This window comes from Bubalus bubalis, chromosome 2 (genome assembly GCF_019923935.1).
Source record: "Bubalus bubalis isolate 160015118507 breed Murrah chromosome 2, NDDB_SH_1, whole genome shotgun sequence".
NCBI classification, from domain to species: Eukaryota; Metazoa; Chordata; class Mammalia; order Artiodactyla; family Bovidae; genus Bubalus; species Bubalus bubalis.
The window spans coordinates 108,992,608-109,262,612 of record NC_059158.1 but is presented as its reverse complement, the minus strand read 5'-3'; the positions used below and the strand labels follow the sequence as shown (position 1 = coordinate 109,262,612).

The window sequence follows — 270,005 nt, the reverse complement described above, 5'->3', positions numbered from 1 at the left end:
TTGGGAACACGTGTACACCCGTAGCGGATTCATGTTGATGTATGACAAAACCAATACAATATTGTAAAGTAATTAGCCTCTAATTAAAATAAATAAATTTAAATTAAAAAGCAACAACAAAGAAAATATTTTTCAAAAGTCCTTAAAATTAAACTCATAAGGTAAATTAATAATTTTTAAAATAGAACATTTTTCTATTTCACAATTAAAGAGATAGATTTTTAATGTTTTTTATTCATAATATATCTCCAAGTTATATTTTGACTTCTCACTTGATATTCTTGTGTCTCTCTATGCTTATTTAAGTTTTGGGGGAAGTTTTTATTTATTATTTTTTCTGCTTTTTAATTTTATATATGTATCAATTCTATAAATATTTCACTTCATTCAATCTTGTTCATAGACCAGTGGGATCTTTTTCCTAAAAGAAAAATTACATAAATAACAAGTCTTATTACCTACGCCATTGAATTACTTTGCCAATTACTTTTGACCCCATCTAGTCAAAGCTATGGTATTTCCAGTAGTCATGTATGGATGGGAGAGTTGGACTATAACGAAAGCTGAGTGCCAAAGAATTGATGCTTTTGAACTGTGGTGTTAGAGACCCTTGAGTGTCCCTTGGTGGCAAGGAGATCAAATCAGTCCATCCTAAAGGAAATCAGTCCTTAATATTCATTAGAAGGACTGATGCTGAAGGTGAAACTCCAATACTTTGGCCACCTTATGCAAAGACCTGACTCATTTGAAAACACCTTGATGCTGGGAAAGATTGAAGGCAGGAGGAGAAGGAAGGACAGAGGATGAGATGGTTGGATGGCATCATCAACTCTATGGACATGAGTTTGAGTAAGCTCCAGGAGTTGGTGGGGACAGGGAAGCCTGGCATTCTGCAGTCCTTGGGATCACAAAGAGACGGACATGTCTGAGTGACTGAAATGAACTGAACTGATTACCTTAAGCAAAGATATTAAAAAGCAGGTTAAATATTAAAAAGATATTAAAAGCTAGATTTATAAATCTAGCATATAGCAACCATCAATAGCTGGCTGTTGCAGAGGATGGGATAAGTGTGTGAAAGAAAGCCCTACTTGAAGCACAGACCCACAGGGTCTTGTGAAAGCTAAGGGTAGGACACTGACATTAAGAAAACCATCTGGGATCCTAGGAGCCACACTAAGTAGAAGGTCCGTGCCTCCTCTGTTGCTCACTCGTGTCCGACTCTTTGCAAGTCCACAGACATGTAGCCTGCCAGGATATGCTGTCCATGGAATTTTCCATGTAAGAATACTGGAATGGGTTGCCTTTTCCTACTCCAGGGGATCTTCCTGACCCAGGGATCGAACCCACATCCTTTGTGTCTCTTGCACTGGCAGGTGGATTCGTTAGCAACTGAGCCATGTGTGAAGTCCATAAGGAGAAGGTAACCACAGCCAACCACAGGAAGACTTCTGCTTCTACTTAGAAGTAGAAATGACAAGAAAATGTTGTTCTCATTCTGAAAATGAAAAAAAAAATCAAATGAAACAGATAATTTCCTCAATCTGATAGAAGTCAACAATTAGGTTTCTAAATTATTTTCAAAAATTGCAACACAATGATGTTTCAAGAAAGGTAATTATGAGGAAAAGCATAATAAAATAGAAATGTCAAGCTTCTGACAAAATGCTTTAAATAATTTATTTCTAAAAATCTCAAAATGCCTCTATGTTAATGCAACAATGTTGTTGAATAAATTGATGACACTTCTTGAATGACTGAATCCCTGCCCCTCATTGGAACAGTAAACATTTTTAGCCTGTTGTGCCTATTATCAGACCATGCTACTGGATGCTAACATTTCTTCAATTTCTTACATAAGTTATGCTGTGGTGTCAGAATTCCTCCATTATCAGTCAATCAACCTGCCCACAGAGTATTTTGTCCTTTCCCACTAACATTCTCTAATTCATAATTCAGTCTATTCAGTCTACTAAGTGCGAACCAGACCACAGAGAACTGGACAGAAAGGGTACTTTTCTCATGGTTTTCCCTGGCAATGCCTCATGACAGCAATACTCAAGATGCCTGTCTAAGTGACTATCATTGCCATGTATTAACAGCCCTCCAATGTCAAAGCATATTTTACTTCTGAGCTTTGAGAAAAAAAATCAATCAGTGCAGGAAGCAGAATAGAGAAAATAAGAATAAAGAGAAAAATATCACTGAGGATTTGCACAAATTCAATTTTTAAAAATAATGTTGAAGGAAAATAAAATGCAAAAATAAAATGTAATATTACTCAGCCATAAAAAAGAGTGTAATAGTGCCATTTTCAGCAATATGGGTGAATCTAGATATTGTCATACTGAGTGAAGTAAGTCAGACAAAGAAAGACAAATATATTGCTTATATGTGACATCTAAAAATATGGTACAAATGAATGTGTTTATAAAACAGGAAGAGTCACAGATGTTGAAAACAATTTTGTGATTACCAGGGGATGGAGGGGAGGGATAAATCAGAAGACTGGGATTGACATACACACACTATTATATATAAAATAGATAACTAATAAGGACATACTATATTGTACAGAAAACTTTACTCAGTGCTCTGTAATTATTTATATGGGAAAAGAATCTAAAAAAAAAAAGAGTGAATATATGTATGACTATAACTAATTCACTTTGCTCTGTAATAGAAAGTAGCACAACATTGTCAATCAACTATACTCCAATGATTAAGAAAAAAAAAAAAACACTGAATTTACTTAACAAATATTTTAAGCAATATTCTAATTATTCTTAAAAAATAACTGTAGTATTTAAAAACTTTAGTTTGAGAAATGCATAAGACATTATCCCATTTCCACTGCAAAGAGTTCAAGATGGCAGCACAGGAAGCTCCTGAACCCACCTCCTTGCACAGACACAACAAATCAACAACTACATATAGAATAATTCCCTCCAAAAGGCCCTTGAAAATTTGATGAACAGGATCTCCACAACAAAAAGTGAAAGGACAGCAATGAGATGAGTAGAAGAATGATATTGTCACACCAAAGGGGAAAAACATACCCCATTCATGGTTATCTATAGCTGGGAATGATCACAAGGATAGGGTTATTTCCCTGAGGAGTGAGGGATTTGGGTTCCACATCAGACAACCCAACCCTTAATAACTACATAAAAGCAAGGAATGCCCAAAAAAACTGCTTTGAAAACCAATGGGGAATATATCTAGGAAAACTATAGAACTAGGAGAAATGGAAAATCCACTTTTAAGGGCCACAGGCACAAACTCATTTGACCTGAAAACCAGTGCAAAAACAATAGGTTGAAAAGTACAGAGACCACAGGCAAAGGGGATTTGCTTACTGATCCTGAAGTGTCTACTGGAGAGGTAGGAATCAGTTGGGCTTCTCTTTTAGGATTGAGATACTGGCAGGCACCAATTTGGAAACCTCTAATTTGTTGACACCAGTGGGCATGACCTGTCAATAGCCCAACTCACCAATGCACCTTGGCCAAATCTCACAAAATGTCAAGTGATAAATCTGCCTATAACTGCCAGGCAGTTGCCATGGCTTCCTGATGGCCAGTCTTGCTCACCAGCATGCCATAGTAGCAGCTACAGCCTCCCCATGACAAGAACATGCACACAGGCCACATGAAGGATGCCCCTGGAGCTCCTGACCCTGGTAGCCAGCAGGATTGTGCTTCTCAGATCCATAGGACATATTTTATATAAGATCACTTATTCTAGACTGGGAGAGGTAGCTGATATAACTAAGAGTAGAAACAGAAAATGAAGCAAAATGTGGACAGAAAAAAATATTTTCTAATCAAAAAAGAAAGATAAACTTCAGAAAAAGAACTCAACAAAACATAGTTAAGTAATCTAGTTAATAAAGAGTTCAAAATAATGAACATAAAAATGCTTCCTTAACTCAGGAGAAGAATGAATGAATGCAGTGAGAATTTCAATAAAGAGAGAGAAAATATAAAAAATACCAAACAGAAGTCATAACTGAATTGAAAAATACACAGTGTGGTTTAACAGCAGATTGGCTGAATTAGGAAATAAATCAGCAAGTTGGAAGACAAAGCAATCAGCTCAACCAAAGCTGTTGATGGGTGTTGGTCACTCAGTCGTGTCCAACACTTTCTAACCCTTTGGATTGCAGCCCACCCGGCCTCTGTCCACTGAGTTTTCCAGGCAAGAATACTGGGGTGGGTTGCCATTCCCTTCTCCAAGGGATCTTCCTGCCCCTGAGATCGAGCTTGGGTCTCCCGCATTAAAAGCAGAGCCACCAGAGAAGCCCCAACTCACTCAAACAGAGCAGTAAAATGAAAAAATAATTTAAAAAGTAAAAACACCTTAAGGGAACTTTGGGACAAGATCAAGATAAATGACATTTGTATTTCAGGGGACACAGAATGAGAAGAGAGAGGAAGTGGTTTAAAAAAATGAAAAATGGTTGAAAATCTCCCTAATCTGAAGTCAACAAATATTCAGATCCAGAAAGTCCAGAAAGTTTAAAATAAGATACAGTCAAAGAAACATATAGCAAGACAAACTATAGTTAAAATGATTAAAATTAAGGATTAAGACAGAATCCTAAAAAGCAGCAAGAGAAAAACAATTTGTTATATACAATTGAACCCCAATAAGGCTATCATCAGATTTCTGACATAAATCTTACAGACCAGATAATGGTGTCATAAAATATTCAAAATACTAAAAGAAAAAACAAAAAACTACCAACAAGTAATTTCTGCCCCCAAAATTTATCATTCAGAATTGAAGAAAAGATTAAGGATTTCCCTGATAAACAAAAGCTAAAAGAGTTTACCTCCTCTAAAACAGGACTTCTTTAAGCTGAAAAGAAATGTCATTCATTAAAAAGAAGATGCACGACACTGGATGCTTGGGGCTAGTGCACTGGGACGACCCAGAGGGATGGTATGGAGAGGGAGGAGGCAGGAGGGTTCAGGATGGGGAACACAGGTATACCTGTGGTGGATTCATTTTGATATTTGGCAAAACTAATACAATTATGTAAAGTTTAAAAATAAAATAAAATTTAAAAAAAAGAAGAAAATGTATGAAAGTAAAATCTCAATGAAAAAGGCACATATTAAAGTCAGTTGGTCAAACACTTATAAAGCAAGAATGAAGGTTAAAAGACAGAAGTAGTAAAGTTAACTAAATTACAATAATTGGTTAAGGGATATATACAATAAAAAATGTAAAATGTGTCATTATGTTCAGTTCAGTCAGTTTAATTGCTCAGTCATATCCAACTTTTTGCACTCCAGGCCTCCCTGTCCATCACCAATCCCGGAGTTCACTCAAATTCACATCCATTGAGTTGGTAATGCCATCCAGCCATCTCATCTTCTGTCGCCCCTTTTCCTCCTGCCCCCAATCCCTCCCAGCATCAGAGTCTTTTCCAATGAGTCAACTCTTTGCATGAGGTGGCCAAAGTACTGGAGTTTCAGCCTTAGCATCATTCCTTCCAAAGAAATCCCAGGGCTGATCTTCAGAATGGACTGGTTGGATCTCCTTGCAGTCCAAGGGACTCTCAAGAGTCTTCTTCAACACCACAGTTCAAAAGCATCAATTCTTCAGTGCTCAGCTTTCTTCACAGTCCAACTCTCACATCCATACATGACCACTGGAAAAAACATAGCCTTGACTAGACGGACCTTTGTTGGCAAAGTAATGTCTCTGCTTTTGAATATGCTATCTAGGTTGGTCATAACTTTCCTTCCAAGGAGTAAGTGTCATTTAATTTCATGGCTGCAGTCACCATCTGCAGTGATTTTGGAGCCCCAAAAAATAAAGTCTGACACTATTTCCACAGTTTCCCCATCTATTTCCCATGAAGTGATGGGACTAGATGCCATGATCTTAGTTTTCTGAATGTTGAGCTTTAAGCCAACTTTTTCACTCTCCTCTTTCACCTTCATCGAGAGGCTTTTTTGCTCCTTTTCACTTTTGGTCATAAGGGTGGTGTCATCTGCATATCTGAGGTTATTGATATTTCTCCGTGCAATCTTGATTCCAGCTTGTGCTTCTTCCAGCCCAGCGTTTCTCATGATGTACTCTGCATATAAGTTAAATAAGCAGGGTGACAATATACAGCCTGAACGTACTCCTTTTCCTATTTGGAACCAGTCTGTTGTTCCATGTCGAGTTCTAACTGTTGCTTCCTGACCTGCATATAGGATTATCAAGAGGCCAGTCAGGTGGTCTGGTATTCCCATCTCTTCAGAATTTTCCACAGTTTATTGTGATCCACACAGTCAAAGGCTTTGGCATAGAAAATAAATCAGAAATAGATGTTTTTCTGGAACTCTCTTGCTTTTTCCTAGATCCAGCGGATGTTGGCAATTTGATTTGTGGTTCCTCTGCCTTTTCTAAAACTAGCTTGAACAGCTGGAAGTTCACGGTTTACGTATTGCTGAAGCCAGGCTTGGAGAATTTTGAGCATTACTTTACTAGCGTGTGAGATGAGTGCAGTTGTGCAGTAGTTTGAGCATTCTTTGGCATTGCCCTTCTTTGGGATTGGAATGAAAATGGACCTTTTCCAGTCCTGTGGCCACTGCTGAGTTTTCCAAATTTGCTGGCATATTGAGTGCAGCACTTTCACAGCATCATCTTTCAGGATTTGAAGTCGCTCAACTGGAATTCCATCACCTCCACTAGCTTTGTTCGTAGTGATGCTCTCTAAGGCCCACTTGACTTCACATTCCAGGATGTCTGGCTCTAGGTGAGTGATCACACAATCATGATTATCTTGGTCATGAAGATCTTTTTTGTATAGTTCTTCTGTGCATTCCTGCCACCTCTTCTTAACATCTTCTGCTTCTCTTAGGTCCCTACCATTTCTGTCCTTTATCGAGCCCATCTTTGCATGAAATGTTCCCTTGGTATCTCTAATTATCTTGAATAGATCTCTAGTCTTTCCCATTCTGTTGTTTTCCTCTATTTCTTTGCATTGATCGCTGAGGAAGGCTTTCTTATCTCTTCTTGCTATTTGTTGGAACTCTGCATTCAGATGCCTATATCTTTCCTTTTCTCCTTTGCTTTTCACTTCTCTTCTTTTCACAGCTATTTGTAATGCCTCCTCAGACAGCCATTTTGCCTTTTTTGCATTTCTTTTCCATGGGGATGGTCTTGATCTTTGTCTCCTGTACAATGTCACAAACCTCCCTCCATAGTTCATCAGGCACTCTATCAGATCTAGTCCCTTAAATCTATTTCTCACTTCCACTGTATAATCATAAGGGATTTGATTTAGGTCATACCTGAATGGTTTTCCCTACTTTCTTCAATTTCAGTCTGAATTTGGCAATAAGGAGTTCATGATCTGAGCCACAGTCAGCTCCTGGTGTTGTTTTTGTTGACTGTATAGGGCTTCTCCATCTTTGGCTGCAAATAATATAATCAACCTGATTTCAGTGTTGACCATCTGGTGATGTTCATGTGTGGAGTCTTCTCTTGTGTTGTTGGAAGAGGGTGTTTGCTATGACCAGTGCATTTTCTTGGCAAAACTCTATTAGTCTTTGCCCTGTTTCATTCCATATTCCAAGGCCAAATTTGCCTGTTACTCCAGGTGTTTCTTGACTTCCTACTTTTGCATTCCAGTCCCCTGTAATGAAAAAGACATCTTTTTTGGGTGTTAGTTCTAAAAGGTTTTGTAGGTCTTCATAGAACAGTTCAACTTCAGCTTCTTCAGCGTTACTGGTTGGGGCATAGACTTGGATTACTGTGATATTGAATGGTTTGCCTTGGAAATGAACAGAGATCAATCTGTCGTTTTTGAGATTGCATCCAAGTACTACATTTCGGACTCACTTATATATTACTTCCCTAATACAAATTTGTGGGCTTTCCTGGCACCTCAGTGGTGAAGAATGCACCTGCCAATGCAGGAGATTTGGGTTCCTCTCTAGTTGGGCAAATGCCCTGGCATAGGAAATGGCAACACACTCCAGCATTCTTGCCTGTGCAATTTCCTAACAGAGGAGCCTATAGGGCTACAGTCCATAGGGTCGCAAAATGGCTGGACACGACTTAGTGACTAAACAATATGAGTGTGCAGGATAATTAGTCCTGTACCTGGCTTCCACTGGAAGTTGACTGGTTTTCCACTTCCCACCATGTACGTCACCCATTCAATGGACATGAGTTTGAGCAAGCTCTGGAAGTTGGTGATGGACAGGGAAGCCTGGCATGCTGCAGTCCATCGGGTCACAAAGAGTAGGAAGTTATTGAGCGACTTATAGACCTTATGTCTATAAATAATGATTTTTCATAGATCAGTTGACATTGGAGTATCACATGAGTAGAGACATTGGAGTATCCACATGAGTAGAGAACCTGATAGCACTATTTCCTACTTTTTCTGTACCTAGAACTGATTCTGTATTGATGGTAAATCCTGAATCAATTTTTTTATGAATGATTGAATGAAGAATTAAGATGAATTCCAAAGTTACTTAGCACACCTCTCAGGATTACTCTATGCTACTGCTGATTATACACTTGAAGGTTGATCCTGAATCTCCAACTACTCAAGCAGCTCAGAAGTCCCAGCCATGTACATATGTGAGAAGGGCCTGTAAGAGCCTGATGAAAGAAACTTGGAAATGTGAAGAAAATGCTTAATCTTCTTTGACAGAGATTTGCACATTGATCCGACAAGCATCTCTCTCCATCTCCTGTACATCTAACACTTTTTGTTGTAATTTTAAGGGAATATGCCACATACTTATTCTAATTTTAGAGGAGAGTGTCATACACAGGTGACAAGCATGCTGGGATTCTGATGAATTTAAAATGTTAATGCACATAGAATTATGGTTGTTATACATAAACTGGAAACTTCAGCTCTTATTGTTACTCACTCTGCAAGTCTAATCAGATGACACTTCTCAGATTATTGATGTGTAAAATGAGATCTTGCTACTCTAATTTCCTTTTCATGTGTGAAAATGTTCATTATGATTTAGGTTGAAGTGAGTGTCTTATAATGTGTAATGTGCAATTAAAATAAGATGATGTCATGAATTATCTAACAATTTTTAGAAGCACTATTCATGATTTTGTTCTTTCTCTTCATTTCTCTTGAAGTGATGACATATTGTAGATACAGCATTTTCTATGCCATTAAAATAGGCAACATTTAAGTATCAATATATGAATGATATAACTCATAAAATTAAAAATTCAGTATTTAATTATAAGATGTAAATAATGAAATTATGGGAAGAGAAGATGTTAAAGACGAATTTGTTTTATAATGCCTTTGGAAAATATATGCTTAAAACCCAATAAAAAAAGTTATTATGGCAAGATACTAGTGGCAGTAATATAATATTTGAATCTCTATAAATCTAAATCTTCAAGAAGGTCAACAAATGTACAAAAAACATTGCTCAAATTACAAATCTTTATTCATCAAAAGATCTCACTAAAAGAGTTAACAGTACAGTACAGTTCAGTTCAGTTCAGTCGCTCAGTCGTGTCCGACTCTTTGCAACCCCATGAACCGCAGCACGCCACGCCTCCCTATCCAACACCAACTTCCAGAGTTCACCCAAACCCATGTCCATCAAGTAGGTGATGCCATCCAACCATCTCATCCTCTGTCATCCCCTTCGCCTCCTGCCCTCAATCTTTCTCAGCATCAGGGTCTTTTCAAATGAGTCAGCTTGGAGTTTCAGCTTCAACATCAGTCCTTCCAATGAATACCCAGGCCTGATCTCCTTTAGGATGGACTGATTGGATCTCTGTGCAGTCCAAGGGAATCTCAAGAGTCTTCTCCAACACCACAGTTCAAAATCATCAATTCTTCAGTGCTCAGCTTTCTTTATAGTCCAACTCTCACATCCATACATGACCACTAGAAAAACCATAGCCTTGACTAGATGGACCTTTGTTGTCAAAGTACATATATATGAAAAAATACTTTTCAGAACATATAAACAGCTTCTGCAAAGCAATAAGCAAAAGAGCAACAGTATAAGTAAAAGCAAAAGGCTTACCTAGGAATTTGGTAAAAAAAGAATATCCAAACGACTAATAGAAATCAAAACAGTGGTTATAGCTGGTGAAGTCAGACAGGGGAAAGCTATGTTCTGGATATTTTAGAATATTCTATAGTTACATTTCTGCTTCCCAAGAGGCACTAGTAGTAAAGAATACACCTGCCAATGCAGAAGACTCAAGAGAAGTGAGTTTGATCCCTGGGTTGGGAAGATCCCCTGGAAGAGGGCAGGACAACCACTCCAGTACTCTTGCCTGGAAAATCCCATGGACAGAGCAGCCTGGTGGGCTATGGTCCATGAGGTCACAAACAGTTGGATATAACTCAGTGACTAACAACAATGACAAAAATTTAGTTACATTTAGTGGGTTAACAGATTCACATGTTGAGCACTTAAGATTGTAGACCTAAATGTCTTATTAGAGTTAATAAAATGATTTTAAAACTTCATTGAAATACAACATCTCATTTATGAGTGACAAAATTCTACAGCTATTATATAGTATTCTTGTGAAGAATCTCTGCAGCCAAAACTCTCAAATATTGTTAATAGATATATAAAATATCATAACCCCTATGGAGAATAAAATAGCAATAATTAATAAAATCAGATATAATTTAATGCAGTTATACACTTTCAGAAACCTACCCCAAAGTTGTGTTGATGAAAAATATGAAAAGAAAGGTGGGAAAAGCTATGCATTGTACTCTTTACATAATAACAAAAGACTGGGGACAACCTAAATGCCCATCAAAAGAGGAATGAACAACTGATACACATCCAGTCATTGAAGGATCAATTTATATTTATTAAATATAAATATTTCTATATATAATCATAAAGAGTAATTTGCAGGATAAATTGTAAGTTTTGGTTTTAGCAAAGCATGATTAAAAAATGAAATACACCATAGTTTAAATAATGCAAAATGTACATTTACAGGTACATCTACATATATACATATGCGTGTGTGTATATGTGTGCATGTGTATATGTGTGCATATATATTATATATATAAGATATATATATATAAAAGAAAAAATCTACAGTTAACTTTCCTTTATGGGCAGATTTTCTATATAAAAATTTTAAAAGATTCAACACAAAAAATGCTGAAAGTGTGAAAGTGTTAGTTGCTCAACCATGTCCAACTCTTTGCAACCCCATGAACTGTAGCTCACCAGGCTCCTCTGTCCATGGGATTCTACAGGCAAGAATATTGGCATGGGTTGCCATTCCCTTCTCCAGGGGATCTTCCTGATCCAGGGATTGAACCCTGGTCTTCTGAATTGCCGACTGACTCTGTACCATCTGAGACACCAGGAAAGCCTCAAAAGCTAATAGAATTGGTTAACAAATTGAGCAAGGTTAAGGAGATCCAACCAGTCCATCCTAAAGGAGATTAGTCCTGGTTGTTCATTGGAAGGACTGATGTTGAAGCTGAAACTCCAATACTTTGGCCACCTGATGCAAAGAGCTGACTCATTGGAAAAGACCCTGATGCTGGGAAAGATTGAGGGCAGGAAGAGAAGGGGACAACAGAGTATGAGATGGTTGGATGGCATCATTGACTCAATGGACATGGGTTTAGTGGACTCCGGGAGTTGGGGATGGACAGGAGGCCTAGCGTGCTGCAGTTCATGGGGTTGCAAAGAGTTGGACACGGCTGAGTGACTGAACTGAATTGAACAGGACATAAGGACAATTTACAAAAATTAATTTATTACCTTATAATAGCAATGAAGAGTTGGAAAAGCTGGAAATAATCCAAATGACCCTAAAATGGTGAATAGGCTAAAGCAAATAAATGATAGTACAGCTTTATAATGGAATATCATAAAACAATGAAAAGGAATATACTACAGATATATATAATAACAATGATTAATATCAAATGCATTCTGAGAACTGAAAGAAACCTGTTTCAACAGGCTGTTACATGATTCCATTTCTCTTTTCTCTTTTTTCAAAAAAATTTTATCAAAGTACAGTTGATTTACAATGTTGTGTTTATTTCTGATATATGGCAAAATGCCTCAGTTATATATATACATATATATTATTTTCCATTATTATTTATCACAAGATATTGAATATAGTTCCCTGTACCTCCATTTCTATGATATTATGAAAAAAGACAAAACAATAGAGACATAAAACAGACTAATGGTTGTCAGAAAATGGGGGTAGTTGCAGTTTGGTCTTGAAGGGACCCAGAGAGACTTATGTGGTATCTTGACTGTTATGATTACACAACTCTAAGACTATGTCAAAACTTGAAAATTGTACACTAAAAGGGGAGAGTTTAACTCTATGTATATTATACATTAACAAAAACAAAAAAGGATGGGACAGTAAACTCTTAAGTAATAAAAAATAATTATATTCACTTATAAGATGATAGTAATGGGATGGAATGATCATGGGCAGAGTATTTTCTCTAAAGATTGCAGATTCTTTTGAAAGATTAATTTTAGATGTGATTTTAACTTATATAAATATCACACATAATTATAAAACAAAATGAAAATTTAAAAAGTAATGTAAAATTAAACAAGCCTATCATAAACTACAGTAATAACACAGGGCTTAAAAAACAAAACAAAAAAGTAATCTACACAAAAACAGTTGTGAACTATTTTCCTAAATCATGTTACTGATAGTATTATAATACTGTTTTTGTTATCCAATCTTCTTTATGTGTATTTTACAATAGAGCAAATGATTAATTATTTTGCTACCATTTAGAATCAAGATATTTTACATGAGTGAAAGGAGTTTCTTTTCAAAAAAAAGTATACAGTAGGATTTATCCAGTGTAGAGGTTTTGGTAGGCAGGTGCAATAGGAAGAGAACAATACATCAATGTTAATTATATAGGCAAAAACATACTAATGGATACTACAAGGTTAACTGTGCATATTTCCTGCTTTATTCATGGAATTAAAATTTCTAAGGAGCTTTGTAGTTAGAAATAGTACTTAGAGGCACCAGTTTGGATGTAGAAGATGCTCACTGCTATTTTGTTTTGAGGTCTGCTCTGTAGAAAAAGCTAGAGTATACAATATATCATGATGAATTAATATTGATGCTTTTAATTCAAATTTAGGACTACAGAATCATTACTTTATGATGCTGTTGATCCTACAAAATGAAATAGATGGGCAGCTTTCTAAGGTGTTTCATGAAACATATAATAAAAGTCTCTGTAACTGGAAACAGAAACTTGACTCTTATTATCACAGTGGGAATCTAAGCCTCTCACCTGGTTCCCACATCTAAACCTGTTATTAGAACGATCTATCACTTGAGGGAGAGGCTAGGTCAACTGAAGGGATGCAGTCACAACTTCTGCTATAAATTTTCCCCCGAAGGCTATGCATCCTTTCACCAAAAGACTAAAACCTGAGGGAAAGTAAATGCTCAATAAAAACTCATGTTTTCTTGGATATTAATTATGAATTATGGTTAATATCTGAAAAAAATATAAAGTGGTCAGAAGGATTATATAGATAACCTATTGTGTTCCTGAGGTGGACATACTTGTCTACCAAATGAATTCTCATCTTACTGATGGGAAAAGTCATAAGACCCTTGTACCTCCATTACATTCTCTTATACCATCAAGAAGAGAAAAGCAATGACTACCTCATGCAGTAGGGATATGCAGAGATTAATGCACCAACAAATCTTTGAACGATTTAAGGTTGTGGACTCTTATCACACCTTGATTTATCTTTCCATGCTTCATGGAAAATTGCAAGGATTCTTCATATATTTTGATTTTTAAAAAAGCATGTACTACTGAAAACTTAATAAAACTGGGAGGCTGATGGGACTTGCTATTTCAGATATAATATCTTTACTGGATCAATTCACCCACCATCAATTGCTCTGGCAGATTCTTTTGTTTCTTGATTGTAATTAGCAAAGGCTATCAGAAGCAATTTGCCTTACAAAATGGAGAAAGCAATTCACTTTCAATGTCCTACCTCAGAATTATTATGTCACCTTTTCTGGTCCCTGTAATACAATTTTCCAGAAGAAACTTAATGTCTTGATAACCTATAAAACATCAAGATTATACATTAAATAAATGACATTATATTAATCGGGCTGAGTGAAAGTAAGTAGGCAATACCCTAAGGTGCCATATTAAGATACTTACATGCCAAAAGTAGTTAAATTCTATGAAAATTCAGAGTCTTGTCATATCAGTGAAACTTTAAGTAGTCCTTTGGTTTTAAGTATGGTAGGATAGTCTCTCTAAATAGGCCTGGTTCCTGTCCCTTGTGGAGCCCATCACTAAGAAGGAGTGACCAATTTGAGGTTTTGGATGTAACTATAATTAAATTTGCAACTCAGAAGACCTCTAGTTCTGACTGGAGCCCAAATTAAGAGATAATCCTGCAGTGAGTAAGGTTATGGTATGTGAGTCCCTGCCACTAGAGCCTCTGTGCCAGGAAACCAATAAAATTCTTTGTATGCTGAAACTGTTCTCCATGTGGGAGTGTCCCCTGTTCTCAAGTTTCTGTCTCTTGTCAAGACTGAATGCCTGACTAAGGAAAAGGAGGTAATATGCAACCTGAACTACAAATCAAGAACCAGGTATCTTCTCATGCAGCTTATTATATAGTTTAGATATGGAAATAGACAATGCTTTTAACCACAACATATTTGTACCTCTTTAGTGATTTCTTCCTTGTATGACATATACTACCATGGTGCTTGAAGAGAATGGTCTCATAGTCTTACCTTGATATTGTTTGAGATGCTTTATCCTCCAAGATTTAACATGGCATATCTAATCACAGAGGCCATCTTGGTCTCTTTGTTAGTTTTTGAAAACACATATCATCTGAGAATGGTCTAGATCTACTGTGACCCTAATGCTGACCATGTCCTGAAACAATCCCAACTGATTTTTTTTTTTTTTTTAATTTCAGCATCCTTCAAGATGTAGAGGGTCTACTGCATAATGGTATCTGTGACTACAATCCTCATATACCTGTATCCCAGAAATGGAACCCTAGATACCTGCATGAATCAGTTTAGTCTGTTATATATTAGCTGATGAGAGGGGGAAAACCAAAACAATCTGCCTTTTTCTATTTGTTCCTAGCCTTTCGTTTTTCCTACCTCTATCTATGACATGAATTCTGTAATCTGTACTAAGTGACATATTGAGCACATGCATTCACATGAGAGCATGCATGGGCTCACACACACATATCCCAACAGCAAGTTACTGGCATGAACTAAACAAAAAGACCTATCCTGACCTTTGTGTGTGCAAAGGTGGGGACTGAAGGGTGCTGTCCATTCTGAGCCCTATTTCTTCATAGCAAGCACCATGACAGCTGTTTTTCAGGTCTCTGGGGAAAAAAAATCTATTTCAGTTTTAATCCTCAACAAAGAATTCTCACTTTCCACTAAAGGGGATAAGAGCTAACTCTCTCAATGAACAGAATGTTGATTAAAATAGAGAATCCAAATAAAAAAGTTAGAAGCAAATCAAATCTGTTTGTTGTGAGGGAAGAAGGAAAGAGGAGAGAGGAAAAAGCTTTTCTTAGTTCATGACTAAGGTAGAAAGCATCTTGCAAAGTTCTGTAGTTCTATCTTCTATCCATATACATTGTTGAATACTGATTATATATAGATTACCAGTTAAATTAGATATACAGCTGTTATCTCATTCTCTCAAACATAGGAAGTAACAGAAAAGGGGAAAAAAAAAAAAGGAAATTTTAAGATATTAACTCCAAAGGATGATGAAAATGGGGACAAGGAAAACAGTGGATGAAAATTCTCAGCTAAGCCTTAGAAAGAAGATGGAAAAGTGATAACTGACCACACAGTGAGTAAGTTAAATCTGCAGATCAACTGCAAGTCTCAGAGGATGGAGGCATTGCAGAACTTGCAAGCAGAAGGTGACAAGGATAGCTTGGGTAAGCATTCTATGTACAGTGTATTTGGCCCTCCTTCATGCATGAGATGACTGCTACTCATCATCAGTGGTGCACGAAAGATGTTTCACTCTGTACAGCAAATGAAGCAATGAGTCGAAGTCACCAAGCACAGGGGAAGGAAGAGGAGAGACTTGGACAGGAAAAAAAAAGGAATTCTGTGAAAGGGTTCATTGGGAACTGCAGACACTAAGCGACCTCCTCCACTATTTTCAAGGAAGATTACCATCCAGGCAAATTACAGCTCCACCCCTGTCAATTAGGCATGAGATGGAAGACTTTTGCCCTAGAGAAATTAAATGAACCAGAGAAAAGTTCTTAACACTGAGACTTATATTTCATTCAAGTGTTATCCAAAAATTTTAATTTAATACTATTCTCTTAACACATCTAATCAATGGTGACTGAATACAAGATTTCCACAAAAGCTCACTGCCAATGCAGTTTTCATGTACTCTGCATTTGCTTGCCCTATAGCACTAACATACTCTTGCTCTAAATAGGTCCTAATAAATATTTTCTGAGCCTATTAACAAATTCAGCCATATACTTGCCAAATCTCAGTTATCAAAAAATCACAAAGTGCTGGAAGAAACTTTTGCGAGTCAACTTAATGTGTTCCCTAAGCACAATAACTTCTGAGCAGAGTTTCTATCATAGTTTTGCACAATGTCAAGACAGAAGTGAACAAACCCACATGGAACTTTAGAGGTCTTACATTTTTGCTTCAGTGAAGCTAAACCAAATTATTTAATAGCTTAAAGTCAATCTTCTATCTTTTCAAAATTTCAGCATCAGCATTCATGAAAGGTTTCAGTGGAGCTTCAGACTAGGAACTAAAAAAGACAGTGGTAGTCAACTGTGTATCCATGGAAATAGGAAATGAGCAGACTTTTTGATAAGATTATGCTATCTTTGGGATAGGTCATAATAACACCTAGTGAAAGGAGACACAGGACAGAAAAGGGCCTGAAGCAAGCCCATCCTCATTAAATTTATCTCAACTCCATTGCTCTCATTTGTCATTGGCACTGTATTTTTCAACCCTCTAGCACTGTAAAAAAAAAAAAAAATGTCTAGTTGTTTCTAAATTCAATGAGAGCTCTGGCTTTCGTGAAAATTTTTTTGATAACTCACTTCCTATTTACCAGAAAGGGTTGAGAAAAACTTATGGAATTAATTTCTTGATTATAGTTAATGTTCTAATTTTTAGCCTAAATCATTGGTCTTCTCACTGATCTCCTTAGTAAAGCAGCCACCCTTTTAAAGTTTCTCAGTTTTATATTTTATCTCATTGACTCCCATGAGAATGAAATAATATAATGTGTGTAAAGTGCTTAGCACAATAGCTGCATGAGTCAATGTATGTTAACAGGTAGCAGTTTAGGCTATTATATCATTATTGCTATTAACTTGCAATTTCACACACTTGCCATTTAATATCTTTAAAAAAAACCCACGTATTTTCTTCTACATCTGGCTAATGTTTAAGTCATGTAGAATCATAATCAAATGTTATTCCTTCTTTTTGACATGATATTTTTTCTTCTTTATTCTTTTCTTTTTGAGAGTAAATGTAACATTATGATCACTCAGGGTTAAATACTAACAGTTTTGAGAATTTTCATTTTCCTCAGTTATATTGGCTTTTAAAGTAATGTCAGGTAATGAGTTAATTGGAGTTCTGCTTTGTTCTCTTTGAAAAATATCGACCAAGATGTATCTCTGGTCCCTTTACCCTTAGAAACTGATAGAGGAAGATGTATACTCTCTATTATTCAAATGCATCCATTTTTGACTTAAGTATCTGTTCATTAGCAACCTTAACTGTAACTGCTAGAATATGGATTTGCTCTTTTGCTGAATTCAACTTCATTTATAGAATGAAACACATTAAATTTCCCATCTTTTGTAATTAGAGTTACAAACGTCCAGTGTGCCTTAAACATAGCGCCTTATGCTTATTTTCCTACTATCCCTTCTTGTTTACATCTGCACTTGATTTTACATATTTTAATAAGTATAATGAAAACATGTATTATTTTATGCCACGATGGCTCTTACAGACACCTTGTTGATTTTCAGTTCTGTCTTGTTCTCCTCTAGCATTCTTGAGATACATGTGCAATGAACAAAGTGATTAATTTAAAACAATTAAATCTGAAAAATGACCAATGACAATCAGTCTCTTCTTTTTAAGACCTTCTCAGACTCACAGACTGCATGTAATAATATATGTCTCTATCACACACACACATACAAGGTGGGAGCAAGAGACAGAGAGAGGACTTATTTATATAAATAACATTTACCAATGAATGTTGGTGGCCAATCAAATTTGAAATGCTAAATAAAACACATATATTACATTAAAATATCAGGAGAAAATTCAGTACAGACTTTTTATGCTTTGGAAGTAAGGAAGTAATTGCTAAATGTGACATCCATGCCAATAGTTAGGAAGGAAAAGACTTACATAATGGATTGCATGGATATTTAAAATGTCTTTAGAGAAAAGAAACAAAAACAAAATTAAAACAGGTTATATACTAGGATAATATTGAATCTCATGTGACAATTTTTAAAAGCACAACACAACTTATACAGAAAAAGACAAAAATTATTCATAAGAAATAAGCAAAGAGAATGAAAATGAATAGCCATTTTGCCAAGAAAATATACAAATGCCTTGCACCAAATAAACACTATTAAATCAAAACAATGTAAAATGAAAGTATAATGTAAGATTTAGTTTGCATTTTCAAATTTACAAATCTTAAGAAATTCATTAATGTTAAGAATTTGCAAGATTTTTGAGGAAATGAAAAATATTGGTAAATCTTCAAATTATTAAAATGTTTTTGAAGAACTGTCTGATAGTAAGTATCAAGATTTAAAATGTGTCTACTCTCTAACTTAGCAATTCTACTCTCAGAAAAAAAAAAATACTGATGTATACATATGAAGAAGACATGCATTTTTCTATTTTTTTAAATAACCAAATTATAAAGCTTATTTTCTAGTAAATTTTTCAAGACGTGCCCATGGGAGCAATATTCCCTAAGTTCTTAATGCTGAAAATAATTTTTTAATACCTAAAATTTAGTTTTGCTGGATATAACATTTATAGTTCTTTATTTCCTCTCCTTTTCAATAGCTTAATTTTAACCCAATTTCTTGGATATCAGTGTTACTACTAAGATGTATAATAATAATATAATTTTTTTCTCTATTCTTTGCTTAAAAAGCCAAGTGATACTTTTTTCCTTTCCTTTTTTGGTTATGGTTCCATAATTTAAAATTAAAATAATTTTTTGTAATGACCCATATGACTTACAGAATATTATTAAATAGTTTGCAACATAATAATTTAAAAGAGTAAAAACAGCCAAAATTTATTACATTTGGTATTTCTATTTCTACCTCGGTGACATAAACTCAAATTCAAAGTTTTGTTCTAGCCTCTCACATTTAAAAATCTTCAGTACTTGCTCTGAGGGTTAATTATAGAAGCAATTCCAATATAAGGTTCTGCTGTTGGGTGGAAATGACATAAAATATTTCCTTTGAAATTTCCTTTAGACCAACTTATGAACCTGTGTATGTGTATATGTATGAAACGGGAAGATCAGTGCTATTTTCTAATCAGAAGCAAGCAATATTTAATAGTAATTGAATAGATTAATCTATGATAAAGCTGTGGTGTGCTTAGTCATTCAGTCACGTTCAACTCTTTGTGACCCCATGGGCTGTAGTCTGCCAGGCTCCTCTGTCCATGGGGATTCTCCAGTCAAGAATACTGGAGTGAGTTGCCATGCCCTCATCCAGGGGATCTTCCCAAACCAGGGATTGAACCCTGGCCTCCTGCTTTGCAGGTGGATTTTGTTTTTACCATCTGAGCCACCAGGTAATTCAGTTCAGTTCAATTACTCAGTCGTGTCTGACTCTTTGCGACCCCATGGACTGCAGCACGCCAGGCTTCCCTGTCGATCACCAACTCCAAGAGTTTGCTCAAATTCATGTCCGTCAAGTCAGTGATGCCATCCAACCATCTCATCTTCTGTTGTTTCCTTCTCCTCCTGCCTTCAGTCTTAGCCAACAACAGAGTCTTTCTAATGAACCAGTTCTAGGCATCAGGTGGCCAAAGTATTGGAGCTTCAGCATCAGTCCTTCCAATGAATATTCAGGACTGATTTCCTTTAGGATAGACTGGTTTGATCTCGTGGTTCAAGGGACTCTCAAGAATCTTCTCCAACACCATAGTTCAAAAGCATCAATACTTTGACACTCAGTTTTCTTTATGTCCAACTCTCATATCCATACATGACTAATAGAAAAACCATAGCTTTGACTAGATGGACCTTTGTTGGCAAAGTAGTGTCTCTGCTGTTTAATATACTGTCTAGGTTGGTCAGTTTTTCTTCCAAGGGGCAAGCATCTTTTAATTTAATGGCTGCAGTCACCATCTGCACTGATTTGGAACCCAAAAAAATAAAGTCTGTCACTGTTTCTATTGTTTCCCCATTTATTTGCCATGAAGTGATGGAACTGGATACCATGATCTTAGTTTTCTGAATGTTGAGTTTTAAGCCAAATTTTTCACTCTCCTTTTTCACTTTCATCAAGAGGCTCTTTAGTTTTTCTTCACTTTCTGACATAAGAGTGGTGTCATCTGCCAGGTTATTGATATTTCTCCGAACAATCTTGATTCCAGCTTTTGGTTCATGCAGCCTGGCCTTTCTCATGATGTACTCTGCATGTAAGTTAAATAAGCCTGGCCTTTCTCATGATGTACTCTGCATGTAAGTTAAATAAGCAGGGTGACAATATACAGCCTTGACATACTCCTTTCCCAATTTGGAACCAGTTCGTCATTCCATGTCTGGTTCTAACTGTTGTTTCTTGACTTGCTTACAGATTTCTCAGGATTCAGGTAAGGTGGACTGGCATTGGTGGCCATAGCTGGTGCAAGAACACTGGAGTGAGTAGCCTATCTCTTCTCCAGGGGAACTTCCCGACCCAGGAATTGAACTGGGGTCTCCTGGATTGGGAGCAGATTCTTTGCCAGCTGAGTGACCCAGGAAGCCCTAATAAAGTTTTTTTGTTTGTTTTTTCAAAAATACACAGAGTAGTTCCCCCCACCCCTAAGAAAGAACTAGTGGTGAATTTTACAGACAAAAGCTTTGACGTTTTGCAGGACTTTCTATCTGAAATCTGTATGTGAAAAATGCAAGAATCATAAGACCTTAATTTTGACCAAATCCTATGCCAGGTAACAAAAGTTTCTGTAAAATATCCAGAGTTCCTCAGAAAAATGAAAAAAAAAATATATATATATATATACAGCGTAATGATCAGTTTGGTAAACAGATTGTGACACTTCAGATCGCTGAAAAAAAGAAGGAAAGAAACTCTAAAGTTATGGTCTGTGTCCAGTGTGAACCTCTCCTTGTTGGCATCTTAGACTTATCAAATGCAAAACTGTGTTCCCAAGTCTACTCATCCTGAGTCTTCTAGTCTTCTTCATCTCAGTTCAACACAACTCCACTTTCAAATTGTTCAGTCCTTTATCCATACTCTTCTTTCTTTTCCACCAAATATCTCAGTCATAAGTAGATTCTAACTTCAAGATGTATCTCTGGATCACTGCTGCTGTCTCCAGACACAGCAGCCACGCAGTGAGGGACTTCCTACCCTCTGAACACATTACTGCAGCGGCCCCCTCTCTGTTCTCTTTTCGCCCTCGTCACCCTACAGCCTATTTTCAAAGAAACAGCCAGAGTTTACCCTGTCAAAACATCACTCAGATCTTGTCTCACTTCAAGTTTCTCAAAATGCTCAACTTCTCACTCACTCTGAGCAGAGGCCCAAGTTCCAACATTGAAGTTTAAGGTCCTACCTGATTCCCTCCCTGTTACCTCTCTGAACTCACTTCTAGGAACTCTGCTGCTGCCTCAGTTGTTTCTAACTACTCTTGCCTCCTCACTATTTCTGAGACTCCATGACATAACAGCCCCTTATGACTTTGCCACTCACCCACTTCCCTCTGGCAATAATGCTTTTCTTCTGGATAAGGGAATGTGACTCTCCTCTTTTTTTCATGTGTGTGTGTGTGTTCAGTGGCTTAGTTGTGTCCGACTCCTTGCAACCCCATGGACTGTAGACCACCAGGCTCCTCTGTTCATGGGATTCTCCAGGCAAGAATATTGGAGTGGGTTGCCATTTCCTCCTCCAGGGGATCTTCCCAACACATGGACCGAACCTCTGTCTCCTGCATCTCCTGCACTGGAATTTAATTATAGAAGCAATTCCAATATAAAGTTCTGCTGTAGGGGGAGAAATCTCTTCTGAAATTTCCTCTAGACCAACTTATAAACCTGTGCCTGTGTGTATGTATGAAAGGAGAAGTTCAGTGCTATTTTCTAATCAGAAGCAGTCAGATTCTTAACCACTGAGCCACCTGGGAAGCCCTTTTTTCCCCGAAATTTCCTCAACTGACACTTTCTTACAGAGGTCTTTCACATCACATCTACAATTTCTTTGTTCAGCTCCTGCCCCCCCAGGATATCCTCCTGCTTTAAACTTGTCCTTACAACTTGTAACTCTGATGTGTTTTAGTTACTTAATGCATGTGTTGTCTGCCTCTCTGCTAGAAGTTAAGACTCATGAGTGGACTTTTGTCTGTTTTACTCAGTGCTCTGTCCCTGGTTCCTGCAACAGTGCCTGGCATCAGGGGCTTGCAATGCACAACTCCATCCCCATTGCATTCCGTGTATGCAGGACTTTCTGGAGCATAACTGAATAGCAAGGGAATGGTCCCCCTGGAATCATACAAAATACTGACCTTGTCCATCCACTAAGTATAAAAATGCTAGAGAAATAAATGACTGTATAAACTGGTAGTCACAATACCATAGGTAAGCAGTCTCGGAATTTGAAGTTTGTTTTTTGTTTTTTTGTTTAAGACTCAATGCTAGGCAAAACAATGGCAACAGTAAAAATATTATTGGATTGTTAGTTGTCAGAGGTAGTGGGGGCAGGAGTGGATAGGGATAAAGAGGCAGAACACAGAGGCTTTCTAGGGCAGCAACAAGATTCTGTATGATCCTATAATGATAGACATATGTCATTATACTTGTCCAAACCCTAGAATGTACAACACCAAGAGCTAACTCTAATGTAAACTATCAATTCTGGGTGATTATGATGTGCCAATGTAGTTTCATCAATTGTCATAAATGTACTGATCTGATGGGACATGATGATGGCTGTCAGGGGAGGAGGGCTGTACATGTGTGGGAGAAGAAACAATATGAGAAATCTCTGACCTTGCTTTCAATTTTGTGATAAACCTAAAACTGCTCTAAAAATAGAGTTAAAAAAAACTTCCTGTCAAATTAATCTATGTTTATTCTATTGTAATTACTGAAATTCTTTCTTTTAAAAAAAATAATTCTTTGCAGGGTAAAATGTGAAAAATACATAAAGAAGTATTTTCCAAAATTCAGTAATTCAGAATTCAGACAACATTCTCAGTCTAGAGTTGTCTTTTTGATTTAGGTAACCACCCAGTTTCTATATTTTTGTCTGGAAAGAAAAAGACCAGGAAGCTGAAGCAATTAATTTTGTTTTATTCCTCCTCATTCAGTAAACATTTATTGAGTGCTTGATAGGTTCCATGTGTGGTATTAGATGTCTTTATTCTTGTTATTTAAATTAAATACTAACAGAAGCTATATAATGCTGTGTTCTGGTACCAAGATTGTGAGTTGTCAAAGACACTGTTCAGGAAAATCACCAAAAACTATAATGCACATATCCTGAACATTTATTTTCCTTTTCCTGAGGATCAGTAATGAATGCAATGTCCAAAGATGTTCTCATTGCAATGAATATGATATCCACATCATAGACAACATAAAGGGCAAACACACCCTTCCTAAATGTATTTAACATTTTTTACATTTTAAATACAAGTCCGTGTTTGGTTACGAAAACACAGATAGAGATTTGAGAGAAAAAACTTGAGGCTGCAATTGGTTTCCTATTTTAATCTCAAGGAAACTTACTTTTAAACTAATGGTTGCTAAAAAAAAAAAAATCAGTATTTTTTAATAAGGAAAATTCATCTACTTCTGCTGAAGTTATGTCCTGCTGTGTATCATTTTTTTCAACTCACTTCAGATGTAAAAAATCTTCATCAAAAGGAATCATATAAAGAAAGTATTATAAGCCTGAGGTTATAAACATAAAGGAGGCAGTTGAGAGGCTATAAGTACCCTGGTTCAAATGACTAGCAATCCACAAGTCTGTACTTGTGTCCCCACCAGTTCTAAGGTTGGGTTTGGGTTCTTAATAAACATTATCAGTATTTGGTATAACACATCTGTTGCATTTCTTTTTCCTTGGGTATATCAGTTTATTTTCTGAAATTCATCCCTAGATAAAGTGAACAAACATGAACGTGAAGTCGCTCAGTCGTGTCTGACTCTTTGCGGCCCCATGGACTGTAGCCTACGAGGCTCCTCTGTCCACGGGATTTTCCAGGCAATAGTACTGGAGTGGATTGACATTTCCTTCTCCAAGGGATCTTCCCAACCCAGGGATCGAACCCGGGTTTCTGGAATCGTAGACAGACATTTTACCGTCTGAAGTAGCGATCTTTATACTTCTCAATACATTATTTTTATTGTGGTAGTCTATTTGCTTGCTTCAAAAATGTCTTAAACAGCTATATATTTTAAAAAAGAAACATCAAAATGAATTATGAATAGTTATGTATATTGTATATCATTTATACTACATTCCAAGGTCATTACAAACAGGAAGAATAAAGATAAAGAATTTCAAAAACCATTCTGTCCATCAAATGATCATTCAGTAAAGTTCAGTTCAGTCCAGTCACTCAGTCGTGTCCGACTCTTTGCGACCCCATGAATCCCAGCATGCCAGGCCTCCCTGTCCATCATCAACTCCAGGAGTTCACTGACTCACATCCATTGAGCCAGTGATGCCATCCAGCCATCTCATCCTCTGTCGTCCCCTTCTCCTCCTGCCCCCAATCCCTCCCAGCATCAGAGTCTTTTCCAATGAGTCAACTCTTCACATGAGGTGGCCAAAGTACTGGAGTTGAAGCTTTAACATCATTCCTTCCAAAGGAATCTCAGGGCTGATCTCCTTCAGAATGGACTGGTAGGATCTTCTTGCAGTCCAAGGGATTCTCAAGAGTCTTCTCCAACACCACAGTTCAAAAGCATCAATTCTTCGGCACTCAGCTTTCTTCACAGTCCAACTCTCACATCCATACATGACCACTGGAAAAACCATAGCCTTGACTAGATGAACCTTTGTTGGCAAAGTAATGTCTCTGCTTTTGAATATGCTATCTAGGTTGGTCATAACTTTCCTTCCAAGGAGTAAACGTCTTTGAATTTCATGACTTCAATCACCATCTGCAGTGATTTTGAAGCCCCTAAAAATAAAGTCTGCCACTGTTTCCCCATCTATTTACCATGAAGTGATGGGACCAGATGCCATGATCTTCGTTTTCTGAATGTTGAGTTTTAAGCCAACTTTTTCACTCTCCTCTTTCACCTTCATCAAGAGGCTTTTTAGTTCCTCTTCACTTCCTGCCATAAGGGTGGTGTCATCTGCATATCTGAGGTTATTGATATTTCTCCCAGCAATCTTGATTCCAGCTTGTGCTTCTTCCAGACCAGCATTTCTCATGATGTACTCTGCATATAAGTTAAATAAGCAGGGTGACAACATACAGCCTTGACGTACTCCTTTTCCTATTTGGAACCACTCTGTGGTTTCATGTCCAGTTCTAACTGTTACTTCCTGACCTGCATACAAATTTCTCAAGAGGCAGGTCAGGTGGTCTGGTATTCTCATCTCTTTCAGAATTTTCCACAGTTTATTGTGATCCACACAGTCAAAGGCTTTGGCATAGTCAATGAAGCAGAAATAGATGTTTTTCTGGAACTCTCTTGCTTTTTCCATGATCCAGTGGATGTTGGAAATTTGGTCTCTGGTTCCTCTGCCTTTTCTAAAACCAGCTTGAACAGCTGGAAGTTCACGGTTCACATATCGCTGAAACCTGGCCTGGAGAATTTTGAGCATTACTTTACTAGCCTGTGAGATGACTGTAATTGTGTGGTAGTTTGAACATTCTTTGGCATTGCCTTTGTTTGGGATTGGAATAAAAATTGACCTTTTCCTGTCCTGTGGCCACTGCTGAGTTTTCCAAATTTGCTGGCATATTGAGTGGAGCACTTTCACAGCATCATCTTTCAGGATTTGGAATAGCTCCACTGGAATTCCATCACCTCCACTAGCTTTGTTCATAGTGATGCTTTCTAAGGCCCACTTGACTTCACATTCCAGGATGTCTGGCTCTAGGTCAGTGATCACACCATCGTGATTATCTGGGTCGTGAAGATCTTTTTTGTACAGTTCTTCAGGGAATACCAGACCACCGGACCTGCCTCTTGAGAAGTTTGTATGCAGGACAGGAAGCAACAGTTAGAACTGGACATGGAACAACAGACTGGTTCCAAATAGGAAAAGGAGTGTGTAGGCTGTATATTGTCACCCTGTTTATTTAAATTATATGCAGAGCACATCATGAGAAATGCTGGTCTGGAAGAAGCACAGGCTGGAATCAAGATTGCCAGGAGAAATATCAATAACCTCAGATATGCAGATGACACCATCTTTATGGCAGAAAGTGAAGAGGAACTCAAAAGCCTCTTGGTGAAGGTGAAAGTGGAGAGTGAAAAAGCTGGCTTAAAGCTCAACATTCAGAAAATGAAGATCATGGCATCCGGTCCCATCACTTCATATGAAATAGATGGGAAAACAGTGGCAGACTTTATTTTTCTGGGCTCCAAAATCACTGCAGATGGTGACTGCAGCCATGAAATTAAAAGATGCCTACTCCTTGGAAGGAAAGTTATGACCAACCTAGATAGCATATTCAAAAGCAGAGACATTACTTTGCCAACAAAGATCCATCTAGTCAAGCCTATGGTTTTTCCTGTGGTCATGTATGGATGTGAGAGTTGGACTGTTAAGAAGGCTGAGTGCCGAAGAATTGATGCTTTTGAACTGTGGTGTTGGAGAAGACTCTTGAGAGTCCCTTGGACTGCAAGGAGATCCAATCAGTCCATTCTGAAGGAGATCAGCCCTGGGATTTCTTTGGAAGAAATGATGCTAAAGCTGAAACTCCAGTACTTTGGCCACCTCATGTGAAGAGTTGACTCATTGGAAAAGCCTCTGATGCTGGGAGGGATTGGGGACAAGAGGAGAAGGGGACGACAGAGGATGAGATGTCTGGATGGCATCACTGACTCGATGGATGTGAGTCTGAGTGAACTCCTGGAGTTGGTGATGGACAGGGAGGCCTGGCGTGCTGCAATTTATGGGGTCGCAAAGAGTTGGACATGATTGAGCGATTGATCTGATCTGATCTGTGTATTCTTGCCACCTCTTCTTAATATCTTCTGCTTCTGTTAGGTCCATACCATTTCTGTCCTTTATCGAGCCCATCTTTGCATGAAATGTTCCCTTGGTATCTCTAATTTTCTTGAAGAGATCTCTAGTCTTTCCCATTCTGTTGTTTTCCTCTATTTCTTTGCACTGATCGCTGAGGAGGGCTTTGTTATCTCTTCTTGCTATTCTTTGGAACTCTGCATTCAGATGCTTATATCTTTCTTTTTCTCCTTTTCTTTTCACTTCTCTTCTTTTCACAGCTATTTGTAAGGCCTCCACAGACAGCCATTTTACTTTTTTGCATTTCTTTTCCATGGGGATGTTCTTGATCCCTGTATCCTGTTCAATGTCACAAAACTCAGTCAATAGTTCATCAAGCACTCTATCAGATCTAATTCCTTAAATCTATTTCTTACTTCCTCTGTATAATCATAAGGGATTTGATTTAGGTCATACCTGAATGACCTAGTGGTTTTCCCTACTTTCTTCAGTTTCAGTCTGAATTTGGCAATAAGGAGTTCATGATCTGAGCCACAGTCAGCTCCTGGTGTTGTTTTTGTTGACTGTATAGAGCTTCTCCATCTTTGGCTACAAAGAATATAATCAATCTGATTTCAGTGTTGACCATCTGGTGATGTCCATGTATAGAGTCTTCTCTTGTGTTGTTGGAAGAGGGTGTTTGCTATGACCAGTGCATTTTCTTGGCAAAACTCTATTAGTCTTTGCCCTGCTTCATTCCGTATTCCAAGGCCAAATTTGCCTGTTACTCCATGATCATTACTTTACCAAAAACTGAAATTTTAGGTGAAAAATGCAGTTATGACATGCAGCCATCTCATGTGTAATATGGTTGACCTTGTTCATGTTTTCTCAAGGAAAAATAATTTACAGGTGCTTTATTTCCATTTTTCTTTTATTTTAGATTTCTGTACAAAAGACCAAATGTACCTATCTTCAAAGGGAAGAGCCAAAAGACTCGAGGGCAAGCATGCTGTACACAGGACACTGTGAGATTAGGTTTTTTCTAAAGTTACACTTTATCCACTGACCAATTTGGTTAATACCATGCCACAAACAATTTTCCCGAGAACAATGCTTTTTTATTCAGATGAAAGAGTGCTGATATTACCACAGAGATGACCCAGGGGTCATAATAATCCTAATTGGGCACATCAAGTGTCACAAGAATATAGCAATGTATGTACTAAGCTTTGGTCAGTCACAAACACTACACACACACACACACACACACACACACAAGATTCTAAATGTAACCCAAGTAGTTTGGGGTACAAAGTTAAAGAATCTCTTCAAAACTTTCCTTTTTCTTTTTCCTGAAAACAAATAAGAGCTCCTCTCTAGCTAACAGCCTTTATTATATCTTGTGTTAGAAATACTCTTAAATACTCTGCTGCTAAGTCACTTCAGTCGTGTCCGACTCTGTGCGACCCCATAGATGGCAGCCCACCAGGCTCCGCCATCCCTGGGATTCTCCAGCCAAGAACACTGGAGTGGGTTGCCATTTCCTTCTCCAATGCATGAAAGTACTCTAATGATGTTTTAAAATTATTATTTCATTATTGGCCATGCTATGCAGTATGTGGGATCTTAGTTCCTCAGCTAGTGCTGCCTTCAGTGGAAGTGTGGAGTCTTAACCACTGGACCACTAGAGAAGTCGCTTAAAATTATCTTCTGAAAATGCGGTGTTCTTCAATGGAATTGGTGTTTCTGAAAGTACTGTATCCAGAAGAAGGAAGTCAACAACATCTGAAAGGAAACCAAAGACCAGTCTCCTTCCTAATCAGTATGTCTATTGGATCTTAAACGAATTCTTAAGGGTTTGATTTTGGTGGCGATGAAAGTAAATGTATATCTTTCTGGTCTCTAAGCAAACTTGTTCTCTACTTTCAGTAGTTTGCTTTCCCCCAAAGTTAATCCTGACCATTTTGTCACTGTCCAGTATCTTTGAAGACCAGCTTTCTGTCTTGCCTGATCTTCTTCACCTTTGGATGTTCCTGTTTGTCTACCTTGAGAGACAGTAGTCTGCTCCAAAAGACTGGTCCTTGGCATTCTTACTATCAAATGCACCCAGACAGTGTTTAACAATCACTCTCCCTTCCCTTTCAGGGAAATGTCATAGGATATATAGAGTTCACTATCTTGAGCAAGAAGTAAAGATGCAACACAACTAGGCTGAGGACTAGCAGTTTCCAGGGACCCACCCTCTCAGTCCATTACATACCTGTCGTGACACTGAATGGCTACACTATTTCCACTGGCTTTATTCTCTCTAGGCCTGGCTGATATTTACAGATGACTCATTGATTTGAGGTGTCATTTTATAGGCTTGTGGTAGGACTCATCACTGAATACTACCCTCAAACAAATCTCTTGACTTTGGAAGATGTATTTGTATTTTTATTGGTCATTTGTGACCTTACCTCATCTCCTAGTAAACTGGTCTTTGCATCTATCTTCTTATTTCTGGGGTTCTATCATCCTTTCTGTGCCCACATCAGTTCCAAGGAAGACCTGCACACATTCCTTGCCCTGACAAAGTCTTGGAAAAGAGGAAAATTCTGATGTAGCTCCCTGCATCCTACACACAATGCCTGCTCTGATTTCTTTGGATTAAGTCTGGCCCAAACTTCTGGATTTTCTAGCATTAGAGAACACATTTCAAGCTCTCTGAGTCTTCTCCCACAAAAGAGTCCATCATTAGGTTTGAGGTGTTCAAGATACTACCCTTCTCCCTCCCCCTGCTGCTGCTGCTGTTAAGTCACTCAGTCGTGTCCAACTCTTCGTGACCCCATGGACTGCAGCCTACCAGGCTCCTCCATCCATGGGATTTGCCAGGCAAGAGTACTGGAGTGGGGTGCCATCACCTTCTCCGTCTCTCTCCCCTTACCCAGTTCTAAAATATTTCATTTGAAAAGTCTGTAGTGGGAATGGCTGGTATCTGTTTTACTGCCATCTCAGTCCAAACTGAGGGAGAAATAGTTCTGTTGTATCTTCATAGATTGTGTTATATCTTTCAGTTTTATAAGAATTTCATAAGGATTTTTGTGAGAGGATTTTCATTGGCTATTTCATACTCTCACAGATATTTATGAAGCACTTTCTATTATTCCAAGAACTCTCAAAGGTAACAAGGATGATAACATGACTAAAACCAGATTCCTATGCCATTATTATTCTCATGATTAAGGCAAAACAAATAACAAATAGTTAGAATAATAATCTAACTCTGAAATACTGTTCTTATAGCATTTAATAACTTTTTAAATTTCAAGACTATTTAACAATAATTTCTATCAGGAAAAAATAGCAAAGAAGCACCGGTATAATATTGTTCCTTTGTGCTTCATCTGATACCTGCTTCCATACACTGATTCTCATTTTCTAGAGTTAATGACCAAAAAAATAAGCATTTTTTATAAACTCTCTAATTAGGACACTCTCTCTTTACTATCTTTTAAAAAAGTTTTTTAGTTAATTAATTTTATAGGAATAATTGATAGATAACATATTAGTTTCAAGTGTGAAGCATAACAATTCAGTATTTATATACACTGTGAAATAATCACCATAATAAGTCTTACTAAGATCTATCACCTTACATAGTTACAATTTTTTCTTGTGATGAAGCTTTTTAAGATCTACTTTCTTAGCAACTTTCAAATCTGCAACCCAGTATTGCTAACTATAGTTATGATATTATATATTACATCCCAATGACATTTTTTCTATAACAAGGAATTGGGACCTTTAGACTCCCTTCTCTCTTGTTCTGGGCTTCCCTTGTTGGAAGAATCCATCTGCAATGCAGGAGACCTAGGGGGTTCGATCCCTGGGCTGGGAAGATCTCCTGGAGAAGGGAAAACCTACCCACTCCAGTATTCTGGCCTGGAGAATTCCATGGATTGTCTAATCCATGCGGTTGCAAAGAGTCAGACATGACTGAGTGACTTTCACTTTACTTCACTTCTCTCTTGTTCTAATATATACATTTCCGTGATTCTTATCTTCAGAATTCTTAGGAGATGAGTGCTTGGACATACTTAATGTAATTCTGGGCTTCCTTGGGCTTTCCTGATGGCACAGTTGGTAAAGAATCCACTTGGGAAGCGGGAGACCCTGTTTGATTCCTGGGTTGGGAAGATCCTCTGGAGAAGAGTTAGGCTACCCACTCCAGTATTCTTGGGCGTCCCTGGTGGCTCAGCTGGTAAAGAATTTGCCTGCAATGCAGGAGACCTGGGTTTGATCCCTGGGTTGAGAAGATCCCTTGTAGAAGGGAAAGGCTACTATATAGTCCGTGAGGTTCCAAAGAGTTGGTCACAACTGAGCAACTTTCACTTTCAACATAATTCTGCTACCTTGTCCCTTGTTCATCTCTTTGGTATGACAGTGAACAGCTACCTACATGCTCCAAATCTGCAGAATTTCTGGACATCACAGAGCAAGGATACTATCTTAAATCCAGATTCTATTCATGACTTTTCCTAAGCTTCTCCTACACAAATAGGCACACTGTTTCACAAGCACACATTCTGTGTGTGGTGATAAAATGAAGCCCAAACCACTTTCTTTCTCAGAATAATCACAAACTTAGATATTCATATTCTCTTGTACTGGTAGGCAGACGAGAAACAAATGCTTCAAAGTAGCAATATATGAGGTCTTTGTGTAGTTCTTGTGCAGATTTAAGCTGCTAGCTTTAGGAAGTTAATTTAGGAAGCAGACATTGAGGAAAGTTCCAAGAAGGCAGTGATCTTGAAGAAAGGTGATATACACTTTAATGTGATATACACTTACTCAACATTCAGAAAACGAAGATCATGGCATCTGGTCCCATCACTTCATGGCAAATAGATGGGAAACAATGGAAACAGTGACCAACTTTATTTTCTTGGGTTCAAAAATCACTGCAGATGGTGACAGCAGCCATGAAATTAAAAGACGCTTGTTCCTTGGAAGAAAAGCTACGACAAACCTAGACAGCATATTAAAAAAGCAGAGAAATTACTGACAGAGGTCTGTCTAGTCAAAGCTATGGTTTTCCAGTAGTCATGTATGGATGTGAGAGTTGGACCATAAAGAAAGCTTGGCACTGAAGAATTGATGCTTTTGAACTGTGGTGTTCGAGAAGACTCTTGACAGTCCCTTGGAATGCAAGGAGATAAAACCAGTCAATCCTAAAGGAAATTAGTCCTGAATATTCATTGGAAAGACTGATGTTGAAGCTAAAGCCACCTGATAGGAAGAGCTGACTCGTTAGAAAAGACCCTGATGCTAGAAAAAACTGAAGGCAGGAGGAGAAGCAGATGAAAAAGAGGATGAGATGGTTGGATGGCATCACTGACTTCATAGACATGGGTTTGAGCAAGCTCCAGGAGATGGTGAAGGACAGGCATGCTTGGTGTGATGCAGTCCATGGGGTCACAAAGATTTGTCAGATACAACTGAGTTACTGAACAACAACAACATTTAGTTGAAGAAAAAGGCAAAACAAGGTATGCAAGTAGGGCGGAGTATGTTTGGCAGAAGTAGATTTTAATAAACTCAAACATTTTATTAAAGTCTCTAGTCCATGTTTACTTGTATTTTTATGTTTTGACAAGTATAATCAAGTTACCTCTGTGGTGTTTAAATTGTTTCTGCATGTTATGTATACCATTGTACAAATGGAACTACAGCTTAGCTTAGAAAAGCCACTTAGGGGCTATTATGTTTTTTTTAAATATATTTAATATTTAATGAACATTAGTTTCCTCATAGTTACAGGGATTTAATAAGAAAATGAATATTAAATTGTATTGTAAACCATTATGTATTAGAGAAATATAAACAATGAAGCACAAAACAGCAAGTAAACACAAGATATTTTATTGTAATGATTCCAAATCCAAAGGTAGTTTTTGTTAAAAAAGAGTTACAGATGAATAGACATGATTTTTTGTTTCAGATGCTTTGATTCTGTCTCCTAAGGAAACACAGACTTTCTTCAATGAAAATCCCTTTGTAAATTATTAAGTTTTAACCAGTTACCAAATACAGAGAAGCCTTGTATTCACAGATTTCATAGAATCAGATGGTTTCATCAGAATGGGCCTGCCTTCTATAACAGTTGAGTTAAGTGAGGAAATCTAGTCTATAAGAAGAAACACATCTGAATCTCTTTAAGAAAAAAAAAAAACTTACATTTGATATCTATTAAAATGGATATGTCTTCTTCACTTCTTCACTAAAAGGCACCAAAGTCAAAATAAAGAATAAAATAGTAGCTAAGTATAATAAAATCTCTAAACAAACTGTATGCATTTACACCAATTCTCTATTTCCTTGATGTTTGTCCACAAATTATTTATAATTGCTAAGTCATACTTCCTCATTTCCAAAACGGTGAATGTGAGAGAATGTATTGTATTGATTTGTGAAAGTTATTTGGCAAATCTAATACAGTTATGTAAAGTTTAAAAATAAAATAAAATTAAAAAAAAAAAAAAAAAAAAAAGGGCAGTTAATGCAAAAACTAGCACATTACACAGAACATAAGAAATTCTCAATAAATGTTTTGGCTCTTGTTATAAAGATCAGTGAGTGGCGGTCAGTAAAGTAGATATATGTTTAAAATAGAATCAGTAATCATTATCTCTTATGCTTCCAAAAATTTGTCCCAGGTACAAAAGGTGACTTTTTATTATGTCATGTTTTTTAACTGAGACACCATCTGTAAGTCTGCTATAACAAAATAAGATATTCATAATTTTATAGACAAAGCAAAACAGCATAATTAAGAAAATAATTCATATTTGTTTTAAAACAAATCTCATTTCCAGTACTATAATAAAGTCCTTTTACAAATAGCATCAGGACCAAAAATAAATTTATAAAACTAATTGGAGTCATACAAGCTGAGCTAATGAGTGTCATTTGGGTCAAATTCTCAAATTACAAATAAATGTTATAATTTATCAACTGAACACTTTCCTCAATAAATCCTTGCACTGCTTTTCTTACTTCTCAGGCACATGGGTTGAGATTTCCTTCTGATTTAGTAAACCACATGTGCCTATGTCTGATCTCCCACCTAGTGGAAAATTTTACCTTCAAATACCAGCTAATTCAAATATTGCATAATGCAAAATGCAATCTGGAGGGAGATAATACTTTGATTATACTAACACAATCATTTTTCATCTCCCTCAAATAGCTATACCACAGGAAAAGTGTGTGATTCTATGGAGAAACTCTCCGTGCACCTACAACAGGAAGCATTTATCTGTGTTCTGCTGACAATGACTACCCTCAGTATGGATAGCAAGTTTTCTTCTCTGTTCACTCATGGGATGCTTATGTGGACAATTCCCTTGAAATACAGCTTGATTTATGACTAATCTTTCCTGCTCTACTGAGCCATTAAGTTCAGAGTATTAGCACCATTTGAAATACATGTAGAGATAACATCAACCTCCTCCCCACCAAAAAAAAAAAAAGGGTCAAGCAAAAATTATTTGCATGGGGATATTTTCAGAGGGGTGTCTCCAGTGGTAAAGAACCCACCTGCCAATGTAGGAGACAAAAGAGATGCAGGTTCCATTGCTGGGTCAGGAAGATGACCTGGATGGAAGAGGACATGGCAACCGACTTCAGTATTGTTGCCTGGAGAATCCCGCAGATGGAGGAGCCCAGCAGGCTGCAGTCCACAGGGTAGCAATGAGTCAGACATGACTGCAGTGATTTAAGCATACTGGCACACAATGTAAAGTCAGCTACAGAGTCCAGTAATATAAGATTTCTCAAATGAAAATGAGAATAACAGCATTTCTGTGGTCCTAAGGATGAACTTTTTTCTGGAACATGTGTTTTACACTACATGAAGGGAGTAAGGATCTATGATTCACTTAGCTTCATTTGACTTTTATCCCTGAAGTTCCTTTTATTCAGATTGTCTCATCATTTGTTTGATTGTATTTAAACATGTAATTCATGTGTTACTGTAAACCTCCATTCCTTCTCAAACAAGTCATTTAATATATGAATAAATAATTATTGATGAATAATGAACTAAGAAATTGTACTAAATGAATGCATGACTAGCAGAATAAAAGAAAATAAAATGTATTCGTTCACTAATGGTTTCCTGATAGATGGGGTAAAAATGAGAGGATTGGGGTTTCACTAGGGAAAAGTGGTGTAAAATAGGGTAGAAATATTTGCCCTGAAAAGTGAGTCATCACCTTCAAAAGTTCTCAAGAGACTATCACTGACTTTCATGCATATTTCTTTTTTCCTCATTTTTTTTAGCAACATTTGGCCTCTTTCCTACTTCTCACTTCCCCCTCTTCATTCTGAAAATTTCAAGTTAATTGACACAGAATATTCAGAGTTACTAGTTTAAATACCCATCATAGTAAGATGATGAGTTTAGCTATTTTGACTCCTGATATATATTAAGGGATGGAAAGAAATTTGTAGGATAGCTAAGTAGTAAAAAGAGGAAAAAAAATAAAAGGAAAAAAAAAAAATGAGACAAAGAAAAACCAGTGGTAAAACTGGGATGAATAGGGGGTTGAAAAGGAAACCAATTACTCATTGAAGATGCCAGAAGAAGAAGTGATGACATAAATTCATAACTTCTCACCATAAAGATGAATAATGACACAGACATGGGAAATGAAAAGAAAAAGGTGAATGCAAGGTTCTTCTATTTATACCTGATTGAGATATGAAAAGAAAATGAGGGAAGGGATTACTAAAGAAAAATTCCAGACAGTTAAGCAATTTTAGGAATGATTCATTTTAAGATATAGCCATCAATTATTTATAAGGGTTAATAAATAGATTTATAAGCAAGAGGTACATGGAATCTAGAAATACATAAATGCCCTACAAATTATTTACAACCCCGACAAGTCATAACACATGAACTACTGCTGAAAACACCATTTACTTGACTTTAAAATTTGCACCATAAACTACAAATGGACCGGTTATGGAGCATCAGCCATTTGTAATGTGCTGTGCAATATTTAACACCAACTAAATGCGTTTTCACTAGCTGGTGACCAGTTGGACTAATTTAATTAGAATTCCTAGTGCCTAAAGATTTATCTGTAAGTAAAATGACCATTACTATTTAATGATCTTGATATCAAAGATGTAATTCTCATACAGAATATCATACACTGAATTTAGTGAACAGTTTAATACCAAGAATCCAAAATTTAAAAAAATAAAAACAATTGTAAGAAAAAAATTATATCATCTGCTTACTTTTTCTCCTTTGGTCTTCCGCTTTTCAAGTTTATTTCTTCCCTTTTATTTTCAGATTTAGGTCATCTCTTAATATTTCTTGCTTTTGTGCATCCTCTCTTTTCTTTGTACCTCTTTTGTTTATATTCTCTAATCATTCCCCAGTGAGCTCTTGGTTTCCAAAGGGAGATGTATTTCCATTAGGCATGGCAGTAAGAAAGTGGAAATATTCCATAGTTATTCTGCTTTATAAATGAATAGCTGTAATCACAAGAGTCCCTGTCATAACTTCAGAGACTCCATTGTCAGGATTCTCAGTCTGATTGGTGCCTTATCATATCTTTTCTGATTATGAACTCCCCTCCCCCAACTGTAATGTCTAGAAATGCACAAAGGTGTATAATAATAGTTTGAGAGAGATACCTACACTTGTTTTGTGTTTTACTGGAAGATGTCATAAAGATTTGTAGCCTGATAATAATCTGTCTTTAAAATACCATGACATCCCATTCTCTCTCTATTTTGCTTTGTATTCATCAGCATAGACACCAGTTAAGCTCTGGAAACAAATAAAAACATTCAAATTTGCTGAACCATATACAAGCTTGTGTGCATGCAAAGTTGCTTCAGTCATGTCTGACTCTTTGTGACTCCCAGGACTGTGGCCTGCCAGGCTCCTCTGTCCATGGGATTCTCCAGGCAAGAATATTGGAGTGGGTTGCCATGCCCTCTTCCAGGGGATCTTCCTAATCCAGGGATCGAACCCACATCTCTTATGTCTCCTGCATTGGCAGGCAGGTTCTTTACCATTAGTGACATCTGGGAAGCCCTATATACAAGGTTGCTGCTACTGCTGCTACCCCATAGATGGCAGCCCACCAGGCCCCCACATCCCTGGGGTTTTCCAGGCAAGAACACTGGAGTGGGTTGCCAGTTCCTTCTCCAATGCATGAAAGTGAAAAGTGAAAGGGAATTCGCTCAGTTGTGTCCGACCCTCAGCATCCTCATGGACTTCAGCCTTCCAGGCTCCTCCATCCATGGGATTTTCCAGGCAAGAGTACTGGAGTGGGGTGCCATTGCCTTCTCCAATATACAAGTTTATTTCTCATCAATTCTACATACCAAATATCTGCTGTCCCAGGGCTCTGCTCTTTAGATTCATTCAGGTCCCCAGGCTGGAAGAGTCCCCTACCTAACACAGTCTTCCAAGATGCTGGGAAGGAGAAGAGAACCTAGCAGAGAGAAGAAGCTTCTAGCTTCATTAGTTTCTGTTTGTATTCAACTGTAATGCTTTCCTCCACCCTTGTCATTTTAACTTAATTTTGCATATATAAAATATTTATGCAGTTGAAAAGTAAAATCTGTATAAAGCAAGACATACTCAGGGAAACCCCTACATGCTGCAGTTACTCATTTTTATCAGTTTCTAATTTATCCTTCCTGCATTTCTTCTTTTGCAAAAAATAACCTCCTCTCTTTCAAGGAGCACAATGTAACTCATCTTATTTTCTTTTTCCTCTTAACGATATATGTGGGAAATTTGTTGTTTAGTTGGTCAGTCATGTCTGACTCTTTTGCATTTCCATGGACTGTATCTCACCAGGCTCCACTGTCCATGGGATTTTTCAGGCAAGAATACTGGTATGGGTTGCCATTTCCTTCTCCAGGGGATCTTTTCAAGCCAGGGACTGAACCTGTGTCTCTGGCACTGTAAGCAGATTCTTTACCATTGACCCACCTGGGAAGCATGTGGGATATTGCTGCATAACAATGTGCAGCATTCTTCCTCATCCCATTTCCATAGTTGTACAGCTCTGCACTGTGAGTATGCACAGTGTCTTATTCAACTGATCTCTTCTGTAAGGTGATATAAACTGTTTCCAACATTTCACTGGTATAATAAAGCTACAGTGACTCTCCTGTGCATATTTGTTTCCTTATTGCTGGAGGTAAATCTTTAGGATAAACTCCTATAAGTGGGATGACTGAGTCAAAGGGTAAGTACATAGGCAGTTTGATTAGATCTTGCCAAGTTCTTCCTCCCAGGGGTCATGTTTTGTTCAGTCATTAAGTCATGTCCAACTATTTGAGACTTCACAGACTGCAGCATGCTAGGCTTCCCTATCCTTCACTATTTCCCAGAATTTGCTCAAACTCATGTCCATTGAGTCTATGATGATATCCAACCATCTCCTGCATTTGTACAACAATGGAAGAGGTTCCCCACAGTTTGTCCTCAGTTTCTCTAACAGTTCTACCAGAACCCACAACTGTTAACTTCTTGGTAACTGGAGAAATGCTTTTATTATCATTCTACTCATTGTACATTTCTTGAGTATTTTTTGAACATTGTTTCATCTGTTTAAGGAACATTTATTTATTTTTCTGTAAACTCTCTGTTCATGTCATTAGCTCATTTTTCAAAAGTGCTTTGTTATTTTCCCTCAAGACTACGTTCCTGAATATATTAGGAATGTTAACCCTTTATCTTTGATATACATTCAAAGACTTTCTTCTTTGTTATCTGCCTTCATAATTTGCTTATGGTATGGTTTTATTAGCCAAACAAATTTTTTCTTCATTTTTAGCTTGCAAATTTGTTCTTTTATTGCTCCTTAAATATGTCATAGAAAGATTCCCACCAACACCACTGTTATAAAATGAATCACACTTATTTTCTTCTAGTGTTTTTGTGATTTCATTATTTTTACATTTGCATCACTTCTCTCTTCTTCTAATTTAACCCTAATTCCCCTCTCCTTTTATTTAAAGATCAATTAGGATCATTAAAGAAGTTAAATAGTTTGTTTCATTAATGTAATTTTTCCTTATATTTTTTTCTTCCCTATTACTTTTTGCTTTGGGAATAAAAAACTGAAAGATTTCAGTGGCATAAACAACAAAAATTCATGCTCACTCATGTTAAGTGCTGGTGCTGAGTCACTGTGGTTCAGTGTAGCTAGACTACAGGTAGACTGGGTTTCTGCTCCTCATCCTTTTCATTCCAAGATCCAGGCAGAGAAAGAGATAGATGCATATCCCTTTATGATAGGCAAAAAGCAGAAACAAGAGAGCACTAGCTAAACCATGAAATACATTAAACTTCTACCCAAATGCCAAAACTCAGCCAAAAGCCTGTCACTCTTCCAAGCTCAAATTCAATGAGACAAGTAAGTCATTTAACTGTAGGCAGGAAAGTAGAGTCATGTAAGAGGGAAGGTGAAAATAGTTGGGAAAAATAATGTTGTGCATGACTTCTATATATGACTGGAAAAAGTTAATCCTCACCCCAATTCCCAAAAAGGGTAGTACCAAAGAGTGTGTTAACCATTGGACAATTGCACTCATTTCCCATGCTAGTAAGTTCATGCTTAAAATCTTGCAGGCTAGGTAGGCTTCAGCATTATGAAAACCAGGAACTTCCAGATGTCGAAGCTGGGTTTAGAAAAGGAAGAGGAACTATAGATCATATTGTCAACATTCACTGGATTATAGAGAAAACAAGGGAATTTAAGAAAAACATCTGTTTCATAGACTATGCTAAAGCCTTTAACTGTGTGGATCATAACTGTGGAAAGCTCTTAGAGAGATGGGAATACCAGAGCATCTTACCTGTCTCTTGAGAAACCTGTATGCAGGTCAAGAAGCAGCAGTTAGAACCCTGAATGGAACAACTGATTGGTTCAGGATTGAAAAAAGAGTATGACAGGGCTGTCTGCTGTCACCCTGTTTGTTTAACCTACATGCTGAGCACATTATGAGAAATGCAGGGTTGGATGAATTACAAGCTGGAATGGAGTGAGGCGGGAGAAACATCAACAACCTCAGATATGCAGATGATAACCACCCTAATGGCAGAAAGCAAAGAGGAACAAAAGAGCTTCTTGATGAGGGTGAAGGAGGAGAGTTAAAGAGCCGGCTTAAGAGTAAATATTAAAACAAACAAACAAAAAAACTAAGATCATGGCATTGGTTTCATTACTATATGGCAAATAGAAGGGGAAAAGGTGGAAGTAATGACAGATTTCCTCTTCTGGGGCTCCAAAATCACTGTGGATGGTGATTGCAGCCATGAAATCAGAAGATGATTGCTTCTTGGCAGGAAAGCAATGACAAATCTAGACAGTGTGTTGAAAACAGAGACAATACTCTGCCGACAAAGGTCCGTGTAGTCAAGGCCTTCCCAGTGGTCACATACAGTTGTGACAGCTGGACCATAAAGAAGGCAGAATGCCAAACAATTGATGCCTTCAAACTGTGCTGCTGGAGAAGACTCCTCAAAGTCCTTTGGACAGCAAGGAGATCAAACTAGTCAATTTTAAGTGAGATCAACCTTGAATATTCACTGGAAGGGCTGATGCTGAAGCTGAAGCTCCTGGATTTTGGTCATCTGATGCAAACAGACAACTCATTGGAAAAGTCCCTGATGCTGGGAAAGACTGAGTGCAGAAGGAGAAGAGGGCATCAGAGGATGAGATGGCTGCATGGCATCAACAATGCAATGAACATGAACTTGGGCAGACTCCAGGAGATGGTGAGGGACAAGGAGGCCTAGCAGGCAGCATTCCATGGTATAGCAAAGAGTTGGACACGACTGGGTCATTGAACAACAACAACAACATGAGTTCTATATAGTTTAATATTAAAATGGTGGTGGTTTAGTTGCTAAGTCGTGTCCAATTCCTGTGACCACATGGACTGTAGCCTGCCAGGCTCCTCTGTCCATGGGATTCTCTAGGCAAGAACACTGGAGTGGGTTGCCATTTCTTTCTCCAGGGGATCTTCCTGACCCAAGAATTGAACTTGGGTTTCCTGTATTGCAGGCAGATTCTTTACTGACTGAGCTATGAGGGAAGCCCCTATATTAAAATAGAGATGCTTTTAAATATATTATTTTAATAATGTCTTAATTACAAATAAACAATAACCTTAGAAAATTTGTAGAATATTTTTAAAAATCAAATCAGAAAGGAAGTATTATGAATAAACTTAACATCTAGAGATAAAGGCTATTAATGTTTTACATATCTCCAGGAATTAAAATCACAAAAAGTGTTCAAATTATTATCAATTTTTCCAATGCCACTAATAGTATGCACAATAAAATTTTCTTTCAGCAAAGGAGACTATGTTTATGTATAGTACAGATATTATACTAAAAATACTGACTCTAGGTTTGTAAAACATGCTGACATTTATTGATTTTTATCCTATCTTGAGTCTCTTAAACTACTATTTCTGTTCCTTTAAATCAAGCTACAGACAGGGACTTTTAAATCAGAGTTCATTTATTTCCTATACAAGTCATCCAATTAAAGGACCTTTACCAAGGTTGTTAGACTTTCAAATTTACATAATTTGACAGTTGGCTCATTTGATGGCCCTTACTTCGCAGATGTCATCTTGCTAGTTATCTATTTTATTGTTTTACAATTATACTTATCCTGCTGAAAACAGCAGAAAGAATGATTCCAAAATCCTAATCTGAATATGAGGTGGTAAGACAAACAAACTTTACTAGACTCCACCTTTCCTGAGGACAGGCTCAGTGTATCCTAAAAATTCCTGATAGACAATAGAAGTTGAATGAATTTTCAGAGGATGAACTGATGAGTAGTGTCTCTTTCTCCTTCTCTCACTCAGACTGATCAAGGAAAAATTCAGTTTCATACAGTTCACAGGCCTGTTCTGGGGAATATCTGACCTTTTCAACAAGTATGATTTGAGAATGTTTTATGTGACAGTCTCTGTGTTATGTGTCAGGGTTAAATCAATGGGTAAGATAGTACCCTTGCTCTTGATAGCAAGAAATTTTCAGCTGGTTCTGGGCAAGTGCCTTGAATATACAGATATTAGCAATATACATTTGGATGCAAGACTTAAATAGGTTAGGCTAATGCAGAGGTTCTCATGCTTGAAAGCACATTAGAATATCCTGCATAGATTTTTACAGTTTCAATACCTGGGGCCCACCTAAGGAAATTCTAATTTAGCCCTGGATAGGGATTATACATAAATGATTTTAAAAGATCCCCAGGTAATTCTAACTTACAACCTTGGCTTCAAAATCTACAGCCTAGTTATTTCAGTACTTTGCTGTTACAAATGTGGTTCTTGGACCAGCATCATTTTTTTTTCCACATAAGAAGTTGCTAGAAAGGCAGAATGTTAGCAGTCATCTCTTACTGTATCAGAATCAACATTTTGACAAGATCTTCCAGGTAATTAATATGTACATTAAAATTTAAATGCTACCTTCAGTGTATAAGGTATTATGACAAAATTATGTCTCTGGATGGTTGAGAGAAAAGAGAGGTGTTTCACTAACTATGCCAGGAATTTTCCTGGTAAATGCAAAGCATATCCACAGTCTATGCTGCAGACTGAGGTCAGTCACAATCATCAATGAGATCTTGTCTGTAGGCTTAACACACTTTTCTAAGTGTGTTCATGTTGAAGCTGGCCAGAGGAGATTATTTTAAACATTTATACAAAGCAATATAGACAGACCAGGATAAACATGAATTCAAAAGCTTCTTAGGAAACCCCAAAGATCTCATCTTTCCCATTCTCTTGTTTTCCTCTATTCCTTTGCATTGATCACTTAGGAACGTTTTCTTATCTCTCCTTGCTATTCTTTGAAACTCTGCATTCAGATGGGTATATCTTTCCTTTTCTCTTTTTCCTTTCCCTTCTCTTCTTTTCTCAGCTATTTGTAAAGCCTCCTCAGACAACCATTACGCCTTTTTTTTTTTGCATTTCTTTATCTAGGAGATGGTTTTGATCACTACCTCCTGAACAATGTCAGGAATCTGTCCATAGTGCTTCAGGCACTCTGTCTTATCAGATCTAATCCCTTGAATCTATTTGTCACTTTCATGGTAAGGGATTTGATTTAGGTTATACTTGAATGGTCTAGTGGTTTCCCCTACTTTCTTCAATTTAAGTCTGAATTTTGCAATATGGAGTTCATGATCTGAGCCACAGTCAGCTCCTGGTCTTGTTTTTGCTGACTATATAGAGCTTTTCCATATTCGGCTGCAAAGAATATAATCAATCTGATTTTGGTATTGACCATGTGGTTATGTCCATCTGTAGAGTCATCTCTTGTGTTGTTGGAAGAGGGTGTTTGCCGTGACCAGTGTGTTCTCTTGGCAAAACCCCGTCAGTCTTTGCCCTGCTTCATTTTGTACTCCATGGCCAAACTTGCCTGTTACTCCAGGTATCTCTTGACTTCATACTTTTGTATTCCAGTCCCCTATGATCAAAAGGACAACTTTTTTTGGTGTTAGTTCCAGAAAAGGTCTTGTAGGTCATCACAGAGCTGTTCAACTGCAGCTTCTTTGGCATTAGAGGTTCGGACATAGAATTGGATTACTGTGATATTGAATGGTTTGCCTTGGAAACAAACAAGTTCATTCTGTTGTTTTTGAAATTGCACCCAAATACTGCATTTTGGACTCATTGCTGACTATGACGACTACTTCAGTTCTTCTAAGGGATGCTTGCCCAAAGAAGTGGATATAATGGTCATCTGAATTAAATTCGCCCATTCCAGTCCATTTTAGTTCACTGATTCTTAAAACGTCGATGTTTACTCTTGCCATCTCCTATTTGACCACTTCCAATTTACCGTGATGGATGGACCTAATATTCCAGGTTCTTATGCAATACTGTTCTTTATAGCATCAGACTTTACTTCCATCACCAGTCACAGCCACAACTGGGCATTGTTTTCAATTTGGCTCCATATCTTCATTCTTTCTGGAGTTACTTCTCCACTCTTCTCCAGTAGCATATTGGAAACGTACTGACCTGGGGAGTTAAATTTTCAGTGTCATACCTTTTCTCCTTTTTGTACTGTTCATGGGGTTCTCAAGGCAAGAATTCCCAAGGAAATCAGTCCTGAATATTCATTGAAAGGATTGATGCTGAGGATGGAACTTCAATACTTTGGCCACCTGATGCCAAGAGCTGACTCCTTAGAATAAGACTCTGATGCTGGGAAAGATTGAAGGCAGGAGGACAAGGGAATGACAGAAGATGAGATGGTTGGATGGCATCACTGACTCCATGGACATGAGTTTGAGCAAGCTTCAGGAATTGGTGATGGACAGGAAGGCCTGGCGTGCTGTAGTCCATGGGGTTGCAAAGAATTGGACATGACTGAGTGATGGAACTGAACTGAACTGAAAGCACAGAGATGCAGCTATTTAAGTGAATAGTTCAAAGATAACCCAAACCACGCCTGAAAAAATACGGTATACAGCCGTAACAAGCAGAGAGAGTAGCAAAGTGTTGGCCAAAGATCTCAGATTTGATCTTAACCTGCAGGAGATGTGTTTAGAAAAAGATACATTAGCATATAATGGATTTGGCTTACAAGTGGCTTTGGTAAAGAAAATATCTTGGTTATTTGTAAGTTTAGGTTTTTTGAGTCAATGTTTGTTCACTGCTTCTAAATCACTACTTTCATTTATTATTTTTTATCTTTAATTTATTTTTTTATTGAAGGCTAATTGCTTTACAAAATTTTGTTGTTTTCTGTCAAACCTCAACATGAATCATCCATGCTGCTGCTGCTGCTGCTGCTGCTAAGTCACTTCAGTAATGTCCGACTCTGTGCAACCCCATAGATGGCAGCCCACCATGCTCCCCCATCCCTGGGGTTCTTCAGGCAAGAACACTGAAGTGTGTTGCCATTTCCTTCTCCAATGCATGAAAGTGAAAAGTGAAAGTGAAGTCGCTCCGTTGTGTCCGACTCCTAGCGACCCCATGGACTGCGGCCTACGAGGCTCCTCTGCCCATGGGATTTTCCAGGCAAAAGCACTAGAATGGGTTGCCACTGCCTTCTCCAGAATCAGCCATAGGTACACATATATCCCCACCCTTTTGAACCTCCCTCCCATCCCCCTCCTCATTCCACTCTTCTAGGTTGATACAGAGCCCCTGTTTGAGTTTCCTGAGCCATAAAGCAAATTTCTGTTGGCTATCTATTTTACATATGGTATTGTAAGTTTCCATGTTACTCTTTCCATACATCTCACCCTCTCCTCCCCTCTCCCCATGTCCATGATCTATTTGCTATGTCTATTTCTCCACTGCTTCCCTGTAACTAAATTCTTCTAGATTCTGTATATATGTGTCAGAATATGATATTTATCTTTCTCTTTCTGACTCACTTCATTCTATATGATAGGTTCTAGGTTCACCCACCTCATCAGAACTAACTCAGATGTGTTCCTTTTTATGGCTATGTAATATTCCATTATGTATATATACCACACTTCTTTATCCATTCATCTGTCGACACACATCTAGGTTGCTTCCATGTTCTAGCTATTATAAATAGCGCTGCACTGAACAATAGGATACATGTGTATTTTTCAATTTTTGTTTTCTCAGGGTATACGCCTAGGAGTGGGATTGCTGGGTCATATGGTGGTTTTATTCCTTGTTTTTTAAGGAATCTCCATACCATCCTCCATAGTGGCTGTACCAATTTACATTCCCATCAACAGTGCAAGAGCGTTCCCTTTTCTACACACCCTCTTCAGCATTCATTGTTTGTAGACTTTTTGACAATGGCCATTCTGACTGGTGTGAAGTGATATCTCATTGTAGTTTTGATTTGCATTTCTCTCCTAATGAGCAATGTTGAGCATCTTTTCATGTCTGTTAGCCATCTGTCTTCTTTGTAAAAATGTCTGTTTAGGTCTTTTCCCCACTTTTTGATTGGATTGTTTTTCTGGTATTGAGCTGCTTGTGTATTTTGGAAATTAATCCTTTTTCAGTTGTTTCATTTGCTATTATTTTCTCCCATTCTGAGGGTTGTCTTTTCACCTTGCTTATAGATTTCTTTGCTGTGCAAAAGCTTTTAAGTTTAATCAGGTCCCACTTGTTTACTTTTGTTTTTATTTCCATTACTCTAGGAGGTGGGTCATAGAGGATCTTGCTTTGATTTATGTCATTGAGTGTTCTGCCTGTTTTTCCTAAGAGTTTTATAGTTTGGGGTCTTACATTTAGGTCTTTAATCCATTTTGATTTTATGTATGGTGTTAGGAAGTTTTCTACTTTCATTCTTTTACATGTAGTTATCCAGTTTTTCCAACACCATTTATTGAAGAGGCTGTCTTTGCCTCATTGTATATTCTTGCCTCCTTTGTCAAAATTAAGGTACCCATAGGTGCGTGAGTTTATTTCTGGACTTTCTATTTTGTTCTATTTGTCTATATTTCTGTTTTTGTGCCAGTACCATACTGTCTTGATGACTGTAGCTTTGTAGTATAATCTGAAGTCAGTAAGGTTGATTCCTCCAGCTCCATTCTTCTTTCTCAAGACTGCTTTGGCTTCTCAGGGTCTTTTGTGTTTCCGTATGAATTGTGCAGGGACTTCTCTGGTGGCTCAGATGGTAAAGTGTCTGCCTACAATGCAGGAGGGCTGAGTCTGATCCCTAGATCAGGAAGATCCCCTGGAGAAGGAAATGGCAACCCACTCCAGTACACTTGCCTGGAAAATCCATGGACAGAGGGGCCTGGTAGGCTACAGTCCATGGGGTTGCAAAGTCAGACATGCCTGAGTGACTTCACTTTCACTTTCATGAATTGTGAAATCTCTTGTTTTAGTTCTATGAAAAATGCCATTGGTAATCTGATAGGGATCACATTGAATCTGTAGATTGGGTTTGGTAGTATAGTCATTTTCACAATATTGATTCTTCATACCCAGGAACATGGAATATCTCTCCATCTATTTATGTCATCTTTGATTTCTTTCACTAGTGTCTTACAATTTTCTGTGTAGAGTTCTTTTGTCTTCTTAGGTAAGTTTATTCCTAGATATTTAATTCTTTTTGTTGCAATGGTGAATGTTACTGATTTCTTAATTCTCTTTCTGATTTTTCATTGTTAGGATATAGAAATGCAAGTGATTTCTGTGTACTGATTTTGTATCCTACAACTTTGGTAAATTCACTGATTAGCTCTAGTAATTTTCCGATACTATCTTTAGGGTTTTCTATGTATTGTATCATGTCATCTGTAAACAGTGAGAGTTTTACTTATTCTTTTCTGATCTGGATCCTTTTATTTCTTTGTTTTCTCTGATTGCTGTAGCTAGGACTTCCATAACTCGGTTGAATAATAGTGGTGAAAGTGGACACCCTTGTCTTGTTCCTGATCTTAGGAGGAATGCTTTCAGTTTTTCAGCATTAAGAATAATGTTTGCTGTAGGTTTATCATATATCATCTTTGCTATTGAGTTAAGTTCCTTATATGCCCATTTTTGGAAGAGTTTTAATCATAAATGGGTGCTGAATTTTGTCAAAGGCTTTTTTCTGCATCTACTGAGATTATCATATGATTTTTATCTTTCAATTTGTTAATATTGTGTATCACACTGATTGATTTTTCATACATTGAAGAATCCTTGTATTCCTGGACTAAACCTAACTTGATCGTGGTGTATGAGCTTTGTGATGTTTTGCTGAATTCTCTTTGCTAAAACTTTGTTGAGGATTTTTGCATCTATGTTCATCAGTGATATTGGCAGGTAGTTTTCTTTGTTTGTGTTGTCTTTGTCTGGTTTTGGTATCAGGGTGATGGTGGCCTCATAAAATGAGTTTGGAAGTGTTCCTTCCTCTGCAATTTTTTGAGAGTTTTAGAAGAATAGGCATTAGCTTTTCTCTAAATATTTGATAGAATTTTCCTGTGAAGCCATCTGGTCCTGGGCTTTTGTTTTATGGGAGATTTTTGATTACAGCTTCAATTTCAGTGCTTGTAACTGAGTTGTTCATAGTTTTTATTTCTTCCTGGTTCAGTCTTGGAAGATTGAACTTTTCTAATAATCTGTCCATTTCTTCCAGATTGTCCATTTTATTGCCATATACTTGTTCATAATAGTTTCTTATAAGCCTTTGTTTCTGCTTTATCTGTTGTAACTTCTCCTTTCTCATTTCTAATTTTGTTGATTTGATTCTTCTCTCTTTTTTTCTTGATGAGTCTGATTAAGGGTTTGTCAATTTTGTTTATCTTCTCAAAGAACCAGCTTTTTGTTTTATTAATCTTTACTACTGTTTCCTTCATTTCTTTTTATTTATTTCTGCTCAGATCTTTATGATTTTTTTCCTTCTACTAATTTTGAGATTGTTTGTTCTCCTTTTTCCAGTTGTTTTAGGTGTAAAGTGAGGTTGTCTATTTGATGTTTTTCTTGTTTCTTGAGGTAGGATTGTATTGCTATAAATGTCCCTATTTGAACTGCTTTTGCTGAATACCATAGGTTTTGAGTTGTCGTGTTTTCACTGTCATTTGTTTCTAGAATTATTTTGATTTCCCTTTTGATTTCTTCAGTGACCTCTCGGTTATTTAGAAACATGTTTAATCTCCATGTATTTGTATTTCTTACAGTTGTTTTCTTGTAATTGATATCTTGTCTCATAGTGTTGTGATCAGAGAAGACGCTTGATATGATTTCAATTTTCTTAAATTTACTGAGGTTTGATTTGTGACCCAAGATGTGGTCTATCCTGGAGAATGTTCCATGTGAACTTGAAAAGGTGTATTCTTCTGCATTTAGATGGAATGTCATGAAAATATCAATGAGATTCATCTCATCTAATGTATCATTTAAGATTTATGTTTCCTTATTAATTTTCTGTTTTGATGATCTGTCCATTGGTGTGGGTGGGATGTTAAAGTCTCCTACTATTATAGTATTACTGCCAATTTATCCTTTTATGTCTGTTACTGTTTGTCTTATGTATTTAGGTGCTCCTATGTTGGGTACATAGATATTTACAATTGTTATGTCTTCCTCTTGGATCAATCCCTTGATCATTATGTAATGTCCTTCTTTATTGTAATCTTCTTTATTTTAAGGTCTATTTTGTCTGATATGAGAATTGCTACTCCAGCTTTCTTTTATTTCCATTTGCATGGAATATATTTTTCCATCCTCTCACTTTCAATCTATATGTGTCTTTAGGTCTGAAGTGGGTTTCTTGTAGAGAGCATATATATGGGTCTTGTTTTTGTATCCATTCAGCCAGTCTGTATCTTTTGGTTGGAGCATTTAATCCACTTACATTTAAAGTAATTATTGATATATATGTTCCTATTGCCACTTTCTTAATTGTTTGGGGTTGATTTTGTAGATCTTTTTTTCTTTGCTTGTATTTCTTGACTATATAAGTCCCTTTAGTATTTGTTGTGGGCTTTTCTGGTGGCTCAGATGGTAAAGCATCATCCTGCAATGCAGGAGATCCAGGTTTGATCCTTGGGTCGGGAAGACCCCCTGAGAAGGAAATGGCAACCCACTTCAGTAATCTTGCCTGGAAAATTCCATGGACAAAGGAGCCTGGTAGGCTACAGTCCATGGGGTCGCCAAGAGTCAGACACAACTGAGCAACTTCCCTTTCTTTCTTTCTAATATTTGTTGTAAAGCTGGTTTGGTGAGACTGAATTCTCCTTACTTTTGTTTATCTGAAAACCCCTTTATTTTACCATCAATTTTGAATGAGATCCTTGTTAGGTAAAATAATCTTGGTTGTAGATTTTTCCCTTTCAGTACTTTAAATATATCCTGCCATTCCCTTCTGGCCTGAAGAATTTCTGCTGAAAGATCATCTGTTAAGCATATGGGGTTTCCCTTGTATGTTACTTGTTGCTTTTCTCTTGCTGCTTTTAATATTCTTTCTTTGTATTTAGTCTTTGTTAGTTTGATTAGTATGTGTCTTGGTGTGTTTCTCCTTGAGTTTATCCTGTATGGGACTCTTAATGCCTCTTGGACTTGATTGCCTATTTCCTTTTCCATGTTGGGGAAATTTGCAACTATAATCTCTTCAAAAATTTTCTCATACCCTTTTTTTGGTCTTCTTCTTTGTCTTCTTTTTCTGGGACCCCTATAATTCAAATGTTGTGTTTGATATTATCCCAGAGGTTTCTGAGACTATCCTCAGTTCTTTTCATTCTTTTTACTTTATTCTGTTCTTCAGAAATTATTTCCAACATTTTATCTTCCAGCTCACTGATTTGTTCTTCTGCTTAAGATATTCTGCTATTGATTCCTTCTAGAGTATTTTTTTATTTCAGTAATTGTGTAGATTGTCTCTGTATGTTTATTCTTTAATTCTTCTTCTGCTGCTGCTAAGTCACTTCAGTTGTGTCTGACTCTGTGCGACCCCATAGATGGCAGCCCACCAGGCTCCACCGTCCCTGGGATTCTCCAGGCAAGAACACTGGAGTGGGTTGCCATTAATTCTTCTAGGTCTTTGTTAATTGATTCTTGTATTTTCTCCATTTTGTTTTCAAGATTTATGATCATCTTTACTATCATTATTCTGAATTCTTTTTCAAGTAGTTTGCCTATTTCCTCTTCATTTATTTGGACTTCTGTGTTTCTAATTTGTTCTTTCATTTGTGTAGTATTTCTCTGCCTTTTCATTATTATTATTATTATTTTTAACTTACCATGTTTGAGGTCTCCTTTTCCCAGGCTTCAAGGTTGAATTCTTTCTTCCTTTGGTTTCTGTCCTCCCAAAATTGGTCCAGTGGTTTGTGTAAGCTTCGTATAGGGTGAGATTTGTGCTAAGTTTTGTTTTGTTTTGTTTCTTTGTTTTTCTCTCTGATGGGCAAGGCTGAGTGAGGTGGTAATCTTGTCTTCTGATGATTTGGTTTGTATTTTTATTTTGTTTGTTGTTTAGATGAAATGTCCTGCACAGGGTGCTATTGGTGGTTGCGTGATGCCAGGTCTTGTATTCAGGTGGTTTCCTTCGCATGAGTTCTCACTATTTGATACTCCCTATGGTTAGTTCTCTTGTAGTCTAGGGTTGGAGTCAGTGCTCCCACTACAAAGGCTCAGGGCTTGATCTCTGGTCAGGAATGAAGATTCCACAAGTGGTTTGTTATGGCATTAAGTGAGATTAAAACAAATATCCCAAAACGAGAAACCAAAGATGAATCCCAGACAAATGGCAGTTACAAAATCAGGCAAATAATTATTAAAATAATGGAATGTACACATATACACCGGTGAGCAAAGTCAAAACAGTCCAAAAATAAATAAATAAATAAATAAAATACAGTAGATTGACCTGGTGAATGAAGGAAATAAAAAATTATATTTACCAGTTAAGAACAAAACTAACTAAAGCACAAACTGGAAAACAAAACTAAAGCAAGGTGCCAAGTGGGGAATAAAGCAATGAAAACAAAACTAACAAATATGTTGAGAGGAAAGGAAAGAAAGAAAGAATAGATATGTGAAATTAAATACAGGTAGAGGAAGAAGATTTATATACATTAAAGATTAACTGCAAGGGGAAAAGAACACTAGGAAAGGTAAGTAAAAGAACAAATGTAGAAAAAAAATAATAGGTTTAAAAAATTAAAAGTTAAAATTAGAAAAAAGAGAAAAGAAGAGAAAAAAACAGAAGAAGAAAGAAAAAAAGGAGGGAAAAAAAGGAAAACTCTACAGAACTGCAAAAGCCCAATGCAGAGGCAGAGGTTTATAACAACACTAAAAAAATATGACTGAAAAATAAAGAAAAGCCCAAAAGTTTTATTAGATTTAATAGTGCCAATAAAATCAACAACTACAATGGGGACGTGGGGGGAGGGAAAAAAAAAAAAAAAGAAAAAAATCCAAAAGAAACTGCAGAACAAGTCAAAACATAATAATAATAATTGTTTTCTTTGAGTCACTGCTGTCAGAGTTCTTTTCCTCTCTGGGAGTCACAGTCCACCTCACCTCCCGAGGATGCCCTCCAACACTGTGTTGATCTCTGGACTTACTGTGAGGGAAGCTCAGATTTTAATCTGATCCTACTCCTGTCTGTTCGTGCCTCCAATGTCCACAGCTACCAGAACTAGTGCATTTTCTTTTGTGGGAGCTCTCAATGACCTTTTATATATTCCATAGGCACAGCATCTGCCTAGTTGATCATGTTGCTTTCATCTTCAACTTGTACAGCTGATGGGAAGGTTTTGAGTCTTCTTCCTTAGCTACACTGCCCCTGGGTTTCAACTGTCATTTTGTTTCCACCTCTGCATGTGGGTCATCCACTGGGGTTTGCTCCTGAGGCTGCCCTGGAGGACTTGGGTTTGCCCCTGTGAGAGCCAGGTGCAGAGGTGGTGCAACTGCTTGGGTCACAGGGGTTCTGGAAGCACCAGGTACTCAGTGGGGGTGGCAGCTAGGGCAGCAGGAAATGTAGTGCTCTAGAAGGGTATGGCAACCAGTATTGGCCAATACGCTCCAGTATTCTTGTCTGGAGAACCCTTGTCCCTAACAGAGACGCCTGGCAGGCCACAGTCTACAGGGTCTCAAAGAGCTGGACACTACCGGAGTGACTCTGCATGCATAGATGCAAGACTTTTGCCCTGTGGCAGCTCTGCCCCAGTGAGAGTTGAGTGTGAAAGTGGTGCATCTGTTTGGCTTGCGGGTACCCTGGCAGCACCAAGTGTGCAGGGACACAGATTGTCTCCGCTGCTGATAGGACTTATGGCCCTATCAGAGTCTTTTTTTCGAGCCTCTTGTAGCTGGTGATTAGACGGCCTCTTTGGCCAGTCTTTCTCCATAGCTCTGCCCATTCAGGCACTTAGAAGGCTCCCTTGCCTGGAGTCCTTCTCTGTTGTTTGGCATGTCAGGCACATAGAGGGGCCCCCCTGGCTGGGGTCCTACTCTGTAGATCGCAGTCAGGCACTTAAGGGGCACCCTGGGTTGGGGTCCTACTCTGTAGTTCAGTGTGTCAGGTGTTTGATGGGCCAGCCTCTCTATTGTTCAGCTGCCAATGTTGACATGCGGAGAGAGAGAAGCTATGGTGATGGCTCCACCTGCTATGTGTGACTCAGCAGTATCACCTTGCTTCCATGGCTGCATGGCTTTCCTCCACAGGCATTTCCCACCACAGTCTCCTCTCTCACATCCCTTCAATCCATCTCTCCGCAGTCCACAGCAGACCTCACCCTGGGACTGTTCCATAATCCCTAAACTCTAGCTCTTAGCCACTGCGCCTTCCAGGGAACCTGCGTCCTTGTCTGGGGTATGTATGGCTGTGGCAAGGATGGTCTGATTCTCATTCCATTTAGGCTGCCACAGATCAGCGTTAAATGTTTCTCCTCTGACTCAGACAATTGCCCTGATGTGGGGATGGGACCCCTGCTTCAGTTCCCTGCCTAGCCGAGGGCAGGTCCAGTCCTACTAACACTCCTGTTTTTCCCCTAGTTCCTTCATCCTACAGAGTTTTGTGTGGTTCTATATATTCTTTTCCACTAGTCAGGTACTCCTGCCTGTTTTCAGCTGGTGTTCTGCATTCACATCTGTGTCTGAAGGTGTATTCCTGATGTATCGGTGGAAAGAGATGTACTCCATGTCCACCTACTCCTCTGCCGTCTTGTTCTATCTCCATTTATTCTTTAGCCAAATATCCCTTGGTTTAAGTGCCATTTTTAAATTTTCATATTTGTCACTATCCCACTGTTTACAGTTTTGTCAATTTCTACTCTATTTTTGAAAGAACACTTGGATTGTGAGTTTCATGGCACCATTTCAACTTTCTGCAGTTTCATTCTGCTTTTAATATGTTCAGGTCAGATTCTGGATTCTCCTCATTTAATTTCTTTACCATTTTTTATCATCTATTCTAGCTTTTCAGTCATGCCAAGCTGCTTCCATACCACCTTCCATTTTATTTTAGCATCTCCATCTTCTTAGAGTCTGTATTTCCTTGGCTTCTATTAATAACATGATGTGATGATTTTTAAAATTTAGTCTCATTTCCTTTTTAAAACTTGAAAAAGTTTAATTATTCTCAGCATCTGGAGTACATTTTCTTTAAATAGTGTTAATAAAAGGGGAATTGACAACGATGGTGATGGAAGAATTTTCTGAGCATCCTTTCTCCCACACAGAAGCTGAATGAATAGCTACACATGGAGAAAATTCCCTCTGAATGAACTTAAGAAATGAACAACTCCTACCCATCAGGTAAATGAGAAAATGCCTGCATTTAAACAGGTGGGAAAGGCTGGGACACAGTCTCACAAGAAAACCCACCACTAGGATAGCACCATACAATCAGGAGGGAACCCCCAGCTCCTGGAGTATCCCCAAGGAATGAAGGGTTTGGACCATACACCAGCACTCCAACTTTTAAGACTTCCATCCAAGGGACAAACCTGCAAGTCATCTACTTCTGGAGGCAAAAAGGGGGTTCCTTCCATGAGACCCACACAACTAAAACAAAGAAGCAGTTGAACTGTGGTGTTGGAAAAGACTCTTGAGAGTCCCCTGGACTGCAAGGAGATCCAACCAGTCCATCCTAAAGGAAATCAGTCTTGGGCATTCATTGAAAGGACTGATGTTAAAGCTGAAACTCCAATACTTTGGCCACCTGATGCAAAGAGTTGACTCATTTGAAAAGACCCTGATGCTAGGAGGGATTGGGGGCAGGAGGAGAAGGGGATGACAGAGGATGAGATAGTTGGATGGCATCACCGACTCAATGGACAGGAGTTTGGGTGGACTCTGGGAGTTGGTGATGGACAGGGAGGCCTGGCGTGCTGCGGTTCGTGGGATCGCAGAGAGTTGGACACGACTGAGCAACTGAACTGAACTGAAGCACCACTGTGGCTGTCTCTCCAGGGACTAATGCACAAAGAAGAGACAAACATGCCTATCTACCAGTTTTCCATAAAAAGGATCTATTTTGTGGAATAGATCCTTTTTTCTATTCACAAGCTGCTGCCGCCTGAGGGCCTGGCTTCTAATTTTATTAATAGCAGGCATCTAGGGACTACTTGAGCTCCTTCACAGAGACCAGGCAAGCAAGCAGAAACCACCTTAACCCTCTTACCCAATATTATGATAAAACAGTCACAAGTATCTCCCTGGAGGGGGCTCCTACACACCTCTGGCTTTCCAGCTTTTGTGGCTGACACATGAGGGACAGGCACACAAACTGCCAGGTTCTGGTAACAAAGGGTCTTGCGTTGTTAGGACTATAACAAAAGTGAAGCAGTTCCTAACAGGTGTGAACACGTGGGGAGTCACTGTGGCTCTTCCCCATGTGTGAGAAAGCAGACAAAAGTGTCCAGTGCTCAGTCTTTCCATGAAAGGGTCTGTCTGTGCACTTTGCAAGCTAATACTCAGTGGTTGAGCTTCTGACTTAATATGCATCTAGAGGCTGAATGTAATTCTCCTTGGAGACTAGGAATGCTCATGGATATTTCCATCCCCATCTCCCTCCAAGCTCACTACAACAGTAAAACCAAGTTGTCACTATTTCCCTGGGGTGAATTATACAGGTCTGGTTCCCCAGCTTTTGCAGCTGCTGCCCAAGTGATGGATCCACAAACCACCAATAGCCAAAAGAGCTTGTGTTCACAAATCCCACAGGACTGTAACAAACAAAGAAGCAATTTTTAAACAGGTGTAGGAGTTCCCCATGACAGTTATGCATCCAGGCACAGAGCAGAGGGGTGAGGCAAAAAATGCCCATCTCTAGTTTCCCCTTGAAAAGACCTTAACTACATACTTTCACAGTTGCTTCTTCAGGGTCCAGGTTCTAATCACCCTGCATCTAGAAACTGACTACCATCATCGTTTTGGGGGCACAAATGGGTCTTGACACATTCTCAACAACTTGGAGGCACTAAAAGGACAAAGCCGTGGCTTAGAAAATCACACAGTGTTGAAAGACTATGAATAAGAGCTTAAGCCTGAGTGATTGATGAGGGACATCTCTTACATAAGACTATTCCTTCAAAATTGGGAGAGATGGCAGTTTTAAGTTAACACATCATGGATATCAGCAAAGAAGGTCACGTGAGTGAGTGTTAAGTTGCTTCAGTCATTTTCAACTCTTTGCTACCCCATGGATTGTAGCCCTCCAGGCCCCTCTGTCCATGGGATTCTCCAGGCAAGAATACTGGAGTGGGTTGCCATGCCCTCCTCTAGGGGATCTTCCCAACCCAGGGATCGAACCTGCATCTCTTATGTCTCCTGCACTGGCAGGCAGGTTCTTCACCACTAGTGCCACCTGGGAAAACCAAAGAAGGTCACATGTGTAGTTTAATTAACTACTTAGAAAAATTTTGTGAGGTGTCATTATTCCTGTTTTTACAAATGACTTGACACATTATCTGCAAATGATAACCAATGAATGTGCATAACAGCAATAACAGCTAATAATTATAAGTGCTTACTGTGTATCAAAGGGTTCTAAAGTTGTATATTTATAGATTCATTTAATCCTTAAAGCAACCTCTGGAATTATGGATAGATACCAGCATTTTCTATATTTTGCAACAAAATAAGTAAGGCATAGGGACTTCCCTGGTGGTCCAGTGGTTAAGAATTGGCCTTCTAATGCAGGGGATGCAGGTTTGGTCGCTGATCAGGAAACTAAGGTCTCACATGCTGTGGGCAACTAAGCCGACGCAGGTCAACAATGAGCCCACCTGTCACAAATAAGACCCAAGCAGCCATAAATAAATACTTAAAAAAAAAAAAAAAAGAAGTAAGGCATATAGAACTTAAAAATGTGTCCAATATCATTGGTGGGAGCCAGGATACAAATAAACACATTGCTTGGAGGCTTTGAAGGATGGAACTACTTTGCTGTCTCAGGAAGTCACATCCAACCCAAGGGGATGAATGCTTATTCTCTCAGAGTTTCCAAATTTCTGAGTTGCAAACATATAAGAGGGTTGGATGAAAGGTTCCTTTTTATGTCTAGTGCTTTTGCTTTGCCTTTTGGATTTAAGCATTAACTGCACTTTACTGGAATTACCTCCTGGGATTTCATCTTGTGTTCGGAAGAGTGATACGTGTGTTCTCAACTTTGTTCATTTAACAGTTGCAGTGTTTCCTGTGCTTTTAAGACAATTCAACAGGAAATGTGAAATAAAAGTTATCTGGCTGTCATCTTACTAAGAAGTTTATGAGGAATTTTATTAACCCATTAGTAATTTGTAATAATTCTAACCATGGAACACTCCTCGTTAAAACAACTTGGGAAATTTCTCTTTGATAATTATAAGAATCACTTTATCAGCCAATGTACTTTTAGTCTTCTCTTATTCTGTTATATTATTCTAGCATATAAATCTTATTTTGCTAATCCCTTGCACCATATTTTTTAATGACTCTCTGTGGGCTATAGCACAAGCTTTAAATTGAGTGAAGTGTTAGTCACTCAGTTGTGTCCTACTCTTTCTAACGCTATGGACTGTAGCAGGCTCCTCTGTCTGCGGAATTCTTCAGGCAGGAATACTGGAATGGGTAGCCATTCCTTCTCCAGAAGATCTTTCTGACCTACGGATTGAACCCAGGTCTCTGGTATTGCAGGCAGATTCTTGACCATCTGAGCTACAGTTTAAATTCATCTGGCCACTGCCCCAAATATACAACCTTCTGCCCTTTCACTCTTATACTTATTACTTTGAATTTCAGCAATCTTAACTATTTCTGGTCTTGTCCATGTTTTAGTACATTCTGTCTACACATCATATTTCTCTTTACCTATTAGAGCATCTTAAATAATTCCCTAAATTGGACATCACCCCTCTATTCTATGTTTTCCTCAGTATTCTGTAATATGTGTATAAAGAAAAGTGAGAGCCAGAGAATTGATGCTTTTGAAATGTGGTGTTGGAGAAGACTCCTGAGAGTCCCTTGGACAGCAAGGAGATCCAACCAGTCCATCCTAAAGGAAATCAGTCCTGAATATCCATTGGAAGGACTGATGCTGAAGCTGAAACTCCAATACTTTGGCCACATGATGCGAAGAACTGACTCACTGTTAAAGACCCTGATGCTGGGCAAGAGTAGATGAGGATGACAGAGGATGAGATGGTTGGATGGCATCATCAACTCAATGGACATGAGTTTGAGTAAACTCTGGGAGATGGTGATGGACAGGGAGGCCTGGCCTGCTGCAGTCCATGGGGTCACAATGAGTCAGACACGGCTGAGCAACTGAACTGAACTGAACTGAATAGAAAAGTTTCATTTACTCATAAATTGCATATGTAGTTAATGTTTTATAATGTGACAAGTGGGTTTTCCTGTGGCTCAGCAGTAAAGAATCCACCTGCCAATGCAGGAGATGCAGGTTCAATCCCTGGGTGGGGAAGATCGTGGAGCAGGAAATGGGAACCCACTCCAGTATTCTTGCCTGAGAAATCCCAGGGACAGAGGAGCCTGGTGGGCTACAGTCTACGGGGTTGCAAAAGAGTTGGACACATAGCAATGAAACAACAAACACAATGATGTGACAAGTGATTACATCCATGAAGGCTCTTTCCTCTCCTCCCTGCTGGCTGCAGAAACTCCGGAGGAGTTCCTTCAGGGACAGCATTATCTTCTCTGTGCTGATCTTTATGTTCCATCTTTGTCTCCACTTTGTCTCCTGAAGCCTTGTATTGATGTCCTTTCCTCTCCTGAGACTTTTTAGACTTTCTCTTTTATTTATTCCTAGTTTGAACTTTTATTCTGTGTTTCTAATTCTCCTCACTGGCCAGTAATTCACCCAATAACTCACAATCTTAACTCCCGAATCTCAACCTAGATAAACACTAGAGGCACCAGTATAGAGGCCAGAGTCCTAAAGGCACTTATTTCCTATAGTATCTCATTTGCTTTATGAATCTGTATCAAATGGAAAAAAATATGTTTATACCTGGCATAAAAAATATATATATAAACCTAATTAAATGAATGAACAACTACATTAATTTCTTATTGCTACCTTGGTTACTACAGGGTGATTTTTGACACTGATATTCAATTCAGTTTTCCCTCAGGTAGTTATGGGCTAAAAGAGTGCTTTATAAATGGTACTCTGTGGAGCGCTCAGATGGTGATATGAGTCTGCAGTGGCGTGGGGGTGGGGAGGCAGGGGATGAAAGACAAGAAGGGGGGTCAAGCAGGCAGGGCTCCAGGCTGCTCCTGCTCACGTGCATTTCAAGCAGAGAAAATCCCCTAGTGTGCAATTTATGAATTGGACTTCCTCCAAACATTTCAGCTGAATAAATATTTCCAAGACTTAAAAACACTTTTTTTTAAAAGAAAAGAAACAACACAAAACCCATTGATGCAAAGCTAAACCAGAGAGTGGCAAAGGGTGACTTCCCATAGCACCTACACCTGTTTACTTTGTCTCAGTTGTACTATAATAAATTTCCATGAACTTAAAACTTATCTAACTATGATCCTACATTTGCCAAGAAGACAAATGAAGCATTACATGCTTGGCAAAGTTGTTTCTACATCTTTAATCATGACAGACTTCCCAGGAATATCTGATGGACCAGATCTGCATAAGCAAAAGGGTTTATTTACCCAGACAGCTCTTGGAATGGGAAATTCAATGACTTAATAATTCCATACCACTTTCACTCCTTGGCACCTAGAACCTGAAGTGCCTCCTGCTTGGAAGACGATTGCCAACAACGGATGCCTTAGAAAGTGCTAATGCAAAAGGATTAGTAAGTAGGGCAGACAAAATGAATTATACTTAGCATTTACGGTTTTCTATGGGTAGCAGTAGGATAAATGAGGTATTATTAGTACTGTACATTTTGTGCCAAAGGCAATATCTAGCACTAGAGTGCTTTATACTACTTGATATGCCAGTCTCCACAGCGTGTTCTTCCAAGTTGATGCTGACAGAGCAAAGGAACACACAGAGACAAAATCCTCTACATTCCTGCATTCCTTGAAATTATACGATTTTTTTTAATAAGTCAATGCACTATGCTAATTTGAGAATCAAATAAAAATGCATGTTGACTTTTTCATTTTTTTCCTATCTCCTATGGCTATTAATCCACAACAAAAAATCAAAAGGAGTAGTTAATCTGTCAGAAAGGACTTCAACATTTCAAAGATACTTTTGAATTTTTTTTTTCTTGTCTCATCACTCATATAGCCATATTTTCAAAGAACACGGGCCTCTGTGGGTTTAAGGCAGTGATTTCTCTCATGATGTCAATATTTGTAGCAGAGACATCCAGGGACAGTTTGAAGTTTTACGACCCGTTAAGGAAAAGCATGAAATGTCAGCCCTGTGCCTTCTAAATAGATGGCATATTGATAGCAATGAACAGTGCCTGCCGACATTAGCACAGAAAGAATGCCACATTTTATATCTCAATATTGAGACTAGAAGGACAAGGAGATGCAGAATGAGGACACCGCATGTTTATGAAAGTTATGCTTTGATCCAATGAGACCTAAATTGATATGTCATATATTTTGCCTTTATTAATGTGTTATCACTCAACTTCCTGCCAGAAAGTTCCACATCATCTTCCAGTATTTAAATTAGGCACAGTAGACTAGATGAGAACAATACATTAGTCTGAGAAATACATTTGCCAGCAAATGGTTTTTCAGCAAGAAAATATGTACCCCAAATATTTGAAAATTAACCTATTGTAAACACTACAAATCACTTAAAAATTACCTCTATACTCACAGAGTGCAGAGTCTGCTAAAGTATCATTTTTAAAGTTGTGGCAGCAGATAATAAGCTAATACAAAACCAAGCCTTCATTTCTGCTTATTATCTCTCAGTGTGTGATGGAAGCTTGCATGCTGAATAAAGAAAGTCATCCATATTGGTCAACGGCAACAATAAGTGAATTCATTTGTGCAACTGTTTACCTATCCATCCATTTACTTGGCACACTGAGAGGATTCTATGAGGAAGGTAATTGTTCTAGGTGCTAAGGGTCAAAACACGCAAACTGTGGTTTCTGCTCTTAATGAAATGACTTTTGGTGGGAGAGATGTATGAAAAATTACACGGACAATAGTCATGTAACAAGAGCTATGACAGAAGCTGCTCTGGCAGCAGAGGCTAGAAGTCTGCTGAATTCTTTAGCTAGTTCAGGGACCAAACATTTCCAACAGGATTTGAAAGGAAACATGTTCCCTTTGTGACCATGCTCTTGGATGTGGATCCTCCTCTGTCTCCAATAACTCTTTAGCCATAAACTTTCTGTACCTGGGGCTTAACTCTGGCTGCCCTACTGCTTGGAGAAGTTGTCTTCTTGGGGAAACCTTTTGTTCAGCTCCCTTTATATTTGAGAGAATTTACCAGCATCTTTCTCTAAAGTCAAACACTCCTTTGTCACAGTTTCATAGAGCTTTCCTTAGCTTCTCAAAGTGTCACCGTAAGTTCAGTTTCCACTGTCAGAGTCAGCTCCCGATACTGTAGTTTTCATTTAAACTGACACTTGCAGCTTTTCAACTTGCCTGCATCCTTCACACTTCTAATTCACTTTTGTCTGCTCATTAAAATTAAAAAGTGCACCTGTCCTACAAAAATTAGAGCCTTCTTTTAAATCAATGATGTGTCAGTATGGAAGTTCAATTCCTTTTCAAGATTGCAATGTGTTTCAGCTCATATTTTAAGATATTTGAAAAATAAGAACCATCTTTGAAATGTACTATAGAATAGAGGCCATTACAACATTGTTTTCAGAGACACAACTTGTAAGAATCATAGTCTGAATTTATCCTCACTTCACTTTGAAAGCACTCAGATGTTAACAAAATAAATAAATTTTTGCTTCTCATAAGCTGCCCTCTCCTACTGTGAATTTGACTGTTGCAATCCCAGGAAATAATAGCTCTCCCTTGAGTAGCATTATTCATTGCTTTCTCATTATCAAACATCCTAGAACACTGTCCCATACTGATTTTCTTCTTCTATATCTCATTTCAGAATTTCTCCTCTTCATTATGCATTGATGCATATCAAATTCCATAGTAAGTTTTCCACCTACTCCTGTGGCTATCTTTTGTATAAAGCAATCGGGAATTCTACATCAGGCCCAAACAATCATATCCCTCATTATAATAGTTATTCAGGGAGGCAGGAGAGGAAGCAGTATGAAGTTATATTTATTCTTCATTAAGAAGAGAGTGAAAGAAAAAATATTTACATGAATGCAATCAAATTGTTGGAGAAGGCAATGGCACCCCACTCCAGTACTCCTGCCTGGAAAATCCCATGGACGGAGGAGCCTGGTAGGCTGCAGTCCATGGGGTCGCTGAGGGTCGGACACGACTGAGGGACTTCACTTTCACTTTTCACTTTCATGCATTGGAGAAGGAAATGGCAACCCACTCCAGTGTTCTTGCCTGGAGAATCCCAGGGACAGAGGATCCTGTTGGGCTTCGATCTATGGGGTCGCACAGAGTCGGACAAGACTAAAGCAACTTAGCAGCAGCAGCATCAGGTTGACAGTTACAACCAGTAAATCATCCATTGCTCCTTGAGCTTACTCATTTGTTTAAAAAAGATTTATTAAGTAGCTACCTCATGTTCATCAGTGTGTAAGAAACTGAAGATATAGTGATGGCCATGAGAAATATGATCCTTAGCTTCATGATCCTTGAGATTTACTGGGAAAAATATTTTAAATAATGTTGACTACATAATTATTGTATATCAATAGAGTGAAATTATAGTAAGTAAAATTAGAGGGTTAGGTATGCACATAAATAGACTAAAAAATTCTGGAGGGTCAATAAGATTACTTCCCTGAGGAAGTTAAGATCTAAAGGACAAATTAGTCGCTGAATGTAGTGGGAATAACATTTCAGGCTGCCAAACATAAAGAGTGAACTGAAGACATTTGAGAATACGAAAATCTAGCTTTTTTAACTAGTGCTTAAAAATCTTAGTTTACAATTAAGGACACGGAGGCATAGAGGAGTTAAATAACTGCTCAAGCCTAATGCCTTAGCAATGCAAAGATATAACTCACAGTTTTATACCTCCATGGTCCACAAGTTGAACTACTATTGAACTATCCAATATGATGTGCCTCTCCTATAACTTTACAACTTCTTATACTTTTTAACTTATTTCTTCCTAACCAACCGTTATTACAAATCTAGGTGTTAGTGTTTTAGAAATTTTAGTTCTCAACTTTACAAACATTTTAGGACTTTTGAATTCTTTATGCCTTTATTTTCTCATCTTTTGCTTCACCAGATCTCCAATTATCAACTAAAGCAGAAAACTACAGTTGCATTGGATGAAGGAAAGGAAATGGAATCAGGAATACTTTGGTTATTTTTCATAAGACTTAAGTTGATCCACCTTGAAACCTCATTTGTTTATAAATCAATTTTGAGTCTTAGAATTATATTGCAGGTTAACAGAGTTTTGAATAAGCATGATATATGCTGGAAACTACAATCAATATTGATGAAGAATAATACTTACAGCAAGGAATATTGAGATAAGGCAGGAGAAAGATCATAGAGAGTTTTGTATGACATTTAAAAAATGCTCATTTTATTCTGAAGATATTTTGTACACAATTACATGTTTCAAGCATGGAAATTATAAGTTAATATTTGTATTTTAGAAAGATTGCTTTGATTGTAGAATAAACAGTGCATTAATTTGAAGCAGACAGGATATGAAGTTATGTTAGAAGTTGTTACCATAGTCAAGGTGAATGATGATTAAAGTCTGTATTAGAGGAGTAGCAGTAATGATGACAGAGAGATAATTCTGTAAGAAACACTTCAGAGGTAGAATCTGAAATATTTGACATTTTACTGGATCTGGGGAAGAGTGAAAAATCAAGTCGAATTTCCAGGTAATAAGATTAAGTGACTCACTGACTGAAGGGACCTCCAACAGAGAAACAGCATACACAAAGAGGAAAATTTAATTATTGGGAATAATTCATCTCTTTAGTGTCTATACTTGAATCTCTATAATAAAATAGAATTTGAAATGGCAGGAGGTTGAGTCAATTCTGGAAAAGGTTATAAAAGAAGGCTATTGACTTGCTCTACAGAGATCATGCTTTCAACTTCTCTCAAAGGCAAACCTGATTCCTCCTGAAATGATAAATCAATTTTCACAACTTTTTTTTTTTAATTTTGGTGTTTCAAGTATTACCATCATTTCACACATTTGCATTGAATAACAAAGTAAAAAGAAATATGGATCCCTCAATTGGACTCTATTTCATCAAAGACAAATTTAAATGGAGAATTATAAATATCAAAATACAAGCTCTTTTTAAAAAATGTCAGTGCTGCCTTCCCTTTCAAGTTTATTTGGCAAACAAAAATTGAGGCATTTTGGTTCCTACCTGGTTCTGCAGAAACGATCAGCTGAATTGCTTCTGTCTTATCCCAGTGGAAACACGGACTTACAAATCAACCTACTCATTGTCCCCTATCAAACTCTTCCATCTCCTGGCTCCTACAGTTAATATATTTCTACTCTTCTAGACTGATTAAAGATTTCAAGTTTTCATGTATTTTCATTATATGTTCTAAAATTTAATAAGTTTAGCATAGATTCAGGTTCTTCTTCATATCCTAACCCAGAAAAATATTAAAATCATGTCCATAACATATGGTATTTTGTATATTTACCTATTTAAAACTTTTCTTATAAAATAATCATTTTCCTTATATATTACAACATTACACCATGTTTAGAATTAGTAGTATTTATTTTAAATGTCATAAAAATCTGATAATATATGAGCTGTTAAACACACTTCACAGATGAGAAAACCGGATGCACAGAGTGGTCACAGAGCTGCAGTGTTTCCACTACTAATCCATCTGAAAGTAGTATAAAAATATGCTTACCCTTCTAAAATACCCTTGTATAACCAAATTAAGGCCTTCCCAGGTGGTGCTAGTGGTAAAGAACCTGCCTGACAATGCAGGAGACATAAGAGACATGGGTTCAAATCCCTGGGTTGGGGAGATCCCCTGGAGGAGGGCACGGCAACCAACTCCCATATTCTTACCTGGAGAATCCCATAGACAGAGGAGCCTGGTGGGCTACAGTCTACAGGATCACACAAAGTTGCACATGACTGAAGTGACTTAGCATACATTCAGCATAACTAAATTTCTTGTGATTCCTTTTTATCCCTGTATAACTTCTTATTATCTTTGCAGACCTCAAGGAAAAGAATGTAACAGTCTTAAAAATTCCAATCAGGGACATGTCTTTGGTTTTGCCAACTTTCCCACAGAAAGTGTGTTAAGATTAGCACTTAATGTTACAAGTAAAAGGTATGCTATTTTTACATTTTATTAAAGCTGCATTTTGCCTACTTGATGACTAACCTAGACAGCATATTAAAAAGCAGAGACATTACTTTACCAACAAAGGTCCGTCTAGTCAAGGCTATGGTTTTTCCAGTGGTCACATATGGATGTGAGAGTTGGACTATAAAGAAAGCTGAGCACCGAAGAACTGATGCTTTTGAACTGTGGTGTTGGAGAAGACTCTTGAGAGTCCCTTGGACTACAAGGAGATCCAAACAGTCCATCCTAAAGGAGATCAGTTTTGGGTGTTCACTGGAAGGACTGATGTTGAAGCTGAAACTCCAATACTTTGGCCACCTGAAGTAAAGAGCTGACTCATTGGAAAAGACACTGATGCCGGGAAAAATTGAGGGCAGGAGGAGAAGGGGACCACAGAGGATGAGATGGTTGGATGGCATCACCAACTCAATGCACATGGGTTTGGGTGGACTCCGGGAGTTAGTAATGGACAGGGAAGCCTGGCGTGCTGTGGTTCATCGGGTCACAAAGAGTCGGACATGACTGAGCGATTGAACTGAACTGAACTGAACTGTGCTGTTGCAAAAGGTTTTCTTCCTTCCAAAAGATTATGAAAAAATATTCTTCAAACTTATATTTTTCTACAAGGAAATGAAAGGTATTACTGCTTATATTCATTTCACCAAAAAATTTATTGGTTTTCTTAGAAAAATGTAAGATTCAGATATCTAAATTGAATTTTCAAACATTTGCAAAATTTCATCCCTTCCTTCTGAGCAAAAGAAAAAAAAATAAGAAAAAAAAGTGGAAAAGACATCTTTAATTTTGAAATGATGACATATATGCAACTCTCAGGGGTCTTCCCAGGAGGCACTAGTGGTAGAGAAACTGCCTGCCAATGCATAACACATAAGAGATGTGGGTTCAGTCCTTGGGTTGGGAAGATCCCCTGGAGGAGGGCATGGCAATCCATTCCAGTATTCTTGCCTGGAGAATCATATGAACAGAGGAGCCTAGCGGGCTACAGTCCATAGCGTCATAAAGAGTCAGGCACGACTGAAGTGACCTGGTACACACACATGTAACTCTCAAAGCTGGTACATCTGTCTCTACAACTGCATTCCTAACTTTCTGAAACACTGACTGTGAGCTTCTGAAAACAGCAAGGTTGAGTAACAAAACAGCTGATGATAAAATACATGTGTCCTTAGTTAACCTTAATGCATAAACCCACCAACAGCATGTAAAAGAAGTTCAGATACAGAAAGTAACTTTTGATTCATGTAACACTGCTTTCTCTGTTCATAGATAATGGAACTAAGATCCTAGAGAAATTGATTTATTTGCTCAGATTGTTACTTGTCACAATTGGCTAATGTACATCAATGAAACTTTACCAGTGCCTTTTGCATCAGACATCGGTGTACATTCTATGCTGGAGTCTGGGCAATGAAGATGCAGAATGAGATATTTTAAATTGTTCTTCAAAATAAAATAAATACAAAATCAATCAACAACACTTATTGAGTATGTACTTTCTCTACCTCTGTCAGTAATACCAAGGAGTTATCAACTATGAGCTCATAGACTTCTTGCAGTAGCATTCTTAACTCAGGTAGTATCTAGAGTCAATTTCCTTCCATCATTCTCTCCCTCCAGCTGGGATAAAAGGTAGCATTGAAAACATCCTCTCCAAAGGTCACATTATGTCAAAATCATGAATTTTATTTAAGTTTCCAAGGGGGCTTTGTGTAGGTGTTTCAACAGTCATTAATTGCATTTGAGCCATGTTGTAAAAATATTTCACCTTCCCTGAATTTCTTTCACATAAAGTTCCCTAAGGACACTACAAATGAGCATCAGTCACTTTCAAGTTTCAAAATAGTTCTGCTAGATTGACTAATGGGGCTTAAAGGTCTCCAAATCCAGATGATATAAAATTCTCTGGACTTCTGAGGAGGCAATCAAAGTAAGGTTTTGAAACAGGATGATAATCATCATTGGAGTTGAACATAATAAAGGAAAGATGGAAGTAGGTCTTAAGAGAATGAGTTACCCAAAATGGACTTGCACCTGTGCATGGACCTTTAGTAGTTCTGAAGTAGGAGGAAAATTAGCTGTCACTTACATTAAATGACTTCCCACTATATGTGAAGAAATTGAGGCCAGGAGAGGGCAACAGAAGTATTCCACATCATATAGCTAGGTAGATGATAAGCAGGAATTAAAATATATTTATTCTGATTTTAAAGCTTAAGGCTATATAAACATTGAATATGCTTCTTTGTATGGCAATATTTTATAAAATATATCATTGGTTTTTATATGATTATATTGAGTTTAGTCTGCTTTCCTGAAATATTGATAGTCATCACAAATGAATCAAACACACCTCACATGAGAACTCTCATATGTGATATGAACTCTTTCATTCTTAATATTTATTCATTCTTCCCTAGTGGTTTCTTCCATTTTGCTCCCAATCTATCTTCTACATCAAGTTTACCTCACCATCGTGATCTGATTTAAACAAAGCACAGTGCAACTCTTACACCATTTTTCCTCCTCCCTTAAACCTAAGATCTTAGTTTTGAGAGAGAAAACAAAACAATAAACAAACAAACAAACAAACAAACCTTCCATTTTAATTCACACTGAGATTACAATCAAATAAACCTCTAAGAAATAGCAACACAGTATTTTTGGATTGGAATGAGGCATTAACCATCATCTCATTCAGCTACACTTTTATGCTTGAATCTCCCTTACAATTCCCCCTCGAAGTGACTGTCCCCTGCTTACATCTGAACAGTTTCAGCGACAGGCCACATAATGCCTCCAGAGAGAGCTTGCTTCATGTGTAAACAGCTCTCACTGTTAGCTCTTCCGTATTTTGTGCTAAAATCCTGTCCCTGAAGCAACCAAAAATTGGCCCTAGTTTGCATTCTTGAGGCCACACAGCCCCATGGCAATACTTCAAATATTTACAAGCAGCTGTCTTATTCTCTCTGAATCTTCTCTACTCCAAGCAAAATATCCTAATTTTCCTCGACTGATCTTACATAATAAGGTTTAGAGTCTCCCTTAACTTTCTTGATTATCTAATTTCTGCTCTCTGAAACAAACTCAGTTTGTTTCTATCTCATTTCAAGTGCTGTATAAAAAAATGAAAAGTGTTTCTACAGATGTATCTGGCCAGTGCCAAATATTCTAGTTAATATATGAATAGCAATAGAATCCAAGATCACAGTTTATTTTTTGATGACTTCTTACTTCTAATGATTCCTATGAAACTTGTTAATGGCTGAATCTCTTACGTCTTGTTTCAGATGTGCTGCCGCTAAGCTCCCTCATCCTGAATCTCTGCCATTAGAATATCAGAATCATGTGTAAACATCTATCAACTCACCTGACATTTCACTTTCTTAAATGTGATCCTTGAGTTTCGGTATTCATGTTTTTGGGGAGAGATCCTGATTTGGTTCTTAACATATTTATTATTTCTCACACTTTGTCATGCAGTAATACGAACACGTTTCTGCTTAAACTGATAAAGGCAGATTTTCCATAACTTGTGTTGCCAAATTTTTAAAAGATTGCTAATATTAGTATCAATATGAGTATCAGGGTTACTTTTTTTTTCTATCCATTTAGGAGTAACAAATTAATTATTTGGAAACAGTTGACTATAACATGTGTAATATTTGTACCATGAATAATAAGGGCAATTAAAAATGATAATATAGGTGCATAACTATTGACTGGAGGAATGGTCATAATATGTGAAGAATGATAAAAACAATCCCCAAAAATAACATAAAAAAACACCGTAGTTTATGCCCCATTTCGACTAATATAAACAAAATATTATCTCCTTTGTATCTGTTTAGGAAAGTCACTCATAGCCTTTGCCTTCTGTCTCTCATTCTTCACTATTATTCAAAATTGCATGGCAGCTTTCTAAGTGCAATTAAAAATAAGTATTTTTTAAATTAAATTTATTTTTTACATTTTTGGCTGTGCTGCACAGCATATGGGGACTTCAGTTCCCTGACGGGGGATCAAATCCACACTCCCCCACACTGGAAATTCTGAGTCTTAACCACTGAACTGCCTTTTATCATTTTGAGACGTAAATTATCAACAAAACAAAACACGTGAGGAAAGTAAATGCTAAAAAATACTATTGTTGAGTCCAATATCATGTTTTGTAAAATACTCACATTGTTGAAAACTATGCATGAGGTATTGTAAATATTGTTGAAGCCCTGTAAGTAATGTAAAATCATAAACACTAAAAATTTTTAACATGCTTAGCCTGAGGAGTCACACCTTATTATTTTTCATCACTGCTGCTGCTGCTGCTGCTGCTAAGTCGCTTCAGTCGTGTCCGACTCTGTGCGACCCCAGAGACAACAGCCCACCAGGCTCCCCTGTCCCTGGGATTCTCCAGGCAAGAAACTGAAGTGGGTTGCCATTTCCTTCTCCATTTTCATCACTATATATACACAAATAACTGCTACTATTTGTGGAGTGCTTACTATACACCAAGTACCCTAATACTGAAAGAATTAACTTATTTCCCTACTTTTATTATAAACTTTACATATATTACCTCATATTAGATTTTCTTTTTTTTTAATTATTATTTTTTAAATTTTATTTTATTTTTAAACTTCAAACACTGTATTAGTTTTGCCAAACATCAAAATGAATCCGCCACAGGTATACATGTGCTCCCCATCCTGAACCCTCCTCCCTCCTCCCTCCCCACACCATCCCTCTGGGTCGTCCCAGTGCACCAGCCCCAAGCATCCAGTATCGTGCATCGAACCTGGACTGGCAACTCGTTTCATACATGATATTACACATGTTTCAATACCATTCTCCCAAATCTTCCCACCCTCTCCCTCTCCAACAGAGTCCATAAGACTGTTCTATACATCAGTGTCTCTTTTGCTGTCTCGTACACAGGGTTATTGTTACCATCTTTCTAAATTCCATATATATGCGTTAGTATACTGTATTGGTGTTTTTCTTTCTGGCTTACTTCACTCTGTATAATAGGCTCCAGTTTCATCCACCTCATTAGAACTGATTCAAATGTGTTCTTTTTAATGGCTGAGTAGTACTCCATTGTGTATATGTACTGAAAGAATTAACTTATTTCCCTACTTTTATTATAAACTTTACATATATTACCTCATATTAGATTTTCAAAGTGAATTATAGATATTTTAGGACTATATACATTTTATCTTCATTTTTAATGTGAAAAGAAGTTTAGTGGGATTAGTAATTTTTGTAAGTCCATTACACAAATACATAAAAGATAGAACCAAAATTGAAAGTCCAGTGCATTACTTTCTAGAGCTTGGGTTCCTTCAAATATAGCTTGCTATATTTCAGGAATGACTATGTGTAAGTAAGCTTACAAAGAAAGGGACATAGTAGTGGGGTCATTTACCATACAGATAAAATAACATAAGCTTGATAATAAAGGTGTGTTTGAAAGGGAAATATTTAAACTAAGAAAATACATGAAACAGACATTTGTCCCAACTAAAACAAAAGTATCTAGAATTTCTGTTTTATTAAAAAAAAGCAAATCCAATCCACATGACTAGCAATCTGCCTTGATGAAAAGCACTAGACTTAGAATGAACTGTGCTCTAGTTTAGTCTTTTTTTCCGTTTGTGACAACCTGGGAAAATATCTGGACTGCACATATTTCAGTTCCAAAATAAGCATGGTACATTCAACCCTAACTAGTCTTCTTATCTAAGGTTTCAGTGACATTCTGATTCAAGAGGAAAATGACAGATATATTAAACTCCTAATTGGATAGTGATATCTACCAAGGGTTCATTAGGTAAAAAGATATCAGTGGTCTTTTGTAAAATTTCAATTACTATGTTGCCAAAAACTGTAAGATAATAGTTATGACTATGAACTCAGCATATGAAAGATCTGTTTAAAATTTTAAATCCACTGCTCCTTATGTGTCCAGCTGCATTCATCAGATTGTAAGTCCCCAGAACACCACGGCTATGTTTATGTTCTTTATGATGGATTATCAGGGACTAGAGAGTTGGACATTCGACAAAAGGAAAAATGATGAATAAATGAATTTAACTCTCTAGGCCAATATGGTAGTAATCCCTATATCATAAGGTTGTTGAAAGAATGGGATTAGTTAATACTTATAAAGTTTCTAATACAGTTCTTGGCAGATAATTATGATTAAAAAAAATAGAAACTATCTGAATTATAATTATGCAACACATCATAATCATTGCTTTATCCACAATTCCCAGACAAACCTACTTAAAGACTTTGAAAAGAATTATGAGAATGATTCACTCCTAACATATATCATGCAAATGTGTGGTCTCTAAGTTACTGATATATATTTTCCTCTTTCATTTCTCAACATCAGGATCATAGAATTATAAGAATAAACATCAGGATCATAGAATTATGAGTATATATGCCTTGGATTGTTAAATACTACTGCTATTTCTGAGAATTTGCCATCATTTATGCAGTCCACTTGGAGTCTGAGTTTCATATTTCCACATTTCATTTGGGTGGCAACTGCATGAATGCACACAACTACTGTGCTTTTGCATTCTTGTCAACTGAAACTTTCTTCTGATGTTTAGTTGCTTGCAATTCTTCCTCTTCCTTAAACAAAAACAGCACAGAATGAAAACAAAAATGCCACCTATAGGCGCTCATCATTATTTTCTTTCTTCCAGAGAACCAGCGTGTAAAAAAGACAAAGAAAATCTCTTTACCCTCAACTTCAGGTCGTTTATCATCAACCTTGAGTAGTTAGAAATGTAATTTCTCTCTTCTCTAATTCTGAAAGGATTTAAATAAAAGTTTCAATAGATACCCAGCCAAAATACATTCCCTTTTAATTTTTATGAATATCATGGTAGGTTTCTCAGTAGCCAAGTCATGTGCAACTCTTCACGACCCCATGGACTCCAGCACACCAGGTTTCTCTGTCCCTCACCATCTCCCAGAGTTTGCCCAAGTTCATGTTCTACCATGTTCATGTTCATGGTAAGTATGAGTATAATTATAGCATCTTCCCAATGACAATGAAATCAAATTAATAAAAAGAAGTTGCTGTTATTGCTCTTTGTTCACTAGAAATGAGTACAGTGTACCAATATGGTCTATTTTATATTTGTATATAAATTAATTTGAATCATAGTATATATAAAGGGAAAAGGACTTCAGCCCAGCATCTTGTCTTGGATTGGATTCTCCAGAAGAAACTTAATTGAGAATTTACAGCAACTGATAATATTAAGGAGGCACCCTTAACCAGACTGGTAAGAAAATAGAAAAGCAGGACAGAGAAGTTAAGAAAGGGTGTGATTTCAGGCAAAATTCCAGCCTCAGGCTGATCATGAAGGGGAGCTCTGCAGGATAAATAACACCTCAGAGTCTATTCTAACTAGCAACAGAGGGGCTGAGCCTTTACACTCTTGCACAAAGCCGTCTTTGGCTAAGAGCTGCTTCAGGGGCATGTAAATTATCATGTACTTCCAACTGCTTGCATTTTCCAGTGAATTGTGTCCTATTTTATAAAGGGCAGCAGAGGATCAAGTAATTAGAAGTGAAAGGACACAGACATTGGGGAAAGCATATAGAGAAACAGTAAAAGAATACAAGGAGAACACTGAGTGTCTATTAGATGGAGTAAGGAAAACTGGGTTCTGAGATACTCATGTAAAGACCAGAGAGGACTTCCTTGGTGGTCCAATCGTTAACACTGCAAGCTGCCAATGCAAGAGACATGAGTTCAATCCCTGGTCGGCCAACTAAGATCCCACATGCCCTGTAGCATGGCCTAAAGATTTTTTTAAAAAGTTTAAAACTGCCAAAGACACATACCTAGTCAGTGGTAGAGTCTGTCTCTTGATTCATAATCCAAGACATCTTGTGCTAGTTTAAGACAAATGCTAGTATATCAACCCTTGATAATTCCAATTAATTTAAAAAGTAAGATTTTTTAGTTTCTTACTTGTATTACAACTCCCCCATATGGCAATGGCAATATTAAAATTATTATTGTGGGCCCTTCTATTACTAAAGGTATTTACAGTTCTAAACTTCCCTTTGACTTTTAAAAACTCAGTCAAGCAGACATTCAACTTCTGTTTTAGGAGATAATTTTTCATTAAGTTAAAAAAAAAACCTTCTAGAGAAAACAATAACAATTTCATGAATTTTCTGACAAATCAGAAAATTTGCTGTTTGCTAGGTCCATAAACAAAACTTATGATTACAGATCTGTTCCAACTGTATTTAACACAATACATAAAATTTACCTAATATCCATATTTTTGCTAACTCACTTTTACTTAATAACTCAAATGTAAACTCATTACACATCTTTATGTCAGTCAAGACTGTTCTGAATGAAACTTGATAGATCTTTAGCTTCTGAAAAGGAAATTTGTCTTAAAGTGTTCATATTTAGACTTACATTAGATATTATTGATTACATATCACATCTCCTGCTCTGTGTCTGTGGTTTTCAAAGAATAATAACAAAATTGGTAGTGATGCAATCGTTGTTTCAACTTTCCTTAAAACATTTTTATTTAAAATCTAAATTATGCAATCAGGGAAAATTGGGAAGAGAATTACAGAGACATATTAAAAGATTAAAAGATGCTTCAAAACTATTTCTTAATTTCATGAACAGATTTTATCACTGTATAACCAACGAAAAAGTATATAGAAAGCATATAAATAACAAAATATTCCCTTTCTGTTTATGAAGAAACAGAATAAGACTCGTTCTTCTAAGAGGACAGATATTATGACAGGATGGTTATTACTTCACTCGGAGGGTGAAAGTTGGTGTGAAAATTGGTCATATAAATTATGTTAATTGCATAAGAGAACACAAGAAGTCTTCTCAAGTTTACTTACATGATTATGTTTCACCTGTGACTTATGAAAGCCACTGAAATGATACGTGAAAGATACAAAAATGAAAATTAAGTCACTCAGTCATGTCTGACTCTTTGAGATCCCATGGACTGTAGCCTACCAGGCTTCTCCATCCATGGGGTTCTCCAGGCAAGAATACTGGAGTAGGTTGCCTTTTCCTTCTCCAGGAGATCTTCCCATCCCAGGGATTGAACCTGGGTCTTCCACATTGTAGGCAGACGCTTTTACCGTCTGAGCCACAGATTATGGTTAATACCTAGCATGGAACTTTTACATAGTAGGCGTTTAAACAAGCATATCTGATCTACAAATGTTTTCTTGTTAAAAACACAAATGCAGTTATGTAAAGTTTAAAAATAAAATAAAATTTAAAAAAAATTAAGAAAAAAAAATAAATAAAATAAAATGGAAAAAAAAATACAACACAAAAAGAAAAAAAAAAACACAAATGCAAAGTCAATTCTTGAGAGTACATAATAAACAATATTTTTAGATCGTCTTTCCTATGATGTTGTACTTTGATTTTTCTAACTCTTGTATCTTGTTGTTAAGCAGTCACTAGGTTGGGTGTGATTCCTTGCAACTTCACGGACTGCAAGGCTCCCGGGTCTTTCACTAACTCCTGGAGTCTCCTCAAATTCACATCCTTTGAGTCAATGATGCTATGTAATCATTTTATCCTCTGCCACTCTCATCTTCTTTGCCTTCAATCTTTATCAGAATTAAGGTCTTTCCTATTTAGCTTGGTATTTTCCCCTCTTTCAAGCATCCTATCCAGCAGCATACCTTCAAAACACAAATACTTAATTAGCTATCTCTTTTAGGGCTTCCCTGATAGCTCAGTTGGTAAAGAATCCACCTGTAATGCAGGAGACCCCAGTTCAATTCCTGGGTTGGGAAGATCTGCTGGAGAAGGGAGAGACTACCCACTCCAGTATTCTTGGGCTTCCCTTGTGGCTCAGCTGATAAAGAATCCACCTGCAGTGTGGGAGACCAGGGTTTGATCCCTGGGTTGGGAAGATCCCCTGGAGAAGAGAAAGGCTACCCATTCCAGTATTCTGGCCTGGAGAATTTCATGGATTATACAGTCCATAGGGTCAAAAAGAATTCGCTTTCTGTCTTGGGCTTCCCAGGTGGCATTGATGGTAAATAACCTACCTACAAATTCAGGAGACAAAAGAGACAGGGGTTCGATCCCTGGGAAGATCCCCTGGAGGAGGAAATGGCAACCTACTCCAGTATTCTTGCCTGAAGAATGCTCATGGACAGAGAAGTCTGGCAGGCTATAGTCCATGGGCTTGCAAAAAGTTGGACATGACTGAAGTGACTTAGCACACCCATGCCCATGAAAGGTGTCATCTAGGCAAATCTGTCTCCATTTCATAGAAGAGTCATTTTGTTTCTGCTTTAATTGTGCATTGCTTTAATTTCATATTTTATGGCTTTTTGCTAAGCTGATAAGTCACTTTGGTCGTGTCCGACTCTGTGCAACCCCATAGACGGCAGCCCACCAGGCTCCTCTGTCCCTGGGATTCTCCAGGCAAGAACACTAGAGTGGGTTGCCATTTCCTTCTCCAATGCATGAAAGTGAAAAGTGAAAGGGAAGTCGCTCAGTCATGTCCAACTCTGTGCGACCCCAGGGACTGCAGCCTACCAGGCTCCTCGGTCCATAGGATTTTCCAGGCAAGAGTACTGGAGTGGGGTGCCATTGCCTTCTCCATTTATGGCTTAAAGCTCTTCAACTAATAGATTATTTCAACTGCACGTGTTCATTTTATTATATTTAAATGTATACTGGGATTCACAAAGCTGATGGTATTCAGAGACAATTATTACATTACCTTAAATAAGTCTATGTTGTGAAAATGATTGTAATTATCACTCAAAACCTAATAAAATGGAGTTCTGCTGCAGTTACCTTCATCTTGAAATTCTGTCTCTTCTAACTACCACTGAAGTCTATCATATCCAGACATTAACACGGAAGAATTTTTTGCATATATCCCCAGAACAACTCCAACTTAACATTTCCATTTGGGGATAGAGAATTCACTTATTTCTTACACTAATTAACAAAGAATCCCAATAACTCTGAGCAGGAAGTGTTGGCAAAGTACCAGGATATAGGGACTTTCACTCTTATAATAAAGTCAAAAATGCAAACTTGGGAAATAAGAATAGAAATACCAAGAAGAACCACTGAAAGGTTTCACATGTATGCCATGCTGTGGAGTAGACATTTATTCTATGATGGAACTATAGGAGTGGTGCCTGACAAGAGAAGGAAATGAGAAACAGTGCTTGGTTTTTCATCTGCCTCTTTGCTGTGAATAACCTACAGTTCATAAAAATCAAGGAAGGAAACTAGTATTGGTCTGAACACATACTATATACCAAGTTTTAGGTTGAATCCAGGTGTCCCGCATTGAAAGTGGATTCTTTACCATCTGAGCTCAGACAGTAAAAAATCCACCTTCAATGCAGGACACGCAGGTTTGATCCCTGGTCCAGGAAGATCCCCTGGAGAAGGAAATGACAACCCACTCCAGTATTCTTGCCTGGAAAACACTATGGACAGAGGAGCCTGGTGGGCTACAGTACCTGGGATCGCAAAGAATTGGACACGACTTGGCAACTGAACAACAACAAAAGAGGGTCATCTTTTAGAAGGTCACCTTTACACAACTCTTTGAGATAAGTAATATAAACATTCAAATGAAAAAGACAGATAAGTTAGCGCCAGAACTAGGATTTATTTTAAGTCAGGGCAGGTACCAATCAGGTCAGACTATCTCTTGGTGACGGAGTAAGTCATCGTTATAACCTAGTAATATCCAAAACTCATAGAGGAAGATCTTCTAATTTTCAATCTGACATGTAAAGAACTTGTAAGTCATTACTCTATTCTCCATAACAATGAAAAAACAAACTAAAAATCAACTACTATCCTTAGACTCATTAAAGAGTTACGATTATAGGGCATGCTGCTACCCACAAAACTGGAGAGACAGGTAGATACAGAGCTTCATGATTCACCAGGAATAGCAGCCCAGGAGCAGTGTCCTGTAGCTGGAAGTATTATCGTAGGAATACTTAAAATGTAATTGCTGTTGTTGTTGTTCAGTTGCTAAGTCATGTCCGCCTTTGTGTTACCTCATGGACTGTAGCATGCTAGGCTCCTCTGTCCTCCATTACCCAGAGCTTGCTAAAATTTAGGTCCATTGAGTCAGTGATGCTACCTAACCATCTTATCCTCTGCCGCCCCCTTCTCCTTTTGCCTTCAATCTTTCCCAGCATCAGGGTCTTTTCCGATTAAAAGTCAGAGTAAGTGTGAAAGAGTCTTCTTTGAACCTCCATCAACGTTGTCTAACTCACTTTTCTGTTTCCAGACTGAGTAATCAGGCAGGTTTGGCTCCAGCTTAAGGGTGGGAAAGATATACATTGTGACTTTCAATGATTAAAAAGGAAAAACAAAACTGAACAGAAATCTGAATTTTGAAATTTCAAAAATGAAATACATTCTTTAGTTTAAACAGAGAAAAAAAAAGGATTAAAAAAAAAAACAGCCTATGAAATGAGATCACATATCACAGAGTGTTTAAAAAATCCTCTACTTAGAACAAACTCTTCTGAAATGTGACTGCAACCTAGAGGTTTTTGATCACAGATGAAGCATGCTGATAATCAAAAGTCTGTGCCTGTCTGCCATTTTCAACAGAAAGAGCTACAAAACAATCAGTGAGATTAAAGGAATGGTTACCTCAGCAGATGAAGAAAACAGCGCATTTTTTACATAAAATTTCCTTGTTTTTTTTATGTTCAATCTCTTATCATTCAAGTCATACCCATGAGCTTCAAAGCAAATTTATGAAAAACCAGATAGAAAATGCAAACTGTAAATTGGCTAAAAACAGTAACAGTAGCAACAACAAAATCTACCCATTTCACAAGAATGTGGCTACGAAAAAGAGGGAAAAAATAGTTACACACTTAAAATACATGATCATGATTTATTTCTCTTTCTAGCCAAACCAAAAAATAAATTAGACAGATTCACACACATGAGGCTATTGGTATTGAAATGAGTATTTCAATTATCATTTCCTCCAATCCCTAATCAGAAATCCAATCTGTTCGTTCAGAAAAAGCTCCTGGCTTAAAAATTTTTAATCTCTGCAAAACTGTTTTATACCCACATTGTTTTCTTTAATAGCTTCATCCTATTAATCGCTAAAGTTTTATGTGTATTTATGTAAGGCATGGAGTGCATTATGCATTACGCATCCTGCTGTTAGCTTCAGGGCAACAGGGCAGTGCTACATGAATACATTGGCGTGTATTGAAAGATTATGGATGATTTTGCATCTTTCCTGAAAATTAGTAATGATTTTTCAAGGTGAAAAAAACAAACAAAAAAAAAACAGATCCTGATGTGAGAAGAGAAAACATTACAATAGGGAGACAAAAGTAAAAATGTTTCCTTAGGCCCCTTGTTTCAAAATACAACACAATTTTATCTTATCTTCAGATTTTATTGCAGTCAGGTTTCAATATCCTTTTTCTGCATGCACCTAGTAAACTTTAGATGGCCACCATTCCTAGTATCCAGTCAGGGATGAGCTACCATAACCTCTTCTGCTAAAGCCTCTTGCCTGATCTTCCTGCTACTCTCCCACCTTGGAGTCTATCTCAGCTGCCAAAGTAATTCTTTTTTTTTAATTTTTTAATTGGAGTATAACTGCTTTTCAATGCTGTGTTAGTTTCTGCTGTACAACGAAATGAATCTGCTCTTTGTTTGTACAAATATGTCCCTTCCTTGTAACAAGGTAGCCTATACGTAGGTAGCCTATACATGGGAAGCCTCCCTCTACCTCCTGGAGGCCATTCCTGTAGGTCATCACAGAGCACTGAGTTGAGCTCCCTGGGTTATACAGTAGCTTCTCACTAGCTATCTATTTTATAAATGTTAAGGTATATATGTCAGTGCTACTCTTTCTGTTCATCCCACCCTCTCTTCCCTTCCTATATCCACATATCCCTTATCTACATCTGTGTTTCTATTCCTGCCATAAAAATAGGTTCAGGACATGGAAACAATGTCAATGGCCATCAACAGATGAATGGATAAAAAAGACGTGGTACATATATACAATGGAATATTAACCCAGTCATAAGAAGAACTGTACAAAAAAGATCTTCATGACCCAGATAATCAGGATGGTGTGATCACTCACCTAGAGCCAGACATCCTGGAATGTAAAGTCAAGTGGGCCTTAGGAAGCATCACTACAAACAAAGCTAGTGGAGGTGATGGAATTCTAGTTGAGCTATTTCAAATCCTAAAACATGATGCTGCTAAAGTGCTGCACTCAATATGCCAGCAAATTTGGAAAACTCAGCAGTGGCCAAGGGACTGGAAAAGTCAGTTTTCATTCCAATCCCAAAGAAAGGAAATTCCAAAGAATGCTCAAACTACCGCACAATTGCACTCGTCTCACACGCTATTAAAGTAATGCTCAAAAATCTCCAAGCCAGGTTTCAGCAATATGTGAACCATGAACTTCCAGATGTTCAAAACCAGAGATCAAATAGTCAACATGCCATGGATCATTGAAAAAGCAAGAGAGATCAATAAAAACATCTATTTCTGCTTTATTGACTATGCCAAAGCCTTTGCCTGTATGGATCACATTAAACTGTATCAAATTTTAAAGAGATGGGAATACCAGACCATCTGACCTGTCTCTTGAGAAACCTGTATGCAGGTCAGGAAGCAACAGTTAGAACTGGACATGGAACAACAGACTTGTTCCAAAGAGGAAAAGGAGTATTTCAAGGCTGTATATTGTCACTCTGCTTATTTAACTTATATGCAAAGTACGTCATGAGAAATGCTGGGCTGGAAGAAGCACAAGCTGGAATCAAGATTTCTGGGAGAAATATCAATAAGCTCAGATACGCAGATGACACCACCCTTATGGCAGAAAGTGAAGTAGAACTAAAGATCCTCTTGATGAAAGTAAAAGAGGAGAGTGAAAAAGTTGGCTTAAAGCTCAACATTCAGAAAACTAAGATCATTGCATCTGGTCCCATCAGTTCATGGCAAATGGCACATAGATGGGGAAATAGTGGAAACCGTGGCTGACTTTATTTTTTTGGGCTCCAAAATCACTGCATATGGTGACTGAAGCCATAAAATCAAAAAATGCTTACTCCTTGGAAGGAAATTTATTACCAACCTAGACAGCATATTAAAAAACAGAGATATCACTTTGTCAACAAAGGTCCGTCTAGTCAAAGCTATGGTTTTTCCTGTGGTCATGTATGGATATGAGAGTTGGACTGTGAAGAAAGCTGAGAACCAAAGAATTGATGCTTTTTAACTGTGGTGTTGGAGAAGACTCTTGTGAGTCCCTTAGACTGTAAGTAGATCCAACCAGTCCATCCTAAAGGAGATCAGTCCTAGGTATTCATCGGAAGGACTGATGTTAAAGCTGAAACTCCAATACTTTGGCCACCTGATGTGAAAAGCTGACTCATTTGAAAAGACCCTGATGCTAGGAAAGATTGAGGGCAGGAAGAGAAGGGGACCACAGAGGATGGGATGGTTGGATTGCATCACCAACTCAATGGACATGAGTTGGGTAAGCTCCAGGAGTTGGTGATGGACAGGGAGGCCTGGCATGCTGTGGTCCATGGGGTCACAAAGAGCGGGACATGACTGAGCAAATGAACTGAACTGAACTGAACTGAAAAAAGAATGAAATTGGGTCACTTGTAGAGGTATGGATGGACCTGGAGAGTGTCATATATAGTGAGGTAAATAAGAAAGAGAAAAACAAATATCACATATTAAAGCATATAAATAGAAGCCAGAGTAATTCTTGTAAATAGACAAGTCAGACCTCTGGCAGGGCCTTCCATAGCTCCTTATCTTAGCATACACCAACAACCTTCTGAAAACCTACAATTCTCCCATGATCCTCACCTTCTCCCTCCCCCTTTCTTTTCCCTCTGGCTCCTCCTCAGGCAGCTCCAATACTCTAGCCTCTCCAACACCCTGTGCACATATCTGGGCCTTTGCACTGTTTTTTCCTTCTTCTGTGAAAGCTATTTACCACCAGAGTCTATGTGGCTAATTTCCCCACTCTTTTTGGTATTTACTCCATGTGTGAATGCTTTATTTACCTCTCTACTTACACATTTATGCTTGTGCTCCCCCACACTCTAATATTATTTCCTTTGCTCATTCATTTCACTTGTTTGCTTTCTATTATCTGTATCTCCCAGCTATGATGTAAGATCCACAAGAACAGGCACTTTTATATGCTGTTAACTGATAAACCCAGCATCTAGAATATTGTCCAGAACACACTGAGTGCACAAAATATTTGTTGAATCAAAATGCTGAAACTTGACATTTTCCCCAGCAGCCTACATCCCAACATGATTCTTCCTGTACATTCAATCTTTTGCCAAACACACTCCCACAGATGATGAAAAAAATTTTTTAATCCTTGTGACATGCCAAATTTCAGATAAATTGCAACTACCTGGTTGATGAACATAATAGATAATGCAAGCAATGTATTAAATACTTTTTTCAAATGAGCATCAGAGCATAAACCAGTATAAAATACACACAATTTATACTTCTATCCACTCTATTTCTTCTGATAACAACCAGAGATCAATAACCCTTTTAAAGAGTAGAAACCATTATTAATTGAGGCCAAGAAACTGGGTCTTTGAAAAACATGAATCAAACAGAATGGTACTGGCACATTTTGATCTATCATATATTTAAGTTTTCTGTTAATACTAATAATATCTGACATTTCTTTTATTTTGAAAGAACTGTAGCATTGAGTCATATTATGCTGCACAAGACAAACATTTTTCTTCACTGTCATAAATTATCAGAGACCTGTCAGCTTTGGAATACTAGATGACAGACTTCCAAACTTTGGCTTTCTCTGGATATTTCAGTTTTAATACATATATTATGATTTCTTAATTTTCATTTGTATATATGTTGGGCATGTTATTGTTGACATGATATGCAGAATACCAAATTCTAACTCATTACTCATTTAAGAACATAAAAGTATTGATATAAATAAAATTGGGACTTCCTGGAGTCTTTCCTGAATCTCTTGGTGATATGTTGCTTGGTTGGTCCACCCTGAATGCCTCATGTGAGGTAGCAATTCACATTAAAAAATTTAAATTGCAGTTTTACTCAGCCTATAAATTCTACATTTTCCTTCCCAATGAAAAGCACTATACTCTTTGTTTGTTTGTTTGTTTGTTTTGGGAAGTCAGTGTCTGGTTCACACACTCTCCACACTCAGACACTCCTCAAGTGTTTATTCTGTAGTCAGTTACTGCAGAGGAAAGAAACACAATTGTACACAGGTTGAAAGCAAAAAATATACAATTTCACACAATATATCCAGTTTTCAACCGCTATAGGTATACAGGTACAATACAACATAGAGTCGATGAAGGAAATCTAACAGCTCAGGCTTTATAAGCACTGAGGAATCCAAGAAGAATGTTACCATCCATGTTAACAAAATTCAAGTGCTTTGAAGAGCCAACTGGAGGCCTATCCACAGATGTCTTTCATTTCACAGGAACTCCACATTTCATAGGGAGTTCCATGATTCTGTAATTTCCAATTCTTTGCTAGCCCTTTCTGTTTGTGGTAAAACTGTTCTCTTCCATTTCTCTTTAAGGCAAACTCCCATGAGCACTACAGGCATGCCAGGTGGGAGTCCCATCAGGAGCCACGTGGATGAGCCAGGCCCACAGTGCACGAGAAGTATGATGGGAGGAGGTGGGGGCGGGGAAGGAAGAGAGGCAGGAACTTCGAGAAGCTGCCTCATCTGAGGTTGGAATTAGAATGGCTGTCACCTGCCTGACCCCACCCAGAGAAGAATGGAGCAGACAGACTCCTGACCACACAGCTCGACCTGAGCAGGTCAGCTGCCTCTCCCATCCTTCCATGTGTAAAAACTGTTACCCTTTGCAGGCCTCCCTCTGCCTCGAGGTGAGTTCACTTAAAGGCTGAATGTGCAAGCCTGAGTTTGGGGCATAAGTTAGAGTGTCTGGTGCCAGGAGGCGCTGCCACCGCACTCTGGCCGCTGTGGCAGTAAGAAACATGGCCCACTGTTGCCAGAACTTTTTCTCTAGAGAAGCTGAAAATCCAGATTCATATGAGCCCCCTGATTCCAAAAGGATGCAATTTATTTACATTCTGGCCAAACCATTCTCAGGAATAAAAAAACATGGGTAAAAATAAGAGCCAACAGGGCAGACCCCAGACCATGGCCCACAACCCCCACAGCCTGCCTGCTTCCTGTCATTTCTACATCAAATCTCTCTGAGGCATGTGAATCAGAACTTCTGGGGTCTTAACTGTTCACAGGACATTTTTTGGATTTTTTTTTTTTTAAAGCCTAAAAGATAGTAGTCTGTCTCCATTCTTGTTCTTTGAAATTTTTCAGTCTTAAAGGGAACTCGAATTGGGGCAACCCTTCTCTCCTGTTAAAATATTTCAATCATACACATGATAAAGAGAGCACCACATTGAACGGAGGGAAGGGGCGGCTGACAAATGGGGGGAGCAGAGGATTCTGAAAAATCAAAGCAGTAAAAGGAAAGCTGAGCTGTTTTCTTCAAGTGTCTCTGATTCCCACACAGGTCAGCTCCTCCGTCCTCAGGCAGCTGACAGGTCTGTCTCCCAGTCTTCCTGAGTTCATCACTTGATGTCTCGGCTGTCAACGGGTTGCCCTGAGCCCTAGTAAGAGGTGTGCAGGGCTTCCTGGACACGGAGGGAGTCGTGCCTTCCAGCCACTCCCTGTATAACTCCTGCACATGGGTTATGGCCTCCAGGAGCTGCATGGGGATGTCAGTGTAGAGGCCTTTCATCTTCTGCAGCAGGGCCTTTTCTGTGTGCCCATCCTCTGAGCTTGGCCTCTGCCATTGAGGCATACCCCAACACAGACAAGAACCTCCACAAAGTGATAAGGGAACTTGCCCTTCTTCCATTTTAGGACCCCGTTCTGGATGCTTTGAAAGCCGTAAGCTGCAGCAAAGTGCAAGAAGACCTTTCTGCTCTTCTTGAGGGTGACCTCCTGGAAGTCTTTGTTCCTCAGCGCATGGTAGGTGACCTCCCCCACGTCCTCACTGAACAGCTCCTTGCCTGCATGTCTGAAGATACGTGCCAGGAACCCATCAGAGCTGGCTCCATTGTGGTGCCTCAGCTCCTCCTCTTTCACATCTCCAGAGTGCCCAGGGCAGCATATCTCATGGAGAGGTAACTCTGTTCCATCATCTGAGCTATTTTACCTGAGGTCAGCACATAGTCAGTCAGTGCTCCGGGAAACCCGAGAGACCATGACGATGTCTTCCTGAAGGGCCTCCAGCTTCTTGTCATAGCATGGAGCCACGATAACATGGAAAACCTTGTCAGGGGACAGATTCTGTGGTCTGGCAACGTAGTACTTCACCAGGGATCCCATGATCTGCTAGGGAGACGTGACAGTGCAGAGGTGGGGGGTGACGGAGTGACACAGCATCCGCTCAGCCTATTGGACCCAACCAGGATCCTCAGGCAGAGATCAGCGTGGGTAATGAGGGCTCTTCTTCACTGTGCTTGCGGAATCGACGCACAAACTCTTTTGACTCTCCAGGATGCTGAAACCTGCAGCGATCGTTGTATCTAAGACATAATGCACTCTGAGACTTGTGAGGAAACCACAGAGTCTTCTGGATGCATCAGTCACACTGAGGCTGAATTTAGCAGGAAAATAAGACATAGACGGGGACACACCGACACTACCAGCTCCTTGTGCTTTGAGGTGTCCCATTTCTTGTTAAGGTTCAGAACTCAGAAGAAGTCATTGGCATTCTGCTGGGAAACCTGGACTCCTTCCTCCGCAGACACGCAGCTGTCCCAGGTCAGGCAAATATCTTGGCATCAGCCAATTTGTGGAATACTCCCTTCTCTCCATTCTCCTGGGCTAGACTTGGTACATCGATTGATGCATTCTATTTGGTCATCAGTTTTTGTTTTTACACTACATTCCTTCCGCGTACAGTGCTCACAATTTATCTGGAGCTAGGCGGGCAGGTCCGGATGTGCAGCCTGAGGGGAGAAGAGACCCGCGGTCACCACCACCTGCTGCCCTTTGTTGTCGTCCGGTGCTGCCCTCTGAAAAGCATTATACTCTTTAGGAAGCAGGAAGTCATTCTTAGTCTACTTCTGATGCACTAGACTTGCAGCAGGCAAATCGCTCTCTAAACTTCCTAAAGCAAATAATACAGCACTGTTAGAGCGTTTGTTATATACCCTTTTAGTTGTGAACTTTGGCATAATCATATCTTACATGGTTTTTACAGTTCCAAAGATATTCCCACATACTTTTTTTTTTTTTGTAGCTGTATAAGCCCTGTGAAAGATGGGATATATTTTATTCCCCAAATGTTACATGAAAAGTAAATAAAACCTCAGAAGGTCAAATAATTTCCCTCAGGTTGAACACTGAGGGAATTTTCCATTGAATGTTAGTGAAACATCCCTGAAGCCCTGATTCCTTTCAGTCTAATTTTTAAATATTACTCTAAATATTATCCACACTACACGGAGAGATTAAGAATGCCGGTAATGATCATTTAATATGCATATTTGCCTTTTGGATGATCCCAGTATTCTTACCGGAAAAATCTCATGGGCAGAGGAGCCCATGCGGTTGCAAAGAGTCAGACACAACTCAGTGATTGAGCATGCATGCACGCCTTTGGGATTCTTGGTATGTAAATGAATTGCTTAAAACCTTGCTCCACTTTATAATTGTATCACTTGTCCATCTCAAGTTTTAGGGGTTCTTTGTATATTTTCTTGCTTGTGTGTAAATATCTTGCTAATCTGTCACTTCTATTTCTACTGTGTTCACAATACTTTTTCCTGTAAACAGTTTTAAAAGTTTAATCTAATCACATTTGTACATATCTGTACATATTTGTAGTTTGTGTTTATTGGGGCTTAATTAATAAATCCTTCTCATGGACAGAGGAGCCTGGCAGGCTACAGTCCATGGGGTTGCAAAGAGTCAGACACGACTGAGAGACTAACTTTTGCACTTTTAATATATGCTGTTAATAATGATATTTTGCTATATTTGTGTAGGAATGTGTAAAATTTGATTATTGTGTACAGAATGAGGTAGAGATCTATTTTTTCCATATGAACATCCATATTGTCATGATACTATTTTTAAGTGGTCCATAAGTCTCCTCTAGTGTGATATGGTTTGTATTTAATTCATTGGTTCCCAAATACATAAAATTTCCCTATGGCATTTCTTTGGTCTGTTTATCCAATGATACACTATATCATAGTGTTTTCAATTACTTTTACTTTAATTAAATCTTGAAGTACTATCAAGAAAATCAGTATTTTGCTTGTATTTTCCTTCATTGACTTGATATTCTTATTCTTTACTCTTCAATGAATATTAAGATCTATTTCTAATTCTCTGCTGTAGTCTGTTAGTTTATAGGATCTCTTTGATGTAATGCACAATTTTATTACTTATGAATAATGTCAATTTGGACTCCTCTATTTTAATCTCTGGTGTTGGTGTATGTGTATATAAATATATATTATTTTTCTTATTTCACATGACTTGCTCAGCTCTCCATTAAAATGATGACTAGGGACTATGTGAAAGCCTTTTACTGTGTGGATCACGAGAAAATGTGGAAAATTCTGAAAGATATGGGAATACCAGACCAACTGACATGCCTCTTGAGAAATCTGTGTATAGGTCAGGAAGCAACAGTTAGAACTAGACATGGTTCCAAATAGGAAAAGGAGTACATCAAGGCTGTATATTAGCACCCTGCTTATTTAACTTATATCCAGAGTACATGATGAGAAACGCTGGGCTGGATGAAGCACAAGCCGAAATCAAGTCTGCTGGGAGAAATATCAATAACTTCTGATATGCAGATGATACCACCATTATGGCAGAAAGTGAAGAAGAACTAAAGAGCCTCTTGATGAAAGTTAAGCTCAACATTCCGAAAACTAAGATCAAGGCACCTGGTCCCATCACTTCGTGACAGATACATGGGGAAACAGTGGAAATAGTGGCAGACTTTATTTCTGGGGGCTCCAAAATCACTGCAGATGGTGATTGCAGCCATGAAATTACAAGACACTTACTCCTTGAAAGGAAAGTTATGACCAACCCAGACAGCATATTAAAAAGCAGAGACAGTACTTTTCCAACAAAGGTCCATCTAGTCAAAGCTATGGTTTTCCCAGTAGTCATGTATGGATGCGCGAGTTGGACTATAAAAAAAGCTGAGCACCAAAGAATTGATGCTTTTGAACTGTGGTGTTGAGGAAGACTCTTGAGAGTCCCTTGGACTGCAAGTAGATCCAACCAGTCCATCCTGAAGGAAATCAGTCCTGAACATTCATTGGAAGGACTGATGTTGAAGTTGAAACTTCAAACTCCATTTGGCCACCTGATGGGAAGAACTGACTCATTTGAAAAGACCCTTGCTGGGAGCTGGCATATTGCATATTGAGTGCATATTGCATATTGAGTGCATATTGCATATTGAGTGCAGCACTTTCCACAGCACCATCTTTCAGGATCTGGAATAGATCAACTAGAATTCTATCACTGCCGGGAGCCAGCGTGAGGCACTCCACCCATGACAAAGGTCATGAGGAAGGAGGCTCGGCATACGCAAAGGCGGGATCGAGCCTCAGGAGTCCCCCTGGAAATTCTCCAGCATCTACCCTCAAAACCAGAGTCTGCCTACTTTCTGCTTTGTGCTTTCACCTACACCTCTGACTTTACGGGGGGCTGTCCCCCACTACCTCTCTCTGAAAAGAGAGTTAGCTTACAGCTCCAGTTAGTAATTCCTGGGTGTGACAGTGTTTCAACCTACAAACTCCTTTGGAAATCCTCTAGCCTGCCTGAATAGGTTTTTCTGGCCACATGTGATTGTTCAGAGCCTCCCAACTGTGAGAGGCAGGAGATGTTCTAAACTGTCTAAACACAGATTCTTTTGAGTAGTTAAAAGATTGATTAGAAATTGTATTGGTGAAGGGTTTTTCACTTGTTGGGCCAATGTTTGCTGCTAAGTCTCCATACTCCTTACCTACTGTGTCCTTGGCAGTGTATTGATTGATATAATGGGTGTATAGAAATGTAAAATGCAGCTTTGTCCAATGCTTTTTTGGAGGCTGGTGCCTGACTTTGGAATAATCACCTTTAGAGAAAAATAAGTTTCTTAAAATGTTAACAGGCCTCCGGGCCAGAAGATGATGTAATTCACCTGAACTTTTGCATATGATAAGTTTGAAAGCCTGGCTTCGATTAGGACCAGGAACTGTTGTCCTTGCATGACTCCACCCCTTACCCCATTATCCTCTACGCATCACTTAAGGTATAAAAACTACTCTGGAAAATAAAGTGCGGGCCTTGTTCACCGAAACTTGGTCTCCCCATGTCGCTCTCTCTCTCAAATTCTGGCTGAGTCTCCATCTGGAGCGCGGAACCCGCCATGCTTGCTAATTATGCCTGGGCTTCTAAGATCCGACCGGGGAGGCCTCAGTGTCTCCTCTCCTTCGGGAGAACGGAAGGACGCCTGCGGCCTATGTAAGTGGTGCAAACTTCTTGTCTTGAAGTTTTATTGGTCTCCCGCGTAAACCAAGCTACTCAGCCTCATTTCTCCACTGAATTTTCCTACTGAGCTATCCTCATTCTATTACTCTTTATATCCTTAATTAACGTTTAATTAAGCAGTTGTTTCCTGACCCTTGACATGCTGTCTGTCCTTTGAATACCCTGGATCAGCTGAGGCTGGACCCCGGCAGACCCTGATGCTGGGAAAGATTGAAGGTGGGAGGAAAAGGGGACAACAGAGGATGAGATTGTTGGATGACATCACCGACTCAATAGACATGGGTTTGAGTAAACTCTAGGTGTTGGTGATGGACAGGGAGGCCTGGCATGCTACAGTCCATGGGGTCACAAAAAGTTGGACATGACTGAGCGACTGAACTAAATAGAACTGAGGGAGAAGCCTGGCATGCTGCAGACCCTGAGGTTGCAAAGAATCACAGATGACTGAGCAACTGAACTGAACTGAACTGAGGAATGAAGAAATTTCTGGCCCCTGACTTTGAAGAAATCTGTGTAACAATACAGCATCAAGTACAATATATTTCATCAGTTTAATTAGATGTCTATTATCAATTCAAGAAATTACATTCTAGCACTATGTTTATTACATTTTATTTCACTGATGGATTTTGAATTTTTTAAAAGCTTATTTTCTCTCATGTATTTGTCTTTATACTTTAATTTGATGACGTGATGTATTGCTTTAATAGATTTTCAAAATGAAATCATCCTTGCAGTCTGAGATAAATAAGTTTTGAATTTTTAATACATTGCTAAATTAGATTTTTCACTATTTTATTTAGGTTTATTGCATTTGTATTTATACATGAAACTGCTGCATAATTGTGGTTACTTGTATTGCTCTTGTCTTGTTTTGAATCAGACTTACACAAACACTATAAAATGAGCTGGGGGCATTCTAATGCAAAGCTGGACTACCTTTTTCCTAAAGATTTCATAGATTTTTCCTGAGCCTGGTAGGTATTTTTGATAGTAGAAAGGTAGGGAAATTATGAACTATTTACTCCAGTTGCTTGATGGTTTTAGACTCTTGTCGTTTTTTGCTACTTCTTAAAGTGCTGTTTCTGTTAAATATGGAGTTGATACAAAATATATTCATAACAATCATTGGTAGGAGTAGTAACATCTTGTTTCCTGTCTTTTGATGCAGTTGATAAGTTCCTCCCCAGGTTTCCAGGCCCCTGTCTGCTGTTTTTCCTCTAGCTTTCTGGCTGCCCTGTGCAATCTCGAGTCGTGTTCTTCCTTACCTTCCTGACTTCTTCATATGGAGTGGCCCCCAGTGATCATTCCCGGAATATTTTCAGTCCACTCTCATTTCCAGTGATTTCTTTTGACCTTATGCCTTTACATAGCCAGCTTAGACCCCTTTCCTTAAGTTCAGACCCATATATCCAACTGGATGCTTTCTATCTTTCTCTGGATGTTCAATAAGCATCTCAAAGTTAAAATGTCCAAGTTTGTGTCCTAATTTTATCTACTTATTCTTCTTTCAGTTTACTCTCTCAGTTAATAGCAATTCCACCTTGATTGCAGCCTTGGCAAAGACTTTGAGCCAGAGAATCCAGTGAAGGCCTACCTAGATTCCTGAATTATAGAAACTCTAACATGATTTATGTGATTCTCTAAGCTACTATGTGTGGGGATATTTTATGCAGCATAACTAATACAAAGCATATTTAATATTTTTTTGCCCTTCTTTGAACAAATTTGTATAAGACTTGTGGTTTTTGTCTCTTAACTGTTTGGTAGAATTTACATGTAAAGCCATCTGTTCTTGGGCATTCTTTGTGGGAAGGTCTGTAATTATTTTTTCAAAATTTCTTTAATAGTCATATTAACTATTTCTTCTAGTAACAGATTTAGTGAGCTCTATTTTGCCATATGTGTCACAAGCTTAGAAATTGTAGCTTAATAATGAATGTAAAAAGTAAAATACTATTTGAAAAGGTGATGATGGTAAATAACTTTGGCTGTCTTAAGGCCACTGTTTCATAAATTGAAGAAGGTCAAGATTGGTGCAGATTATGACTCTCTAAACTTTCTTAAATCTCAAGTCTTAAAAGCTTCTGCACAACAAAGGAAACTATAAGCAAGGTGAAAAGATAGCCATCAGAATGTGAGAAAATAATAGCAAATGAAGCAACTGACAAACAACTAATCTCAAAAATATACAAGCAACTCCTACAGCTCAATTCCAGAAAAATAAATGGTCCAATCAAAAAATGGGCCAAAGAACTGAATAGACATTTCTCCAAAGAAGACATACAGATGGCTAACAAACACACGAAAAGATGCTCAACATCACTCATTATCAGAGAAATGCAAATCAAAACCACCTCATTCTGACTGAATGGCTGCGATCCAAAAGTCTACAAGCAATAAATGCTGGAGAGGGTGTGGAGAAAAGGGAACCCTCTTACACTGTTGGTGGGAATGCAAACTAGTACAGCCACTATGGAGAACAGTGTGGAGATTCCTTAAAAAACTGGAAATAGAACTGCCTTATGACCCAGCAATCCCATTGCTGGGCATACACACCGAGGAAACCAGAAGGGAAAGAGACACATGTACCCCAGTGTTCATCGCAGCACTGTTTATAATAGCCAGGACATGGAAGCAACCTAGATGTCCATCAGCAGATGAATGGATAAGAAAGCAGTGGTACATATACACAATGGAGTATTACTCAGCCATTAAAAAGAAAACATTTGAATCAGTTCTAATGAGGTGGATGAAACTGGAGCCTATTATACAGAGTGAAGTAAGCCAGAAAGAAAAACACCAATACAGTATACTAATGCATATATATGGAATTTAGAAAGATGGTAACAATAACCCTGTGTACGAGACAGCAAAAGAGACACTGATGTATAGAACAGTCTTTTGGACTCTGTGGGAGAGGGAGAGGGTGGGATGATTTGGGAGAATGGCATTGAAACATGTATAATATCATATATGAAACGAGTTGCCAGTCCAGGTTCGATGCATGATACTGGATGCTTGGGGCTGGTGTACTGGGATGACCCAGAGGGAGGGTATGGTAAGGGAGGAGGGGGAACACATGTATACCTGTGTCAGGTTCACTTTGATATATGGCAAAACCAATACAATATTGTAAAGTTAAAAAATTAAAATTAAAAAAAAATTTGTTTAATAAAAATAAAATAAAATTCCTAAAACATCAAAAAACAAAACAAAACAAAAACAAAAAAACCTCAAGTCTTTTTCTCCTCATCACAATTCAGTTTTAACTATAGACAGCTGTACTAGTCAAGATTCTCCAGAATTTAAACCAACTGTATATAAATCTATTTATATACTCACACACACAGTCATATATCCTATTTATATAGAAGTGGTACTCTCTCAGTCATGTCTGACTCTTTGAGACCCTATCAACTAGCCCACCAGGCTTATCTGTCCATGGAATTCTCTAAGCAAGCATACTAGAGTGGGTAGCCAATCCTTTCTCCAGGGAATCTTCCAAACCCTGGGACTGAACTCAGGTCTCCTGCATTGCAGGCAGATTCTTTATGATACTTGCCACCAGGGAAGCCCAGTCAGTTCAGTTCAGTTGCTCAGTCGTGTCTGACTCTTTGCAATCCCATGAACTGCAGCACACCAGGCCTCCCTGTCCATCACCAACTCCCAGAGTTTACCCAAACTCATGTCCATTGAGTCAGTGATGCCATCCAACCATCCCAACTTCTGTTGTCCCCTTCTCCTCCTGCCCTCAATCTTTCCCAATCTCAGGGTCTTTTCAAATGAGTCAGCTCTTCTCATCAGGTGCCCAAAGTATTGATTGGAGTTTCAGCTTCAATATCAGTCCTTCCAATGAACACCTAGGACTGATCTCCTCTAGGATGGACTAGTTGGATCTCCTTGCAGTCCAAGGAACTCTCAAGAGTCTTCTCCAACACCACAGTTCAAAAGCATCAATTCTTCAGTGCTCAGCTTTCTTTATAGTTCAACTCTCACATCCATACATGACCACTGGAAAAACCACAGCCTTGACTAGATGGACCTTTGTTGGCAAAGTACTGTCTCTGCTTTTTAATATGCTGTCTGGGTTGGTCATAACTTTCCTTTCAAGGAGTAAGCATCTTTTGATTTCATGGCTGCAATCACCATCTGCAGTGATTTTGGAGCCCAAAAAAATAAACTCTGACACTATTTCCACTGTTTCCCCATCTATTTGCCATGAAGTGATGGGACCAGATGTCATGATCTTAGTTTTCTGAATGTTGAGCTTTAAGACAATTTTTTCACTCTCCTCTTTCACTTTCATCAAGAGGCTCTTTAGTTCTTCTTCACTCTCTGCCATAATGGTGGTGTTATCTGCATATCTGAGGTTAATGGTTTTTCTCCCGGCAATCTTGAATCCAGCTTGTGCTTCATCCAGCCCAGCATTTCTCATGATGTACTCTGCATGTAAGTTAAATAAGCACAGTGACAATATACAGCCTTGACATACTCCTTTTCCTATTTGGAACCAGTCTGTTGTTCCATGTCCAGTTCTAACTGTTGCTTCCTGACCTGCATACAGGTTTCTCAAGAGGCAAGTCAGGTGGTCTGGTATTCCCATCTCTTTCAGAATTTTCCACAGTTTAATTTGATCCATAGAGTCAAAGGCTTTGGCATAGTCAATAAAGCAGAAATAGATGTTTTTCTGGAACTCTCTTGCTTTTTCGATGATCCAGTAGATGTTGGCAATTTGATCTCTGGTTCCTCTGCCTTTTCTAAAACCAGCTTGAACATCTGGAAGTTCCCAGTTCACATATTGCTGAAGCCTGGCTTGGAGAATTTTGAGCCCATCTCTATATAAAAATGTATGTAAAATACATATGTATTTATTAAATATATAAAATCTATTAATATATATATTTATTTTCTTTATGATTGTGTAAGCATACTTTGGAGATTTTGAGGAGTGGTTCCAGATTACTCCAATAAATCAAGTTATACAAATTTATTTGGTTTCCCAGTGCATATAGAATTTATGTTTACCATATAATATAGTCTGTTAAGTATGTAATAACATTATGTCTAAAAAATCTACATACTTTAATAAAAATACTTAACTACTAAAAATTGCTAATCCTAATCCTAGCCTTCAGTGAGTTATATTTTTTTTTGCAATAGTAACATCAAAAATCACTGATAACCGATCACAACAAATATAATAATAATGACAAACTTTGAAATTCTGTGGGAATTACCAAAATGTGACACAGAGACACGAAGTGATCAAAAGTTGTTGGAAAAACAGCCCCAACAATCTTGCTTGGTTCAACGTTGTCACAAACTCAATTTGCAAAAAATTCAATATCAGCAAAATGCAGTGAAGCAAAGCACTATAAAATGAGTTATGTGCAGTGCTTAGTTGCTCACTCATGTCAGTCTCTTTGCAATCCCATGGACTGTAGCCTGCCAGGTTCCTCTATCCATGGGGATTCTCCAGGCTAGAATACTGGAGTGGGTTGCCATGCCCTCCTCCAGAGGATCTTCTTAACCTAGGAATAAAACTGGGGTCTCCTGCATTGCAGGAAGATTTTTTATCAGCCGAGCTACCAAAGAAGCCCAAAATGAGGTATACTTGTACATATATATTTATTTGTTACTTTTACTATATAATTCACAACTTATATATAAGGAAGTGATTCACATCATTATGGAGGCAGTCACCTCCCAAGATCTTCGGGGCCATTCAGTAACCTGTAGAACCAATGGTTTACTTCCAGTCTGATCCCAGAAGTCTGAAAGCAGAACTGATGGTGTGGTTCTAGTCTGAAGGCTGGTATGCTCAAGACTCAGGAAGGAGCATATTTCAGTCTGAGTAAAAATGCAGGAAAAAGTCACTGTCCCATTTGAAGGCCATCAGACAAGAACTCCCTCTTATTTGGGGTGGTTCAGTGGTTTGTCCTATGAAGGCCTTCAAGGGATGGCCTGAGGAGCAACCACGTTAGAGAGAGCCATCTGTTTTACTCAGTCTATTGATTTAAATGTTAATCTCCTCCAAAAACACCCTCACAGAAATACCCAGAATAATGTTTGGAAAAACATCTGGGACCCTGTGGCCTAGTCAAGTTGATACATAAAATTAACCATTGCAGTAGCTTACTATAATCTCCATTTTAGCTCTATAGGTCTTTTAGTGAGAAATACCTCCAAATTTCTGAAATGGAGTCTTTGCTTTGTCAATATTAGTGTGGTTTTTCATCTCCTCAGACTTTTCAAAAATATTTTAATGTTTCAAATTGCATGGGGTATATATGTGCCATGCAATTCTACTTGATTTCTAATTCAACCAGATACCTGAGTTGGCATTTAAGAAATATTTTTAACAAATATTTTAAAATATATTCTGATGTAAAAGGTAAGTGTTAGAAGTAGTAAATATTTATAATATAGGCCTTGTTAACAGTATATCAACTACATTTTAATTAATTTTTAAATTTTGTGCCTTATTCACAAGAGTCAAAAAAGTGTCAAGTGACTCATTTGCTGAGTAACAAGGGTTCTATTACAATGAATATTGAAGAGTATACCTTTGGGTACCTTGTAATTATAATTTGAGCATTTTTCCAATTATACAAAAACATTTTCATTTCGTTCAAATCAGAATAATTTTAACCAAAGAAATAGTAATAAATCAGAATCATTTTACTTGTCAAAATTTTGACGAAAGAGGTCTTAACAGCCAGTATGTAGACCTACAAATTATTTCTATGAAACAGATCTCAAGCAAATTCTTTTGCTGCAATTCAGAGGATCATTGGCTTACTTTAAATAGATGTTTGGTAAACATTTCCCCACCTAAGAAGGTCTTAAAGCAACTCAGCATATTTTTATTTTAGCCTCCTAAGCTCAGTAAATTCTCTATTTTTCAGTAAAGAAAAAGGACGTTACCTAAGTAGATAACCTTGGATAGTAATTACTCATAAGACCTGAGGAAAAATAATAGCAAATATCCAAGTGTCAGATTTAAACAAGTTTCTTAGCTAGAAGGTATTTGATTACTTCTATTTCTGATAGTATATGACCCTTTATCTCATAGTAGTCCTGTAAGAAAATTATGGTATGAAGTTTCCTTAAAAATCTAAAACTAGGGCTATCATATGATCCAGCAATCCCACTCCCGGACACACGCCTAAAGAAAACCATCAGTTCAAAGGATACATGCTCCCCAATGCTTGCTGCAGCACTAATTGCAAGAGCCAGGACATGGAAGCAACCTAAATGTGTATTGACAGAGGAATGGATAAAGAAGATATGGTACATATATACAGTGGAATATTACTCACAAAAAAGAATGAATAATGCCATTTGCAGCAACATGGATGGGCCTAGAGATTGTCATACTGAATAAAATAAGTCAGAGAAAGACAAATGTCCTGTGATATTTCTTACATGTAGAATCTAAAAAAAAAAAGAATACAAATGAACTTATGTATAAAAGAGAAATAGAGTTACATATATAGAAAACAAACATGGTTACCAGGGGTTAGGGAGATAAATTGGGAGACTGGAGTTGACATATATACACTACTGTATATAAAATGCTTCCTTGATGGTTCAGATGGTAAAAAATCTATCTGCCTGCAATGCTGGAGACCCGGGTTCAATCCCTTGATCAGAAAGATTCCCTGGAATAGGGACTGGCAACCCACTCCAGTATTCTTGCCTAGAGCATTCCATGGGCATAGGATTCTGGTGGGCTATACAATCCATGGGATTGAAAAGAGTCAAACACAGTTTAGCAACTAACATTTTCACTTTCTCATATATAAAGTAGATGACTAGTAAGGACCTACTGCATAGCACAGGGAACTCTAATCAATATACTTTAATGACTTAATATGTATAACTGATTCATTTTGCTATATACCTGAAACTTGCACAACATTGTAAATCGACTATACCCCCAATAAATTTTTTTTTTTAATCTAAATTTGTAAGATAAACAATGCTATTTTTGGAAACACAGAGGAGGATATTTGTAATATTGATGCAATTAGATAGTCACTCAGTCGTGTCCGACTCTTAGCTACTCCATGGACTGCAGCCTACCAGGCTCCTCCATCCATGGGATTTTCCAGGCAAGAGTACTGGAGTGTGTTGCCATTGCCTTCTCTGTATATGTATATAGACATGTATTTATACACACACACACACACACACACACATACACATATATATATACATATTTACAGGTATAATGTTAATGGAAGCACTGTTCTTAATAGCCTTAAACTAAACTATTCAAATAACTCACATCCTCAAATGTAGAAAGCACAAGAAAAATTATGGTATACGCACATGATATATGCAGTGTAACACTAAAAAACAGAATCCTGACACGGAGTACAGGCTATGTGATACATAAACATATACTTTATATAAACTGTGAAAAGTACAATTATAAGCAAAATGCATTTATATTTTTAGACAAATAGCTTATTTGAGAGGGAACAGGGGCTCTTCTGAGCACTGGTAATATTCTGTTTCTGGGTACTGGTTCCACAAATGTGTTCAATTTGTGAAAATGTATTGATATTATGTATAGTTAGTAATCTGCATGTTTATCATGCTCAGTTACAAAGATAGTAAGTCAGTGAGGGATGAGAATACAAGGAGAGGGTTGAGTAAGTAAATTTGATCATATACTGATAATTGTTGAACTGTATGGTGGGTACAGAAGATTTCATTCTACTGTTCTCCCTACTTTCATAAGTTTGAAATTTTCCCTAATAAAAATTCAAACTAAAATATATAATATAAACTTAAGAAAAAAGAGGAAAGAACTCTTTCTTATCAGCTAACACGTCTGGAATTTAACAGTACCATAAAATAACTTCCAGAAAAGCTAAAATATTTGATCATGATGTTTACTGATATACAAGTCCCTAAAACAACCCATAGCACATAGTAGTCACTGAATATTGCTGAATGTAATAATGGTTATATCTAGAAGGCAACACGGTTGAGACATTATGGCAACAGAACACACAAAATGGCTCAAATTCTAAATTAGGAGATTTTGTTTGTAGTGTGTTAGTGTAGACAAGATAAAATCTGCCTTTCATGTATTCAGCTCCACATTTTTCCCCATAGGATTAGAAATCTAAGCCACTTCCTATGTAAAAGTAAGCTCCTCTTTATTTGTAACAGTCTGTCCTCTCTGTGAAGCAAATGCTTCAGCTTCACAATTGTATCTAAGCTACTTATGTGTGTGTGTGCTTTCTTCCATCACAAATATGAGCTCTTTTACTACAGGTAACCAAGAGTGTATTTACTGAAAAACCACATGAGCTTCCAGTTCCCAGGAATAAAAGCATATTTGAATTTTCACAGCGTATCAATGACAGGATAAGCTTTTGGAAAATTATATTATTTTTTTGCAAAAACAATTTTGGTTAAATATATGACATTTCAGATTTTCTGCTTCTCACAAAACGAACACTGAAGAAACTCATCTCTTTTAAAATGTTAATAGTAAATCTCTCTACAAAGTATATGTAGAGTAGTTTATTTATAGTAGTTTACTTATACTTCAGTTGATCCTGAGATTTGCAGCTATGATTAAAAGTTAAGTTCCAGTACATTTCACATCAATTTTAAAGATCTATAAAGTACTCTGGTATGGAGTTGGTTAGCTTCACTTTCAATGTTATGTGTCTGTATTCATGTCCCTCATAAATGTGAATAAATACATTTAGATTATGATTATCTTGCCAATAATAATAAACAATTATATATATACACACACACACATATATATACATATATATATGCTACTATAAACTTTCCATATATTCAAGTTTATGTGTTTAAGATATTTTGGACATAACCTCTTGTGTACTTATTTAACATTGACATAAATAAATATCTAGCAAAACAGTAGATTTGGACCCAAACTGAAAAGTGTTCTCCAAACCAGAGCTTGTATCTCATTATCTAAAATGAAATCCTAAGCTGTAATATACTTTTATTGATTTTAAAATAAGAATAAAATATACTCAGATTATTAAATATTAAACATTGCTTTAAAATAAATATCTGAAGTCTGGAATTTTTTTTTTTTAAAGAGCCTGTTTCCATTCACGCTTATATCCATCCAACAATAAGTTTATTTAATAAAGACTCCAGAAGGTTGTCCATTTGGATGTATTTTCAAGCAACATTCTATATTGATTGCAGGCCATTTGGCCGACAGTAATTAGTGGTGGAGTTTTACCACCTACCTTCAATGCAATCTGTTTTCTAGTAGAAGTGCTTAATTTAGAGTGTAGATTTTGTAAACCTTATAAAACAGAAAATCTGAGACAATGACTTAACAAAAGAATGACTGGGTTTGAAATTCTCTCTATTTCTAGTCTCATCTTCCTCCAATTCATTCTCCTCTAAAGTAAAAACTGAGCATTCTGAAATATAAATTGATTAAATTACAATCCTACTTAAAACCCTTTCATTGACTCCCCATTATTCTTAGGATAAAGTCAATAATAACTCCATAAGCCTTTATCCTCTGCTGTCTGAACACTTCTTCAGGGTTACTTTGGAGGACTGTCTCTTTTACTTTCTATAATGCTTCTTCCTATGTGCCATGCTGTCTTTTGTCTTCAGTTTATTCAGTCTTCTTTACCTGATATTTCCCCACTCAACTCTATCAAACTGAAGACTCTCAAATTTCAAATTACTTTTCCTGTAAGACTTCCCTGGAGACTAAGTTAATATTTCTTCCTAATTACTGAACTTATTTTTTCCATGTTGCAATTATTTACTTGTCTATCTCCACCATTTCTTTCAAAACTTCTTTTTGAGAGCATGAAATACCTTTCATTTGAAATTATGTATCAAGTATTTAACATGATAGCTAGCTTATAATAAGTTCTCAGCAAATATTTGTTGAGATAACTAATGAATAAATTAAGAGAAACCAAGTTATTCAGTTTAAGTCCTGAAGACACAGGTCATAAATAGTACAAATACAGTCCTATATTATTGTAAATGTTTATCATCCTGATGACTTACACTCCAGGCAAAAAAATGCTTCTTCTACGTAAACTTAACATCCAGCTCTCTAGTTCTTAAAATTTGCATACTGGCCTTTTCAATATAACTCCCCCTCCATATTGAACTTTTTATTAAATTACTTATATTGACAACTGAGAACTTCTCAAAAGTCTCCCTAGAGAGATGGAAACAGAGAATATTTGACCAGCCACAGTTAAGTTTAAGAAAGATGAATGATTCATCAAATGCTCTGACTTGCTTTGTTTTCCTTCCAAGTCACATGAATTGTTTGCCACCTGAGTACTTGTCATTTTTATTTTAACGTTTGTATATGTCAAATACAACTTGGATCTCTGACCAACAAATAATTTATGGCTGGGGACTCTTTTTAGATGGAAAAACTCCCACCTGTGTATAGTTAGAAGTGCCAATTATAATAAGTAGCCGATTCTGAACAAAAACAAACAATCACCTGAAGTTTCCTGTCATGGCTAGTGCACTAAACAGAAAATAGCTCATGCATCAATGGAGGGCATTAGAGCATCAGTAAATTGAATTTGTTGCAGGGAAAAAATAGTCTGTGTAACTTCTATTCAAAGTTCCTCTCCTTGACAGAATCCAATCGTGTCAAGAAACTAAGTAAATATGCTTACACTCAAAGGCTCAAAGAATACTGAAAAAGGCTATAGAAATTATCCAGCCAGACTTCTGGATAGAATATGGCTCATTTATTTGCGCTTACAAGAAAGTACTTCTGAGTATCTACACAACTCTGTCCATAACTTTTCAGAAACTATGCTATTTCATTAATGGCATATGTATCCTTGTCTAGTCATGAGACAAATCTGTACTCAGAAAATAAAATCCTATTAAAAAAAATTCAAGGCCAGTCTATCTGACTTAAGGTACTTTAAATGTAGTATTCTTCAATTTCCTTGATTTCTGATTCTTTTCCCTTTTTTCTTTACTGTCATAAAGAGTTGGAATCCATTTCTGACATTTGACTGCTGACAGTTCTCAAGCCACAACCCTCCCTCTTGGACTTCAGCTCCACATCTATGTGGCCCATTTTTTTTAGTCTATTGAATTTGTTACAATACTGGTTCTGTTTTATGTGTTGGTTCTTTGGCTGGGAGGCATGTGAGTCTTAGCTCCCTGACCAGGGGTCAAACCTGCACCCCTTATATAAGAAGGTGACATCTTAAGCATTGGACCACCAGGGAAGTCTCCAGTGGTCCAGTTTAGGTTCATGTCTAGGTAAGGTGTTAAGAAAGCCTGGGTATGCTTTCTTTGGCTGCCAGTGGGAAATTCAAACCATACAAGCCCCTGCTTGTGACAGAACCCTTAGCCTTAGCCACCCTGCCCCTCCCACCACAAAACCCAAGTTATTCCCCTCTCCCAGTGCTTTTAAGCCACTTCAGACCTACTTCAGAAGCCTGCTCTGCTCAACTCCAGAAAGATTCCTCATGTGAGTAACAAAACTTTTCATACCATCTTGGTGAGTGTGAGACTATATAAGTCTCAGCATCCACATCAAATTTTCAGTGACCACACGATCTCACACATTGTCTATATCTGGGAGTCAATGTACTAATAATGCACCAGAAAGCTGTGAATCTACAGGATGTATTTCAAACAAGAGTGAGAAAGGAACAGAATCAAATATTAAAAATGAAAACCGAAGGTCAAAACAGGTTAAACTCACTTTAGAAATAAAATGTGTCACACAGATCCAAGAACAAATAGGTCTATGTCGTTTCATTACAAATAATCTGGATAATTGTGAGGACTATATAATCTGCAGGGAGTGTCAATCAGTTTATAAGGCCAAAATGGAAGGTAAATAAAAAGAACTGAAATAGGTAGAAACTGTACAATCTCCCAAGCCTAATTTAAATGTTGACGAGATATTAAAACAAAGGTATACCTCACCATGGGAAAGACACATTCCTGGAAAGTAATATATAAAGTAGTATAGCATTCTATTCTAACATTTTCTCACTGATTCCCAGTATAAAATAGAAGATACATTCAGTAGAAGAAAAAAATCACCAACTCAATAGTTTAAAAATTATTTTTAAATAACTCATTTAAAATGGAGAAGTTAGTATCTTTCTTACATCATTTAAAAAGTTTATTCTATTATGGAATAATTTGCATATAATAAATATAGTAAAATGCACATATAATAAAACATAACAAAATGTATGCATTTTAAGTGAACAGTTTCCTGAGTCTTAACAGATGTTTATATTTCTGTAACCACTGTAAAAATCAAGATATAAGATATTAATAACATTCATAAAGTATTTTCATATCCTTCTGCAGACAAATGATTTCTAAACTTATTCCCAGAAAATCGCAGATCTTATTTCTTTTTTTTTTTTCCACAGATCTTATTTCTATCACCCTAGAATTACTTTTACCTGTTCCTGAAATTCACATAAATGGAATTATAATGTATGTGTTCACTTGTGCATGACTTCTTTTGTTCAGCATGTTTTTGAGATTCATGCACTTTGTTTCATTATTTGCATTGCTGTGCATTATTCCATTAGTAATAATAGATAATAATCTGTTCATTCATTCAACTCTGGTGGACATTTGGGTTGTATCAAGTTTTTTGTTTTTTTTTTTCTCCAATAAAGATATTCTGAACTTCCATATGAAAGTTTTTAATTGCAAGGCCATACAGTTTTTTCCTATTTTTTTTTCCTGAAAGTTTCATAGCTTTTGCACCTACATTTGGGTTGATTACCAATTTCAAATTAATTTTCTCTATGGTAAGAGGTAAAAGTTGATAGTCATTACTTTTCTTTCAGAAATCCCTTTTCCAGCATCATGTAATTTAATTACCTTGCAGTCTTTGAAAAGAAAAATAAACATATATACATGGACTCTCTATTTTGTTCTACTGATATTTGTGTTTATTCTAACTCAAGTACCATAGAGATTTGATAAGTGAAGCTTTTTAAAAATTTTGAAATTAGGTAGTATAAGTCATTCAAGTATCTTTTTTTTTTCCTAAGATTGATTTGGTTACTACACTTTGAATTTCCAGATACATTTTTAAAACAATTTCAGTTTCTACAAAAATACTTTCAAGGATTTTTAACTCATATCGGGTCAAATCTATGGATCAATGTGAAGAGAAAAATTTAACAATATCAATCCAATTCATGAAACTAGTTAACACTTTCACTTTTTCTCAGAAATGTTTTGTAGTTTTCAGTCAGAATACATTAAGCAATTTTTCTTAAATTTAGGCTAAAATATTTCTTTTCCAAGCTTTTGTATGGGAAAACAGTTAAATTTACTTAACAGTTACTGTAGTTTCTTTAGTAGATTGCTTAGGATTTTCTATATAAGCAATCATTCCATCCATTAATAGCAAGTCTTTTTTCTTCTTATCTAATTATTACATAGTTTATTTCTTATTACTACCTTATTCTGTTACCCATAGGGCTTTCCAGGTGGCACTAGTGGTAAAGAACCCACTTCCCAATGCAGGAGACTTAATAAGAGGCACAGGTTCAACTCCTGAGTTGGAAAGATCCCCTGGAGGAGGGCATGGCAGCCTACTCCAGTATTCTTGCCTGGTGAATCCCATAGACAGGGAGCCTGGCCGGCCACAGGCCATAGGGTCGCAAAGAGTCGGACATGATTGAAGCCACCTAGCATGCATGCATGCATGTTACCCATGACAAAAAACAAAACTTTGAGTAGAAGAAGTAGAGAGTAGACATCTTTGACTTCTTCCAAATCTTAGGGAGAGAGCATTCAATATTAATTATTAAATATAATGTAAGCAATACCTTTTTCATATATGTGTGCTTTATCAGATGGAGGAAATTCCATATAGTTCAGAAGCCTCTGCAAGTTTGTTATGGATGGGATTGTGTCCTGTCAAATTCCCTTTTTGCAATCACTGAGTAGATCACAAAATTTGTTTTCCTTTTTTTTAATGTGAGGAATTGATTGATTTTAGAATATTGATAGCACTTTGCCTTCTTTGAACCATCTCTTCCTTGTGCTAATGATATATCATATTTTTTTACATTGCTGTGCCAAAATTTTATTGAGGATTTTTGTACCTATGTTGATAAGGGTACAAATCATTTTATTAATGATTTCATGAAGTGAGCTGCTGGCATGGACAAAGTTCTCTAACGTTTGATGTTTAGTTGATAGTTTGGTCTTTCATTTTTAGCTTATAAAAAGTAAAAACATTTTTTCCCCCTCCTAGGACTTCATTGTATATGTAACATAATTTTTTTTTTACTATGTTGTATTTTCAGTATCTTATATCAAACCTTTTTGTTTGCTTGTAATTTCTTATTTGATCCACGACATAATTTAATGCTCAAATATCAGGGGATTTTACATGCATTTTGTTATTGAATTCTAATTTGATCCATCACAGTCAGAGAATGCAAAATGTATTAATATGATTTTAGTGCTGCGCTTAGTCGCTCAGTCATGTCTGACTGTTCGCAACCCCATGGACTGTAGTCTACCAGACTCTTCTGTCCATGGGGATTCTCTGGGCAAGAATACTGGAATGGCCTGCCATGCCCTCCTCCAGGGGATCTTCCCAACACAGGGATAGAACCCAGGTCTCCCACATTGCAGGAAGATTGTTTATTGTCTGAGCCACCAGGGAAGCCCAATATGATTTCTAGCTTTGTTCATCTTGAGATCTGTGGAAAGCCCAGGGTGTTTCCTATTAATAACATTCTCTACCCTATTGGAGAAGGAAATGGCAACCCACTCCAGTATTCTTGCCTGGAGAATCCCATGGACAGAGGAGCCTGGTGGGCTACAGTCCATGAGGTCACAAAGAGTCGGACACGAAAGATTCAAATACTAAACTGTGTCTCCCCTGTGGATTTTGTTGAGACTTTCTTAGAGTAAGTCTAAAGTAAGTCTTCCCCTAGGACATGGTCATTATGACCAAGGCATGTTTTTCATGTTGTCTTAGCTGCATGCTCAGGGTGTTAAAAGAACTTCTTCACTCTGACTAAACCAGAGTTCCATCATCTCCCAGCATTGCTTAGTTTCTAGTATCTCTGTTGTTTTCTGCCCTGTAGCAGCCAATTTTGGGCAAGCCTTGCATAATCTCACCCTTTGCCTGGGTACTTCTACCCCTGGTGAAGAATTTGTGAGGATCCTTCTGTTCTGCACACTTCCCCATGCAGTCCATTACTCTCCAATGCCCTGCTCATCACATTCCAGCCATTTCAGCCATCCTGAACACTGATTTCCTCAACTCAGGGGCTCCATGATCTCCTTGTACTGTAGCTATCTGCACTGTAGTCAAGAAAGAGTCCCCATGCAGAGAGACAGCAAGAATATGGGTTTCATTTCATGATTTTCCTGTTGGGGTTACATCACAGTCTTAGTCTGCCTATTGTCTGATGTTTAATAACTGTTACCTGATATACTTTCTCCAGTTATACATATATGTTTTTCTTTGGTTTTGCTTTTTTAAGTAAGAAATCTAGTCCAATATTATTTACTTGATCAGAACCCAAAGTGAAAGCTTGTTTAATTGGTTTTTTGTTTAAAATCTTGAGTCAGCATCTTCCATCAATTCCAGTTTTATTTAAAATGTATAAAAATGTAAAAGCCAGGTAATTTATTCAGGAGTGGGAGTTTTTCCATTTTTTTTCCTTTTAAAGTTGCCTGTCTACAAAAATGATAGAGAATTAGAAAAAGGATCTTATGTAGTTAGACATCCAGATGTTTAAAGGAAAAACAGCTCTAGTCAAAAGATAGTTTTTACTCCTCTGGGAAGAAAAAAGAAAAAGGGAGACATTCTTCCTGAGATGTTTCAGTAACAGTGGAGACCTGACCTTCTAACAATATCCAGGCAGGAGAGGTTATTATGCAAATTGGTGTGTCCAGCTGTTGTTCTTTTTTGTGATGGATAAAATGAAAGAAAATAGGCTCAAATTGCTGCATGGGGGACTAAGGTTTGGCAGCTTTACAAATGGCCCTTTAGTTACTGACCCAAGGAAAGTGACAGCTGATTGCGGGAGTGTATTAAAAAATACTAATTTCACTATTGATTTATTGTTTCTCCATTCCCAATCAGAACTCAGTTACTGCTAAACCATTACTGTTAGGATACTGTATTTAACTTACATGTAATGAACAAGTTTTACACACAGTAAAGAGTACAGAAAAAAATTATAGATAAAAAAAAATTAAATTATGTCCTTCTAGAACAGAGAGAGTCATTTTCATCTCCCTGACTTGATTTTTTAAGTGTTTTAGTTCAATGGTTTCTGACTCATAGTACAATCATAATAGTAGAAATAGCCAATGTGTATAAAGGGATTTAGTGTTGTCAGTAACTTTTCACCTCTGTTATCTCATTTGTTGTTTCAGATATGCTATTCTCATGGAACTAGGGTCCATGAAAGGTGTATAACTTGACCAAGTGAGTACTGAGAGGTCTTGAAATACTATTTCCATGTCAACCTTTTCTTGTTCAGCTCACCAACCTTTTCACTGAACGTCTTAGTGACCTCTCAATAAAGTGGTGATGTGCAGCTGTAAAGTTCCTCTGGACGGTGACAATAGGCTTGACCAAAAGAGCCAACCACAGTGACTGTCAAACCCTCAGACCTTTCTAGAAACTCTTCACAGGAACTGGAAAAAGAAAATAAGACAGCAGCAAGTTCTGCTGGAAAGTCTAGGACCTAACAAAACAATCTGAAGTCAAGAGAAAGCAGAAATTATAAATATTCAGAAAGAGTATGTAGTACAGAAAGAATCACTCATTAGAGGGTGGAAGGGCAGAAAGAAGCTGAATTTCAAAGGGAAAAGAAAAGAGAAAGAGAGAAAAAAAATAGAAGATATGTGTCCAAATACGATATGGACACATAACATAGCAGGGTCAACATTCAATGCTACAAGGATCAGCGATCTGTTTTGCTCCTTAGGCCCCCCTCATAGTCTCTGATTCTGAATCAGTTCCTGGGAGGGAACCCCCCATGGAGCAGGTTTCTCATGATTCCCCTCCTTCCTGAAGACAGGCTCCACTGTGCACCCTTGCCATGAGATCTTTCTGAAGCTGCATTGTTGATAACTTCCTGGCTACATAGGCATATATATCTTCCCAATATCTCTACCATCTCCCAGTATTTCAGGTTTCTTGAAGATCATTTGTCCCTTGTCAACAACATACCTGAAATAAACCACATCACACAGCATTGATTCCAGCAGCTGACAAAAATTAATGCTGACAGACCAGAATAGAAATGTCTGGGGAAAATAATTTAAATAATAATGACTCTAAGTTACATCAAGTTGTTTGGTTAGTAGAGTACTTAGAAACATTCTTTGATGTGAAAGAAACGTATGTATCAGAGATGGGGAAATGAGCAAATGGCTTTTTCCTACATAAGTTTTATTTCTCTGAAACTCTATGGTAATTATTTATGGTCACTACTGCAGTATGCAATTTTTATTCTAATCATTTAAGGTACCTTATCTTTCACATGCCTGGCTAGCTGTAGTGAAACTCACTGAGATGAAGAATTAGGTATCATTTTATTTACATATTTCTTCACAGCACTGAACCTATGTGCTGTCCTGTACTCAAGGCAGTACCTTTGAAGTAGCCACTGACCAAATAAAAGAGGGTTACTTTTACTGAACATCATCACACTTCAGATAGAATGTGCTTTCTATTCCTTGGCATGTGATTTAATATTCATAAAAGTCTTAATAATTATGAGCTATTACATGTGAGTGTACAGCATCTCAGAATGACAAGTAGCATAGCTCTTGTCCCACAGTTTCTATATCACAGAGTTAAAGTTGGAAACCAGCACCTCTGATTTAGTAACCACTGTTTTTCCCATGACCCATACCACTTCCCATCAGTTCTTACTTTCATTCAAACAACAGAAATTTAAGAGATCACTGCACCAGGAGCTGGAGATAGACTGTTGGAACTGGGGATACAGTGTTAAATAACAGCACCATTACCACCAACAAACCCCAGAATGTTTGTATTATGAATGGAGCTTTTACTCTAATGAATCTCTGGAATTTTATGGCTCACAGATTGTCCCCAATCTGTAATCTCTATTCATTTATTCTCCCTCACCTTGCATATATATATGAAGTCTAACAGGCAAGATTACCGTTTTGTATATAAAAAATTAAAGATCACACCCCTTCAGCTTTCCTCATACGGCTAGCGCTACTCACCCATCACAGACCTTCATCCCATGGGTAGTAACAGGCTTCCTGAAGGCAGCGAAAGCATGTGTGTGTGTGTGCACACGCACGCACGCACACACATTCAGTCATGTCCGACTCTTTGCAACCCCGCCAGGCCCCTCTGTGCCTCGGACTTTCCAGGCAAGAATACTGCAATGGGTGCCATTTCCTTCCCCAGGGTATCTTCCTGACCCAGGGATGGAAGTCCTATCCCTTGTGTCTCCTGCATTGGCCAGGTGCGTTCTTTACCAGCTGAGCCATCGGGGAAGCCCAATGAAAGCATATGCATATCCAAAGACTGGATATGGCAGACAATTTTTTTTCCCAGAAGGTTCTCTGGTTTGCAATAACAAATTTTATTCTTTCTTGGTCACATGTTGAAATTTAATTTGCAGAACCTTCTTGGTTATGGTATAGAATTATGTCTGCCCAATAGATATGTTGAAATTCTATCTCCCTATACCTCAGAATGTAATCTTTGGAAACAGTGATATAGCATATGTAATTAAGTTAAGATATAGTCACACTAGAGTCGGGTGGATCCCTAACCCAATCTGACCAATGTCCATATACAAAAAGGGAAATCTGGACACAGAGATTCACAGAGGGAAGACAGGTGGAAGAGAGGGTGAGAAGACAGCCATGGGATTTGGGGAGGCAGAGGAGGGAGTGATGCATTGATAAGCCAAGGAATGCCAAGGATGGCTGATGAACACTAAAAACTAGAAGAAACAAAGAAAGATTCTCCCCTTCTCTTCTGACATCTTGATTCTGGACTTCTAGCCTCAAAATCTGAGGGACAATGAATTTCTGTTGTTTAATCCATCCAGTTTTGATAACAGCAGCCAGAGGAAACTATTTCATCTTTCTAGCCCTTTCTTTCTTCCTCTTCCACCCTCTTCCCTTTTACTCTTTCTTTCCTCCTCCCTCTTTTTCTACTTTGTGCTCTGCTTCATCATCTCTCACTCATTGACGTTCATAGACCCTGGTGGCAAGAATCAGAGTCACTCTGCCACCATTTCTCCCTACTTGATTGATTTCCCAAGTCTGACATCTTCTCCATAGCTGCCTTGCAAAACCACTGTCAGAGGTGTTTAATATAGATCCTTTTTTATTTATGAATGCTGAGGAATGCCTAGGAGGTTCAGAAATTCTCCTCCCAGTCCATATTGCAAGATGGGTGAACTGATGGAAAAGTCTTGGAGTGATGTTGGTACTCCCATTTAAAGGTGCTGAAGCAAGTGTTTCATTGGTCCTCTGGCATCTTTGTGTCTTCAAAGACTTGCAATGTCCTTTGTTCAGAGAGCCATTCAGTGTGCAGAAAATGATGGGGAAGTCTGAGAACATGTCAATGTGTGGATGCTCACCAGTTCCAGGCAGAAAAGGCATTTTCCTCCATCCTCTCTCTGTGTCACAACCGGTAGTTTTGCTTCTCACAGAATCACTGGGCCACTTCACAAAGCAATTTTCTGCTCCCAATAATCACATGACCCTGCTGGCTATACAAATCATCCAGTATAGAGTATCCTTCCTGAAAATCTTTTCTCAATGAAACGTTACTTGAAGACCTGATTTTGTGCAATGAGAAAGGAATACTTGTCACCAGCTATTTCCTTCTTCAAACATCTCAGCTAGCAAAATTTTCTTGTTTCCTTTGCCCTTTGATGTCAGGAAAAATGAAGAAGAAGAAAAAGGCACAAAACCATTAGTGAGACTTCACTACCTTTTTGTAGGTCAATGTAATTTTATGTGTATAACACACATTTTAAAACAAGTAGCAAATAATATTTTATAGACTATTTTGTTTAGCAAATGATTACAGAGTGATTTTTATTGTTCCTAGAGACCAGTGCTAAGAGAGTCAGAGCTAAAACCCATGCAATCTATTTCCTTATGGAGGTTACAGTCTAGTGGGGGAAGGAGATGCACATACAGATGGCTGCCTCTAGGTACAGCTGTGTGGGTCAGGCTGGGTGGTACACTAGAGAGACGCACAAGATCTGAAGTCAGATTATCTGGGTTCAAATCTCGGCTCAGCCATTTGCTAATCTCCAATCTTGAGCAAATTACTTAACCTGTCTAAGCCTCTGTTTTCTCACTGATAACTAAATCCATCAGCCATGGGGCTATTTTGAGGGCTTTACAAGTTACGGTACACAAAGCCTCAGCATAGTTCTGGATACACAGGGAGCTCCAAAGAATAGGAAGCATCTCTTCTTCAGGAGGAAACAGTACTTGGGCAGAGGGACTGAATGAATGCTGCCCATTACTGTAGGAGCAACGGTGTGAAATATTAACAATCTGGAAGCTATTCAACGTTGGCTGTGCTGAGTAGCCTCACCAATCTGTTTAACTCTCTCTGTAGAGACCAACTAGTGACTGCACCTAAAAGAGGAGGGAAAAACTACAGGGAAGATAGAAAAATGACTTTAAAAAAAGTCAGTGACATTGTTGACACCTGCCCCCTCCTCTTCTCCTGAGATCTCAGGAGCTACACCCAGTAAGAACACTTTCTGTGTCACATACAGCAATTACTTGGTTGATTTTCTGCAAGGAGTTGCTGTTTTTCTGTTGACAAGGCACACTGAATTGATCATTTTGCATTACATAATATTCAATTTACTGTCTCATAACACTTTATTTGTTTTATATCAGGAGCTGTGTGCCAGAGGGCTATGATGATGTTGAAAATGCATCGTTTCAGTCACTCATGGGCACTGCTAATGGTTTGGCTGCCAGCTATTTAAACTCAAATTAATTTGACAATTTAGTGCCCAGTGAAAAAAAGTAGAGAATCTACTTTTGAACGTAGGTAAAGCCAGATGGAGGCTGAGGTGTAAGGAAGAGAATTTATTTTGTTGGAGGTTGTGATGCCAAGTATTTACCATTTGTAATACCAGACTTATTAAAAATAAACTTTTAATTTTAGAATAGCCTTAAGTTTATAGACAAGGTGTGAACTACTTCCCAGAGTCCCCATGCCTGTAACACTCAGCCTTCTCCCTACTGGTAATGTCTTATATTGTGTAAGGTCCATCTGCAGCAACCACTGAAGCAAGTGTGAAGCATCACTGGAAACTAAATTCCACATTTTGTTCACATTTACTCGGTTTTTACCTAATGTTCTTTGTCTCTCTCAGGCTGTCATTCAGAATACGATGTTACATTTAGTCATCATGCTTTCTTAGGCTCCTCTTGCCTCTGACAGTTTCTCAGATTTTCATTGTGTTTAATGACCTTGGCAATTTTGAGGAGCAGCATCAGGCATTTTGTAGAGATGTCCCTAAAATTGTTTATGTAATGTTTCTCTTTCAGATTAGACTGAGACTTGGGGTTTTGTAAAGAGAATGTCAGAGGTAAGGCTCTATTTTCATCATCACATCATATCAAAGGTACATGCTATCTTTGAGATGTTATCATTTTTGATGTCAACCTTCACTGCCTGGCCAAGGTGATGTTTGTCTCCACTGTAAAGTTGCTCTTTCCTTCCCCATTTTCATACCGTGCTCTTTGGAAAGAAGTCATGTAAGAAGTAGGATTTATGTTCCACTTCCTTGAGAGAAGAGGTTTTGTTTGATTTTCATCTGTGCTTGAGTTTTGTCTATTCTCTCTCATTTATTTATTTTTTCAATCATTTATATCTGTATGGACTCCGAGATTTATTTTATACTTTGGGCTCTAATCCCATTGTTTATTTTGTTGCTAAATTGCTCCAGCTTTGGCCAGTAGAGCTCTATCTATTTGCTTTTGTGTTCCTTTTACACACCCACATCATGGTGGGTTGTTTTGTTCTGGCGTGGGGTCTTTTTTTGAATACTCCCTTGCTTCCTGGCAACACAAAATACTCCAGGCTCATTTTGAGCCAACCCTAGAATTATTTATTTCTTCAAGTATGGATCCTCTGATGGAGAGGATAATACCATTGGGAATTGGTACTATCAATAGACTTTGAGATCTGGGTGTTGGGTATGCTGGTTGTTTCTAGAGTGTCTGCTTCTGATACCAACTTTGTTACCACTTGCTCCTGATTCCTTGGGGACTCAGACTGCCCAGGGACCCACTCTGTAGTGGCTCATCCCAAACATCTCTTCCTCAGCAGCTCACCACGGGACAGCTGAGCTAAACCATCTCCTCCCCCAACCAACCCTCCATCAAAAACTATCCACCTGTGTCCCCCTCCTTCACTGCTCTTGTTATCAGCTTCTGAGGATAATTAGTTATCTGAACCTTGCAGAGAATCTTCTAGGTGATTTTCAATAAATATTTGCTACATTGAATTGAATCTGATAATCTAATTCCCACTAAGTTGTCAAAAACTGATAATGGATTAAAGCATCACTACTCACATGAGATAACTGAATTTTTAATAGAGAATTTCTGAAGACACAGCTCTCCCCCAAGAAAATGACACCAAAAGGTGGGAGATCCTTGGGAAGATATATACAACCAGATAAACCTCAATTTAGTGGGTCCTGGCCAGCATTTGGAAAAATCAAAAGAAGATAGAAAATATAAAATGCATCACATATAATTAGAATAAAGATTGCTTTGTGAAGCTTTGGGGGATGTGTATTTGTGTGTGTGTGTGTGTGTGCGTGCGCGTGCACATTCACTGAATCATGATAAACATCACATCAAAGGTCATCATGTCTAAGTGCTATTCTTTCCATTATTTTATATAAAGATGTAGAGGACATTAGAAATATTAAGGATTATTACATGTGCTTGCATGCTAATAAGCTTCAGTCATGTCTGGCTCTTTGTGACCCTATGAACTGTAGCCCGCCAGGCTCCTCTGTCCATAGGGATTCGCCAGACAAGAATACTGGAGTGGGTTGCCCATGCCCTTTTCCAGGGGATTTCCTCAATCCAGGGACTGAATCCTCTATGTCCCCTACAATGGCAGGCAGGTTCTTTACCACTAGTGCCTCCTGGGAAGCCCAAAGATTACTATGCCAAATCTCAATTAGGCAAAGCAAATCATTTCAGTTCCATTTTTCCTTAACTTCCTTTGGAAATATTTCATAATCATTGTTCTGGTTAGTGGCATGCCATATAAATAGGTTTGGCTATGTGGTAGTCTGTTTTTATGGATATTAAAAGATATTTGGCAAAACTAATACAGTGTTTCAGGTTTAAAAATAAAATAAAATAAAAAAAGATATCATCCATATAGGATAGGAGATGATTCTTTCCTTTTATTTTCTAATTTATCTCTACTGAGTAGTCCCATCCTTCTAGATGTCCAAGTAAATAACAAGACAATATAGTGTAACATTAAGCATTCATAAAACAATCTCTGACATTCTGAACTGTGTGGCTTTAGCCCAGGAACTTCGGTTTTCCCACAGGTAAAATGGGACTGATGTTAATATTCACCTTACAGCATTTGGAGATAGAAAGACTTGGTACGGTATACTTTCAATAAACATGGTCAATAAATATGTCAGTATTTTGTGAACTATAGATCATAATTCCTCAGTGGATCATGAAATTAATGGGCTATGTACAAAAGCAAATAATATAATAAACTAACATAGCAGAGTATCTGCAAGTGCTTAGAGTAACTCTGACTCCCAAAACTTTGTTTCTATATATTTCTGTCTGTGTCTATTTACTTGTGTGTGTCTGTATGCATGGATACTGGGTCATTAGGTAAAATGCATTTCTTACTAATGGTCATGATCAGAAATATCTGAAATGTCAAATAGATCTTCAGTTCAGTTCAGTCACTCAGTCTTATCTGGCTCTTTGTGACCCCATGAACTGCAGCATGCCAGGCCTCCTTGTTTATTACCAACTCCTGGAGCTTACTCAGACTCATGTTCATTGAGTCGGTGATGCCATCCAGCCATCTTATCCTCTGTTGTTCCCTTTTCCTCCTGCCTTCAGTCTTTCTTGGCATTAGGGTCTTTTCCAATGAGTCAGGTCTTTGCATCAGGTGGCCAAAGTATTGGAGCTTCAGCTTCAGCATCAGTCCTTTCAATGAATATTCAGGACTGATTTCCTTTAGGATGGACTGGTTGGATCTCCTTGCAGTCCAAGGGACTCTCAAGAGTCTTCTCCAACACCACAGTTCAAAAGCATCAATTCATGGGCACTCAGCTTTCTTTATAGTCCAACTCTCATATCCATACATGACTACTGGAAAAACCATAGTTTTGATTAGATATACCTTTGTTGGCAAAGTAATGTCTCTGCTTTTTAATATGCTGCCTAGGTTGGTCATAGCTTTTCTTCTAAGGAGCAAGCATCTTTTAATTTCATGGCTGCAGTCACCATCTGCAGTGATTTTAGAGCCCAAGAAAATAAAATCTGTCAGTTTCCATTGTTTCCCCATTTATTTGCCATGAAGTGATGGGACCAGATGCCAAGATCTTCATTCTTCCCCACAAACTTAATTAACCCCTCCCCATCCTTTAATTTTAAGCTCAGCTGTCCCTCTTTCAGACAACCTTTCTTTACCTGTCTCTCTGGTTTAAATCCTTTACCACATTATGAAACTGAATTCTATCACTTAGCTGTAATTTTACATTTGTGGCTCAAAGAGTAAGAATCTGCCTGCAATGCAGGAGACCCAAGTTCCATCCCTGGGTTGGGAAGATTCGCCTGGAGTAGGAAATGGCAACCCACTCTAATATTCTTGGCTGGAGAATCCCATGGACAGAGGAGCCTGGCGGGCTACAGTCCATGGGGTCACAAAGAGTCAGACACAACTAAGTGACTAACACTTTCACTTTTATGTAATTATTGGGCTTCCGCTATGGATGGCTCAGTGGTAAAGAACCCACCTGCAATGCAGGAGCCACAGGAGGTGTGAGTTCGCTCCCTGGATCAGGAAGATCCCCTAGAGGAGGGCATGGCAACCCTCTCCAGTATTCTTGACTGGAGATTCCCAAGGACAGAGGAGCCTGGCAGGCCACAGTCCAGAGGGTCACAAAGAGTTGGACACAATTGAAGCAACTCAGCACACATGCACATGTGATTGTTAGCTTAGCAGCTGTATCTCCTTTTAGGTTGTAGGCTCACTGACAGTTATGACTGGTCTTTATTTTTTATTTTTCTTTTTTTGCTTGCTCCTGTATTCCTTGCATCTAATGCAGTATCTAGCACACAGGGCCTGCTCCATAAATTTTAAATTAAAAAGTGTATCCTCCATTTCCTTCAACACACCCCATGTGTACTCAGCTGTTAAGTCCCATGGGTTCTTTCTACTTAGTATCTCTCATGTCCACCCACTTTACTGCATTATTTAGAGAACTTAACTCTTCTTGCCTACATTTCAGCAATATTCTTCTAACTGATCTTATCTATATCCTGCTGCTTTTCCTCCCACTCCAATCCAATTAATTTTCCCCCAAGTGATTTTTTTATTAACATAAAAATATGATCACGCCACCTCTCAGCTTAGTATCTTTCAACGGCATCTAATTGCCTTCAGAAAAAAGTTCAAACCCTTTATTATGTAGGGGTGCAGACATTTGCAATCATAGTGCCATTGTGCAAAATTTAAACTTTGTTTTCTTACAACTGAATTTAATTTTCTTATTCTGAACTACATCTGGTTGGTTCAGAATCAATTGAGTCACTTTCATGTAGACTCAGTCCAACTTAGTGCTTTTCAGTCAATTAGGATTTATTTTCTGTCACATAAAGGATTATAACTCTAATTTCCTTGTATTCTTCTAGTAGTTGAGTGTAATCCTTGGGAAACTGAGTGAGGGGGTGGGGTGGCTTGCTCAGTTGCCGCCACTATGTTTTAAGGGAGAGGCTTCACCGTCTTGCTCTCAATCTGCTTCATATCTCTATCAGCCCTGTAATCCTGGCTGTGTTCTCTGATGCTCAGTTGGATGTGAACAACTCCTTCAAGGGTGACCTGGGTAGCCTACATCTGACTTGGCTTCTTTAGCATTCCAGTGATGGTTGCCGATGGTAAAGACAACCATTTATTCCCCTGTCTCTGCAGTTGATTGTCTATGCCATAGCCTTCTGATGAGTGACTCCTGTATCACCATGTTGATGTCCAGGTACTATCTGGTACTTGAGCTTTGTTCATTCATGCTCTCTCTTGCTCTCTCTCTCCCTCTTCTCCTTTCCTCTTTCTTCCTTAAATGTAATGTTTCACTCAGAACATATGGGAATGGTCACATGTCATGCCTTTTAGAACTGAGACCTACAAATGGGCTCTCATCCTGCCCCTAAAACCTTTCACTAAGCATTTGACTATCAGGCCCACAGTTTTGATGAAGCACTGCCTTTCTCTTCTTTCCCATTCCCAAGGCCTCAAGTGGTGGGGAGCAGGGAGGAGGGGTGGATTCTATTCTGTAAGAGACCCTAGTATCACTCAGCACTTACTAAGCCCTTCAGAATACGACCCAGCTATATTTTCTCTCCAAAGCTTAGAGGCTTCTTAGTATTAGAATGAAAGGAAAAACTGAGCTATGACCACTTGCACTCTTTATTTCCACTTTGTGTGTCTGTTAATCGCTTAGTTGTATCTGACTCTTTGCTACTTCATGGACTATAGCCCACCAAGCTCTTCTGTCCATGGAATTCTATAGGCAAGAATACTGGCTGCTACTGCTGCTAGGGCTGCTAAGTCGCTTCAGTCGTATCTGACTCTGTGCGACCCCATAGACGGCAGCCCACCAGGCTCCACCGTCCCTGGGATTCTCCAGGCAAGAACACTGGAGTGGCTTGCCATTTCCTTCTCCAATGCATGAAAGTGAAAAGTGAAAGTGAAGTCGCTCAGTTGTGTTCAACTCTTCGTGACCCCATGGACTGCAGCCTACCAGGCCCCTCTGTCCATGGGACTCTCCAGGCAAGAGTACTGGAGTGGGGTGTCATTGCCTTCTCCAAGAATACTGGAGTGGGTAGCAATTCCCTTCTCCAGGAGATCTTCCCAACCCAGGGATCAAACCCAGGTCACTTGTACTGCAGGTATATTCTTCACCATCTGAGTCACCAAGGAAGCCCCTATTTCAACTTTGGAATTTATAAATTATATGTTTTTCTTTGTTCATGTTAATGTCCCAGTTTAAAAACTTCCCTCTGGAATTAATGTTAATCCAAATACTCCCATAGGGACATGTATGGTTGGAATGGAAGATGACATTTATTTTATTTTGCAAGAAACATCCTTTTATTATTTTATTTAATTCTCACTGCAAGCTTCTGTGGAAGGTGGAATTATTTTTCTTGTTTTGCCAATGAGAAAACAAAAGTATAAAGAAGAAACTTGTTTCATACTGTACAACAGTTAATAAGACAGAATCTGACTCAGGAACTCTTAATATGGAGTCTTTGCTGTCAATTATATTTCAATGCTGCAAGAGCTAGAGCTAAGTCACTTCAGTCATGTCCGACTCTGTGCAACCCCACAGACGGTAGCCCACCAGGATCCTCCATCCCTGGGATTCTCCAGGCAAGAATAGTGGAGTGGGTTGCCATTTCCTTCTCCAACGCATGCATGCATGCTAAGTCACTTCAGTTGTGTCCGACTCTATGCGACCCTATGGACAGCAGCTCACCAGGCTCCTCTGTCCACAGGATTTTCTAGGCAAGAATACTGGAGTGGGTTGCCATTTCCTTTTCCCTCTATGCTGCAAACACCTCCATAATTCATACCACTTCAAACCTTGGTTCCAAATGCTCTAAGTTAGTGGTAGTATGTTCTTTCTCTGTTTTCCGTCCTATCATTTGAAATATATTGCACCCTATTATCTCCTCTGCAAGCCTTCTTTTTAATCATCTGCCTCCCTCCCCCTACCCTTAGTCTGATTTCACATGCTCCAAGGGTTGGTTTAACTAATTCTGGCCTCCCGCTAGACCATGAGCTTACTGAAAGCAAGAATCCCATTCTTTTTTTTTTTTTTAATTGAAGTACAGTTGATGTGCACCAGTATTATACAAGTTATAGGTATAACATATAGTGATTCACAATTTCTAAAGATTATATATATTTCACTTATAGTTATAAAATATTGGTTATATTCCCTGTGCTGTACAATATGTCCTTATAGCTTATTTTATACCTAATAGTCTGTAGTTTTTAATCCCCTACTCCTGTATTTTCCCTCATCCCTTTCCTCTCCCCACTGGTAACAACTATTTTGAGAACCACATTCTCTAGATATGTGTATTTCAATGACTATTCTAGTGCCAGGTACATAAAATTGTGTTCAGAAAAATTTGTCGAATAAAGCTGAAGGTACCATGAAGTACTGATGTAGAAATAACAGAAACTTTAAGAAATGAGAAATATGATAGGTTTAATTGATGCCTGTTTGATAGTAATAGAAAATATTATTTTTAGGTTGAGAGACTTCGGTGGAAAATTAAGCTCTTCTGAGGCTAATAAGCCTCACTATCCTTGGATGTCCATCTTGTTCCACAAACTCTTTGAAGAAAATACCTAAAATAGTATGTTTTCCCAAAGGTGTCTATCATTCATGGATTTTGAAGTTACTGAAATACCAATAAAAGAACATTCTGTTGCATGCAAGGATTATCTATGGCCTTTTGGGAGGTTAATCCTCAGAATCACAAGAGGGAAAAAAAAAACTTCTACAGGTTAGTAAAAGAAACCCTAGGAGTCTGGTTCTAAGAAGAGCTACAGAAAGAGTGGAGCTATTGGCTGCTAGCGGAGCCTGAAAAACTAAAGCTGCCATAGCACTGATCCACAACTAGTTAGAACATATCCAGGAGAAGCAAAAAGAATCTCATGGTCCGAGACACCTGGCATCTTGGTGAATTTCCCCCATCAGAAATATCACTATTAAGTGGATAGAGCAGAAACGCAAGTCATGCCTGTTACACACAGCATTTGTGTTCTCTTTCCAAATGGCTAATTCTCAAGGCTACCCAAAGCAAATGCTTCAGCCTGAAAAACTGCCAGAACTTATTAGCTCATTCAAAAAGGACAAATTTGTCCTGCTCTCCTTATTCCCTAGGACAGGTACCTATTAAAGGTCAGCAGTTGATTTATTAAGAAAAGATAAATCAGGAATCCAAACAAAATATTTGCAGAATGTCAGAGACGCAAAAGGCTGAACTAATTACTTGAAAATATCTGCTTGGTATTTGACTAAGAATCAATTAATTAGCATTCCACACCATCACTTTTGCATAAAGAAAGAAAATAAAACATGCCCAAAAGAATGGAAAGTTTCTGGGACTGAACCAAGGAATAGCATTTTTAGATTAAAACTGCATAATATGCTGTATATTTTAGGTGCAATTATCAGATGTTGATATGATATTTTGTTTGCTAACCACATTTCTGAGTTCAGTGTGTGAACTATACAAGGCATTTAAGAACCACAAGAGTGTAGAATGTTTTCCAAATACTTAATAGGTAATGGTTGAACAGTTTAGGGATAATGGCACACTATCAAATTCTTCAGAAATTTATGCCTCTAAGCAAGTGTAAATAAAGAATTATAAGTTTAAATTTACCTTCCTTCTCTATTTTCATTAGAGCAATCTCAGCATGTAGATCTTTGATTCATTTTTAAATAAAATTGTGTTTTCAAACAGCACAATAACCCATTTTTGAACAACCCAGTTGTTTACCCAGGCAGGTGATTTTTGCAAAACTTTTGTTTTATTTGAAACCAAATTTTAGATACTGTTATTCTTTAACTTTTGGTTCTTCCCTGGTTATGAGGTGGGGAAAAATAAAAGCTTCTGGGGACAAGTCTAGCTCCTCTGCATACCACTTAACTCTTGACTGTGCACAGGTGCACATTTTTAACCTATTCGCAGCTTTTCAAGGACAAGACCAGTGGTCCTCCTTCCTTTGTATTTCCAAAAGCACAAAACCAGTAAGAAGAACACTATAAGCAGCCAATTAATCCTCATCTGGCTGACTCTACTAATGTTCCTTCCAGAACCCAGCAAAATTATGCCTGTTGCCTCATATAATGATACTACTTTTCGTCTCTCTCTCTCTTTTTTTTTTGGTCCCAGAGATTCTTCAGTTCAAACTCATCAATCTTTAAAACACTTTAGAGTCAACACTGTATATGATTATTTTTCCAATGATATTAGCCAGTTTCCAAATATTTAATAAGCCTGTTTTCAAGATGCAATGCATAGCAAGACATGATAAGAATTGTTACATGCTATAGTCCAGGTATTAATGACCATCTGGGAAAGCTGATAGTCCAAGGAAATATCCGATAGTAACGTTATGATTTCTGTTATAGCTTGTTTGTTTTCATTTAATTAGGTAAGAAAAGAAAACAAATCTCTTCTCCTACCGTGGCTGTCTGAAGGAATAACAATGCCGTAGGCAACAGGTATGCCCGTTTTAATTAACTGGAAACAAAATTAGGATTCAGTTTCCTAGAACTTATCTACCCTTGATGAAGGGAGACCTTGAAAATACCATACAAATTGTCAGTCTCTAGCCTTCTAATGTGTGTATGCATGTATGTTCATATGTGTGTGTGTGTGTATACACATATGTAGGTATGTGTATATATATATACATATGTAAGTATGTGTATATATATATGCATGTATATATGTATATATGTGTGTGTATATATATGTATGTATATACATATGTAGGTATGTGTATATATATACATATGTAAGTATGTGTATATATATGCATGTATATATATATGTGTGTGTGTATATATATATGTATGTATGTGTATATTTGTTGTTGTCACTTAGTTGCTCAGTCATGTGCAGCTCTTTACTACTCCATGGACTATAGCCCACCAGGTTCCTCTGTCCATGGAATTTTACAGGAAAGAATACTGTAGTAGGGTGCCATTTCCTACTCCAGGGGATCTTCCCAACCCAAGGATCAAACCCATCTCTCCTGCATTGCAGGCAGATTCTTTACTATCTGAGCCATCAGGGAAGCTCATGTGTATATGATACACATATTATATATACATTACATAAATATAAATGAATCTACTTATGTCTGATTATAAAACACTTGCAGAAATATTTTTAATGACTTTAAGACTCTTTTGAAGAATCATCTACAGAATACAGTGCATGTTTTTCAGAAGAAAATAATGTGCTTTCTGACAAAACACTATGTAAGTGCTTTTTGATTATTATATCCAAAGTCCCACCTGATGATAATAGAAGATGTTTCCATAATGCTAAATAGATTGCAAGTGTCTCATAGTGAATGTTTAAAAATGTACATGCTTTCAGTGCTGCTATTTGGTTGGATAATTTAAAATAAATGAATACTAAAGATTCATATGTCTTCAAAAATTCTTAGTATTTATTATACATTATAATCAGAGATGGGACATTTCAAAGCATGAAACACAAAGCAAGGTCCTTTGCTCCATGAAACATCAAATGTAAATTAAAAATAAATATATTGTTTACTAAAGGGAATAGAGTAATATTTTGCTTGTTTGTTGGAGCAGAGAGAGGTCATAAGAAAAATAAAACAGGACAAAGACAAGAAGGATTGAAGAAAGGCACAGAACAGACTGTTTGGTACACACAATATGGGGAAAACTGGGGAGATAATGAAAAAAAGCACTGAATGTAAAAATAAGCTGATAGCAGGATATGATTCCACACCCATATAGCAATGATAAGAATCAAAAAAAATGCAACTTCTTCATCTGAAAACTCCCTCTTTTATGTTTTAAGGGATCATGGAAATGAGTGTTTGTTTATATGTTTGTTCTTTGCTCCAGAGCTATTTAAAGGAATACTTTATGGATACTACCTCATTAATATTTTCTTACTATGCAGAATATAATTACTTTTGCTTTACATTTGAAGAAACATGTTTATGGTCTATTTTGATGTAGAACATTACTGGTGTTCAATGAACATGAATTGGAAATAAACATGAGACAACCTGGCTCCATTTACCAAAACATGGACAGGACTATAAATTTGGTGGCAAAATGTAAAAACACACTCAATATGTTTTCATATAATTTTGATATATGTGAAATGAAGTGATAGGTGATAAAAATGAGCAGATTATCTCTTACTCTGTCCCCATTTCTGAATAGATAAAGTTTTTGAAAATATATTGAGTTTTATATGTGTGAGAGGGGTGTAACATATTTTCCTAATTAGAGAAAACACTTTTACAAAACAATTGGTATAATACAAAGAACATCATGCAAAATTGTTTAAACTATGTACAAGTGAGAAAGTTAATACTTGCTAAATGATGCAAGGAGATCCAACCAGTCCATTCTAAAGGAGATCAGCCCTGGGATTTCTTTGGAAGGAATGATGCTAAAGCTGAAACTCCAGTACTTTGGCCACCTCATGTGAAGAATTGACTCATTGGAAAAGACTGTGATGCTGGGAGGGATTGGGGGCAGGAGGAGAAGGGGACGACAGAGGATGAGATGGCTGGATGGCATCACTGACTCGATGGATGTGAGTCTCAGTGAACTCTGGGAGTTGGTGATGGACAGGGAGGCCTGGCGTGCTGCAAGTCATGGGGTCACAAAGAATCGGACACAACTGAGTGACTGAACTGAACTGAACTGAAATGATGATTTACTTTGGAAAACACACACATTTTATTTTTGTTCTCATTGATCAAAATATTTCTAAACTTCACATTTTAAATACATTTTGAGCAACTGACACATTCTTATGGCTGTCACAATCATTTAATATGAATGAAGTTCATTCATATTAAATGCATAATATTGGGGAAGCCACCAAAAGTCTTTTGATGTCAAGTCCAGAAGTTTCCTGTAGCTTCTGTAGAAAAAAAGAATATTCTAGAAAACTACAAAATGTTTGGTACTTGACACACTGAAAAGGGGAAACACACTACTTAAAAAATACAAATTACATATGAACAAGGTTAATCAATACCACATTGCTTGTAATTGCAAAATATTGAAAACAATGTAAATACACATACATTGGTAAGTGGTTGATTAAACAATAAATACAATGAAAATATAACTGTGAAATGAATGAGGAAAGCTCTATGAACTGATGTGCAATAATTCCTAGGGTATGTTGCTATGTAAAAAAAGAAAGGTACAAGAACTTTATTGGAGATTCTGTGTCATGCAAGACAGAAAGATATATAAAACATATAATTTATCTGCTGTTTTGTGAAAGGAAAAAAAAGAACAACTGAAAAGTTTGACAGGAGTGAATGAGGGTGTTTACCCATAGGTGATGAGTGAGAAAGTCATGGAAAGGATGAGGAATGAAGACACAGCAGAAAGGATGATAAGACAGTGAAACCTCTCTGTATATACTAAACAAAGCTATTATCTTACATTCTCAGAAAATAAATTAAATTTTTAAACCATTAGGTCACACAGGAAAATTGAAAATGAACTAGAAACAGTGAAAAAAAAAAAAAACAAAACAAAACCTTTCTACATTACATATGAATAACATTACTACACTGAAGGAGACAAAGAGGAAAACAACCAGTAAAATTTGGACAATATAGTATTTTAACTATTCTAAGTGAATTAAAACTGCACATGACTACCACACTCTAGTTAACATGCTTTCCTACATAAATATAGGCTACCATTCTGAAACCATATGCACTCTGCTGCTGCTGCTGCTGCTGCTGCTGCTAAGTCGCTTCAGTCGTGTCTGACTCTGTGCGACCCCATAGACGGCAGCCCACCAGGCTCCCCCATCCCTGGGATTCTCCAGGCAAGAACACTGGAGTGGGTTGCCATTTCCTTCTCCAATGCATGAAAGTGAAAAAATAAAGTGAAGTCACTCAATTTTGTCCGACTCCTAGTGACCCCATGGACTGCAGCCCACCAGGCCCCTCAGTCCATGGGATTTTCCAGGCAAGAGTACTGGAGTGGGGTGTCATTCTAGAACTGAGAAAATAAGTAAATATATATCAACAACCACAGATATGCAGATGATACCACTTTAATGGCAGAAAGAGAAGAGGAACTAAAGAGCCTCTTGATGAGGGTGAAAGAAGAGAGTGAAAAAGCTGGCTTAAAACTCAACATTCAAAAAACGAAAATCATGGCATCCAGTCCCATCACTTCACAGCAAATAGATGGGGAAAAATGTGGAAACAGTGACAAACTTTATTTTCTTGGGCTCCAAAAATACTGCAGGTGGTGATTGCAGCCATGAAATTAAAAGACGGTTGCTGGTGGCTCAGATGGTAAAAATCTCCCCTCAATGAAGGACACTGTGGTGCGATCCCTGGGTCAGGAAGATCCTCTGGAGAAGGGACTGGCTACCCACTCCAGTATTCTTTCCTGGAGAATCTCACAGATAGAGGAGCCTGGTGGGCTATAGTCCATAGGTTGCAAAGAGTCGGGCAAGATCGAGAGACTAACAATGGTCCTTGGAAGAAAAGCTATGACAAATCTAGACAGTGTATTAAAAAGAAGAGATATCACTTTGCTGACAAAGGTCCATATAATCAAAGCTATGGTTTTTCCATAGCTGTGGATGTGCAAATTGGACCATAAAAAAAGGCTGAGTACCAAAGAATTGATGCTTTTGAATTGTGGTGCTGGAGAAGACTCTTGAGAGTCCCTTGGACAGCAAGGAGATTAAACCAGTCAATTCTAAAGGAAATCAACCCTGAATATTCACTGGGAGGGCTGGTGCTGAAGCTGAGGCTCCAATACTTTGGCCATCTTATATGAAGGGCTGACTCACTGAAAAAGACCTGACACTGGGAAAGACTGAAGGCAAGAGGAGAAGGTGACAGAGGATGAGATGTTTGGATGACATCACTGACTCAATGGACATGAGTTTGAGCTCCAGGAGATAATAAAGGACAGGGAAGCCTGGGGTGCTGCAGTTCATGGGGTCTCAAAGAGTCGGACATAACTTAGCAACTCAACAACGACAACAACAACAACAAATTGCGAATAATGGGAGCCAGATCTCTTACTGATAAATTTAAAAGTTACAAATAAGAAATGGGGCACAGCTAGAATTGACTAATATAGACAAACAAATGTAAAATAAATACAGGTATGGTGTTTGCATACATATGTTTCCATTGAGAGGACCCAGAAATAATGACACACCAGTAGCAGTGATTACACCTAGTACTTAGATCTTAGTTTCTAAATGACACTGCCCAACAAAAAGAAATAATGAAACTGGGAGAAAAGTGTGATTCTAGCATCAGTATAAGGAAAGAATAAGGTAAAACTGGAACATTTTGTGGTCTCAGAAAGCAATATAGTCTCAAAAAATGATGAAGATGTCAAACGAAACTCAAGTCCATGTAGGAGGGCCTCCAGGTTCCAATTTTAAGAAGATTGGAGCAAAATAATAGACGATCATCTTAACAAATTATGTGATAGCTAATTTTATGTGTCAGCCTGACTGAGCCATGGGGTACCCAGTTTAAACATTATTCTGAGTGTGTCTGTGAAGATGTTTCTGGATGAAATTACCACTTGAACTGGTGTACTCAGTAACGGAGACTGCCCTCCCCAATGTAGGTAGATATCATCCACTCCATTGAGGACCTGTGTAGAACAAGAGGTGGAGTAAGAAGAGACTAACCCCTTTTCTTCTAGCCTACCTGCTTAAGTGTGGACATCTCATCTTACCCCTTCAAGCCCTTAAACCGGTATTTATACCATTAGGCACTCGTGGTTCTCAGATTTTCAGACTCAGATTGGAATTATACCACCAGCTTTCCTGGGTCCACAGTTTTCAGAGGCCAAATCATGGGATTTCTCAACCTCCATAATCACATGAGTCAACTTTTCATAAAAAATCTCCATATATCTATTATCTATCTCTATATTTAGGGGTTTCTAGGTGGCACTAGTGGTAAAGAACCTGCCTGCCAATGCAGGAGACATGAGACGCCAGTTCGATCACTGAGTTGGGAAGATCCTCTGAAGAAGGGAATGGCAATCTACTCCACTATTTTTGCCTGGAGAATCACATTGGACAGAGGAGCCTAATGGGCTACAATCTATATGGTTGCAAAGAGTCAGACATGACTGAAGTGACTTAACATGTATGCCTCTATATTTAAGGGTCCATAGATGTTCTACAAGTTCTATTTACCTGGAGAAAATAGAAAAATTTTCTATTTTTCTGTATATAGAAATATACAGAATATAATCTGAAAAATATAGAATATATAAAATATATAGAATATAATCTGTACTCTGAAAATATAATCTGTACTCTGATTAACTGAACATAATTTATAACTAAAATTTCATGAGTCTAAACAGATAAACAAACAAATCTGGGACAAGAAAAGCTCAACAAAATAAAAATAAAAAGGGAAAAATAGTAACTTTCTACTGGAGAAACCTAGTAGACACACTTCAACTGGGTGATCATAGTTCACACTGCTAGCCATGAGAAATATCTACATTGTACACCTTCTGATATGGCACACTGAGAAAGGAACAACATCATTTATGTGCTATTCCTGGCCAGAAATTCCTGAACTGAATTTTTTAAAAATGGAGTTTAATCATGAGAAAACATGTCAAACCCAATTTGAGGGACATTCTACAGAACAACTGGCCATTACTCTCGAAAGATAAAGATGTGATGAACTGTTCCAGATTAAAGGGGAAGAAATGCATGTGACACGTGTGTGATTCTGGATCAGATCCTGGTCTAGAAAATAGGGACATTACTGAGACAAGTGATAAAACTGAAATAAACTCTATAGATTAGTCAGTAGCATTTTATCAATAATTCCTGGGTTTGATCATTGACTATGGTTTCATAAAATGTTAATGTTTTGGAAAGCTGGGTGAAGTTTACAAGGAAATTCTTAGGATTATCTTTGCAACAATCCAAGTCCGAAATTATTTTCAAGTTAAAAATTTTAAAAAGAAATTAGTGGTAAGACATGAGGACAGACCAAAAGTTTTGAACCTCCAGATCCCAGTTCATCATCAGATGATGCTAAGGAAGACAGCACAAACAGCGAACAGTTGGCAGCAAAATGGCTAACTTGGGGTTCAATCATCACGGAATGAAAAATGTTGAGCACACCATGTTTGAATGTGAGGAAAAAGTTTCAAACAGCAGACACTGTAGCTTTACGTTTTATAATAAAAGACCGTCTTACCTGTCACAATTCTGTACAAGTACATGCCATATTTGTTTCTCACACAAGACGATGGCAAAATGTGACATCACTTAAAAGCAAAGGATAATGTTATGTTAGTGCTAAAACTGTCCACACTGCATAATGGAATAAGTCTACTTGAGTCAGAGTACCTTAGATGTTTCATTACATGTTTATAACAAAAAAAGTTACAAGTATTTAATACATATCATATCCACTGTTGGCGACTAAGGAGACTAAGGCAACTGGACAAGGCAGACTAAGATAAATTGCACCCCATGCCCTAAGCTGAAAAATATGAGATTGAAGCAAACATTCTAGATCTACACAAATGTCTGCTAAACTACAAGGGAAGTAGAAAATATATGAAGGACACATGAAATCAGATCTACATAGCCAACTTCAGAAGTCAACAATACAAAATGAAATAAGTTAATACAGAGAATCCAGGAGGCACTCAGTGTCCATATGTGGGAGATCAGCAAGACAGGAATTACCAAGTGTACATCACAATATGAATAGACAAAGTGCAAAGAGAATGGATGTTTTCCCCAAGCCACAATCTTTGGGAGCACAAGTACATAATAATTGCTCAATAAATGTAAGTTATTTCTATCATACTATCATGGGCTTCTCTTCCTTTTAGTATCTTATCATGTTTCAAATTTCTATTTTTAGGAATGCTTTATTATGATGAACATTACATAAGTTCCTGTATATATTTGTAAATGAATATGCATACATGAAAGTAGCTAAAAAATGCTGTATTGGTGGGATGGTGGTGGGGTTTAGTCACTAAGTCATGTCCGACTTTTGCGACCCCATGGAATGTAGCCCACCAGGCTCCTCTGTCCATCAGATTTTCCAAGCAAGAGTACTGGAGTGGGTTGCCATTTCCTTCTCCAATTGATGGGATAGATAGTCACTATTGAACAGGTATAAAGAGTTTCAGCTATGTACCATGAATGAGGGGCTTCCCTGATAGCTCATTTGGTAAAGAATCCACCTGTAATGCAGGAGACCCTGGTTTGATTCCTGGGTCAGGAAGATCTACTGGAGAAGGGATAGGCTACCCACTCCAAGGGATACGTTACCCACTTCAGTATTCTTGGGCTTCCCTTGTGGCTCAGCTAGTAAAGAACCCACCTGCAATGCAGGAGAACTGGGTTCAATCCCTGGGTTGGGAAGATCCCCTGGAGAAGGGAAAGGTTACCCAGTCCAGTATTCTGGCCTGGAGAATTCCATGGACTGTATAGGCCATGGGGTTGTAAAGAGTCAGACACAACTGAACAAATTTCACTTTCATGATGAATAAGTCCTAGAGACCTGCTCCTAGAGACATTGTGCCTCATCTTAACAGTACTGAATTGTGCACTTCAAAATTCAAGAGTGTAGGTCTCAAGGTAAGTGTTTTTATCAGAATATAAATGTGTAAGTGAATAATAAAACAATGTGATCAAAACAGCAACATTGGTGATATTAGGAACGCTCCATTTCTTGTTCTATTTCTATTTGATAAACCACATTATTGATGTTTACACATATACATAGGTATGTTTTGAATACAAAAATGGGGAGTGTTTGCTAACATTTGGTTTAAAAATTCTCCAAAATGGATATGGGTTGAATTAATTTTGAGGGCCACCTTGTACAGTGGTGATTGCCAAGGTGATTTATCTGACTTAGCTGCCTTGTTAGTTCTACATTTCTTTCTCTACCTAACCAAACAAAGCGATGTACACTGGTTTGGAATTAGAACAATAGAGAGCAATACCAGTGAACTGATCTAGGAGCTCTGGCCTCTGCCCCAGCATCATGTCTCCTTCTATTTGAGAGCAGGATTGAGCATATAGGTGACACTCCTGGAAAGAAAATCAGTCACAGATTGAGTGGCAGACTTTGTTCTTTGGTATGGTAGGGTCAGAGAAACTAACTTGATCACAGAAATACTAATCAGAAAGTATTTATCTTTCTGGTCGCAAAAGTTATAGGGAAATATGTCCACATACAGCCTTCATATAGATGAAAATAATTCCAAAGTGGCAGCCTGGATAGCCTCAGGTAAAGAATGGCTTCTTCCTAAGATCATTTGTGTTCAGCAACCTCTATGCCTGCAACACTAATCACTATGCTATGAAGCCATCTCTACTTAAAAGAAATCCATAAAATATAAGAGGGTATCTTTAAATTTCACCAAGATTAATCATTCAATGTCTGTGTCTTCACCTTCTGTTTGACCCACCTATTCATTGTAAATGACTTACAAGATTATACTTGGACATTTTCTAGTAATAATCTGTTGAGAGGAGAAATCATGTACAACAAGGTGAGAGGTCCTCGGAAGATGAAGAGGCAGTTTTGAGGCAGGGCAGGGTAAATGCCCTACCCTATCAGTGGAGTAGTTAAAACAACCCCAAGGAGGTGGCCTTAGGTGTTAGCAAAGGAGGTAGAGAGATTTACAAAGGGAGGAAAGAAAATTCAGGAAGATGCTCCAAGTACACGCAGAAGGTGCCAATGGCTCACCTAAGACCAGGGGTGAGCTATCTCCACGAATAATACTCATGAACAGACTTTCCTTCAAAATGTGTGTGTTCAGTTGCTAAATTGTGTCTGACTCATTGTGACCCCATGACTGCAGTACGCCAGGCTTCCCTGTCCTTCACTATCTCCCAGAGTTTGCTAAAACTCATGTCCCTTGAGTCATTAATGCCATCCTACCATCTCATCCTCTGTTGCCCCCTTTCCCTCCTGCTTTCAATCTTTCCCATCATCAGGGTCTTTTCCCATGAGTCAGATCTTCACTTCAGGTGGCCAAAGTATTGGAGCTTCAGCTTCAGCATTGTCCTTCCAATGAATACTCAGGGTTGATTTCCTTTAGTATTGGTTTGATCTCCTTGCTGTCCAAGGGACTCTCAAGAGTCTTTTCCAGCATCACAGTTTGAAAACATCAATTCTTCAGCTCTCAGCCTTCTTTATGGTCCAACTCTCACATCTGTATATGACTACTGGAAAAACCATAGCTTTAACTATATGGACATCTATGGGCAAAGTGATGTCTCTGTGTTTTAATATGTTGTCTAGGTTCATCATAGCTTTTCTTCCAAGGAGGAAATGTCTTTTAATTTCATGTCTGCAGTCACAATCTGCAGTGATTTTGGAGCCAAAGTAAATAAAATTTGCCAGTCTTTCCAAAGTTATCGGTCACACTGTTGAATGAAAGTATTTATTCTCCCATCTTTATGCAACTTTGAGACAGTGAGAACCTTTAAGTAAGACATTTAAATTATCTATTAAAAAGGAAAGAGACAAGCAGAAAACTCAGCAAGTTGATGCTACAAAATGGAGATCCAGAGAAGACACTACTGACATAGTTGGGGATGCCCCATGAGTGCAAAGCCCCAGAGGATGCAACCTGGGCCCTGTCAACCTTCACTGTATTTTGAAGACCCTTCAACAAGATCTTTATCCTTTAAGAGTCATGGTTTTTGTAGCTACTTTATCCGGGCACTTAAGTTGTGTGTTTTATAGTCCTGGAAAAAAAGTAATATCTTATCGATGCCCACATGGCCTTTCTTTAGTTTCTGGTTGAAACCACGTTGACTAAGCACCATCTTGACCTCACTGTCACACCAGTCTCACTCCACTGCCTTCTGCAGTCAATTCTGTCTTCATATTATGATGGTTGATTTTATGTGTCAGTTTAACTGGGCATGGGGTGCTATTCGGTCAAATATTATTCTAGATACTTCTCTGAGGGTATATTTGAATTGGGTTTCACATTTAAATTGATAGACTGAATAAAGATTTCTCTTCTTAGGTGGGAAATTGGGTGGGCTGTGTTTAATCAACTGAAGGGCTAAATAGAATAAAAAAGTTTGACCCTCTCCTGAGCAAGAGGAAATTTCTCCTATCTTATTACCTTGAGCTGGAACTTTTTCCCTCAGCCTTTAGACTCAAACTGAAATATCAGCTCTTCTTGAGTCTCAAGTTTGCCAGCATATAGTCTAGAATTATACCATAGAACCACATCATTGGCCCTCTGAGGTCTTCAGCTTGCTAAATGAAGATCCTGGGACTTGTCAAGCTCCATAATTACATGAGCCAATTCCTCACAATACCTCTGTATGTGTGCGTGTATGTATGTGTGTGTGTATAAAATAATCTGTGAAGGGAATATACTAACACATTTAATTGGTTCTAGTTCTCTGAAGAACCTTTATACTCCTATGATGTCTACTTAAAAAAAAATCCATCTCTTCTCAAGGATGTAAAGTACACATTATTGGACAAAAATAATCCCTTTCTTTGAATTAAAGCATTTTAAATGCTTAAGGTGTCTGCCTGGGACTAGGAGTGGTAGCCAGATATTGATCTTTAGTCGCTTTTTAGAGAAGGGAAATTCTAAGAAAAAAGAGAAAGGAAAAATAAATGTAAGAGATCTGGATTCCTGGGCAGTGGAAACTGGAAAGACTACATTTCTAGGCTGAGAAAGTGAAGAAGAGAAAAACTAGAAAATGGGAGAGAGAAAAGATGGATACATAGAAGGAAAGACTGAGCATCAGATTGCTTTCATCTTACTGCTTTGGATAGTTTAGTGATTCCTTCCAGTAGCATGACTAAGAAAAAGTTAATAGCAAATAAATTGGATATTTTCACTAAGTATAGCTTATCTAATACATTTCTGGGTAGTGTCTTAAGCTTCTAGAAACCCTGTCAAATAATACGTATCACACATTAACAAGATTTTACTTATTCATATCCATGCAAATCATAATTGTAGGAAAGGTCTTATACAATTGCAAAGTTTAAAAAAAAATCACAAACAACTCAAAGTAATATTTAAAAGTCCTTTTTGTTTGACCAGTGGGATTCCTAAGCAATACAAATGTTTTCCTTCTTACACGCTCACACCAGCACCCCTGGGCACCAGTGCTCCTCTTCCTTCTAAACTGCCCGTGCAGACACGACTCTTGCATGTAATTCTGTCCTCCTGAGGGGCCACGGCCTTACCTGTCTGTACCAACACACACTTCTCAAGGAAAGTCGAGGATCCTCTAAGTTTATAGTCTAACTGGAAACCTATTTGCCACCATAAAAAGTAGTGATTACAGGGTCACTAGTAAAGCTCAGTATCTCTTTAATCACTGTCTGGTAGGATAAAAGTTTAGTGTGTCATTTAAGCGTGCAGTCAGAAACAGAAAATATGAAAGTAGTGAACGGAAGTAGAAAAAATGACATTGCTTTCTTCAATTCATTCAAAGAAATGATCTTTTATGAGACTGTCATCCTTTTTCATAGACCCCCTCTGATACTTCCCTCCTCTATACATGGCCCTTTCTCATAAAATTCGCTATTATTTTTATACTTATTATGGACATGTATCACTCCCCTACTTAGTATTAGATGTTTTAAAGCAGGCATGTGATATTGTTCTTTTTCATCACCATCCAATTGCAAAGCCCACTTTGCCAACAAAGTTTCGTCTAGTCAAGGCTATGGTTTTTCCTGTGGTCACGTATGGATGTGAGAGTTGGACTGTGAAGAAGGCTGAGCGCCGAAGAATTGATGCTTTTGAACTGTGGTGTTGGAGAAGACTCTTGAATCCCTTGGACTGCAAGGAAATCCAACCAGTCCATTCTGAAGGAGATCAGCCCTGGGATTTCTTTGGAAGGAATGATGCTAAAGCTGAAACTCCAGTCCTTTGGCCACCTCATGCGAAGAGTTGACTCATTGGAAAAGACTGTGATGCTGGGAGGGATTGGGGGCAGAAGGAGAAGGGGGATGACAGAGGATGAGATGGCTGGATGGCATCACTGACTCGATGGACGTGAGTCTGAGTGAACTCCGGGAGGTGGTGATGGACAGGGAGGCCTGGCATGCCGCGATTCATGGGATCGCAAAGAGTCGGACATGACTGAGCGACTGAACTGACACAGACAAATGTTACTCATCTGAGAAAAAAACTTCATTTAAATTCAAATTCTGGTGTTTAACTGGATTACTTTCTGGATAGCCCGACTTGTGAACATTGTTTCTCTCTTGTTCCATTATTTTATTGCTGTTATAAAGGTCCCCCAAAACTTTTGGGGAGAGAAAATCATCAGCTCTCTGTCCCTAGAGCTCTTCTCTCCTTCACTTTCTCAGACTAGAGATGGAGTTTTCCCAGGAGTCCAGAACGCATACTGATTTGGTTCTTGCTCTTGCTCTTTCTAAAAAGTCAATATCTTAATAGCACTTATTTAGCCTTAAAACACAAATCTCATATAGAGTTGTATATAATATTATCTTGAAATAATGACTGAACATATTTCCAATCAGACAGCTTATATATACATGTGTGTATATATATATATATACACATACACACATCATATATATATATATATATAAAATATTAGAAGATGAGGAGAGGTAAAGGAGGAAACTAGGTACTTAGGTGTATAGTCTTACTCAAAATTCCTAATGAGCTGGGGATATTTTAATATGCTTTACTCAGCATATAACTCTACCATTTCCAAACAGAAATGATCAAATGATGGTGATTTATCTGCTGCTGCTTATCTTTTAATCCACCCATCATTTATTTCTTGTGATTATTTTTCTCATTTTGAGTAACAAATACTCTTGCTCATAGTAACATCAGAGGAATAGGTTTGTAAATAAATATTTCCTATATCCCAGTAAGATGCTAGCATTGATAAAATGAGCACAGATTTTGTGTCCAGAATATCCATTTTTAATGCCAGTTAAGAACCAGTTATTTTGGTTAAAATTTCAGACATAGAGATCTGTTAGCCTTCACAGTCACAATAGAACTATCTCTATTTAAAATTCAAGAACTTTCTGGCAACCAATATGAACAGATTGTTAATTTTTTCACCCCCAAGGAATATGCATCATTCATATGGCATGTTACAAAGTATGATTTTCAAAGTCATCTATTTTCTGTTCTCATTTGCTAATGTTAATATGTATGATGTTATTTGTTTATTTTGTGAGTTTCCTTCCAACAAGGAACAGATTTCTCACATTTGTACATTAAATAGGAGTAGCAGAACACATTTCATACCATGACACTGAACTTCAGTGATCATCTGCTCTGTCTCACTAACACAGCCTTCTATCTGCCCCAAATAATGTGCTGTTACTAACAGAAAAAGATATTATCCCCAAACTCACTTTACCTGATCACACATTTTCTCCTTTTCCAACACCCTGTTTTAATCTTAGACCTGGAGGTCTCAAATTTTTTTAAAGCCAACCTTTTTCTCTTACTTACAGGGAGATTAAGGAAGGTTGTAAATCTAGCCTTTCTCCAAGTCCATGTAATTTCCTATTCACCAACCATGTGACTTGGGGTAAGTCACTTATTTTCTAGAGTGTCCTAATATGGATCATGTACCCTAACAACATCTACCTTAGGAATGTATTGTGAAAACTAAAAGGAAAATATATAGCTTATAAAATGCTAAATGAAATATATGTGCAATTCAAAGAGGCAATAAATGTTATATGAAAAAAGCCACCTAACTAGATAGATCCTCAAGACTTTATTTTGAAACACAACCAAAAACCAGAGAGAATATCTTTGTCTATAGCCAGCAAATAAAGAGTATCAGAGGAGTAACATCAGAAACTTGATGAAATGAGGTGTCCCTCACTTGTACCCGCCCTCTCTGTTTGGCATCTGTCCATGAACAAAATCACTTTGGGAAAGCTATGGGACCCAGCACTTTACACCACAAGGGACCTAGGAGGAGTCTTGGGCACACTTACATCAGGTAGTAAGACCGTGGTCCTGTCTGTGGACCCAGAAATGGCCTGTACACCAGCTCCACTTCCTCTCTTCTGTGCTCTCAGAGCCCCTGAAGAACACAGTCCTAAGCGGTCATCTTCTCACAAGAGCCTTTGGGGAAGTCCAAGAGATCACAAAAAAATCTTAGCATGTTTTGGAAGGCTGAAATCACACTAAATATTTTTTCTGACCATCATAGTAATAAACTAGAAATCAACAACAGAAGGCAAAGTGGAAAATTTACAAATATATGCAGATTAAACAACATGCTACTAAACAACCAGTAAGTCTGAGGGAAAAATCAAAATGGAAAGAAAAAATATCTAAAGGGGAATGAAAATGGAAACACAATATACTAAAATTTAGGGGATACAGCAAAAGCAGATCTAAGAGGGAAGTTTGTAGTGATACCCACTTTCATTAAGAAAAAACAATGAGCTCAAATAAACAATCTAATTTACCCTTACATACAAAAGAAAACAAATTAATCCCATATACAGCAGAAGGAAGAAAATAGCAAAAATTAGAGCAGAAATAAAATAGATACCAGGCAAACAAAAGAAAATATCAATAAACTGTTTTTTTTTTAAGAAAAATGGAATTAACAAACCTTTAGCAAAATTAAGAAGGAAAGAAAGATTCAAAGCAGTAAAATCAGAAATGAAAGAGGAAATAATTACAATCGAAGCCACAGAAATACCAAGGATCACAAGAAAGTACTATGAACAATTGTACAGCAACAAATTGGATAACCTAGAAGAATGGGATAAAATCCTAGAAACATAGAACCTATAAAGACTGAATCATAAAGACATAGAAAATATGAACAGACCAATAAGAAGGAAGAAAAATCAATTAGTACTCAAATATCTCCCAATTAAAAAAAGCTAAGGACCAGATGGTTTCCCAGGTGAACTCTTCTGTTGCTTTTCAGCTGCTTTTCAGTTGCCAAGTCGCCTCCATTTATTTGTGACCCCATGAACTGCAGAATGGCAAGCTCCTCTGTCCTCCACTACATCTCAAAATTTCCTCAAATTCATATCCACTGAATTCTATCAATCATGTAAAAAAGAATTAACACTATTCTGTTCCAACAAAAAATTGAGGTGGAAGGAACACTCCTAAACTCATTTTGTGAGGCTAACATAACCCTGAAACCACAGCCAGAAAAGAAAACTAATGTACAATATCCTTTATGAATGTAGAGCAAAAGTATTCAACAAAATATTAGCAAACAAATTCAATGGCACATTAAAAGAATTATACACCATGACAAAGTGGGATTTATCCCTGGGATACAAGAATGGTTTAACATACAGACATTGATTAATATGGTGAAGTGAAATGAAGTGAAGTCGCTCAGTCATGTCAGACTCTTTGCAACCCCATGGACTGTAGACTGCCAGGCTCTTCCATCCATGGGATTTTCCAGGCAAGAATACTAGAGTGTGTTGCCATTTCCTTTTCCAGGGGATCTTCCGGATTCAGGGATCGAACCTGGGTCTCCCTCATTGCAGGCAGACTCTTTACTGTCTAAACCACCAGGGAATCTATTAACAGAATTAAAAATCATATGAGGGATGGAATGGGGAGGGAGGAGGGAAGAGGGTTCAGGATGGGGAACACATGTATACCTGTGGCGGATTCATTTTGATATTTGGCAAAACTAATACAGTTATGTAAAGTTTAAAAATAAAATAAAATTAAAAAAAAATCATATGATCATCTCAATAGGTGCAAAAAAAAGCATTCAGCATATATCATCTTTTCATGAATAAAACTCTGAAAAATCTGGGTTTAGAAGAAATATACTTCAACATGATAGCCATATATGACAAACCCACAGGTAACATTATCCTCAACAGTGAAAGTTTGAACAATTTTCCTCTACATCATGAATAAGCCATAGGAGCCTACTCTTACCACTTCTATTCAACATGGTGCTAGAAGTCCTAACTAGAGTAAACAGATAAGAAAAAGAAATAAAAGCTATCCAAACTGGAAACGAAAAAGGAAAGCTGTCTCTGTTTGCAGATGATGTGATCTTATATATATATATATATATATATATATATATATATATATCCCTAAAAACTTCGACAAGAAACTGTTAGAACTAATCAACAAATTCAGTAACTGTGGACTATAAAAATCAACATACAGAAGTTAGTTGTGTTTCTATACACTAACAACAAGATATCTGAAAAAGAAGTAAACAATGACATTGACAATAACCCCCAAAACAAGAAAATAGTTAGGAATAAATTTAAGGAGGTGAAAGATCTGTACACTGAAAACTCAAAGACTTTAATGAAAGAAACTGTAGAAGTGACAAGAAAATGAAAAGATATTTTGTGCTCATGGATCAGAATTAATACCATTAAAATAGCCCTACGACTCAAAGCAATCTATTGAGTCAAATATGGTGACTCTAGAGTACCCCATAATATTCTTGAAAGTTATTAATATGGTAGATCTTAAGTATCTTCACTCCAAATAAAGAAATGCCAATTATGGAGATGATGGAGTAGTTAACTAAGTATACCATGGCAATCATTTCAAAATACATGTATGTCAGATCATCATGTTTTATACCTTTAACTACACAATGCTATATGTCAATTATACTTCAATAAAATTTAAAAATACATATTATAATAGGTACATTCAGTTCATAAGAAGACTTGCAGAAACGTGGGATGGTTACAGAACATGCAAAACATTACAAAATCAATTTGTATGAATCAAAATAGAATGGTAAATTGACATCTGAACTGGCAGTTATTCATGCAGAGAATCAGAACAGGAATATAAGAAAAAATCTGGGAAAAATTAGTTTCCAGGAGCTATACAGCTACAGAATTGCTAGGACCATGTCTACAATATGGATCTCCAGATATTCAAATTCTCTAACTTCTGCTTTTAAACATGCAGGCTTACTACCTGATGGAAAGATCCAGTAAGGCCATAAGATGGCATTCATGAGCAGATTTTTTTTTTTTTTTCAGTTTCCACCATATTTTTTAAAAATTGGAACATAATTGTTTTACAGTGTTGTTAGTTTCTGCTGTACAACAACATGAATCAGCAGTATGTATACATAATCATATGCATACATATGTCCCCTCCCTTTCCAGCCTCCCTTTCCACCCCACCCTTCTAGGCCATCGCAGAGCACCGAGTTGAGCTCCCTGTGTTATACAGCAGCTTCCCATTTGCTATCTTTTCTACACATGGCAATGTATATATGTCAATGCTACTCTGTCAATTCATCCCACCCTCTCATTCCCCCACTGTGTCCACAAGTCCGTTCCCTATGGCTGTGTCTCTATCCCTGCCCTGCAAACAGGTTCATCAGTACCATGTTTCTAGATTCCAGGCAGTCTCACATATAGCTTCTCAGAAGATGATCCTACCAGTGTGAGCAATCAGTCATGTTGAGGACTAGATAGTGGTCCTCAACACTGGCAATAGCAAGCTGCTGTGTACCCTTCTTTCTGTACCTCACTCCTTTCCCTCTCTCCCTGTTCTCTGGGATAGGAATCACTAAAAAAGTAGCAGCATCTTAAAAACTGCATTCATATGCCTCCCTGATAGACCTTATCTCAGAGAGTGAGTGTTAGGACAGGGTATGATTCTTCCAGGACAAGGATTCAGCTAGGTCTACCCTGGAATGTGGGTTGTAGGAGTAAGCTAGAGTGTGTGAGGAAGAAGATTTTGGGTTACCTGATTTACTTCAGAAAATTAACTCAAGGAGAGAAATAAGTTCACTGTTTGACTCTAAAAATGGAGCAAAAGTTCAACATAGAAAATCACAGTTTCTAACATCTCTGGGATACTGAAGCTGTTGTCATCGTATAAAAATTTTAAAGGAGCAAATTATCACAATGACTTACATGATGAGACGTAACGATCAAGTCTTTATAAAAGGGGTTTTCTGATAGCTCAGTTGGTACAGAATCCACCTGCTGTGCAGGAGACACTGGTTTGATTCCTGGGATGGGAAGATCAGCTGGAGAAGGGATGGGCTACCCACTCCAGTATTCTTGGGCTTCCCTTGAGGCTTAGCTAGTAAAGAATCCACATGCAATGCAGGAGACCTCAGTTCAATCCCTGGGTTGGGAAGATCCCCTGTAGAAGGAAACGTCTACCCAGTCCAGTATTCTGGCCTGGAGAATTCCATGGACTCTATAGTTCATGGGGCTGCAAAGAGTAGGACACAACTGAGCAACTTTCACTTTCATTTCATAAAAGACACCAAATCCCGTTAGTGAAAAGTGATAGTCAGCTAAGATATTTAATTACACAAGTTTTCTCTTATCATCATTTTTTCCTCTTATGTGAAGGACATTTTATAGACAGGCTTGTAAGCTAACAGTGCTTTAGCTTTAAAGCTGTTGATGTTATCTATACCTAATCACTAAATTCAAACCTACCCACACACAAGGAGAGAAAGTGTGTAAATTGTCACATATCCCATTTTTCCAAGGTGCTTATGAGTGCTGAACATTTCTGACATATGACCGTGTAAGTGAAACCAGATGTCCCTGAACATTTTTGTGCAACAATTTTCAGGAGGATAGAAAGCTCAACACACCTCCTTTTTGCTTTTTGTTCATTAAGGGAGAGGGACTGAAAGTCCAGACTGGGTGAAACGTAACAGAAGGAAGAAAGCCTTTTGCACAATTTTTGTGTAGTTGCTGATTCTCATTCCCTCCTCCTGCTTAAGACAGTGGGTTGTCAGCCACCCACTTACCCTCAACCACATTCTCGATCTGGGTATAATAGCTGTTAAGAGGAAATACAGTGTTTCCTTTCTGCTAATTTCAGAATATATTGTCTCCATTTGTTAATTTTATCACATTACTGAGACTCTGGCACAGACTTTCTCATGGTTCTCATTACCTAATGGTGCTAATAACATATGGTAATATTTTTCTAACTATACTACCCGAATAATATCAAACCATCCCTTCTTCAAATGGCCATTTGAAGTAATACAACCAGTCCACTTTATTTTTTAACATAAAAATCCACTTGAAATAGGTATAGACTTCATTGGAATCTTGCTCTGCTCAATCAAAAAAAATTCGATTGCATATGGGTAAAGCACAATTTCTACCATTTCATGGTACATCTTGAGCTACCAGACTTGAGAAGTTTTGTTACTTGTGCTAAAACAGTAAACTCTGCAAAAATAACTCATTCCCCACTTACTCTAGCATCTCTTAAATAGTTCTTTGAGGGTTTTACTCCATTAACCTGTGGTTATATTCTTTTCATTCACATCTAACTCTAGTTTTATGTGCACGTATTCAAGCATTTCAAACATTCACTTGTAATTTTAAAATAAATGATGTAAGGTAAGAAGCCTAGAAAGCTTACTCAAGCATAAAGGGAAGTGAAGGAATTAGTCGTTAATTTGTGTCTGATTCTTGTGACCCCATGGACTGTAGCCCACCAGGCTCCTCTGTGCATGGGATTTTCCAGGCAATACTGGAGTAGGTTGCCATTTCCTTCTCCAAGGGATCTTCCTGACCCAAGGTTCAAACCTGCATCTACTGTATACAGTCAGATTCTTAACCACTGGGCCACCAAGGAAGTCTCTACTCAAGCACCATAATTACATATAAAACAACAGTTTCAATATATCTGGTAGGATCTTTCACATCTCAACAGGTGCTAGATGTCTTTTTTTAAGTCTATATTGAGTTTGTTACAATATTGCTTCTGCTGTTTAGTTTTTCTGGCCATGAGGCATGTAGGGTCTCAGCCCTGTGATCAGGGACTGAACAGCACCCTCTGAAATGGAACCTGAAGTCTTAACCAGTAGACTGCCAGGGAAGTTCCTTGATGTAATTTGAATAATAATGCAGATTACCTGGACACCAACAGGTGGGTATGAAGAAATTATCCTCTTTAGTTTTTAGTAAATTCACAATAGGAAGATATATTGGCTCAAGTAATTTGAATACCTATATATCTGTATATTGTCACCCTGTTTATTTAACTTATATGCAGAGTACATCATGAGAAACGCTGGACTGGAAGAATCACAAACCGGAATCAAGATTGCCGGGAGAAATATCAATAACCTCAGATATGTAGATGACACCACCCTTATGGCAGAAAGTGAAAAGGAACTCAAAAGCCTCTTGATGAAAGTGAAAGTGGAGAGTGAAAAAGTTGGCTTAAAGCTCAACATTCAGAAAATGAGATCATGGCATCTGGTCCAACCACTTCATGGGAACTAGATGGTGAAACAGTGGAAACAGTGGCAGACTTTATTTTTCTGGACTCCAAAATCACTACAGATGGTGACTGCAGCCATGAAATTAAAAGACGCTTACTCCTTGGAAGGAAAGTTATGACCAACCTAGATAGCATATTCAAAAGCAGAGACATTACTTTGCCAACAAAGGTTCATCTAGTCAAGGCTATGGTTTTTCCTGTGGTCATGTATGGATGTGAGAGTTGGACTGTGAAGAAGGCTGATCATCAAAGAATTGATGCTTTTGAACTGTGGTGTTGGAGAAGACTCTTGAGAGTCCCTTGGACTGCAAGGAAATCCAACCAGTCCATTCTGAAGGAGATCAGCCCTGGGATTTCTTTGGAAGGAATGATGCTAAAGCTGAAACTCCAGTCCTTTGGCCACCCATGCGAAGAGTTGACTCATTGGAAAAGACTCTGATGCTGGGAGGGATTGGGGGCAGGAGGAGAAGGGGACGACAGAGGATGAGATGGCTGGATGGCATCACTGACTTGATGGACGTGAGTTTGAGTGAACTCTGGGAGTTGGTGATGGACAGGGAGGCCTGGCGTGCTGTGATTCATGGGGTGGCAGAGAGTCGGACACGACTGAGTGACTGATCTGATCTGATATCGGTAAATAAAATTTTACTCTAGTTTTGCTAAATCACTCTTTTGGCTTTGTTCATCTCAGCCAGGCTTTCAACATAACTCAATATAATATGAAAGAACATTTTTAGTGCCTTTGTAAGAAATTAAAACTTTTAAGAGTAAATGGAAATAAAGCAGATCTATGGCAATCCACTCCAGTACTCTCGCCTGGAAAATCCCATGGATGGAGGAGCCTGGTAGGCTGCAGTCCATGGGGTCGCTAAGAGTCGGACACGACTGAGCAACTTCACTTTCACTTTTCACTTTCATGCATTGGAGAAGGAAATGGCAACCTACTCCAGTGTTCTTGCCTTGAGAATCCCAGGGACGGGGGAGCCTGGTGGGCTGCCGTCTTTGGGGTCGCACAGAGCCGGACATGACTGAAGTGACTTAGCAGCAGTGTTAGAGATATCAGTTATGCAAGGGCAAGGAAAGTATATAAATGGATTGCTGAGAGGGCAAAGAAAGGGCAGCCAGAAAATACTGAGAGGCCATGGAAAGATATTATTCAATTTGAACCATGGAAAGATACTACGTGTTAAAGATGCTATTGGGCATAGTTAATATGATACACCATTAAAACAGGGCTAAAAGACACATGCTAAAGGTGTTTCCCCTATAAGGCCTGAGATATGAATTGCAGTGGTTTAATAATTCATTGCCAGTTATGCTAAAAAATGTCAGTTTCTGGTTCCAGATTTTTAACTGGCAATTTATACCAACTCTAGGCAAGTTATACAGCCTATGTGGCCATTATACTTTTTTCCTCTAAAAATGACAAGAAGTAATGGCTTCCTTGGTGGCTCAGATGGTAAAGAATCTGCCTGCAATGAAGGAAACCAAGTTCGATCCTTGAGTTGGGAAGATCTCCTGGAGAAGGGAATGGCTACCCATTCCAGAATTCTTGCCTGGAGAATTCCGTGGACAGAGGAGCCTGGAGGGCTACAGTCCCTGGGGTCACAAAGAGTCGGACATGACTAAGCATGCACATACCACATCCCAAGATTGCTCCTCCAACTATTGGATTTTTCAGTCAAGAATACTAGAGTGGGTAGCCTTTCCCTTTTCCAGGAGAGCTTCCCAAACCAGAGATCGAACTTGGTTCAGTGTATGTATACTTATGTATATTTTAACTTTGCAACAGCTTTAGGTTTACTGAAAAATTGCCAAGATGGTACAGAGAACTTCTATATACCCCATCCCTAATTTCTCCTATTATTAACATCTTTTATCTGTACTATATATTTGTTACACTTAATGAGACAATACCAATACATGATTATGAACTAAAGCTTATACTTAATTCAGATTTCCTTGCTATATCAGTCAGTTAAGTTCAGTTGCTCAGTCATGTCCAATTCTTTGCAACCCCATGGACCACAGCATACCAGGCTTCTCTGTCCATCACCCACTCCAGGAGCTTGCTCTAAATTATGTCCATTGAGTTGCTGATGTCATCCAACCATCTCATCCTCTCTTGTCCCCTTCTCCTCCCGCCTTTAGTCTTTCCCAGCATCAGGGTCTTTTGCAATGAGTCAGTTCTTCCCATCAGGTGGCCAAAGTACTAGAGCTTCAGCTTCAGCATCAGTCCCTCCAATGAATATTCAGGACTGATTTCCTTTAGGATTGACCAGTTGGATCTCCTTGCTGTCCAAGGGACTCTAAAGACTCTTCTCCAACACCACAGTTCAAAAGCACCAATTCTTCAGCTCAGATTTCTTTATGGTCCAGGTCTCATGTTCATATATGGCAACTGGAAAAAGCATAGCTTTGACTAGACGGACCTTTGTCGGCAAAGTAATGTCTCTACTTTTTAATATGATGTCTAGGTTGGTGATAACTTTTCTTCCAAGGAGCAAGCGTCTTTTGATTTCATGGTGGCAGTCACAATCTGCAGTGATTTTGGAGCCCAAAAATATAAGATCTCTCACTGTTTCAATTCTTTTTCCATCAATTGGTCATGAAGTGATGAGACCAGTTGCCGTAATCTTAGTTTTTTGAATGCTGAGTTTTAAGCCAGCTTTTTCACTCTCCTCTTTCACTTTTATCAAGAGGCTCTTTAGTTTCTCTTCACTTTCTGCCATAAGGGTGGTATCATCTGCGTATCTGAGGTTATTGGTGTTTCTCCTGGCAATCTTGATTCCAGCTTGTGTTTCTTTCAGCCCAGCATTTCACATGATGTACACTGTATATAAGTAAAATAAGCAGGTGACAATATACAACCTTGACATACTCCATTCCCAATTTGGAACCAGTCCCTTGTTCCATGTCTGGTTCTAACTATTGATTCTTGACCTGCATACAGATTTCTCAGGAGGCAGGTAAGGTGGTCTGGTATTCCCATTTCTTGAAGAACTATCCACAGTTTGTTGTTATTTATACAGTCAAATGCTTTGGCATAATCAATAAAGCAGATGTTTTTCTGGAACTCTCATGCGTTTTCAGTGATTCAACAGATGTTGGCAATTTGGTCTCTTGTTCTTCTGCCTTTTTTAAATCCAGCTTGAACATCTGGAAGTTAATGGTTCACATACTATTCAAGCTTGGCTTGGAGAATTTTGAGCATTACTTTCCTAGTGTGTGAGATGAGTACAATTGTGCAATAATTTGAACATTCTGTGGCATTGCCCTTCTTTGGGATTGGAATGAAAACTGATCTTTTCCAGTCCTGTGTCCACTGCTGAGTTTTCCAAATTAGCTGGCATATTAAGTACAGCACTTTCACAGCATTATCTTTTAGAATTTGAAATAGTTCAACTGGAATTTCATCGTTTATCTGATGTCTTTCATCTATTCACAAATATCGCCCAAGGTAACACATTACAACTTGTCATCATGACTCCTTATGCTTCTCTTGGCTGTGACAGTATGTCAGACTTCACTTGTTTTAATGTTAAAGACCTTGACATCCTGAGGAGCCCTGCACAGGTATATTACAGAATGTTCTTCAATTGATCCTTTTAGCTTTTTATAAACATTTTATTTCTCTATGATATTTATAAAATAATGATTGGCACATAGTAACTAATAAGTAGGGTGTGAATGAATGAATAAATAAATGAAATACTGGATGTTTTTGTTCATGTGTAGAAAGTGATATATCAACATTAATCAATAACTATAATAATTCTTGGGTCTGGATTTTGATGAGGCACTAGCAGCGAGAATGCTGGAATGGCTTGCCATTTCCTCCTCCAGGGGCTCTTGCTGAACCAGGGATTGAACCTGTGTCTCCTGCATCATAGGTAGATTCTTTACTGCAGAGCCACTGGGGAAGACCAAAGGATGCCATGCAGGGCCAAAAGTGGTAATTAACCAAGTTTTATGAGTAATCTGAAGTCCATTGAAAATGATGGAGAACTTTTATTCATCTTCAGTGTTTTTAATATTATATTTTATTTTATACCACAGTTAATTTAAACCTTTCATCAGTGATAAAAAGCTAGGTCATAACTCCTTAAAAGGGGAGTAGATAGGATGAGAGAATATTGTATCAATGTCCTCATTGTGAGATATGACACTTGGTGATTGATCATTGTATTGTATCAGTTTTTTTATTGTGTAGCAAATTACCCTACAACTGAGCAACTGAAAACAACAGTAAATATTTTTTATGCATCACATTTTCTATGGGGCAGGAATCTAGAGAGGATTAGTGGGCAGTTTTGGTTTAGAGTCTTTTGTGAGGTTGTAGTAAAGATGTCAGGTAGGATTGCAGATTTGTGAAAGCTTGGACTAGATTATCTGCCTCCATGAGTCACTCAGAAGGATAGAAAGTTCGTGCTGGTCGTTGGCAGGGAGACCACAGTTTCTTTATACATGGACCTTCCTCAGGACTGCTTGAGTGTCCTTACAACATGACAGCTGAGTTCCCCAAGAGCAATCAATACAAGAGAAAGGGAGGCAGAAAGCTCAATGTAGGTATAATTAAGATTCAGAGGTCATACACTGTCAGCCTGTCAAGTATTCTATTGGGTATAGAGGCCAAGCATGATTTAATATGGGAAGAGACTGCAAGGCTACAAGTACTAGGAGCCAGGAATACTTGGGTGTCATCTTGGAGGCTGGCTACCATATGTACCATCTTTAAAACATGGAAAAATTAAGTGAATGTAGGACAGGCATAGTAGATAAAGTATAAATATGGGATTGATATGAAGCAACTAAGCTGATAATCTTTGTGTATAATGTTGTGATCTGCTTCAAAAAAGATATAGCATCGTAGTTTTATGAAAAATAAGCCTATAGATAGACCTTAGTAATATTCTAGGATATTGTTTTAGGGTTTTTGGAATTTTACACATTGACTTTATTATTATTAGTGACTTAATTAGGGGATCAGTAAACAAAGATACTCATGAATGAAAGGTGCAAAGTTTGAACCAATGTATATGTGAGCTGTGTGTGAATAAATGATTTGGTTAAACCCTGTAACTCTGAGGTCAGAGACCTAGTTAATGCCTGTACAACAAAAATTAATGCTCAGGATTTTGTTCTCAGGCTATTAATATTCATAGGTCTGGATGGTATTACTATAAGTGAATTAATAAATGAGTAATTATATCTATATAGAAGACAAGGGAAGTCATATGTGTCCAATTATGAGTGTTTAATATATTTCTGCTATTAATACATTTCTTAAGTGCTCAATTCCAATGCAAATCTATTTGGATAAATAGCATACAGAGATAAATACCTGGAAATCAATGTTCTGCATTATTTGAGAAATGCTGACTGCTTATTGAAAATAAGAAGATATAATCTAATTTGTTATGTCTGGGAGTAATGACAGAGAAGGCAATGGCAATCCACTCCAGTACTCTTGCCTGGAGAATCCCATGGGCAGAGGAGCCTGGTAGGCTGCAGTCCATGGGATCGCTAAGAGTCGGATACGACTGAGCAAATCCACTTTCACTTTTCACTTTCATGCATTGGAGAAGGAAATGGCAACCCACTCCAGTGTTCTTGCTTGGCGATTCCCAGCAACGGGGGAGCCTGGTAGGCTGCTGTCTATGGGGTTGCACAGAGTAGGACACGACTGAAGCGACTTAGCAGTAGCAGCAGCAGCAACAGTATATTATTGCAGATTAACAAAAACCAAACTGGAATCTTTTCATTATTTTTATCTTTCCCAGCCAATTTAGCAACAGTTCAGAAAAAAAATAATTTAGAAGTTTAATGAGAGGGATTTCCCTGTTTGTCCAGTGGTTAAGACTCTACTCTCAATGCAGGGGTCCTGGGTTTAATCCTTGGTCAAGGAACGCCAAAAAACCTAAAAAAAAAAAAAAAAAAAGAAAGAAAGAAATTTAATGACAAAAATATTACTAGAAACTATTTCATGGAGAAATGCAGATGTGAGAATGGAAAGGACATTTTTAAAATGGTGAGTTATTATCAAATCATTACATTTACATTATTTTATTTTCCCACACAATATGGGGAAAGAATGTAAATACAGATGAGGAAAGACACCATAAAGATAACACTGAACAACTGAGGATTCAGTCCACCACTGGAATCAGGAAAAAAAGGTAAAATTATTCTGCCTATAGGGCAATAACGTGTTGGAAATGGAGTTATGCTAAACATAACCTTTCCCCAACCTTTATTCAAGGTAGAAGCTAAAAATTCTCTTTTCACACATAATTTCATCATGCAATTACCTCAGAGGAAAAAGATAACAAATACAACCTTGACAGGCAGTGCAATCGTTTGAAGTAGCCTTTCCTCCTTCTAAAACTCTGAGTACACCAGATATTATTTCAGATTAAATACAGCACTAAATTTTCTGATAAGAAAATGGGCAAACACTAGGCAGATAAACAATATATTGATTAATATATTTTGTTTTAATTCAGTAAAGTAATAGCTATTTACAAAGCATTTGGTTGTATCACCATTATTTCAATGATGAACTCAGTTGAATAATAAAACAACAAGGATTTCCTCAATGGACCATTTCTCAGCTTGTACAATTGACTTTAAATATTAAGTTTAAAGGAAAAAGAGCTTGCCATCTTATCAGTTCTTTCAGGCTGCCATATTTTACCATACTATAGCAAACTAATAATTATCAATCCTTAGATGCTCTTCTTTTGCAAATTAGTTTCAGAAAAGCAATTTAAAAGTTCTTCATTTTTCTCAGTAGACTACAAGATAATATTCTTTTAATTGGAGGATTGGAACGCTTGATACTTTCCATTTTTAGTACAGCATATTGACTGCAGTCATTATTCTATTTTGTACTTTTGTAGTGATATTACTTCACTGCTACTCTATTTCAGATAAATTAAGGAACACTAATTCTGATTCATCCTTTGAGCCAAGGTCAAAACTGCCTGTTGCAGATGCAAAGTAGTAACAGTATCTTTTTTAACCCCACAGTGGAGCTCTCAAATGCTCAGACAGCAGAAAAGAAATTATGCACCAGAGAAAATGACACCCGCTTAAGTCTATATGTGTGTGTGCGTCTAAGGCACTTCAGTTGTGTCTGACTCTTTGAGACCCTATGGACTGCAGCTCACCAAGCCCCTCTATCCCTGGAATTCTCCATACAACAATACTGGAGTGGGTTGCCATGCCTTTCTCTAGGGGGTCTTCCCGACCTAGGTATCAAACACGTCTCTTATGTCTCCTGCATTGGTAGGCATGTTCTTTACCACGAGGGCCACCTAGGAAGCCCCAATCTGTATGTGTTACTCTTCTGTAAATGCATACAGCTATAAATGCATACAGCTGATGCTACTTAGTGTACATAAGAAAAAAGACACATGAAAGTCTGCTAATTATTATTTTAAATAAACTTGGCTGGCTTGATTAAAATTCACTAACTGTTTAAAATCCAAAGTTAAAATAACATAAAACTAACAGAATATAAAATGTAAAGGGATAATTTAGACTTCAAAAGTTGATTTCCTGGCAAACTAAATTTTATCTATTAAAGGATATGGAAGAGAGCTAGTTATTTAATTAGGATCCAGGAAAATGAGAATACCCAGGTTTTCTGGGAGTGTTTCCTAGAGGCAATGATAAAAGCTAAGTGATTTTATGACTGGAAATAGTTAGCATGGGAGCGCAGAAGTTTTTTCTTCCCTCCCATTAAGTGTGAGTCTCTGAAGTCAATTCTGGACGTGGTTGGAAGGTGGTAATTCAGGAATGTGGTTGGAAGGTGCTTGAAGTCAGAGTTATACCAGAATTAAACTCGTGCTTAAAGGAAACCTGGGACTTAACAGAAGTAAACTGTATTAACAGTAAGTGGAAATAACACACAACTCAAGCATGGACAAGGGGAAGGTCTTAAGGCCGAGTTTGAGGTTGTTGTGGGAATAAGCACAGGGTTCTAATGGAGTTCATAATGTGGATAAGAATGAAGAATGTAAAAAAGAATTTATAGGTGTAGGAAGAGCAGAGCATCTTTAACAATGGCAGGGCCATAAGAGTATTTGTTATTCAGTATTCTCATGGATGGTTCCATGTCCACTCACACACAAATAATTAAAATCCAATATTTAGGTTGATAAAGCAATGAACAGAAGATAAAACTGAACACTATCTAAGGCAGTGGTCTTTAAGCACTGAAAAAGCTAACATGCAAGTGATAAAATGCTTTTAGCACTCTTGGTCCTCCTAAACACTCTTAAGCCAACGTGATTCAATATGGCAGCAGATTTACTGAGGTCTGCACTTCTGATGTCTAGAAAGTTTTAGGGTGCTCACTGTAAGACCAGAACTCTTCAACTATCTTTTTCATTGGAACTTCTCACTTTGTGAAAAGTGAATGGAATATGATAAAGCACCAAATAATATCAAGGAATTGGGGATAAGGAGGAAATTAAACAGGAGATAATAAGGAACACATTCATAGATTTGTTTATTTAGGAAAAGCTCATCTATTCTGAACTTTCCAGGAAGCAAAGTAAGTGCTTTTTGTTCAGGCAACTCTGGGTTCAAAGCACAAATACACTATGTACTTTGAAATGACCTTGAGGAACTTATTTATTTCTATGAGTCTCTGTTTCTTTATATGAAAACATGATTAATATTACTTCATTAATCATTCCTTAACAAGGATAAAACAGAACAATGTACAACAAAATATTTTGTACTAATGCGAAGCATGTAACATATATTTAATAAATCAATCTGCTTCTTTACATATTTATATTTTCTATATATTTGAGTGACTTTATTGTGTTTACCTAAACATTTTCTGCATATTTTGACCAAAATATGTTTTAACTGTTTTGTAAGTTTTCCTTCCTTTTTATACAATTTCTTAGAATTATTTTTTTTAAGTTTACCAATTTCAGCACCTAAAATACAAATATACTTTGTATGACACACTTGTATGAATCACTATACTAAATGGTCCCAAGCTTCTTTCATGTGCTTTATTAGAATAAGTTTGTAAAATATTTTTGTTAATTAAGTTTATAAGTAAAAAATTTGCTCCAAAAATATACACCTATAACTGTATTTACAGTTTACTTATCTATGTATTTATTGATTTACACTATAATTGTACTTTTTAATTCCAAACAAATTATATTCCCTGAAAGCATAGCCATGAAATGAAGAATGTCTACAGCACTTTGAACCTATTATCTTCCAGACTGTAGATCCTCAAAGAAACTATCAATACAAAACTTACTGACTTTAAAAAAATGTATAATTACATCTATAATATTGTGATCTGACTTTATAAAGTTTAAGTAAAAGCATTAAAATTCATTCTTATACATAAGCATTTATAATCAACATGATGATAAAATTAAGATTCAAATCATATCCACAGGAATTTCTAGTTAAGTCCAAAGATTCATATAGTAAAGCAGAGTGTTGATAGCTTGGCTGATATGAATAGTCACTAAGAGCCAAAAATACTCCGTTTACAAGTACATATGTTAGGTGTTGAATGAGGAACACAATTTAAAGAGTCAAGATATAATTTCTTGGAATTATTGCTAGAAAGAACACATTCAATATTCTCACTAAAATTAATTGCTGCTCAAACTTTCTGGTAAAGCTTATTTAATTTCTGATGATCAAGAAGATACTCTTTTTTAATTTAGAGTTCAAAATAAGAAGACATCATTACTGCTTAGGCAGCTGCCTAAAATGACATTTCTCTGACATTTTCACCTCTATGGAAAAGACATCTTACAAAATAATTTTTTTTTCAAGCAGTGAAGTTAAAACGGTAATCATACCAGCCAAATTCTTCAAGATTACTTCTTCCTTTGAAAAATGTCATTGAGTAATTGCTATATATGAGACATAAACTGTATTCCATCTTCTGGTAGTGCATGTACTCAAACGTTATACTTTACAAGCTGTGTATCACTGAAAACACAATACAATACAGAATTTTTCCCAATTTCTTAGTTTTTTTAAAAAAATAATTATGTGATCTTAAGCAGCAAATAGAAAATATTTCAGGTATCATTAGTTCATTTGTTAAGGCATTACACCTGGGTGGCCTGATTATTGACAGCATAAACTGTATGATGGAAACCAAACTGCAAAACCTAATGAAACCGTTCCAATTACTTTTTTTCAAAACTAACATAAGCCTAATACTGAAACATGACAAACATCCAAGAAAAACTATAGCTCATTCTCACATATCAACAAAAACAAGTTTCTTTTAAATAAGCAAATTAAGCAATGTATTAAAATAAACATGAGCAAAAACTTTTTGAGTATGCTTTGTTAGTAGGGTACAAAATAATGTAATTCTGCAAATGAAAGGGTACAAGGACAAAAATAATGGAATACATTTAGAGATGTGAAGAGTATAAGGTCATAGACTTGCTATTGCTAGAGCCAAGATTATCAGCAGTCTGTTAATGCCTATTTCAATATGTTTTAAGATTTTTAACACAATTAAGAAAACTATGGACACTTGTGATCATTTAGAGGTGCACATAAATTAACTGACTGAAATTCCTTACAATCTAAGTTTTCTAAGACATCTAATTAAAGCCTTGGTTAGAGGCTAGTTATCTGTACTCTTTAAAGTCCAAAGAAAGCACCCAATAAGTGCCAATTTCTGCAAGACACAGAAGTGAGCTCTTAGGCCTAAATAATGTTTCATCATGACTGACTCTTCTTTTGTGATGTTTAAAAATAAAGATTGCCAAACAGATGGAGTTCTAACTCATTTCTGAAAATGACATAACACAGGGAGTAAAAAAATAAATGGAAATCTTAGCTTTTGAACAAAATACTACAGATTAATCATTTACAATTGAAAACAAAAAGAAGGAACATTTAGTTTTATGTATGTCTGCATTTGTTTTTCTTTTGTTTCTTGAATTTACAAAGTAGGAGATTAAAAGTGGATAGTTGTCCAAATCAGTTGGAATGTTTTATTCGCTGATAACTCATTATACCCAACAGGCAAGAATTTAAAAAAATTTGTCTGAAGATGAGAGTTAATGTTCCTCATTTGATACTAGCTTATACTGCTATCATATTTATAGTATAAGTATGCACAGTTTGTAATAAATAAACAAACAAAGCCAATTAAACCCAATGAAAGTCTCAGGATATCTGAGCCAGCAGCCATCATAGCTTGAGAAAACAGCATTAATAAATCTCAATTTATTTTTTAAAAAGTAGAACTTCCTGGATACTTGGATTTCTTCCAAAAAGAGCACCCTTAGTATACTTTTTGTAAATAAAAATCATCCTCTCATTCAAGAAAGTTGAGCTAGCATGCTTTGTTATCCCCAACTTATTATTTCCTATAATAGATCAAAGAGTGCACTACTAAAAACTAATTTTGGTCGATGGAAATTACAATGCCAAAGAGGCTTCTTAAGACCAGTGACTACTGCATATTCTCATTAACATCTACTCATCTACCTTCTTCTTACCAGTGGAAAAAATTAAAGATGATATTCAAGAACTGGAAAGAAACAGACACGACACATCTAGTGTTTATTTCAAAGACTGCTTTGACTATATCCACATGAATGTAAAATGCAGTAGATATTTTTATTTTACTTATTTTGATCAAATACGTATAACAATTTAAATATTAGTTTTATGTATAGGCCCAATAAGATAGGGGGGCTTCCCAGGTGGCACAGTTGGTAAAAAAAAAATCCACCTGCCAATGCAGGAGACACAAGAGATATAGATTTGACCCCTGGGTGGGGAAGATCCTCTGGAGGAGGAAAGGGCAATCCACTCCATTATTCTTGCTTGGAGAAGTCCATGGACAGAGGAGCCTGGCAGGCTACAATCCATGGGGTCACAAAGAGTTGGAGCTGACAGAGCATATACACATACAACAATAAGAAAGGATCACTGCAACTAAATTTGAAGAAATCAAGTTTACATCTGTTTTAGAAATAGTGATATGAGTGACTTATATTTAAAAGGTGGCATATGAGAAACATATATCTTGAAATCCAGTTACATACAAATAATAAGCCAAAACTTTAAACATATAAGCCTGTCAACAGTGAAAGGTTAACACAATGCAGGTGGAAGATACTCCCAGGAAAAGGGTGGTGAGAGGTTCAGTCTAATTTCCTTGTAACATGCAGGCAAAACACCTGCTGTAATCCTAAAAGATGATGCTGTGAAAGTGCTGCACTCAATATGCCAGCTAATATGGAAAACTCGGCAGTGGCCACAGGACTGGAAAAGGTCAGTTTTCATTCCCATCCCAAAGAAGGGTAATGCCACAGAATGTTCAAACTACCGCATAATTGCACTCATCTCACACTCTAGCAAAGTAATGCTCAAAATTCTCCAAGCCAGGCTTCAATGGTACAAGAACCATGAACTTCCAGATGTTCAAGATTTAGAAAAGGCAGAAGAACCAGAGACCAAATTGCCAACATCTGTTGGATCATTGAAAAAGCAAGAGGGTTCCAGAAAAACACCTACTTCTGCTTTACTGATTATGCCAAAGCCTTTGGCTGTGCAGATCACAACAAATGGTGGAAAATTTTTCAAGAGATAGGAATACCAGACCACCTTACCTGCCTCCTGAGAAATCTGTATGCAGGTCAAGAAGCAACAGTTACAACCAGACATGGAGCAACATACTGGTTTCAAATTGAGAAAGGAATACTTAAAGACTGTATACTGTCAGCCTGCTTATTTTCCTTATATGCAGTGTACATCATGTGAAATGCTGGCCTGGATGAAGCACAAGATGGAATCAAGATTGCTGGGAGAAATATCAATAACCTCAGATACACATATGATATTACCCTTATGGCAGAAAGTGAACAGGAACTAAAGAGCCTCTTGATGAAAGTGAAAGAGGAGAGTGAAAAAGCTGTTAAAACTCAACATTCAAAAAACTAAGACATGACATCTGGTCCCATTACTTCATGACAAATAGATGGGGAAACAATGGAAACAGTGAGAGTCTTTGTATCTGGGGGCTCCAAAATCACTGCAGATGGTAACTGCAGCCATGAAATTAAAAGATGCTTGCTCCTTGGAAGAAAAGCTTCCAACTTTGACAGCATATTAAAAAGCAGAGGCATTACTTTGCCGACAAGCTCTGTCTAGTCAGAGCTATGGTTTTTCCAGTAGTCATGCATGGATGTGAGAGTTGGAATATAAAGAAAGCTGAGCACTCAATAATTGATGCTTTCAAACTGTGATGTTGTAAAAGACTCTTGAGAGTCCCTTGGACTGCAAGGAGATTCAACTGGTCAATCTTAAAGAAAATCAGTCCTGAATATTCATTGGGAGAACTGATGCTGAAGCTGAAACTCCAATACCCTGGCCATTTGACGCAAAGAACTGACTCATTGGGAAAAACCCTGATGCTGGGAAACATTGAAAGCAGGAGGAGAAGGGGATGACAGAAGATGAAATGGTTGGATGGCATCACTGACTCAATGGACATGAGTTTGAGCAGGCTCTGGGAGTTGGTGATGGACAGGGAAGCCTGGTGTGCTGCAGTCCATGGGATTGCAAAGAGTCAGACACTACTGAGCAACTGAACAAACTGACATACATACATGTATATATATGCATGTATATATGTATATATACATACATACATATATTTATAGCAAGAAGAATCCTTAACTGTGGAATGCTTTCAGCCTGTTAATACCTTGGCATTCTAGGATTGCTTCTGTTAGCAAGTCAAACTTTATGCTCCCTAAACCATGCATCTTTCAGAGAATAAGATGGAGGCAATTCATGACAGAAGTCCCTCGTTCTGTGTAAGAGGATTGTGTTCCTCACTTAGAAACCTTATCTCTTAACAGAACAAGTCATGAGAGAAACATAAGAGCCAAAGGGAAGTTTGGACTGAAGGTCCAAACCACGACTCTGTGCTTCTCTTGTCCCCCTCAAAACTCAAATTTTTGAAATTATTGGTAAAGGCTGATACTGGCTGAGATCTCTGAGTCTTATAAGTTTGATTAACAAACTGATCCTTTCGGTTATCTGAGATGTTTACAACATTGCCAGGTACTTTATGTCAGTTAGACTTTTTCATAAGATACAGAATTTTTTTGAATGCTATATGAAACACCAAATCTTGCTAACCTTAAAACTCTGTTGGTATACAGCTAGAAATTAGCATTTATACATATTTAAAAGGTTGTATGCCATTCACTCTTGAGAACTGAAATGAGCAATTTGTCTTTTTGACTCATTTGGGAGTTGCTGAGAATGACCCTTGCAACTTGTAACTACTGATGGGTCTTGGCAGATTCTGCCGGGAAAATAAATTTTAGAGTCAACTTGAGCCTTACCTATTTATATAATTTTACTAAGTTGTTCTTATTCTATGGTGACAAACAATCATAACTAAAATTCTGATACTGAATAAGATTTAAATATCTCACCAGAAACATATGAGGGAAAGGAGAGTCAGATATATGAAATGAGGTCATGATGCTAAAATATTTAGTCAGTTCTAACAACTATTTAAATATTTATTTTTCAAAATATATATGTATCATTGAAGGTTCAATGCAGAAACAGAACTTATTATAAGCATTTTGAGCAAAAGAGGTTAATGAAATTACTGGAAAAGCTCGGGAAGCAGAAACCTGCAAGTAATGGCACCAGGAAGAAGCTGCTTCTGCCCCTTAGCGATTAGGCAAGAAAATACTGCTGGTGTTTTGACTATTCCAAAGCCTGAGTGTTGGACCTTAAAGAAGGCTGAGCACCAAAGAACTGATGCTTTCAAACTGTGGTGCTGGAGAGACTCTTGAGTCCCTTGGACTGCAAGGAGATCAAACCAGTCAATCCTAAAGGAAATCAACACTGAATATTCATTCGAAGGACTGATATTGAAGCCCCAATACTTTGGCCACCTGATGTGATGAGCTGACTTACTGGAAAAGACCCTGATGCTGGGAAAGATTGAGGGCAGGAGAAGGGGCCGACAGAGGATGAGGATGAGATGGTTGGGGGGCATCACCCAGTCAATGGGCATGAGTATGAACAAACTCTGAGAGATAGTGAAGGTCAGGGAAGCCTGGCATGCTGCAGTCCATGGGGGTCACAATGAGTCAGACATGAATGTGACTGAACAACAACAAAGCCCCAATGTGGCTAGATACTGGTACATCTATGATCAGCCTCCATAAAAACTCCTATCTGTTGGAATCTGAAAATCAGTCACTACTACTGCCCAAAGAAGGTCCTCTGTACCTGCTGTGCTCTCCAAGAGTTCATATCAGTGCATCTCACTGCTGCTGCTGCTGCTAAGTCGATTCAGTCGTGTCTGACTCTGTGGGACCCCATAGATGGCAGCCCACCAGGCTCCCCCGTCCCTGGAATTCTCCAGGCAAGGACACTGGAGTGGGTTGCCATTTCTTTCTCCAATGCGTGAAAGTGAAAAGTGAAGTTGCCCAGTCGTGTCCAACTCTTCGTGACCCCATGGACTGTAGCCTACCAGGCTTTTCTGCCCATGGGATTTTCCAGGCAAGAGTACTGGAGTCATGCATCTCACTCGCGGAATCTAAATCTGATATTTCATTCTTGTGACCTGGGAGTCTGGAAAATGTAGATCTGGGGCTTCAAGACTGTGAGATTTAGATAGCGTGTAAAACTAGGCAGCAATGGATGCTGATTTTCAACTCTGTGTGTCTGGATTGGTTAAATATTTTTTGGTTAGTGTCATTGTGTTACCTTATGTTTTAATGGGGATATGTAGTGATTAAGAGCTCACATTTTGTATATACAGTTTTCAAACTATACACCAGTTACCTACTGTGTGAAATATTTTCTTTCCAAAGATCCCCATGAGAAGCTAGTATAATACTTCCCTTTTCATATATGAGGGGATTACCACCTCAGTAACTGCCTACATAACTATTATGTTTGTAAGATAAATAATAAGTAGCACCTACCACAAATATTGATACATAATAATTCTCAATAAATGTTATCTCTGTTTTACTAACATGGCCGATTGCATGCATATGTATAGATCCAGATAATAAGATTATAGTAAAATATTTAAACTATATGCCTCATCATTTTCTGTTTATACTGTCCTTTAAGATTACTTTTGTTTGTGCTTATGTGATTTTCTTTTATAAAATAAAAAATAAAAATGTTAAATGTCAGTGTAAGTGGACTATATTTAATCATTTGGGATGAATGGTTTTAAAGGCTAAATGTTGTTTATTAATAAATTAAAATCCATATTCAGAAATGGATCCACTTACAAATTATTTACAGTTTCCTCAAAATGTCTGATACCACCAAATTATATTACAGAAAGTTTAATTGTATGATTTGAAAATCACTGACATTAATATACAAATTACTCTATTGACTTCAAAAGCACTTATTTATTTTTAATATAAATTTATTTATTTTAATTGGAGGTTAATTACTTTACAATATTGTATTGGTTTTGCCATACATCAATATGAATCCACCTCAGGTATACATGTGTTCCCCATTCTGAAGCCCCCTTCCACCTCCTTCCCCATACCATCCCTCTGGGTTGACCCAATGCACGAGCCCCAAACATCCAGTATCATGCATCAAACCTGGACTGGTGATTCATTTCATATACAATATTATACGTTTCACTTATTTCTAAGACATTTTGTTTCTATTTTATTAGTGAAATTAGATTTTGGAACTCATTTTATGGTTTTTAAACACATAGCTACTTAATTTTTGTTGGCATCCAAAAATGAATGTATTTGATTTGGAGGATACTACTTACCATTTTTTCAATTTTTATTTTTGTAAATTATGAAAGTATGATAATATATTTACAAGAGGCTTGTAAAATATAGAACAAGGTTACATAGAGCTTCAGTATATATTACAATTTTTTTAAGAAGGTCATTTTTCATTCCAATCCCAAAGAAGGGCACTCTTAAACAATGTTCAAAGTACTGCACAATTTTATTCACTTCACATTCTAGCAAAATAATGCTCAAAATCCTTTAAGCTATGCTTCAACAAAAAGTGAACTGAGAACTTCCAGATGTTCAAGCTTGATTTAGAAAAGGCAGAGGAACCAGAGATCAAATTGCCAACATCCACTGGATCATAGAAAAAGCTAGAGAATTCTAGAAAAACCATGTACTTCTGCTTCACTGACCATGCTAAAGCCTTTGACTGTGTAGATAACAACAAACTGTGGAAAATTCTTCTAGAGATGGGAATACCAGACCATCTAACCTGCCTCCTGAGAAATCTGTACGCAAGTCAAGAAGCAACAGTTACAACTAGACATGGAACAATGGACCAGTTCCAAATCGGGAAAGGAGTATTCCAAGGCTGTATATTGTCACCTTGCTTATTTAACTGATATGCAGAGTACATCATGCAAATGCCAGGCTGGAAGAAGTACAAGATGGAATCAAGATTTCTGGGAGAAATATCAATAACCTTAGATATGCAGATGATACTATCCTTACGGGCAGAAAGTGAGGAGGAATTAAAGAGCCTCTTGACGAAGGTGAAAGACAAAAGTGAAAAAGCTGGCTTAACACTCAACATTCAAAAAAGGAAGATCATGACACATGGTCCCATCACTTCATGGCAAACAGATGGAAAAACAATGGAAACAGTGAGAGTCTTTGTTTTGGGGGGCTCCAAAAACACTGTAGACAATGACTGCAACCGTGAAAATAAAAGAAGCTTACTCCTTGGAATAAAAGCAATGACAGACACAGACAGTGTATTGAAAAGCAGAGACATTACTTTGCTGACAAAGTCCACATAATCAAAGCTATGGTTTTTCCAGTAGTCATGTATGGATGTGAGAGCTAGATGATAAGAAAGGCTGAGCACCAAAGAATTGATGCTTTCGAACTGTGGTGTTAGAGAAGACTCTTGAGAGTACCTTGGACTGCAAAGATCAAACCTGTCAATCTTAAAGGAAATCAGTCCTGAATATTCCTTGGAAGGACTGATGCTGAGGCTGAAGCTCCAATACTTTGGTTATCTGATGAGAAGTGCCGACTCACTAGAAAAGAGTCTGATGCTGGGAAAGATTGAAGGCAGAAGGAGAAGGGGACAGCAGAGGATGAGATGGTTGGATGGCATCACTGACTCAATGGACATGAGTGTGAGCAAGCTCCAGGAGATGGTGAAGGACAAGGAAGCCTGGCATGATGCAGTCCATGGGATTGCAAAGAGTTGGACATGATTGAGAGAGTGAACAACAAGATATATTAAGATTTTTGTTGATTTTTCAATATCAAGATTTCAAAAATTAGTAGAATATAGAGAGAAGTAGAAGGATATAGTAGACCTGAATAGCAATGTGAACCAAACCAATTTAACATAATTAAGTTTATACAATTTTCACACATTAGGATACAAAGTCTGTTGAAGTTCCTACAGACTGTAAACTAGGAGACCCTTGAACATATCCAGTATTTTTCAATTTTTTATTGGAATTTCTTCATTTTCTATTTCTCCTCTGTTCTGCCAAAGAACTCTATTTCTCTCTGATCATTTATCACCTTTCATTGTAACCGTTCTGCTGCTATATAACAAATATGTACCAATATCTAGCAAATAGTTAGCTCTGAATAGATACTCAAACAACAAACCTAATAATCCTAGTAATACACACACATACACAAACACACATACACACACATTTTTAAGACCCTGCTTACCAGGAGTAAAAATAAAAGTGTGATAGTACGTCAAATCTAATTTTCAGATTTCAGAGAAATGAGTCTGGTTAGCTGAATTTAAATTACATGTGGAAACCAAGCTGCAAGGAAGTCTGAGATGATGACATATATGGGCTTCCCAGGTCACACTAGTGGTAAAGAACCCACCTGCCAATGCAGGAGACATAAGAGATGTGGGTTCAATTACTCGTTGGGAAGATCGCCTGCAGGAGGGCATGGTAACCCACTCTGGTATTCCTGCCTGGAGAATCACCATAAACAATCCACAGGGTCACAAGTAGTTGAACAAAAGTGAAGCAACTGAGCACATGAGCTTATGTTGTGGCATATATATGATATCCATGTATAGAATACATAGATATGATGACATACATATTGTAGCATATATAGATGACATACACACTACAGCATATATAGATTATTCTAACTTGGCCAGTATAGGAGGACATACTTTAAGGAGTCATAATAACCCTTAGCAGCAATCCTCCATGTTTGTTAGACTATGCTGTCTATCTTAAGCACGTGGGCATTTAATTTTACCATCATGATCCTGTAAGGCAGTTATCATTCCCATTCTACACAAGAAGAAATTGGGGTCATGTTGGGGGTTCACACAGTTGAAGACCATGTGGCTAGCAAATCCCAGTTAGTCTTCTGAACATATAACATCTGAACTTTATATTAAACTTGTTTTTTGAAATAAGACTTGAATTAAACTGTAATTTGTACTGGGGCAGACAGGTAGGGTCATGTAAGTTAGTTCTTATAATCAATGCCTTATACTAGCATCTGAAAAAAATGTTAATGATTTTCTTTTAGGGAGAGAGATGGGAAGAATAATATAAAATTCATGGGATGTGTACAATGCATATCTAATTCACAAAATTGGTTACAAAATCCCAATCTAAAAATTAAGAAATAGACGGTCTACTTAGACTTTTTGTTGATTTCTAATGTGTAAAAGATGATAAAACCAATAATGTGAGATTCTTAGCAATTTCCCTGAGATCACAAAGAGCAATTTGGTGACTTTTCATTTAATCACAAACCCTGGGTTTGTTCCACTATACTAAATAGATTCACAAGACAGCCTCAGAAGCTGTAAATACAGTTTATATAGATTTGAAACACATACTTTAAGGGGAAAGTTTTAGTTTCATTATACATTCATTATCACTTTTTTCATTATATACCTCCTTGCCCATATGTTTTTTTTTTTTTCAGCAGAAAGGCAAATCTATTTCCCAAATAAGATCAAAGAAGCACACCAACTGTGTAAAATTAAAGTATTTAAGAGGCTCACAGAGTAGAGCATAAAAATAATCTAGTAACTTTGGTAGACTTCTTTAGACTTTAACAAGATATGGTAAATTTGAAGAAAAATGTTACACCTTTGCTCTTATTATAAATTCCAGTTAAGCAATAATTCATACTAGATAAATAGTATATAATTCTCATATTTTAAAACCATGGATATTCTTACCTATATGTTTTATTCATAATAATTATGATTGAGCTATGGAAGAAATGTTTACCATTCGTAGTGGCTTGAATAGTGTCCTCCCAAATGTATGTCTACCCAGAACCTCAGACTTTGACCTCATTTAGAAATTGAATCTTATTTGGAAAGATGAAATCAAGTTAAAATGAGGTCATACTAAATTGGGTCATACATAAGCCAATGACTGGTGTTCTTATGAAAAAGGGAAAGGGTTAGTTGCTCAGTCATGTCTAACTCTTTACAACCCCATGAACTGTATAGCCTGCCTGGCTCCTCTGTCTATGGAACTTTCCAGGCAAGAATTCTGGAATGGGTTGCCATTCTCTTCTCCAGGAATCTGCCTGACCCAGGGATTGAACCCAGGTCTCATGCATTGCAGGCAGATTCTTTACCATCTGAAGCCACCAGCCATCCTTATAAGAGGAAAATCTGAAAACAGAGCTATGTACAGAGAAGTGACAGGCACACAAGAAAAGCACCATATGACTGCACAAGGAGAGATTGTACTGATTCATCTACAAGACAAGAGATGTCAAGAATAACTGGTAACTGCCAGAAATAAAAAAGGCCAGCGTGCATCTTCCCTAGAGCCTTCAGAAAGAGCGTGGTCCTGCTGGCATCTTGAATTCACACTTCTGCCCTTCAGAACTGTGAGACAATAAATTTCTGTTTTATTAAGTCACCCAGTTTGTGGTATTTTGTTACAGCAGCCCTAGAAAATTAATATATCATCTAATGATTAATATATTATGCAACGCATTTTTGAAAAAAATTCGTATCCTGAATATATATTATATTACTTATGTATTTGAAAATATATAAAAATAAAAACATTTCCATATTTGGTAATAGAAACATTTACTTTATTATTATTGTATTTATTCATGTTTTTCTACCAAGTATTTCTTTTAATCAGCTTGTAGAATATAAAGTTGCAGAAATATATTCATCTTAAATATTCATTTTGTAAGAATATTTAACATTAATGAAAATAGTAATTTATATGTTAATATCTGCATTTTTAATTACATAACAGATCTTAATTTTATGTCATTAATTCTATCCACTCTTTTTCTTTTACCACAAATAGTATTGATTGATATTCTATATTCAATTTCTTGAACATATAGGTGTGATTGAAATGTGGGTTTTACAGTAAAATATTAAATATTAAATAGGAAATATTAAAATAATTTTTAGTTTGATTCCTGACAACATAAATGTGTCTTTCTGACTTAAAATTCTCTTAACTGTGTAAATGTATGGCATAAAACACTGCCTTTTGTGAAATGAAAAATTTAGTAGATAATTAATCATGCCAATTGTTTTAAGACGGATATTAATTTTTAATGCATAATTTGAATGAAAGCTACTGAATTACAGAAATAACACATGAAATCTTTGGCTTATGGGCATTTGGGGAAAGCTATAGGATAGCAATGAACATAAAACTTCCAGAAGAGATCACTTAGAAGGTTTTTCCTCTCATACTAGAGAATTTCTTCGTGTACAAATCTGCCTTTATTCAAATGGCAAAAAAAAAGTAACAACAAAAAAACAAGTCCTGAGGAATATGAAGATGAGAGCATAATACCAGAAAGCTCTGAGAAACTGACCATGCTGTGATTGAACGCTTGTGGATCAAGGTGAGAACTGAGTAGGATAATTTACAGGGCATACTTGAGTACAGCAGGCATCCACAAAAATAATATTAAACTATTCAAAATCAAGAATTATTGGTTTATCATTTCTGTTGCTTGGTATATATTTGTTAGTGCTGATTTTTACATAAGCATGACTTCAAACAGAACTCTTTCTCTTTCTAAAATAATCATAAACTTATGATAAAGTTTAAAGTACAGTGTAAATGATATTTTTAAATACTTTTTTAAAAATACTTTTTTAATACTTTTTTTTTCATCATTTCCAGATGTTTTAGAGTGTTTTCTGCAAGCCAGGAAATTCTAACAGTCACAATAAAACCATCAAAATCAGAAAGTTAATTTTATTATTTTTTTCATGTTTCTTTTTCTGTTTTTTTAATTTAATTTTATTTTTTAACTTAAAAATATTGTATTGGTTTTGCCATATATCAACATGAATCTGCCACAGATATACACGTGTTCCCCATCCTGAACCCTCCTCCCTCCTTCCTCCCCATACCATCCCTCTGGGTCGTCCCAGTGCACCAGCCCCAAGCATCCAGTATCGTGCATCAAGCCTGGACTGGTGACTCGTTTCATATATGATATTATACATGTTTCAATGCCATTCTCCCAAATCATCCCACCCTCTCCCTCTCTCACAGAGTCCAAAAGACTGTTCTATACATCAGTGTCTCTTTTGCTGTCTCATATACAGGGTTATTGTTATCATCTTTCTAAATTCCATATATATGCGTTAGTATACTGTATTGGTGTTTTTCTTTCTGGCTTACTTCACTCTGTATAATAGACTCCAGTTTCATCCACCTCATTAGAACAGAAAGTTAATTTTAATATGTTCAGTTCAGTTCAGTTGCTCAGTCGTGTCCAACTCTTTGCAACCCCATGAACTGCAGCACGCCAGATCTCCCTGTCCATCACCAACCCCCAGAGTTTCACCCAAACTCATGTCCATCAAGTCGGTGATGCCATCCAGCCATCTCATCCTCTGTCATCCCCTTCTCCTCCTGCCCCCAATCCCTCCCAGCATCAGAGTCTTTTCCAATGAGTCAACTCTTCGCATGAGGTGGCCAAAGTATTGGAGTTTCAGCTTTAGCACCAGTCATTCCAAAGAACACCCAGGATTGATCTGTAGAGTGGACTAATTGGATCTCCTTGCAGTCCAAGGGACTCTCAAGGGTCTTCTCCAACACCACAGTTCAAAAGCATCAATTCTTCAGTGCTAGCTTTCTTCACAATCCATACATAATTTCACATCCATACATGTACATCCATACATGACACTGGAAAAACCATATGCTACTATTTTTTAATTATCAGACTTTATTCAAATCTTGCCAGTTGTACTAAAAGAAAAATCTTTTATATAAAAAGCATTCCATTCAGAATTACATGGTATGTTACATTTACTTGTAATGTCCTCTCTTGTCTCTTTTCATTTAGAGCAATTCCTTAAATTTTATGACATCAATATTTTTATAGACTACAGGTTGTGTTTTTGTTGTTTATTTTTTAGAATATTTCTCCATCTTGGTTTATCTAGATCAACTAGATTCAGGGTTGCATCTTGCAGGAATATCTCTTACAATTTTAGCTAGATTGAATCTCTTAAGTAGCTTCTCTTAACCTCTCTGTCTCTGCTCATTTTATGTCCTTTTTCTATTTAGACCTGTCTTCCCAGGTGGCACAGTGGTAAAGAATCTGCCTGCCAATGCAGGAGGTGCAAGAGACGTGGGTTTGACCCCTGGGTTGGGAAGCTCCCCTGGAGGAGTAATTGACAACCCACTCTAGTATTCTTGCCTGAGAAATCCCATGAACAGAGGAGCCTGGTGGGCTACAGTCCATGGGGTCATAAAGAGTTGGACTTGACTGAGCACACACACGCACTCTATCTGAGCCATATCACACTCTCATTCTTTCCCCACCCCCAAATCTCACAAGCCCCAGAGATTTTTCCCAATTTGACATACTCTTGTCACGGCACTTGCCTTTGACTTACTCCTTCTGAAAATGCTGACTGCTTTAAAACAGCAGTCCCAAATCTATTTGGCACCAGAGACCTGTTTTGTTGAAGACAATTTTTCCACAGACAGGGTAGGGGTAGGGGGGTGGGGATGGTTTTGGGGTGATTCAAGCTCATTTACTGTGCCTTTAATTTCTATTATTATTACATCAGCTCCACCTCACATCATCAGGCATTTGATCCCAGAGGTTGGGGATCCTGCTCTAATACTTTCCCTCTTTCTGATGTAAACAAATATGCAATGTCAGTCATTTCTAGAAGAGAAATACCTAATCATTTGGCAGTTGAACTTGAGTTGATAGACACAAGGGATTATCTTTCTCAGACCATATTTGCATATTAACAGATCCCTCCCATCCTTAGCCCATGGGGGCAAGGGCAGATCTGGCATTAGAAGGGGTTAACCTGCCTTGGGCTCATTTCTGTTGGTAGGATTCTGTATTGGTTTACTGCATTGTGTTTAATAAGTTCTTAAATATATAAAATAAAAATAAGTAAAATAAAACCGGATATACATCCAGCAAAATGTAATGCATGAAATACCCTACACTTGTTGATTCTTTGACATTTATATTTTATTACTACTTCACCCCAGAAAATAGAAGCATGGTAACTTGATAGGTATATCTCAGGGGACTTCCTGGTGGTCCAGTGATTTAGAGTCTACCATCCAATTTGAGGTACCCGGGTTCCATTCTTGGTCAGGGAACTAAGATCCCACATACTGTGGGGCAACTAAGCCTGCCAGCCACGACTAGAAAAGAAGCCTGTATGTCATAGTAAAGAAACGGAGCAGCAAAAAAAAAAAAAAAAAGAATTGCTTGGATGTCTCATTCCACCAAAATTCTTGCTTTTCCAGGTTCTAAAATGTGGACTGGCAAGCTCCACAGAAAGTCTTGGCCAGTTCAAAACATAAAATCTTTATTCTAGTCTGCAATCCTCTCCATTCTCCTTTCAAATTTCTTTAGCATATAGGAACACCTATTTTTCATCCCAGAGAATTTAATATCATAACTAACTATACTTTTGATAGTTTCAGAGAAATAAAACCTTCCCTGATGTCTCTGTAATTGAACAAATGTTCTACTTAAATCTCTCATTCTTCCCATTGGGAAAAATTCATGTCTCACAGTTCAGAGAAACTTCATTTATTAAAGGCTTTTTTCCCCTCTACTCACGATTGTGACTACATTCCTAGGGGCTTGCAGAGGGTTGAGGCATTGTTGGGTGGGCTGTTGAGGGAGAACTTTCCTGTCTTAGCTCATAGTCATTATCAGTCAAAGATGTACACATTGAAATAGCCTCACTTTCATTTGCTTTATCATTATTGTTCCATGCAGGTAATTAATTGCAGCATATTATGTGTTCTGATAACAAACCATCACCATGCCTCACTCATTTTTAGCTACTTCTTTGCCACTCTTAGGCCACAAGAGACCTATAACTACAGAGGAATTTTGAGGCTATGCCAAGTCCACCTGCCAACATTGTCATCTTTCCATTCAGTGGTTGCCAGAAACTCTACAGAGGATGCTGAAGTTGTCCCTCTAACTCTCAGATATTCTAAATCTATTCAGATTTCCTATTTTCTACCACTTCTCAGTGGGATATTAATGAAAAAGGGACCACAGAGTTCATTTTCAGGAGTATCAACTAGCATTTAATTAGCTGTTTTCTGACACTTTCTCTTTCCCCAGATGATGTAACTTGTAGCTATTCCAGGGTAGGGGGACGGGAAGCCCTGTATGATAGGGTACAGGTAGTCCTCAATCAATTGTTATAGCTCTGGGTCTTATGCTTAAGATGTCAAGGGTTTAATTCTCTTCTAAGTCTTTATTTCTCTAAGTAAGGAATAACTGTGAAGGATTACTGAGTCTACTGAAGAATGGAAAGAAAACTGTAATGGGAAATATTTTTTAAAATCTTGTTTCATACCTAACCAATCAGTAGTGAACTTCCCAACTTGTCCCTGTATCGATGCTCATTCTCAAAGCTACTTTTTAAAGTAAATGGAAACTGATTTGCAGCTTTCAACCTGCAAATGTCAGTAAAAAAGGCCAATTCTAGGTCTTGCTCTGGGAAGTGCAAAACATCTTGAAAACCACGTTCCTCCTCTCTACCAAACTGTGTTCTCCCACACAACATGGACAACTCCTACCAAAGGGGCTGCAGCAAAGATGAAGGTAAATAGTAAAACTAATACTTGCTTGGAGATATTCTTAAATATTTGATTCTTAGACAGCAATCCAGAGTTAAATTATCATGTTTTTTAGAAGAGAGACAGGCCAGTATTTATATTTAATAAGCAATCTAGATGATGTTTTCTTCAGTTTGGAATATTCTACCCTATTAGATAGTACACACTGTGTGTGAGATACAAAAACTGGGCTTTCAAATTTAAAAAAATAAAAACCTGCATATTGGGTCATATTGTTGCTCTAGCCAATTTGGGCTATGTGGAAAAAAAAAAATGACTCAAAGGGATAATTCTAAAAAATCTCAGAAAATATTAATGACCTCATTTATTATGCCCACGTACTAGAGAAAATAACATAATAATACAAATCATGTCCATAGACATTTATAATCTAAACTTCAATAATGTTTAAGGAATTCTAAGTAGCTATTAAAATTAGTTCACTCAAAAAACTGTTGAAATTTTCCTAGGTCAGCCAGTATAGTGATGCATCAAAATAGTGCATGTCTACATCTATTTACATGGAAAACTTATGTTTTAAAATATCAAGGTCAGTGACAAATGATAGGTATAGCATGATTAATGCTGAAATGCACATAGAGAGACAAGTTTAGAGGGACACAGAGGCCAACTTTTACATTGGATGTCTGTACATGTTTGGATCCTAAGTAATTTTTAATTTTTTTCTCTGTTTTCTTTAGGTGTTCATTTTCTTTCAGTAAAGCTCAACCCTCTACTCTGTCCCTCCCAGGAGACATGTCATGTGCCACCTACTTATATTTACATTCTTACCTACTCCACTTGCTTAGGATGGATGATACAATCGTGAGAAATTGCATCTGAAGTACTAAGGGGTATGATAATCAGGTGAGTTTGGGCTTATAGTTAGGACTTAAAACTGACACCAAAAAGCCTGAGCCTAAGAAGATTCTGAACGACATTTCTTTCATTCAATTTTTTTCATCCTGTTTTCACTTTTTTCTTTTGTTATCTTCCCTTTGATGCCTCTTTTCATCTCTCTTTTTTATTTTTTTTCTTTACTATATATTTCTTTAATTCACACTTCATTCTCCCCACTTCTCTTTTTGCTTTTGTCTTCATTCCCTAACCTCCAACATTTTTTTCCCAATACTGTACCAAATGACAAAAGTCAAGATCTTTTTATATCATATTGACACAAAAAGTATGTGAGGAATGATAAATTATCATGTTTTTGTATAACTATTGTTTAGAAATATAGAATCATACACATGATGTTTGGAGAGAACAAATGTCCAATTTTTCAGCAGATGTTTTAGGGTCCTATTTGGGAAAACAACAACTCTGAAACTTCTCCACTATTCTTGATTTCCACGACAGAATCAATTAAAATGGCTTGTGACAGAAAACCAGGTAGATGGGTAGGGGGAAAAGTTCTCTTACCTCGTAAAAGCAACAACCACGAATGGTATATACCCAAAAAGAAATATGATTTTTTAGGAGAAATACAAATTTCTAATTTTGTTCAAAAAGGGAGAGTTCTCCTAAGCTAGTCTTCAGAAAGGGGAAAAAAAATCTACTTGATTTTAAAGATTCTAGGAAAGAACACACCATAGCAGGAAGTCTGACCTACTTGCTCGGGACCTTCCACGGACAAGTACAGAGATCTGCGAAGTCCAGGAGAGCAGAGAGGGAGCAAGAACTCATCTCTCTCCTGTGAAAAACAACAGACACGGCTGTGCAGGAAAACAACCTTACTTCTCACTCCTACCAGCATGGAGAACTTCTGTGGAACTACTTTCAACACTTTGTTACTTTAAAGAAACGTTAAGACTTAGTTGTGACTTCCCTGGTGGGTCAGATGGTAGAGCGTCTGCCTACAACGCGGAAGACCCAGCTTTGATTCCTGGGTCGGGAAGATCCCCTGGAGAAGGAAATGGCAACCCACTCCAGTATTCTTACCTGGAAAATCCCATGGATGGCGGAGCCTGGTTGGCTACTGTCCATGGGGTCGCAAAGAGTCGGACACGACTGAGCAACTCCACTATCTATCTATCTATCTAAGACTTAGTTAATAAAGTTTGTTCCCCAAGCTTCAAAGGTGTTTTAAACTACATCCACTATAAAACCCTTGTCCTCCAGCAAAACTAGTATATTCCAGGTGTCAACACCTCCTCACCCCCATACACAGCCATCTGCCGTTAGACACTAAATGTACAAATCATCAGAAAGATTGATGGAGATTAAGTGGGTAATTTCAGTAGGGAGAGGCTACGGAGGAGGAGCATGTGTTGGTGAATCTAGAAAGCCAGAGCTATTTGAGTGGTGGCAGGAAATGAGAGATGAAAAGGACTGAAGATATAAGAAAAAGCAGGTAAGTTGTGAAATTATCTAAAAAGTCTGGGGAGTATTTGTGAGTGGCCTCCAGAAATAGGAAGCCTAGGCATTGATGCCCCCATCTCTTGTGTCACATAAGAGGAAACAAGATATCTAGATTACGGTCATCTCTTTATTTGTGTTCGCCCAGACCCAAAATACAATTTCCTGTGTTGAAACTCTTCTATGGTAATTTGTTTCTCCTACCAGTACAGGGCTTCTTGTGAAGACAGATGTTAAACAGACAGACAAAAATATTTTAAAAATAATACAGCTTTAAAATAAACAATTTTAAAAAACTACATAAGTTTAAAACAAATGGATGGATCTATTTCAGATTGTTAGTCTGGATTAGAAATTCTGATGAAAAAAATCTCATTCAGCTACACGCTTGTCCTTACAACTTATTTGTTTCATCCACTTCAATCCCCATGCTTCAGGCAATGGCTTCCAAATTTTTTCTTTACTTGTTCTGACTTCTCCTTTAGGGTTTTAATTTTCTCTTCTTGACTATTTCCTATAAATCTTCACTTGCTTTTATCTTGGATTCATTGTGTTCAAAAAAGTTATCACCTTCTCCTACAGATCTCTTGTTGCTTCTTTCCCATATTTGTACAACATCAATCTCTGAGTTGTCACAGAGCCAAAAATCTCTAGTTCATTTCTATTAGACTAATTTGAATGAATACTATTGCTGGACATCACAATGAATCTCCTGGTTTCTAATTCTCCCCGACTCGGTCCATCCTAAATACTCTGCCAAGTAAATCCTTCCACACAATTATGGATCTTCAGAAGCTTTCTTATATTGACTAAAGCATTACAATCAAGGCCACTTATGAATTACTGATAACTGTCTTTTAAAAATTAAATCCCATGACTCTTCTGTGATTTAACTGGATTGGACTACTTCGAGTTTGTCAGATGTACTCTAAAGCTTTGTGTCTGCCTGAGGTTTCCTCAGTCTGTTCTCTCCAAGGAATATATCTTACTTTTCAAAATCTTTTCTGTCTTGTTACTGTTGTTCAGTCTCTTCAGTCAACTCTTTGTCACCCCATGGATTGCAGCACATCAAGCTTCTTTGTCCTTCACTATCTCCTGGAGTTTGCTCAAACTCATGTCCATTGAATCAGTGATATCATCCAAACATCTCATTCTCTGTCACCCCTTCTCCTCCTGCCCTCAATCTTTCCCAGCATCAGAGTCTTTTCTAAGAGTCAGCTCTTCGCACCAGGTGGCCAAAGTATGGGAGCTTCAGCATCAGTCCTTCCCATGAATATTCAGCATTGATCTCCTTTAAGAGTGACTGGTTTGATCTGTTACAGTCCAAGGGATTCTCAAGAGTCATAGTCTATCTTAAGTCTTCTATTTTAAGTCTATCCATTTTATATCTTTATCTTAGATTTTATATCTTCCATAAAGGAATTCCTGGTGCCTCTTAAATGATGTAACTATTCTGTTAAAGGCCCACTGTGATTTTTTTTCTTTGTACAGTTCACATGGCATTTTTAATATGTTGTTTGTGTGATATTAACATCCTCTCATTCTTCCTTGATGTTTGGAAATTTCTACTCATCTGTGTATTCCTTAGTGTGTATGGTTGATGCTCAGCTCTGCATCAGAATCCCATAAAGAAGCTGAATAATACAGGCAGCATAATTACAAATGGCAGTATTCAGTAAGTATATTATTATTCAGTATATTATATTATACTCAGTATAATATATTATACTTAGTAAGTATAATTATATACTTACCTAAAGTAAGTATTATACTGAAGTATATTAAATTCAGTAAGTATATCTTCTATATTACAATATAGAAGAGATATTTACCTTAAGAAACATTGGTCTGGTGAGGAAAGTGTGAACTTTTTTTTTTTTTTCTGCAGAGTAGGCTTAATGATTAAGGACTTTACACTTCTGAACTGCACCAGTGCACTCACTGGAACTAAGCCAGGGAATCAGTTAAGCAGATCTTTAGTTTAACCCTGCTACAATCTCAGAGAGAGACCATTTGACAAGCTGAAAACTTCCCCAGGTCAATCTGTTACAACTATGGTGATGGCTGTAGAAATCTAGTAAGCACAGAATAGAATCCACAGCAGAAATCTCTTCCCAGAAATCTTTTCCTTTTTTTTTTGCACAATAAAATCCCATTTCATTTCTCAAGTGATACCTTAGAAATTTACAATAATAAAGTTCAAACCTCTTTGCAAAGACTCAGGTACCTAAAAAGAATTTTTCAAATCAATTTTATTTTCCTCATGATAGATAAATAATAATCTGTAAGGCCTATGATTGGTGGAAAAAAGATTGGAAAGCTACTTGATGATGATATTCATCTCTGATAGGCGGATTTACCAGAATTCCCTTATAAGTATCAGAGCTTTAAATCAGGTTGAGTAAAGAATGTAAAAATTCAAATTTCTCCATTCTTCTACCAGTGGGAAGTGGGAGGTGAAGGGAATTAATCATCTTGGTTCCTTATGTCATTTGATTCCAACAGACTGAATTTCCTTTGATAAGGAAGGCAGCCTCCAACATGTAATAATCCTTAAACACCACCATAAATTGGCTTTAATATGATACTCTGTAATAAAAAGTCTACATCTCAATCTCAGGTACCAATAGCAGCATATAAAAATTCTGTTGGCAAGAACTACAAACAGTAGATATTATATACACTTTCACCAAAGTCCTTCAATTTGTTTCACTTTCTTATTGTTTCTTTTAGCTTGGCTTTTTTACAATTCTTAGAAGAAAAGTGAATCAAAAAGAAAATAAATGATATTTCTATGTGACATTTATGCAGAAATACATGTAGCTATATGATCCTCTAAGTTAACAGTATAAAAATAATTTCAAAATGAAATTGGATGGCAGGAAAAATTTTAAAATGAAACAAGATAGACACCTATCTCTTGTCACTTAATTTAATTCATAAAGATGGTATCTTTCCTAAATAAATATATTACATGGCAAGAATCTATGAAGCGTGGGTAGCATTATAACTCAAGCAGGTTTTCTATTAGCAAGGAGTAAATTTAATCACATGTTTTTAAAAAAGGAAAAGATCTTCTTGTCTTTCAAATGGGCTAGGAAATAGTTCTAAAATGCAATTTCTCAGATTCATATATAGACAAAACTATAGATGAAGACCTCAAAAGCAGAAAAGAAAAGAAAAGGGAACATAAGCCTGAATGAGATTAGAAGGAACTTTATACGGTCAGAGTAGTATTTTTGATATCTTAAAGGAGAAATGGGGATTTATCCCTATCTTAAATATGTTCAGCCATGGAGTAACATCATTTCACAAAATTCAGAACACCATCTAGCTGTTTATTTTACATTCTTATTCATTTATGTTTTCAAATCTATATAAATTGGCATACCACCCAGAATACAAATTTACTAACAGCAAATACCATTTTATTATTTACCTAAATAGGCTATAGTACCAGACTTAAAAATAGTAGTGTCATCCATCCCATACTTTTGAATTACAATAGACTTTTTAAAATTACTGCTGATTATCATTTTAAAATTACCTTTGGCAGTTACTTGATTCCTGCCAGAAAGTTTGCTGATGTCTTTCATATGTCTGTCCTTACGGTAGCACATTTCACCTAGTTCTATATTCAGTAAAAAAGAAATTAATCAACCGAATTAGGTCAAATGCTGCTTTATTTCTCCAAAATGTATACTTCAAATGCTAAAATAATGTTTGAGAATATAATTTTTCAGCTTTTAGGGTGAAAATAAAGATTGTGTTGTAAATCTTATATGTCTAGCCAAAAAATACTTTGTGGATGAAGGCAGAAGAAATATAGTCCTAGACATTTAAACCAAATAAGTTTATCTTACAAGGATTTGCATTTTAAGGTAGACATGTGAAGAAATAAGTATATTTAAGCAGAATGTAATGAACTGAAAATAATAAAAAAATGCTTTTGTAAATATAATCAAGGTACAAATATACAGGCACAAAAAACTTCAGTAACTAAAATGAATTAAATAGAGATAAAGAATATTTATACTTTCATACTATATAAATATTATTTAAAACATTGAAAAACAATTCAATGGCAAATTTCTTAGAAAGTGCTGCTGCTGCTGCTGCTGCTAAGTCACTTCTGTCAGGGAGGAGCCAAGATGGCAGAGGAGTAGGACGGGGAGAACACTTTCTCCCCCACAAATTCATCAAAAGAGCATTTAAACGTCGAGTAAATTCCACAAAACAACTTCTGAATGCCGGCAGAGGACATCAGGCACCCAGAAAAGCAACCCAACTCTTCGAAAGGAGGTAGAAAAAAATATAAAAGACAAAAAAAGAGACAAAAGAGGGAGGGACGGAGTTCCGTCCCGGGAAGGGAGTTTTAAAAAGAGAGAAGTTTCCAAACACCAGGAAACCTTCTCACTGCCGAATCTGTGCCGAGCTTGGGAAGCACAGAGGGCAACATAAAAGGGAGAAAAAAATAAATAAACAATTAAAAATCACAGATTGTGAGCCCTACGGTAACTCCCCCAGCGGAGAAGCAGCGCAGACGCCTGCACACGGCATTAGCAAGTGGGGGCTGGGCAGGGAAGCACGGCGCGGGCTGTGTCCCTTAGAGTAAGAATCGGCCCAAATGTCCTGAGCGCTATCTGAGCGAAATAATTTGGGCTAGCAAACCAGACTGTGGGATATCTACCACGCGAAAAGCCAGCCCTAACCTAAGACACCGCCAGGCCCGCGCACAGAACAAAGGACTGAACAGAGACAGCCGGTTGCAGACCTTCCCCCTCCGGTGACAGGCAGCCAGAGCCGGAAGGGGGCAATCGCAGCCCAAGAGAGACACTATCTATAAAACTGTAAGCAGGCTTCTTTGCTAACTAAAACTTCTTGGGGGTCTGGACGGTCAACATCTGCCTGAGAAGGTGCGCAGGTTTTACACCCAGATAACCAAGTGGCGGGGAGGCGATAAGTCGCAGCATTGGCGCCCGCCAAACACATCACCTGAGCTGCTCGGATCTGGGAAGAGCACAAAACGCAGGCCCAACCGAGTCTGCGCCTCTGAGGACTACCCGAGTGCCTGAACCTGAGCGGCTTGGACCTGGGAGCTCAGCCCAGGGCCGGCCTCTGATTGTTCCCGGCGGAACAACCTAGAGCCCAAGCAGTGTGGGCAGGGAGGCTACACGTGCCGTGAGCGGGGGCAGACCCAGTGTGGCTGAGGCACTGCGAGAGCACGCCAGTGTTATCTGTTTGCAGCATCCCTCCCTCCCTCCCCACAGCGCAGCTGAACAAGTGAGCCTAAATAAAATAAAAAAAATAGTGTCCTCCACCATCCCCTTTGGGTCAGGGCGGGAACCAGACACTGAAGAGACCAGCAAACAGAAGAAGCTATAACAGAGGGAAACGCCTTGGAAGCTACAGGCCATAGATTAAAACCCTGTGCTTACTACGAACTACATAGGAAGGGGCCTATAGATCTTGAGAAATATAAGTCAGACCAAGGAACTAGCCAAAAATGAACTGAACCCACAATACTCACAACAAAACCAGAGAAAGACCTAGATATATTTTTACTATTTTTACGATCAATCTTTCTTTCTTTTTTTTTCTTTTTTTTAATTTTTTTTTTTAAATTTTAAGTCCTCTATTGTCCTTTAATTTTCACTTTTATAACTATTACTTTGCAAAAAAAAAAAAAAAGACCCTATTTTTTTTTTCTTCTTCAGCAAACTTCATATATATATTTTATAATTTTTTGACCGTGTTTTGTTTTGTTTTGTTTCTTTTTCTTCTTTTCTTTAACATTGTATTTTTGAAATTCCAAACTCTACTCTAGATTTTTAATTTTAGCCTTTTGGTATATGTTATCAATTTTGTACCTATAGTTTTTTTCATAATTTCTGTGACTTTTTTTCCCCTCTGTTTCTTTCTCTTCTTCTTTTGTATAATATCGTATATCTGCAATTCCAAACTCTACTCAAAATTTTTAATTTATGCTTTTTGGTATTTTATATCAATTTTGTACCTGTATTTTCTTTATAATTTTTGCGACATTGTTTTTGTTGGTTTGTTTGTTTTCTCTCTTTATTTTTCTTCTTCTTTTTTTTAACATTGTATTTTTGAAATTCCAAACTCTACTCTAGATTTTTAACTTTTGCTAACTAATTTTGTACCTGTAGTTTCTTTATAATTTTCACGACCTTGTTTGTTTTTCTTTGTTCGTTTTTTCTCTCTTTCTTTTCCTTCTTCTTTTCTTTAACATCATATTTTTGAAATTCCAAACTCTACTCTAGATTTTTAATTTTAGCCTTTTGGTATATGTTATCAATTTTGTACATATAGTTTTTTTTTATAATTTCTGTGACTTTTTTTTTTCTCTTTTTTCCCCCCTCTGTTTCTTTCTCTTCTTCTTTTATATAACATCATATATCTGCAATTCCAAACTCTACTCAAGATTTTTAATTTATGCTTTTTGGTATTTGATATCAATTTTGTACCTGTATTTTCTTTATAATTTTTGCGACATTGTTTTTGTTGGTTTGTTTGTTTTCTCTCTTTATTTTTCTTCTTCTTCTTTTATTTTTAACATTGTATTTTTGAAATTCCAAACTCTACTCTAGATTTTTAATTTTTGCTTTTTGGTATTAGTTATCAATTTTGTACCTGTAGTTTCTTTATAATTTTCAAAACCTTGTTTGTTTTTCTTTGTTCGTTTTTTCTCTCTTTCTTTTCCTTCTTCTTTTCATTAACATCACATTTTTGAAATTCCAAACTCTACTCTAGATTTTTAATTTTTGCTTTTATGTATTTGTTACCAATTTTGTACCTTTAAGAACCCAATCTTCAGGACCCATTTTTCACTAGGGAACGAGATTACTGGCTTGACTGCTCTTTCTCCCTTTGGACACTCCGTTTTCTCCACCAGGTTGCCTGTATCTCCTCCCTAACCCCTCTCTACTCTACCCAACTCTGTGAATTTCTGTGTGTTCCAGACGGTGGAGAACACTTAGGGAACTGATTACTGGCTGGATCTGTCTCCCTCCTTTTCATTTCCCCCTTTTATCCTTCTGGCCACCTCTGTCTCCTGCCTCCTTCTTCTCTTCTCTGTATAACTCCATGAACATCTCTGAGCGGTCCAGTTGTGGAGTGCACATAAGGAAGTGACTGCTGGCTAGCCCACTCTCTCCACTATTGATTCCACCTCATCTCATTCGGGTCACCTCTAACTCCCTCCTCCCACTTCTTTTCTCCATGTAACGCTGTGAACCTCTCTGAGTGACCCTCACAGTAGAGAAACTTTTCATCTTTAATGTAGATGTTTTATCAATGGTGCTGTATAGAAGGAGAAGTTTTGAAACTACTGTAAAAATAAGACCGATAACTGGAAGTAGGAGGCTTAAGTCCAAACCCTGACTTCAGGGAACTCCTGACTCCAAGGAACATTAATTGACAGGAGCTCATCAAACGCCTCCATACTGACACTGAAACCAAGCACCACACAAGGGCCAACAAGTTCCAGGACAAGACATACCAAGCAAATTCTCCAGCAACAAAGGAACACAGCCCTGAGCTTCAAGATACACGCTGCCCAAAGTCACCCCAAAACCATAGACATCTCATAACTCATTACTGAACATTTCATTACACTCCAGAGAGAAGAAATACAGCTCCATCCACCAGAACATCGACACAAGCTTCCCTAACCAGGAAACCTTGACAAGCCACCTGTACAAACCCACACACAGTGAGGAAACGCCACAATAAAGAGAACTCCACAAACTGCCAGAATACAGAAAGGACACCCCAAACTCAGCAATTTAAACAAGATGAAGAGACAGAGGAATAGCCAGCAGATAAAGGAACAGGATAAATGCCCACCAAACCAAACAAAAGAGGAAGAGATAGGGAATCTACCTGATAAAGAATTCCGAATAATGATAGTGAAATTGTTCCAAAATCTTGAAATTAAAATGGAATCACAGATAAATAGCCTGGAGGCAAGGATTGAGAAGATGCAAGAAAGGTTTAACAAGGACTTAGAAGAAATAAAAAAGAGTCAATATATAATGAATAATGCAATAAGTGAAATTAAAAACACTCTGGAGGCAACAAATAGTAGAATAACAGAGGCAGAAGATAGGATTAGTGAATTAGAAGATAGAATGGTAGAAATAAATGAATCAGAGAGGATAAAAGAAAAATGAATTAAAAGAAATGAGGACAATCTCAGAGACCTCCAGGACAATATTAAATGCTACAACATTCGAATCATAGGGGTCCCAGAAGAAGAAGACAAAAAGAAAGACCATGAGAAAATACTTGAGGAGATAATAGTTGAAAACTTCCCTAAAATGGGGAAGGAAATAATCACCCAAGTCCAAGAAACCCAGAAAGTCCCAAACAGGATAAATCCAAGGCAAAACACCCCAAGACACATATTAATCAAGTTAACAAAGATCAAACAAAAAGAACAAATATTAAAAGCAGCAAGGGAAAAACAACAAATAACACACTAGGGAATACCCATAAGGATAACAGCTGATCTTTCAATAGAAACTCTTCAAGCCAGGAGGGAATGGCAAGACATACTTAAAATGATGAAAGAAAATAACCTACAGCCCAGATGATTGTACCCAGCAAGGATCTCATTCAAGTATGAAGGAGAAATCAAAAGCTTTTCAGACAAGCAAAAGCTGAGAGAATTCTGCACCACCAAACCAGCTCTCCAACAAATACTAAAGGATATTCTCTAGACAGGAAACACAAAAACGGTGTATAAATTCAAACCCAAAACAATAAAGTAAATGGCAATGGGATCATACTTATCAGTAATCACCTTAAATGTAGATGGGTTGAATGCCCCAACCAAAAGACAAAGACTGGCTGAATGGATACAAAAACAAGACCCCTACATATGTTGTCTACAAGAGACCCACCTCAAAACAGGGGACACATACAGACTGAAAGTGAAGGGCTGGAAAAAGATTTTCCATGCAAATAGGGACCAAAAGAAAGCAGGCGTAGCAATACTCATATCAGATAAAATAGACTTTAAAACAAAGACTGTGAAAAGAGACAAAGATGGTCACTACATAATGATCAAAGGATCAATCCAAGAAGAAGATATAATAATTATAAATATATATGCACCCAACACGGGAGCACCGCAGTATGTAAGACAAATGCTAAGAAGTATGAAAGGAGAAATTAACAACAACACAATAATAGTGGGAGACTTTAATACCCCACTCACACCTATGGATAGATCAACTAAACAGAAAATTAACAAGGAAACACAAACTTTAAACGATACAATAGACCAGTTAGACCTAATTGATATCTATAGGACATTTCATCCCAAAACAATGAATTTCACCTCTTTCTCAAGTGCACATGGAACCTTCTCCAGGATAGATCACATCCTGGGCCATAAAGCTAGCCTTGGTAAATTCAAAAAAATAGAAATCATTCCAAGCATCTTTTCTGACCACAATGCAGTAAGATTAGATCTCAGTTACAAGAGAAAAACTATTAAAAATTCCAACATATGGAGGCTGAACAACACGCTGCTGAATAACCAACAAATCACAGAAGAAATCAAAAAAGAAATCAAAATTTGCATAGAAACGAATGAAAATGAAAACACAACAACCCAAAACCTGTGGGACACGGTAAAAGCAGTCCTAAGGGGAAAGTTCATAGCAATACAGGCACACCTCAAGAAACAAGAAAAAAGTCAAATGAATAACCTAACTCTACACCTAAAGCAACTAGAAAAGGAAGAAATGAAGAACCCCAGGGTTAGTGGAAGGAAAGAAATCTTAAAACTTAGAGCAGAAATAAATGCAAAAGAAACAAAAGAGATCATAGCAAAAATCAACAAAACCAAAAGCTGGTTTTTTGAAAGGATAAATAAAATTGACAAACCATTAGCCAGACTCATCAAGAAACAAAGGGAGAAAAATGAAATCAATAAAATTAGAAATGAAAATGGAGAGATCACAACAGACAACACAGAAATACAAAGGATCATAAGAGAGTACTATCAACAATTATATGCCAATAAAATGGACAACATGGAAGAAATGGACAAATTCTTAGAAAAGTACAACTTTCCAAAACTCGACCAGGAAGAAATAGAAAATCTTAACAGACCCATCACAAGCACGGAAATTGAAACTGTAATCAAAAATCTTCCAGCAAACAAAAGCCCAGGTCCAGACGGTTTCACAGCTGAATTCTACCAAAAATTTAGAGAAGAGCTAACACCTATCCTGCTCAAACTCTTCCAGAAAATTGCAGAGGATGGTAAACTTCCACACTCATTCTATGAGGCCACCATCATCCTAATACCAAAACCTGACAAAGATCCCACAAAAAAAGAAAACTACAGGCCAATATCACTGATGAACATAGATGCAAAAATCCTTAACAAAATTCTAGCAATCAGAATCCAACAACACATTAAAAAGATCATACACCATGACCAAGTGGGCTTTATCCCTGGGATGCAAGGATTCTTCAATATCCTCAAATCAATCAATGTAATACACCACATTAACAAATTGAAAAATAAAAACCATATGATTATCTCAATAGATGCAGAGAAAGCCTTTGACAAAATTCAACATCCATTTATGATCAAAACTCTCCAGAAAGCAGGAATAGAAGGAACACACCTCAACATAATAAAAGCTATATATGACAAACCCACAGCAAACATTATCCTCAATGGTGAAAAATTGAAAGCATTTCCTCTAAAATCAGGAACAAGACAAGGGTGCCCACTTTCACCATTACTATTCAATATAGTTTTGGAAATTTGGCCACAGCAATCAGAGCAGAAAAAGAAATAAACGGAATCCAAATTGGAAAAGAAGAAGTAAAACTCTCACTATTTGCAGATGACATGATCCTCTACATAGAAAACCCTAAAGACTCCACCAGAAAATTACTAGAACTAATCAATGACTATAGTAAAGTTGCAGGATATAAAATCAACACCCAGAAATCCCTTGCATTCCTATACACTAATAATGAGAAAACAGAAAGAGAAATTAAGGAAACAATTCCATTCACCATTGCAACAGAAAGAATAAAATACTTAGGAATATATCTACCTAAAGAAACTAAAGACCTATATATAGAAAACTATAAAACACTGGTGAAAGAAATCAAAGAGGACACTAATAGATGGAGAAATATACCATGTTCATGGATTGGAAGAATCAATATAGTGAAAATGATTATACTACCTAAAGCAATCTATAGATTCAATGCAATCCCTATCAAGCTACCAACAGCATTCTTCACAGAGCTAGAACAAATAATTTCACAATTTGTATGGAAATACAAAAACCTCGAATAGCCAAAGCGATCTTGAGAAAGAAGAATGGAACTGGAGGAATCAACCTAGCTGACTTCAGGCTCTACTACAAAGCCACAGTTATCAAGACAGTATGGTACTGGCACAAAGACAGAAATATAGATCAATGGAACAAAATAGAAAGCCCAGAGATAAATCCACACACATATGGACACCTTATCTTTGACAAAGGAGGCAAGAATATACAATGGATTAAAGACAATCTCTTTAACAAGTGGTGCTGGGAAATCTGGCCAACCACTTGTAAAAGAATGAAACTAGAACACTTTCTAATACCATACACAAAAATAAACTCAAAATGGATTAAAGATCTCAACGTAAGACCAGAAACTATAAAACTCCTAGAGGAGAACATAGGCAAAACACTCTCTGACATACATCACAGCAGGATCTTCTATGACCCACCTCCCAGAATATTGGAAATAAAAGCAAAAATAAACAAATGTGACCTAATTAACCTTAAAAGCTTCTGCACATCAAAGGAAACTATTAGCAAGGTGAAAAGACAGCCTTCAGAATGGGAGAAGATAATAGCAAATGAAGCAACTGACAAACAACTAATCTCCAGAATATACAAGCAACTCCTACAGCTCAACTCCAGAAAAATAAATGACCCAATCAAAAAATGGGCCAAAGAACTAAATGGACATTTCTCCAAAGAAGACATACAGATGGCTAACAAACACATGAAAAGATGCTCAACATCACTCATTATCAGAGAAATGCAAATCAAAACCACTATGAGGTACCATTTCACACCAGTCAGAATGGCTGCAATCCAAAAGTCTACAAGTAATAAATGCTGGAGAGGGTGTGGAGAAAAGGGAACCCTCTTACACTGTTGGTGGGAATGCAAACTAGTACAGCCACTATGGAGAACAGAGTGGAGATTCCTTAAAAAACTGGAAATAGAACTGCCTTATGATCCAGCAATCCCACTGCTGGGCATACACACTGAGGAAACCAGAAGGGAAAGAGACACGTGTACCCCAATGTTCATCGCAGTGCTGTTTATAATAGCCAGGACATGGAAGCAACCTAGATGCCCATCAGCAGATGAATGGATAAGAAAGCAGTGGTACATATACACAATGGAGTATTACTCAGCCATTAAAAGAATACATTTGAATCAGTTCTAATGAGGTGGATGAAACTGGAGCCTATTATACAGAGTGAAGTAAGCCAGAAAGAAAAACACCAATACAGTATACTAATGCATATATATGGAATTTAGAAAGATGGTAACAATAACCCTGTGTACGAGACAGCAAAAGAGACACTGATGTATAGAACAGTCTTATGGACTCTGTGAGAGAGGGAGAGGGTGGGAAGATTTGGGAGAATGGCATTGAAACATGTAAAATGTCATGTATGAAACGAGTTGCCAGTCCAGGTTCCATGCATGGTACTGGATGCTTGGGGCTGGTGCACTGGGACGACCCAGAGGGATGGAATGGGGAGGGAGGAGGGAGGAGGGTTCAGGATGGGGAACACATGTATACCTGTGGTGGATTCATTTTGATATTTGGCAAAACTAATACAATTATGTAAAGTTTAAATATAAAATAAAATAAAATTTAAAAAAAAAAAAAGTCACTTCCTTCATGTCCGACCCTGTGTGACCCCAATTGGAATAGGAAGAAACTGAGTTATGTAAAGACCCACCACATACACACATACACACATACAAGAGCCATTGTCTACATAGTTTAATTGGTGACTTCTAGTTTTATCAGTAACGTTTATTTTATCTAAATTATTTCAGAATGTACTTAAAAAATTTTTTTTTTTTTCTGAGAGAATGACAATCTAGACATTGGGAATAACACTGTTACTAAAAACTATTATAAGTACTGAAATTCAATACATATAGTATATGTGTATACAAATATATAGTAATATATATGCATATGCATATACATATATATATGTGTGTGTGTTCAGTTCAGATGCTCAGTCATATCCGACTCTTTGTGACCCCATGGACTACAGCATTCCAGGCCTCCCTGTCCATCATCAACTCCCAGAGTTTATTCAAACTCAAGTCCATTGAGCCCGTGGTGCCATCCAACCACCTCATCCTCTGTCATTCCCTTCTCCCTTCAATATTTCCTAACATTAGGGTCTTTTCAAATGAGTCAGGTCTTCACATCAGGTGGCCAAAGTATTAGAGTTTCAGCTTTAGCATCAGTCCTTCCAATGAATATTCAGGACTGATTTCCTTTTGGATGGACTGGTAGGATCTCCTTGCAGTCCAAGGGACTCCCAAGAGTCTTCCCCAACACCACAATTCAAAAGTATCAATTCTTCAGTGCTCAGCTTTCTTTATAGTCCAAGTCTCACATCCATACATGAGTGGTGGAAAAACCATAGCTTTGACTAGACTGACCTTTGTTGGCAAAGTAATGTCTCTGCTTCTTTATATGCTGTCTAGGTTGGTCGTAGCTTTTCTTCCAAGGAGCAAGCATCTTTTAATTTCATGGCTGCAGTCACCATCTGCAGTGATTTTGGAGCCCCAAAAAATAAAGTTTGTCACTGTTTCCATTGCTTCCCCATCTATTTGCCATGAAGTGATGGGACCAGATGCCATGATCTTAGTTTTCTGAATGTTGAGTTTTAAGCCAACTTTTCTACTCTCCTCTTTCAGTTTCATCAAGAGTATCTTTAATTCTTCTTTGTTTTCTGCCATAAGGATGGTGTCATCTGCATATCTGAGGTTATTGATATTTCTCCTGGCAATCTTGATTTCAGCTTGTGCTCCCTCCAGCCCAGCATTTCTCATGATGTACTCTGCATATAAGTTAAATACACAGGGTGATAATATACAGCTTTTATGTATTCCTTTCCTGATTTGGAATCAATCTGTTGTTCCACGTCCAGTTCTAACTGTTGCTTCCTGACCTGCAAACAGATTTCTCAGGAAGCAGGTCAGGTGGTCTTTACATTTACCAAAGAAGCACTTGATCTTTGACAGCTAATATAGAAGTAGAACTTTTGGGATATAAGCGAATGTTTCTATAGACTCATGGTTTGTATTTTGTTGGCTTTCAAGAGTACATATAGGGCATAAGTGTGAAGTTTAGGAACTCTGTATAATAAACAATGGTTTAAGATATTTATATGTGAAACCAGAGTCCCAAAGGGTCACAACATCTGTGTGAGGCAGATGGAGAAATAAAACATTACACAAAAGGGGACAGCAAGACAACTCATCTATTTCAACTTTGGTGCTGATCATACCACATCGTATCTTAGAGGGATTAGCACATCTGGTATAAGCTCTTTCCGACCAGAGTCTTTCACATATAGACTCTCTACATGTATGTGCTCAGTCATGTCCAGCTCTTTCATGACTCCATGGACTATAGGCCACCAAGCTCCTCAGTTCATGGGATTTGCCAAGGCAAGAATACTAGGGTGGGTCACCATTTCCTACTCCAGGGGATTTTTCCAACCTAAGGATAGAACTCATATCTCTGACATTAGCAGGCAGATTCTTTACCATTGAGCCACCCGGGAGGATGCATAATAAAGATTTCTACCCTGAGAATTTGTTACCATAAGCCAGACTTTAAGTTGATGTGCAAACTATATTTAAATCACCTAGGCTGGCCAAAGAATCTTTGTAACCAAAAAGAAAATTTCAGTTTTGATGTTTGACTAATGACAAGTTTTTAAACCCCACAGCCCCCTCACCCCCTTTACCCCTATATGGGGCAGGTTTATTTAAATAAATAAGTAAACTTACATACTGCTTCCCTTGGTGCCAGGGGCCAGTTCAAACCATGCAAACCTCAGCACTCAAGGGGGGCTCAAGTCCACCTCCTAACCACATTCTTACATCTGATTTCATTTCACTTTTGCCACTTGGATCATCCTGTTTCAGAAAGTCTCACAGTGTGATTAATAAAACTTTACATTTGCTTTTGGTGTGTGTGTCATCAGTCTTGACATCTGCACTATTCCACTGGGAGAGGTCATTCCTATTCTCTATGGGAAGACTATACAACTACTTAAAACTGCAATGAAATTGCGTGTGTGTGTGTGTGTTTATCTCACCTCAGTGGATGTTAGTGATGCAATAGATCCCATTAATAGGACTGGTTAACACAGATACTGTAACTTTGGCTGCTAATAGCTCGTAGTTGTTCCTTTCTCCAAAGAATTGGCTTTCATCAAATTAGATTCCCTTTGCCTATGATATTACACCTCCTCAGAAAATAGCCTAGTGACTGACTGATACTAGGGGTAGGGCATGACAAGAACTGTGAAAGGTCTGAGATTTTACCTTACTTAAGAGCTAATAAATTAACCTGGCACAGTTTTATTAATGCTGGCAAAAGATACAAAACTTTGGTCAGAGACAAAGGACTTCCCCACTCTCAGTATTAGCAATAGAGTATTACAGTTGGTTCCCTGAGCCACTGGATAGTACACAAAGGACAGAAAACACTTATACATGAAATAAATTAGGTTATACGAGAGGAATCTTGAGTTTAAGGAACATATGTTTAATAATTATAATGGGCTATAAGCTTACCTAAACTTTGTCCTAGAGGGAGACATTGTCTTCATTATACTGGACAATAAATAAACCTGTCCTTCATTCCAGAGATAGACACTATCTCTAGATTTTAAGGCTGCTCATTATAGAAGAGTCTTTAAAGGCTAGTCCAGAACAAAGGCAGTCAGTGCCTCTGCTCACAAGATGAACAGAAATGCAAGAGATTTGTGGGGAATTGACTCCCAACAGTTAAGTTTATTTTACTCATCTACTCGACTCTTTTGAAGCTTTTTGTGTAATGAAAAAACAAAAATATTTCAGTAATCACAATTAATGTAAATTGAGTAAACTCTCCAATTCAAACCTGAAAGCAAAGACTTTCTAGCTAGGTGTAATTTACAAGAGTCATATCCACAACCTAAAGACACACTTAAAAAAGCCAGCAATCAAATTGTAGAAAAACAAATGCCAGGCAAATATTTATCAATTGAAAGCTGATATTACTGTATCAGATATAATACATTAAATGTAAACAGGCTTACTAGAAATAAGGAAAAGATTTGACCTAGCATAAAATAATGTTTCTAAATTTGTATGCTCCCAGAAGCAGACTGAAAATACATAAATGTTGACAGAATTAAAGCAGAAATCAATAAATTCATTATCATGTAGAACACATCTATCTTGGTAATTGAAGGCTTTAACAGGCAAAAAGTAACCTTTAAACATTCACAGGATTTTAATAAGATAATTAGCAAGTTTAATTTATGAACATATATATATATAATAGTGTATTCAGTGAAAGAAGAGTATGGAGCATTTACCCAACTGTCCAATACTAAACTGCAAAGCCTATTCCAAAACTTTCAAAGGATTTTTGTCATGTAAATTATGTTCTCTGACTACAATATGACTATTAGAAATAAAAAACAGAAAAGTAACTAGAAAAATAAAAAAAAAAGTTATACATGCTGAATACACTTTTAAGTAATTTATGGGACAAAAAAGGAAAATGCATAGTGGCTATTAACTTTACTTACCAATGATAATTAAAATGTTGCATATCAAATTTCAGATTATATAACTAAACCAATTATTGAAGTAAAATTTATTAGCTTGAGTTGATAATTTTAGAAAAAGTAATCCTAAATATTAATAGTACTTGATGCTCAAGTCAAAAATGTTAGAATTTTTTCTTACATTTGAACAGTGAAAGCCCTGTTCACTCAACCTCCTTCTGTTCATCTAGTCCATCAGAAACTTCTAAAACTCATCCCACATATATTTTCAATTTTCTTTTTCTTCTTTGAAATCCCTATGGTCAAAGTTACTTATTTCTCTTGCCCGGAGCATATCAATGGAAATGGTTTTCTTTCTGCCTTCTTGCCTTCCTAAAATTCTTTCCCCTTGTAGCAGTTACCATGATCTTTAAAAGAATAGATAAGATTACATTGCTCTCATGTTAAAACTGCTGGGATTGCCTTGTTCTTTGGTCACTGAGGGACTAACTCTTTTAAATTATCCCCCTCTGTATTAGATTTCTACACTCCAGGTTCTCTTCTCAGAATCTCACAATATTGTATCTGGGTTGTGTTCTCATCTGGAGCTTAGCATCCTCCTCCAACAAGATTTTTCACGTGATTGACAGAAGTCACTTTCTTGCAGGAACAGGACTGAGGTTCACATGTTCTTACAGGTTGTTGGCTAAAGGTTCTCTGAGCAGCAAAAACTGGCCTCAAGTCCTAGCCATGTGGCTCTCTTACAGTATGAAGCTTATTTTCTCAAAGGCAGTAGAATATCCCCTCTCCAGCTGGTGAAGGCAGAGGCTTATACAACATAATGTAATCAAGGGAGTGACTATGCCACCATCTTTCTCATGTAATTAAGGGAGCAACTATGTCATCATGTTTGCATGAGCTGCCCATACAAAAGCAAAGGGATTACACAGGGTGTAAGAAGGGGAGTTGCTTATGGGCAGGGAGGCCTGGCATGCTGCAGTCCACAGGGTTGTAAAGAATTGGAGACGACTGAGCGACTGAACTGAACTGAACTGAACTAAAGAAGGCTTACACAGGGTGTGAGTACTCAACAGTGGGAGTCTTGGATTCCACTTTAGAATTTTGCTCTCCACCCTACCCTTTTTAAAATCCCCACTAAATACTTAAAATAGCTACCTTTCCATTTTAAAATTTAGCTGTTTATTTTCTATTTTTACTCTTTTCAATCCAACCATCATTAGTGTGAGATACCGTGTCTTTTTCATTGCTGCCTTTCCATGCTTACAGCAGAGCATGAAACATGGAAGACAGTCAATAATGCTGCATGTGTGAATAGAAACCATGGTTTCTAACAATATATGGCCATACATTTGGGGAAAAAATACTGTCTTTATTTCAACCTTACAACTTAACACCAGAATGAAATATAGATGAGTTATGAGGTGAAACGCACAGATATAAAGCACACACAATATAATGTATATACATTTTTTTGTGAACTGAGGAGGCATATCTAAGAATGATATCAAATTCAGGAGCCATAAAATAACATTGGAAGATTTGACTACATAGTAAAATGTCTGTACACTGGAAAACCCATTAAAAAGTTTTCTAAAAGATAAAAAATCTGCAAATGTATAAAATATTAAATATATACAAATAAAAATATCTGTGAGAATACAAAATTTTTAAAAAAGAGACAAGCATTCCAATATTTTAAAATGGACTAAGGTAACTAACAGAAAAATCTCAGAGGAAGAAATATGACAAATGACAATAAATCATCAACATTTATTCTCAAATTCCTCCATCAGTATACAACAAATAACAGCTATTATAATTGAAACTCAGTTCAGTTCAGTCACTCAGTCATGTCCGACTCTTTGCAACCCCATAAATTGCAGCATGCCAGGCCTCCCTGTCCATCACCAATTCCCAGAGCTCACTCAAACTCACGTCCATCGAGTCAGTGATGCCATCCAGCCATCTCATCTTCTGTCATCCCCTTCTCCTCCTGCCCCCAATCCCTCCCAGCATCAGAGTCTTTTCCAATGAGTCAACTCTTCGCATGAGGTGGCCAAAATACTGGAGTTTCAGCTTTAGCATCATTCCTTCCAAAGAAATCCCGGGGCTGATCTCCTTCAGAATGGACTGGTTGGATCTCCTGGCAGTCCAAGGGACTTTCAAGAGTCTTCTCCAACACCACAGTTCAAAAGTATCAATTCTTCGGCGCTCAGCCTTCTTCACAGTTCAACTCTCACATCCATACATGACCACAGGAAAAACCACAGCCTTGACTAGACGGACCTTTGTTGGCAAAGTAATGTCTCTGCTTTTGAATATGCTATCTAGGTTGGTCATAACTTTCCTTCCAAGGAGTAAGCGTCTTTTAATTTCATGGCTGCAGTCACCATCTGCAGTGATTTTGGAGCCCAAAAACATAAAGTCTGACACTGTTTCCACTGTTTCCCCATCTAGTTCCCATGAAGTGATGGGACCGGAAGCCATGATCTTCCTTTTCTGAATGTTGAGCTTTAAGCCGACTTTTTCACTCTCCACTTTCACTTTCATCAAGAGGCTTTTTAGTTCCTCTTCACTTTATGCCATAAGGGTGCTGTACAGGATAAGAAATAAAAAATTAACATGGTTTTGTCTTAGAATGATGAAGGGAGTATGTGAACTACAAGAATATGGCAGAGATAAGGATATTTTTAAAATATTGATAGGCATTCAATGCCTTTGAGTGCTTGAGATTGCAACACATTGGTAAGATCAAGACGGTATGATTTTTGAGCAATCTGGGAACCACAGAAAAGCAAGGTTCCTTATCACCTAAGACTATTTTTGTTACATATGTGAATGATGATGAACTTTGATGCATTTCTTTTTCACATTTTTATTATTTAGTAACTTGAAAATACAGTGTTCAAAATGTTTTGTTTACTAAATTTTGAAAGCAAGACTTTTTTAAATTAAAATTAAGAAAATAAATCTTCATCACACAAGCATTATCTGGTTAGGTGAATAGCTATTATTTATTTTATTTTTTCCTTTTTTTAAATTATAAAGATGTCACATGCTAGATTTAAAAAGGTCAAATACAAATATGGATATAATGGGAGGTAAAAGCAAAGAGCCTCTGAACTTTTTTCCCTCCTACTTCACTAGAACAATTTGGCAGAAATATTCTATTTTCTTTTATGATGCTTTAAGTTAATTAAGTATATACAGTTCTCAGGATACATATAGGCTGAAAGCAAATGAATGGAAAGATGTTCCACATAATAGTAATCAAAAGAGAACAGGGGTGGTTAAAATTACATCCCAGAAAACCATAAGTCAAAAACTGTCAAAAGGGACAAGTTAGTGAGTGAAAGTCACTCAGTCATGTCTGACTCTTTGCAACCCTATGGACTATACAGACCATGGAATTCTCTAGACCAGAATACTGGAGTGGGTAGCCTTTCACCTCTCCAGGGGATCTTCCCAGCCCAGGGATTGAATCCAGATCTCCTGCATTGCAGGAGGATTCTTTACCAAAAGGGAAACCCAAGAATACTGGAGTGGGTAGCCTATCCCTTCTCCAGCAGATCTTCCTGACCCAGGAATCGAACTGGGGTCTCCTGCATTGCAGGCAGATTCTTTACCAACTGAACCATCAGGGAAGGGACAAAAAAGGTCATTATATAATAAGCAGTCAGTTCATCAAGAGAAAATAATAATCATAAATACATACACCTCAAATTGGAACACCTAAATATATTAAGCAAATATTAACAGAAACTGAAGAGAAAACAGACAACAGTACAATAATGACAGAGAACTTTAATATCCCATTTTCAATACTGGATTGATCATTCACACAGAAACCCAATAAGGAACAGCAGATTTGAATAACACTTCAGGATTGAATGGATGCAACAGGCATTAACAGAATGAAGGATAAAAATCATCTAGCTGATCATCACAATAGGAGCAGGAAAGGATTTGACAAAATTCAGCACTTTTTGATGATAAAAAGAGTAAAAAAAAAAAAAAGAAAAAGAAGGGAAGTATCACAAGACTATATGCCATAGATGACAAGCCCACAGATAACAACTCAATGGTGAAAAGCTGTTAAGCTTTTCCTCTACAAGAATAAGACAAGAATGCCTACTGTTACCATTTCTATTCAATACAGTACAGAAAGTCCTCGTCAGCACAACTAGGCAAGACAATGAAGTTGAAGGCATTTAAATGGAAAAGGAAGAAATAAAATTGTACCTATTTGCAGAGATGATCTTATACATGGACAACTCTAAATACTCCAACCAAAAAGCTGCTCAAACTAATACACAAATTTAGTACAATTGAAGGATACAAAATCAACATATAGAAATCAGTTGCATTTCTATGAACTAACAATGAATTAATTAGTAAAGAAATTAAGAAAATAATCCTATTTTCAATGCCATCAAAAATAATAAAACACTTAAGAATAAATTTAACCAATGAGGTGAAATATCTGTACATTGAAAACTATAAGACACTGAAGAAAGACTGAAGAAGACGGACATTTTTTATAGATTGAAAGAATTGATATTATTATACTAAAAATAACCAAAAGCCATCTATAGATTCAATGTAATCCCCATCAAACACTATATTTTTAAGTTCAGTTCAGTTCAGTTCAGTCACTCAGTCGTGTCCGATTCTTTGGGACCCCATGAATCGCAGTACGCAAGGCCTCCCTGTCCATCACCAACTCCTGGAGTTCACCCAGACTCACATCCATTGAGTCAGTGATGCCATTCAGCCATCTCATCCTCTGTCGTCCCCTTCTCCTCCTGCCCTCAGTCCCTCCCAGCATCAGAGTCTTTTCCAATGAGTCAACTCTTTGCATGAGGCGGCCAAAGTACTGGAGTTTCAGCTTTAGCATCATTCCTTCCAAAGAAATCCCAGGGTGATCTCCTTCAGAATGGACAGGTTGGATCTCCTTGCAGTCCAAGGGACTCTCAAGAGTCTTCTCCAACACCACAGTTCAAAAGCATCAATTCTTCAGCACTCAACCTTCTTCACAGTCCAACTCTCACATCCATACATGACCACTGGAAAAACCATAGCCTTAACTAGATGGACCTTTGTTGGCAAAGTAATGTCTCTGTTTTTGAATATGTTATCTAGGTTGGTCATAACTTTCCTTCCAAGGAGTAAGTGTCTTTTAATTTCTTGGCTGCAGTCACCATCTGTAGTGATTCTGGAGCCCCTAAAAATAAAGTCTGACACTGTTTCCACTGTTTCCCCATCTGTTTCCCATGAAGTGATGGGACCAGATGCCATGATCTTCATTTTCTGAATGTTGAGTTTTAAGCCAACTTTTTCACTCTCCTCTTTCACTTTTATCAAGAGGCTTTTTAGCTCCTCCTCACTTTTTTAAGTTACTAAATAATAATAAAAAATGTGAGAAAGAAATGCATCAAAGTTCATCGTCATTCACAGATGTAACAAAAACAGGCTCAGCTGATAAGGAACCTTGCTTTTCTGTGGTTCTCACATTGCTAAAAAATCACACTGTTTTGATCTTACCACTATGTTGCAATCTCAAGCACTTAAAGGCTTTGAATGCCTATTAATATTTTAAAAAAGATCCTTATCTCTGCCATATTCTTCTAGTTGACGGACTCTCTTCATCCTTCTAAGACAAAGCCATGTTAATTTTATATAACCAAAGCAGTCTATAGATTCAATGCAATCCCCATCAAAATTTCAATGACATTTTTTCACAGAAATAGAAAAAAAAAAAGTACAAAAAACACAATTTGTATGAAATGACAAAAGCCTTAAATAACCAAAAAATTTTGAGCCAGAATAAGATGGCGACATTGCACATTGTGACTTTAAATTTTATCACAAAGCTATAGTAATCAGAACAATATGGAAATGCATAAAAGCAGATATATGAACCAGTGGGACAAATAAATAAAGAGTAAAGAGCCCAGAAATAAATCTACACATTAACAGTCAGCAGATCATCCACAAAAGTCCCAAGAGCACACAATGAAGAAAGGATTATCTCTTCAACAAATGATGTTGGATAAATTGGATATCCATATGCAGAAGAATGAATATCTTAGACTAGAAAGAAAATATAACACTATTTACAAAGTGAACTCAAAATGAATTAAAGGTTTAACTATTCGGTCTAAATTGTAGAACTACTAGAAGAAAACATAGCTAAGGAAAAAGCTTGACATCAGTCTGTACAATCATTTTTTAGATATGGCACTAAAAGCACAGGTGATAAAAACAAAAATAGAGGAATGAGATTCCACCATACTAAAAGCCTGCTGCATAGCAAAGGAAGCAAGAGAATGAAGAGACAACCTACAAAATGGGAGAAAATACTTGCAAATTACATATAAAGGATTAATATACATAAGGAACTCATGGAACTCAATAGCAAAAAAGCCAAATTACCCAATTAAAAAGGAACTGAATAAACTTTATCCACAGAAGACATACAAATGGCAAAGAGTGACAAGAAAAGTTGCTCAACAACATTAATCACAGAAATGCAAATCAAACCCACAATGAAATATAATCTCACACCTGTTAAAATGGCTATTGTTAAAAGGAGAAACGAAGCATTGGTAAGGATGTGGAGAAAAGAGAACCCTGTATACTGCATAGTGTACAGTATACAGCCACTATAGAAAACAGTATGAAGATTTCTCAAAAAATTCAAAATATAATTGCTCTATGATCCTGCCATCCTATTGGGTATTAGGTATATATTGGGTACATATCCAAACAAAATGAAATCAGATTCTTAAAGAGATATCTGCAATCCCATGTTCATTGCATATTATTCATAATAGCCAAAATATGGAACCAAGTTAAGTATCTGCTGATGGATGAATGAATGAAGAAAATGTGACAAATATATACACTAGAACATTATTCAACCTTTAACAAAAGGAAATTCTATCATTTGTGGCAACATGGATGAAATGAGGACATTATGCCTAGTGAAATGAGCCAAACCTGGAAAGACAAATACTGTATGATGTCACCTACATGTGGAATCTACAAAGTTAAGCTCATAAAAGCAAGAGTAGATGATGTGTACCATGGCCTGGGATGTGGGGAAAATGGGAAGATGTTGGTACAAGAGGAAAAAAATTTCAGTTATGCAGAATGAATAAATTCTGGAGGTCTAATGCACAGCATAATGACAACAGTTTATAACGTTGCACAGTACACTTGATATTTGCTAAGAGAGTAGACCTTAAGTGTTCCCACCACAAGCAAAAGAACACAATGTATATGTGAGGAGATGGATATGCAAGTTAGCTTGATTGTGGCATTTTTCATAAAAATAGAAAAACAATGCACATGTATATCAAAACATCACATTATATGTCTTAACAATATATGTTTTACTTGCCAATTATGTCTCAAAGCTGGAAAAAATAGAATACAAAAAATAAATTCTATATTAAATATATGCTCATTTTAAACTATTTGTGATTTTTATGTTCTGTAATCCATGTTTCTTAAATCTGGGACAATGCCCATTGAATAATAATTTTTAAAAAGGGTAACTCGCACACAGATATGATATTAACAGATATTATGGAGTTTATTTAACTCATATTAATGAGGAAACTGCTAAGATGCTCACAATCCATTCAAAGGAGAATCCAAAGAACATATATGGTTATAGATCAGCAATATTGAGGTGAATATGCACATAGAGGCAAAACTGGCTTCTTCCAACTTGGGAGTGGGAACTAAATTGAACCTCTGCAGAACAGAATTAGCATACCTCGAAACATGATTTTGTATTGTTATCAATTATCTGTAATTTGGAGTTCTAAAACAGCTCAAAGCAACATAATGCTAGAATTGAATAACCAAGATGCATGTGCTCCAACAATGCACAATTTTCCATTGAAGAACAAATTTCCCCACACAAAATAAGTGAAATAAAATATTTCATTACACATATCAATTAAATCTTTTTAGCCAACTCCTAATAAATTGTCCATGGTGGCAATTAGAAATGTCTTTTATGTTTCATAACTTTTTATTAAAATTTTTTCAAACACACATGCATACATGTCCACATATACATTCTTTATACAGTGTAACACATGGAACATGAAACAGGTAGAATATCATCATTATTTCTATGTGCTCCTACATAGTAGGCTGATACCCAGAGATTTGCAATACAGAAATTATGATTCTAAGGTCCTGATCTAGAATTTACCTTCCCTGCAAAAATGACATTACTTCTTTTACTCCTGAATATTCTAAACTTAGGACTAGTTTAGAATTATGTGTGGAGCCAGATGCAGTCTTGTGAGAACAGAGGCGTCCAGAATTCGTCATCACTCAGACCCAATCTGAAAGTTAATCCTCTTTACCACCCATATAGATTTTCCTATAAAAAAAAAGGAAAATGATTTTTTTTAAGTAAGAAATGAAATGAGTGTGATCATATCAAAAACAACTCACCTGTCTCAAATTATCTCTCCTGAAGGAACACTGACATTCATCCAAAGATTCTTTTTGCTTACTTACTAGTTCTACTGTCTAAATATAGTCCAAACCTAGCCATTTTTCCAGAAGCTGCAGGAGTTGCCTTCTGCCATGTCTAACTTTGAAATGATAATCCTTTGACAGCCCTTCTGTTACTTGTTTAGTCTTCACATTCTGATGCACCCAAATTTGCTGCCATCCAGGTGGAATCAAAATCTGGAAGTCATTTATCACTTTGAAGAAATCAGACACATTCTTTCACAGTCCTTTCTTCCTTTTTTTCTCCCCTATCCCTACCTAATTTCTACCCCTACAGACAGAGAAATATATAAACCTGACAAAACAACAGACAAGTAAATGAAAGCAGCATCTCAGATAGGAAGAGTTTAGATTCAAAGACAAAAGGATGTTCAAAACAGAAACAACCTGATTAGTTTCATTAGCATTTCAATAGAATCTGGGCTCTCTAAAGAGGGCGGAGTAGGATTTTACCAAGTGTCATGGAAAATGAACACTCTGGAACTCTTGACAACTAGGAAAGAAGATAATCATTTTACTTAATTTGTTTTTAGGTTCACTCATTTAAAAGAACTAACAGTTCCATTGCTCTTGGCAGAACACAACTGTGATTGCAGCTTTTCTATTCAGTGCACTGGAAATATCAGTGAATGTCTCCAACTGAGAGTGAGATATTGGCAGTATTTCCACATGTTAAGGGCTTACACATATTTCCTCCCCCCTCCCACCCCCCCCCACCCCTGCCTTTTGATAGTCCAATTTTGATAAACTTTAAAACAAATTCTTAAATAATGCAATCATCCAAATCATTGTTTCATAAGAGAATAGATACAAATGAACACATTAATTCAACAACCCTCTGATGAGTTGCATTAATCACACCAATAAGAGCTTAATGTGGTTGATCTTAAACAGAGCAGGATTTAACCATATATATACTCTAAGGCTATACAATTTTGAGTAAGGAGGTGTTGGAGCATGAAAATAACAAATTATATACTCCTTGTATCCTATAAAGCTTATTTTCCCCAATCTTCCCTATTCATTAATGATAGCTAATTAAAGGCTCAATTGATTAAGTTTTTATAAACAGTTGAGATTAAATTCCATTCAAATTATGACATCAACCCATGAATACTGTAAATTGCATCTATGAAGAATTTATTTTTAATAGATTCAGAGTTGATAGTGTTTTTCTGGAAATTCCAAATATTTTAGACTTTTTTTTTTTCTTAAAAGCAAAGTAAGTGCATTCAGTTTCTCAGAACTACTTCACAATTTCTCCCTCAAGAGAAAATAATTTAAAAGGACTCAAATGGAGTCATGGAAATATGCATAGGCACCACATACATCATATATTCTCATTCTTGTTTCCAAATTCATTTGAGTGAGGAACAAGAGTAATGGAAGACAAAAGAAAAATTAGCAATAATACAGCAATGTAGTATTAATATAGCACTAATATAATATAATCTTATATTGAAAGCGTTTTTAGAGTCTATACACCATGTGGTAGAAATTACATAAAAATGTTTATGTCTATGTTCAAAAACTGGATGATGAAGAACAAAGATAAATATTGAGAGAAAAGGGATTAAGCATTTTAATTTTCTGTTTTCCAATGAAAATAGGAATATTATTTTAGATATGGCAAAGTCCATCCCATCCTCCTTAGAACATGAATACCAGGTATGATAATATATAAATCCAGCAATTATTTAATAAACATACACTATACATCTAGCCTTGCATTTGATCTTTAGAAATATAAAATACCTGCTTATAAAAGTTATTGCAGCTTAGTTTAGAGAATAAAAACTCTCTTTGGGCTTTGGGCCTCAATGGTAGCTCAGTTGGTAAAGAATCCACCTGTAATACAGGAGACCCCGGTTCTATTCCTGGGTCAGGAAGATCCCCTGGAGAATGGATAGGCTACCCACTCCTGTATTCTTGGGCTTCCCTGCTGGCTCAGTTGGTAAATAACCCACCTGCAATGCGGGTGACCTGAGTTCAATCCCTGGGTTGGATCCCTAGAGAAGGGAACAGCTACCCACTCCAGTATTCTGGCCTGGAGAATTCCATGGACTGTATTGTCCATGGGGTCAAAAAGAGTCCGACACAACTGAGCAACTTTCACTTTCACTTTGGGCTATAACTAAGAATGTTACAAAAACAGTGATTTGTTTTCCTTTCTTTCCAGTCAATTCTCAGTGTTTGTATGTGACTTCTTGTACACATAACCTTGTGCCTTATACCACCAAAATATGATTGCTACATAGGGAGCACTTGCTATGTGCCAGGTACCGAATTAAGCATTTCATTTGTTATTTAATTTAAAACACACAGTAAACTTATAAGTTATTCTTATCCCTTTTAACAAATGATGAAAATGAATCTTGACTAGATTAAGCACATTTCCTAAAATCTAATAAGTCTTAAATATAACCAGTGGCTTGTGAACCCAGTTCCATTAGAGCCATTCCCTGATTTCCCATACCACAATAGCCCTCTTATAGAACAACATGTGTGATATTGGAATATAGTGTGACTCTAGGGTGTGCAGAAGGGAAGGAACAACTGAAGGCAATTGGTGTCAGCTCTGCTAGAAGAGGAAAATGAAGAAGGGACACGAAGGAACCATGAAAGTCCTTTTGCTCATCTGCGGTAAACTTTGTTTGGACAGAAGATCATTGGAAAAAATAAATAAATATTTTATATCTGTCAGCTACAAATTGGCACTTGCCATGGGCACTTGCCAGCTACTTCTACAAGGATTAAATCATGTGCTGCTATAACTTCTGGCCTCAACAACCCCTGAAAGGAGTTCAGGATGGAAAGTAGGAATGAGGCTCTCTGTGCTCAGGGTAAAAACTGGCAGAACGAGTCTACAGATGGTTAGATACTTTCAGGGGCCGAGTTGATGAGCCCAATTCTAATATCCTATCATATCTAGAAAAGCACTAAATCCCTTCGTGGTGATATCTACTCTTTGTGACCAGCAGAAATCTGCAAAAATATGTGTTGATTATATGTATTCCCCCTTCACCAAAATCACATATATACTGACCTTCTCCCCTACTTCTTGGGAGTGGTTTACCAGAGATAAGTGAAATGCTGTCTCCCAGACTACAGTCCTCATTTTGCCCCAAATAAAACTTTCAACTCATCAATTGTGCATTTTTCTTCAGCCAGCACATCATCTTCAAAGTGCTATTAGGCTCAAAGTTGACTAATATTAATAATGTATTCCTGCTGGAAATGTAGTCTATCTTAGGTGTCATCAGATGGGGAAGGATGTGACTAAAGATCTGGGAGAATGGTGGAAACTTCAGAGGATCAGCTGAGATCAGTGTGAGTCAGGCTCCAGCTTGACATTTGAGTTCTGATTTCAGGAAAACTAGAGTCATTTTATACTTTTACTATTTCTTCACTTTCTAGGCCTTTCATATGTCAATAAGCCTAATAAAAAACAAGGTTATTATTAATGATGAATTACACGATTCTTATGTTGAGCAGACATATCTAGGCTTGCTAGTTTTCAACTTGACCAGAGATACAGTCATTGGCAACATACAGAGACTAAAAGATTTATAAGCAAATCCTAATGAAATCTGAAATTTGCTTTAAAATATTCCAGGGGAAGAAAAAAGTAGTGAACTACATGAAACAAGATTGGCCTATTACTGATAATTATTGAAGTTGTATAATAGAAAGGCTCTTCACAACATTTCTCTTTTTTCCATAATAAATATAAATAACAGATAGAAAAATGTACAGGACTGATAGAGAATTCTGATCAAGATATGTGTGTGTGTGTGTGTGTGTGTGTATCCATATACATCTCCACCTGCACATGTCTCCATCCATTCTGAACAGACCACCATTATTTTGAACTTGTGTGTGTGCGAATACATATTTGTAGTACTGAATTCAGTAATGTTTAATCCGTCTGTTAAAAGAGAGAATTCTGCCCCTGATACTTTAACTTAGTTTCCCCCTCCATGCGCTCACTTTTGTAGAAATAATATTCTTCCCCTTTTTTGACATTTGATATCAAAATTTCACATTATGAATAAAGTAATACATTGAGGAGAGCTGAGCTGTGTTTCAGAAACAAGACTATAAGACAACTGTAAGCTATTTTCTCAACACTTTTTTTTTGAGATTTAAATTTATTTATTTATTTATTTATTTATTTTTTTTATTATTTAAAGGCAGTATATTTTATTTCCATTGGCAAGATAACAATGCATAAAATACTGTGGCATTTGACAAACAAGCTTGATGCATCTTTCTCCTCTTTTTTTCTGTTTTTTTTTTTTTTAATTTTATTTTATTTTTAAACTTTACATAATTGTATTAGTTTTGCCAAATATCAAAATGAATCCGCCACAGGTATACATGTGCTCCCCATCCTGAAGCCTCCTCCCTCCTCCTTCCCCATACCATCCCTCTGGGTCATCCCAGTGCACCAGCCCCAAGCATCCAGTATCGTGCATTGAACCTGGACTGGCAACTCATTTCATACACGATATTTTACATGTTTCAATGCCATTCTCCCAAATCTTCCCACCCTCTCCCTCTCCCACAGAGTCCATAAGACTGTTCTATACATCAGTGTCTCTTTTGCTGTCTCGTACACAGGGTTATTGTTACCATCTTTCTAAATTCCATATATATGCATTAGTATACTGTATTGGTGTTTCTCTTTCTGGCTTACTTCACTCTGTATAATAGGCTCCAGTTTCATCCACCTCATTAACAGTCTTAAGTTGAGGAAGATTTAAGGATTTATTCTGCCCTTCAGCATTTGCTTTGTAAATACTTGCCCATTCCCTTTATGAGTAAAGAAAGGATTTCTTTTTTTAACATGGAAACACAGCACCTGGAGTGCCCTAGATGCTATAAAACAACATTTTGGAGAAAAGCAGAAATTCTATTTCTGAAGCTTGTCATTTTAACTTTAGACAATTCAAACAATTCAGACAGTTTTCTTCAACCATTAATAATAAAAAGGGGAACTTTCTGAAAATCTTGTGACAATGAACTAGTTACTTTGAAGTAAAAAGCAATTTTTGAAAACTTGAGGAGGAGGAACAGTAACAGGGAATATATACTTAAAGTGAGAGTTATAGACGATAACCAAAGTCAATGAGGGCAGAATAAAATAAGCTAAAGAAAACTGACTGAAACCTGGCAGCTATACATTGGGTCAGGCTTACTCTAGTTTGTAGCTCCAACTGTACGAAAGAGAAAAACAGAGGGAGCTTGGGTGATGAAGCACTGAGCTAACCCCTTCTCTGTCTCATCAGAATATTGCACATTAAGACCACTCAATGCTGGTAAAAGCATACTTGGTTATTTTTAAGGTGCATTTAAAAAAAATTTTTTAATGAAATTTGGTAACCTGTGTATATGTAAGTTTTCCAATTAGCACAAATGAGTCATGCTTTATAAATTTCTCAAGAAAACTGAGACTTTAAGTATAATTGCTGTTTTTTTAATAAAAATTCCTTTTTGTCAGCAAGTAATATAAATTTGAGTTGCCAGACATATATGCAAACACTGTGGCTCCAACCCTACTTCAGAAGCATAAATTTCCCTGTGAACATATTTTCAGTGGACAGGAGATTAAATAATCAGATGATAGTTAAAAGTGAATAGATATCTGCTGTTCTCCTAATAAAGCACCAAGGTGAATTAAAAATTCAGTATTTTATTTCTTATACAAATATTTTGTTTTATCTATACAGATTCTTACATTCTTCTAAAATGGTATAGATTAGTCACTAAAACAATAATGAGAAATGAAAATATATGTAAATACTTTTATGTTATAAAAAATATATATAACTTTTAGGTATGTTGCAATAATTATAGTCATATGTTCTGAATTTATCTGAGTAGCCAAATTATTAAAATATGCGGGCCTTGAAATAAAGGTGAACAACAGGCGATTCACTGAAAATAATTCACTGGTAATAATTATGGACCAAAAAAGAAAAACCCTAGGCAGGCCTTTGGTTTCATATGTTTAATGAGGGGCTGGATTTTTTTTTTTTTCAATGCACTCCAGTGATCACTTGGCAAGATATAACAAGAGAATAGAACGGGTTCCAATTATCAGTGTAGAATGCCAGTCACACTTCATTTTTAATCCACCACACCAAGAAATATAACACACTAGGAAAGCAACTGAAGATAAATTGTTATTTCTATTTTTTGAATAAAATCTCTCTGTCTCTGAGTAATTAAAAGTTCTGAACTTTGAAGGGTTTTATTTGAAGACTAAGCTATATCCTTTTCCTTTTTAAAACTTTTAATTTAGATTCCTAATTCTTTATCAAGCATCATCTGGGTTACTGTTCAGTATTTTCTGGTCTAACCTTTCTGGAAGAGGATTAGTGTGAGGTTCATAATATAATCATGTAACTGTAATTGGTATGAATAAATTATACATCACTTGGGCAATTTTTTAGCATCAAGAACTCATATGACATGATTAGAATTCAATTATTTAATTGCTAATTGGAATTAATCAGGTTATTCTGGTCTCAAGATAATATATAGTAAATACTTCACAGAATATAAAGTCAGTATTATTTCCACAGTTTTGATGTTTATAATATAAAAAGCATGATACATAAGAATTAAATGCATTAGAATTATGAAGGAAAAGGAAAGATTGTAACAAACATGTCTAAATGATTAGCTTACACATCCAAAAGTCTGAAGTCCCTTTTCTAGTCATTTGCTTGGAAGTAAACACACATTTATCATGAGCTTATCATAATTCAAAATTACTTTAGAATTGCTTTACCCACATTTCCAGCCACAAAAGTAAAATCAGATTCATTTCCTCAAAATGGTATCTTGTTTCTGACCAAAAATAGTATCAGCTAGTTTGATCAGGTACATTATTCACTAGAATGACACCTGGAACTTCATTTCAGTATTTCAAAAGGAAACCCATTCTCAAAGAGTGGAGATTTATCAACCTTAAAATACACTGATTGTGTCTCATGTTTTAAAGGAAGTTCATGTAAAAAGAATAATAATTATGACATCCTTTAAATTATAAAATTCGCAGGTATTTAATTTGATTCAGAGTATTAAAAATTGAATCTACATACTAGAGACTTTGTTGACATTTTAGACATTATTTTATTCCTCTTCAACATCAATAAAATAGCATCTCACAAATAGTAGATGCTTTAAAATGCAAAGCTTCTTTATTTAAGCACTTGTCAAAGCCAAGCTGGAATTTGGTGTGCAGTTTGATTTTTGAAGCTTTAAAGTAGTGAACATGGAACAGGCTCATAATCACCTCAAGTTGAGACTATCCTGTTCTCTCTCCTACATACATATACACCTGGACACACCTACACATATACAACTAGGATTATTTTAATAATCATTGTTACCTATGATTAAGTCATCAATATAATACCAAATATACATAAGGTGACATTAATGACTTTGATCAAAATATATGAGCAGAATTTTTATCTAGTCATCTGAATTTGTTTTAGAAAGATGTTGGTTAAAATACCAATATTCTCAATCTATATCCCTTACTTTATAAGACTCATAAGAACTTTTTCAGCTATATGATATAATTACCATTGTGAATAAACTTATTTTTGGTGTAGTGCTAAAATCAAGCACAACCCCATGGAGCCTTCCTGGGTACAAAAGCCTTTCCATGCCCTCCTTTCTAGGTTTGTAAGAAAAAGACTTCAGCTTCTCAGAATTTCTCTGATTTCCAAAAGGCAGATTCAAACAGTTCAAACAGTTACTAATCAGGGCCTGGAGGGAATGCAGAAACAAAGGAAAGGCAGTCAAGAAACAATAGTGGAGCAATAAGGCAAGGTCCACAATATATCTTTGAGTTCCTCTGCAGGAACTAAGTCTCCAAGTGGAGAATGCTAACTTCAGGCTGAGCACAAGATTCCTGGAAAACCACCTGTTACCTCACCACAAACTATCAGAAGAAAGTCATGTGCCCTGAAGCCTTCATCCTAAATTTTGCCTATAAAAACTCTTCTGGAATTCCCTCATGGTCCACTGATTGGGAGTCCACTTGCCAATACAGAAGAGGTTCTATCCCAGGTTGGGGAAGATTTCTCATGCTGTGGAACAACTAAGTGCATGTGCCACAGCCACTGAGCCAAGGCTCTAGAGCCAGCAAACCACAGCTACTAAACCCATGTGCTGCAATTACTGAATCCTGAGCACTACTAGAGCCCATGCTCTGCAACAAGAAGCATCCTGATAAGAAGCCTGCACACCATCATGCAGAGTAGCCCCCGCTTGCTGCAACTAGAGAAAGCCCTTATGCAGCAACAAAGACCCAACACAGCCTAAAATAAATAAAAATGTAGATATATAAATAAATAAAACTCAAAAAGCAAAAACTCTTCCCCAAAACCATCAGGGGGTTTGTGGCTTTTGAGCACAAGCCACCTGTTCTCCTTGTTTGACCCTGCAATAAACCCTCTGTTCTTTAAAACCCCAATGCTTTGGTTGGTTTAGCCTCATCATGCTTTGAGAACACAAACTTGGATTCAACAACAGTGATGATGAGTCATTAACTCAAACAAAATTTTCCTGGTAAAATATTTTATGGGTGAATATTGTCAACTTTGATGGGTTAAATGAAGTTTGATTGGATGTAATAAATAATGGAGTAGCCAACATAGTCAACAAAAGAGTCCAAAATGCAGTACTTGGATGCAATCTTAAAAACGACTGAATGATCTCTGTTCATTTCCAAGGCAAACCATTCAGTATCAGAGTAATCCAAGTCTATGCCACAACCATTAATGCTGAAGAAGCTGCAGTTGAACAGTTCTATGAAGACCTACAAGACAGTCTAGAACGAACACATAAAAAAAGATGTCCTTTTCATTATAGGGAAGTGGAATGCAAAAGTAGGAAGTCAAGAGATAACCTGGAGAAATAGGCACATTTGGCCTTGGAGTACAGAATGAAGCAGGGCAAAGGCTAAAAGAGTGCTGCCAAGAGAATACACTGGTCATAGCAAGAACCCTCTTCCAACAACACAAGAGAAGACTATACACGTGGACATCACCAGATGGTTAATAGCTAAATAATATTGATTATATTCTTTGCAGCCAAAGATCAAGAAGCTCTACTCTATACAGTCAGCAAAAAGAAGACCAGGAGCTGACTGTGGCTCAGATCATGAACTCCTTATTGCCAAATTCAGAGTGAAATTGAAGAAAGTAGGGAAAACCATCAGACCATTCAGGTATGACCTAAATCAAATCCCTAATGATTATAGAGTGAAAATATAAGGGACTAGATCTGATAGAGTGCCTGATGAACTATGGACAAAATTTCGGGACATTTTACAGGAGGCAGTGATCAAGATCATCCCCAAGAAAAAGAAATGTAAAAAGGCAAAATCGTTGCCTTAGGAGGCCTTACAAATAGCTGAGAAAAGAAGAGAGGCTAAAGGCAAAGGAAAAAAGGAAAGATATACCCATTTGAATGCAGAGTTCCAAAGAATACCAAGGAGAGATTAAAAAACCCTTCCTCATGATCAATGCAAAGAAACTGAGGAAAACAATAAAATGGGAAAGACTAGAGACCTCTTCAAGGAAATCAGAGATACCAAGGGAACATTTCATACAAAGAAGGGCACAATAAAGGACAGAAATGGTATGGACCTAACAGAAGCAGAAGATATTAAGAAGAGGTGGCAAGAATACACAGAAGAACTATACAAAAAAGATCTCCATGACCCAGATAAGCACAATGGTGTGATCACTTACCTAGAGCCAGGTATCCTGGAATGTGAAGTCAAGTGGGCCTTAGGAAGCATCACTACGAACAAAGCTAGTGGAGGTGATGGAATTCCAGTTGAACTATTTTTAATCCTAAAAGATGATGCTGTGAAAGTGCTATACTCAATATGACAGCAGACTTGGAAAACTCAGTAGTGGCCACAGGACTGGAAAAGGTCAGTTTTCATTTCAATCCCAAAGAAAGGCAATGCCAAAGAATGGTCAAAATACTGAACAATTGCACTCATCTCACACACTGGCAAAGTAATGCTCAAAATTCTCTCAGCCAGGCTTCAACATTATGTGAACCGTGAACTTCCACATGATCAAGCTGGATTTAGAAAAGGCAGAGGAACCAGAAATCAAATTTCCAACATCCACTGGATCATCAGGAGAAGAAAAGAAAGTTCCAGAAAAACATCTACTCCTGCTTTATTGACTACACTAAGTAGTCAATATTGACTACACAAAGTAAAGTCTTTGACTCTGTGGATCATAATAAACTGTCAAATTTTAAAGAGATGGGAATACCAGACCACCTGACCTGCCTCCTAAGAAATCTGTGTGCAGGTCAAGAAGCAACAGTTAAAACTGGGCAAGGAACAACAAACTGGTTCCAAACTGGGAAAGGAGTATATCAAAGCTGCATATTGTCACACTGCTTATTTAACTTATATGCAGGGTACATCATGTGAAATGTTGGGCTGTATGAAGCACAAGCTGGAATCAAGATTGCTGGGAGAAATATCAATAACCTCAGATATGCAGACGACACCACCCTTATGGCAGAAAGTGAAGAACTAAAGAGCCTCTTGACGAAAGTGAAAGAGGAGAGTTAAAAATCAGGCGTAAATCTCAACATTCAGAAAACTAAATCATGGCATCTGGTCCCATCACTTCATGGCAAATAGATGGGGAAACAATGTTAACAGTGACAGAATTTATTTTGGGGGGCTCCAAAATCACTGCAGATGGTAACTGCATCCATGAAATTAAAAGACATTTCCTCCTTGGAAGGAAAGCTATGATCAACCTAGACAGCGTATTAAAAAGCAGAGACATTACTTTGTCAAGAAAGGTCTGTCTAGTCAAAGCTACATTTTTTCCAGTAGTCACGTATGGGTGTGAGAGTTGGACTATAAAGAAAGCTGAGCGCTGAAGAACTGATGCTTTTGAAATGTGTTGTTGGTGAAGACTCTTAGTCCCTTGGACTGCAAGTATATTTAACCAGTCTATCTTAAATGAAATCATTCCTGAATATTCATTGGAAGGATTGATGCTGAAGCAGAAACACCAACATTTTGGCAACCTGATGCAAAGAACTAACTAATTTGAAAAGACACTGATACTGGGAAACATTGAAGGCGGGAGAAGGAGACAATAGAAGATGAGATGGTTGGATGGCATCACTGACTTGATGGACAAGAGTTTAAGTAAGCTCCAGGACAGGGAAGTCCGGCATGCTGCAGTCAATGGGGTTGCAAAGTGTTGGACACTACGGAGCAACTGAACTGATCTGAACTGACTAAATTTATTGCAATAGAGTGGCAGTTTTTTCTTTACTTAAAATAATATACTAGACTTTGGTCTAAAGTAAAACTGGAAGTTGATACATTACTAAAACAACTAAAGAGAAAGTAAAGATTATAAGTAACTCACAATCAAGTCTATCATGCCAAAAATGAATGTTTTGTTCTCAATTATTTTACATACTGTAATTTTTTTTTTACATTTTTGAAATGAAAGCTAACTTTCTAATGCCTGTGAAATAATGTTCATATTCTATGGCAAGATAAAAAACATTTAAATATAAAAATTTTTTCTCTGCCCCTTGATCTCCTCTCTCCCCTCTAGTTTGTATTGTGGATCAACATTATGCATGAGCCAAACCTCGCCCATCCGTAGAAATACCCACCCAACCATAAAGAGCAACATTCTTTTAGCACCAACAAGACAGAATCTTAACATATAACATCCTTCTAACCATGACGTTCAGAGCTGGATTGTGTAAAATGTCAATAATACATCATTTAATATATAGCCCTCTATCTCACAAAGCTTATATAACTGTGCCTTGACTTCTAATGTGTGGAACAGTTCTTGGAGCTTTCCAAGATGCTTTTTCTGGGTTATAATCCTCAGTTTGGTTTGAATAAAATTTTCCATTTCTTTCTTAGATTAACTGATTAATTTTTTTCTGACAATTTAAAGAACTCAGTTGTTTTCTAACCATAACTTCTTGTGGCTGAAGGATTGCTTAAAAATTTTCAGAGGCTTTCTATAAAACAAATAGAAAACTTCTGTGATGAACAAGTAAAACAGTTTTACTGAGATTATAGCCTATACTGCATATCATAATATAAAGTATTCACATTAAGTAAAGTTACCTTATGGTTTAGTTTATATAATGCTGCCACAAAACATAAGCTGTACTTCATTAAATGCAAATGTGTATGTGGATTTCAGTTAAAGATGCTTATTTTGTAATATTTAGTCATTCAAAGGCTCTACCATATAGGATACAGTATGTGTCCTCCAGAAATCCAGATGTAAATTTTAAAAGCCCACAAATGGGACCTAATTAACCTTAAAAGCTTCTGCACATCAAAGGAAACTATTAGCAAGGTGAAAAGACAGCCTTCAGAATGGGAGAAAATAATAGCAAATGAAGCAACTGACAAACAACTAATCTCAAAAATATACAAGCAACTCCTACAGCTCAACTCCAGAAAAATAAATGACCCAATCAAAAAATGGGCCAAAGAACTAAATAGACATTTCTCCAAAGAAGACATACAGATGGCTAACAAACACATGAAAAGATGCTCAACATCACTCATTATCAGAGAAATGCAAATCAAAACCACTATGAGGTACCATTTCACACCAGTCAGAATGGCTGCGATCCCAAAGTCTACAAGCAATAAATGCTGGAGAGGGTGTGGAGAAAAGGGAACCCTCTTACACTGTTGGTGGGAATGCAAACTAGTACAGCCACTATGGAGAACAGTGTGGAGATTCCTTAAAAAACTGGAAATAGAACTGCCATACGACCCAGCAATCCCACTGCTGGGCATACACACTGAGGAAACCAGAAGGGAAAGAGACACGTGTACCCCAATGTTCATCGCAGCACTGTTTATAATAGCCAGGACATGGAAGCAACCTAGATGCCCATCAGCAGATGAATGGATAAGAAAACTGTGGTGCCGGGGTCCAGCCCCAGCTGATCCAGGGTATTCGAAGCGGGGACGGCGTCGTCGACCTATTTATTTATTTATTTATTCAGAAATATAAAGAGTAATAGAATGAGGATAGCTCAGTAGGAAAATTCAGTGGAGAAAAGAGGCTGAGTAGCTTGGTTTACGCGGGAGACCAATAAAACTTCAAGACAAGAAGTTTGCACCACTTACGTAGGCCGCAGGCGTCCTTCCGTTCTCCCGAAGGAGAGGAGACACTGAGGCCTCCCCGGTCGGATCTTAGAAGCCCAGGCATAATTAGCAAGCATGGCAGGTTCCGCGCTCCAGATGGAGACTCAGTCAGAATTCGAGAGAGAGAGCGACATGGGGAGACCAAGTTTTGGTGAACAAGGCCCGCACTTTATTTTCCAGAGTAGTTTTTATACCTTAAGTTGTGCATAGAGGATAATGGGGGAAGGGGTGGAGTCATGCAAGGACAGCAGTTCCTGGTCCTAATCGAAGCCAGGCTTTCAAACTTATCATATGCAAAAGTTCAGGTGAATTACATCATCTTCTGGCCCGGAGGCCTGTTAACATTTTAAGAAACTTATTTTTCTCTAAAGGTGATTATTCCAAAGTCAGGCACCAGCCTCCAAAAAAGCATTGGACAAAGCTGCATTTTACATGTCTATACACCCATTATATCAATCAATACACTGCCAAGGACACAGTAGGTAAGGAGTATGGAGACTTAGCAGCAAACATTGGCTCAATAAGTGAAAAACCCTTCACCAACACAATTTCTAATCAATCTTTTAACTACTCAAAAGAATCTGTGTTTAGACAGTTTAGAACATCTCCTGCCTCTCACAGTTGGGAGGCTCTGAACAATCACATGTGGCCGGAAAAACCTATTCAGGCAGGCTAGAGGATTTCCAAAGGAGTTTGTAGGTTGAAACACTGTCACATCCAAGAATTATTAACTGGAGCTGTAAGCTAACTCTCTTTTCAGAGAGAGGTAATGGGGGACAGCCCCCCGTAAAGTCAGAGGTGTAGGTGAAAGCACAAAGCAGAAAGTAGGCAGACTCTGGTTTTGGAGGTAGATGCTGGAGAATTTCCAGGGGGACTCCTGAGGCTCGATCCCGCCTTTGCGTATGCCGAGCCTCCTTCCTCATGACCTTTGTCATGGGCAGAGTTCCTCACGCTGGCTCCCGGCAGTGATAGAATTCCAGTTGAGCTATTCCAGATCCTGAAAGATGATGCTGTGGAAAGTGCTGCACTCAATATGCAATATGCACTCAATATGCAATATGCCAGCTCCCGGCACTGTGGTACATATACACAATGGAGTATTACTCAGCCATTAAAAAGAATACATTTGAATCAGTTCTAATGAGGTGGATGAAACTGGAGCCTAGTATACAGAGTGAAGTTAGCCAGAAAGAAAAACACCAATACAGTATACTAACGCACATATATGGAATTTAGAAAGATGGTAACAATAACCCTGTGTACGAGACAGCAAAAGAGACACTGATGTATAGAACAGTCTTATGGACTCTGTGGGAGAGGGAGAGGGTGGGAAGATTTGGGGGAATGGCACTGAAACATGTAAAATATCATGTATGAAACGAGTTGCCAGTCCAGGTTCGATGCACGATACTGGATGCTTGGGGCTAGTGCACTGGGATGACCCAGAGGGATGGTATGGGGAGGGAGGAGGGAGGAGGGTTCAGGGTGGGGAACACATGTATACCTGTGGCGGATTCATTTTGATATTTGGCAAAACTAATACAATTATGTAAAGTTTAAAAATAAAATAAAATTAAAAAAAAAGCCCAGGCAGATGTAAACTTAAAAAGTCATTATCATGCTGTCAGTGCTACATCAGAGGAAGCACCATCCATCTAGGTACACAAACCATAACCCCTACGTGTTCCTTGTCCCTCAGTTCAGTAAGTCTGCAGTCCTATATACTACTCACTTTAGGAGCAGATTTGCTGTTAAACTAATGAGGCTTTAACTTTAGGCACTTCATTTGCTCAGTCTTTTCTAAGGCTTTGAAATAGGCTGTAGAAATATAGGGGGGAAAGCATTATAGATTTGTGCTGGGCATTTAATAAAATATTATGTTTTTTTCTCTAAAATTTTGTTTAAAAATGTAGTAATTGTTATCACTTTATAAAATAAATATTTTTAAGAAAAGAAAAAGAAGAAAGAAAATAGTTTGATTTTTTTTCTCATTTGAAGTATTCACTTTTCACTAACGTTTGCATTTGTAATTTTATATATTTGCCCAAAGATTTATGAATTATAAAAGTTTCTCAGATCATAAAACTTGATTCCATTGCTTAATATCTCCATTTACCTAACCCTCTTTACTCTAGACTCTGAGATGTTTTCTTATCTGATTTCCATTATTTTCAATATTGCTCATCAATTTTTTCTAAATAGAAACTTGTGCTATAAGGTATGCAATAGTTATGATTATGCTACAAGTCCTTTCCCAAGATCTTAATAATCTTCCGCTGACCAATGGGTAGAGTGTACAGGCTTCTCTGGTGGCTCGGACAGTAAGGAAACCACCTGCAATGCAGTAAACCTGGGTTTGATCCCTGGGTCGGGAAGATCTCCTGGAGGAGGGCATGGCATCCCACTCCAGTATTCTTGCCTGGAGAACCTGGTGGGCTACAGTTCTTGGGGATGCCAAGAGTCAGACACAACTTAGTGATTAACACTTTCACTTTCAAAGGGTAGACTGTAAATCTGTAATATATTTATAGATGTTAATAGTTTTCTATTGTTGCTGTAACAAACTACCACAAACTTAGGGGCTTAAAAGAACACAAATTTATGTTACAGTCCTTGAGTTCAGAAATCCCAAAATCAACAAAGCAGCAGGATTCTTAACAAGGATCTGGAGGACAGTATGATTGCTTGCATTTTCCAGCTTTTGGAGGAGGCTACGTGCATTCCTTACTTCATGGTGCCTTTTTCCATCTTCAAAACCAACTGTGTAGTATCTTCAAAATTATCTTTCTTCCTGAATTTGGCTTCCCTTATCATATCTCCTCTGATTCTGACTCTCTTGCCTTTTCTTCCTCTTATAAGCCATTGTAATTATACTGAGTCCACTGATAAGCCAGTGGAATCTCTCCATCACAAGATTGTTAAATTACATTTTTCAAAGTCTCTTTTGTTATATAAACTAACATGTTCACATAGTCTGGGAAAGTGGACACTTCCAAAGGCTCTTACTTTGTCCATCATACATACATCATATTGAGCTTCTAACTAATGCCTCAGTGTGCTGTACACAGTCATTCAGATATGTCCAACTCTTTGTGCCCCTATGGACTGTAGCCCACCAGGCTCCTCTGTCCACGGGGTTTTTTAAGCAAGGATACTGGAGTGGGTTGCCATTTCCTCCTCCTGGGGATCTTCCCAACCTAAGGATCAAATTGGGGTCTTTTTTTGTCTCCTGCATTGCAGGCTGATTCTTTACCACTGAGACATGCAGGAAGCCCCAACTAATATCTCTCTCTGTTTCTAAATTTGTCATCACATACGACCCCTTAACACCATATGATAGTCTTCAAAATAATAACATAAATAAAAAGTAATATAACTGAGCTGCAATAAGATGGACATCACCAGATGGTCAATGCTGAAATCAGATTGATTATATTCTTTGAAGCCAAGGATAGAGAAGAACTATAAAGTCATCAAAAACAAAACCAGGAGCCGACTGTGGCTCAGATCATGAACTCCTTATCACCAAATTCAGACTTAAACTGAAGAAAGTGGGGAAAACCACTAAACCATTCAGGTATGACCTAATTCAAATCCTTTATGATTATACAGTAGAAGTGAAAAATAGATTTAAGGGACTAGATCTGATAGACAGAGTGCCTGATGAACTATGGAATGAGGTTTGTGACATTGTACAGGAGACAGGGATCAAGACCATTCTCATGGAAAAGAAATGCAAAAAAAGCAAAATGGCTTTCTGGGGAGGCCTTACAAATAGCTGTGAAAAGAAGAGAAGCAGAAAGCAAAGGAGAAAAGGAAAGATATAAGCATCTGAATGCAGAGTTCCAAAGAATAGCAAGGAGAGATAAGAAAGCCTTCCTCAGCGATCAATGCAAAGAAATAGAGGAAAACAATAGAATGGGAAAGACTGGAAATCTCTTCAAGAAAATTAGAGTTACAAAGGGAACATTTCTTGCAAAGATGGGCTCAATAAAGGACAGAAATGGTAGGGACTTGAAAGAAGCATAAGATATTAAGAAGAGGTGGCAAGAATACACAGAAGAACTGTACAAAAGTGATCTTCATGACCCAGTTAATTGCAATGGTGTGATCACTCACCTAGAGCCAGACACCCTGGAATGAGAAGTCAAGTGGGCCTTAGGAAGCACACTACAAACAAAGCTAGTGGAGGTGACGGAATTCCAGTTGAGCTATTTCAAATCCTGAAAGATGATGCTGTGAAAGTGCTGCACTCAATATGCCAGCAGTGGCCACAGGACAGGAAAGGTCAGTTTTTATTCCAATCCCAAAGAAAGGCAATGCCAAAGAATGCTCGCCTACCACACAATTGCACTCATCTCATACACTAGTAAAGTAATGCTCAAAATTCTCCATGCCAGGCTACAGCAGCACGTGAACTGTGAACTTCCAAATATTCAAGCTGGTTTTAGAAAAGGCAGAAGAACCAGAGATCAAATTGCTAACATCCGCTGGATCATCGAAAAAGCAAGAGTTCTAGAAAATCATCTATTTCTGCTTTATTAACTATGCCAAAGCCTTTGACTGTGTGGATCACAATAAATGGTGGAAAATTCTGAAAGAGATAGGAATACCAGATCACCTGATCTGCCTCTTGAGAAATCTGTATGCAGGTCAGGAAGCAACAGTTAGAACTGGACATGAAACCACAGAGTGGTTCCAAATAGGAAAAGGAGTACATCAAGGCTGTATATTGTCACTCTGCTTATTTAACTTACATGCAGAGTACATCATGAGAAATGCTGGGCTGGAGGAAGCACAAGCTGGAATCAAGATTGCTGGGAGAAATATCAATAATCTCAGATATGCAGATAACACCACACTTATGGCAGAAAATGAAGAGGAACTAAAGACCCTCTTGATGAAAGTGAAAGAGGAGAGTGAAAAAGTTGGCTTAAAGCTCAACATTCAGAAAACTAAGACCATGGCATCCAGTTCCATCATTTCATGGGAAATAGATGGGAAAACAGTGGAAACAGTGTCAGACTTTATTTTTCTGGGCTCCAAAATCACTGGAGATGGTGATTGCAGCCATGAAATTAAAAGACACTTTCTCCTTGGAAGGAAAGTTATGACCAACCTAGACAGCTTATTAAAATGCAGAGACATTACTTTGCCAACAAAGGTCCGTCTAGTCAAGGCTGTGGTTTTTCCAGTGGTCATGTATGGATGTGAGAGTAGGACTATAAAGAAAGCCGAGTGCTGAAGAATTGATGCTTTTGAACTGTGGTGTTGGAGAAGACTCTTGAGAGTCCCTTGGACTGCAAGGAGATCCAACCAATCCATCCTAAAGGAGATCAGTCCTGGGTTGATGTTGAAGCTGAAATTCCAATACTTTGGCCACCTCATGTGAAGAGTTGACTCATTTGAAAAGACCTTGATGCTGGGAAAGATTGAGGGCAGGAGGAGAAGGGGACGACAGAGGATGAGATGGCTGGATGGCATCACCAACCCAATGGACATGAGTTTGGCTAGACTCTGGGATTTATTGTTGGACAGGAAGGCCTGGCGTGCTGCAGCTCATGGGGTCACAAAGAGTTGTACATGACTGAGCAAATGAACTGAACTGAACATGTTCAAGATGAGTACTTTATACTGTCTGGATTAATTTTGATGACACTGTGGAAGATGATTACCCACTTTTTAGAGATAAAAAAATTCAAAGATTTGAGTATATACACATGGGACATGCAGCCACAGAGTCTGAATCCAGACTCACCTCTTGGACTCCAGACATACCCTAGTAACTCTTAACCCCTATTCCAATATGTCTGTAGTTCCTCCAAATATTTTCCCTGACACCAGGAAAGGTCCTAACTCTAACTTTTCCTGCACAGTTCTCTCTGCCTTCAAATCTTCACTTAAGACTGAGTTCAATCATTATTCCTCTCTGTATCCTTTCCCAAATCTATTCACCCCTTTGTGATTTCCCATTATATCCACCACATGCAGTATCCACTTCTCTTGCACGTACCACACCCTCTCTGAACAGTTATTTATCTATAGGTCTCCATTGGTAATACCTGAAACCCTCTAGGAAAAGGGTCTTGCCTTTAATGTTGTATTTCCCAAGCACCTTCTGCTATAAATGGAACATAAAAGGCACTTCATGAATGTCTGTTGAATAAAGAAGTTGAAATGAAAAGTACAGTAAGTGGGGGTGATTACACTTTACTTAGGAGAGTTATGTCACAGAGGGGTAAACTGGCATAATTTATTTGAGAGTCACAGGCATTTAGGCATGGTTGGAGCAGAGCACACAATGGGGATGAGCATCAGGAAGGAGGGACAGGAAAGAGGCAGATGACTGTATCAAACTATGAAGTGGAACTTTATCCAGAGGCTCTGGGAATATAATGGCAAAATTTAATCATAAAATGGATACTAATTTTGTACTCTAAAGGAATTTTTAACTTAATAATTGATTTCAAGTTCCCATGTAACTATTTTTCCTCCTCCAATTCAGTATGGTAGAATTAAAAGTCAGACAAATCACCTATTTAGTCATCAGTTTTATCACTACCAGTACTTCCATTCTGTTAACTCCATGCATCAACAGTTCTTCAAGCAAAGTGAGAAACTGAGACATTGACATTCTATAGATCTTGGTCCCTGGATCTGGCTTATCAAGGAGAGAGACGACATGTATTTTTTTTTTTTTTTTACCTTCGTTAGCAAGTTTTGTCAAAGGGAATTCCCTGTTTTTAAGAAATGCCCTAACTATTAAATGGTTGAGTCACAGTAATTAATCACCAGGAATCCAGTAAATGTTTCGTAACACAACACGCTATGAGGATATGAGAGCATGAAACAACCTGGATTAGTCTCTGCTCTGATCAACTTGAAGACTAAATTAAAAAAAAAAAAAAAAAAAAAAGAACAGCTGGGCCCTTCCTAGTCAGTTGAAGGTGTCATACAAGAGACCAGTTGACTTTTATGAGCAGGACTGGAAATAGCAGCTAAAGACACTTATCATTTTTATGGGGGGAACTGGATTATGACTTAGCCTAGATCTGATAGATAGAGTGCCTGATGAACGATGGAATGAGGTTCATGACACTGTACAGGAGACAGGGATCAAGACCATGCCCATGGAAAAGAAATGCAAAACAGCAAAATGGCTGTCTGGGGAGGCCTTACAAATAGCTGTGAAAAGAAGAGAAGCAAAAAGCAAAGGAGAAAAGAAAAGATATAAGCATCTGAATGCAGAGTTCCAAAGAATAGCAAGAAGAGATAAGAAAGCCTTCTTCAGCGATCAATGCAAAGAAATAGAGGAAAACAACAGAATGGGAAAGACTAGAGATCTCTTCAAGAAAATCAGAGATACCAAAGGAACATTTCATTCAAAGATGGGCTCGATAAAGGACAGAAATGGTATGGACCTAACAGAAGCAGAAGATATTAAGAATATATGGCAAGAATACACAGAAGAACTGTACAAAAGAGATCTTCATGACCCAGATAATCACGCTGGTGTGATCACTGACCTAGAGCCAGACATCCTGGAATGTGAAGTCAAGTGGGCCTTAGAAAGCATCACTACGAACAAAGCTAGTGGAGGTGATGGTATTCCAGTTGAGCTATTCCAAATCCTGAAAGATGATGCTGTTAAAGTGCTGCACTCAATATGCCAGCAAATTTGGAAGATTCAGCAGTGGCCATAGGACTGGAAAAGGTCAGTTTTCATTCCAATCCCAAAGAAAGGCAATGCCAAAGAATGCTCAAACTACCGCACAATTGCACTCATCTCACATGCTAGTAAAGTAATGCTCAAAATTCTCCAAGCCAGGCTCCAGCAATATGTGAACCGTGAACTTCCTGATGTTCAAGTTGGTTTTAGAAAAGGCAGAGGAACCAGAGATCAAATTGCCAACATCTGCTGGATCATCGAAAAAGCAAGAGAGTTCCAGAAAAACATCTATTTCTGCTTTATTGACTATGCCAAAGCCTTTGACTGTGTGGATCACAATAAACTGTGGAAAATTCTGAAAGAGATGGGAATACCAGACCACCTGATCTGCCTCTTGAGAAATTTGTATGCAGGTCAGGAAGCAACAGTTAGAAATGGACATGGGACAAAAGACTGGTTCCAAATAGGAAAAGGAGTATGTCAAGGCTGTATATTGTCACCCTGTTTATTTAACTCATATGCAGAGTACATCATGAGAAACACTGGACTGGAAGAAACACAAGCTGGAATCAATATTGCCGGGAGAAATATCAACTACCTCAGATATGCAGATGACACCACCCCTATGGCAGAAAAGGAAGAGGAACTAAAAAGCCTCTTGGTGAAAGTGAAAGTGGAGAGTGAAAAAGTTGGCCTAAAGCTCAACATTCAGAAAACAAAGATCATGGCATCTGGTCCCATCACTTCATGGGAAATAGATGGGGAAACAGTGGAAACAGTGTCAGACTTTATTTTTCTGGGCTCTAGAATCACTGCAGATGGTGACTGCAGCCATGAAATTAAAAGACGCTTATTCCTTGGAAGGAAAGTTATGAACAACCTAGATAACATATTCAAAAGCAGAGACATTACTTTGCCAACAAAAGTTCGTCTAGTCAAGGCTATGGTTTTTCCTGTGGTCATGTATGGATGTGAGAGTTGAACTGTGAAGAAGGCTGAGTGCCGAAGAATTGATGCTTTTGAACCATGGTGTTGGAGAAGACTCTTGAGAGTCCCTTGGACTGCAAGGAGATCCAACCAGTCCATTCTGAAGGAGATCAGCCCTGGGATTTCTTTGGAAGGAATGATGCTGAAGCTGAAACTCCAGTACTTTGGCCACCTCATGAGAAGAGTTGACTCATTGGAAAAGACTCTGATGCTGGGAGGGATTGGGGGCAAGAGGAGAAGGGGACGACAGAGGATGAGATGGCTGGATGGTATCACTGACTCTATGGACGTGAGTCTCAGTGAACTCTGGGAGTTGGTGATGGACAGGGAGGCCTGGCATGCTGCGGTTCATGGTGTCGCAAAGAGTCGGACACGACTGAGTGACTGATCTGATTTGATCTGATACAAAGATTGAGCTAAAATACACACACAGATACATATACACATAGATATGTAACTGGCAAACATACAAGTAGATATTGTTATGCCAATTTTTGCATATTAAGAAACAGACATTTGGATAAGTTACTTCCAAGATCACAAACTTGGTCAACAGTGGAGCCGACCCTCACCCTTGCTTGTATCAGTCTCTGAAAGCTTTTGCCACACTTTCTTCCTCATCCAAAAGAAATCAATTGAATATTTGCTATGTGTTTTTGGTTCTATGAAATAGTCCAATATCTCACCCTTGCGAGTTTCTAACTCAAATATATACAATTTTTCATTCCCTTTCTTATATGCCACGGCCTTACTTTATGTCACCCAAGAAACAGGAGGCAACAGAGTTTCAAAGTACCATCTTAAAAACAAACACTTTCCACAAATGATGTATGTGGCAGAAAAAGGCTCTTGAACATTGAAATGGGGGTGGGAGGTTTTAAGGGCTGTAATTAGCTGTAAAACTTGACTGTCACTGCAGATTTCAACAGATTTAATTACTTAGATAAACTTATGCCTGTTAGTGCCTGTGAAGTGTTAAGTGCTATGTTAGGCCCTGGAGATTCCATGACAAGCCATAAACACTGACTTTGTCTTCAACGAAAATGAATAATTTAATAAAGAATTACAGTAAAGTTTGTTAAGTGCTATGAAAATGTATTTCAGGGGATTTAAAGCTTATCGGGAGTGGTCAGGGAAAGGTTCCAGGTGGAAAAGAGGCTTAAGTTGACACAAAAAGAGTGAATAAGATTTAGCGAGATGAAAAGGGGTGGCTGATGCCAAAATGGAAACCACTGGCAGGTGGCCTCCATATCATTAAAGAATACAACTTCTAGGAATGAAACACTAAAGCCAAGGGAAGGTGATGATCAGTTATTTAGAGGGCCCTATCTCTCACAGTAGACTATTCAATGTCAAGAGATAAAAAACCAGAAGTATTTTAACAGGTATGATATTTCATAGTTACAAGAAGCCATATAAGAGGTTTAAGAAATGGAATTTTTCTTGACTAATTTTTCAGCCTCTGTCAGATGACTTACTGTATTAGCTTTCAGGTGAATTCAGTCCTATCCCAAAATTTTTCAGGACGCTTCTGAAGAGTTTAGCCACTAATTAAGCACATCGGTGAGGACTACCCTGGTGGCTCAGTGGTAAAGAATCCTCCCGCAATTGCAGGAGATGCAGGATACATGTTCTTGGGTCAGGAACACCCCCTGGAGAAAGAAATGGCAACCTACTCCAATATTTTTACCTGGAATATTCCATGGACAGAGGAGCCTGGTGGGCTACAGTCCATGGGGTCGCAAAAGAGTCAGACACAACTTACTGACTAAACAACAAAAACAAGCAGCACATCAGTGATGCTCAAAAGTTCATCTCCGTATCATTGTTTTCCCCTTAAGGGCTTTTCTCCCTCTGTCACTCCCATCTTATTTTAAATGCTCAGGACATGATCCCTGCATGCCAGTTCTCAGTGGTGGTATTAGCACAGTGTGTGTGGTACTGGAACGGGAAAGGAGAGGGCTCATTCCTTTAGGATTTTAACTCAAAAGCACTGTGGTAGGGATCCCACAGCTCATCTCCTCAGAATCCAGAGCTGGCCGCTGGCCTGTGTGCTAATGTGTCTGTATCTCGGAACTGTAGACAATGGTGCATGTTCAGCCCCTCTTCCCTCTCCATCATCAAGGCACATGCACTCATCTGCCGTGAGTCCCCCTTTTCCTCACTCCCCATTGAGACTCCATAGTTCACTCTGGGCCTGTGGGAATTATGTATCTCCTCACCCTACCTTCAGACTTGTGGGAAACTAAGGGGAGTTATCTAAATACCTCTCGCACCCAGATGTCACCATCTTTTCCCCAGGGTATAAATGTCACCTTCCTTTCTTGTGCTGCAGTTGAAAAACAAGAAATCAGTTTCTTCTTTACCCAGGTGTGCGCTGATCTTTCCAGGAACTCTTTCATTCCTTCCTCTTCCTTCCCTGACCCACACTGGCAGAGGAGACGTAAGCACCACTTTTTCCATTCTGCCTTTTCCACCTCTTCTTTCAGACTCTACTTCTTTCCGGGTTCAGCATTTCTCAAACTCAGCATTACTATTTTTTGAGTCCAGGTCGTTCTTTGTTGCAGGGGGCTCTCCTGTGCACTGTGGGGCCTTCAGCAGCATCCCTGGCCTCTACTCACTATTCACTGACAATTGCCTCTCTGATTGGAAAGATCAAAAATTTCTCCAGAGATTGTTAAATGTTCTGTGGCCAACAAAATTACCACCCATCAGCTCTCTCCATGAAGTAGTAATTTTTTAAAAAATCTTTTTATTTATTTATTTATTTTTGGCTGTGTTGCTGGGAGGGCTTTTCTTTAGTTGCAGCAAGTGGGGGCTACTTTCCAGTTGCAGGGCACAGGCTTCTCATTGTGCTGGCTTCTCGTTGCTGAGCATGGGCTCCAGGGCATGCAGGCTCCAGTGGTTCAGTCATGTGCGCTTAGTAATCAGGGTTCCCAGGCTCTAGAGCACAGGCTCCAGAGTCTGGTGCACGGGCTTGGTTGCCCTATGGCATACGGGATCTTCCCAGACCAGGGATCGGACACCTGTTTCCTACATTGGCAGGACCCTTCACCACTGATCCACCAGAGAAGCCCCATGAAGTAGTAATTTTGTCTACGCTGTGGCAAAGGAAATAAACAGATTCTTATCAACATAAGTCTATTTAAAACTATTTCAATCTCATGACTGAAATCTATAGCTATCCTTCTCTATAACCTCAGGGAGACTACAGACTTAACATCTTTCATTTGCTGAATCCCATAAGCCCTTTCCTTGTTCCCCAGGGACACTGTAACCCCAAATCTCTTAGAATTAGAGTCAAAGGCCAGTAGAGCAAACACTTCACACAGGTGATGCTTTTATAACATGAATTAAAATTTGAACCACCATGGTTTTAACAAACATCTAGAAAAGAATTCATAATATACTGTTAAATAGTTTTTCTATTTTGGACATTTCTAGATTTTGGACAATGCAATTATTTACTTTTTTTCAAAAATTATGTATACATGTGTAGAATCTGCTTAAAAATTAGCTAAACAACAGCTATATGGCTATCCCTAGATACATTTCATATTACTAGTTTCACTTTTTTATTCTCTCACATTGGACTTAATTACCATGAGATTGTTTATATTTAGAATCCCAAACTCATTATTACTCTGTTACTGATATAGCACATCTTAACTCCTTTACTTTATACCCTCTGTTCCTTCTATTGTGTCAGAGGCAGAATGATTCTTTGAATCAGCCCATATAACTTTTGGTCACACCAAGCTGCTTTTCTTTTATCATGATACACAATCTAGTAGATAGACTTCTACGAACCACATGCATCATTTTGGTTGGCCTTAGAGAAGGTGTTTTCAATATTATAGCTATGTGCTTAGTATTTTTACAATTAACTTATGATATATTTGAGAGTAAGGGAGGAAAGCAATTTTCAGAGGGAATACGACTTTAAGTTTAATGCAAACTAATGTACAATCAATCAGTAGTATTACAAGAGAGAGAGGAAATTGCAACTGTTTTGAAATTGCACTAGTCTAGTTCATTTTACTGCTCCTACTATAAATGTCTGGGTTTACACATTATTATAAACAGGAATCTAAATCATTGCAACCAGTTTAATGGTGTAAACAAAACATTAATAGGACCAACAAAATTAGGTACAATAATGCATTTTCAAACAAGGGTATTTATCCTGCCATGTTCTAAAACCCAAACACATAACTAACCTGATAGTATTATTCTCAAAGTATACATTCTACCAAAGACTAATTATTTTTCTATAAAAATTCTGTTACAGGATAAGTTTTAAAAGGTCACTTCTATTGTAAAGTGAAGCTAATTAAAATTATACATAAAAATTGGTGGTAGTTAAAAATGTGAGTCCTTATTCATTTTGGAAATTTGAATATTTAGTACAATTTCAGGTGCATGTGAAAGTCGCTCAGTCGTGTCTATGGAGGAGCTGAAGAGAGAAATCATAGAGTGCTGATAAAGCTTATTGATAACATGGGGTAGGCTCCTAATGAGCTTGACTTTTAGTCACATCATTGTGTAACCCCTCCTTCAGTGAAAACTGGACTTAATGATTCACTTCTGATGAATAGAGTAAGGCATGAAGAGATGTTACTTCTGAGATTAGGTGACAAAAGACCATGTTTTTTTATCTCGCTTCCACATCCTCTGGCTCTTCTCACTTGGATGAAGTTAGCTGTCATGTTATGAGCTGCTTTATGAAAAGACTCAGGTGACAATGAGCTGAGGGTGACCTCCTACAGCAACAGCCAGTAAAGCCCTGAGGCCCTCAGTCCAACAACACACAGAAGTGAATCTTAACAACCATGGACACAATCTGGAAAGCATTTCCTCTCCCAGTGGAACCCTGACGTGACTACAAGCACGGCCAACACCTCAACTGCAGCCCATGAGTGAACTGGAGTCAGAGGACCCTGTAAGTCATGCCCAGATTTCTAACCCATAGAATCTATGAAATTATAACTGTTGTTGTTTTAAGTTGCTGAGGTTTAAGGTAATTTGTTATGTGGTAATCTATTCAAAAGAAGAATTCCCTCCCAACCCAACCCAGGAAGCAATTCTTGTTTTTGCCTATAATACCATTACAACTCTGAGATCAGTAAATAAGCAAACTAACCTAGAGGTTATACATCTGAAAAAAAAAAAAAAAACTAAAAATGAACACTGCTTTTCACACAATCACTACATTATGAGTTTTATCTAACCTCTTGCAAAGAGGAAGAACAGTAGAGGGCAAAACTCTGGGACATAGAATAGTGTGAGTAGTTATAAAAAAAAAAATGGAAATAACAGTTGGGAAAGAGATGAGACCTTAGCTGATAGAAGCAATAGAAAAGGAAATGTGGTTCAGTGTCTGGCCTAGTGGCAATTTCATCACTCAAGATGCTGCTGAGCTCTTATAGTACACCATGTCATTGTGCAAAGCTCTGTGATACAAAAAACAGTAACACTTGCTCTGCTTCCAAGAACACTGTAGGATAATGAGTGAGACAGACAGAGACACACATACACTTCTCACTATAATGCAAAGTGATGAGTGTTATGGAAGACTTTTGTATGGTGCATTAACAGAAGAAAAGCACTGACTTCTCAGTGGATGTGTTCATTGTGTCTGCTGGGAAGCACGAGTGACACAGAGTTACGTGCTTTACTGGGGGTTAACACTCATGGAAAGATGGCAGATGGAAAAGCAGGAATGACAAGGGGAGCCTCTGACCAAGACGTAGAGCTAATGATGTCTAGTTCCACAGGGAGCTCCTGAGTACAGATTGCCCTTTCAAGGAGTCCTGCTTCAGATAAAAAGAGAGGTCCTTGTAATAACTGCTATAATAGTCACTGGCTGGGGGTACCCAGATCCTGGAGCATGACAACGTGGTTCAAAAATTGACATGGATCCTAAAGGGAGTGACATCTGGAGGCTTCAGTCAACTGAGCACTGTGAGGCTGAGTGCAGTTGTCTCTTTCAAGGAGACCTCCATGGTGGAGAATCAAGGAAGGCTCTCTAAAGCACAGTGTACTTGAACCGTGCTTGGAAGGATGGAGGCAGGGGACGAATGAGACAACAGAGCAGGGGAACTGCATGGTCAGAGACCTCAAGACCACAGAGGCTTGAGGCAGTACTCAGGCTCAGAAAGGCTGGAGGGAAGAATGCTTGTGGAGAAATAACTATATTTGACTGCAGAGGCGGGCTGAATAAGAAAGCCCATGTGCCACAGAGTTAAAACTTCACCTTAAAAGCAATAAAGGGTTAACAGTTTTGATCAGGGAATTATAATAATCAGATTGACGTTTTATAAACTGTTGTTTAAACCAATATGAGAAAAATAGCCCAAGCACTGTAGGTTGCTGAACTCACGAACTGCTTTATAAAACCATAATACATCTGCTCCATGATAATATGTCTGATGAAAAGTAATTATCATATTGTCTTGATTTGCGGTGGAAGTGATAATCAGATATATTGACTTTTAAAAGTGGATGTTTCTTGGAAGTTCACTTGAAGTTTCTAGGATGGTAAGATAATTAGAGATTAAACTAGTTTCTGGTGAGTTCCTCTGATTTGCCTGATATCTAAGAATCTAATAAAAAAAGGCTTGAACTTTGTGTACCACTGGGCTCTGGACCTAAAAAGACTTATTTGACTTACTGTGAGAGATTTAAGAAGAGACAGCAAAGGCAAGACTTCAAGAGCTGTCTGCAGGAGAAAATTACCATGGACAAGGAGGCAGGTGCTAGGCTGCATGTATTCAGAAAAGAGCCTGGATATATGAAGGGGATCTGACTTTCTGAGAACACCTGTGTGGCTTGGGAAGGAAAAATCGCTACTAAAAATAAGGAACTGTGTTACCCAAAGTCCCAGACACACTGAATGTATCCCATTTGTGATAGGCAGCTTTGAAATGACACCCAGTGACACCAGCCTACTGAAACTCCTGCTCTTGTGTAATCCCAAATTGAGCACAGGCTAGATTTGATTGGGCTTCCCAGCAGTAAAGAATCCACCTGCCAAAGCAGGGTATGTAAAAGACATAGGTTCGATCCCTGGGTCAGGAAGATTCCTTGGAGTAGGAAATGGCAACCCACTCCAGTATTCTTGCCTGGAGAATCCCAGTGACAAGGGAGCCTGGCAACTACAGTCTATGAGGTCGCTGAATTGGACACTACTGAGCAACCGAGCACACACAACTGGATCTGGCTATTTGCTTCAAATGAATATAAATGGCAATGGGATGTTAATTCTGAGATTAGACTGTAAAGACTCTCTTTGTCTGTACCTCTCTCTCTTTCTGGCTCTTCTCACATTCCTGCTCTGATGAGCCTGGTTATGTTGTGAAGTATCCTGTGATGAGACCCAAATAATAAACAGGGGACTTCCTCTAGACAACAGCTAGCAAAGGATCAGAATCTGCCAGCAGCCATATGAGTAAGCTTGAAAGTAGATCCTTCTCCAGTCCAGCTTTTGAATGATACCATAGATCCAAATGGGGCATCCCTGGTGGCTTAGATGGTAAAGAAATCTGCCTGCAATGCAGAAGACCTGGATTCAATCCCTGAGTCGGGACGATCCCCTGGAGGAGAGAATGGCTACCAACTCTAGAATTCTTGCCTGGATAATTCCATGGACAGAGGAGCCTAGCGGGCTATAGTCCATGCAGTCACAAAGAATTGGACACAACTGAGTCTCTCACACACACACACACACACACACAGACCCACGGCAGCTTGGTCACGGCACCTAAATCAGAGAAAGTAGGTAAGCCTGCCTGGATTCTTGACCCACAAAAATGGAGATAATAGCTGTGTGTTATTTTTAGCTACTAAGTTTTAGTGGAATTTGTTATTGAGCCATAGACAGCTAATACATTATTACAAAAGCACTGGATCCAGAAAGAGAAAAAAGTTTTCTTACTAGCTAGAGAGAGGCATAAGGTATTTGAACCTGAAACAGGATTCAGGGGATACAAATAGAGTGGGAAAACAAGCTCTAAGGATATCAGAGATCACAAAGGTTAGCACACCTTCCTGGAAAATCTGCACAGAATATAAGGGGCATGCTTGACTGGCAGAGTCAGATACTTAGTGGTGGGAATCTAGAGGCAGCCTGTGACACCTGAGCTGCAGGTCTGCAAGATACAAGTAGTGGTCCTACTTTTATATGAGGCGGGTTTCTCCTTTCTACTCTCCCAACACTCCCCTCCACCCTCCCAAACACGTATCTTAAGACAGGATATGTCTGAGATCCTGCCATTAGAAAGATGTGACGTATTGATCAATTGCAAAATACTCTCACCTTTAAAGGTTCTCTATTTCTTTGCATCTCCGTCACGACCAAGGTAGTCCAACTTTCCACTCTCTCCTGTTTGAACTGCTACAAAAGCCGTACAGTTAGACTCATTCTTTATCCTGCTTTAATCCATTTCACATGAAATGCTGCATGCTACAGGGACATTTTCAATATGCAAAGAGGATTGGGTATTTTATAAGCACTTCAATGGCTTTCCATTACATATATTGTGTATAGATATACAGATACATATTCAGTGGCCAAAAAGAAGCCCATGCACTTGACCACTGCTTGTCTAACTAGCTTCATCTTATATAAACTTTGTCATCATCTGCTTCTTTCCCAGATATTTTAAATTTCACAACCACACTGATCACTCACCAAGCTCTGACAGTTTTACTTCACAAGTATTTCTGAATACACTTCCTCTCCATCACAACTAGGTCAGTCTCTAGGTTGTATGGTCTGTTTTCTGTCATTTTTTCTAACTTATTTTATAATACTATGTCTGTAAATTGAATATCATGTAATTAGATGCTTATTTCATTCATTAGATATTTACTTTCATTTCTTTCTTCATTCATTAGAATTTAAGCTTTGTGAGAGCAGAAATCATATGTACCTTGTTTACTCTTATATTCTCAGTTCCTAGCATAGTACTAGTTTATATTAGGTATTATTTAAATATTTGGTGAATGAAAAGATAGATAGAACCGAGTAATATTAATATCTCTCCTTTATCCAAGATTCTATTAAATAATGTCCAGAATTACCCAAACTAGAAACTGAGGACTCTATCTAAGAAGTCTCAGGATCCTTCACCCTTGCACTCCCTCCACAGCCTGGTCTGTCACTCACCAAGCTTTGACAGTTTTATTCCACAAATACTTCTGAATCCAGTTCCTCTCCATCATGACTACCACAGTTATCTCAATGTAAAATGACAACTTCCTAATTAGACTTCTATAATCTTCAAATTTTAAAATAAAATAAAAGGATGACTTGGCTTATATTTCTTTTTTTGTACAAATTTTGAATTTGTAATTAATATATTTAGTTAAATGTGCTTACAATTGACAAGTTTAACACCTTTAATACTCATAATAACACCTTGGTGGAACCTATACTGATTTGCTTATTTATCTTTTGTATAAATAAGCAATTGAAACAGTGTATAACTTTTCAAAGGCTGCAAGGCTTGTAAGTGAAAGTTACTAGCAGAAGATGAACATATTAGTGGGTTTGGAATCAACAGATATAGTGGAACTGGTGAGACAGAAACACAGTGGAACTGGTGAGACAGAATTCTGGTTCCGTAGTCCATACTCTATGTTAATATTTATTTTACTTATTAATTCAGCTACATCGAGTCTTAGTTGTGTCATGCAGGATCTTTCATTTCAGCACACGGATTTAGTAGTCACAGTGCATGTGCTTAGTTGCTCCATAGCATGTGGGATCTTAGTTCCCCAACCAGGGATCAAACCTTCATCTCCTGCATTGCAAGACAGATTCTTAACCTCTGGACCACCAGGGAAGTCCCCATACTCTTAAAACCTCACTTTCCGGCCACTTATTGAAATTCTCCTTCATATATTTGGCATAATTATATTTCTAAAGCACAGATGTGGCTCTGCCATACTCTCATACCTGTCCTACACACCCTCCTTGACAACAGGACAAGATCTAAGTACAACAGTGTGACATACAGGACTTTGCATATTGTATGTCTTCCACAATCCTATGCTCCTCCTTTGCCATTGCTGGTTTGTACCTTGCCCTCAAACCTTATACAACTGGTTATACATTCCCTCACATACTGTGTTCTTTCTGGTCTCTGTATATTTGCTGATGCTCTTCTCTTCCTCCGGAAAGCATTCCCTCATTCTGAGCTCAGAGGCTTAGATAAATGTCACTTATCCTTAAAGATTAACCTCTGCTGCTGCTGCTAAGTCGCTTCAGTCGTGTCCGACTCTGTGCGACCCCATAGACGGCAGCTCACCAGGCTCCCCCGTCCCTGGGATTCTCCAGGCAAGAATACTGGAGTGGGTTGCCATTTCCTTCTCTTAACCTCAGGTACTCCTTAATTCAGGTGACTTTCCACTGCTGGTTTTCTTTCCTTTATACAACCATTATTTCACTTTCTCTATCATTTAGAAGGCCTTTTTTTTTTTTTTTTTTGCATGTGTGTTTTCTTCACAATGGGCTGTAAACACTTGAAAGCAAGAACTGTATCTCATATTTTGACATCCAGTAGCAATCACCATGACTGACACACGGCAGGCATCAAAAAGTAATTGTCAAAGAGAACTAAGAGGGAATGGATAGGAGGCAGAGAGGAAACAAATCTCTATTGATTTAGATCAAACACTATAGCAGACATTTCAAACTTGTCATTTCATCCAAGACTTTGCAAAAAATATGATCTAGGTGGTGTGGCAATTATTTATTTAATAGAAAAAAACACAAATGTTCATTGAAATTAAACAACTTGTTCAGTTTTTCTTTATTAGTAGAATTTAAATATAGCTTTGACTCTATACAGAGTACATTCCCTGGATATTATGTATAGTCTACCTTTCCTGGGAAAAATATTTTTATAATAATAACTACCATTTATGGTGTAATTACCATATCTAACATATTCCACCCAAACACATTCTTTTTATTCATTTATATTCATTCCAGTGAGTGTTTATTAAGCTCATGCTATAATCAGACAATATTCTAGTGAACTGGGATATAGCAGTAAATAAAACAGAAAAAAATCCCTTCTGTCCTTGGAATTTGCATTTAAGAAGAAAAGGAGAAGATGATAAATTAATATATTCATGAAATATATCAGTTGGTTAATAAACACTATGGAAAAAGATGAGTTAATATATATGGGACATGGAGGGGAAAGTGGGAGTGTTTCCTTTTGTAAACAGAGTAGTAAGTAAACTCTCACTCTTGACATGTGAGTTGGAACTAGAAGGAGACATACTTCTATCCTTGGCCTGTACAGCCAGGAATGCAAAGTGGCAGGAATGGGAGAAGAGGAGAAGACATTAGTTGAAGATGAGGTCAGAGTAGTAGGGATTGGGGTTGGAGGTGTGGACACAGTAGACCTCTGACTGACTTTTATTCTCACAAGTTGTGAAACTATTGAGCAGAGAAGCAACATGATCTGACATATTTTGAAAAGATCACTCTGACTACTGTGTTGAAGAAATACTACAAGGAGGCAAGGCCAAACTGAGGAGGCCAGTTAGGAAGATATTTCAATAATTTATCTAAGACTGAGGTGGCTGAAATGAGGAGTCAATAGAGATAGTGAGAATGGTGGAATTCTGAACATATTTCAAACAGAAAGCAGAAAGAATTTGCTATGAATTAGATGTTTGGAGAAGGAAATGGCAACCCACTCCAGTGTTCTTGCCTGGAGAATCCCAGGGACAGGGGAACCTGGTGGGCTGCCGTCTATGGGGTCGCACAGAGTCGGACACGACTGAAGCGACTTAGCTGCAGCAGCAGAAGCAGCAATTTTGTTAGACAAAGGGAGTCAAATGTAAAATTTCATTGTGGTTCTTGATTTAATGTATAGAATGGATGTGTAAAAACTTCCAGTAACATTCAGTAAACATGAAAACATGTACTTTTGTCATTATTTCTTTATAGCAATACTACAAAGATTACTATCCAAGTACTATATAGTAATTTGGATAATTTGTATCAGTTCAGTTCAGTTCAGTTGCTCAGTTGTGTCCAACTCTTTGCGACCCCATGAATTGCAGCACGCCAGGCCTCCCTGTCCATCACCAACTCCCGGAGTTCACTCACACTCACATCCATCGAGTCAGTGATGCCATCCAGCCATCTCATCCTCTGTCGTCCCCTTCTCCTCCTGCCCCCAATCCCTCCCAGCATCAGAGTCTTTTCCAATGAGTCAACTCTTCGCATGAGGTGGCCAAAGTACTGGAGTTTCAGCTTCAGCATCATTCCTTCCAAAAAACACCCAAGACTGATCTTTAGAATGGACTGGTTGGATCTCCTTGCAGTCCAAGGGACTCTCAAGAGTCTTCTCCTACACCACAGTTCAAAAGCATCAATTCTTCAGTGCTCAGCTTTCTTCACAGTCCAACTCTCACATCCATAGATGACTACTGGAAATACCATAGCCTTGACTAGATGGACCTATGTTGTCAAAGTAATGTCTCTGCTTTTTAATATGCTGTCTAGGTTGGTCAGAACTTTCTTTCCAAGGAGTAAGCGTCTTTTAATTTCATGACTGCAATCACCATCTGCAGTGATTTTGGAGCCCCCAAAAATAAAGTCTGACACTGTTTCCACTGTTTCCCCATGTATCTGTCATGAAGTGATGGGACCGGATGTCAAGATCTTAGTTTTCTGAACGTTGAGGTTTAAGCCAACTTTTTCATTCTCCTCTTTAACTTTCATCAAGAGGCTTTTTAGTTCCTCTTTGCTTTCTGCCATAAGAGTGGTGTCATCTGCATATCTGAGATTATTGATATTTCTCCCAGCAATTTTGATTCCAGCTTGTGCTTCCTCCAGCCCAGCGTTTCTCATGATGTACTCTGCATATAAGTTAAATAAGCAGGGTGACAATATAAAGCCTTGATGCACTGCTTTTCCTGTTTTGAACCAGTCTGTTGTCCCATGTCCAGTTCTAACTGTTACTTCTTGACCTGCATATAGGCTTCTCAAGAGGCAGGTCAGGTGGTCAGGTATAATTTGTATATGTCTGTATTATTTGAAGAAAAGTCTATAGTACTATAGTAGTCTATAGTACATAACTATAAAAGTGGTCAAAATCGCTCTTTCAAAAAATTTCACAACAATTACTGTTTGACTCAAAATGGGTTAAAGACCTAAATGCAAGACAGAAACTATAAAACTCTTAGAGTAAAACATAGGCAGAAAAGTCTCTAACATAAATCATAGCAAGATCCTCTATAACCCACCTCCAAGAATAATAGAAATAGAAACAAAAATAAACAAATTGGACTTAATTAAACTTAAAAGCTTTTCCGCAATGAAGGAACCTATAAGCAAAGTGAAACGACAGCCCTCAGAATTAGCGAAAATAATAGCAAATGAAAGAACTGACAATTAATTTCCGAAATATATATGTAGATCATGCAGCTCAATACCAGAAAAATGAACAACCTAATCAAAAAGTGGGCAAAAGACCAAAACAGGAATTTCTTCAAAGAAGACATACAGATGGCTAATAAACATGTGAAAAGATGGGTCAACATCACTCATTATTAGAAAAATGCAAATCAAAACCACAATGAGGTACCATCTCACGCCAGTCAGAATGGCCATCATCAAAAAGTCTACAACAATAAATGCTGGAAAGGTTGTGGAGAAAAGGGAACCCTCCTACACTAGTGGTGGGAATGCAAACTGGCACAGCCACTATGGAGAACAGTGTGCAGATTGCTTTAAAAATTGGGAACAGAACTGCCATATGACCCAGAAATCCCACTGCTGGGCATACACCCCAAGGATACCAGAATTGAATCAGACACATGTACCCCAATGTTCACTGCAGCACTTTTTTACAATAACCAGGATATGGAAGCATCCTAGATGTCCATCAATAGATGAATGGATACCGAATACACAATTACTCAGCTATAAAATGGAACACATTTGAGTCCATTCTAAGGAGGTAAATGAACCTGGTGCCTATTATATAGAGTGAAGTAAGTCAGAAAGAAAAAGACAAATGCTGTATATTAACACATACACATGGGAATTAGAAAGATGTTACTGACAGTCCTACATGCAGGGCAGCAATGGAGACACAGATGTAAAGAACAGACTTTTGGACTCAGTGGGAGAAGGTGAGGACGTGATGATTTGGAGACGAGCACTGAAACATGTACATTACCATCCATGTAAAATAGATGTCCTGTACAAGTTCGATGAATGAAGCAGGGCACCCAAAGCCAGTGCTCTGGAACAACCCAGAGGGATAGGGTGGGGAGCTAGGCGGGAAGGGGGTTCAGGATAGGGGAGACACATGTATACCCGTGGCTGATTCATGTCGATGTATGGCAAAAACCATCACAATACAGTAATTATCTTCTGTTTAAAATTAATTCATTAAAAAAATTATTGTTTGAAAACATGTAAATGGTTATCACATTCTGCCTTCTATTTTTATTACTTGTATTGGTATTTACTGCACTTGGAAAAAATATAGCCTATCTCAAAGGATTTGTAAGCATAAATATTTTTTACACTTCTTTATTCTTTTGCCAATGAGAAATCAAACGCCTCTGACCTGTTCCTTGGGAGACTGGAGCTACTTTCATGGCTCTGCAAGTCAAAACTTGTCACGTTTATTGACTAAGAAAACTTTGAGCTCTTTTTATCCACTGTGCATATATAAAGTTAGAGCTTTAACTGAGGCTACTGAGTAATGATATGAAAATAATCATTAAGGGCACTACCATTTTTTGAGATGTAAGTGTGTTTGTGTGACTTTATCACTCAGTCGCTGAGTTGGTCTGACTCTTTGCAACCCGATAGACTATAGCCCATCAGGCTCCCTGTCCATGGGATTCTCTAGGCAAGAATACTGGAGTGGGTTGCCATGCCCTCCTCCAGGGAAACTTCCCAACCCATGGATCGAGGCCAGGTCTCCCACATTGCAGGCAAGATTTTTTTTATCATCTAAGCCACCAGGGAAGCCCTTGTGTGACTATAAATGTGATATAGTAAAGCAGAAGAAATGAAGCCAGAGGAGAAAAATGGATGGAAACACACAAGGAATACAGTACTAAAATGGTATCATTAAGACCTTAAAAGTAAAGGAAATACATTTTTTCCTTTGGTGGCGTGAACATCTGAAAAAGGACTCAAACAGACCAACAGTCAATGACAGTGCTTCCTTGGTTATGTTTATTGGATGATACTAGTTTAGATTCTAGCTAACCTGGAGGCATCACAACAAAAGAAATGTCAGCAGAATATAATACTATTGATCTGACTTTTACTCATGAAATTATCTTCCAACAATCTTTGCTGAGGCATCCTATTACTACCTTTATTTTCTCCACAATGCACAGAAAAATAAACTCACTTCATCTTGAACATTCAATATGCTATGAGAATTTGGCATGAACTTGCATTGTTGTTCTAACCTTCCTGTAAGTATCAGTTGGAAAAGGCAACATTAAGAGATGAAGACTGTTAATAGAATTGATTAATTCTCCAGGAAAAAAAGAAGAAGGGGTAGAAAATAATAAATCACATTCTCTCAGCTTGGTGGTCAACATCTGGCAGTCTATAAAATGCATTTGAGAGTTCAATGGTAGTTATCAGTATCAGATAGTCATTTGTTAAAAGATGAAAAAGATTCAGTGTTTAAAGTAACAAGTATAAGATGGGAAAATAACAACTTAAAAAGAGAGAAAATTATAATAACAGACAGCTGAAACCTGCCTTGTCAAATAGTCACTCTGGGAGAATGTACAGTAATGGGATGCATGTATCATTGATAAAATTGGAGGAGTTGTTATTTTGGAATTGTCTTGAGGATTAGTTTTTTAACTACCCAAGAAAATGAAAGAGATGAAAAGAAAATTCAAACTGAAATATAACCAAAGGAAATGAAGCAGAATAATAAAAGCAGCTAAAGCAAATATCTTCAAGTATGGTCTTGGGACACAGTCTGAATTATCAGCATCACTCTTCATCAGATTATTCTTCTCCCTTCCTCAACAATCCAACACTTGCCAGAACAGAAGACAAGAGAAATAATATATTCCTACTACAATGAAATAATTATTAAAATTATTCTATGCTCTCCTCCAGGGGAACTTCCCAAACCATATATAATAACAAAATTATTATATGTGTAAAATATAGAAAACCTGCTCAAGTCAAAAAGCCAACTATACACTTTTCCATTATTCAGACTGACCAGATTCCAATAAAAACTCCTATCTCCTTAGTTCCACCATAATGACACCCACAGAATGACCAATAACTTGAAATTTCCTCTTTTAAACAAAGCCACATAAAAGAAATAACTTTAAAATTAGATTATCACCCAAAGAATCTGAATAGAGACAAAGTTTCAGTGACTTCTGAAAGAAGTATATTTCTTCTTTAGTAAGACAAAATACCTTTATTTCCATTCTTCCTTGATAGAGAACTGTTATGGTTCAATACATAACAGTTTCGGCTTCCCAGATGGCTCAGTGGTAAAGAATCCACCTGTGATGAAGGAGACACAGGATATACGGATCTGATCCCTGGGTCAGGAAGATCCCCTGGAGGAGGAAATGGCAACCCATTCCAGTATTCTTGCCTGGAAAATCCCATGGACAGAGCAGCCTGATGGGCTGCAGTCCATAAGGCTGCAAAGAGTCAGTCGCGATTAAGCATGCATGCACACAGCACATAACAGTTTATAAATTTGGGTTACCTTCTAGTCTGCCAATACAATTTAGTATTTTGAAAAAACTTAGCATTTTCAAATTCTCCTTGGTTTCTATGTCATAAGTGCACACAATTTCCATTTCAACTTCTTAACTTCAGAGATAGTAAAAGGTGAGGAGCACAATTAACACACATAGATGCACTGACCAAGTAAAGGAATACATTTTACTAAGTTTACTCCAAAGATGAAAAGAACTGAAACAGTTGTTTTACCTGGGATCAAAAGCAATTCAGAGTAGTAGAGGTAGTAGCCTGAGGGTTATAGCACATTGAAACATTCTAAGTAGGTGTTGATGTATTTTTAACTGTGGGGGGAAAAGCAAGCTTTGATTTACTCCATTTGGAACTAGAAACTAGCCCTGACAGGTGTTTTACTGCATTAAGCATATGGGCCTCAAATGTCGATGACACCCCTACTGCTTTCGTTTTTTAAGTCAGCCTATTAATAACACCTGACAGCTGGGTCAAAAGCATATGCTATTTAGCCTTATTGTGACATTCTGGCTCATCAGAACACCACTAGTGATTATTCAACCTTGAGAGTGCGATCTTGTAGTCTTTTGAAATTATGACTGCTCAACAGAGTGAAACAATCCATAAATTCCAGCCAGAAAACTTTATAAGTTTGTCTATATACTGTAACCGAGTTTACTGACCCAAGTGGTCAAATTCTCTTAAGTGTGAAGCAAAATTAGCCTTTAGAGTAGATGGAATGAATGGATCTATAATGTTACGATTTAAGGGGTCTTGACATGGAATGCTGCTCAATACAAATACTCCTAGAGAGGGTAACACTCATTTATTCTCATTTGCTAATACGGAATTAGATAATCTTCACAACTAGATTGGGTATAGAGAAGCTAAAGTTAAGAAGTTTAAGGAGGCAGTTGTGTTAAAAAAAAAAAAAAAAAAAAGCACACAATGCAAGAAAAGAATCTACAATAGAAAGATAACCGATACTGCTAATTGTAAAATCCAGTTTTTTTCTGGGGCTCACTGTGTGAACTTTTATGCACTGCAAATACATGGGCCCACTTATTTTCACAGCCTCAGGTTACCAGGGTCTAGGGATTACATGCATAAAACACAATGGCTAAGAAGCAGGTCTGGCAAAAGAATCAAACACCAAGTGAACCAACAAAAATATCCAAAGTCAACATCCATTCCTTATAATAGTCACTGAAGCAGAGAAGCTCAGAAAAAGACAGAGGAACATGTTGTGTGTGAGGATAAATATATTCCTCTTTTTATGGATCAATAGCCTAGAACTCTATTTATTGGATTCCACAAACTTAAAGTAATATCAAATCTCAAAGAAAACAAAGTAAAAAAAAAAATCACTCCTAGATATTTCCTTCATTCCTTCCTTTCTCTCTTTACCCCTTTCCTTTTTTCTTTCCTGCTCTCCATTATCTATCTACTGATTTAATGATCTATTTCTTTTTTAATTGAAATATAGTATATACTATAGACCTGGCACCCCACTCCAGTACTCTTGCCTGGAAAATCTCATGGACTGAGGAGCCTGGTAGGCTGCAGTCCATGGGGTCACTGAGGGTTGGACACGACTGAGAGACTTCACTTTCACTTTTCACTTTCATGCATTGGAGAAGGAAATGGCAACCCACTCCAGTGTTCTTGCCTGGAGAATCCCAGGGAAGGCGGAGCCTGGTGGGCTGCCGTCTATGGGGTCGCACAGAGTCGGACACGACTGAAGCGACTTAGCAGCAGCAGCACAGAGCTACATATACCTATATACTTCTTTATTTCTGTTGAAGTTCTCTCTTGATCTCTAAATTAATTTAGATCATTTGTCAGTGAACCCTGAGTGGGCAGAAGTAGGGCCAGAGAATTCTGATATGCAGACCAACACTTATCCTGCAGAAGTCATTAAAAGCAGCCAACATGATTCTGCTAAACATTCTTCAAACATTCTTCACCTGATAGGATAGAGGATAAGCATCTAGGTGCTTCTTATTACAAGAATAAGAACAATAAAATAAGAATTTTATGACAATATTTTGAGGATCCAGCCAGATTCCCTGCCAGGAATTCTCCTGAAGGGGTTTTCTGAAATGAGTTTCAAGGACTGCAAACTCGTGGAATGTCCTGACTATCAAGGAGTAGGAATAAGGCCAGTAATAAAATTACTAAAGTTTGGGGAGAAAAGCAACAATTGCACTTTCATTCTCAAAAAGTTGAAAGCTATATCATAGTCCACAGAGCCTATGATTAAGACAACAGTTGTAGCTATGGACCAGGCAAAATAGAAGCTCAGACACCTACCTTCATTTAGATCATTGTCAGTGAATCCTGAGTGGGCAGAAGTAGGGCCAGAGAAATCTGATGTGCAGACCAATACTTATCCTGCAGAAGTCATTAAAAGCTTTTTGATGATACACATTTAAAAGCTTTTTAATGATACACATTTTAGACAAGTGTGTATACTTTATTTTCTTGGCACAATACCAAGGACATTGACCATCTCCAAAACAGTACCCCTCACTAAAAGCTGAGGTTGTTTTATATGAGTGTGTATATGTATGAGACAGTGTTTTCTGTATTTGGTGAATTGAAAATAAATTTAAGTGATGCTATTCAGCCCTAAATCCATAGTTGAAATCAATATCTTATGTTGGGCCTCCCTGGTGGGGCTAGTGGTAAAGAACACACCTGCCAATACTGGAGACATAAGAGATGCAGGATCGATCCCTGGGTCAAGAAGATCCCCTGGAAGAGTGAATGACAATCCACTCCAGTAGCCTTGGCTGGAGAATTCCATGGACAGAAGAGCCTGGTGAACCAGGGTCCATAGAGTCGCAAAGAGTCTGACACGGCTGTAGTGACTCAGCACGCATGTATACACCAGGCTAGTTAAAGAACAATTAGCTAAATTTCCATCCATTTTTGCATGGAAGTACATATTAAAATATATCATTTAATTTAAGTTTAATAACTACAACATACACATACACAATTGCTTTAACTTTTATATGAGACATTGGAACTATAATTAAAACAACCTGCTGCTGCTGCTGCTGCTAAGTCGCTTCAGTCGTGTCCAACTCTGTGCGACCCCATAGATGGCAGCCCACCAGGCTCCCCCGTCCCTGGGATTCTCCAGGCAAGAACACTGGAGTGGGTTGCCATTTCCTTCTCCAACGCATGAAAGTGAAAAGTGAAAGTGAAGTCGCTCAGTCGTGTCCGACTCTTTGCGACCCCATGGACTGCAGCCCACCAGGCTCCTCCATCCATGGGATTTTCCAGGCACAAGTACTGAGGTGGGGTGCCATTGCCTTCTTGGAAAACAACCTAGAAGTCTTAAAAAAATATTGTATAACAAAACTGTTAACACTGGTTTCATAGGTATGCATTATAATTGCTTTTGTTTGTTGTTTTCTAAAATATTTAGCACTGTGTTTTTTCTGTTCTGCTTTTTGTTTTTTTTTCTTCTATTAGGATTGAGCTTCCATTAGGATGAGCTTTCCATGCAGTGAAACTGACTTACTATGAATCTGAGGAGGGGCAGAAATAGGGTCCTATTGATAAATTTTGAATAATCTGCAAAAAAAAAAAAAAAACAAAAAACTGTTCAGCTACACTATACTTAGTATATCCTTCAGAGATGCAGAATTTGAAATACAATGTAACCTTAACATTAACAACACAAATTTTTTTTTTTTTCCTTCTGGTGATTGATCAGAGAAATTACCCTCCCCTCTCATATTCCTGATACTGCACAGCAATTATATTTTATTTCACTTTTTGAATTGTATTTTACTAGGTGGCATTTATTCCAATTGAAAAGTGAGACACTTAAATATTTTAACCAATGAGGCATTTGAAATGATTTTAACCAGTTTTATCATTTTCTCTAACCTTTAAAAGACATCAATATTTTCTTACTTCTCCTTGCAGAATGACTAGGGCTATGTAACAATAATCATTTCCTCCTATGAGTATTTTAAAATATTTTAAAACAATCACAGAAAACTAACCAATCTGATCACATGGACCACAGTCTTGTCTAACTCAATGAAACTATGAGCCATGCCATGTATGGCCACCAAAGACAGATAGATCATGGTGGAGAGCTCTGACAAAACATGATTCACTGGAGAAGAGATTGACAAACCACTTCCGTATTCTTGCCTTGAGAACCCCATGAACAGTATGAAAAGGCAAAAAGATAGGACACTAAAAGATGAACTCCCCAGGTCGGGAGGTACCCAATATGCTACTGGAGATCAGTGGAGAAATAATTCCAGAAAGAATGAAGACATGGAGCCAAAGCAAAAACAACACCCAGCTGTGGATGTGACTGGTGATGCAAGTAAAGTCCAATGCTGTAGAAAGAGCAATATTGCATAGGAATCTGGAATGTTAGGTCTATGAATCAAGGCAAATTGTAAGTGGCCAAACAGGAGATGGAAAGAGTGAACACTGACATTTAAGGAATCAGTGATATACTCAGATGACCATTATATCTACTACTGTGGGCAAGAATCCCTTAGAAGAAATGAAGAAGCCATCATAGTCAACAAAAGAATCTGAAATGCAGTACTTGGATGCAATCTCAATAATGACAGAATGGTCTCTCTTCATTTCCAAGGCAAACCAATCAATATCACAGTAATCCAAGTCTATGCCTCAAAGAGTAACGCTGAAGAAGCTGAAGTTGAACGGTTCTATGAAGACCTACAAGACCTTCTAGAACTAATACTCAAAAAAGATGCCTTTTTCATTATAGGGGACTGGAATGCAAAAGTAGGAAGTCAAGAAATATCTGGAGAAACAGGCAAATTTGTCTTTGGAGTACAGAATGAAGCAGGGCAAAGAGGAATAGTTTTGCAAAAAGAATGAACTGGTCATAGCAAACACCCTCTTCCGACAACACAAGAGAAGACACTACACATGGACGTCACCAGATGGTCAATACCTAAATAAGACTGATTTTATTCTTAACAGACAAAGATGGAGAAGTTCTATACAGTCAGCAAAAAGAAGAACAGGAGCTGACTATGGCTCAGATCATGAACTCCTCATTGCCAAATTCAGACTTAAATTGAAGAAAGTGGGGAAAACCACTAGACCATTCAGGTATGACCTAAATCAAATCCCGACGATTATACAGTGGAAGTGACAAATAGATTCAAGGGATTAGATCTGATAGAGTGCCTAAAGAACTATGAATGGAGGTTCCTGACATTGTACAGGAGACAGTGATCAAGACTATCCCCAAGAAAGAGAAATGCAAAAAGGCAAAACGGTTGTTTTAGGAGGCCTTACAAATAGCTGATAAAAGAAGAGAAGATAAGGGCTAAGGAGAAAGGAAAGATATATCCATTTGAATGCAGAGTTCCAAAGAATAGTAAGGTGAGATAAGAAAGCCTTGCTCAGGAATCAATGAAAAGAAATAGAGAAAAATAATAGAATGGGAAACAGAATAGGATCTATTTAAGAAAATTAGAGATATCAAGGGAACATTTCATGCAAAGATGGGTACAATAAAGGACAGAAATGGTATGCACCTAACAGAAGGAGAAGATATTAAGAAGACATGGCAGAAATACACAGAAGAACAAGATAAACAAGATCTTTACAACCCAGATAATCATGATGGTGTGATCACTCACCTAGAGCTAGACATCCAGGAATGCGAAGTCAAGTGAACCTTAGGAAGCATCACTATGAACAAAGCTAGTGGAGGTGATGGAATTCCAGTTCAGCTATTTCAAATCCTAAAAGATGATGCTGTGGAAGTACTGCACTCAATATGCCAGCACATTGGGAAAACTCAGCAGTGGCCACAGGACTGGAAAATGTCAGTTTTCATTCCAATCCCCCAAAAAGGCGATACCAAAGAATGCTCAAACTCCCTCACAATTGCACTCATCTCCTATGCTAGCAAAGTAATGCTCAAAACTCTCCCTCCCAGGCTTCAACAGTATGTGAACTGTGAACTTCCAGATGTTCAAGCTGGATTTAGAAAAGACAGAGGAACCAGAGATCAAATTGCCAGCATTTGTTGGATCATTGAAAAAGTGAGAGAGTTTCCAGAAAAACCTCTACTTCCACTTTATTGACTATGCCAAAGCCTTTGCCTGTGAGGATTACAACAAACTGCGGAAAATTCTTAAAGAGATGGGAATACCAGACCACCTGACCTGCCTCCTGAGAAATCTGTATTCAGGTCAAGAAACAACAGTTAGAACTGGACATGGAACAACAGACTAGTTCCAAATCAGGGAAGGAATATGTCAAGCCTGTATATTGTCACCTTGCTGATTTAACTTATATGCAGAGTACATCATGAGAAATGCTGGACTGGATGAAGCACAAACTGGAATCAAGATTGTCAGGAGAAATATCAATAATCTCTGATATGCAGATGACACCACCGTTATGGCAGAAAGTGAAGGAGAACTAAATAGCTTCCTGATTAAATTGAAAGAGGAGAGTGAAAAAGTTGGCTTAAATCTCAACGTTCAGAAAACTAAGATCATGGCATCTGGTCCCATCACTTCATGGCAAACAGGTGGGGAAACAATGGAGACAGTGAGAGACTATTTTTTTGGTCTCCAAAACCTGCAGATGTTGACTGCAACCATGAAATTAAAAGAAGTCTGCTCCTTGGAGGAAAAGTTATCACTAACCTAAATAGCATATTAAAAAGCAGAGACATTACTTTGCCAAAAAAAGGTCCATCCATTCAAAGCTATGGTTTTCCCAGTAGTCATGTATAGATGTGAGAGTTGGACTGTAAAGAAGGCTGAGCACCTAAGAATTGATGCTTTTGAACTGTGGTGTTGGAGAAGACTCTTGAGTGTCCCTTAGGCAGCAAGGAGATCCAACCGGTCCATCCTAAAGGAAACCAGTCCTGCATATTCATTGGAAGGACTGAAGCTATAACTCCAATACTTTGGCCACCTGATGTGAAGAACTGACCCATTTGAAAAGACCCTGATGCTGGGAAAGATTGAGAGCAGGAGAAGGGGATGACAGAGGATGAGATGGTTGAATGGCATCACCGACTCAACGGACAAGAGTTTGAGTAAACTCTGGGAGCTGGTGATGGACAGGGAGGCCTGGCATGCTGCAGTCCATGGGGTCAGTAAGAGTTGGCCATGACTGAGTGACTGAACTGAACTGAATTGAAGCGTGAAAATGCAAGAGTTGAATGTAACTAGTGCTTTGGTAAAGAAAATGCATGGTGAGGAAGGGGTAGATCAGCAAGAGAAATGCTTGCTAGCTTCCAGTAAAATAGCTTATTAAAATGTAAGGATCAGAAATACATGCTCTAACAGGGTGCCTCAAAGTCCTTATGGTGCAATGAACCAGGACCCTGCAAAGCCCTTATGAGTGCAAAAGTTTTTCCTTCCTCCATATCCCCCCTTTCTTGTTTGTAGGAAAAAGATTTTAGCCTCCAAGACCTTCCGTGAGTTCCAAAGGGCAGATTCAAACAGTTACTAATTAGAGAAGAGGGAGAATGCAGCAACAAAGCAAAGCCAGTCAAGAAACAATACTAGAGGGAACGTGCGTGCTATGCATGCTCGCTATACATGCTGAGTCATGTCCAACTCTTTACAACCCCATGGACTGTAGACCACCACGCTTCTCTATCCATGGGATTTCCCAGACAAGAATACTGAAGTGGGTTGCCATTTCCTATTCCTAGGGTTCTTCCCGACCCAGGGTTCCAACCAGAGAATCTCTAGTGTGTCTTGCATTAGCATTAGCAGCTATGGGGCAGGGTCCTGGTTCCTCCTCAAGGAATATGTACCACAACCTGACACTTATCTCTGAGTTCTTCTACAGGAGCTGGGGCTCCCAGTCTGGCAGAGGTAACTTATGGAGGACAACTTCAGGCTGAGCACAAGCACTAGACCCCGGTATGGTTGGAAAGTGATAGCTGATGCCTGGGATTTCTGGAATACCACCCTCTTACATCACCACCAACCAATCCAAAGAAAGTCACACACTCTGTAGGCCCTCCACTCCCCTCAACAAATTTGCCTAAAAACTCTTCCCTGAGACTGTTCAGGGAGTTTGGGTCTTCCTGAACACCAGCTGCCTGCTCTCCTTGCTCAGCCCTTGGGATAAACCTTTTTTTGCTCCACCCCTGAGATTTCAGTTTGTTTGGCCTCACTGTATGTCAAGCACAGGAACTTAGGTTCAACAACAGTACTTCTGTCTGGTAAGCACAATGTTTTGGGGTGTCAGATGTCCTTACAGAGTAGACACTGGTAAGGAATGTGGCTTGGGCTAGTCATAGACACATAAGACTTCCTTTCTCTCTATTCTGTTATAAACATCTAGAGGGGGGAGCACATCCTTTCAGTCACCATTCCTGTTATCAATCTTGTTATTAATACTTGTCTGGAGAATATGTGTATGCATGCTAAGTCACTTCAGTCATGCCTGACTCTTTGCGACCCTCTGCCAGGCTCCTCTGTCCATGAAATTCTCCAGGCAAGAATACTGGAGTGGATTGCCCTTCTCTTCTCCAGAGAGAATGATAAGGGTAGTAAACAAATAGGTTAAGACTAGGTAGAAAGGTAAGAGAGTGGTAAGAAAGTCATGTATGAACTCAGGTCAATGAAGAGAAAAGTGGGTAAAGGAGCCCCTGTGAGATTAAAGGTAAATAACCATGAGTGAGCCATGCCGATAGAGCCATTCAGTTCATGTAGCTTAAAATTTCTTGAGAAGAAGCAGTTCTGAGTATTCCTGGCAATAATCACATCCCACCCACTCACACTAGTATCAGGCAGAACACCAAGACTTATTTATTAACATCCTTTGTCCCATATCTTTACGCTCTTCCCCCAAGAGCCTGGTTCTCTTGCTTACAGCATCAGGCTTTGTTCTCAATACCCCTGTTTTAAGGAAACTTCGCCAATCATCCTATTTAAAATGACATACCGCACAAACAGGTCATACCTCTCTCTCCAGTTTCATCCCTTTTTTCACAAAACTGATTATCATCTGACACATAGAGCTATTCATTTATCACTTGCCCACTTCTACTATTTTAAACTTCAGGAGGATGTGGATTATCACTTTTGCTTACTGCTGTACCTTCATTTCTTAGAACAACACTGGATACAAAGTAGGTGCTCAAAAAATACTGGTTGTTTGGATAATCTTTACTAGGTGCTCAAAAAATACTGGTTGTTTGGATAATCTTTGCTGATCATTTTTGACCAAAAGGTTACAAGTTTCTAAAAACTGGTTGAAAAAATAAAATGAGCCTGGAATATCTTGAAGAAGCATTCACCAGGTTTTCAGAGGGCCTTGGAAGTCCTCTGTCCTGCAGAGGGACTGAGCAGAGGTGTTTAGGGTAAAGATATAGGTGCAGGGCAAGAAATTCCAAGGTTTGGGACACATAAGGCTTGTTTTGGTCCAAGTATCATGGTGTCTTCAAGGCTTTACTAATGAGGAGGCAAAGTCAGCCATCTGAACTGGAACATGCTATCACTAGTGTGGATCATCCTTACTGCTCAATTCTACTCCAGCAGGAAATTCATACTACCTGGACAGACACCCACCACTGGATTTCAAATACCTGCTATGCGCAAACAATAAACTATTCTGAAATGATTCATATTCATATTTAGAACTTTGAAAAATATAATATATAAGAACTATTTCCTTACCTTTATTTATGATCTCACTCATTTCTCCCCAAAATACACTTTCTACCCTCTTATCATCAGTAAGCAGAGAAGTGAAGAAGTCACCATCAGATGGAGTCTCTTCTCCAATTCCCCCAACTTTCCCAAGTTACTGCTGGCTCAGCTCCCTGATACCTCGGGCCATACATTAGTATTGAGTTTCCCCAGCCAGAAGGTATGTAAAAAGTTCTGAATACAACAGATTTCTTAATTGATGAAGGAGGACATAAGTCAATTGCCTACTTTGTGGTCCTTTTGTGTGCATTTATGGTTGATTACTGCATCTGCTTTCTTTGAGCATTTATTTGTGTTTGTTCAATTATTTACTCGAATTCTTGACTTTTGTTTCCCTGAAATTCTAATCCAGTAGGTTGGTACAGTACAAAACTCCTATTTTCAACTAAGAAACACAATGGGGAATAAACCTTTTTGTTCCATGATGAGTAGTTTTCTGTCTACTAAATTAGTTATGTTTATTTTCTCATTAGAAATTGAGAGGATGGGTCCTGTTTTATTCAACAGCATGCTATGCTACCTGGAAATTCTGTGAATAACTGGGGTATATTTAACCATGGAATGTAAATGTGATTTACAAATACTTACACAAACACCTACCCTTAGTTCCTATTGCCAAACTTCACTGAAAATTTTAATCAAACCTTCACCATCTCTTATGTATTCTTCTAAATTGCAAATTTACAGAGGGTAGGAATTGTTATTTTCGTTCAGTGTTTCTAAAGCACCAGCATCTCAAGTCATGCCTCCTGGCACTGAATATATATTGACTTATGAAAACCATAAATTGGGAGATGATCTCTATTAATCAACGGGAAGATGATGGGGAGTTTACAGCTGCAGTTCAGGCACAGTGGAACCCTAAATGCTATATGTTGCTGAGTTCAGTCTCATAAACACTCAGTAACATCAAATCAGAGTTTGTGTTTGTGTGTGGCTTGTGCATGTGTGTGATAGACATGTATGTGATTACTTGACAGAGAAACTTTGTTCAGTTTTGAATATCATGATGTTTGCTGCTAGAAAGATTCAGTAATTTATTCTTCCTGGCTTAGCTCTTTTTATTTCACTATTCCTGTAACCCTTTCTGCTCTCATGCAACAGCCAGTATTACTCCGCTTGTTGGCAAGATCTTACACTTTCAATTCACTATTAGGAAGAAGACAAAAATACAAATTTTAAATTTAAATATGAAACAGTCATGATTGTTCTTTAAGGAGTTTGGGAAGGTCATGGATAACCAGCAAGGACCTACTGTATAGCACATGGAACCCTGCTCGATGTCATGTGGCAGCCTGGACGGGACGGGAGTTTGGGGGAGATGGGTACATGTACATGTATGGCTGAGTCCCTTCACTGTTCACCTGAAACTGTCACAGCATTGTTTGTTAATCAGCTATACCCCAATACAAAATAAAAAGTTTTTTTAAAAAAAGGAATCCACAAAAAAAAAAAAAAAATCCTAAAGGAAATCAGTCCTGAATATTCATTGGAAAAACTGATGCTGAAGCTGAAGCTCCAATGCTTTGGCCACATGAAGGGAAGAACTGACTCATTGGAAAAGACCCTGAAGCTGAGAAAGATTGAAGGCAGGAGGAGAAGGGGACGACAGAGAATCAGATGACTGGATGGTTTCACCGACTCAATGGATATGAGCTTGAGCAAGCTCCAGGAGATGGTGAAGGACAGGAAAGCTTGGCATGCTGCAGTCCATGGGGTTGCAGAGAGTCAGACATGACTGAGCAATTGAACTGAACTGACTGACTGAAAGAGCACTACGTGTACAGAAAAAAAGTTGATAAGTCAAACCTAAGATGAGTAACTTGGTTCATTGAAGTACAGCATACCGTTAAGAAAATAAAAATATAAGACCAAGAATTAAGCAAACAAAAATCATAATAAATACTTTTGCCAAAAGTCATCATCATGGTAATTTGCACCATTGTATTTGTAATAGTCAAGAACTGGAAATAAACTCAAATCTCTGCCATTAGATGAATGGTTCAAAAAAAAAAGATATTCATATTGTATAACTTTTGCCCTCATTTATGACAAGATATATTCTGATATTCATTCATCCTTAGAATTTAGAGGAAGTTTCAGACCACCTTAATTTAATTTCTGCTGAATGGTAAGTAGTTCTATTAGGTGTTTCTTTAAAAATATACCTTCATATGTTTGAGAAAGGACACAGAGTCTAACTCTCTTTAGAGAGAGGTAGTATTCATAAATTTGAAAACATTATTATAAATGATAGTTTTCTGTTTATATTGAATGCAAAAACCTTTTTTTTTTTTTTTTTAACGTTTAAAATGAATTAGCATCCTTCTAACAGGCTTCCCAAGTGGTGAATTTGGTCAAGTATCAGCCTGCCAAAGCAGGAGACACAAGAGGTGCAGGTTCGGTCCTTGGGTTAGAAAGATCCTCTGGAGTAGGAAATGGCAACCCACTTCAGTATTCTTGCCTGGAAAATTCCATGAACAGAGGAGCCTGGCGGACTACAGTCTATGTGGTTGCAAAAATTTGGACACAACTGAGCACACAAACATACAGCGTCTTTCTGGGAAAACTCTTAACCTAATTTACATCCCTTGGAGGAGAAGCACTAAAAGTAATGAGCAGAGTCAGAATGTGAAGCCAGGGCTGTGGTGCCTCAGGTCTGGGGTCTCTCACTACACCACATTATTGTTTCTCCCCAATGCAACTCAATGCTGCAGCAGAGAGACAAGCTTCTTTTCTGCAAATAATTCCTTGATTGTTTCCAACATCAAACTATGAATTCGGTGTAATTTGAACCACAGATATGTAAAGGTAAAAAAAACAATATTCCTCTCCTTATCATGTTTCAATATTGTAAGTTTAAAGCCACAAGAGGCAACAGAAACTAAATTTTTAAGAGGTTAAAAGTGTGAACCCTAAAAAACGTTTCAGTATTGCTGATATTTTTATTTTTTGGAGTCTTAATGGCAGCCTACTCCACAATACCAGAAATAAGAAAGCAGGAGGAGATGAAACCCTTCTCTATATGTAAAAAAACTTCTCTGAGACACAATTCTAAGTGATTTACAGTCAGTGAAAATCAGAAGAAACAGTTTTAACTGAGTGTCATGTACTGACAAGATGGTTGAAGAGAGAATGTTTGATGCCTATGAGAAAGTCCCTGGGGAAAAAAAAAATGGGGGGGGGGTGTTGAGAACATTTATGTGGGTTGAAGGAACATCACTTTGATCAATTGGCTGTATCTGAGGTATAAAATCTTATTAATCACCTGTTATAAAGTCCATCAATGAATACATATTTGTCTCTAGGTGTTTTTGAGTAAAACAACATTGACTTTCAGTGGCTGAATGACTAAACAAACTGTGGTAAATACATACAATGCCAGGCAGTATTATGGAGGTAAAAAATGGAATGAAGTACTGATACGTGTTACAACACAAATGAACCTCCAAAACATTATCCTAAATGAAAGAAGCTAGACACACAAAAAAATCACATACAATATCACATAAGTATGTTATTTCACTCATATGAAGTATCCAGAATAGGTAAATGCACGGAGACAAATTGCAGACTGACATATTGCTCGCATCTAGGAAGAAAAACAAATGGGGAGAGGCTGCCTTAATGGCGTTGGGTGTCCTTTTGGGTTATGAAAATGTTTTGGAACTTGAAAGTGGTGGTGGTTGCATAATATTGTGAATGCACTGAATGTCACTGGATTGTTCATTTTAAAATGACTAATTTTATGTTATGTGTATTTTACGTCATTTTTTTTTTAAAGACTGAGTTAAGCATCTGGTCTCTTAGGGTTTTGTTCCAAACATAGTCTCTAACTTGAGGCTGGAAATAACCCCATGCCTCTTTTTCATTGCTTGATGTTAAAATAGCATGTTTTTTCTTGGCATCTCTCTCTTTCTCTTTTCTGCTTCATAATCAACATGTCCAACTTGCACAGAAAGGTCTCCTTTCTGTTGAGAAAAATTAGCAGAGTGTTATTTTAAGAACATTGCACAAACCAAGCTGAAATGTAGTATAGATACATTCTGTACTCCATCCCATTGCTCTCTTTCATTTAACCCTGACAGGAAATGGGTAACAACATGGAGCCAGGAACTGCAGACATAGGACACACAGGTAAGATGCAGCCCTGACCTAGAATTCATTAGAAATGTGAGTGGAGGGTGGTGGGTGTCAGCCACAAAGGGTACAAGGCAGATTCTTCTGGCTGGTGAGGAGAGAAGGAATTGGACTTCAGAGGATGCCAGGAAGCAAGAAAAGAGATTGCCCAACATAAGCTCTCTGAGGAGGTAGTGAAAAATTCGTTTCTTAGGAAAAAATACATTTCAACTTTCAAAGTTTTCTGTCAATTAGTTTTTGGTTGCTATTGCTGTTTTGAACCTAAGAGAGAAATACCTCACTTCATGGTGTAATCCTTCATCTGTGAAAGGCATTTACTTGTTTTCACTGGTTGGCCCAAAAGGTCATTTGTGTTTCTCTGTAACAGCATATGGAAAAAACCCGAACGAACTTTTTGGCTAACACAGTATAATTTATGTGCATTTATTCACTCACATACCTTTTTATCCTATTGCATTCCATCCCACCGTCTTCCTCACTGACAACCCAGTTTTGATGGGCTCACTATAAACCCATTGATCTCATAGAGGAAAGCCTTTTTCTAGAGGCATTGAAAAGATCATTCTTATGTAGTTCTCTTTTCATTTCTCTTCTTTCAGTTCCTTCTCTTATGTTTTAATTTGTCTTCTGCTATAACCCCAAAGCAATTTGTTTTTTAGAAAAACAGTGAAGGATAGTGGGAGAAAGCCCAGGTTTAGAGGCAGAACACCTGTATATTTTGAGATAACTAGATGCCTTTGTGTTACTAGAAAACCTAATATCAAAGTCTTCTAAAAAAACACTCTTTTTAACGGTGACAACTGCAATCATAGAAATAGGTAAATTATGTGTAACAAAGCTCTATGCCCATCCCACAGTGGGAAGCAATTTCTCCCACACGGGGCAGTTCTAATGTAAGGCCCCACCACACTGAAATAGGAATGTGCTGGGGAGACAGTCTCAAAGGAAGCTGAGGCTATGCAGTTTCTAAGTTTACAGACAGATTATGTTTACAAAGTTTATTTGTAAGCCAGTTTTTTAGAGCTCAGCATGAATTTCTCCATAGAATGTGGAATAGCTGTGAGTATATCCCCAGGCCAATCAGTAAAACCTAATAAAGCCTTAGGTAACTGAGAAATAATATTAGTATTGTTAATAATATTAGGACTTCAGCAAAAAGACTTGGTGATATTTACAAATGAAATGTGGGGCAGGTAGTTACTTTCCTCCCTTTTCCATCTTGGACCATAGCCTGGTCCAAGAACACGAAATCCCTTTTCCTGATTCCTGGGCTTCACGTTCTTGCAACCATCTTGTGTATTTCAGGAATAGAACCAGTGCCACTGGAACTGTCCCTCACTCTGTCTCATCTTGTATCCTTATTCTCTACTGAAAATCATATTTGCAAGTCAACACGTACTTCTTATAATTTCTGCTATTAGAGAAGTACCTTGTCTGAAGCCAAATCATGTTGACTTTCCGGGTTTTTAATGACAAAGTAATTGGGTTGTGCCATCTTTTCCTATTTGCTGCACACCACATCTAATTGGTTAGGAAGCTATGTTAGCTCTGCCTTACAAAACACATTCCAAATCCAGTTACTTTTCATCTTCTCTACCACCCCTGTGTATATTCCTGCCCCTCAGTAGCTCACATCTGCGTACAACAGTCAAAATAATCACTCAAAAGATTACTGGGCTCTTACCCTTATTTTGTTCAAAATTTTCCATATCCTTCCTATCACAGTGAGAACAAAACCCAAAGCTTCCATGATCTGACCCAGGAATTCTTCCCCCTCACATCTGCCACTCTTTGTTTTCCCACCAGGATCACTGTGTTGTCCTGAGCTCATTCCTGCATCAGGCTTTTTGCACCTGTTATTCTCTGTTCCAGGATATTTTCTTCTTAATGTTTGCACAAGTCTACCCATCCTGTGATTTATGGCCCATCTCATATTTTATTTCCTCAGGCAGGCCTTTCTTTATCACCAGTCAACTTCTTTTTCCTTTAACACTCTCTATCACCATACCTTGCTTAGGTTTTCTTTATAACAGGTATCATTAATTGATAATAAAATTTTATTTATTTACTATTAGTTCATTAACTAGAAAGGTCAAAGAGTTTGTTCTCTCACTGCTTTTATACCAGCACCTAGAACCAGACCTGCCACATAAAAGACAACAATAACTGCCTATTAGAGAAATCAATGTGGCCATTTAGATACAACAATTTCATTAGCATCCAATGAGAACAACATGCTGCACAGGATAGCCTGGGATTTTAAGTAGCTTTACTACCTAAAATGAAGAACAACAATTGTAACATGTAAAACAGACAGTGAAAGTGATGAAGTTTATGAGAAAGAAAATACGTCAAATGAAAAGTAAAATGAAGGTAGATTTTTTTTTTTTATGTAGGATAAAAGACAGAAATAAAAATGGAAAAAAATTAAAACAGAATTTACTAGTAAACATGCACATGGAACTATTTAAATGTGGGTAATAAATTAATGATTAATGCATGAGCATTTCAGTAATCAATAAGTTTTTTAATGCTAATGAGAGACTGTTTTCTCAAAGCATATCAACATATAGTGAGAAACTATAGTTCATAAGTATATTTTGTCCATACCAACAACTAAAAGTATTTTCCTTTCAAGTTCAAGTACATTTAATTCACTCTGCTTTCATTACAATCATGGCATCTCATAAAATGAATTAAATGAGCAAATCCTAAAGGTTTCTGTTTTACTATGGTTATTTTTAATCTGCTTGCACTGAAATTATAAGAAGCAAAATTTGATTTTATAAATTCTGTTATCTTGTACTTGTTTGGAGTGAAGTGGAGTAAAGTCTACTTGCTTCTTTTACTGAACATACAAAATACATTTAAATATGCTACTTGAAAGAGAATGTGACTTAGGATTGTAATATGATGATAATGAAAATATATTTGTATGGCAAACTTTTAGGGTTAAATATGCAATAACAATTCAAACAAAAATCAGAGGCAAAAAACCAAAAAGATTGACGAGCCTATTATATAATTATTAAGCCACCAAATGCACAGAGTCACTTTTTCCTCTCATGGCACAGAGCAAACACACACATAATTTACATGCTTCCTATGTACGTACTGAACACCCAGGAGTCATCAGAAGGCATTATGGGAGACACATATGCCTATCAAAATCTCAGTTTTCAGGAAATAGAAAATCTAATAAACTATGATGCATACTATAAGCTTTATTGTTTGTTGCAAAGACTAAGTAATACAAATGTTCAGCATGGGAAATGATTAAATAAATGCTGCCATTTTTTTTTTTTTTTTTTTTACAATTTCAAGGAGGCAGCAGAATCTAGTTTTAGAGTCAGAATGCCTGGGTTGAAATTACAGCTCTGCCCTTCAGAACACTGACCTCACTTCTCAAAGCTCAGGTATCTTCTTCTGCAAACACACAATGAATATTATAATAAACACAAACTACCTAACAGAGCACCTGGCATATAGGTGCATAAACACCACTGTCCTCTGACCTGAGCAATCGTCCAACTGTGTTTTCAGTGGAAATTTGCACTTGCTTTGTGCATATGGGAAAACACTCTTTTCCTGAGCAGCTCAAAGTTTCTATATAAGGATATTAAAAACTTGGCTTTAGTCATGCCAAGTTGATCTTTTCTCTTTCTGTTTGGTGAACTGATGAAGAACAACATAACCAAAGGAAATATTCTGTACAAAGACCATTAAACAACCTGTCATTAGGCACCACTACTCAGGTTTTGGGCTTCCCCAGTGGCTGGCTCAGATGGTAAAAGCATCTGCCTACAATGGGGGAGACCCGGGTTCGATCCCTGGGTCGGGAAGATCCCCTGGAGAAGGAAATGGCAACCCACTCCAGTAATCTTGCCTGGAAAATCCCATGGACTGAGAAGTCTGGTAGGCTACAGTCCATGGGGTCACAAAGAGCTGGACACGACTGAGTGACTTCACTTTCAGTGGCTTAGCAGTTAAGAATCTGACTGCAGTGCAGGAGACATGGGTATGATCACTGGGTTGGGAAAATCCTCTTGAGGAGGAAATTGCAACCCACCCAGTATTCTTGCCTGGGAAATTCCACGGACAGAGGACACTGACGGGCTGTAGTCCATGGGGTCGCAAAAGAGTCAGGCAGGCCTAAGCAACTAAGCAACACCAATCCAGGTTTTACTGATTCATGTATAAATTTCTCAGATTGTTTTTTCCTCCCTAATACTATCATTATCCTCCAATAACAGAATTTATAAGACATTTTAAGAGACCAACAAAAAGCTAGTTCCTAACACAAAATGCATGGATTTCCTTTTTTAAAATTTCTTATGAGAAACCTACCACCGACCATGATATTAATGGTGACTGCTCTGTTCATCAACATGTTTATAATTCATATAGCAAGTAATGATTATAAAGTATCTGATGATGACAAGCAGTTATAATAATTATAGACTTTCTTTTATGTGCAGAACAGCACTTGGGCTGTGTAACAATAAAATAGGGCTGTAATTTAAAACAATATTTTACATTTTTATGCAGTTGAGACCTGCACTTCTGAGTTGAAAAACTGCAAAAAGACTCATTTCTATTGGGTTTTAAATGTGTTAGCTCTACCATGCATATACTATGCTGATGATTATTTCAAGGAAAAAAGATCAGAATTGGTTAAGCATCAGGATGGGCACATATCTGCACCTGTAAGTTTTCTATACACAGCAATATTCAGACTAGCATGGCCAGTATTCAGGTCTGAAACACTGAGTGGTCCAAAAAGACAAATATTTACATAGACATTAGAAAGTGCTTTCCAAATCATATCTAGGCATTTCCATATTCATTTAATTGAAAGAAAAGTTCATAGATAATTTATAAATCAGGACCAACAGACAAAATAAACTTACAGTTACCAAAGGGGAAATGGGGAGGAAGATAAATTAGGGGTTTGGGTGACAAAATACTGGAGCTTCAGTTTATATATAAACTGAAGCTCCAGTATTTTGTCACCTGATGCGAACAGCTGACTCACTGAAAAAGTCCCTGATGCTGGGAAACACTGAGGGCAGTAGGAGAGGGCTTCAGAGGATGAGATGGCTGGATGGCATCACCGATGCAATGGACATGAACTTGGGAAAATTTCGGGAGATGGTGATGGACAGGGAGGCCTGGTGTGCTACAGTACATGGGGTAGCAAAGCATCAGACATGACTAGGTGACTGAACCATACCAACTACTACTATATATAAAACAGGAACTATACTATATATAAAATAGGAACCAGAGATCAAACATCCATTGCCAACATCCATTGGATCACTGAAAAAGCAAGAGAGTTCTAGAAAAACATCTACTTCTGCTTTACTGATTATGCCAAAGCCTTTGACTGTGTGGATCACAACAAACTGTGGAAAATTCTTAAAGAAAGGGAATACCAGACCACCTTACCTGTCTCCTGAGAATTCTGTATGCAGATCAAGAAGCAACAGTTAGAACCAGACAAGGAACAACAGACTGGTTCCAAATCAGGATAGGAGTACGTCAAGACTGTATATTGTCACCCTGCTTATTTAACTTAATATGCAGAGTATATCATATGAAATGCTGGGCTGGATGAATCACTAGCTGGAATCATGATTGCTGGGAGAAATATAAATAACCTCAGATATGCAGATGACACCACCCTTATGGCAGAAAGGGAAGAAAAACTAAAGAGCCTTTTGATGAAAGTGAAGGAGAAGAGTAAAAAAGTTGGCTTAAAACTCAACATTCAGAAAACTAAGATCATAGCATCCGGTCCCATCACTTCATGGCAAATAGATGGAGAAACAATGGAAACAGTGACAGACTTTATTTTTGGGGGTTCCAAAATCACTGCAGATGTTGACTGCAGCCACGACATTAAAAGATGCTTGCTCCTTGGAAGAAAAGCTATGACCAACCTAGACAACATATTAAAAAGCAGAGACATTACTTTGCCAGCAAAGGTCCATCTAGTCAAAACTATGGTTTTTACAGTAGTCATGTATGGATATGAGAGTTGGACTATGAAGAAAGCTAAGTGCTGAAGAATTGATGCTTTTGAACTTTGGTGTTGGAGAAGACTCTAGAGAGTCCCTTGGACTACAAGGAGATCCAACCAGTCCAACCTAAAGGAAATCAGTCCTGAATGTTCATTGGAAGGACTGATGTTGAAGCTGAAACTCCAATACTTTGGCCAGCTGATGTGAAGAGCTGACTCATTTGAAAAGACCCTGATGCTGGGAAGGATTGAAGGTGGGAGGAAAAGGGGATGCCAGAGGATGAGATGGTTGGATGGCGTCACTGACTCGATGGACATGAGTTTGAGTAAGCTCTGGGAGTTGGTAATGGACAGGGAGGACTAGTGTGCTGCAGTCCATGGGGTTGCAGAGTCGGACACAACTGAGTAACTGAACTGACTGAACTGAACTGATAAAATAGATAATCAGTAAGGATCTACCATATAGCACAAGGAACTATACCCAATGTTTTATAATAACCTAGAAACTCCCATGGATGGAGGAGCCTGGTAGGCTGCAGTCCATGGGGTCGCTAAGAGTAGGACACGACTGAGCGACTTCACTTTCACTTTTCACTTTCCTGCACTGGAGAAGGAAATGGCAATCCACTCCAGTGTTCTTGCCTGGAGAATGCCAGGGACGGTGGAGCCTGATGGGCTGCCATCTATGGGGTCGCACAGAGTCGGACACGACTGAAGCGACTTAGCAGCAGCAGCATAAGGAAAATATATGAAAAATAATACCTATATATAACTGAAATCACTTTGCTATTAACATCTGAAGCTAACACAACACTATAAATCAACTATATTTCAATTAAAAAAGATAAATAACAATGAAATACTCATTTTCTTTATGTCACATTACATATAACAATGGGCTTCCCTGGTGGCTCAGAGGTTAAAGCATCTGCCTGCAATGTGGGAGACTGCAATCACTAAAAATATGATTACTGAAAAAAATACATATATAATGAGAACTTTCAGAGAAAACACAAAGAAATATTTTGCCCACTTAGTAAACTAATGGGACACTTGGTCATATATGTACTATGGAGGCATTTTTTTTATTAATGTTTTCACTTTTAACCACAAATCTTTCTTCAGAGCTACTGATAATTTCTTTCCACATAGAGGCGAAACTCTGTCCAAAGAATCTTGTTCTAAATGTCTTTTTCTAAGTAATCACCTCTGTTTCTGACTTGAGATGCCCTACTTTTTATCTCAAAAGTGGTTTCCACATTAGAAAAGACTCTGGAATTCCTTCTGCACTTTTTACTGTCCAGAGATGAGAATAAGAGGACCTTTAACTAGAGGTACTCTCTTACAGGTTCTACAACCTTGAAAAAGCCCCAGAAGTCTTAGCCTGCTATTCTTGACAGTCTGCATCCACTCTGACTTCTCTTTTCTGATGCCCCAAACTAAATTCTGTCACATCTAGCATTGTACTAACTGTAACAGCTTTATGTAGGTAAGTTTCAAATGAAAACTTTTCCAGAGGAAATTTCTAGTGGCAGCTGACTCAGGGGGTGGTGTTGGGAGTGTGGAGAGAGGGCATGAAGAGGGAGGAGCTGGCTTTAGCAGGGGCTGAGGAAAAGCAAAAAGAGGTGTTCAAATCTCCACAGCAGACATTTACAACATCTGGGATAATATCTACAGTTTTGGCAAAATTTATGCCCAGGGAACCTGCAGGTTAGAACTTAAGAGATATTCAAACTTGTATAAGGTTTGCTTCTAGCATGTCCCCTATCCAGAGTAAGTACCATCTCTTTAACAAGAAATGTCATTTTTCTATGAGATATTTAATTAGTGGAACCATTTCTCTCTAAACTTAAGTGTGACATTACCTGTGTTAGACCAGGCAAGGCCAAGGGTACTGATTTTAGACAACATATGCAATTGTTTAGTTAAAAAAAAAAAAAAAAAGCTTGTTTTTATTTTTTTGTTTTCTTTTTTGATTAATATAACTTGGGAAAAGAACAGCCTATATTTTGGGAGCAAATCCATATTTATTTTATGTTTCTGCAGGACCAAGATACCTACCTGTATTTACAGAGTTTATATGCCAGACTATTTTTAAGGTGGAAAAAACATTATACTAAAAAAAGAACAGGTAAAATGTTTATCATCTAATTGGCTGAATACATTTAATTTCATATAATGCCTCTTTATTCCTCAACCTCTTTCAATTCCCTGAAAGTTAATGCCCACTAAAAATACAAACACAAATATTTTTGTTTGTTTGTTTTCTTTGGATTAAAGAGACAATTTCCAAAGGGCATTTCACACATATTTCATATTCAAAAATAAAGCTGGATGTGACCTTAAGAAACACCTCAGTCTGAGAGTTTTCTTTGTATTTATTCATTCACATTCACTACTGATCACTTTGCTGGTTTTCCAGGTTTAAATAAACCCAACAAGGATGGTTTAGAAGAATGTTCATCATATCTATCAATCTATATTATATACATAAACATCCATAAACATTTTTATATATTTATAAAAATATAAAATCATATCATTACTAAAACTGATTACAGATAAAAGAAACATTTAAATTTTCACTTAGGAACATGTCTAAACAATTAATGCTATAATAATAAATTGATTTTTCATATATGTGACATAATATTTGTGAGTCTTGAGATACAATTAAACCCTTTATAGGGTGTACATTATCTGGCCATAGACCACCTCCCTCTCAGTTTTCTCATCTCTGTCACTTGCTCACTCCATTCTAACCATGCTGGCCTTCTGTGCTCACCCCCGGCCTTGCTTCTGTACTTCCTGCCACTAAGCCGGGACCATCCCCCACCCCCTACATATGTTCACATGACTCACTAAGCTCAAATCTCTTTTCAAATGTCATTTCCCCACAAAGGCCTTTCCTGGCCACCTTACTTATTATAACACCCCATCAATATTTACACAACTTCCTTCCAAGTTTATTGCCTTTCTTCTTCACTGGAATGTCAGGAGATATATAGACAAGGGAAATGAGTTTTGTTTTGAGCTGTACCCACAGCAACAGGAATAGTGCTAACACATGTATACAACTCAGTAAATATTTGTTGAATTGAAATAGGTCACTCTGGGTGCTGACTGCACTGAAGACTCAGGAGACCCTACTGGTAACAAAAAGCAATGCGGGTGGAGCAGGGAGCAGAGGAGTTCTCTGCCTATGACCCAAGCAAATGGCTACCCACTAGGTATCTCATCCTTTTGTAGAAGTTTCCTTTCAAGGTCACAGAGACCCATGGAGGAGGCAAGGACTGATGAAGAATTCCTGATCATCTTCAAGTTTACCAGTAGCATCATGGGAGTGGAAAAAGCCAGCTCAAAAGGATTCAAAACAGTTTGGATTGTACATAACAGTTGAAAACTGCCTTTCTTGCTACTAGGACATAGAGAAGTGGAAATGCTAACATTTTGCTTCAGAGATAGTTTCTGAGTCCTTCTCCACACCTAATATTTAACCATCAACCAAATCACATATTTATATATACACATCACACATCTTCTCTAAGAAAGGAAAGACAAAACGTCTTGAAACACAGAACTGCAAACACAAGTACAGAAATTGCTGTTCATGCACAAGGATTTGGAGAGGTGTAACAGTATTCAATTGTGAGAAACAAAGGGAGAAAATCTAGCCAAATCCCCACACTTTGGTGAGAAAAAAGCCCTTCCATTCAGATTGCCCATTCTCATTTTCAAAGCCTGGATAATAGGCTTTGAATAACATTCTAAATTAAGTCAATCTGGGAAAATGTGTTTGATGAGAAAAAAATTAGAAAGTATCTAACCATTTCATCACAATCTCCTTGAAAATAAAGATCTTTGTTTACTTTCAAAATGCATCAGCAACTATCAGAAAGATACTAAAATTCTCACAAGGACTGTTGCCAAGAAAATAGTCAGGACACTCAGAGTGTACTTTGATCTTTTAGTATCCAGACATCCCAAGTTCACCAGCATTTCCCCCTATACCAAAAAGAATACTTCACTGTTTTCACCAAAAGGAGGGATGTCAGTGGGGAATATTTAAACATTTCAGTGGGAATATTTAAATACCAGTAAAGATCTCACAATATAAGAATAGAAGTTGGTTAGAGTTATAAAATCTAAATGGGAGTTAAATGGATGATAAAGGGAGCTTGTGGGGCTTCCTTTGTGGCTCAATGGTAAGGAATATGTAGTTCCACCCCAAATCTAGGAAGACCTCATGTGCCTCGGAGCAACTAAGCCACCTGTGCCACAACTATTGTGCCTGTGCTCCAGAGTTTGGGAGCCCCAACTATTGAGCCCACCTGCTGCAACTACCCTGTGCTCTGCGACTATGAGAAGCTCATGCATGGCAGCTAGAGAGTAGCCCCAATTACTTGCAACTAGAGAAAAGCTGGAGCAACAACTGAAAACACAGTATAACCAAAAATAAATAAATAATTTTGTTGAAAAAAATAAAGAGAGCTCAGGTTGACAGGAAGGCTGCAGAAGCAGTCTTTGCAATATAGATGTGTTATACCAGAGGCTGAGAGGGTAGAACCACCTTCAAACCAGTCCCAGGTAGAAGTTGTTAGGCTGCTGCATTCCACATTCTGGACCTACCTTCTGCTGCCCCAATACTGCCTCCCCCTACCACCAGAAAAAAAGCTAAAGTGTTCCCTACTTCTGTGGTTGACGCCCCCACATAGTCTCTATGGGTACATCTCATTGTTTCTACACTGTGGTTACTGGGGATCACAAGAGAAAGTGTTTGGCTTCAATAAGGAGCTTAGATTCTTTCTCTTGACATCGCTGGGACCTGAGGATATCCACGCACGCCTGGACAAAACCTCCTAAAACAACAGAATGTCACTGCCCACACACTTGTATCCAAACAACACTTTCTTAAACAAGGGGAAGCTGAAAGCCAGGAATTTGCCAGAACAAATGCGCCTGGACAACACCTACCGAATTATAGCAGGCTGATGACTTCAAACAGACCAAGAGGAAAAATCTTCTGTGTCCCCCGCATGAGACCTCTGGAAGGTTGTGGCTAATAAGTAACTAGGGACTTTATGGCCTTTGTGCTTGATAACCTTCCTGGGTGACCATAACCTCCGAGCTCCTCCACCACCATCACCAGCCCTGCGCAAAAGCATAAGATTGCGCATGACCCACCGACAGCGCTCTGGGATGGGGAGGGGGCGGGGGCCCAGCCGAAGCCCCACTCCGCCCCAACCATCCATCTGCCCCCTTTCACCTCATTAATTGAACCCAGTGTCCACAGTTGGGTTCCTGACTCACGCTTTGGCTCCTTTACGCTGCAGTATAAGCCCCAGTAAAGCTTTGCCTTCATACTCTCCTCTGGCCTTTTGTCGGTTTCTATCTGATCAATAATGTAATTTGTGGGCACTCAGCCAGCACAGCAGGGCCTTTGGCCCTATCCAGGTTTGGACAGGAGAAGTCTCATCTAGATAGCTAAATGCAGCTTTCTCCGTGCTAACAAGCCTAACCTTTTTGCTTCAGCATCATCGCACTTGGTAAGTACCTTTCTTGGAGATCCGGTCCTCATTCAGGCAACACTTTACCCTTTCGCGTTGTTCTTTTTGCTTTTCTAATCTTTCACTCTCTTTCTACTTCTTTCTCTTTCCTCTTCTGCTTTTCTGTCACATCCTTTGAGAAAGTGGATGACCCGCATCTCCAGAACCACTCCTTCCAGCCTGTGAGATCTCGCTCCCAATGGCCGTTGCTGATTCACCCTGAGGGATGAGAGATGGGAGAGGCTCATGGGACCTTGCAGGTCAGGGTCCAGAGGGCTCTCCTTGATGGGAGATTTCTGAGAACCACAGAGATTCAATTTACTATTGTGTAGTGTCTGGAAGCCTGGTTGTCACAAACTTCTCAACATCTCTTTTCTGGGTTAAAGTCTCAATCAGGGGCAACAGTCACAGTTGTCTGTTTAAAGCTCACCGGCACTGGTTTCTGGAGCTGATCACCAAAGAAAGGGGGTGGTGGAAGGAAGGTACCCTTCGCATGTCCCTTGTGGAAAAGACCACAGGTTGGAACTATCTGAGTAGACACCCAGGAAGGGGGAGGGTGTGTGAAACAGCAACCACCTCCTTCCCCCATTTCTTCTTTTCTTTCTCTTTTAAACCTTCTCCATCCTGGAGACCCATCCTGAAATGGTCTCTACATTCAGTTATATTCAGTCACTCAGTCGTGTTCAACTCTTTGTGACCCCAGGAACTGCAGCATGCCAGGACTCCCTGTCCATCACCAACTCCCAGAGTTTACTCCAATTCATGTGCACTGAGTCAGTGATGCCATTCAACCATCTCATCCTCTATGGTCCCTTTCTCCTCCCGCCTTTAATCATTCCCAGCATCAGGGTCTTTTCAAATGAGTCAGCTCTTCACATCAGATGGCCAAAGTACTGGAGTTTCAGCTTCAACATCAGTCCTTCCAATGAATATTCAGGACTGATATTCCTTTAGGATGGACTGGTTGGATCTCCTTCCAGTCCAAGGAACTCTCAAGAGTCTTCTCCAACACCATAGTTCAAAAGCATCAATTCTTAGGGACTTAGCTTTCTTTATAGTCCAACTCTTACATCCATACATGACTACTGGAAAAACCATAGCCTTGACTAGACGGACCTTTGTTGTCAAAGTAATGTCTCTGCTTTTTAATATGCTGTCTAGGTTGGTCATAATTTTTCTTCCAAGGAGTAAGCATCTTTTCATTTCATGGCTGCAGTGATTTAAGATGCCAAAAGAGTGCTCAAATTACCGCACAATTGCACTCATCTCACACGCTAGTAAAGTAATGCTCAAAATTCTCCAAGCCAGGCTTCAACAGTACGTGAACTGTAAATTTCCAAATATTCAAGCTGGATTTAGAAAAGACAGAGGAACCAGAGATCAAATTGCCAACCTCCATTGGATTATCGATAAAGCAAAAGAGTTCCAGAAAAAAAATCTATTTCTGCTTTATTGACTATGCCAAAGCCTTTGACTGTGTGGCTTACCACAAACTGTGAAAAATTCTTACAGAGATGGGAATATCAGACCACCTGACCTGCCTCCTGAGAAATCTGTATGCAGGTCAAGAAGCAATAGTTAGAACTGGACATGGAACAACAGACTGGTTCCAAGTAGGAAAAGGAGTATTCCAAGGCTGTATATTGTCACCCTGCTTATTTAACTTATATACAGAGTACATCATGAGAAATGATGGACTGGATGAAGCACAAGCTGGAATCAAGATTGCTGGGAGAAATATCAATAACCTCAGATATGCAGATGACACCACCCTTATGGCAGAAAGCGAAGAAGAACTAAAGAGCCTCTTGATGGAAGTGAAAGAAGAGAGTGAAAAAGTTGGCTTAAAACTCAACATTCAGAAAACTAAGATCATGGCATCTGATCCCATCATTTCATGGCAAATAGATGGGGAAACAGTTACCTCCTGATGTTTCCCTTGCCTATCCTTTCACCTGCCAACAGGACAGTTCCCGGATCACCGTTGCCAGCTTTCTCTTCAGCTCTTTCGCCCTAGAAACTCTCACAGTCACCTCAGTGAAGACCATTTAGATAATAATTGGGCCTGTTCCCTCATAGACTTCTCAGTCAGTCCCAGTTTTTCCTTTATGCACCTGCCTCCTCAGGCACCTGATTCATTGTTTTTCAGTCAGAAAAGAGGGAGACTTCGATACTGTACAAAGTTTAAACAATAGTGGAACTCCTCTGGTCATGAGACCTTGAGTCTCCACAGGCTCCCGATCAAGTAATTAAGGTTTTGCATGGTCTTGGGGCCCCCTTGCCTCCTGAACCATTAATCATGGGTTGTCAGAAGCAAGAAATGGGAAATATTCCAGGAATCCCCAAAGATATCCCCTTGGATTGTGTTCTTATCAAATTGGGACAGTAGAAGTTAGATGGCTTAAAAAGGAACAAGCTCCCTTTATTTTGTTGTGTAACTTGGACCTAATATGCCCTAAGTGGAAAAGTGGCACAAAATGGATTGCTAATTTTAATACCATTTTACAACTGGACCTGATTTGCAAGTGGTCTCAAAACTGGGAAGAGATCCATTACATGTCGGCCTTCATGATGCTCTATCAGGACCCGGGTCTGAGGGCTCCTGCCATGTGTGCATGACCTCTAGTTCTGTTTCATCCCCAAAAGATTCAGAGCCAGATTTCTTCATGGGCCCCTTTCTTTACCCACCAACTGGCCATCGGTACATGAGCCTCTTTCTCAAGTCCCCACTCCTTCCCCTTTAACATCATCTTCAGTACCAGAACCCCCACCTTACTGTGTTAAACCAGAAATCTTTAGATCAGAGCTCCCAGTGCTGTCACCAGTGGGGCTCCAATTAGGTTCAAAGTTAGCCCCACTTTTGCCCCACAAGCTACACTCTCTGTGAGGTAGCTGATGGGAACAGAGGGATTACTAGGGTGCATGACCCCTTTTTGATGTGGAGTCTACAAGGAGAGGTCTGACAGGTTCTCAATAATTCGAACAAGTTCAGGAGCAGATTTATCAGCCTAGGGTTAACACTGTTCCTGACCTAGCAGGATGTCACAGTTGTTCTGGCCAGCTGGTACACCAGGATCATGCATACTTCCTTTTCAGGAAGGCCAGGGGATACAGTGATAGCCTACTAGCCACCAATCCACACCACCAGGTTTATCAGATGCAGAGTGATACCATTCCAGACACCAACCCACACTGGGATTACAAGTATCATGTAGGTCAGGCCAGGATGAGACACTATATTACTTGTTTATCAGAAGGAATGGGAAAGTGTTTGGTGAAATTGGTAAATTATGAGAATATTGGAGAAATTACACAAGAGGATGAAAATCTAGTGGTCTTCCTGAGTCAGGTGACAGAGGCCTTTAGGAAAGCCACCAGTACAGACCCTGAGTCTGCAGAGAGGAGGTGGCTCTTAGTCATGCATTTTATCACCCAGGCCTCTCCTGATGTCAGGAGACAGTTGCCAAAGCTTAAGGCTGGGCCCAGACCCTATTTTCAGTCTTGGCAGAGGAAGCCTTTAAAGACTATGATAACCCAGATTTAATAGAAGAACATTGTATTACTCCTACCAGTCCATCCTAAAGGAAATTAGTCCTGAATATTTATTGGAAGGACTGATGCTGAAGCTGAAACTCCAATACTTTGGCCACCTGAGGGGAAAAACTGACTCACTGGAAAAGACCCTGATGCAGAGAAAGATTGAAGGCATCACGGACTCAATGGACATGAGACTGAGCAAGCTCTGGGAGTTGGTGATGGACAGAGAGGCCTGGCATGCTGCAGTCCATGGAGTCACAAAGCGTTGGGGACAACTGAGTGACTGAACTGAACTGAACTGACTGATATTACTCATATGGGTGGTGGTTTAGTTACTAAGTGGTGTCCAAGTTTTGAGATCCCATAGACTTCAGCCTACCAAGCTTCGCTGTCCATAAGATTTCCCAGGCAAGAATACTGGAGTGGGTTGCCATTTCCTTCTCCAGGGGAATCGTCCTGATTCAGAGATCAAACCACGCCTCCTGCTTTGGCAGGAGGATTTTTTACCTCTGAGCCACTAGGGAAGCCTTAGTATCTCAGACTTAACAGAAGAGGACAACAAAGATAGGAGGTTAATAATGAAAATGGAGCTTTTGACTTCTTTGATCCACCCAAGGGGACCCTAGGAAGTCAACACCAGATGGACAGTCAAGAAGTTGCCTAGGTTGGAATCAGGGCCCCTTTTGTCAAAAGGAGGGACTGTGGCAGAGGGAATATCTTTAGCACCTGAAGATGCCTGAAGAACAACCGAGGCCAGCTTCATTCTGGGTGAATCTCTGGATGACAGATGCCAGCACTCTGGCTGACAGGCTGAGTACCCACCTGGCAGGAGATCCTACTCATCTACCCTCATCACTCCAGCAGAGCCTTGGGTCATCTTTGATGTGGCAGGTAGGAGAACTAAATTCCCTTGGAAGACACTGGAGCTGCTTCTCTGTTCTGACCTGGCAGCCTAACCCCTCTGCAACCCTTAATGTCCTGTGATGGGAGCTGATGGATGACTTCAGGTAAGGTGGTTTACATCTCCACTCCCCTGGAAATCAGGTCTATTATTACTACTCATTCCTCTTTTGTATATGACAATGCCCTCCACCCCTACTTTGAAGAGAAGAACTAAATAAATTAGGAGTCAGTGTTTTCTTAGGACAAGGGGAAGTTCAAGAAAGCAGGAAACCAGAACATAGAATATATCTGTTCCTTGTAATTCATCTATTAGACCTCAGATGACCTGTCTGCTGATCAATGAGATATTTCCACCAAATTAGAGAACAAGTGGATCCAGTGGTTTAGCTTAATTCAGTGTCAGAAAGAGCAAAGCATATTTCCCTGATAGAAGTAAGATTAAAGCCCAGGAGAAATATCCCTGGAAAAGGAAGTACCCTATAAAGCCTGAAGTCCTGAGGCAATCCAACCACTGCTCACTAAATTTCTCAAACATGGACACATTCAGTCCTACTCTCCTTCCAGCATTCCAATTCTCCGCATCCAAAAAGCTTGGTTTGTGCAGGACTTATGGGCAGTGAATGAAATAGTCATTCCCATTCACCCAGTGGTGCCAAATTCATACACTGTACTCACCCAGGTGCCAGGGGATGCTCAGTATTTCTCTGTGTTGGGCCTTATGATGCATTTTTCTGTTTTCCCCTACAACAACATCAAGATTCACAATATCTCTTTGACTTTGAGTGGATGGACACTGACATTCTGGAGGATACTCAGTACAGCTGGACAATACTGCCATGGGGTTTTGTGGATAACTTCCACTTTTTGGGAAGTACATTGGCAAAGGAAGTGGAGAACTGAGCCTGAAAAATGGAACTGTTACAGTATGTTGATGACCTACTGAGAAGTAGTGAGACAGAAGAGTCAGATCAGAATATTGTGCAGTTCAGTCGCTCAGTCGTGTCCGACTCTTTGCGACCCCATGAACCGCAGCACGCCAGGCCTTCCTGTCCATCACCAACTCCCAGAGTTTACCCAAACTCATGTCCATTGAGTAGGTGATGCCATCCAACCATTTCATCCTCTGTCGTCCCCTTCTCCTCCTGCCCCCAATCCCTCCCAGCATCAGAGTCTTTTCCAATGAGTCAACTCTTCACATGAGGTGGCCAAAGTATTAGAGTTTCAGCTGTAGCATCAGTCCTTCCAAAGAACACCCAGGACTGATCTCCTTTAGAATGGACTGGTTGGATCTCCTTGCAGTCCAAGGGACTCTCAAGAGTCTTCTCCAATACCACAGTTCAAAAGCATCAATTCTTGGGCACTCAGCTTTATTCACAGTCCAACTCTCACATCCATACATGACTACTGGAAAAACCCATAGCCTTAACTAGAGAGACCTTTGTTGACAAAGTGATGTCTCTGGTTTTTAATATGCTCTCTAGGACTTCCCTGGTGGCTCAGACGGTAAAGCGTCTGTCTACAATGCGGGAGACCTGGGTTCCATCACTGGGTGGGGAAGATCCGCTGGAGAAGGAAATGGCAATCCACTCCAGTATTATTGCCTGGAAAATCCCATGGACAGAGGAGCCTGGTAGGCTACACAGTCCATGGGGTCGCAAAGAGTCGGACACGACTGAGCGACTTCACTTTCCTTTCCTAGGTTGGTCATAACTTTCCTTCCAAGAAGTAAGTGTCTTTTAATTTCATGGCTGCAGTCACCATCTGCAGTGATTTTGGAGCCCAGAAAAATAAAGTCTGACACTGTTTCCACTGTTTCTCCATCTATTTGCCATGAGGTGATGGGACTGGATGCCATGATCTTCATTTTCTGAATGTTGAGCTTTAAGCCAACTGTTTCACTCTCCTCTTTCACTTTCCTCAAGAGGCTTTTTAGTTCCTCTTCACTTTCTGCCATAAGGGTGGTGTCATCTGCATATCTGAGGTTATTGATATTTCTCCCAGCAATCTTGATTCCAGCTTGTGCTTCTTCCAGCCCAGCGTTTCTCATGATGTACTCTGCATATAAGTTAAATAAGCAGGGTGACAATATACAGCCTTGACACACTTCTTTTCCTATTTGCAACCAGTCTGTTGTTCCATGTCCAGTTCTAACTGTCACTTCCTGGCCTGTATATAGGTTTCTCAAGAGGCAAGGTCCTAAGTTTTCTGAGAAAGGGAATAGTAAGTTTCCCTAACCAAGACTCAGGTCTCACGTGAAGGGTTCAGTGTTTAGAATTTGTTTTGATCCCAGGAGCTCGAGCCCTGGCCATAGATTTGTGAAAATAACAAGTAGTGCATTACCACTTCCAACCACATGGAGGCAATTCCAAGGCTTTCTAGGGATGGCTGGATTCTGTTGTAACTGGATTCCAGATTAGGGCCTTATAGCAAAGCCTTTATATGTGACTATAAAGGGAGAAGAAAGGGAACCCTTCTGTCCATTGGAAGGGGGGACCACTAGTTGGCCTTCAAAACTCTAGAGACTGAACTGAGTAGATGAGCAGCACTGGGGATTCCAAAATTAGACAAATCCTTTACCCTGTACATTCATGAGAAATCAGGAATAGCCCTGCTTCTGCTGCTGCTGCTAAGTCGCTTCAGTCATGTCGGACTCTGTGCGACCCCATAGACGGAAGCCCACCAGGCTCCCCCATCCCTGGGATTCTCCTGGCAAGAACACTGGAGTGGGTTGCCATTTCCTTCTCCAGTGCATGGAAGTGGAAAGTGAAAGTGAAGTTGCTCAGTCGTGTCCGACTCTTCGAGACCCCATGGACTGCAGCCTACTAGGCTCCTCCGCCCATGGGATTTTCCAGGCAAGAGTACTGGAGTGGGTTGCCATTGTTACCCAAAGCAGGGGCCAGATAAGAAATCATGGCTTACTTTGCAAGACAACTGGACTCAGTGGCCCTGAGATGGCCCAGCTGCCTGAGGGCAGTAGCAGCCACAGCCGCGTTGGTTTATGAGGCTTCTAAGCTCACCCTGGGACAACACTTAGATGTATTAACCCCTCATTAGATAACAATCTGTGGTTAGAAGTTAAAAGACATCATTGGTTGGCCGGGGGAGGTTAACTAAATAGTAGCCTCTACTAAAGGACACCCCAGTTACCTTAAAGGTGCATCATACTTTGAACCCTACAATTCTGCTTCCAGGTCTTAAGAATGAAGATTTATTGCATGAGTGTACAGAGATTATAGATCAAACTTACTCCAGCAGGTCCGATCTTCTAGATGAACCTCTTAACAGCATCGAGGTCGAGAGGTTTACTGACGGGAGGAGATTTGTAGAAATGGAAACCCAAAAAGGCAAGTTATGCCATACTGAGTCTAATTAAAGTTGCAGATGCCAAGGTCCTGCCACCCTAGACCTCAGTCCACAAAGACAAGCTAATTGCATTAATGAGAGTGCTGCAATTAAGGTATAATAAGAAATTAAATATGTACTCTGACTCTAAATATGAGTTCCATGTATTAAATGTTCTTGTTGCCATTTGGAAAGAAGAATGTGAGCTGCTAGAAATTCTTCCATAAAATGGAAGGATTTAATCCTGGCCCTATTAGAAGCCATGCAGCTCCTGACACAGGTAGTCCACTGTAGGGGCCATCAAAAGATAGGCAGTTTGGAAGCTAAGGAAACAGAAAAGTTGATCAAACTGCAAAAAGGGCAGCTTGAGCATGAGCAAATTATGGCCTTGGTAATTGCCCACCCGCCCCCTGGGGATCCCTAGCCTTACTCAAGATTCCTCACAGTAACAAGAAAAGGGTAAACAATGGAGCTATGAGAAAAGAAACATTGTCTAGTATATGAAGGATGACAAGCTGCTCATCCCTGAGGCCCCAGAGTGGAAGCTCACCAGGAGTTTGCATGATGTCCCCCACTATATGACAGATTCACAATGGGACTTGGGGCAAAAGACCTTTTCAGGGAAGGGACTTAAGGGAACAGTAAAACAAGTGACTCTTGCCTGTGATTTGTTGCCCATAATAACTTGCAGGCTCACCCAATCCCCTCCTGGTTACTTGACACTGAGGGACATACTCGGGAAGATTGGCAGTTAGATTCCACCTAAATAACTCCACAGTTAGGATTCAGATATCTCCTGGTATTTGTTGACACCTTCATGGGTTGGATTTGAGCCTTCCCCACTGGATCTGAAAAAGCATCTCAAGTCTGTAAGTCCTTGCAAAGGGAAAAACCTCCTCTGTTTGGCCTTCCAAAGTCCCTACAGAATGACAATAGGCCCTCTTTTATAGCAAATATCACACAGGGAATCTTGGCAGCTCTAGGGATAGGTTACCAGCTACACATGAGAATTGGACCAATTCACTTCCTTTGTGGCCCAGCTGGTAAAGAAACCGCCTGCAATGTGGAAGACCTGGGTTCTATCCTTGGGTTGGGAAAATCCCTGGAGAAGGGAAAGGCTACCCACTCCAGGATTCTGGCCTGGACTGTATACTCCTTGGGGTTGCACAGAGTTGGACACGACTGAGTGACTTTCACTTCACTTTGACTCCTCAAAGTGCGTCCACCCCAAAGAATAATCTGCAGCTCAGCCCATTTGAGATGACCTGTGGAAAGCCTTTCTTACTACTGACATTCTACTACATTAAAAAATGAGCTGGATCCTATGATATATTATCAATCTGGGGCAAGTTCAGAAGGCAATCTTGGGTTATGCGAATAAGACACTGCCACCTCCCACCACAGATAAAATAGAAGGGGAAGCCCCCTTCACAAGTTAACCCTGGAGATCAAATTCTTAAGACTTCCAAGAGGGAGATCCTAAAGACCAACTATTAACAAAATGGAAGGGGCATTATAAAATAATTTTAACCATGTGCATTGCCGCCACATTACAAGGGATCACTAGTTGGGTGCAGTTATCTGGACTAAAACACTTACCTCTAAAAACTCCACAGGTCACAACAGAGAAACAATATACCTTTGGGCCAGTGGAAAGTCTATAATACTTATTCAGAAGACAAGCACCACTAGCAGATAAGTAAAAAGTGATGTAGTGGATTGGACTCTTATTTTCTGTTTTTGCTATTATATTCTTGCTTGCACCTTGCCACATTGCTCAACCACCCTTACTGGGGAAAGAGCTCTTTTGCCCCTGCTGGGTTTAGAGGATGGGAATCAATGATGGGGTGGGCCCTTCTCTTAGCCCTTCTTTTAAGGACGGGTTGGGGAGAGGATGACAAAGGAAGGGGAACTTGAAGAGAAAAATCAGTGGTTGATTTTTCCAGCATTTTGCCTCAAGAAATAATCTAATTGTTGCATGTCATTCCCACCCCCAAGAGAGTGTTCCTGAGCTCAAGTTTGTGCCAGTAAAGAAGGACCTTAAACTCATCTTGATCTCTGAACCCATTAGAAGTATGCCACTTCTAATAGTGGAACTTGGTGATCATACTGATATGGGGTGTAGAGAGCTTACACACCTTCGGAACCAAACTATTCTCCAGGTCCAGTGACTCCTTCTCTTCACAGGAGAAGGAAAACCCTGTTGCCCTCTCAGATAGATACCTACCTTACTGATGGTAAGCTCACCCCTCTATATATGTCATTTTCCACTTCAAGCTCCTCATGCACCCCTAACCAGACTCCTTAGTGT

General features: G+C 38.0%; 1 pseudogene; it reads right to left on the bottom strand.

Moving 5' to 3' along the window:
- Positions 1-84,270: 84,270 nt before the first annotated feature.
- LOC102408798 lies at positions 84,271-226,082 on the bottom strand (annotated as a pseudogene).
- Between the last annotated feature and the right edge of the window lie 43,923 nt (positions 226,083-270,005).